Source organism: Heptranchias perlo, chromosome 10, assembly GCF_035084215.1.
Source record: "Heptranchias perlo isolate sHepPer1 chromosome 10, sHepPer1.hap1, whole genome shotgun sequence".
NCBI classification, from domain to species: domain Eukaryota; kingdom Metazoa; phylum Chordata; class Chondrichthyes; order Hexanchiformes; family Hexanchidae; genus Heptranchias; species Heptranchias perlo.
Genome location: NC_090334.1, coordinates 67968043 through 68256400, shown reverse-complemented (window position 1 = coordinate 68256400; position 288358 = coordinate 67968043). Strand labels below are relative to the sequence as shown.

General features: G+C 42.8%; 1 protein-coding gene across 1 annotated transcript; it reads left to right on the top strand.

Annotated features, from left to right (window-relative positions):
• Window positions 1-185663: 185663 nt before the first annotated feature.
• Window positions 185664-186038, top strand: LOC137326786 (histone H2B type 1-K-like). The gene has a single exon (XM_067992179.1). The coding sequence runs from the start codon at window positions 185664-185666 to the stop codon at window positions 186036-186038; it is 375 nt and encodes a 124-aa protein (XP_067848280.1).
• Window positions 186039-288358: the final 102320 nt, after the last annotated feature.

The window sequence follows — 288358 nt, the reverse complement described above, 5'->3', positions numbered from 1 at the left end:
CACCTCACGGACTGCAGCGGTTCCAGAAGGCGGCTCACCACCACCTTCTCAAGGGCAATTAGGGATGGGCAATGAATGCCGGCCTCACCAGCGACGCCCACATCCCATGAACGAATATAAAAAAAAACAGTGACTACACTTCAAAAAGTACTTCATTGGCTGTAAAGCACTTTGGAACGTCCTGAGGTCATGAAATGTGCTAAATAAATGCAAGTCATTCTTTCTTTCATACTTAATATTCTAGCAGTAGCTCTATAAACTAAAGGGGTTGGTAAAAGATAAAATAATTCTTAATTGGTCATCAGGTTTTATTTTTTTTCCTGAATTTGGATCAGAAAGATGAGTGAACATCTTGTCCCAAGAAGCAGGCCCCTGCTTCTTGGGACAAAAAAAAACTGAACTGTCGTAATCAGAAAACTAAACAGTAAAACAATTTTGGAGGCGACTGATTAAATATTTTAAGTAAATTTCCAACTATCTTCACAAAGTCTAAAGTTAAAAAGAACTGAGGTGAGTAATTATCTGTGTCTTTAATGCCTCCTCCTTCATGGAACTTTGTTCAGCTGTCTGTGCATAAGGCAGGCCATCAAAGGTAGCTCTTCATCGATTCTTCCCATCAGTGTGGGGAGAAGATGAGGTGCTCCTCCTATTGAGGAGTGGAATCGGCCAGATGTGGCACTTCGGAACTGCAGCTTACTGGTGTTCTGGGGTTTAACCCTAATTTTGAAATGTATCTTTCATGGGGCAATTACAGGTTTAACCCTCAAATCTGAAAAGCTTAATGAGCAATCATACATATTCTTGGGACAAGAGGCATTCTGTGGTTCTCACTAATTGAAGTTGCCATTCTTTCCAATCCTATACAATCAAATACTAACACAGGGCTGTTTACACTGAAGTGATATGGTGGCAAATTTGCAAGCAGCACTTAAAATAAAGGAGCAAATTATATTTCATCACATTTGGTGTTAAAATAGGTGCAAGTTTATGCCTTGTCGCTATGGCAGAAGAGCTGATGTTTGAGACCAGGACAAGCTGTTCCAGTGTTGGAGGAAGAAGGATTCATCTGTCCACCACCTCAGCCAGTAATAACAGTGCATAAATATCTGCTTTTTGCACACAAGTACGTCTTCAGTATAAGTACATCTCACACGTGTAGCACACATGTACAGTGCTGACCAAGGTCCAGGTCTGTACAGTGTGCACTGTGTGGGGGCAGTGGAGCTAACACAGTATCGATCTGCGAGCTATCTCGACATTTAGAAAGCGCCAGTCTCTGCTAACTTGTATCGACTGCTTTGAGTTTCACTCTTTATGATCTGTGGAATTGAGTGTTATTCACGCTGCTTGTACTGAACAGAATGGAGAAGCACAGCTCCATGTGACCTGGCAGACAAGTACACCAGTTTGACACAGGCTAGCAGCCCCAAATTAATATTCTTGTTAATTTAGGTTTCATTTCTAGTGCACTTTTGTATTGGCTGTGCTGGAATTGTGACTGAGTCCTGGGGAGGGGGAAGGGAACAGCACAATACATGTTTTCAGTTAAGAACTAGACCGTAGGATTTCATCCATGGCTCAGTGGGTAAAGGCAATGCCAGGAGCAGCACTGACCCATTCTACGCTGAGTTCGCTGAACGGCCTGCATCCTGAAACATGGGTGAGGGAAGGAGGTGCTAAAGCCTGCCACCTCCCACCAGCGGTTTGTCCTCCGCAGTGGGGCTGATCTCTGTCGCAGTAAAACCATGGCCTTCTCATTTACTGCACAATTAGATCAACATTTTCTAATCAGACCACAAAGAGGACCATTTGCCTGGTGTCTTTCAGGGACCAGAAGGTCAAGCCCCTGCTTGTTAAAGTGTTAAACTGATTATTGTCAGCCATAAATTAAGCTGCCTGATTTCCCATGTGGGGAATAATTGAAGGCATTTATCAAAAAAATAAGGGTCTTAAAGTCGGCTAGGTGGAAAATCACCCCCTATGTACCTATAAACTTCAGAGTTTACATCAGAACTTATAGGCCCTCAGTAATTCTGTACTTACAACATCATATGCAAAAAATTGTAGCTACTATCAGTGACATCATGCACCATTTTCACTTCATTACTGAGGGCCCCAATGTTGATGCGAGCTCCCCTGACAGACCAGTAGCTATTCTACACATTAGAAAGGAGCTGAAACCAAAATACCTTGTTCGTATCTTAGAAAGCCAGGGGACAAATTCCAGAGGGTTTATTAAGATCCAGCTTATGAGTATCTGTGTACATAAGACGCAAAAGTAACTCAGCACCATAACCACATCCATCACTTGCCAAGATTATCATGGGAATGGGATGTTAGTAAAAGAAGCAACTAAAAAACTTAGGATAGATACCCAGAGGGAAAGAACATAAGTCCCAAGATGTAATCATGAGCTTGTATAAAATGGTGCAGCTGCTGCATCTGGAGTACTATGTACCATTCTGGTCATTGTGCTGCAATGGGGACGTCCTGGCTTTGGAGAGGGTTTAGAGGAAGCCAATTACGATGTTACTGGGGATTAGCCACCTAAACCAGGAGGGGAGACGAAGGAAGCTGGGAATATTTACATTGGAGAAAAGGCTCGGGAAGATCTTATCAAGATTCTAAGGAGTATAGATAAACTGAACCCTAATAAATGCTGTGTTAGGAGCACTCTAGGTTTCTCTGGGAGCTTTAGCTAGGTGTGCTGAAAGGCCTTCCTCACCTGTACTTGTATTTGTGAAATTGTTTAACATGACTACAAGTGAGTGTGGTAATCTAGTGGTTATGATACTGGACTAACATCCCAGAGTTTGTGAGTTCACATCCTGCCATGGTAGTAATTGAATTTTTAACATCTGGTAACTTGCGGGCTAACTCCAGAAAATGACCATGAAAGCTGCTGGATTGTGGTTAAAAACCTAATTGGTTCACTAATGTCCTACAGGGAAAAGAACCTGCTACCATTATACAATCCGGCCTACATGTGATTCCAGTCCCACTCTACATGATTGACATTTAATGCCCTCAGGATACCTAGGGATGAGAAATAAATACTAAATTACTAGTGTTGCCCACAAACCAAGAAATAATTAAAAAAAATCTCTGTAACCAGGGGACACGGGCTTACGTTCAGAAGAGTGAAGGTAAACAGAAACTTTCAATATAAGTACCTCACATGGAGGTTGGTGAATATCTGCCCAAGGAGTTGGTGGAGGCAGTTCATGTGTATAAACTCAAGAGAGAACTGGATATTTTCTCGATGAAAGAAGTGATTGAGGGGTGTAAGGGATGTGTACAGTAAAGTATTTTCTGAACTTTGGGACCAGTCAAATGGATCAGAGTCCTGTAGATTCCTATGTTCAATATAAAATCTTTATTGGATCAACATTCACATTAGTAGTATTCAGCCTTTTAATATTAAGATTATTTGTACCTTTCATCTCTGTTAAATTTTTGCTGACTGTCTCTTTTTTTCAAATTGCTCCTGCTGTGACACCAGAATATGTTACTTGTGGTTAAATCAAGATTAGGTTACAGCTTCTTTCTTCTTTGAGTACAGGATGCTTGCTGATTGGTCAAGGCGCATGCTTAGCGTACAGATCCCTTGATGCTGCACTTTTACATGATGTGCGGTCAGCACTGCAGCTGAACACTGACCTTCTCACACCAACCACACTCAGCGAGATCGTTTAGCAAGAGGGAGAGGAAATGAACAGAGATGCAGCACTTTTAAAGCAAAGCACAACAAAAGCTCTTTAAAAGAGCCAGGTCATGACTCATGCCTTTCAATTTTTATGACAACTCATGCCAGTTTTGGAAGATTACTTTCATTGCAATTCCATGTCCACAGGTAGCTGGAGACTTGCAGAACTGATAATAGATCTGAAAATGTCACCACTTCCCCCTCCTTCCTCCCTCCCCTTGCCCCTCTAAGATTCTGGATGATACAAAATATTAGACCACTTCCCTTTCGTCTCTGGGACTTGGCTTCCAAGCCAACCTGTCAAGTAATCAGTATTACCGTGTGCAGGCACTATGGCCAGAATGGCCTCCTTCTCTGTTGAACTTTCTATCGATGATTTTGCTAAATACCTAAGGCCTTCAGTTTTCCTTGGGCATAGGAATAAACAAAAGGGTCATTGTTGAACCACAGGCAGGATGTGAGGTCATCCACTTTGGACCAAAAAAGGATAGAACAGGGTACTTTCTAAATGGTAAAAAGTTAAAAACAGTGGATGTCCAAAGGGACTTAGGGGTTCAGGTACATAGATCATTGAAGTGTAGTGAACAGGTGCAGAAAATAATCAAGAAGGCTAATGGAATGCTGGCCTTTATATCTAGAGGACTCGAGTACAAGGGGGCAGAAGTTATGCTGCAGCTATACAAAACCCTGGTTAGACCTCACCTGGAGTACTGTGAGCAGTTCTGGGCACCGCACCTTCGGAAGGACATATTGGCCTTGAAGGGAGTGCAGTGTGGGTTTACTAGAATGATACCTGGACTTCAAGGGTTAAGTTACGAGGAGAGATTACACAAATTGGGGTTGTATTCTCTGGAGTTTCGAAGGTTAGGGGGTGATCTGATCGAAGTTTATAAGATATTAAGGGGAACAGATGGGGTGGATAGAGAGAAACTATTTCTGCTAGTTGGGGATTCTAGGAGTAGGGGGCACAGTCTAAAAATTAGAGCCAGACCTTTCAGGAGTGAGATTAGAAAACATTTCTACACACAAAGGGTTGTAGAAGTTTGGAACTCTCTTCCGCAAACGGCAATTGATACCAGCTCAATTGCTAAATTTAAATGTGAGATAGATAGCTTTTTGGCAACCAAAGGTATTAAGGAATATGGGCCAAAGGCAGGTATATGGAGTTAGATCTCAGATCAGCCATGATCTTATCAAATGGTGGAGCAGGCACAAGGGGCTGAATGGCCTACTCCTGTTCCTATGTTCCCATGTTCCTATGTTTCATGCCCTGTCCACATGTGCAAAATGAAGTGGCCCAATACACTATTCCAACTATTGCTCTGTTCTACATCAACGACCATGGGCACCAATTTGTTCATCTGCTATCTTATTCTGCCCTCCCAAGTAAGCACTTGGACGCCACTTGAAATAAAGTTAATGGTGTGAGATGCACGTGCGATGGGTGTTTCTTACCCCAGTGCTTCCCTTTGTGACAGTGCATAATGTGTGTTTTCTACTATCTAACCTTGTGCTCTCTTTCAGCAATTCCCTGTGGGAAGAGGAAGTATAGTGGCTGGCTGCTGGCTATCAGTTCTTTCCTTGTGGAATGGAGGTTTACTAGTAGCTTCTTGTACTGGGTAATGAGATAGTCCTGCAACTGCTGGCCACATGTCTAATGCTGAACTGGTTGCCTGGTCTTGCATGCTATGTGGCACATCTGGTATCATTGAAAGGGGGCAGCTGGAAAGGCTGCCTAAGAGCTTCACACGGTGCCTTAGTGCAGCAGCATCAGGAGTGAATTTTTTGTGGCATGTATCCTTTAGTCATATATTTAGAGTAATAAAATTTTGGATAGTCTTACCTTGACAACCTTCCTTAGTCATTAAAATTATTTTCTCATTTGTTTCCATAACCCATGTTCATAGGAGACCTCATTCACTCACTCAGCTTCCTCCACCCAAACATTTCTGACATTTCTCCCATGGGCGATGCCCCTCTGCCCATTAACCCCAGTCTCTGTTTCGTGGCTCATTTTTTGTCACTTCTTCCTATCCCCCTCCATACAGCCTTAACAAAGTTTGCCAAATGTTCGAAATCCAACTCGAGCCTTTATAAAGGCTCACGAAATTTGTTACCACATGAGGCCATTTAACATTAAGTGGCCGTATTCCTTTAAAGGCTGCATGCTCGTGAGATTTCCCACCCAACCATGATCCGGTAAACTCCCTGCACAAGGTGTGATTCTCGCAGAGAACTCTGATTAATGATTTAAATGATCTGATCCCAGGAATTAGCTGGAGTGCTGGTGGAGGATCCACCCAATAATCGAGATATTATCATGGGTCAGAAATCAATAGCTAGTGTCATTGCTATCAGTCATGGACTGGATGGGGATTTCCATTACTCTGCTGAAGCCACAAAGAGCTGAACTGCTCTTAAAAGAGCAGTAAACATCAGAGCACCTATCTGGTGCAGGATAAAATGCTTCTTTACATCTTATTTACATTCTTTTATTGCTATTCCCCCCCCCTCGCCCCTTTCAGGGCCTTTGTCCTTAAAATTGTCCCCCATTATTTCTTGATTTTATTGTTACTTTATTATTATAAGACTTTATTATATTGCTATTCATGTTTATTTTGAATTTTGTATGGAGTGCGCTACATTTGATTTTTCCTTACACTCACGTTATATTTAACTTTAACTTAGCCACTTCCTGTGGACATTCCCTGTATTGCTTCTCCTTATCCCACATCTCTCTGCCTGCTTGCAGCCAAACTGATTATGGTTCTCCCCAGAGTTTATTCCGAGGGCTGACTCTGAATTGGTTCATGGACCAGGAGGTATTCAATTACATGTCTGGCACATGTGTTGAACTTCGATTGATAGCTGGAATCAACAGAAGGTTTGCGTTCAGTGATTGTAGCAGCCTGATGCATCGCTCCTGCTTTACACTCCCAACACAACTATGCAGAAAACTTTTAAACTCCACAATCTGATTTGACTAAGGACTCTAAAGCAATCATAATGGCTGTGATTCTGCAGTAAGTTGACAAGGCATTGGAAGTTGCAGCACCAATAATGAGTTGGAAGAGATTACTGGAAGAGGTGGGAAAAATCAAAAACGAGGGGGTATAATCTTAAAATTAGAACCAGGCCATTTAGGAGGGGAATCAGGAGGCACTTTTTCACCCAAAGGTAGTAGAAATCTGGAATTCTCTCCACCAAAAGGCCGATGATACTGGGACAATTGAAGATTTCAATAGTGAGATTGGTAGATTTTGTTAGGTAAGGGTATCAAGGGATATGGTGCTAAGGCAGGCAAATGGACTTGAGTTACAGTTCATGATCTAACTGAATGGCAAAGCAGGCTCGGCGGATTGAATGGCCTCCTGCTGTTCCTACTGTTCCTATGTTTCTACTGATATTTAAGAGGCTGATTTACACTTCCCTTACAGACCTACACCCTTAGCTTTTTATAAACGTTGCGGATCTCCACACTTTGTATACATGCCAATTTTATCAGTATTTTTATTCTTTAATACTGAATATGTGCCTCTGTAAATGTTCCTTCATCTTGGCACTTGAAACAACTGTGACATTTTTACTCAGTGTTCCTCAGATATTGGAACTTAAGCGGCCCTGTTTTACTGTGGACATAGCCAGCACCTCAGATGTACTCAAGTCACAGATTGAGGCAAGAACACAAATTGGATAGATATCCCAGCATTACAATGGAAACTGTTTTCAGAGATCAATATCCCAATGCAATAATATAAGGTGATGGTGGGAATATGAATCCTAATGTTACAATGGGAGAAGATGTTGGGGATAGGCATCCTAGAGTTAAAATGGGAGATGATGTTGGGGATAGGCATCCTAATGTTACAATGGGAGATGATGTTGGGGATAAGCATCCTAATGTTACAATGGGAGATGATGTTGGAGATAGACATCCTAATGTTACAATGGGAGATGATGTTGGGGATAGGCATCCTAATGTTACAATGGGGAGAAGATGTTGGGGATAGGCATCCTAATGTTACAATAGGAGAAGATGTTGGGGATAGGCATCCTAATGTTACAATGGGGAGAAGATGCAAGGGATGAGTACCCCAATATTACAATGCAAGACGATGCTGGTGATGAGTACCCTTTTTTTACAATGGAAAGTGATGCCAATGTTCTGGTGACGTTAAGGCTCTCAAATAAATAAGTGCAGTAGTTTAATTTGGGAACAGCATTTTAGCAGGAAATATATAGGAGGCTTTAAAATCTGTAGCAGATTTTTCAGGGACAGTGACCAGTGTAAAGTCCAGTACTCCAATTCAGAATAGGAAGAAAAAGCTTGTTACCTGATAAGTGATTCTTTTCTCACCTCCAGTCTCCAATCTCTCTTCCTCAATCTTTTTCTGTTATAAACATTCTTTCCTTTCTCTATTTTATTGATACTACTATGGTCGGTGCTAGGATCTCAACATTGATCTTCTGTTCCATTTACACCATTCCACACACTCTCTGTTCACAACCTCTTCACTGTATTGAAATTAAGACTCACTGTTCACCCTCTTATTGTTTCCCAGGACTTTATCAGTGTGAAGCTTCTTCTCTTGCACCGCCCCCCACCCCCACCTCAGTCTCATTCAATTTCCAGATATTTAGGGTGACTTTCTTGAGATCCCCACATCACTAGTGGGGCCTGACATGGAGCAGGCAGCTTACTGGAAAATCGAATGTGCAATCCCTGTGATATTCCATCTGCTGTGCCAGCCAGAGCCACAAGGTCTTGGAAAATTCTGCCATTAAAACCAAAGCTTGCATTGCCTATTCACTCCTTATTTAACGTATTTTCTCTTCCACCTTTGTGTCTCCTGCACTATGAGCCTCAGTCTTCACTTTGGTTTCTCAATAAAAAACACATCTTTTTTAAAAGAAGACATCAGTTCATGAAATATGAGTATTCCGGTTGAGTCCAGTTCTATCATTTGATATCATTTATAAGCACAACTTCTAGCTTAGTGATCAGGACTGGGAATTTGGGCCGACTTTTGCCCTTCCTAGTCGGGGGACATTGTCAATGTCATGATAGATAGACGACGTCAAGAGTGACTTGTCACAGAAAGGGATACGGACGATTGAAGCTGGTTGAGAACCAACAACAATGGAGTGAACTATTTCAATCCCATTATCACTGCTGATATGAGGGATGGAAATCTAATAGTAGTCAGGGGACATTGAGTCCATTTGTGATGTTCCACCACTGACCATAGTTGCGATCAGCTGGCTCAGCACAGACTTTCCTTGTGTGTATGGTCCAGTACCAAACAAGTGGTGCATTTAACCATTGAGCCACCATGAGGGCTCCAAGTTATATATATATATATATATATACGATAGGGCTGATGGGCAACCTTAATATTCATAAATATTTTATCAATAATAGTATATTTGAATTTTCAAAAGGCATCCGATAAGGGGCCACACAAGTGGCGTTACACAAGATGAGGGCTCATGGGAATGGGGGTAACGTATTAGTATGGATTGAGGATTGGTTAAAGGACAGAAAACGGAGAGTAGGAATAAACAGGTCATTTTCAGGTTGGCAGGTTGTAACTAGTGGGGTGCCGCAAGGATCAGTGCTTGGGCCTCGGCTGTTAACAATGACTTAGATGAGGGGACCGAGTGTAATGTATCCAAGTTTGCTGACAGTACAAAGCTAGTTGGGAAAGTAAGCTGTGAGTAGGATGCAAAGAGGCTGCTAAGGGATATAGACAGGTTAAGTGAGTGGGCGAGAAGGTGGCAGATGGAGTATAATGTGGAGAAATGTGCAATTATCCACTTCCGTCGGAAGGATAGAAAGGCAGAATATTTTTTAAAAGGTGAGGGACTAAGAAATGTTGGTAGTCAAAGGGATTTGGATGTCCTTGTACATGAATCACAGAAAGTTAACACGTAGGTACAGCAAACAATTAGGAAGGCAAATGGTATGTTAACCTTTATTGCAAGGGGGTTGGAGTATTAGAGTAAGGAGGTCTTGCTGCAATTATATAGGGCTCTGGTGAGAATACACCTGGAGTACCGTGTACAGTTTTGGTCTCCTTACCTAAGGAAGAATATACTTGCCTTAGAGGGGGTGCAACAAAAGTTCACTAGATTGATTCCTGGAATGAGAGAGTTTCTTATGAGGAGAGATTGAGTAGAATGGGCCTATATTCTCTGGAGTTTAGAAGAATGAGAGGTTATCTCATTGAAACGCATAAAATTCTTAGAGGGCTTGACAGGGAGATGCTGAGAGGCTGTTTCCTCAGGCTGGAGAGTCTAGAACTAGACGTCATAGTCTCAAGATAAAGGATGGGCCATTTAGGACCAAGACGAAGACATAGTTCTTCACTCAGAGGGTTGTGAATCTTTGGAATTCTCTATCCCAGAGGGCTGTGGATACTCAGTCGTTGAGTATATTCAAGAGTGAGATCAATGGGTATTTGGACTCTAAGGGAATCAAGGGATATGGGGATAGGGCGAGAAAGTGGAGTTGAGATGGAAGATCAGCCATGATCTTATTGAATTTCGGAGCAGGCTCGAGGGGCCATGTGGTCTACTCCTGCTCTTATTTCTTATGTTCTTATGTTCTAGTCTGACTACAGATTTGAACTGGTGACAGTGCAACCAACGAACATGCACTTGTAGCCTCAGTCTGCACTGTTTTAAAGTACGTTTCTGAAAACAAAATTCGGCCCACTGGAATACATGAGTCACATTTTATTTTTCTCGTGCGTGTGTGTTGTTTTTGACAAGACAGGTGTTCATGACTTAAAGCAAGATTGATTTTCGAAAAACACAGCCAGCTGGATAGTGCGAAGAGATAAAATAAAGAAAATAGGCGCCTTTTCCTGAATGGGGTTTGGGCTAGTGCCTCTCTGGTACAAAACAGAAAACCTCAAAAAACTCGCCTTTATCTGCTGCGATACTAAAGGTACGCCTGCGGTTTTAGTCCTGTGGCCCTTTGCTGTAATGATAACAAAAATACGCGTAAGGTCTTTTTAAAAAAAAAATTTTTCCAAAAATGCTGGGTATTTTTGTGTCTCGCAATTAATTGAAATCTTATTCAGAGTAACAGTGCGCCCTTCATGTTGGTCAATGTGAACTACCCCAAGGAAGTCACCCCCTCCCAAAATCTTTCTCTTTCTTTGAATGCGTAATACATTTTTCTCATGATATTTCCTTGAAATGCAGTAAAGCTTTAGCTGCACAGGGAGGAGACAAGAGGCCATGATTCACCTCAAAACTTACCCAAACTTTGACACGATTTGCCAAATTTGCCAAAAACTGGACGATGGTGATGGAACAGGGCCGACTCAGCCCAGGCCAGCTTGAAAAGGGTTGCAACTTGTTTTGTTTTTGGATTGAGTCTCTGCAGTTTAGGAGTGAGATGACTGGTAATTAGAAAATATCAAATGTCTTATTTTTAAAAGAGAAATCTGCTTTTATTTTCCAGTTAACACTGATGTGGAGGCATTGGTTATTGAGACTTTCAACAACATCAACTTGCATTTATATAGCACCTTTAGCACAGTAAAACGTGCCAAGGCGCTTCATAGGAGCATTATCAAACAAAATTTGACACCGAGCCACATAAGGAGATATTGGGCAGGTGACCAAAAACTTGACCAAAGAGGTAGGTTTTAAGGAGCATCTTAAAGGAGGAGAGAGAGGTAGACAGGCGGAGAGGTTTAGTGAGGGAATTCCAGAGCTTAGGGCCTAGGCAGCTGATGGCATGGCTGCCAATGGTGGGGTAGTTAAAATCGGGGATGCGCATGAGGTCAGAATTAGAGGAGCGCAGAGATCTCGGAGGGTTCTAGGGCTGGAGGAGGTTACAGAGATAGGGAGGAGCGAGGCCATGGAGGGATTTGAAAACAAGGATGAGAATTTTAAAATCGAGGTGTTCCCGGACCGGGAGCCAATGCAGGTCTGCGAGCACAGGGGTGACGGGTGAACGGGACTTGGTGCGAATTAGGATTCGGGCAGCAGAGTTTTGAATAAGCTCAAGTTTATGGAGGGTGGAAGATGGGAGGCCGGCAAGGAGAGCACTGGAATTTTCATCAGCAGCAAAGAAAATATCTGAACTCAAGACCTGACCCCGTCTGTGGCCCCACCCTATCCTGCCTCAGATTGACTTCGGACCACAGAAAAGTGATAATCATAAAGTGCGTGTTGGCCATTTCCTATTGGACAGACTAATGATGGCAAACAAGTAGAAGACAATGGCAACCTTGAGTTACTTCTCTTTTCCTTTTGTGGAGAGGGCGAATAAATCATTTTATATTTGCTTTATAATTTTATATTTCTTTTTGCAGGTTATCCTGTGGCCCATGCATCTGTTGATTGTCTCACCTTTCCCCTCCACCTTTTCTCTCAAATTTTCCAACCTTATTAAAATGCCTGCTTAACTTTTAGTATTTCATTTGAATTAAACATATATTCTCTTCACAGATGTTGACTGACCTGCTGTGTATTTTGAGAATTTTCTGTTTTTTTTTATATAAATATAGGACTTGCCTACTGTCTACCTATTACATGTAAGCAATTAATATGGGGCCATCATAGAGTGGTGCCTATGCCAATGTATTGGAAATATCAATATTTCACGATTATCCGTCTTACCCAGTTACATAAGTTGAAGTATCTATTGAAAATGTATTTTTCTTTGTTTGTTTTTGTTCTGATTCTGATGGAGCTTAACGTGAAGACGTACTAATAGCATTGTCTGATGTCATGAATCAAAGAACCCTCTGCCTGATACCAATTAAATTAAAGCTAGGCCCCAGGTCGAAAAAGATGCCAGGCCTCAATATCTTGCATTCAAACCCAATCAAAATGTCTTCTTCTGTTGGTGTGTTTGTTCAAATGTCAGCAGAGTACATCAACAAATTAATGAACTATCCTTCTGCAACATACTTTGTAGACAAGTTGATAGACACATCAACACCAGGTACATTACTGTCCACAAGGATCATGTAAATCTCCTGGATTGATAAGTGACCTTCAGATCTGTGCTGTCAGTTGGCTTTCTGCTGCACTTCAGCCTAAATGCTCAACACTTCCATTCTTTGGTTTTTGGTCTTGGTTCCTCAGAACAATGGCCTAACAAATACTTTGGCCACATTTGAGACACTTTTGCTCTGTAAATACTTTTATTGTAGGCCCACAATTCCAGTTTAAAATGAACGAAAATCAAAATCAGCTGTGTTTTAGCAAATTTACTGGTTTATTTAGAGGACTCGTTAATCTGTTTTATTTAGTTTTCTGGTGGATTTGCTAATATATTCCAGTTTGTTTGCTAACATAATGATAATGATAGGTAGGCTGCTGATTTTGATAATGTATTTTGGTGATTTTGCTCGAATGTTTGGCGAGTTTACTGGGCTAATTTGCCAAGGTTTCTGGAGCATTTTAGTGAATTTCGTGTTGTATTTTGGTACGTATTTGCTGGAGTATTTTGGTGAGTTTACTGATGTATTTTGGTGAGCATAGTCGTATCTTCTGGTGATTTTGCTGAAAGATTTTGATAAGTTTGCTGCCATATTTTCGAGTTTTCCAGCTTATTCCAAAATAGAACTTCATTCAATTTCAAACTAGGGAACCTTACATGGGCTATGGAACCTATTGACAGTCAAGTTTTCACCATCTTTCACTTGATCACTTGGAGAAAGTTAAATGGAACGAAGAATCAGTGGGTAAAATTTAATCCAACTTCTATCGTCAATGTTCCTTTGCCACTGATGAGGCACAGCATCTCCTTTGATTACCTTTGAACCCTAAAGAGCCCTCAGAGAAAAGGGGCCGAGTCTTCTTCTACTGGGCTTGACGGAAACCATGGATAGACGACGCTGTCTGGTGGGTGAGATGTCTTAGCCAGCTGCGCCACCTAGCCCTCCCCACGGAGGTCCGACTGAATGATGTGTGAAGATAGAAATATGTGGCAAGATAGCGACCAAAGAACGTAGGTGGCGGTTTTAGTGTCGTGAGTTGTGGCCTTTTAAAAAAAACTTTTCTTTGCAGCAACGAAACCAATGTCTCTGTTAAATAATTGCATGGGACACAAAGCAGGCGGCTGGTGTGTGATTCCTCTAGTACCTTTTTTCTGTTTTTTTTTGCAAAACTTTGAAAAGCAATGTATGTAGGTCAGCCGAAAGTCAACCCATCTCTTTCAAAGAAGCAAAAAAAAAGATATATATGTTCTGTTTCCTGTAAATGTTTGCGGACTTTGCATACCTGAGCATTATTTCAGAAAACCGGAGATACGCCTTTTTATTCCTTTTTACAGGTTTTAACCCTTTGCCATTGCCTGACGCCCACCTTTAATGTAATATAGGGGACGCCAATGATTCAATTCTGTTCCCTAGTTAAGGCAGAGGTTAACAATTTCAATTAAGAGAAAAACTACAAAGGTTTCAGCCCAATGGCAGTAGGACAGCAAGAAGCTCTATTTAGGAATGCACTGCAATCTTCATTATTTTATGCAATGAACATGTCACAACTGCATCACTGTGATATTTTATGAATGAAGCCTTTACAATAAAAACATGTCATAAAATAATGCCATATGACCAACTCATGAGGAATGACAAACTCAAGGAGGTGGTTCACCATCTCTTTCTCAAGGGCAACTAGGGATGGGCAATAAATGCCAGCTTTGCTAGTGATGCTTATATCCCAAGAATGGATAATAAAAAAAATCATCCGTAAATGTGAGGCCTTGCTTACAATGTCCATCCACTGGGAATGAATGGAGATAGTGCCTTGTATTTCTCTGCTTGAATGGAATGGCATAATACATTTAACTTATAATAGATGTCCTTCCATACTGTACAGGGAGAATGAGGGCAGGTAGATTGTTCCCTTCTACTTTAAATTGAAGAAATCCAGGTGAAAGGCCAAGCAGAACACCACAAAGACTGAAAAGAATGGGACAGAAAATAAGATAAATCAAGTAGCAGTGCCCTTTACCTGTATCATAAACCATCAATAGGGCTATTCATGACCCTAAAGCCTATTCACATGGCAGTTAATCTGCTGCTGAGGTACTGAGCTGGAATACTCCAAGATCTCAGTAAAACTGTTTAGCTGTTAGTTTTACCAAAGGGGCCAATCAATCTTACTGGGGTAAGTACCTGCCTTAAGATGTGAATCAAACCTTACCTTGACGCAATTGCACATGTGAAAGCTTTGATTCCAGAAAGTTTTGGTTTTGACTCCAGTGAACAGGGCTGAGTTTTACTGGGGATTAAAACTGCAAACAGAGCTGGTATCACATAGCAACAGCTCTGAATGTGATAATGGGGCTCGATGCAGAAATTTGTATTTTGCGCTTTAGCCATATGTCGACACTGAAGGTTGGTGTCAGATTCTAGTTCAGTGGCTGAATGCACATAGGGTACTATGCAGACTAGGCTGACTGCCTATTCGACATTGGTGAGTTATTCTACTGAGCTACTTGTACCGTTTCTTCTAACTTAAAATTCATAGGCACAGGCTGCACTGCACAGGTGTGTGTGTACTAACATTCCCTGCTTCTATTTCCATGGTCTCAAACATAGTCACCAGTCAATGAAGGGGGGAGAATGAATAGGGAAAGAAGGAAAGCATCAGTCGGTGTGGGCTGGAGGGATGTTCAGGCCACAAACCCACGTCCATTTACATTGGCAATCTGTCCGTGCGCATTGATTGTGAACATCAGGTAAGCCAATTTTACACTGATTTAAAACTCAAAGCTTTTAGGCCGTTCATGCTGGAAAATTTGATGCATTAGGTATCATCTGTGGCTAAATTGGTAGCACTCTCGCCTCTGAGTCAGAAGGTTGTGGGCTCAAGACCCACTCCACAAACTGGAGCACAAAATCTCAGCCAACACTTCAGTGCCGTACTGAGGGAGTGCTGCACTGTCAGAAAGTGCCATCTTTTGGATGAGACATTAAATCGAGGCCTGCTCTGCACTCTCAGGTGGATGTAAAAGCACTATTTGATGAGGAGCAGGGGTGTTATTCCGGTGCCCTGGTCAATATTTATCCCTCAATTAACATCACTAAAACAGATTATCTGGTCATTATCACATTGTGGGACCTGTGTGCAAATTAGCTGCCACGTTCCCTACGTTACAACAGTAACTACACTCCAAAAGTACTTCATTGACTGTAAAGCACTTTGGGACATCCTGAGCTTGTGAAGGGCACTATATAAATGTAAGTCTTTCTTATGAGAATTAAATGTCATAAGTACACCTTGCAATTGCCACTATCTAATACATTTTAAAAGTTCATGGTCTGTGGTGCATTTTTCATTATATAGTTTACTTAAAAGGGTGTTGCCATGGTTTTAGGAGAAAGTTTGGTCAGACTCCATTCCTGGAACAGCCGATAACAATCAGCAGTAAAACCGTCCACCTCCGAGCCTCCGTAGAGGAAAGTGTAATACACCTTCCTCCCATAGCATAAACTGTTGTGACATAATCTTCACAAAGTCTTGTTAGTTTTTAGATCATTTAACAAAGTCTACCATTTTTAGCAGCAAGACATTATCAGTGATCTGTCGAACAATATAAATATGAGACAGACACTAATAAATCTAACAGGGAATTCAGGAGAAACGTCTTCACCCAGAGAGTGTTTAGAATGTGGAACTCACTACCACAAGGAGTAGTTGAGGCGATTAGCATAGGTGCATTTAATGGGATGCTGTATAAATGCATGAGGGAGAAAGGAATAGAAGGTTATGCTGATAGGGTTAGATGAAGAGGAGTGGGAAGAGGCTCGTGTGGAGCATAAACAACGGCATAGACCAGTTGGGCCGAATGGCCTGTTTCTGTGCTGTGGATTCTATGTAATTCTATGCAATCTCATCTCTGTGCACTTCAGTCATAATATCCTAAACTGTCAAGCAAGTAACCTCATCAGGCTGATGAGACCCCTTTAAAAGCAAGTTATAGAGCAATTTACCTCGCTTCAAGATTTAGGGCTTAACCATAGAAAGGTGAATTCCACATCAGAATATATTCGGTAAAGATCACCTTCTGGTGGAAAATACTACTCACTCTTACACGTAAATATTTCTGAGGCATACACATATCATTTAAAATCTAACCTTCATCGGACACTTTTGGCTTTCTCTGTTTTTTTTCCTATTTTTAAAATTCTTGTTTCTCAGGTCCATGGGGTTGGGGGGGGGGGAGGAGCGGGGGGCGTTGGGGGGAGGTGGGAGTGAAATTCTTTCTGTTGATAACTTTATAGAAGAAATGTCAGTGCAAGTACAAAATGGAATTTCCCATTTTAAATTTATATCAATTGTTTGGGTAAAATTGCTGACGAGAGAATATTCACTCAGTGACCTGACCAGAGTCTGGTCTCCACACTATAAAAAGGATATAGAGGCAATGGAGAAGGTGCAAAAAAGATTTACTAGGATGATACCAGAACTGAGAGGTGATACCTATCAGGAAAGATTAGGCTGGGGCTTTTTTCTCTGGAAAAGAGAAGACTGAGGAGTGCCCTGATAGAGGTCCCTAAGATTATTAAAGGGTAGATGTAGAGAAGATGTTTCCATTTGTGGGGGAGACCAGAACTAGGGGCCATAAATATAAGATAGTTACTAACAAATCCAGTAGGGAATTTAGGAGAAACTTCTTCACCCAGAGAGTGGTAAGAATGTGGAACTCGCTACCACTTGAGGTGAATAGCATAGATGCATTTAAGGGAAAGTTAGATAAACACATGAGGGAGAAGGATATGTTGATGGGGTTAGATGAAGAAGGGTGGGAGGAGGCTCACATGGAACATAAATATCGGCATGGACCTGTTGGGCCGAATGGCCTGTTTCTGTGCTGTACATTCTTTGTAATTCTTTGCAATTGTAATTCTCCTGTGATCTACTCTTTGGATATGAGGACAGACAAAGCACCTGTTCTTTCCATCTGGAAGATGCTTTTACACCAATAAGAGTGCTGTTGAGAGCAGGCGTTTGGTACTCCCCGCACTGGCGGCATTTGATAATATAAACTGGGGGACCTCTCTGCTTCTAGTGGTGCCCGGGATCCAACTTTAAGTAGGCCTCAAGATGGAAGCTGGAGGCACATGTAAACATAGGCCTTTTTCTATTGGCCCTCTAATGGAGACCAGCAGAAGCCAGAAGAGGACAGTGATGCTCAGGGATCATGAGTCTCTTCTTAATTGCAATTCTCTGGGAGCCCTAGTCACCATATAAAAGTACATTCAATTCCAAGAGCTGTGTGAGAGTGGGCGAGGGTGACCTGGACACAAATTTGTCCAATGTGTAAATTGCCCCATTTGGCTCCAGCAACCATCCTGTCACATTCTTTACAGGGTCAAATAGTGGGGAGGTGGTAGAGTGTCTGAGTATATAAGCATTGTGGCAGCTCCCTGGGTATCTTGTGCAGACTTAAACAAAAGTGTAGAAGTAGCTATCTGGAAGCTTGAATCTCTCCTGGCAAACCAGACGGTAAAAGATCCAATGATTCAGTGTGATGCAGGTGAGAACCCCCTATCATACTGCTTCAGAAGCTCTCAGATGCCAATCCCACTAGGTTTTGCTGGTGGACCCGAGACTGGGTGAGGTATTCACGGTTTCGAGTTAAAATGCTGTGGGGGCCAGGAATGACGTTATCGGTGTGCGATTTTGACCTTTCGATTAGGATCCCGCCTGTCTGGACAGGTTACACAGAGCCAAAATCAGGTCCATTAAAATGGTATGGGGAGGTGGGGGAAACGGTGCAGGAATGGATCGGGGAGCCCCCAGGCTAGATTTTAACCCTGCGCCTCCCCGCTCCCGCAGGGTGGAGTGGGCTAAATTCGACCCTAATTGGATATTGGTATCCAATTCGGATGATCACGACGAAACTGGATGGCTAGCCTCTTTAGGAGTCTTTGTTTTCAGATATCAAGAATGGATTACTGAAGGAGTTCCTCTCTCAATGATCAATCTTATAACCTTTCTACTGGCAATGCTGCTCCTTTATATTCCAGGTGATCCTGTACTTTCCTCCAAGGATGAGACTTCTCCCTGTTTACGTGACAAACACCATGCCAGCTCCTTGAGACAGTTTAGTCACACACATGAACAGATAGTTTTACATTCTGAAGACATCTTACTATAAAAATGCTCTGACATCAACGACTTAATTCCTTGTTAGAAGCAGCATGACTTTACCTTACAGAGATGCCACTATCAGACCTCACTCAAGAACCTGATTGACCTGATACATGGTTCAATGCTTTCACAATAGCACTTGCAAATATGGGAAGGGAATTGTTCAATACTGGGAAGAACATGTTATATATTTTAATAGCATTTCCTGCTGGACCAACACAATATGCTAAATATAAACAAGTCCCAATTAATCTTAATTTTAGTGCACATGCTTTTTATACTTTACTTAGTTGAGATCTGTGCCATTATTCAGACCTGTGTGGGTGGGTAAGGTGTTTCTCTTTCTGCTCTTTAACATATTTAAATATATAAAAATATATATAAGTAATTGTTTTGCGCTTTGGTCTCCATGTGGTGTGCTTGCATATATCAGACACTGAACATGTACAATAACAACAACTTGCATTTATATAGCGCCTTTAACATAAATAAATGTCCTAAGGTGCTTCACAGGAGCGTTATCAAACAAAATTTGACACCGAGGCACATAAGGAGATATTAGGACAAGTGCCCAAAAGCTTAGTCAAAGAGGCAGGTTTTAAGGAGTGTCTTAAAGGAGGAGAGAGAGGTGGAGAGGCAAAGAGGTTCAGGAAGGGCCTAGGTAGCTGAAGGCTGGCAACCCTAAAAATCAGGGATGCACAAGAGCCAGAATTGGAGGAACGCAAAATTCCCGGAGAGTTGTAGGGCTGAAGGAGGTTACAGAGATAGGGAGGGGTGGGTGGGGGGGGTGGCGAGGCCGTGGAGGGACTTGAAAACAGTGCACTATTTACATCACTGTGCTGTTTACATCACTGCACTATTTACATAATTGCACTGTTTATGTCATTGTCCTGTTTACATCAGTGTGCTGCTGTCAAAAGTCATGGCAACACTATATAAAGTGGATTACAGAAGGTACGGTGGAAAGGGAAATTTGATTATAAATCTGCATGTGTCCAAATCAGTGCTGCAATTAGACCTTCCTCTGAGGTGTGTCTGGATTACACTGGTGCTGATTGATTCAACCAATTCATTGTAGTGCAAGTAGGTGGGATATTGTTCTGTTGCGGGGAAAGGAGATGGTGGATCCTGTCAGTTAGTTCCCTGAGCAGACTATCAAAGTCATTTGGCAGAACGCCTCATCGCCAGAGCTGTCAAACAAGCACCAAGACGTAGCTTGGCTGGGGTGAGATGGGCCCTTCCCAACAGATCCTTCATGCACTCCCGGAGTCTCAGCGCTGTCCCTGAGGAGGCTGCGGTGGGGGCGAGACTGTCACCCATCTCCTTCTGGAATGTGCCTTTGCAAAGAAGGTCTGGAGAGATATGCAGTGGTATCTGTCCAGGTTCGTCCCGAGCAGTTCTGTAACACAGGACTCTATGCTCTACGGGCTGTTCCCAGGGACGCACACCGAGACAGACATCAACTGCTGCTGGAAGACCATCAACTCGGTGAAAGACGCCCTTTGGTTTGCCCAAAACTTCTTGGTCTTCCAGTGCACAGAGCTGTCCTCAACCGAGTGTTGCAGACTGGCACATTCCAAGGTCCAGGACTACATGCTCAGGGATGCACTGAAGCTGGGTGCGGCCGCCGCAAAGACTCTGGGGAAAGGCTACAGTTTAGAGCCCTCCTGCCATTGTATACCAAGGGGCTGCAATCAGGGAAAAAACCCCTTGGGCAGAATGTAAAATACAAATTTATGCAATGTACCTGTGATCAATTTGTAATCAATAAGCTGTATTGATTGTAATGCAATGAGGCACCCTAGAGTGTCATGAACTGTAATTATGTACAATGTGTAACTGTATTGTTGGATTCATATTTGAACTGTACTTGATGTATCTTGCAAATTGTATAATCTGTATTGTGTTCATTTGAAATGTGATATGACAACTGTATTGTATGTATTGTTGCAAATTTTATGAATAAAGTATATTTTTTGAAAAAAAATGTGTCCAGTCTCTGTTTACCACTGTAAACACATCTCTGAAAAGGCCCAGAGTTTGCCTGGCTGATGGTTAGGCACCACACTGGGGAAAGTCCAAGACAAACAAATTACCAGCGGTGAGGGGGCAGCACCTTCTCACCTTTCACCAATAACCTGCTAACACGCTCAACATCTTCCATTAGTGCCTGCGAGTCATTAGTACATGATGAACAACAACGTGTAAAATCGCCTCAGATCTTCGCGTTGCACTGAAACTCAAAGGAATTATTTTAAAGTGAACGCCCTCGCTCCAAAAACAAAGCTATAGCTGGGACAAAACCCAGACAGGGGATCAATCCTCTTCCCAATTGGTCCTGATCTCTTGTCGAGCTAGCTCAACAGTGAACTAAGCAAGATGCAGAAAAAAGCTGCCAACGCTGGAAATTGGAAACAAAAACAGAAAATGCCAGAAATACACAGCAGGCCAGTCAGCATTTGTCCAGAAAACCGACAAGTTATCATTTCTGGTATAGACCCTTCATTGAAACTGGAGTTCGTCCACAGATACTGACTGACCTGCCGAGTGTTTCTAGTATGTTCTATTTTCAGTGAACTATCCTTGTACAAGGTGGCGAATAACCTGATACGTCATGTGAAGAGCCTTGCGACACCCATCATTTAGTCACGTAACCAATAGCATTACACATTCTAATTTCACGACGCTTTATTTTGCATTCACTGATGTCAGAGACCTGTCAGAAGTCTGTGAACTGGTCGCCTGTGTAAATATGCAAATAAAAAGGAAAAAACTGTGAATGATGGAAATCTGAAATAAAAATAGAACATGCTAGAAACACATAGCCGGTCAATCAGCACCAATGGAGGAAACAAATGGGTCAACGTCCAAGGACCTGGCCCCAGACATTGACCCAAACACTTTCTTCTCTCCAAAGATGCTGACTGACATGCTGTGTGTTTCCAGCACTTTCCACTTGTGTAAGTAAGCAGCCAGAGTTAAAAATATTTCCTTTTTGTCTCCCTTCACCTTATCCACGCTCTGCACTCCAGCCAATAGGATGGACATGCAGCCTATGCCATGGTCTCTACCTACTTTGCTCTTGAAATGGGTGCTAAGGGGTCGTGTGGCCACATACAGTGACATTTTTCCTGTGGTTTCACCATTTTAGCAGCTGTACCACATGTTTGTGCCAATATAAATGTCAACAACTCGAAGAGCTTGACTCTTCAAAGTGTTTCACCTTTTTTTGTTCCTGTGCTGACTGAATGTTCACATATTTAGGGCCTTTATATTTTTCTTAGGGATTTGGTTTTGCAACATCCTTATCAGAAGCTGGGGAATAGTTTTTACTGAAGGGACATCTAATAGGCCAGAAGCAAAACGGTGTGTGTTGGGTTCAGGGCCAAGGAAACACTATGTTAGCAATGTGCAAATGAAATAGGGATTGTAATTCTACTGGGCCAGGGGAACAGGGAGTGTGATTGGTGTGTTGGGGTGGAGAAACAGGGAGCGTGATTGGTGTGTTGGGCCAGTGGGAGTGTGTTTGGTGTGTTGGGCCAGTGGGAGTGTGATTGGTTTGTTGGGCCAGTGGGAGTGTGATTGGTGTGTTGGGCCAGTGGGAGTGTGATTGGTGTGTTGGGCCAGTGGGAGTGTGATTGGTGTGCTGGGCCAGTGGGAGTGTGTTTGGTGTGTTGGGCCAGTGGGAGTGTGATTGGTGTGTTGGGCCAGTGGGAGTGTGATTGGTGTGTTGGGCCAGTGGGAGTGTGATTGGTTTGTTGGGCCAGTGGGAGTGTGTTTGGTGTGTTGGGCCAGTGGGAGTGTGATTGGTGTGTTGGGCCAGTGGGAGTGTGATTGGTGTGTTGGGCCAGTGGGAGTGTGATTGGTGTGTTGGGCCAGTGGGAGTGTGATTGGTGTGTTGGGCCAGTGGCCGTGTGATTGGTGTGCTGGGCCAGTGGGAGTGTGATTGGTGTGTTGGGGTGGAGAAACAGGGAGTGTGATTGGTGTGTTGGGCCAGTGGGAGTGTGATTGGTTTGTTGGGCCAGTGGGAGTGTGATTGGTGTGTTGGGCCAGTGGGAGTGTGATTGGTGTGTTGGGCCAGTGGGAGTGTGATTGGTGTGCTGGGCCAGTGGGAGTGTGATTGGTGTGTTGGGCCAGTGGGAGTGTGATTGGTGTGCTGGGCCAGTGGGAGTGTGATTGGTGTGCTGGGCCAGTGGGAGTGTGATTGGTGTGCTGGGCCAGTGGGAGTGTGATTGGTGTGTTGGGCCAGTGGGAGTGTGATTGGTGTGCTGGGCCAGTGGGAGTGTGATTGGTGTGTTGGGCCAGTGGGAGTGTGATTGGTGTGTTGGGCCAGTGGGAGTGTGATTGGTGTGTTGGGCCAGTGGGAGTGTGATTGGTGTGTTGGGCCAGTGGGAGTGTGTTTGGTATGCTGGGCCAGTGGGAGTGTGATTGGTGTGTTGGGCCAGTGGGAGTGTGATTGGTGTGTTGGGCCAGTGGGAGTGTGATTGGTGTGCTGGGCCAGTGGGAGTGTGTTTGGTATGCTGGGCCAGTGGGAGTGTGATTGGTGTGTTGGGCCAGTGGGAGTGTGTTTGGTATGCTGGGCCAGAGGAAGAGGCAATATGACTGATGTGATATGCCAGTGGAAGATTGTGAGTGAGCAATATGCTAGGCAAATGGAACAGGTAGAACTCATGGTAAACTTGTGCATCAGTGTTCCCGCCTGATTTGGGAATGCACACCTTGGATGGGTTCTCTCACAAGCTCTCTCTCAGGCTGGCACACTCACCAAAAGTAATCATGCACCCCAATGTGAGAAAAACACATGAGCTCATCACCCATCCCTCGATAGCGCAGCCAGCTGGGTTCATCGAAGCTGTATTGTTATAGCTGAAACCATCATTTGCAGTAATCATTCTAGTAGGAATTCATGACAAGTCCACAGGAAACCGATTCTGCAAGGCCAGTGGAAAACCCTATGAGTTGAACTTTAAATAAGCAAATTAGGGGCTTCTTTTTACTAAGCTGCTCAATGGTCATGTTGTCTGCTAGAAAACTGTCCAACTCAAAAGGATATTACACCTTTTCAGTGGATTATATCGCGAGAGAAATCTCTCTGGTATTTTTAGCAAGAGTTAGCGAAAGTCTGGATTCGATTTCCTTTTCTAAAAGTGCCAGCCATATTTGTGCAGTTTCTGTGCCTTTTTGTTGTTTTTTTTAACTGTGAGTAACACTGTTTCCGCTTAAGTAGCATTGCTCTGTGGTATTTTAATCTGATTTTTCATTTCACATGAACCCTGCACAAAGAAATTAAAAATCAGATTAAATAAAGAAAACTCGCGCTACTTTAGCAACAAAACAACCCAACAGCGCTTCAGTTAAAAATAAAAGAGAGAGAGAGAACAGTTGGAGACTAACTCCTGAAAGATTTGAACTGCTTGCCACCTTTAGTTCTCAATGATTGAAATTTCTCTGTGTTATCTCGATAGCACTAGGGAATGTGCTTTCAGTCATCCCCGTGATTACCTAGACATTTGTCAGCTTTGAAAATATGCACCTGTTTTCTATAATATAACAGCTTAAAAGAAAAAATGATTTTCTATATTTTTCTAATGCAGGATTCTATCAAATACAATTACAAGAATCTTTTTTCCAAAAACAAATTGAAGGAGCTCATGGACTTCTTTCTCACTAAGATTAAGACCATCCATTCTGCTGCTTCTCCCCATTGTCCTTGCCCACCAAGTCAAACCTTTTCCAAGGTACCCCTCCCTGCCCTAGCCATGAACCTGCATTTTCCTCTGGTTTCTCTCCTATCTGCCCTCTTCGAGCTAATCCTGTCTATGAGATCCCCTTCCTGCTCTGTCAACCACGTTTCACTAAACTGCTGACCATCCAACCTCCCTTCCTGGCCCCCATGTTAGCTGATTATGTTAATGGTTCCCTGTCCTCTTTTGAGTTCCAGCCCTGTCTGGCATCCTGTTGACTGTCAGCTTTGGCAGCCTTGTCTGGGCCATTAGATTCACTTGAGCATAGGTCACTCAAGTGCAGTAACCCACCATCTTAAGAGTGGAGAGTAACTTGGCATCAACAGTCCCATTATCCACCACAGTGCATTCTGTTGGTTCATCAACAAACAGCCTAGACACAAATGGCTTGAGAACTCTGAGGGTTTTTTTTATATTTGTTCACAGGATGTGGGCGACACTGGTAAGGCCTCGTTTATTGCCGAGCCCTATTGCCCTGAGAATGTGGTGGTGGGCCTTCTCCTTGAACTGATGCAGACATGTGATGGTGCTCCCATGGTGCTGTTGGGGAGGGCACTCGACAATTTTGACCTAGCGACAACGAAGGAACTATATTCTCAAGTGAGAATGAAAGAAAAAGAAGACTTGCATTTATACCTCTGGATGTCCCAAAGTGCTTCACAGCCAATGAGGTACTTTTGAAGCGTAGTCACTGTTGTAATGTAGGAAACGTGGCAGCCAATTTGCGCACAGCAAGGTCACACAAACAGCAATGACCAGATAATCTGTTTATTTAATGATGTTGGTTGAGGGATAAATATTGACCAGGACAACGGGGAGAACTCCCCTGTTCTTCTTCAAAACGTGCCGTGGGATCTTTTATGTCGACATGAGAAGGCAGACGTCACCTGAAAGACGGCACCTCCGACAGTGTAGCACTCACCCAATACGGCACTGGAGTATCAGCCTAGATTTTGTGCTCAAGTCCCCAAAGTGGAAATTGAACCCGTGACCTTCTGATTCAGGGACACGAGTGCTACCAACTGAGCTACGGCTGACACAGTGAGTGAGCTGGAGGGGGTCTTGGAGGCGATAGTGTTCCCATGATATTATTGTGCAGGGGTTCATGCCTCAAAGGTGAGATATTGACCTGAGAGTCAGCAATGAGGGAGTCAAAACGAGCACAGGGGCTCCCCAGTGACTGAGTAAATAAATAAACAGACGGGGAACGTCCTGGGCAATCATGCTCCAGCATGATTAAGGAGAGAAATGGGGAAAGCTGAGGAGAAAAGATGGAAGGAAAAGAAGATCAGAGTGCAAAACAAAATAAAAAGATTCATTTATTCAAAATAAAATTCAATAGAGAATCAGTTAGAAAAACTATATTCATAGAAACTTTTCCATATTTAAAAGGTCCGAGACCCAGTTTGTGATTTTGATGTCAATTCCTGAGGTTATTATTGTACTTTTCTGATGCTTTTGAGATTTAAACTCTGATTTCCAGAGGTTCCATCAGGTTGGAAGGCCCAACTCCTGGCTCCATGTGGCTGATTCACATTGCGCCCAATTTTCTCACAGGAAATTTGGGGCCAAACAATTAGGCCGTGTTATCGACGAGGGCCATTTTAAGATTTAAATTATTTAAATCAGACCCCACGGTGAGTCTTCCAGCTTCATGTGAGGCTCCACCCATGGTGGACACATTGCCCGTATAAACTGGGTGCGTGGGAATCCTGGGACCTATCCTGGTCAAGAAGGCTTCTTAAAGAGAGATGGCAATTTTAATCCAGGTAAAAGTCTTTGGGGGCTAATTTTGACATTGGGCAATAGTGTAAAACGGGGGTAATCGATTCAGCTGCCCATTATACAACTCTCCCGATTTTAGTTTCCATTGAAGTCATTACTTCTCTTAAGATTAGTTAATAACATAATAAATAGAAGTATGGCAGGGCAGCTCAGTCCCGTGAAATGCACATCTTGTGCCATGTGGGAACTCCAGGATGCTTCCCGTGTCCTGGACAACCACAGGTGCAGGAAGTGTCGTCAGCAGAAAAAGCTCGAGCTTTGGGTTTCGGAGCTTGAGCAACAGTTGGCATCACTACAGTGCATCCGCGAGGTTGAGAGCTACATGGATAGCTCATTTCTGGAGGTGATCATCCCACAGCTTAAGAGAGTGCAGGCAGAAGGAATGGCTGACCACCAGACAGACAAGGAGGAGCAGGCAGGTAGTGCAGAAGTCCCCTGAGTGCATCTCACTCTCTAACCGATATTCTGAATACTGGCGAGGGAGAGGTTTCCTCTGGGGACTGAAGCCAGAGCCAAGTCCACAGCACCATGGGTCGCTCAGTTGTACAGAGGGGGGAGCAGAAAGGTCAGGAGAGCAATAGTGACGGGATTCAATAGTTAGGGGAACAGACAGGCGTTTCGGCGGCTGCAGATGTGATACCAGGATGGTATGTTGCCTCCCTGGTGCCAGGGTCAAGGATGTCACTGAGCGGCTGCAGAACATTCTGGGGGTGGGGGGGGGAGGGTGAACAGCCAGAGGTCGTGGCCCATATTGGTACCAATGACATAGGTAGAAAGAGGGATGAGGTCCTGCAAGCAGATTTTAAGGAGCTAGAAAAGAAATTGTTAAGCAGGACCTCAAAGGTAGTAATCTCTTGATTACTCCCGGTGCCATGCGCTAGCGAGTATAGAAATAGGAGGATAGTGCAGATGAATGCGTGGCTGGAGAGATGGTGCAGGAGGGAGGGCTTTAGATTCCTGGAGCATTGCGAACAGTTCTGGGGTAGGTGGGACCTGTACAAGCTGGACGGGTGGCACATCAACAGGGCCGAGACCAATATCCTCACGGGGAGGTTTGCTAGTGCTGTTGGGGAAGGTTTAAATTAGCTTGGCAGGGGGATGGGAACCTGAGCATAGATTCAGGAGGGAGAGAAACAGCTGGAAATGGAAGGCATAAAATTAGTAAACGAGTTTGGAAGGCAAAGGAAACAAGGGTTAGAAAATAGACAACGAATGAGTTTGGCACTTCTTAATGGTATATACTTCAATACAAGGATTATAGTGAATAAGGCAGATGAGCTGAGGGTACAGATAGACACGTAGAAATACGATATCTTAGCTATTACAGAAACATGGCTTAAACAGGGTCAGCTCAACGTTCCTGGTTACAGGGTTTTCAGGCGAGATAGAGAGGGGGATAAAAAAGGAGGGGGGTGACAATATTGAATCATAGAATCATAGAATCATAGAAGTTTACAACATGGAAACAGGCCCTTCGGCCCAACATGTCCATGTCGCCCAGTTTATACCACTAAGCTAGTCCCAATTGCCTGCACTTGGCCCATATCCCTCTGTACCCATCTTACCCATCTAACTGTCCAAATGCTTTTCAAAAGACAAAATTGTACCCGCCTCTACTACTGCCTCTGGCAGCTCGTTCCAGACACTCACCACCCTTTGAGTGAAAAAATTGCCCCTCTGGACCCTTTTGTATCTCTCCCCTCTCACCTTAAATCTATGCCCCCTCGTTATAGACTCCCCTTGTATTGAAGTATATACCATTAAGAAGTGCCAAACTCATTCGTTGTCTATTTTCTAACCCTTGTTTCCTCTGCCTTCCAAACTCGTTTACTAATTTTCTGGTTAAAGAAACAATTATGGCTGTGAGGAGGGATGATATGTTAGAAGGATCATCAAATGAGGCTATTTGGGTTGAGCTAAAGAGCAAAAAAAGGGGGCAATCACACTGCTGGGAGTGTACTATAGACCCCCAAACAGTCAGAGGGAGATAGATGAGCAAATATGTAGGCAAATTTCTGGGAAGTGCAAAAACAATAGGGCAGTAATAGTAGGGGACTTCAACTACCCTGATATTAACTGAGAACAATCAGTGTAAAACGTATAGAGGGCGCATAATTCTTAAATAACATTCAGGAGAACTTTTTTAGCCAGTACATAGTAAGCCCAACAAGAGAGGGGGCAGTTTTGGATTTAGTTTTAGGGAATGAAGCTGGGCAGGTGGAAGGAGTTTCAGTGGGAGAGCATTTTGGTGGTAGTGATCATAATTCAGATAGATTTAGCATAGTTATGGAAAAGGACAGAGATAGAACAGGAGTAAAAGGTCTAAATTGGGAAAAGGCCAATTTTACTAAGCTGAGAAGTGATTTCGCTGGATTGGAAACAGCTACTTGAAGGTAAATCAGTGTCAGAGCAGTGGGAGGCATTCAAGGGGGAGATTCAAGGGGGAGATTCAAGGGGTTCAGAGTAAAAATGTTCCCACAAAGATAAAGGGTGGGACTGCCAAATCTAGAGCCTCTGGATGACAGGAGCATACAGGGTAAGATAAGGCAAAAAAGGGAAGCTTATGTCGGACACCGAGAGCTCAATACTGTAGAAATGCTGTCAGGAAATGCGTCAATGCCAGATTCATCAGCCGCACTCACAAGACAGTCCAGAATGTCACCCGAGCACAACGCAATGCCATCAACGCTCTCAAGACCAACCGCAACATCGTCATCAAACCAGCGGACAAAGGAGGCGCCATCGTCATACAGAACAGAACGGACTATTGCAAAGAAGCATACCGACAACTGGACAACCAGGAACACTACAGACGGTTACCCGCAGATCCGACCAAGGAACACACCCACCAGCTCAACAAACTGATCAAGACCTTCGATCCAGACCTTCAAAGCATCCTACGCGCTCTCATCCCACGTACTCCCTGCGTGGGAGACTTCTACTGCCTCCCAAAGATACACAAAGCCAACACACCTGGACGTCCTATCGTATCAGGCCACGGAACCCTGTGTGAGAACCTTTCTGGATACGTCGAGGGCATCCTGAAACCCATCGTACAGGGAACCCCCAGCTTCTGTCGCGACACTACAGACTTCCTACAAAAACTCAGTACCCACGGACCAGTTGAACCAGGAACACTTCTCACCACGATGGACGTCTCGGCACTCTACACCAGTATCCCCCACGATGACGGCATCGCTGCAACAGCATCAATACTCAACACCAACAACAGCCAATCCCCGGACGCCATCCTACAACTCATCCGCTTCATCCTGGATCACAACCAGTTCTTTACCCAAACACACGGAACAGCCATGGGGACCAAATTCGCACCCCAATATGCCAACATTTTCATGCACAAGTTCGAGCTGGACTTCTTCACTGCACAGGACCTCCAACTAACGCTATACACCAGATACATCGACGACATTTTCTTCCTATGGACCCATGGCGAAGAATCATTGAAGAGACTACACAATAACATCAACAAGTTCCATCCCACCATCAAGCTCACCATGGACTACTCCTCAGAATCGGTTTCTTTCTTGGACACACGAATCTCCATCAAAGACGGGCACCTCAGCACCTCAATCTACAGCAAGCCCACGGACAACCTCATGATGCTCCACTTTTCCAGCTCCCACCCTAACCACGTCAAAGAGACCATCCCCTATGGACAGGCCCTGCGAATACACAGGGTCTGCTCAGACGAGGAGGAACGCGATGGACACCTACAGACGCTGAAAGACGCCCTCGTAAGAACGGGATATGACGCTCGACTCGTCGATCGACAGTTCCGACGGGCCAGAGCGAAAAATCGCATAGACCTCCTCAGAAGACTAACACGGGACGCAACCAACAGAGTACCCTTCGTCGTCCAGTACTTTCCCGGAGCGGAGAAACTACGCCATGTTCTCCGCAGCCTTCAACATGTCATCGATGATGACGAACACCTCGCTAAGGTCATCCCCACACCTCCACTACTCGCCTTCAAACAGCCACCCAACCTCAAACAGACCATCGTTCGCAGCAAATTATCCACCTTTCAGGAGAACAGCGTCCACCACACCACACAACCCTGCCACGGCAAGACATGCCAGATCATCGACACAGATACCACCATCACACGAGAGGACACCACCCACCAGGTACATGGTTCATACTCCTGTGACTCGGCCAACGTTGTCTACCTCATACGTTGCAGGAAAGGATGCCCCGGAGCATGGTACATTAGCGAGACCATGCAGACACCGCGATAACGGATGAACGGACACCGCGGAACAATCGCCAGACAGGAGGGTTCCCTCCCAGTCAGGGAACACTTCAGCAGTCAAGGACATTCAGCCACCGATCTTCGGGTAAGCGTTCTCCAAGGCAGCCTTCGAGACACACGACAACGCAAAATCGTCGAGCAGAAATTGATAGCCAAGTTCCGCACCCATGAGGATGGCCTCAACCGGGATCTTGGGTTCATGTCACGCTACACGTATCCTCACCAGTGAAAAAAAGTTATCTGTTTTTAATACAACGGGTCATTTTCTGTCTTTCTCTTCCTTTCGGATGTTTCTCTCTCTCTCTCTGTCTTTTGTTCTGGCCGTTTGTATATTCAGTGGTCCTGTAGGTAACATCTCTCTGTCTGAACACTTTGATTGCCTTGACAACGGGCAGTTGGAAAGATTATCTGTAATCACCAGGTATTTTTCTCTGACTATAAATGCGGTAACCTTCCATGGAATCCCACACTCACCTGACGAAAGAGAAAGCCTCCGAAAGCTTGTGATTTTCAAATAAAACAGTTGGACTATAACCTGGTGTTGTCAGATTCCTTCCATAAATACTGTAGAAAGCTTCGAAGAGTTAAAAAAGTGCAGGGGTGAAATTAAAAAGGCAATTAGGAAAGCAAAGAGAGTGCATGATAAAATACTGGCAAGTAAAATTAAGGAAAACCCATAAATGTTTTATAAATACATAAAGAGCAGTCTACTTGGATTTTAGCAAGGCTTTTAACAAGGTCCCACGTGGTAGGCTGGTCAAAAAAGCAAAAGCCCATGGGATCCAAGAGAAAGTGGCAAGTTGGATCCAAAATTGACTCAGTGGCAGGAAGCAAAGAGTAATGGTCAACGGGTGATTTTGTGACTGGAAGGTTGTTTCCAGTGGGGTTCCGCAGGGCTCAGTACGAGGTCCCTTGCATTTTCTGGTATATATTAATGATTTAGACGTAAATGTAGGGGGCATGATCAAGAGGTTTGCAGATGATACAAAAATTGGCCATGTGGTTGATAGTAAGGAGGAAAGCTGTAGACTGCAGGAAGTTACCAATGGACTGGTCAGGTGAGCAGAAAAGTGGCAAATGGAATTCAATCCGGAGAAGTGTGAGGTTATGCATTTGGGGAGGTCAAACAAGGCAAGGGAATACACAATAAATAGGAGAATATTGAGAGGTGTAGAGGAAGAGAGGGACCTTGGAGTGCATGTTCACAGATCCCTGAATATAGCAGGACAGGTAGATAAGGTGGTTAAGAAGGCATACAGGATACTTTCCTTTATTAACCGAGGCATAGAATATAAGAGCAGGGAGGTTATGCTAGAACTGTATAAAACACTAGTTAGACCACAGCTTGATAATTGCGTACAGTTCTGGTCACCACATTACAGGAAAGATGTGATTGCACTAAAGAGGGTACAGAGGAGATTTACGAGGATGTTGCCAAGACTGGAGAATTTTAGCTATGAGGAAAGATTGGATAGGCTGGGGTTGTTTTTTTGGAACAGAGGAAGCTGAAGGGAGATTTAAATGAGGTGTATAAAATTATGAGGGGCCGAGATAGAGTCGACAGGTAGGACCTATTTCCCTTAGCAGAGAGGTCAATAACCAAGGGGCATAGAATTAAAGTAATTGGTAGAAGGATTAGAGGGGAGCTGAGGAGAAATTTTTTCACTCATTGGGTGGTAGGGGTCTGGAACTACCAGTGAAGGATACGGTTGCATGATGCGGGAGGTCACCACTGCCTGAAGCTTTCATGTGGATGATCCATCTCGGCCTCCTCCCGATATCCCCACCATCACAGAAGCCAGTCTTCGGCCAATTCGATTCACTCCACATGATATCAAGAAACGGCTGAGTGCACTGGATACAGCAAAGGCTATGGGCCCCGACAACATCCCAGCTGTAGTGCTGAAGACTTGTGCTCCAGAACTAGCTGCGCCTCTAGCCAAGCTGTTCCAGTACAGCTACAACACTGGCATCTACCCGACAATGTGGAAAATTGCACAGGTATGTCCTGTCCACAAAAAGCAGGACAAATCCAATCCGGCCAATTACCGCCCCATCAGTCTACTCTCAATCATCAGCAAAGTGATGGAAGGTGTCATCGACAGTGCTATCAAGCGGCACTTACTCACCAATAACCTGCTCACCGATGCTCAGTTTGGGTTCCGCCAGGACCACTCGGCTCCAGACCTCATTACAGCGTTGGTCCAAACATGGACAAAAGAGCTGAATTCCAGAGGTGAGGTGAGAGTGACTGCCCTTGACATCAAGGCAGCATTTGACCGAGTGTGGCACCAAGGAGCCCTAGTAAAATTGAAGTCAATGGGAATCAGGGGGAAAACTCTCCAGTGGCTGGAGTCATACCTAGCACAAAGGAAGATGGTAGTGGTTGTTGGAGGCCAATCATCTCAGCCCCAGGACATTGCTGCAGGAGTTCCTCAGGGCAGTGTCCTAGGCCCAACCATCTTCAGCTGCTTCATCAATGACCGTCCCTTCATCATATGGTCAGAAATGGGGATGTTCGCTGATGATTGCACAGTGTTCAGTTCCATTCGCAACTCCTCAAATAATGAAGCAGTCCGAGCCTGCATGCAGCAAGACCTGGACAACATCCAGGCTTGGGCTCATAAGTGGCAAGTAACATTCGGGCCAGACAAGTGCCAGGCAATGACCATCTCCAACAAGAGAGAATCTAACCACCTCCCCTTGACATTCAACGGCATTACTATCAACATCCTGGGGGTCACCATTGACCAGAAATTTAACTGGACCAGCCATATAAATACGGTGGCTACAAGAGCAGGTCAGAGGCTGGGTATTCTGTGGCGAGTGACTCACCTCCTGACTCCCCAAAGACTTTCCACCATCTACAAGGCACAAGTCAGGAGTGTGATGGAATACTCTCCACTTGCTTGGATGAGTGCAGCTCCAACAACACTCAAGAAGCTCGACACCATCCAGGACAAAGCAGCCCGCTTGATTGGCACCCCATCCACCACCCTAAACATTCACTCGCTTCACCACCGGCGCAAAGTGGCTGCAGTGTGTACCATCCGCAGGATGCACTGCAGCAACTCGCCAAGGCTTCTTCGACAGCACCTCCCAAACCCGCGACCTCTACCACCTAGAAGGACAAGAGCAGCAGGTACATGGGAACAACACCACCTGCACGTTCCCCTCCAAGTCACACACCATCCCGACTTGGAAATATATCGCCGTTCCTTCATCCTCGCTGGGTCAAAATCCTAGAACTCCCTTCCTAACAGCACTGTGGGAGAACCGTCACCACACGGACTGCAGCGGTTCAAGAAAGCGGCTCACCACCACCTTCTCAAGGGCAATTAGGGATGGGCAATAAATGCCGTCCTCGCCAGCGACCCCCACATCCCATGAACGAATAAAAAAAAAATGACAGGAGCTAAACCCCAGTGGTGGAGAGATTTGGGAACCATGGGCATGATTTTGACCCCGAGCCAGGAAGGGGGGTCAAATTGTGAACGGGAAACCCGTAAGTACAGGTTTCCCGGACCTCCTTACAATATTGTCCTAAGTCCGTCTTATTTTTTTTTGTTGATTTGCCATCCGACTGGCCGGACTGATTGGCAGACTGGTCTTAGTCGGATGGGAGAGCAGCCAGGGAGAAGATGTGAAAAGGTAAGTTTTCAGGTAAGTCTTTCTGTTTGTATGGATGGGGGAGGGAATGGCTGGGCATAGGGCACTGATGGGCATGAGTGGGCCTGGGGCACTGATGGGCACCAGTAAGCATGTGGCACCAATAGGCATGGGGCACCGGTGGGCATGGGGGTCACAGTCGGGGTGGGGGGAGTCAGTCATGGCGGGGGATGTGGGATCGGGGATCTCGCAGGGGTCCGCGATCGTTGGAGGGTCAGGGATAATCGTGGGGGTCCGTGATCGCATGGGGGCAGTCGGGGGTCATCGTGGGGGTCCACGGTCGTTGGGGGTTTGCTGCAGGTAGGCTTGTTGGGCCTGGGGGAAGCACTCCTGCTCCTCTGGACCCACAAGCTGTGCCAGAAAGGCACTTACCTGCAGTTTCGGGCCTTTTCGCCTCCTTTCGCGTGGCGTGAAGGAGAAGGCCCGGGAATCCCAGCCCCCAGGGGTTGAAATCACAAACCGTGTAAACATGGAGGCCCGCAGCCTCCTTGAAAGACTTTAGCCTCCTGCGAGCAGGTTGGTCGCCCGTCCCTCGTCCCGCCCCGGTGAAAACCAGAAGAGGGCGGGTTGGGGGCGGGTCTGAAATGGCTGCGATTTTGAATGCCCCCGCCCCCAACCCACCCTTTTTTCAATGTTAAAATCGTGCCCCATTGGTCCAAAGTCGCCTTTTTCCTCCCAAGCATGTTACACTTACCACATGTCATGTCTCGAATTACTCATATACTGTATCCCAAAATGTTGTTTTCTGAAATAAATCTATCTAATTTGCATTTGAATGAAATAATACAAACTGTTTCCACCATTTCCCAAGAGAGTCTGTTCCATAGGTTAGTCACTTGCTCACTGAAATATAGTTTCCGCAGATTAGTTGTGAATTTACTCCTCTTCAAGTGCTGGCCATGTCATCTGATTCTACTCTTCTGGACAAGGTGAAATAGCTTGTCATGGTCTACATTCTCTAGTTCCTTTTGAATCCTAAAAACCGCAATCATATCACCTCTCAACCTTCTCTTATCCAGTGAGGACGTAGTCAAGCCCTCTTGAACCCGGCAGGAATGATATAGCAGAGCCGGTGAGTGGGAACGGGTAATCGGGCAGGAAGCCGACGACGGGAGGGTCACCACTGCGTGATGTTTTCATGCAATGGAGTGTCCTGGAGAGAGGAGGCCCAAGGTTTCTTTGTTGGGCCGGGAGGAGCACTCCTGCTCAAGCAACCTTAAGAAAAAAACTGTTTTAAAACAATTACTGGGGCCTCTTCTGGCCCAATGCAAATGGCATGTTCAGCGCCACGTGGGCCTCCCAATCCCGGGAGCTAAAACAGTGCGCCTGTCCCAATGATGTCACTGGGACGCAACTTCACAATTTAACTTAGGCCCACTCCTTTGGGGCAGGCGGCCTTCAAGTGCCTGGTTTCAGTTCTTTTTTATATATTCATTCTAGGAGTTGCTGACAAGGACGGCATTTATTGCCCATCCCTAGTTACCCTGAGAATGTGGTGTTGGGCCTTCTTCTTGAAATAAGGCAAGCGGTTTGATACAACTGAGTTACATAGAATTTACAGAACCGGAACAGGCCTTTCGGCCCAACAGTTCTATGCTGGTGTTTATGTGCCATACGAACCTCCTCCCACCCTACTTCATCTAACCCTATCAGCATATCCTTCTACTCCTTTCTCTCTCGTGTTTTTATCTAGCTTCCCCTTAAATGCATCTATGCTAGTCGCCTCAACTACTCCATGTGGTAGCAAGTTCCACATTCTAACCACTCTCTGGGAAAGTAGTTTCTTCTGAATTCCTTTTTGGATTTATTAGTGACTATCTTATATTTATGACCCCTAATTTTGGAATCCCCCACAAGTGGAAACATCTTTTCTGCATCTACCTAGTGTTGCTTGCTCGGGCACTTCAGAGGGCCCCTACTCACCCCTCCCAATCTCTGGTCCTGCTTTGGTCAGTCACAATCCAATGTCAGAAAGAATCCTGACATGGGTATTAGGCCCCAGATTTGTGTAGGCAATGGGAATAACATCTTTTTCAGATGGCTACCCTGGAAGACTACAGGGCACCCTAAAAAACATGGTCTGGGGTGCATAATGAGCGCATGCACGTCCACACGCAATATTGGACCTTTCAGCACCCGTTTTGTGCCTGAAAAACAGGGGTTGCGCGTTCCAGTTTCCATGCCCTAACCTTTACTTGACACCACCCTATGCAACACAGCTGAGGCAGTAATCCAATGGAGTGGAATATCGAACCCTCATCCCTCCTCGTCACAAAATCACGGTACAGAACTCCAGCACAGCACTCACCTCCCATCCTTGAATACAGCTTCTTCCTCATCCTTTTGTTTGCATACGCAACAATAGCATTTCAGGGCCTTGACGGAAACACGAGTGAAAGGGTTAAAGGAACTGAGATCCTCACTGTCTGTTAGACCATGCACCTGCTGCAAAAGAAAAGGAGCTGAGATAACAATCTTTATCCTCTGCTCACCCCACTTTCAAACTTTTAACAAGCATTTGCAAATTGTGCAAAAAAAAAAGGCACTACTGGCTGCCAACTGGTATATGCTGATCATCTTGTTTTAGTAGGTGCAAACTCCAGGTACTCCAGTCCACTTAAGAACTGGCAACATGGAAGATATGTCCTCGTAAGATGAATTTACCCAAGTGTATCGATTTCTTTTTCTTTATATTAGATGTAAGCTGGTTTTATTTACTTATTTGTTTCTGAAATGCAAACACCGTTACACCAGATCGGTGATGAGTGATAGATCAATGTAACTGAAGACCCAGCTGAGATCAGGAACTTGGCACCCAGTCAAGGCTGTGATTTCAGCCTGAGGTTCCCAGCCCATGATTCATTGTAAGTTGTGTAGATGGAAGCTGGAAGTTACAAAGGGACATAGGAAGACTAAGTGAGTGGGCAAAACAATGGCAGGTGGAGTTCAATGGGGGGAAGGGTGAGGTCGTCCACTTTGGATCCAAGAAAGACGAATTGGAGTATTTTCTTAATGGTGAGAGACTCGGAACTGTGGAGGAGCAAAGAGATGAACGTGTCCATGTACATAAATCACTAAAAGCTAGTGCACAGGTACAAAAAGTGATCAAAGAGCTTAAAACTGAATGCAGTACTCCAGTGGCGTCTAATTAAGGCATTGTAGAACTGAAGCATCACTTCCTCACTTTTGTATTCCCTTGAGATCCAAATGTACAGAGCCTTAGTCAGATCCCATCTGGAGTACTGCGATCAGTTTTGAACACCGCACCTTAGGAAGGATATATTGGCCTTGGAGGGGGTGCAGCACAGATACATCAGAATTACACCGTAGCTTAAGGGACAACATTATGAGGACAGGTTGAATAAACATGGCTTATACTCCCTTTGTATTCAGAAGGTTGAGGGGTGATCTAATTGAGGTGTTTAAATGTTAAAGAGATTCGATAGGGTAGATACAGAGAAGCAATTTCCTCTGGTGGGGGAATCCAGAACAAGGGGACACAATCTTAAAAGTAGAGTTAGGCCATTCAGGAGCGAAGCACTTTTTCACATAAAGGGTAGTAGAAATCAGGAATTCTCTCCCCTAAAAGGCTTTGGATGCTGGGTCAATGGAAATGTTCAAGGCAGAGTGATAGATTTTTATTAGGTTAGGGTATCAAGGAATATGGATCAAAGGAGGGTAAATGGAGTTGAACTTTAGATCAGCCACGATCTAATTGAATGGTGGAACAGGTTCGAGGGGCTGAATGGCCTGCTCAGTTCTTAGGGAGGTTAAATTGCTCTTGGGCGATGGCAAAAATGGGTGATAGTGAATTGGCAGCCTGCTTTACACCCCACCAGATTTTATTTCCTTCGTAAAACGGGCTGCCGACTCGCTACCCGAGACCTATTTAATTCCCTCTGTTCCTAATACACAGGCTCATCATATGCACATTGCCAAATCGTTCCATCCCATCCCACAACAGAACTTCACTGAAAATCAAGTGTTGTATAAAAGTTATTATTGATCCTTATTAAAGATCAGTGATATATTTTCAAGGCTTTTTCTTCACACATAAATAAACTTTCCCTCCACTTTTAAATGGGTTGGCTTGAACGATGATTGTGTGAAGGCAGAGTGCAATGGGCCAAGTTTTTCATTAGGAATTCCAATTAGCTCTTTATTGATCAGTTATGATTACTTTGCTGAACTGGTGTCCATGATTTGGATGTTTGTTCAGAATAATAGTCCAATAATGACACACCTTCATTACTGGAGTCCATCACACCTCAGTGGTGATTTGTCTATGGACATTGATGGTATAAGAAGTATTTTGTTTTCAGTCCACAGACTGTATATCAGGAAGTTAAAAATATTTATCTGATGCAACATCACCATGGGACAGAACGTCAGCGAGCAGGCATTAGTTCACAGTGACGGGAAATAAGATAAGGCCAAGCTGACTAAACCTGCAACTATGTAACATTTAATAATTTATCTCACTCATTCACATACGTAATAACTATCTTCATATCTGCCTTTAATACATTAACAGACCAAGGTTGCTAATAGTTATTACGTCCATCAAACAAGCGCTAAGTCGAATCACTGGAGAAAGATATTCAGCAATTTGATCTAAATATATCTGCCCTAAAGTGTTCAAAAAGTAAAAACTGAAAGATATCTTTCTGGTGTTGATATGATAAACATTGTTACAGCATATAAAGTGCATAGGAGAGGAGTTTTTAAATGAACAAAATTTAAATTTAAAGTTTGTTTGATTGAGCTTGCCTTTTAAAGCCTTTTATTTGATAAGAAAGACAGACTTGCATTTATATAGCACCTTTCCTGACCTCAGGGTGTCCCAAATCGCTTTACAGCCAATGAAATATTTTTGAAGTGTAGTCACTGATGTAATGCTTATCATTAAAGTTTGCGTTTAAAGAGCAGTAGCCCTTCTACTCCACTGGAGGGTAACAGATTCATTGCTACGACATAGATAAAGTGGGGGTGTTTAGAATGGGTGTAAGGCTATTTTGTTGCTTTGAACAGCAGGTGTGCACCGTACGCATTTGTATATTAGGTGGAATTAGAGTGCACCTGGAGGCAAAAGCAATGAGGGCAAACGTCTTGTAAGATTATCTTTGGTGGTTGGAGAGACCACGCAATGTTCAGAGAATTTGTACCATGATCTCATTGTTTAGAGCTAATGCCCTTCTGTGCTGAATGCATGCTCGAGCAACCCTGACTCAATGAGTGATGGTTAACTCTGTGCTTCAACTTCTGTACACAAGAATCAGAGTTCCAGCTGACGACACTGTCTGGAAATGAGTGTCACGGGCAGGAGAAGATGTGTGTGAAGTTTGCTGCTTGTGTTTCGTACAGACTTTAGAGAAAGTGAAAAAGTCACCCGGTCCAGATGGGATGCATCCTAGGTTACTGAGGGAAGTAAGGGTAGATATTACAGAGGCTCTGGCCACAATCTTCCAATCCTCCTTAGATATGGGGGCAGTGCTGGAGGACTGGAGGATTGCAAATATTACACGCCTCTTCAAAAAAGGGGAGAGGGATAAACCCGACAAATACAGGCCAGTCAGCCTAAGGTCAGTGGTGGTGAAACTTTTAGAGACAATAATCCGGGACAAAATTAATTGGCACTTTGAAAAGTATGGGCTAATAAATGAAAGTCAGCATGGATTTGTTAAAAGAACACCGTGTTTGACTAACTTGATTGAGTTCTTTGATGAAGTAACAGAGGGGGTTGATGGGGGTAGTACAGTTGATGTTGTATACATGGAATTTCAAAAGGCATTTGATAAAGTACCACATAATAGACTTGTTAGCAAAATTAAAGCCCATGGGATTAAAGGGATAGTTGATACAAAAAGAGTGGAGGGAAGTATACAGTGGTGTTCCCCAAGGGTCAGTATTGGGACCACTGCTCTTTTTGATATATATTAATGACCTGGACTTCGGTATAATTTCAAAGTTTGCAAATGGCATGAAACTCAGGGTTGTAGTAAACAAAGTGAAGGATAGTAACAGACCTCTGGAGGATATAGACAGACTGGTAAAATGGGCTGACACGTGGAAGATGAAATTTAATGCAAAGAAGTATGAAGTGATATATTTTGGCAAGAAGAATGAGGTGAGGCAATATAAACCAAATGGTTCAATTTTAAAGAGGGTACAGAAACAGAGAGACCTGGGGATATATGTACAAAAATCTTTGAAGGTGGCAGGACAAGTTGAGAAGATTGTTTCAAAAGAAACATATGGGATCCTGGGTTTTATTAGTTGAGGCGTAGAGTACAAAAGCAAGGAAGTATTGCTAAATCTTACAAAACACTGGTTAGGCCTCAGCTGGAGTGTTGAGTTCAATTCTGGGCACCACACTTTAGGAAGGATGTCAAGGCCTTAAAGAGGGTGCAGAAGAGATTTACTAGAATGGTACCAGTGCTGAGGGACTTCAGTTATGTGGAGAGACTGGAGAAGCTGGGATTGTTCTCCTTAGAGCAGAGAAGGTTAACAGGAGATTTGGTGGGGCCTTACTGTGTGCAAATTGGCTGCCACATTTCCTACATTACAACGGTGATTACACTTCAAAAGTATTTAATTGTCTGTAAAGTGCTTTGGGACATCCTGAGGTCGTGAGAGGCATTATATAAATGCAAGTTGTTCTTTTTTTATATATATATGTGTATAAAACACCTTTTGTGTACTCAGGATATCCCAAAGTGTTTCATGTTGCCAATGTAAAATTATTTTTTAAAAAATCAAAAGTCACGCTATAGGAGTAAAGGAGTTTTACATATCCTGGCAGACTGGACGAAGTTCTAAACTGCCCCAAATGGTGATCTGAATGCTTTGAGTGCAGAGACCAAAGTTATCCCACTCAATGACGATGCCATTTTCTTACTCTGACATATTCGTTTTTCCTAAAATCTTTCACGTCATATTTATTGAAGTCAATGGAAGGGAAAATCTGTTGGAGACATCTGTGTGAGCCTGTCTTCCCACATTTACACTGCACAAACCAACACTATTATCCCAGTGGCTAATTGGAGAATTTTCATGGATCCATGACATCATTGCTTCTTGGTAATTGGGCTTATTTACACTATGGAGCTCAGCTGACCCAGAGAAACTTACACACCTCCAGCCAGCTGTACTCCATAGTGTAAAAGTGCCTGTAGACTAAGACAAGTCCCTATTGAGGCATATCACTGCAGATACTGCTTTTGCTTTTTCTCTGTCTCTCTCTCTCAGTCTTTCCCCATCTTTGCCTCTCGACAGTCTCCCACCTCTGTCCTTCTTATCTCCCAGCTCTGTCCAGGTAGTGTCCCACCTCTGATCCTCGCCAACTCCAAGCTCTACTGTGGCAATCTTGGTGCAACCCATGAGCTCATGCTAAAACTGCGAGTGATGCTTCTTATCGATTTTAAATTGCAGCAGGGCATAACAACAGAAGCCAAAAGATGTCATTTGTGAATTGTTAAAGCAAATCTTTACTTAAAAGGCTGAGTTTGTGGTGCCAGCGTGAAGCATCAATGAATAAAAAAGCTTGCGCAAAGGGATGGAAGATCATGGACAGCGAGCTGGCCATTACATGATATGCATGTCTAGCGGACGAGGCTACCCACTAGCAACGCGACCTTGGAAAATTACTCTTAATACATACAAATCATATAAGATTATTTCAGACACAGTAGGGCTGATTCTCCAGTCAGTCACTCCCGGCAAGGAAAAGTAGCACTGGTCAGAAGACTGCAGGCCCACGACACCTGATTTCTCCCTCCATTACCTTAAACAGGTTTCCTGACCACCTCCCCTTTCAAATACATCTCCTTGCCGGGAGCACCTGACCAGTGAATCAGCCCAGAAGGGCAGACTAGCAATGACATTTTCTGGTTTCGGCGCTCCTGGCGAGGAGCGGCACACACCGGGAGTGCATAACAGAAAATTACACATCAGCAGTGTGTAGTTCGATTTTAATGGTTGCTGTGGCTGCGCAATTCTTGAGACGTGCTCCCAGGAGGCACCATCCTGCTTTGGGTGCACCAAAGTGGAAAATCTCCCCTGGAGAACTGTCACCACACGGACTGCAGCGGTTCAAGAAGGCGGCTCACCACCACCTTCTCAAGGGCAATTAGGGATGGGCAATAAATGCCGGCCTCGCCAGCGACGCCCACATCCCATGAACGAGTAAATAAAAGATCCTTTAAACCTTCATTAAGAAAGCCTTACATTTATATAGCACCATTCACGTCTTCAGCACGTCCCAAGTTGACTCATAGCTAATGTATTACTTTTTGAAGTATAGTCACTGTTGTTTTAAAGGAAAATTGGATAACTCTGAAGCAGAGGAAGACGCAGGGTTATGGGGAGAAGGCAGGACAGTTGGATTCCTTTGAGATTGCTGATTCCGATCGGACATAACAGCCCCGATTTTAACTCGAGATGCGAGCATGGAATGGGGGTCGGGGTCAGTGGCGAGCTTGCATGGCCACGCCGGCGTGAGGCCGGGCCATTGTAACCCCCGGGCCTCATCACCATAGTCTAGAATTGACTCCCCCTCCCGAGCAAGGTGGGTGCGAGCGAGATTTCGGGTGGAAGAGGACGCTGCTGGGGTCCCTAGGGAACGGTTCCTGGCACTAAGGTAAGTCGTCATTATGGGTGGGGGGTGGGAGGGGTGGGGGGGGGTGCGGAGGTCAGGAGGCATTGGTGGTCGGGGGAGGGGACAGAATCTCTGGCTCTGCCTGGCCCACAAGGAAACCATTAAAAAAAATGTAAAGCTGACCTTTTCTGGCCCTGGATCCATCTGCCGCCAGCTTTCCCTGGCGCCCTTGGCACTCAGCGAGGTCTGGTGTCAAAATCACATCAGGGTCTGAATGACGTCAGCGGACCCCGACTTTTGAATATTACGAGGCCCTCTCCTGCCTGCGGTAAGGGCCTCACAAACGCCTACCCAAACCTGGGAGTTAAAATAGCGACCGGCGAGAGTGCAGCACCAACTGGGAGATCAGTGCACTGCCTCTATTTTAACCCTCTCACACCCCATTCTCATCAGTCGTGGAGGGGGAGCGAGGGTGGTTTAAATTGTGGGCAGATGAGCCGAATGGCGTCCTTTGCTGTAAACGTTAATGGTTCTACGGTTCAAAGTGTAGCTGGTGTGGGGAATGGATAGCACACCACCCAAAGTCTGCAGCTAAATTCCATGCAGCGTGTCCTTCGAGCTATGCGCTCTTGCCATTTAAAAGGAACATAGGAACAGGAGTAGGCCATTCAACTAGATCACCCCTTAATCTTCTATACTCAAGGGAATACAAGCCTAGTCTATGAAAGGGAAGACTGGAATAAGAAAATGATGTTGGATAATGAGATTCCCCCATCCTGTGCAGAATAGGAGAAAATAATTTCATGTGTATATCTGGTTGGAGGATGAGCAGAGTTTAATTCTGTTCTGAAAAAAATAAATAAAAATCGACGTGCGATTATAGAAATGGCCGGTGTGCACAGATAAGACTGACAGCAGGGACAGGGAAAATTTCACTGCAGAGTACGTGTTAACATTTCCCTGTCTTAATTCTTGCCATCCTGCACCCTCCTGTGGCCCCAAAGCATTAGTTGTCCAGCATCTACACCACTAGGGAAGCGAGCAAGTATCTCCTACAACCAAAGCAATGGAATCAAATCAAGCTTATCGAGACTCCAAAAAGGGGTACGATACTGACAGTGACTGAAATTTACTCTGTAGTCTTAGTGACGTTTATAATCTGGCATTGAAGATTAATTTCACAGAGGAATTTATAGCAATATTTATGCAGCTGAAATCCATTGGCTAGGAGAGGATTTCCTAGATGTTAACCTGTTCTATATGAACATGTTTATCAATTCCGTACACGTAGCACACGGAGGAAATCTTGCCCCACGGTTATTAGGGGCAGGCACGCATGTAACAGAGACACACGCCCAAGAAAAATCTGCCTTTAATCATAACACGAGCAGCACAATGACTGTCTTACACCATCGCTTTATATGAATGTAAAAAATCCAGTCGTGTTATCACCGAGGTACTGCAGAATTCTATTAGCACTTGTGTTACTTTGATGCTATTAGCCTGCGCCATAAAGCTGTAACAAGTGTGCAATTCAGCTCGTGCAAATTTAGTCAGGAAATTCAGTCGTACAAGGCAGTTATCCTCATCCCCAGTCAAATATTTAAATCGTTATTATTCAAACAGACTTTGCAAACTGAATGTGCCACTGTTTTTTGTGAGCGCATTAAATATATCGGTGGTGCAATTCAGTTTGTTGCCATCATCTGCCTATAATAATAAATTAGTAACAATAAGGGACTTATATGGGGTGGGGGTTGTGGCATCCATTCCCTTTATGAATACGCTCAAACGTAGAACTAACTTTTTTTTTTACACACCGGACCGTGAAGCAGGCACATGTCAATTAATGTACCGTCTCACGTTTCTGATTAGATTTTCTGTGAGTTGCACATCAAGATTGGGCTGCTCGGATTGTAATTTGCATGAAGCCTTATCAATCTGTCACCTGTAGGAGAGTCTAATAAACCGGTCCCGTTGGCGCAGATTACGAAGGGTTGCTTAAAGGTTATCTGCAGTAAGTTCGTCGGTATTAGAAGGAGAGACATACAAAGCACAATCGTATCCCAATTGCAACGGTCACAGAGAAAAACAAAATAAATCAGCAAGTTGCGTGCTGCAATCAGATATCTTTAAATGTGATTCAAAGAATCATTCAAGACCTTCTGTATTTACTGAGCTGTAATAGCATTCATCATTCTTGCTGGAGTCTAAAACTCTTCTTGGTGGCAGGGCTGGGATTTGGGCTGGCTCAGAATACAAGATGATCCCATATGATTGTATCATGGCTGACAGCACCATTCTTTTCTCCCTGTCTTTTCTCCCCATAAGATGCCGACCCACACTGTCATGTGGTTGCAAGGGTGCCAGCTGCCCTTCTCCGAGGGCCCATTGATACGTAAGCCTGGATAGTGAGTGCTGCTCGATCATGGAGGGCTTCACAACCGAGCTTGCTCCTGTCCTCACCCAAGGTCCACACACATGTACTTTGCAGTAAGAGTCATTGGATGGAGAGCAGGAGCTGGAACCCGGCCTGATTTCTCCCTTTTCTCAGGCAGAGTTTTTTTTTAAATACATTCTCTGGATATGGGCATCTTTGGCAAGGCTGGCATTTATTGCCCAGCCCTAGTTGCCCTGGCAGTTTGATGCAACTGAATAGCTTGCTAGGCAGTTAAGAGTCATCCACCTTGGTGTGGGACTGGAGTCACATTTAGGCCAAACCAGGTAAGGATGGCAGATTTCCTTACCTAAAAGACATTATTGAACCTAGTGGGTTTTACAACAATCTGTTATCTTCATGGTCACTTTTACTGATAGCAGCTTTTTATTTCTAGATTTATTTTAACTGAATTCAAATTCGCAAATTGTTGTGGTGGGATTTGAACTCATATTCTTTTGATTATTAGTTCAGACTGCTGGATTACTAACATAACCACTACACTACAATACATATGAAATTATGATCAAGCAGCATTGGATTTAATATGGTGTGTGTAGCTAGGTATGCTGGGACAAGCATATTAATGGTGAGAACCTTCCATAGTGGAAGTGTCAATGAGGATTTGACATATACATATGATAGGCACCAGAAACTTGGTGACTTTAGATAATTCCAGGATAAATGCATATAAAACATGACGACTGCAATTAGTGACTGCTGAACTACCTAATGAGACGTTGTTCACTGTGGTGACACAAGTTAGAAATCAGTAAGTTAGAAACTAGGAAATTAATAAGAAGGGAAGTCAGAAGGCCCTTTTTCACCTAGAGGGTTATAGTATGGGTTAGATAGTTAATGGGAATTTAGGTAGGAGTTTTAAGGGGTCACTCGGCAATGCTGTGCTCCCAGTACAAAGCCAGGCTCCCAGGGAGTGCGTGTCAGAAAATCCAGGCCACAATTTTATTGTCCTATTTTCAGCCCATGCTCGCTGCTGGGATCGTGGAATTACCCCTTTAAAGTACTTTCACTGGAAGCACATGATTCTCGTAAACTAACTGAACATAAGCCATTCTTGTATGCTTAACACACCTCGTATAAAAAGTGATAACGCACTCACATGGTCAAGTTTGCTGTATAAACTATGAAAATAAAGTTTATTTATAATGTCATCCTCGACCGGATAACTGCATCGTGACATAGGTACAGGACATCATTCAATAATTTGTTATCTAAAATACCCTACTAGATACATCACAAGACCCACGTTCTTTGAGTGTTTTCTTCATAAAATATATAATCTACGAGTTGCTACATCACACTTCCTGAAATTACCTGTCGTCAATGTTATTATGCCAATTGAAAATACAGCTAACTCCTTGTTTCTGATTTACGCTGGAATATAAAACCTGCCTTGCTTGGAAATTGCACTATTCACCATACAATAAATAATAATACCAGGTACCATTTAGTTAATGTAAGACAATAATACAATCTCACGTTCTGGAATAAGAACAACAACAGCAAAAACATTGTTGGTCGCAGTTTATCAAATCATCTGTACCCTTTGATTGGAGTGATGTCTTACAATTCACTGAACGGCACTTAGGAACCTCTTTGTGATTGCTCCCAGGTACACATTCTCTTCTACGCAATATTCCTGTCTGTATTACAGTGACACTAGGAGATAAATAATTAGAGATGGGAGGTGGGGGGGTGGGGGGGCACTGGAATGGGATTTTAGAAGGGGCAGAAAATATTGCAGTAAGATGTGACAATAAAAGAAATGAGAGATTACAAACTCTGTTGAATGGGTTGAAACTGTAGTTGTTTTAGTAATGGTACAAAAATGGCAGCAAACTGCAGACATATGTAGAGGGAAGGAAAAGAAATCAGGACTGAACAGATTTAGGTGCCTACTTGTAAATAAAAGTAATGTCGAACGTTTGCTGATGAATCATTCAAGACCTTCTGTATTTACTGAGCTGTAATAGCATTCATCATTCTTGCTGGAGTCAAGCGTGTTGAGTAGCCTTTCATCTCCCTTTGAACGAACACTAATACCCCCTCCTTCCAGCAGCTTCTCCATCGAGCAGATTTCCACTTAATCAATCTAACGGCACCGTTGTCCGACACAAATGAGCGCAAAAAAAAGCACGGACTCAAGCTTTTTTTTTTCTCCTCCTCTTCTTCTTCATCTCCCCCTAATTGTTTTCACCTCTGAGGGATTAGTTTGGCCAGAGAGAGACGTCTCCAGCTCTGGGCCTTTTTGACATGTACTGCGAGGCTGCAAGCGAGCAAGCAGAGGGCTTGAGTTCTGACAAATTTGCATCTCTTTGAATGTGACGCTTGAGAAGCCGAGCCGCTAGATTAAATTTTTTGCCTGCTGGAAAATGAGCAAGCCGCTATCGTGGGTCTACTGGGAAGATCTTTATTCAGATTCTTGTTAGACTTGTTTATCAAGCTGACAGACTAGTCTTCTATGAGATAAAGGGCTTCTCCATCACTGGCCCTGACAGTGGTAAGACATGCAGGGAAATGAAAGAAGCAGGGAAAATATTATTAATAGATGCTGAGTTGATTTTCTTCTATTGCACGTCAAGAAGGGGCTGAGGCTTGATTGCAGCCTATGAAGTTCTGTCCAAAAAGGAGCTATTTTTCATTAAGTGATAGAAGGTCTTTCATGTTCTTGCTGAGTAGCTGAGATAAGTAATGCAGTCCTTTTTTTTTAAAGCCCACTGATTTCCTATCAGTAAAGTACTGAAAGGTGGGACATGTATTTCCTTCTCAAAGCTGCGGTAACCCCCATTCCAATAATTTATTTGCCCATTCCAGGTCAGTCTTGTATATTCAAAAAAACAACCTGCTATTTTTCTCGTCTCTTGGTGTGTACGCAGGCTGATTCCAAAGTCAGGCCATCTGTAAATACATTACTGAGATAAAGTGTAGGTTAGTGAGTGTAAGAAAAATGATTTCGTATATTTCAGAGAGAAACATCAACAGTGGACGACGTACTTTTACAAATATCAGTCAGAGAAAGGAATGCTTGAATACTGCTCTTGTATCACTAATGATTAATGCTTCATTACAGGATATGTACCAGTACTGAGTGTAATTTTAATCAAAATGTGCTGAGGGTAATAATGTCACTTCTGTTCCAGTGCTAGTCTTACGTGTGAATTACAGGATATTTAACAGTGCAAGTACATTGGACACTATTGCTAGTTATAAAACAGTCCAGGTATTGCATGCAATGTTATGAGTTCTAAAGCAGTGCAGATACAAAGTATAATATTACAAGTTATGAATTAGTACAGGTACAATGCACAATATTACCAATTTAAAACAATATATGCATTTTGTCTAATATACCACCAATAACAAAGCAGTGCAGGTAGTGTATGTAACATTACTAGGTATGAATTAGTGCAAGGACTCGGTGTGAAGGTGCAAGTGCTAGGCACAATTTTCCAGCCATTGCCACCCTGCAGAAGACAAGGCAATATCTTTTCACATTTCTCTCTACCATTCCATGGTTGCCCATGACTCTGCACTTTGTGCTGTGTACTTTTCAGCACCTCCCTTGTCCAGCAACACTTCCTTTAGAAGAAGGCTGCACAAGACTAACTCGTTCCATGACCCATACCTGCATGCTACTCCTCTCTGTCTTTATAATACCTATGGATAAGATCCTAACACGTGGGCCCTACAACCCTCCGAGAACTCTGCGTTCCTCCAACTCTGGCCTCTTGTGCATCCCCCACTTCCTTTGCCCCACCATTGCCGGCCATGCCTTCAGCCTTCTAGGCACTAAGCTCTGGAATTCCATCCCCAAATCTCTTTGCCTCTCTACCTCTCTCTCCTCTTTTGAGACCATCCTTAAAATCTACATCTTTGACCTCCTTGACCAAGCATTTGGTCACCTATCCTTCTTTGGCTCGGTGTCAATTTTTGTCTGATTATGCTCTTGTGAAACACCTTGGGACAATTTACTGTGTGTGGTGATGGCTAATAAAATTGCTAAATATGTATAAGTGGCAGTGGAGGTAGTGAGTGTTAACACTCTGCTTCCTTTACCTCACTAAAGGTGACAAGACCTACTGCTGCCTGGAGCAAACCCTCTAGAATTCCCTGCCTGAACCTCTCTGTTTTTCCATCTCTCTGAAAATATCATCAAAATCCATCTCATGGACGAAGCTTTTGGTCATTCATCTTAATCTTTCCTTTCGTGGCTAATTATGCGCTTATTCTGTGAAGCGCCTTGGATCACTTTTGACCTTAAAGGTGCTGTATAAATGGAAGTTGTTGACTTGGACTTAACATAGTGCCAGTATCAGTAATACGTAAAGATAGCAGTGAGATTCTGGGCAAGGAAAGGGGTTCCCACTTCTGATTATTATCCAGCGACCCTTGCTGGAAAATGTGAATGATTGGATGTTCAATGACTCTTCCCCATCCACAGCGGAATAGCCTGGTAACACTTGCTGTCCAGGATCATACATGGCCACTTCGACAAGCTCTAGAGGGCAAGCTGCACCTTGTGAAACTGTCCCCCATTGAGAGTCAGCACCTCAGGAGAGAATGGCGAAGCAGCAAAAAATTGGGCGTGGGGAAAGCTGTGAACATTTTTTTTAAATCCACATATGGGTGAGGCATATTTATGTATCTCCTTGCCAGGTCACCAAGTGATGAATCAAAGGTACAGCACACCAATACTGGGGTAATGATATGAAATGGAGACTACACAGTGCATGATGGCACAGCAGTGAGTGGTGGGAAAGAAAGTATGTGTGACATCCTGTGACTTTTTACCTTGTAAGAAACCTTTTGCATTTGTTCTATAACAATGAGCAAGACCAAAACCATCCTGTTCGGTTTCAACCAAAAACTTCACTCCTTATTCTATTCCCCTTCCAAGGTCCTCACACAGGCTGAACCAATAGTTCTTGACATCCAGTTTGTCCCTGAGCTAAGCTACAAACCCCACATCCAGCTCACCACCAAGACTCCTTGGGGTTGAATTTCCAGCAGGGGTTCCCCCGATCTCCAGCCATAAAGTTGAGCGGCAGAAGTCCCAGAGAAATGGAGTGAACGACCATTCGGTTTCCAAAGTTATGCCGGAAATTCTATCCTCCTAGTTCCACCTCTGTACTATTATCCACCTCTATCCCTACCTCACCTCTGCGGTCACTGAAACATTCATCCACATCAACGTGACTTCTAGACTCAACTTTTCCTAAACTCCTCTCACTGGCCTCCCAAGTTCCATTCCGCATAAACTCCAAATTATCCAGTATTCCACCATCCCCCTCCTTTCACCCCACCCACAGCTCCTCACAGTCCAGTCCATGGACTTACCTTTGTTGATAAATCACTCGATGGGCTCACTCCACCCTATTTCTGCTAGCTCATCCAGCCCTATGTCTCCATTCATACCGTTCCCTCTGGTCGACCTTGCAGCCCTCCCTCCACCCCAACAAAAATGTTCCAGCCTTCAATCATCATAACAACAACAGCAACTTGCACTTACAAAGTGCTTTTAATGTAGGAAAACGTCCCAAATTGCTTCACAGAAGTGCAATCGAGACAAAAATGGACACTGAGCCAAAGAAGGATATATTAGGGCAGGTGAGAAAAAGTTGTTCAAACAGGTAGTTTTAAGGAAAGGAAGGGACGGGGGTGGAATAACAGAGGGGCTTTTTTATTGTTCGTTCATGGGATGTGGGCGTCGCTGGCGAGGCCAGCATTTATTCCCCATCCCTAATTGCCCTTGAGAAGGTGGTGGTGAGCCGCCTTCTTGAACCGCTGCAGTCCGTGTGGTGACGGTTCTCCCACAGTGCTGTTAGGCAGGGAGTTCCAGGATTTTGACCCAGTGACGATGAAGGAACGGCGATATATTTCCAAGTCGGGATGGTGTGTGACTTGGAGGGGAACGTGCAGGTGGTGTTGTTCCCATGTGCCTGCTGCTCTTGTCCTTCTAGGTGGTAGAGGTCGCGGGTTTGGGAGGTGCTGGGGAGGCAATTAAAGCGCATAGGCCCTGGACAGCTGACGGCATGTCCAACAATGGTGGAGCTAAGGGAGGTGGGAATACACAAAAGGCCAGAGTAAGAGTAACATGGAGACCTGGTTGGGTTGTAAGACTATAGGAGGTTATAGAGATAGGGAGAGGTGAGGCCATGAAGGGGTTTAAATACGAGGATGAGGATTTTAAAGACAATGGAGGGGTTGGGAGCCCATGTAGGTTAGCAAGGACAGGGATAACGGGTGAGCGGGACTTAGTGCGGGCTAGGATACGGGCAGTAGAGTTTTGGATCAGCTGAAGTTTACCGCTGCAGTGTGTGTGGTGAAGGTTCTCCCACAGTGCTGTTAGGAGGGGAGTTCCAGCGGTTCAAGCAGGCGGCTCACCACCACCATCTGGATGGGATTCCAGCCAAAAGAGTATTTCAATATATCTGGAGGTGACGATGGTATGGATGAAGGTTTCAGCAGAAGATGGGTTGAGGCAGGGGTGGAGTCAGATGATCCACAACCAACGGGATCAGATCAAAGCTCTGCAGTCCTGCCACATCCGGTCGTGAATGGTGGTGGACAATTAAACAACTAACGGGAGGAGGAGGCTCTGCAAACATCCCCATCCTCAATGATGGCACAATCCAGCACGTGAGTGCAAAAGACAAGGCTGAAGTGTTTGCAACCATCTTCAGCCAGAAGTGCCGAGTGGATGATCCATCTCAGCCTCCTCCCGATATCCCCACCATCACAGAAGCCAGTCTTCAGCCAATTCGATTCACTCCACGTGATATCAAGAAACGGCTGAGTGCACTGGTTACAACAAAGGCTATGGGCCCTGACAACATCCCAGCTGTAGTGCTGAAAACTTGTGCTCCAGAACTAGCCGCGTCTCTAACCAAACTGTTCCAGTACAGCTACAACACTGGCATCTACCCGACAATGTGGAAAATTGCCCAGGTATGTCCTGTCCACAAAAAGTAGGACTAGTCCAATCCAGCCAATTACCGCCCCATCAGCCTACTCTCAATCATCAGCAAAGTGATGGAAGGTGTCGTCGACAGTGCTTTCAAGCAGCACTTACTCACCAATAACCTGCTCACCGATGCTCAGTTTGGGTTATGTCAGGACCACTTAGCTCCAGACCTCATTACAGCCTTGGTCCAAACATGGACAAAAGAGCTGAATTCCAGAAGTGAGGTGAGAGTGACTGCCCTTGACATCAAGGCAGCATTTGACCGAGTGTGGCACCAAGGAGCCCTAGTAAAATTGAAGTCAATGGGAATCAGGGGGAAAACTCTCCAGTGGCTGGAGTCATACCTAGCACAAAGGAAGATGGTAGTGGTTGTTGGAGGCCAATCATCTCAGCCTCAGGACATTGCTGCAGGAGTTCCTCAGGGCAGTGTCCTAGGCCCAACCAGCTTCAGCTGCTTCATCAATGACCTTCCCTCCATCATAAGGTCAGAAATGGGGATGTTCGCTGATGATTGCAGAGTGTTCACTTCCATTCGCAATCCCTCAGATAATGAAGCAGTCCGTGCCAGCATGCAGCAAGACCTGGACTACATCCAGGCTTGGGCTGATAAGTGGCAAGTAACATTCGCGCCAGACAAGTGCCAGGCAATGACCATCTCCAACAAGAGAGAGTCTAACCACCTCCCCTTGACATTCAATGGCATTACCATCGCCGAATCCCCCACCATCAACATCCTGGGGGTCACCATTGACCAGAAGCTTAACTGGACCAGCCACATAAATACTGTGGCTACAAAAGCAGGTCAGAGGCTGGGTATTCTGTGGCGAATGACTCACCTCCTGACTCCACAAAGCCTTTCCACCATCTACTAGGCACAAGTCAGGAGTGTGATGGAATACTCTCCACTTGCCTGGATGAATGCAGCTCCAGCAGCACTCAAGAAGCTCAACACCATCCAGGACAAAGCAACCCATTTGATTGGCACCCCATCCACCACCCTAAACATTCACTCCCTTCACCACCGGCGCACTGTGGCTGCAGTGTGTACCATCCACAGGATGCACTGCAGCAACTCGCCAAGGCTTCTTCAAGAGCACCTCCCAAACCCGCGACCTCTACCACCTAAAAGAACAAGGGCAGCAGGCACATGGGAACAACACCACCTGCACGTTCCCCTCCAAGTCACACACCAACCCGACTTGGAAATATATCGCCGTTCCTTCATCGTCACTGGGTCAAAATCCTGGAACTCCCTTCCTAACAGCACTGTGGGAGAACCTTCACCATACGGACTGCAGCGGTTCAAGAAGGCGGCTCGCCACCACCTTCTCAAGGGCAATTAGGGATGGGCAATAAATGCTGGCCTCGCCAGTGATGCCCACATCCCATGAACGAATAAAAAAAAATGCTATAAAGGTGGAAGTAGGTGGTCTTTGTGAAGGAAAGGATATGAGGTCAGAAGCTCAGCTCAGGGTTGAACAGGGCACCGAGGTTGCGAAGTCTGGTTCAAACCGAGGCAATGGAGGAGAGGCGTTGGAGGAGGATGGTGTGGTTGACCATGTCAAAGGTTGCTGAGAGGTCAAGGAAGATGAGGATAGTGCACCACATTTACAGTCATGCCACCAGTCTTTGGAATTCCCTTGCTGAACCCTTCTGTCTTGCTACCTCTCCACCTTCAAAAGCCATCTCAAAACCTATATCTTCAACCATGCCTTTGGTCACCTCTCCTACCTAACCTCCACATTCCTGCTTGATGCCTGATCCTCTTATGAAACGCTATAGGACATCCTGCTACATTAAAGGGCACTGTGTAAGTGCACGTTGTTGTTGTTGTTGAGTTACTGTCAGCTGTAAAAATAATTTTAAAAAATGAAATCTTCCAGAGATACTTTAAAGTAACACTGCTGTCACAAAAATAGTTTGCCTTCTACTTCTGAGCAAAATCTGTCAGAGAGATAAAAAGCCACCATTAAACAGCTCACTCCTTAAAGGGACAAATTAAACCTGATCAGTCCGCTTATTGTTATTAAATTCACTGTGAGAATTTTGGACATGTTCCCTTAAATGTCATACAGAAGATGAAAGCAGAATTCCATTGGGACAGGCATTTTTTTTCATCATTATGGGAAATGTTATAACCATAAAATGCTCCATTTACTGATAATGCACCATTTTTACCTATTTTGCATAAATGCACTTTTAACAAATTGTCCAAACTACAAAGAGGAATGTGAGTCACACTTTCTCTACAATTGTTTTGTCTAGGGAATTCAACCTGCCATGATGTGAATGCAAACGCTTTGACTGAAGCTGTAAAAGTTACTTTGTGAAGGCGAGCTCCACCCTAATTGCAGTAGACCTATTCTCAGAGTAGACCATTGACTGACTGATTGATTACTCAACAACAACAACTTGCATTTATATAACGTCTTTAATGTAGTAAAACGTCCCAAGGTGCTTCATGGGGCAGTATCAAACAAAATTTGACTTTTCCAATGCTCTCCTGCCCGGCCCTCCCATCTTGCACCCTCCACAAACTTGAGCTCATACAAAACACAGCTGTCCATACCCTAAATCACACCGAGTCCCACTCATCCATTGCCCCTGTCCTCGCTGACCTACATTGGCTCCCGGACCACCAATGCCTCAAATTTAAAATTGTCATTCTTATTTTCAAATCCCTCCATGACCTCGCTCCTCCCTATCTCTGTAACCTCCTCTGTTACTACAACCTTCTGAGATCTTTGTGCTCCTCCAATTCTTGCCTCTTGTGTGCATCCTCAATTTTAATCGCACCATCATTGGCGGCCATGCCTTCGCTGCCTAGGCCCTAAAGTCTGGCATTCCCTCCCTCCACTTCACCTCCTTACTCTCTCCTCCTTTAAGATGCTCCTTAAAACCTACCTCTTTGACCAAGTTTTTGGTCACCTGTCCTAATATTTCCTTATGTGGCTCGATGTTAAATTTTGTTTGATAATGCTCCTGTGAAGCACCTTGGGAGGTTTTACTACATTAAAGGCGCTATATAAATGCAAGTTCTTGTTGTTGCCCAATTAAAATCGCGTCAAGATCCTTAATACATCATAGGATCTTGATTTGCAGGATGAGTTCCCAGCTGATTTCTCTCCCACACTAGCGCCAAGTCTACCCGCAATTGGAAGGATTTCCAGCCAAATATTAAAGCAGATAAGTGTTGAATCACTTGCTTATTTCTTTCACTCTCTCCTCAAGCCAGTTCAACACCATTCACTGAGTAAGTATGTCCTCTATCTTTTTCTTCTAGTCTTGGACTTTACATTGATCTTTTATAATTTTGCCCTCATGAAAATTTAGTCTTGGTCATTCTGAAGTTCCTTGGTTGCTTCATCAACTGAACTGATCTATATCATCTGGTCAACTATCTATACGGACTCGAAATTAACCCCCCCCCCACCAACCAATGCACGGGAGAGGGTCAGGGGGTGGGTTAAAAATGTTAAATTGGGGAACGCGTCCCCAATCCGCCACATACGCGCCCATTGCCGTTTTTACAGCGGATTTCGAGGCATCCGAGTGTCCCACCGTGGAGAGGCAGGGCACCTTATTAACATATTTAAATCGGGCTCCCACTATGCAATTGGGAGCCCGATTTAAATTTTACAGTTGCCGTGCGGGTTTCCCAGGGGTCCGGGGAAAGGGAACGGAGGTGTGAGCTGCTGGCTCCACAAGATAAGTGCCTTTTACGGCATTCCTTGTGGGCCAGGAGGAGCAGGAGTGCTCCATCCGGCCCCCCCAAGGAAGCTTTCAGCCCCCCCCCCTTTGCCGATTGCGGGCTCTCTCTCCCCTGCTGCGATTGCTGACTCCCCCTCCCCCCCACCTCCACAAGCCCCAGTGCCTCCCTCGCCAAGCCCCAATCGTGATCGACCTCCCACCCACCTCAAGCCCTGAACTTTGACCCCCCCTCCCGGTTCTCGGGGACTGTCTTCAAGGGTCCCAGACAGCGGCCTCCTGCTGTGAGTTTTCCCGCCTGGCATCTGGCCAGGCTGTCGATTTGGCTGGCTGCCAGATGGGAAACAGAAAAAAGAAATCTTAATGCGACCCTGCCATTAAATTCAGCAGGACCTCCGCATCCTCGGCCTCGCCAGGATCTTCGGCCATTTTTGTCCTCATCCGCACTCTCCCCACCTCCCCGTAAATATCGGGACTTATGTTTCTAAATCCAGATCAGAAATATGCTCGGGGCTCTCTGCTTGTTGTACCGGTATCCTCTGATTCCTTACTTTTAACCAATGTCTTATTTACTTCCACGTTTTAGCCAAGTTATCCACTACTTTAAGCTTGTGTGGCAGCCTTTCAAGCGAGACTTTGACAAAGGTTTTCTGGAAGTCTAGCTTTACTATGTCATGGGGCTTTCCAATGCCCAGTTCCTCAAAAAAGTCAAGAAACTTTGTCAGGTAGGATCTAACTCTCCTGAGACTATGTTGGCTATTCACTCGGTTATTTTCATACATGTAGCTCAAGTATTTTCCTAACGATCAATTCCGTGTTGCCAGTTATTGCCATAAGACTAATTGGTATCACAATGGCTTGTTTCTAACCCAATGGGAATTCCCTCATATTCACTAACTCCATCATGATGATCATCAACTCTTTGTAGATTTCATTCCTAATCTCACCTATCACCCAGGGGTACATAACATCTTGGGATTGATTGTTTATTTTTGGTCCTTTGAGACTGTTTTGGTTATCATGGCAGGGGCAGAACAAGGGCTGCTAAAATTGGCTTCAGCTCCCCTTGTACTAGGCAGGGAATAACCAGCCACGATTCAGTCACTCCTGCTGAAAAGCGCTAGTGGGTGGACTTTAGGTGACGATAGAGTTAGACTTACCTACGCCATCTCTTCATGGTTGATTTTCTTCTCATCTTCTCCTCTTTGCAGAGGCTAGGGATTAGTGACAAGATGAATTACTGATCTAGAGTGTGCAGACTTGGGCAGTTATAGATTTATTTAACAGGTCAGAGACTGGCCTTAGACTATTTGGAGTTTGAGAGTTACTGTGCTGGTGAGGACATGGCTGGATGGGGGGTAGGGGGCTGAGGATGAATAGCCATAAATATGCACGGTGACACAAAGAATGCTTCTTTCCTGTGTTCCACCAGTGACACACATATTTACTGAGGGGACATTTAGTCTTATGCATAATTCCAACTGTTTTGTGTTGTGTGCTATTAGTTTCATGCCTCTGTGATTTTTATCTTTGTGATGTTAAACTGTGGTTCCTGTTTAGTTATTCAAATGGATGTTAGAGATCCCAAGGCACTTTTTAAAGTAGAGCAGAGAATTCTGCTTGTATCTTGGCCAACATTCCTCCCCCAAACAATACTACCAAAAAACAAATACTCATTGCTGTTTATGGGATGTTGCTGGCACAGAATGCTGACACAAAGGTCACTACGCTCCCAAAAAAGGTAATCCATTGTCTTAGGTGCTTTGAAACATTTTGATATAAAAAGGTGCTATATAACTGCAAATTTATTATTATTATTTATTATTCTCTCATCCGGTAAGCATCAAACAAGAAAAAGTCTTTCAGTCCATCAAGCCCGCTCCCTTTGAAGGACCATTTACAATTTATACCCCTCTGGAGCCTCTGCTACTTATTTATTCTCCTGAGAGAACATCGCAGAGGTAAAAAATCTTTTAGAAATACAAAAACTCTTTTGAAATCCTTCCTTATTCCATAGGTGATCAAATGAAACTCAGGGATGTTAATCTAATAAAATATCCACTACTCAATCCTGATTGGTTACATTCTACGTGGGACTCCCGTACAGACCCACTAAGTGTCACTCATTAGGTGTCACAATTGCTCATTTCCATTTTAAAATGTGACCCCTTTTGATGTGTCACTCGTCAGCAAAGTTCCTGGCATTTTCTTGTTCCCTCTTTTCCCTGCTCCTCTACTGATGACACTGACTCATACAGAGGTACAACTCCATGGACACTGGCAACCTCAAATATATGCGACCATTCTTCAAGTATGGACAGTCAGTATTGGCATGGCGTTCAACTATGGGATGCATTATTTGGGAATTCTCTCCCCCAAAAAGGCTGTGGATGCTGGGATAATTGGAGCTTTCAAGACTGCGATCAATAGAATTTTGTTAAGTAAGGGTATCAAGGGATATGGAGCTAAGGCAGGTAAATGGAGTTGAGGTACAGGTCAGCCATAATATAAGTGAATGGCGGAGCAGGCTCAGGGGTCAGAATTTCCTATATTCCTACTACTAACACACACACAACACACACACACACACACACACACACACTCTTTCTAGCAGGAACTTCCTGATTAGTTTTTACTCTCACTAGCCTGAGGCCAGTTGTAGCACCACAGCCCAAGTCAGATTAGCTAATTTAGCCTAGACAGGGGATAAACCCTGGGATCTTCCTGATCTGTGTAACTCAGGACCATACCAAGTGATGGATATAGTCACTGAGCTATTAGGGAGCTCCACGTATTAAGAAATTAGTTTGCATTTCCTGTCACTCTTAATGTTGCCAGCTCTGATCCATAGGGTTGCCCACTTTAGTTGGACGTATTCCTGGAGGTTTCATCACATGACCTCCGGCCTCCAACTGCCCTGCCTGATCAAACAGCCTTTTTTCCCATCTCCAATATTTTTATAACTAATAAATGAAAGTATTCAAAGTAAATTTAAAAAAACACATGTTTTTAAATGAACCTATGATTTTTTTCCTCCTGGGTTGCTCGTAGCAATGTCCAGGAGATTAACCTTAGTTCCTGGAATCTCCAGAACAATCCTGGAGGGTTGGCCACCCTACCGACCCTGTGTCGCAAACAAGGCTGGAGTCATAGAGCAAAGGATATTGGCTTTCTCCTTCCCAACGTGAAACACCTCATGAGATTTAGCAGCCCATCAGAGAGCAGCTGAAACTCAAACAACTGAAGTAAACAAAGCATGAGTGACAGGAAGCCTTGGACAATGGACTCGTGGCCTACTGGTTGGGAGTATCGTAGGGAAGCACTTCACCTACCCAACCATCATTATGGCCATTACATTTCATGAAACAGTGCTACTATAAATCCAGCAATATGTGATGGGGGGGGGCGAGGGGTAGAGGAGTGGGGGAATTTTTCTTCTCCAGATGGCTGTGAATGAATTTATATTCACTTCCACTTTACTGTCCTAGCCCTTACCCGCCAATAAAAACAAGAAGAGCAGCCAACCCAACAAATCCTCCAAACAAAGCCTATTAAGGGTTAACCCTTTTACTGGGTCATATCGCTTCTGGGCCGACTTGAAGGCGCAAAGCTGGCAGATTGGCTGATTTCTAATACATGAAACTGACACTTTCCATCACTGAGGGAGAAAGAGACACTGCAGGTGTGCAAGGCTGAACTCACACAGTGCCCCAGTGGAGAAATAACACTATGATAATTCATGCTAACATCTCACAGCACAGGTTGACTCAAGGAGGCTTTTTTTTTGCTGGCGAGCATCTCATGCTGTTTTCCCTGATTCCTGCTTCCTCGTTAACCTGAGCCTGGTCCGTGCAACATCTGCGGGATCTGTGCTATTAGCTTACACAGATTGAGGTGCCAGCCTAGGGATTTGGGGGCCAATAACATATGCAGATTGGGCCACGGAGCAGCAAGGTAACTCGGCACGAGGAAAGAGAGAGAGAGAGAGGGAATAAAAAAAGTGCTCTTGCATTTAGCTCCGGCCTGCTACCTTCTGTTTGAATTCGATTAGATCTCAGAGCTATAAAGTCACAGGGTGGGGAGTTCTGTGTCATTACATTTCATGGCTCCTGTTTAAGGCCATTTGATTACAATATGGAAACACTTACAAGCAGCCATTTGCAGATGTGTAAGGGAGCCCGCTGGCATTACTCTAAAATTGATTTGCTTAATATGGATCAAAACATTAACTTCTTCAGTGCTGAAATATCTTTTTATTGGTGGGAGGGGGGGAATAAATGTGACGTTAATTATTTTTCGAATCTGTACCAAGTACGGGGATTTTCCTGGAATCCACAGTGTGAAAATAATACTGCAGGCCCTGTCACGTGATCCAAGGTATTTTCTGTTCTTTTGTGCTGTGCTTCGTATCACTGCTTTCAAACCTAATTGAGATCAGGAAACCTCTGTAAATATATTTTTTTTAAACTACAAAATGCCTGCTTGAATGGTGAGTAAAAGTATTTTAAATTCTAATTTCACATTACGGTATGTGTTAGACATGCCTCTAAGGAAGTTAACTTTGTAGCAGCAATCCATTCTACTGAGTTCAGATGATGATCGTAAACCGCTAGAGCTCGTTTACGTCACTTCTCGATTGAATTGCTATCTTGTTATCCATGTTTAGGCAGCCCGTCATCCTCTGTTTTTTGTGAGTGGTGATTGTTACATGGAACAATAAATTAAACTCCGTGCCTGCCAAACTTATTTCCATTGTGCAGCGTATGGTTTCACGTTATCCAAGCTTTCTGTCTTCGGGGGTCACATATCACGGAGTCGTGGGGACACGCATAAAGCTTACAGCCGCATTCCCATTCATTTGTGAATACCTCAAGTTGCTGATACTAAAAGACCTTGGTGCTCTGATTTAGCACTTGTGAAAATTTGCAAGGCTACGAGGAAAGAGCAAGGGACCAATTGGACAGCTCTTTCAAAGAGCCGGCACAAGCACGATGGGCCTAATGGCCTCCTTCTGTGCTGTATGATTCTATAGATGGATATGCTGATAGGGTTAGATGAAGTAGGGAGGAAGGAGGCTCATGTGGAGCATAAACACTGGCACGGATGTGTTGGGCTAAATGGCCTGTTTCCGTGCTGGACATTCTATGTAATTCTATGAAGCAACGACGCTAAAGACAGCTCTTTCCAAACCTCCTACCCAACAAGATTAAACAGGACAAACTAGCAAGAAAGAAATATAAGCACAAATAGGTCAGAGATGCCTGGGCTTTGAGGATTGGTTTGTTAGGGTTCAGGGGCTGTTGGGTTAATGTACACCAAGCAACATGCTGCACCTTTCATCTCTGTGCATATTATTATTTAAGTAATTCTTACTGTTTATAATATACAGTACATTCTTTCGCAACCTGTTGTGGTCTGCTGCTCACTAACTTGCTTGTATACAGGCAACGGTCATTTTGAAGAAGTCCGCGAGCGGCTCCGTGAACTTTGACCTGGACTGGAAGAAGTGTGGTGCTGATGAGCCCAGCGTAGGGTTGCCAACCCTCCAGGATTGCCCTGGAGCCACTAGGAATTGAAAATTAATCTCCTGGAAATTGCTGAGAGCATCCCAGGAGAAAAATCATAGGGCCATTAAAAAAAATGAGATTTTTTTCAATTTCTTTGAACGTTTTCATTTATTAGTTATAAAAATATTGGAGATGGGGAAAAAGGCTGCTTGACTGGGCGGGGCAGTTGGAGACCGGAGGAACTCCCAGGAAAACGTCCAACCAGAGTTGGTAATCCTAGCCCAGAGGTGAAGTGCGATCGTGATATCCTTGTTTGGTAAGCGCGTAGTGTTATATTTAGTGCAATGGTTAACCTGTGCAATTCGAATTCCTGTGCCTCCTATTTTAACAAAGTTACAACCCATTTAAAATAGACTGCAGATTTCTATGCCTTTGAGGGAAATACATATGCACTATTTTGCTGGTCAGTTTTATAGATATTGCAAGTGTGAGTTTTTTTATACCAGTACCAAAAAAACCCTTGAGATTTTATTTGCTATGTGTACTGTCTTTCGCACTAGCCACCTATCAGGTTGAAAACGGTCCAATATTGAAACCTTCTCACACTGTGGTCAAGAGTAGATAAGAGACACCAAGATTACGGATTGTAATCACTGTCACTCTCATTCTTCCACCTAACAGAGCGACAGTTAGCAAGAAGTGACATCAACGGAGCTTTGGCTCCAAAGAGACACCGTTTTCCTCCGGGAGACATTCAGGATGAACCATCTTGCAATAAAACCACCCTCGAATAATTCAGTCACACAGTGACTGCTGGCTGCAGTTTTGCAGAGATTGTGATTACATGGTCCATTTAGAGAAAGCTAGCACCTGACTAGTGTGACAAGAAGATGACAATTAAGTGTAGATTTGCATGAAAATTGTGTGGAACAAAAAAATGTGCAATAGGCAGGCACTGACAGTAAAAGGGACAGTTTCAGATCAAGAATGAATTGCAAAGAATCGGTCCTTAATTAGAAAAAGGTGACAGTAAGCAAGAAGTGACAATAAAAGAGATGACAGTAGGTGAAATCAAATATACATTATTCAATGAGCGAATCCAATTTTTTTCCCCTATAACTGATGATTGAGTTCATGCTGCTGTAGCTGTAAAGCTATGACTTAGTGAAAATTAATTCACCCCATGTAGTCAGAGTTTCATAAAGACACAGTGCGTTCGCACTCCTAGACACGTTGTACAGTGCTTTCACTTCTGCGGTTTCTCCAAATACCGACTTCCCAATCTCGGCCTTGTGGACATGCCAAGCAGAGGTGGATGTTACCCCACGTGGGAAGATGGAAAATTGTCACGCCAAACACATTGGGCTCCTCTATACGACTGCTAAGAGTTCATCAAAAGCATCATCGACACAGGCCTCAGACCATTCTGCTGGTTAGGCCACAGCTGGAGTACTGTGTGCAGTTCTGGTCGCCACACTACAGGAAGGATGTGATCGCTTTGGAGAGGGTGCAGAGGAGATTCACCAGGATGTTACCAGGGCTGGAGCGCTTCAGCTATGAAGAGAGACTGGGAAGATTGGGTTTGTTTTCCTTGGAGCAGAGGAGGCTGAGGGGGGACATGATTGAGGTGTACAAAATTATGAGGGGCACAGATAGGATGGATACTAAGGAGCTTTTTCCCTTCGTTGAGGGTTCTATAACAAGGGGGCATAGATTCAAGGTAAAAGGCGGGAGGTTTAGAGGGGATTTGAGAAAGAACTTTTTCACCCAGAGGGTGGTTGGAGTCTGGAACTCACTGCCTGAAAGGGTTGTGGAGGCAGGAACCCTCACAACATTCAAGAAGCATTTGGATGAGCACTTGAAATGCCATAGCATACAAGGCTACGGACCAAATGCTGGAATATGGGATTAGAGTAGACTGGGCTTGATGGCCGGCGCGGACACGATGGGCCGAAGGGCCTCTATCCGTGCTGTATAACTCTATGACTCTATGACTCTATGGCTCTCCCTCTGGGATCGGTGCATGGTGTGAGATGAGATAAGTGGGCACATCGTTCTCCATTTGTGAATTTAAAGTTAAAAAAAGTCTGCATGAGGATAAAGCAGGGAGACGTTAGCAAACAGAGGAAGAAATACCTGAAAGAGGAGATTGAAAAGAAAACTTTTATAATGAAGCAAAGGCAGCTTTAGCAGAGACCTGAGAGTTGCTCACACACTTGCCCTATTGGCTACTGTTAGCTTTTGGCCTTGCGGAGATCAGAAGAAGTGAAAGAAAATAGAATCGCATCCCACAACTAAAGAATAAACTTATTACTGGCCTAGGCCAAGGGCTTAATAGAAAAGGTAAGAATCACCACTGGTGATATAGTTTAAGTGTACTCCTCTGAATTTCTGACTAATCCTAAAACATACGACACCAGGATGCTGGATTCAGTAGACATCATAAAGGAAGAGTGCTGATCATGGCCCACATTCAAAGTGCCACCGGAGAAAGCAGAACCTCAGAAGTGAAGTCTACACAAAAATTTCTGGTTGATTCTAGCCACCATTTTCAAAGCATAAGATAAGGTTCCTGGGGCAGATTCGAAAAATAGTAGAAAACGTACAGATACGCCTATATTTGGGGTTATGGCGCAATCAATCCTCCCCATTTGAAAAACCACTTCAGTACAATCCTTTACACAGGTTTCGCCCACAATACTGTACGAGAGAGCTAAGATTGGTACTGAGCACTGTGTATGTGGCTCAGGGAAATACAATAGAAACTATTCAACAATCAGGGCCATAAACAGTGTTAAACCATAAAACAGCACCAGGGTATTAATCTGCTGGTCACTGGCAATCAACAAATTTGGAGGATAAATATAATTGAGATTTTTCATCAAATAAGTATAAGTATTATTATAAAATAAGTATTATTTAATGCAGGACTAGTAACAAGAGCTCATAAAACACTGTGCTATGTAATAAAAATATATAAAATAATCTGAGATTAAAAACAAATTGTGCCAAAGATCCAAATACTGAATTTGGTGAAATTGAATAACATTTAACACAGTTTCATTTGTTAGACTTGCTGATAATCTTGTTTGAAAATGAAGCTATAAGACTCTCCCAATGATTTGGAGATTTCATCGAATGATGAGCAGAGCCATACAGACATGTCCCAGGCTTGTTTCTCCAATAGTGCTGATCTCAGCTGTAGCAGCAGTAAGGAAGTTACAATTGGCCTCTATGCCCCTGGATCATGGAGGGAAAATCATCCAGGGTTCCCACTCCTGATTGCTGTCCAGTGACCCCTTATGGAAATTGGGCATATGGAAGTCACTGAAGGATAGGACTGGGTTTGGCTTTGACCTGTGATGGATATCTTGCTCACAAGCACTGTTGAGGCTCACAAATGAATGATGGCCACTTAGGTGAGGTACTGGAGAGCAACTGATGCCCATGGATAGGACATCCCACCAAAGAGTCAGAGTCTTCAGAGAAGGGAAGGGAAGAAAATTGGCAAGGAATGAAAAATAGAGGCAAAGGTGCCACCTTCCACTAATGGCCACCATTTTGGTGAATGCCTTCTCATATCCTGTCAACCTGGAAACCTTTCTTATCTAGACAAGAATCAGTTGGCCAAAGCCCTAAAACACGCATCAATCCTTTGAAATGAGAAAGCATTCTCAAACTGGGAAGTATCTCGCAGCAACACCAACTATCTTTTGATCTGGATTTGATTGAGTGAACCCTTATCGCTCAAGAAGGCTCTTTCAACCAGAATGAAAAGGGTTAATGACTACTTCCATTATACTTTGGAGGGAGGCAGGGTGTTGTGTTGGGTGGTGGGGGGGGGAGACATTAGAGTCACCTAGGAGAACCAAGCATGGTTCTAGGTGAATCTGAATATCAAAGATTTCATAAAGGTATTAGTCTTAATTCTAGCTTGTAATCTTCATAATTCCACACAAATGCCCATAGGACATGCACTAAAATGCCAACTGCTCACTGACATTTGCAACATGTCTCATCTTTAACCAGTTTTTGCTCTACATAAATGAGTGAGAGTCCAATAACAGTGATGGATGGTCCTCTACTGTATTAATTTCCTCTAAATCCATTTCCATCTAACGGGGTCCACTGATATTTCAAGATCTAGCTCCTTGGCCTTTTTAAGGCAGAACAGGAGATCTCGATTAAAGGCGATTAGAAAACTTGCACCGATTCAGGCCCACCTGATTCTTGTCTAGATAAGAAAGGTCTCCAGGTTGACAGGATATGAGAAGGCACTCACCAAAAGAGTGGTCATTAGCAAAAGGTGGAAACTAGAAAAAATTGCAACTTTAGGTAAATAACAAAATCTGAGCTGATCAAAGGGGGCCTATCCACTCCTGACAAATCTTTAATGAGAATAATTTTTTCTCTCAACTTTTCACCAACTAGCTGTTAGTTTAAGACAGATTTTTCTATAATGGGGCCCTGGGGAATTGATAAAAGTTACAATGGGTAACTGATTCCACACTGCAGAATAGATACAATGTCACATCAATCGTAGGATGTAGGCAAATCCTCAGGGATACTGGTGGGGACAACTCTCTCACTGTCTATCTGCCACTAAGATGGGAGTGAAGAAGGGTCATGGGTCAAACTAGAGGACAGTGTGGCAATTCGGAAAGGTTAGATTAGGACATGCAATTAAATTTCAGTGGGGTCAATTAGACTAAGAGAGTCTATGATAGAGTCTATCTAAGGTTCATGACTATTCTGCATCCTAACAATTTCTTGTCAACAATATTCAAAGAGCTTCATAAACTCTGTAAACAATAAATAAAGACATGAAATATAAAAAAATAAATGGGAGAACACTTAATAGAAAAGACTAAGCAGACATAAACCACCCTTGCCTTTGTTGACTATAGCTTATAAAGTCTAGTTTCCTCATGCAGCATTTCTATATTTAATTGACTAGTGTATCATCCTTTATTTCTCACCCAAAACGGAGCATCTGTTATCTTCAAGGCCCATGAAAACATTTGGCGTCTGCTCGTCAGCTGATAAAATGGCATAATTTTTGTACACAAAAGTTTCTGCAAATATATTTATTTGAACTTTACATAATGTTGTCTCTCCTGCATATAACAACTAGCTGAGGCTCACAGACCAAGAAGGCCCCAGGCCTGATCCTGACAGAGTTAGCTGATCTGCATCAGAGCATCAGTAGAGGTGCCCCTGTGTTAGTAATAATTTCAGGCAACAACAACAACTTGCATTTATATAGCTTAACATAGTAAAACATCCCAAGGTGCTTCACAGGAGCGTTATCAAACAAAATTTGACACTGACCCATATAGGGAGATATTAGGACATGTGACCAAAATCTAGGTCAAAGAGGTAGGGTTTAAGGAGCATCTTAAAAGAGGAGAGAGAGGTAGAGAAGTGGAGAGGTTTTTTCGGAGGGAATGACGACAGAAAACAGAGGGTGGTTGTAGAGGGTTGTTTTTCAAACTGGAGGCCTGTGACCAGCGGTGTGCCTCAGGGATCGGTGCTGGGTCCGCTGTTATTTGTTATTTATATTAATGATTTGGATGAGAATTTAGGAGGCATGGTTAGTAAGTTTGCAGATGACACCAAGATTGGTGGCATTGTGGACAGTGAAGAAGGTTATCTAGGATTGCAACGGGATCTTGATAAATTGGGCCAGTGGGCCGATGAATGGCAGATGGAGTTTAATTTAGATAAATGTGAGGTGATGCATTTTGGTAGATCGAATCGGGCCAGGACCTACTCCGTTAATGGTAGGGTGTTGGGGAGAGTTATAGAACAAAGAGATCTGGGAGTACAGATTCATAGCTCCTTGAAAGTGGAGTCACAGGTGGATAGGGTGGTGAAGAAGGCATTCAGCATGCTTGGTTTCATTGGTCAGAACATTGAATGCAGGAGTTGGGATGTCTTGTTGAAGTTGTACAGGGCATTGGTGAGGCCACACTTGGAGTACTGTGTACAGTTCTGGTCACCCTATTATAGAAAGGATATTATTAAACTAGAAAGAGTGCAGAAAAGATTTACTAGGATGCTACCGGGACTTGATGGTTTGACTTACAGGGAGAGGTTAGACAGACTGGGACTTTTTTCCCTGGAGAGTAGGAGGTTAAGGGGTGATCTTATAGAAGTCTATAAAATAATGAGGGGCATAGATAAGGTCGATAGTCAAAATCTTTTCCCAAAGGTAGGGGAGTCTATAACGAGGGGGCACAGATTTAAGGTGAGAGGGGAGAGATACAAAAGGGTCCAGAGGGGCAATTTTTTCACTCAAAGGGTGGTGAGTGTCTGGAACGAGCTGCCAGAGGCAGTAGTAGAGGCGGGTACAATTTTGTCTTTTAAAAAGCACTTGGACAGTTACATGGGTAAGATGGGTATAGAGGGTTATGGGCCAAGTGCAGGCAATTGGGACTAGCTTAGTGGTATAAACTGGGCGACATGGACATGCTGGGCCGAAGGGCCTGTTTCCATGTTGTAACTTCTATGATTCTATGATTCTATGATTCTATAATTCCAGAGCTTAGAGCCTAGGCAGCTGAAGGTACGGCTGCCAATGGAGGAGTGGTTAAAATCGGGGATGCACAAGAGGCAGGAATTGGAGGAGCGCAGAGATCTCGAAGAATACCTTCGGTCCATCGAGTCTACCTATCCACCGTATTCCCTTGGTGCATTTCAATAGCTCTGAATCTCTGAGTTATAGGGAGGAAAGTTGTCCAAGGCACCCACTCCTGTTCTTTCTAATGATATATCAGTTTGAATATGAGAATTTAGACATCTCTTTAATACAAGTGCTGTACCAATGCAGCAATTTAATTTAGATCCAGTCTGCAAGATAGAGTTTAAAAGCTACCAGGAGTTTTTGATTGTTGCTATAAGTAAAGCTGTTTGAAAACTTAAGAAACCTATTCCTACATTAGCCAAGGATCTTAATGAAGCCTTAAAAAAGTTCAATGTAAGAATAATAGAATTGCAAACCAGCAGGAAGTGCATTTGTGTGAATATTGGGTGGGGATAGTATCAGGCACGGAAGTGATGGCCTCCACAGTCCAACAGCCTGCATGCATTTACTGTCTAGGCTCACACATGAAGAACTTAGCTGATGTACCAGAGGGTGACTGGCACCTATGGAGCTAAACCCCAGCGAGGAGTCAACATCTGAAGAAAAGGGCAGAAAATTTGCTTAAAAAGGAGGTTAAAATATATATATATAAAAAGAACTGTGCATAATTTTAAAACATAGCTCCATTACTGGTTATTAAAATATAAAGATTTGAGGAATTTGATAATTTGATGTTGGCAGCAATGTTTGGCAGCCACACGTGTAAGAGGGTTAAAGAGAATGAAGTCGTCTTTTTTTCAAAAAAAGAGAGGATTGTTAGTGTATCTCTGTGCAGGAGGTGTCAGATCAAACTGAGATGAGACGACAAATAATAACTCCTTTTGCTTCTTTCTCCCCAATACCTCGAAGCCAGAAACCAGACCCAAATACCTCCTCTGGGTTAATCACTAAATGGTGCTTTAAGCAGAACATTTGTGCTATGCTATGCATGAATGTGGAGATGGGCATTTTGCCAAGGTGTCCTAAGGTGGAGAAACCACACTAAATTACCCATAAAAACAAGAAGTCATGATGGAATGTCGTCTTTCAATCTCAAACAAAGCAAGAACTGCCGGAGGGTTAGTCTGGTAAAGTCTGAGTGCTGTGTGTTTATCCTATATCGGATTTTAAACTCTCTACCTAACAAGGATTTCTTGTTTTTTTTAAACATTGTGCTTTCTTTGGGAGTACTCAGGCAGTCATTTACACTTTTCAGATTTTATTTTTATTGTTTCCTCTGTATTTAAACAAAATCCCAGCACCCACTGTTGGTGAATGGTTTTTTAACAGGGCGTAAAGGTAACACTGTCGAATTCTCTAGCAACAGGGCAGGGAGCTATCAGAAGACATGAACCCGCAGCAAAAATTAATAAATAAAGTTCCCTGCCGCTGTTATAGAATCTGCAATTTTACTGTGCTTACCACGGCCTAGTGGCAATGTTAAGTGCTCCTGCAGGCATCTTAGGCCGAGAGCTGTTCCTTTGGCCTTGTGATTGGCATGTACAAGCTGCCGATGGAGATTGTCAGCCAGAGGGTCCGGAATAGATCGGAAGATCCTGGAGGGCAGGGGATGGGGTCGGATGTCTTAATGAGGGTTTGCGGGCAAGCACAGAACTGTACCCCAGCAGGAATTAGCACTTTCAAGAGAGGAAGGAAGAAAATGATGGTCAGCCAGTCCTGAGACCCATGTGGACCGAAGTTTCTGGGTGACCTGCCTTGTGACGGTCAGCTCCCAAGCATGTTGGATATCGACACTTCCCTTTTGTGTTGGAATTCTGCTAGCATAATTGTCTTTGGGAATGAGAAACCATGTCACTGCACACCCCCGTAGTCCAGCCTTGCCTAGTGTTCATGTGGAATAGGCTGAATACCTAGCCCGTGCTGAGTTAGTAGATCTCATCGGGGCCCGCAGCCCAATTAACCCCAGCTCCTCACAGGACTAACGAGGGGGGAAGAAAAATCAGCCAGGGTTTCTGCTTTTAATTGCAATTCAGTGACTCACGCCAAAAAGTGCGCGTGTGTGGACATCAGGTGAGGAAAGGATCCGACTAAGCTGTGATGCCCCCCACAGCTGAATACTCCACATAGTACTCGAATGTCCAAGAGTCATAAATGAATCTACTTGTGAGGTGCTGGAGGGTTTGCGGACAAGCACAGAACTGTATCCCAGCAAGAATTAGCAGTTTCGAGAGAGGAAGGAAGAAAATAGTTACCAAAAAAACCCCCATGCCGCCCCTTCTGATTGCATTCCACAATATCGTGCTTGGCTACTGAGTGATCAGAACTATGCCATAAACAGATACGTGGCTGGTAATCAAAGTGTCAGCCGTGGCTCGGTGGGTAGTACTCTCGCTTCTGAGTCAGAAGGTTGTGGGTTCAAGTTCCACTTTCAAAGACTTGAGCACAAATCTAGGCAATACTGAGGGAGTGCTGCACTGTCGGGGATGCCATTTATCAGATGAGACTTTGAACCGAGGCCCCATCTGCCCTCTCCGGTGGATGTAGAAGATCCTATGGCACTATTTTGAAGAAGAACAGGGAAATTGCCTCCCAGTGTCCTGGCCAATATTTATCTCTCAACTAACATCACTTAAAAAAAACAGATTCTGTCTATGGGATCTTGCTGTGCGCAAATTGGCTGCCGCGTTTCCCTACATTACCACAGTGATTACACTTCAAGAGTACTTCATTGGCTGTAAAGTGCCTTGGGGCGTCCTGAGGTCATGAAAGGCGCTATATAAATGCAAGTCTTCCTTTCTTTCATTGCTTATCCCCCCACATTATGTATTATGGGTTGAATGATGTCAATCTGCTAGCTTTCTCCCTTCTGGCAGAGCTTACTAAATGAAGTGCGGTAAAAGCTCTTTGAAGTAAACTCAATTCAGGCTCGCAGGCCTTAGGTTGCTATTTAAGACGGTGTCACGATCAGCGGCTGGAGATGTGATCACAAGTAGCTTTGAGGTTTCTTTCTCCGTTTCATACTTCTTTCTCCCGGCGAAACAGACGTTGCTACTCTTTACTTTGTCTTGTGTTAATGCTTTTTCTAAATAAACCAATAAGGAGACAATGGGTTTCCACAGTGTCATCAAATAAAGAAAACTAACAGAAGTGCCCCCTAGGGGGCACAGCTAATAAAGAACTAACTCGCACTCATATCCTAACTCGCACCAAGTCCCGTTCACCCATCACCCCTGTGCTCGCTGACCTACTTTGGCTTCTGGTCCAGCAGCATCTCAATTTTAAAATTCTCATCCTTGTTTTCAAATCCCTCCACGGCCTCTCCCCTCCCTACCTCTGTAACCTCCTCCAGCCCTACAACCCTCCGAGAACTCTGCGCTCCTCCAATTCTGGCCTCTTGCTCATCCCTGATTTTAATCGCTCCACCATTGGCGGCCGTACCTTCAGCTGCCTAGGCTCTAAGCATTGGAATTCCCTCCCTAAACCTCTCCGCCTCTCGACCACTATCTCTTCCTTTAAGACCCTCCTTAAAACCTACGTCTTTGACCAAGCTTTTGGTCACTTGTCTCAATATCTCCTTATGTGGCTCGGTGTCAAATTTTGTTTGATAACGCTCCTATGAAGCACCTTGGGACGTTTTAATATGTTAAAGGCACTATAAAATGCAAGTTGTTCTTGTTGTTAAACCATAAAAAATGAAGGAAACTTATAAACTTGAATAATAATGTTGTTGCTGGTAACCACTATACACTCCAGTCCCTGTGGTGCCCACCAGTCACGGAAGGCCTCAAGCATACATGCTCCTTCTCCAGGGCCATCCGGGTGAGAACAAGACCGTGGGAGAGAGGCAGGCAGCCAGAGCGACCAGCTCTGCGGGCCACGTCCAACTTGGACCTGTGAATGGACACGTTGGTCAGGCCCAGGAGCAGACCCACGAGAAGGTCCTCCAACTTGCCCAACCCTCTACCCTCCGTCCGCACTGTAAAAAAAAAACAGAGATGGTTAGTTTTCAGGGGGCTGGACAGCAGCTTGCCATGATGTTCTGCAGCAACTACTGTAAGGCGACAACATGGAGAGAGAAAAAAAACCCTGTAAATTTGAACTGCTTACTCAAATAAAATCTGGTGCCAAGCCTTCCGCACAGCTGTGATATGGAGAATTCCAGCTTGTGTAACTGCAGCTTTTCACCACAGACTGGAGTGGGAGATGAGAGGAGGAGGAGGAGGAAGAGGAGGAGGGGCATCATTGCTTCTCCTTCCTGGAATGTAACACGGCTGTGGGCAGCTACCCAGAACCATATAGCCATGCACTAAAATATTGTATCGTCTTCCATTTGATTTTTAGATTGGAAAAAATAAACAAGAAAATATTGATTTTATTAAAAGTAATAAAACGGAAAATGCTGGAAACACATCGGAGGTACGAGCGACATCGCAAGGTGCTGTTATATTGTAAGAGTCCCGGCAGTCTTACGTTTGGCTTATTGTCAGTTGCATGAGGCCTGCGCTTCAGGAAACCAGTAGCTCTCGCACAATGCAAGAGGCGCCTACAAGCGACCGTGCCTTCAGTTGCCTGGGCCCTAAGCTCTGGAATTCCCTCCCTAAACCTCTCCACCTCTCCATCTCCTCTCTCTCCTCCTTTAAGACAGATCCTTAAAACCTACCTCTTTGACCAAGCTTTTGGTCACATGTCCTAATATCTTCTTAATAAAAACAGAAAATGCTGGAAATATGTCCTTTTGTCAGGAAACCTGAAACATTTTAACTCTGTTTCTTACTCTGCGGATGCTGCCTGACTTGCTGAGTATTTCCATCATTTTCTGTTTTTATTTCAGTTTTACAGCATCCACAGTGTTTTGCTTCTAATATCTCCTTATGTGGCTGGGTGTCAAATTTTGCTTGATAACACTCCTATGAAGCACTTTTGCACGATTTTACTACTTTAAAGGTGCTGTATAAATGCAAGTTGTTGTTCATATCATCCGGCAATTTTTTTCCCTCAATCCCATTTTACAAACAAACCTGTTGACAGCCTGGCAAGCACATTAACCATCTTTTCGTGACAGGAGTCAGCATTCCTGACTTTTACCTGCCTGCTTTGCTCCCTTACCCCACTTCAGTTTATTAAGATCTATGAAGGAGATTGATTAATTTCCAGTTCTAAAATGTTAACCTGTCATTACTCTTTAGAGATGCTGATGGACCTGCTGAGTATTTACTGCATTTTTTTTATTCGTTCATGGGATGTGGGCATCGCGGGCGAGGCCGGCATTTATTGCCCATCCCTAATTGCCCTCGAGAAGGTGGTGGTGAGCCGCCTTCTTGAACCGCTGCAGTCCGTGAGGTGAAGGTTCTCCCACAGTGCTGTTAGGAAGGGAGTTCCAGGATTTTGACCCAGCGACGATGAAGGAACGGCGATATATTTCCAAGTCGGGATGGTGTGTGACTTGGAGGGGAACGTGCAGGTGGTGTTGTTCCCATGTGCCTGCTGCCCTTGTCCTTCTAGGTGGTAGAGGTCGCGGGTTTGGGAGGTGCTGTCAAAGAAGCCGTGGCAAGTTGCTGCAGTGCATCCAGTATTTCTAGTTTCTCTTTGTATCTATCATATTTATGAAATAATGTATTAAAATAAAGCTCAGAGACAGGTCAAAAGGAAGCCATTATGATGCTCGCTACCCAATGCTTTGCCTTCCATATTGGAGCCCCTTTCTCTTCCTTTTCGAAGGCTTGACTGATAGGGTTTTTGTATAACTGATAGTACTGTATACATCCTTCCACTTTGTAAAAATCTATTGATAGGCCACTAACCCCTAATAACTATAGAAAAATTATACAGATGCTGGAAATCTGAAATACATACAGAAAATGGTAGAAACACTCAGCAGGTCAGAACTGATTGTTCTGATGAGAGGTCATTGACCTGAAACGTTAACTCTGTTTCTCTCTCCACAGATGCTGCCTGACCTGCTGAGTGTTTTCCAACATTTTCTGTTTTTAGCTCCATTAACCATCCCTTTTTAAAAGTAGTTAGCATACTTGAACACTTTGATCTCCATCTGTTCTCCTTCCTCTATCCTGTGGAAAGCTCTCTTCAGGCCAATTGGGGTGAAGGTTCACATTCGAAATGTTATGCTGCCCTTATCTTTCAGATGTTGACCAACCGGCTTTACATTTCCAACATTTTCTACTTTTAGTTTGCGATGGTGTCATTTTACGCGGGATGCACTGCAGCAGAGGAAGCAGCAAAATCTGCCATAACATGGCGATAAGTCATTGAAAATGCTCAATAAAAGTTGCTTGTGAGTAAATTATTAAACTGCTCAGTTGTCTGAACTCAAACAGAGCTTTCCTTTACGTATGTTATTGTCTTTTCCCCAGTTGTTTCTAGCCTTTGGTCAGTTTCGCATACTTTCGCATAGTTTTGGAAAGCTGCTGTTTTGTAATTTGCTACATTAGAACAGGTCAAGGAATTAAAGATTGTTACACACTAACTGGTAGATAGTGACCGAAGTGTCAAAGTGACCTGTTTCAATGAATGGTTGAAGAAATACTAATGCAAAGGTGCTAATGGTCCCATTAATCTACTGCTACCGTGGCCATTGTATCTGTGGACTTAAAGCTTTACACTCAGACAAAATGGTCCAGTACAATGTAGATTTGTAATTTCGCCCTCCTGTGAAATCTTACCTGTTTTCACCTGCAGGAGGGAGATACCAGCAGTATCACTCATGCAGGGATGCTCATCGATGCATTGTTTTAAACCCCCCACCCTCAACTAGGTTTGCCAATCCTCCAGGATTGTCCTGGAGTCTCCTGGAATTAAAGATTAATCTCCTGGACACTGCTTCCAGCAACCCAGGGAGAAAAATTATAAGGGCAGTAAAAAAAAGTGTTTCTTTTTCATTTTCATTGAACACTTTCATTTATTAGTTATAAAAATATCGGAGATGGGACAAAAGGCCGTTTGACTGACAGTCAATAATCATCCAATCGGCTAACTAAGAGTATGTTCGCTTTCCAATTGGTGTGGGAGGGAGAGGTGCTGTGAGGATGGTTGTGTTGGGCGTCCAATGGCGGGAGTGTGGGGGCAGGGTGGTTGGAGGCAGGAGGCTGGTGTGATGATACCTCTAGGAATATGTCCAACCAGAGCTGACAACCCTACCCCCTATCAGAATTTGTCAAAGAGAAAAACAATGGCACTGGCAAGTGGTCATAAAACTGTTTTGGTATTATTGTATCAGCTTGACTCAGTTCGTCCTTGCTGCTGAATCAGAAGGTTGAAACCCCACTGTGGACTTGAGCACATTATCTAGGCTGTTACTTCAATGTCGTATTAAGGAAGTGCTAGATACCTGCAAGCACTGGGGGCTCTGCAATGTTTGCACACCTCCTTTCAGTGTGGCAACCAGTCATCTGACAGCCTCACTGTAATCTCAGTAAACTCATATAGCACAGTTCTAGCTGTATGGTGCAGCATTTTGTTGGCTCTTTAATGAGTTATTGAGACAGCACAGTGTCAAAATTTATATTTTCACGTTTCACCCGGGACAGGAGACAAACTGTAAGAAAACCTCTGATCGGGGCAAATAAACATGAAATAAAATATCAATGGCTGGAGCACAGGAAACTCCCAACTGAGAGACACAAGTTTGAGTCTCACTCAACCTCGACTAATAGTCATGCTGGGGAGATCCTCCTAAACAATAATTATCACCGGTCATATTGTTGGGCTTGATAACAGACAGAAACTGACTGGAGAGGGGTGAGGAGAGGTTGTGCAGAAATGCAACAGTACTGGGGGCAATTTTAACCTAACCCGCTTGTCGGGAAACTGACGGGATCGGCTGAACGCTGGTTTTACACCCCACCTAACTATACTCTCCATTGAAGTTAATGGAGAGTAATATTGGGCAGGGTGTAAAGCTGGCATTCCACCCGATCCCGTGGGTTTCCCGCCCAGCGAGTTGGGTTAAGATTTTCCCCAGTGTGATTGACTAAGGAATGGCACCAACAGGATCCAAGAGTTGACCCCTTCCCACCTTTTGAATTAGGATCCTGGGCCTATGCGATGAGAGGGGCAATGGAGAGCAACAGGATATTTACAAAATGACACATTTGCAAAGCGTGGGTGATTAAAAACATAATTTCTAAAGTCATTTAAAGAATTCTTGTCCAAATTTTAATCAGTTATTTTAAATTCATTTCTTTCTACAAGTAAATATATTGGGGAGAGTTAGAAACAAAGACACAGTACTGGCTACTCGATACTCAGGGAGGGCTCCACAACCCTGAGATACAGTTTGGCTGAATAACTTTCTATTTCTCCTTTACCTCTCCAAGTTCTGGTGGAAGGTATCCTACCTTGAGGAGAGTTGGATCTGAAGATCCTGTTGAATGTTATTTGCATACGATGCAAGCTTCTCCCACATCCTGGAACTCCCTACCTAACAGCACTGTGGGAGAACCTTCACCAACCACACGGACTGCAGCGGTTCAAGAAGGCGGCTCACCACCACCTTCTCAGGGGCAATCAGGGATGGGCAATAAATGCCGGCCTCACCAGCGACGCCCATGAACGAATTTTAAAAAAACATGTCCTCCATGTTCTAGCTGATCACTTTGTTCAGATGTTCAGAGTAGGCAGCGATGTTCTAACGGAACTCCGAGTTGATTCCCTGGTTGATGTTACTCTTGAGATCTTCGACGTATTGAGCCAGCTTTCGATTCATGCTTTCCATGTTCTTGTTGAGTTCTCTTTCCGTTCTGCAATGTTACAAACCAGCCTTTGCTTCAGATCCTCAGTATTCCCATTGACCTCTTGTACGATCCTCCATTTCTGCAGCTGGATCGAGCGTACTCAACGGGGAAGGGAACGCACAAACGCAAGCCCCGGGAGCAAAGCTCTTGTGAGGGAGACCAAAACAAGGGGCCATAAATAAGAGGTAGCCACTAATAAATCCAATGGGGAATTCAGGAGAAACTTCTTTACCCAGGGAATAGTCAGAATGTGGAACTCGCTACCACATGGAGTAGTTGAGGCGAATAGCATAGATGCATTTAAGGGGAAGCTAGATAAGTGCATGAGGGAGAAAGGAATAGAAGGTTATGCTGATAGAGTTAGATGAAGAGGAGTGTGGAGCACAAACACCAGCATAGACCAGTTGGGCTGAATGGCCTATTTCTGTGCTGTACAATCTATGTAATTCTACTTTTCTCCCGGGCTGCTAGCGGCAGGTTCATCTTTCATTCCAGGGGACTCCTGGACAAACTGGGAGGGTTGGCAATCCTAACTGGGATAGAATATCCCTGAGGGGTTCCCAATCTCCCCACCATAATTTCAGTGGAAGATCGTCAGAAACCTAAAGAGAAGCGATGTAAACACTGGATGATCAGGAGAACCCCTGTGGAAATTACCAGTGATTATCCTTTGGCTGAGATTTTAAACTGCTCATTTGGACATAAACGATCCCATCGTACTATGTCCTATCCACTGCCCACGCTATCTGTGCAAGAAACGAAAATCGGGGCCCTCATATTATTAACAGTATCTCTGAGTCAGAGAGGGAATATAACACTGCATACTGCCAATCTCACTGCTGTCCTATATCAACAGTTGCCAGTTCTAAGAGGCAGGGTGTAAAAATCACTAAACTCCTTCAGAACAGCATAAACAATATTGTCATAATATTACAGACCTTGTTTTCACCACAGGAATGGGAAAAATCATGAAGTAGGAATGGTGTAAATCTGGAAAGTTCCATTCTTTACCCGCAGCACATTTTAAAGCTGATGGACCTTATTTTGCCCCATCACTGTGACCATCACTGTGATTAAGTGTGATACTTTTCCTTTGAAAATAATGGATAGCGATAGTGAATGGGATGGGTGTGAGGTCGTCGCAGATCTCCTGCACTCCCCCCAAACCAGGTTTGAAAACACTTTTTTTTCCCCATCAGAACTTAATCAAAAATACAGATTAGATAGAATTACATTGAGTTTACAGCACAGAAACAGCCCATTTAGCCCAACTGGTCCATGCCGGTGTTTATGCTCCACACGAGCCTCCTTCCACCCCTCTTCATCCAACCCTATCAGCATATCCTTCTATTCCTTTCTCCCTCATGTACTTATCTAGCTTCCCCTTAAAAGCTGCAAATGAAAATTGGACAAACATGAATCACATGCATCTTACATGCATGTGCGTGATGGGAAACACTTTGAAAAACTAGCCCAAATTCTAGCTATTGCGAGATTGTTTCTGAATATTTTGTTTTATTCTCTGTTAATTATTTCACGATATCCTAAAAATATAATCTTCAATTCCTCATATTTTAGGTGCATTTTATTTTCAGCTTGGAATACAGCTGTGAAATTTATATTAACTAAAAAAAATGAAATGGAATCAGCAAGTCCAAACCTAAATATAGGTTATTGCCATCCAGGGCACAGTTAATTCAAACTTAAATATAGGGTTGTGTTGGTAAACAGATTAAACTGAAATCTTATGAAGTGTCAGTGTTTGTATTATCATTATCATTATTGGTGTTATTATTATGTCTACATCAAAGAAACACATTTTACATGTTATTATTGAACTTATTTTCAATATAACTCAAGATTCTATAGTTTGTTTATAACTGAAAATTGTTTCTACATATTTTCTTAACTAGGGCATTGCATATTTCACAACAAACTTTTATTCTTAAAAATCTATTTTGCCGTGTTTTAAGATTTATTTCTATATATATAGATCTGGAATGTTGTTATGATCCGGAATGGGCTGCCTGAAAGGATGGTGGAAGCAGATTCAATAGTAACTTTCAAAAGGGAATTGGATAAATACTTGAAAAGGTAAAATTTGCAGGGCTATGGGGAAAAGAGAGGGGGAGTGGGACTAATTGGATAGCTCTTTCAAAGAGCTGGTACAGGCACGATGGGCCAAATGGCCTCCTTCTGTGCAGTATGATTCTATATTAAATGTAAATATCTCAAATAGATCATTTGTACATTTATGTTATATACCAGAGGGCCTCCCGTAGTGTTGATTATATTAAGTCAGATGATAGGAGAATTATACCGTATGGCACACAATGTATTAATTTGCTGCTAATGTGGATCTGTGTTTGATGTAGTCTGACCGTTTAAGGCCACAAAGTCTAACTGTTGTAACTAAACATAGCCTGAGATGAATCAGAACTTAATTGTTGTTGGTGAGGAAAGTTTGCAGATTGGCAGGTGCCTGTAAATTGCTGGACCTGAGTCTGAAAAAAAAATGAAATGACTGGCTTTCTTTCTCCATTTTATATACTTTTGTCAATTAAACTTCTAGATTTCTACTACCATTTGTGTGAAAAATGTGCTTCCTGATTTCACTCCTGAATGGCCTAGCTCTAATTTTAATATTGTGTCCCCTTGTTCTTCATTCCCCCACCAGGGGAAATAGTTTCTCTCTATCTAACCTATCAAATCCTTTTAACATTTTATACACCTCGATCAGATCACCCCCCCCCCCAATCGTCTATACTCAAGGGAATACAAGCCAAGTTTATGCAACCTGTTCTTATAATTTAACCCTCTAAGCCCTGGTATCATTCTGGTGAATCTGCACTGTACCTCCTCCAAGGCCAATATATCTTTCCTGAGGTGTGGTGCCCAAAACTGAATGCAATACTCCAGATAAGGTCTGACCTAGGCTATGTACAGCTGAAGCATAACTTCCTCCCCTTTGTATTTCAGCCACCTTGAGATAAAGGCCAGTATTCCATTCATCTTTTTGATTGCTTTTTATACCTATCCACTAGCTTCTAATGATTTGTGAACTTGGACGCTCAAACCTCTCTGCTCCTCCGCAGTTCCTAGTTTCTCACCATTTAGAAAATACTCCAATTTATTTTCTTGTGTCCAAAGTGGATGACCTCACACTTGGCCACATTGAACTCCATTTGCCAGAGTTTTGCCCACTCTCTTAAACTGTCTATGTCCCTTTGCAACTTCCTGCTCCCATCTGCATTACTTACTGTCCCTCCTCGTGTCATCCGCAAACTTAGATATACAACTCTCTATTGCTTCATGACAGGGCTGCCCAATTGCACGCACTGCTAGATTTCCGAAATACACTGATAGCACTGATAGGGTATTCAGACCCTGAGGCCCAAAATCATGGCCAACATGAACAGAAAGAGGTTTCACTCCATCAATGTGCATCTGGTCTGTGACCAGCAACATCATATCATTCAGGTCAATGCCAGTTTCCCAGGCAGCGGTCCCAATACTTTAATTTAATAGACAATCAGTCAAGGTAGTGTGGAAGGATGTCTGCTCAGAATGCACAAGTTGCAGAGAATTTGACAAGAACTCTCCAAGAGATGTTAATATTTGTTTTAGCTACTCCAGCAACCTCTCCGATGAACTGGTCTTCTGCAGCAATTTTTGTATTTTGTGCATTTCTTTTCTTTCAGTTCAGACAGTAAATTTGAAATTTCAAATAAGCTTATATGTTTTTTATTTCCCCCCTTCAGCCCTGGTTAGTGACACTCAATGGTGAACCATGTATGACTGGCTTGCTCAGGACCACTGATGAACTGTTCTTCTCAGCCTATAGAAACAGAAGAGGAACATATGTTATAATGGTGGCTGCAAGTCATGCCTTCAAACAGTGTTTGAATTCCAGTATACTATGTGTGATGGTTCTGAGGTCGAGTGTATGTCTTTGTATGAGTGAGGGAGTGAGTGAGTGAGTAGAGAGACAAGCCATAGTAAAAGTAGGATGGGACTAGCTCTGAGCTACTGGCTTCACCCTCCCCTGCTTCCTCTATGGTCTTATAGCCAATGATGTCCAGCATGGTCTCTTCAAAGGGGTTGAAATTTCCTGGGGCCTCTGCAGGTCTGTTATGTATCATCTTGTGCTACAAGCAGAGAAGCAGGCTTGAGATGTTGCACTTCTAAAGAACGCCCCTCTAGGACTCTCCGGCTGTAACTCCAGCCGGTGACTGGCAGAAGGGCTGGAAATTAATCCAGAACCTGTACACGTGGGGCCCTGGCCTCCCCCCGCTGTTTCTACTGGGTCTTGGTTGGGGCAGAGCCTTCATCCACCTCAAACAGGGCCAGCAGCGTAGAAGGGGGGACATGTTTAGCGATGGGAACTCCCAAGCTGGCATTGGTGGACCAGTTCGCTTAGAGAAAGCTGGCATACTGGCCTGCCAATTTGCTGAAGTGGGGAACACTTTGAGGGTCCAGGCCCTGGTTATGACCTGGACCCCTGAAGATTTTGTGATTATCCAGTTGTTTTTGTCTAAAGTGGGCACCCAAAGCACCATTTTGTAGCCTCACTGGGGCTTGAGATCCACCCCTAGAGGCATGGGTGCCTGCTCATTTGATATAAAGTAGGCAACCTCCCCACTGATTCTGCAAATTATAGTAGGGTTAGCGCTACAGGTGGGCAGATCCTAGCATTTATGCCGGGATCAAAGGCCCATGACTTTACGGACCTACAGTGTCACGCAAGTATCCACCATGCAGCTCATGGTGCGTGTTATTAAGTGAACATGCATCACATATCTAGGTTGTGTGAAAAGGATTTCTTGTGCGAAGCCAATCTAAGATTTCAGTGAGACAGTTGTAAGTTTATATTTATGTCCTGTTGCAGTATGGGCCATGCATTGTAAGCAGTCAAAGATCTGCAAGATTGTCTGAGTGGGGCAGCAGTAAAAGAGTAATGTTATGAGGAAACACTTTGTGGCATGCATGCAAGAAAATATTGTGTAGCCTTACTATGACAATAACAACTTGCATTTATATAGTGCCTTTAAAGTAATAAAACACCCCAAGGCTCTTCGCAGGATCGTTATCAGACAAAATTTGACACCAAGCCACATAAAGAGATATTAGGACAGGTAACCAAAAGCTTGGTCAAAGAGGTAGGTTTTAAGGAGCAACTTAAAAGAGGAGAGCGAGGTAGAGAGGCAGAGAGGTTTATTCCAGAGCTTAGGACCTAGGCAGCTGAAGACACAGCTTCCAATGGTGGAGTGAAGGAAATCGGGGCTGTGCAAGAGGCCAGAATTGGAGGAGCACAGAGATCTCGGAAGGTTGTGGGGCTGGAGAAGGTTACAAAAATAGGGGGGGGACGAGGCCATGGAGGGATTTGAATGCAAGGATGAGAATTTTAAAATCAAGACATTGCCGGACTGGGAGCCAATGTAGGTTAGCGAGCACAGGGGTGATGGGTGAGCAGGACTTGGTGCGGGTTCGGATACAGGCAGCAGAGTTTTGGATGAGTTCAAGTTTACAGAGGGTGCTAGGTGGGAGGTAGACCAGTAGAGCAATGGAATAGTGACCAGCCTTCTTCATCCACCTGCATTTGAAGCTAGGTCCTCCGAATGCTGATGATATCATTCACCTTGTCAGCTATCTCATGCTAGGTTTGTTGCACCTATCCTTTCTGTGCAGGGTGTATTTTAATTAAGGTCCTGCTTTCTCTCACTTCAACAAGCATGAGATCCAGCATCAGAGAAGCTGCCGTTGTGATAGAAATTTGTAGCTCAAAACCACTCCCTTGTGCTTCAGATGAAAATGCAACCATTTAAGTGGCTGCTGAAGCCCTTTAAATTGCTGGCATCTATGAGCCTTGTGGTAATATTCCTTCATCCAGCCCGCATCAGGCGAAAGCTCACCCATAATAGGTAATATATACAAATACTGAATATTGGGAGTATATGGCCAGCAAATGCAGGCAACAGGACGGCTTGAATTATACCATACATCGCTGATTTGTACATGATCAGGACTTTTAGGCTATAGGGAGAAACAGAGAAGCAAAGATAAGTAGAGAGACACTGAAGGAAAGAGGGATAACAGGAAGTAGAGAGCGGGAGAAAGAAACGCACACCGAGGAGGCTCATTAATGGATATTTTTACTCAGTTTGCTTTAGCTAATGTCCTGCTTCTATGGCAAATTAATTTCAATCTTAACAGTGCATTTAGCTGAATAAAATATACTGTATACTGAATAAAATATATACTTTCAGCATTCTATTACAGCCTATGATAATTACTTCACAAAGGAGTATATTTACCTAAATAACAATAGTGACTGCACTTCAAAACAAAATCCTTTGATTGTAAAGTGCTCTTATAATGTAGGAAACACGGCAGCCAATTTTAGCACAGCAAAGTCCCACAAACAGCAATAAGTTAATCTGATTTTAGTGATGTTGGTTGAGAGATAAATATTGGCCAGGATACCAGGGAAAACTCCCCTGCTCTTCTTTGAAATAGTGCCATGTGATCTTTTACATTCACCTGAGGGGGCAGACAGGGCATTGGTTTAATATTTCATCTGAAAGACACCACCTTCGACAGTTCAGCACTCCCTGAGTACTGCACTGGGTGAGTCAGCCTGGATTATGTGTTCAAGTCTTTGGAGTGGGGCTTGGACCCATGACCGTCTGACTCAGAGGCGAGAGTGCTACCATCTGAGCCATGGCTGACACTTTGATTACCAGCCATATATCTGTTTATGGCATAATTCTGGTAACTCTGTAGCCAAGTACGATATTGTGGAATGCAATCAGAAGGGGCGGCATGGGGTTCTTTTTTGGTAACTATTTTCTCCCTCCCTCTCTTGAAAGTGCTAATTCCTGCTGGGGTACAGTTCTGTGCTGGCCCGCAAACCCTCCAGCACCTCACAAGTAGATTTGTTTGTGTCTCTGACTCAGAGGATAGAGTGCTACCAACTGAGCCACGGCTGACACCATAAGACACCATGTAAATGTAAGTTCTTTCTTCCTTCTGTAGTACCCAGCTATGAAGATCATTTGGTGCTGCTCCAAAGGACTGCACACTCCTTCCAATGCGTTGACAAATCCTGAAGCATTTATAAACGCAGTACAAAATTTGAATTAAAAAAATCACATGCAGGATAGATAAAGGATAGCTGGCTGACAGCAAGCTACACAACAGCTACTCAATCAAAGGGTTGTGATGATGTCATAAACTGCAAGGGTACTAAATTACTGTCGGAATCTCACTGCCAGCTGTTATTCTTTGCATTATATAGTCCAGATTTTTTTTTTAATGTATGATCTTAGTCCTTGAGTTTTCATATCATTACATCCAGAGAAAGCTGGCAAACTGAAAGTTGTCCACAGGCAGGAAACAACAAAAGCCACAGCCTTCACTTTCGAAGCTCCCGTAACCAACTCCTGAGAGGGTTCCTGGCTTCTCCAGCAGCAGCAGCAACATCTTATTTTTACACTGAACTGCTGCCAAAGTTAGGGGTGGTATCAGCAGTGGTGCTCTCATATAAAGGAGGTATAACAAAGGCTTTCATTCTTTTGGTGATGATCTCTAGTCAAGCATGTCAAGGCCTCGAGAGGGTGCAGAGGAGATTTACTAGAATGGTACCAGGCATGAGGGACTTCAGTTATATGGAGAGATTAGAGAAGCTGGGATTGTTCTCCTTAGAACAGAGGAGGTTAAGGGGAGATTTAATAGAGGTGTTCAAAATTCTGAGGGGTTTTGAAAGAGTAGATAGGGAGGAACTGTTTCCACTGGCAGGAGGGTCGGTAACCAGAAGGACGCAGATTTAAGATAATTGGCAAAAGAATCAGACGGAGATGAGGAGAATTTTTTTTTTATGCAGCCAATTGTTATGATCTGGAATGCACTGCCTGAAAGGGTGGTTGAAGCAGACTTAATAGTAACTTTAAAAAGGGGATTGGATAAATACTTGAAAAGGAAAAAATTGCAGAGTTATGGGGAAAGAGCAGGGGAATGAGATTAATTGAATAACTCTTTCAAAGAGCTGGCATAATGACGATGGGCCGAATGGCTTCCTTCTGTGCTGTAAGATTCTATGATTCTGGTTATTGGCTCACTAACCACTGAAAATAACTTTTTCCCTACATACCTTATGACCACCACCCACCCACCCCCCCCACCGATAATTTTGAACCCCTCTATCAGATCTCCTCTTAACTTCCATTGTTCTTTTTGATCTGTGGGCCTTTTGAGAAATAATTTACAGTTGATTACCAAATGCTTTTGGTCAGCATATATAAGACCATTTCACCAGTCACAGAATTCCACTGATGCGGTCAAGTGGGGAGTTTGCTTCTGTTAAGGATGTCTGGTTTAAAATATTAATTGGAATTTAAATTATGGATGAAACCATAGACCTTTGTAATGTTCCTCCCCACCTTTCCAATCATTTGTTCCCCTTCAATTGATTCTTGCACTACATACCATTCCCATCAGGAAAGACATAAAAGGCAGCTTGCTTCCGGGACCCGACCCATGAACCGGTTACCCAGGAGATACATGAAAGTGACAAAGGTTTCCCTCCAATCTGCTCCCCCTCCATTACTCCCTCTGGTGAAAAGCTAAGTGCCATACAATGTGACACCCTTGCACTCCCAAGGTTAGCAATTGCTCATATGGAGAAACCAAGGCAAGAGGAGGAGAAATCTTTCACTCCATACTATGGCATGTTTAAATAATCAATAACATTTGTCTATCACGTAGGTATATTTACCTTTTTTGCCCCTTTATTTTCATGCCAGAATCGCCTGTTTTTGTGTACCTGTTCATGAGCCAGATCAGCCTGCCTTCTATCAGTACTGTTCCGTGATCATCCAATAGGAGGTGTTCTTGCAGCATGGAGCAGATGGCATCAGTTGCTCCCAGAACAACCCCTCCTCCACGATGGAGCATTCCAGCACAGTATGGATTGGTGTTCCATCTGGTGGCCTTACCAAGTACTGACAAACACCTAAATGTCTTCGGCATTCTGCGTAAATGTAGAAAATTCCATTTTTCTTTCCCCATCACTGTTGGGTTAGAAACATTATACCATTGCTCAACAGGGTTACAGGGACAAAGGCAAAACAGCAGGAGCTCAGAATAAATCTGATGGAACAATGTGGAAAATCCGAACCCTCCTCAAGGTTGGACACGAGAATGTTTTGGCTTCTCACAGACTGATAAATGTCCTTCTGCCCTGAATGGGTTAGGAGAATGTGGAAAAGCAAGCTAGAGCAGTGTCTGTAGTCTGCATTCCCCACGAGGGACATGGTTTCCATTCAGAGAGTATGAAAAGGTCACCTCGGTGCAAGTTCAGTTCCATAGAAAGAGGCACTGATGTGGAGGGGCTACCAGATACAGACACAATAGTGAGCAAATTGGCTTTACAGCTTACCTGGTATACTCTGCTTCAAAACAAACATTTGATTGCTGCAAATTGGTTGAACCATATTACTGGTACAAACTGGTGTTTAGGATTTGAGAAAAACATCCCTTTACAATAAAAATAAGAGAATAATCTCTTATCAAATCCAGGCCAAATCTAAACTGCTAAAATCATTTTGTGTTCCTTTAATTCAGTGGTTCAGTGGAAACTTGGCCTATCTCCAAGTTTCCATTTTGTTTTTTTAAGGTAGAAAGAACGTAATAAAATCTATGCTTAAAACAAGGTCAATGCTAGCAAAACTCAGTTTATTTCATTTCTGTGGAACTAATTTCAGATGAGCTCAGACTTGTGGCCTCGATTTCCCATATGGAAAAGAATAGTCGAGCATATTGGGCAAGAAGATCTCTTCGAATTAAAGATGGATGAGCCAGTCTGACCAAAACTAAAAGTGGTAATAAGTTTACCTCCTGAAGAAAGGCCATAGGTCAGAGTATCAAAGCTGCCCATCACTTGAATCTGCAGTCCCCAGTCAGCAGAGGTTCACAGGTTCCAGAGGCTGACCCCTAGATGGAGGGTGGTGAAAAAGCATAGCATTACACCTATGAAGTTGCCTGATTCACCTTCCTACTGGTCCAATGGGAAGAAGCATTAACAGTTAGCATGAAGAAATCTCTGACCACTTGTTGCTCTACATCGCTATAGATTCATGATGAAAATGCATTTTACCCTTGTTATAATTCAGTCGAGTACTTTATGTGTTATAATGAAGTATGTATAACAGTGAACATGTTATAAATCAGCATAATAATGAAAAAAATCAGGAAGTGAAATCTGGTAGAAGTTGTACCAAAGTCAGAGTTATGATGAAGGTGGGGCCTGCAACAAAGATAGTGAGAACTTTATGGTAAGGGTGGAGCCTGTAACAATGACAGGGTTAGAACTGAAAGCATTATGGTCAGAGTGAGATGTGTTACAGCTAAGGTGTTATGATTCAGTCTTACAATGAAGGTGGGGTGTGTGATATTAACAATGTTACAAAGAGTACTTTATGATGATGGTAGGATGTGTAACATTGAAAGTGTTATGATCGAAAGCCTTTATGTCAAGGGTATGTAACAGTGAAGTTGTTATAACTGCAAGCCTCATAAAGAAAATAGATCATGCTGTAACAAAAGCCAATGTGAATGGCAGATTGTGATTTTGCTGTTTTCGCCCAGCACAGACTCCCTCCCCACATGGCTCTGGCTCGCCCACTTTTGTATGTCCTAAATCCTGTAAGACTATTTCTGTTCTCTACTCTCAAAATCCTGACTTCTCTGAAAGAAAGAAAGAAAAACTTGCAATTAAAGAGCACCTTTTATGATCTCAGGATGTCCCAAAGCACTTTACAGCCAATGAAGTATTTTTGAAGTGTAGTCACTGTTGAAATGTAGGAAATGTGGCAGCCAATTTTGCACAGCATCGTCCCACAAACAGCAACGTGATAATGACCAGATCATCTATTTTAATGATGTTGGTTGAGGGATAAATATTGGCCAGGACCTCAGGGAGAACTCACCTACTCTTCTTCGAAATAGTGCCATGGAATCTTTTACATCCACCTGAGAGAGCAGACAAGGCCTTGGTTTAACATCTCATCCGAAAGACGGCACCTCCATCAGTGCAGCACTTCCTCAGTACTGCACTGGAGTGCCAGCCTAGGTTTTGTGCTCAAGTCTCTTGAGTGGGACTTCAATCTACAACCACCTGATTCAGAGGCAAGAGTGCTACCCACTGAGTCACCGCTGAGAGTGGAGACTCCTGAATTAGGTGTTAAATTGAGCAAGCTTCAGTGGGCCTGTTTACTGTTGCCCTTTCTAACTATCTCTAGATGTTACTAACATGCAATGTTAAGAACCTACACCTGCAAGCCAATCATTTTGGACAATAGTGCACCTTTAAAAGGGGCATGTCGGATTGCAGCTTGTTATTTAACCCTGCCTCCCCATTGTTGTCTATGGGATCTTTACTGCGTCTATAACTGGCTGCAAATAGGAATGGGGTTTCAGTTAGAAATGCCACTTTTTGAGTTCAGTGACTCAAATATAGCAAATAATTATTATGTTTCAAAATTTTAAAAAAAAAGGAAGGGTTAAATTGAAACGAGAAGCTATTAAAAAGTTAGAAGAAGAAAGAATATAGCGAAAAATGGAAAGAAAATTGCCAAAACAGATATGTCTATGAAAACAGTAAAATGATTCTTAAGGAAATAAAGTATATGTTACGCAGAAAAATAATTATTGCTGCTACCATTAGCCTATTGTGGCTGTTGACAGAACTGTATATTTTGTAGGAGATGATGAATTCCCCACATTCAGTAAGTGTTGAAAAGGGGAGGATTTGGGAGGCTTAATGTGAGTTCCAGGCAAGTTGGCTGGGACTGCTCAGTCTGACTGACTAGTTCTTCCAGCCCAGTGTAAGTGTGTATTCAGAGGTTACACCGCCCTCTTCTATTTTGTGCGATAAATGACACTTTTGCATCTGTGAGGTACATATTAAAACACATACAAGAGAAAACAAAATCTAAAATCATTATTTTAAAAAGCTATAATCAAAGACAACTTCATACCAGTTGGAACTCAAAGAAAGTAATTGGCTGGTGTAGGGATGAATTAGGTCACTCTCCGCTGTTTAAGTATGACAGTGCCCCTTCTTCATATACCATTAGATTGTAGGTTTATATTACCCCTGGCATTGACACTTCTATTGTTAAAGATATTCTTAAAGATCTCAAAAGTTCCAGCTTCACTTGTTCAATCAACATTCCGAAGATGCTTCCACGTGAAGTCGGCCAGTTAGGACCGAGATGAGGAAAAATTTCTTCACTCAGAGAGTTGTGAATCTTTGGAATTCTCTACCCTAGAGGGCTGTGGATTCTCAGTCATTGAGTATATTCAAGATTGAGGTCGATAGAGGTTTGGACGCTAAGGCAATCAAGGGAAATGGGAATAGGGCGGGAAAGTGGAGTTGAAGTAGAATATCAGCCATGATCTTATTGAATGGCGGATCAGGCTCGAAGGGGCCGTGTGGCCTACTCCTGCTCCTATTTCTTATGTTCTTATGTAGCAGTCATAAGATACCTGTGTTGGTTTCCAGTTTATGAAATGTAAACAGTTTACAGTTGTATGAGGTGATAAATCAGAAGTGCATATGAAAAGGGTTGTTTTAACAAGAAGAACATTTCAAGACTGGGGGAAATCCTCATTACTTCAATGAGACATGAAATAGTCACTGGACTAATTTGGATTTCCTCAATAAAAAGGGAATCAAGAATATGCAGTGGCAATGGAGGGTCCTACAGTTCTAAGAGTCCATGTACTTTATAAACCATGCTTATAATAAAAATCATCTCAAACTTACATGCTCTCCGGTCAGATTTCATAACGTTGACCGCTGTACTCCAAAGCTTGCACTGTAGCTGGTATTACACTGGAATAGTTGCTATGTTAATGCAGTAGAATACTACCAGTTTTACCCTTCCTTCCTGTGATATGATACCGCCCCATTATGATACGATGCAGAGACATTCGCGGGGTAACAATGCTGATAAACATAATAAGATGGTGGGAACCCAGAGGGATTTCGGTCGAGAACTTCGAAACGTGGGACCTAGGCGGCTGAAGGTATTGCTGCCAATGGTGAAATGAAGGTTGGAGTGGGGATGCACAAGAGGCCAGATTCAGAAGACTGGAGATCTTGGGGTGGAGGGGGGGGCAGTGAGGGCTGTAGTGCTGGAGGAGGTTACAGAGTTAGGGAAGGACGAGGCCATGAAGGGATTTAAACACAAAGGTGAAAATTTAAAATTTGATATGTTCTGGGACTGGAAGCCAATGTAGGTCAGTGAAGATGAGGTGATGGACAAGCAAAACTTGGTACGGGATAGGATACGGGCAGCGGAGATTTCGATGAACTGATGCTTATGGAGGCTGAAGGGCAGGAGGCTTGCCAGAAGAGCATTGGAGCAATCAAGACTCAAAGCATATCATGTACAATAAATCACTTTGAACTACAGTGACTGTAGTTATGTAGGCAAATGTGACAGTTATTTTTCATGTAGTAAGATCCCACAAACAGCAATCAGATGAATGACCAGTTAATCTGTTTTTGAAGCTAATGGCTGAGGGAGAGATTTTGAGATAGGACACTGGACGACCTCTCCTGTTACTTTGAATAGTGCCATGGACTACGTCTTGGATAGGTAGATGGGACCTCGGTTTACTGTCTTATCTGAAGAAGTGCACATTTGATAATGCAACATTCTCTCAGTAATATACTGGAGTGTCAGCCAAGATAATGCATTCATACTCCTGGAAAGTCTAAGCTTCTGACAGAGGTGTGTGTTTTATGAGCTGTGTCTAGCAAAACATTATAGGGCTGATTTTCCTGCTACTTGCCCTCTGGGAATGCCCAGTTCCCTGGGTGCAAAGGTCAAGATAAATCCAGTGTGCCAAGCCTTCATCCCTTTTTTATTGCCCATGGATTTCTGAGACTTTCCTGGGGTGCTTGGAACTTTGTCAATGCCTGCAATAGATGTTTGAATGAGTTTGAGGGAGGCATTCCTGGCCTTCTCCCTCATTATCCATTGCCAACATTTACTGGGTGCCAAAAAAACATGGATCTGTGGTTTGCCTTTGAATCTCTTCCGACTGGAGGGTCCATGGGGGTTCCAGGGCAGCTGAAGGCTTCATAGGTAGGTTGTCTGTGTTACTTTGATTCCTATCCCCAGATGTCCACGTCTAATTGGGACCTTTTAGCTGTAGATCTCCATCGGCAGCCAGAAGGTCCCGATCTCCAAGGTGCCTCACTTTCCTGCCCCTTTCACCAGTTTGAGGTCCTGCCATGGGATGGGTCTGCTCTGGGGTTGCCCTTGGGCCATGTAAATAGAACAGGAAATCCCAATGCGTCTGGACTTGTAAAGGAGCCGTGCACTTCAAGTGCATTCTCTTGTCCAGCACAAGGGTGAGGAGTCGAGAAAATCTGTTCCCATGTCTGGTACAGGAGTTGACTTGGTTCAGAGCTTCTACACAATAGTAATAGCAATATAGAATCCCATATCTGTAACAGTAGTATTTTTGTATTAGTATGGTTATATCCAAACATGAATGTATGATTTGAAGGTGCACAACAGAGGACCTATACCTAATTCTGAATATCCTGCCCTACTTTTTCTTCTCATTTTCTTCCCTCATCTCTTGAAGGCATTGACTCATCTGGTGTATGATTCCAAGAGCAGAAACAGGCTATTCAAGCATGAAAGATATCCCAATCAAGAGTGCGATCAGGATATTCAACCGTGAAAAGTATCATGTGACACCTACACAAGTGTACATTTCAACAAGAGTCAATAGAAACCTGGGCTGATTTATTTTTCCCTTCCCAAGCTCAAGGGGGCTAATGCCAATTCCTCTTGTGCTTTTATTCTCTAAATCACAATAGATTTCTTGCAAGGCGCAATACATATAACCTGCTACATCCTTCAGTTTCCTCCCTCAGTCACCACCCAAAAATCACATTAACTGGTCACTCATCTCATTGCTGTTTGTGAGATAGCGTTGTGTAAAATAGCTACCAGGTTTGCCTACATAACAACAGTCATTGCACTTCAGAGTACTTCACTGTATGTCAAAAGCTTTAAGACATTTCTGACAGACACAATAAGGCGTTACATAAATATAAGTCTATCAAGATTTTTTTAGTTTTTGATTTTCCAGTTCTTTGCACATGCTGATTACTTCTTTACCCAGAGGGGTTAGAATATGGAACTTGCTACCACATGGAGTAGTTGAGGCGAATAGCATAGATGCCTTTAAGGGGAAGCTAGATAAGTACATGAGGGAGAAAGGAATGGAAGGATATGTAGATAGGGTTAGATGAAGTAAGGTGGGAGGAGGCTCCTTTGGGACATTAACACCAGCATAGACTAGTTGGGCTGAATGGCCTGTTTCTGTGCTGTAAATTCTAAGTAATTCCACGTAACTTTGCTAAGAATCAACATTTATAGAAGTTTCTGGAACAAAATGACCTGTTTTTCTAAAGTATAATAAAAATGTGTTTCTGTCTCTTGCCCGAGCAAGGAGTATGTTGTGTTTAAGAGAATTTTGTTGTCAGATGTTGGCATGCCACAATATGAAGTTGTTATCAACCTCAAATAGACTTTTTGGAGTCTTGGATGAGTGGACCCCACCAAGATATAAGCATGTGCCTCTGGAGTAAGACAAAGTTGTTTGAAAGCGAAGGTGCAGTTCTTTTTGACTGGACGGGCTTGATGCACTGTAAATTTCCCATACATTATACTAACAACTATGCAGAAAAAAAAACAGAGGGGACAAGGCCAGTAAGCATTTGAATTCAGAATGGAGGAAAATAATTAAATTAAAAACTGTGACTTTCCTCTTTTACATCATATTACTATCATTAATATTAACACACAGTTCCATCTATTCCTACCAAAAAGAAAGAGACTTGTGGTTACCTTAATATTCTAACCTAATTATGTTCTAACTTTCTCCGCATTATAAAAACACAATTTTGCATCTGAAGGTTACTGAACATCTTTTTATGATCTGTACAGCTGCAATTTTGTAATAATTTTACACATTACTGCCAATGTCAGACTGATGAAAGAAAACTGACCCCTGCTGTGCTGCTTCCGGCAGTGGCCATATATAGCAATTTTTTTTCTCTCACTTATAAACGCCATGCAGTGCACAGATCTCACCTCAATTATCGCCCAGACTGACACAGAGACACGACTTCAAGTGAGGTGTTATTCGAAATGAAGAGTTTAGCCAGGGAAAGGGATGAAGTGAGGAGGGTATGGATATTCCCATCCACCACAGCCTTCCCTAGGCAGCCAATCACATCTGCTCTGAGACAACAGTTGACCTTTTACCCTTTGGCCACTTTAATGGAGCAAATGCTGCCCTGAGGGCTGAGGAGAAGAGTATGCGCATGGCAGGCTGTGGCTGCTTTACGGGCAAGAGCAGATAACACTGCTTCAGAGAAAGACAAAGGAAGAGGTAGACAAGGAAACATAGGTACTAAATTCTAAGAAGCATATAGGCAGACAACAAAATTGAAGAGCAATTAGTGGATAAAGAATGCAGTATGTAGATGTAAAAGAGGAGAAAGAAAGAGCGAAAAGCAAAACACGACATATAGAAGAACAAAGAAAAAATGATTAATTCCATTCCTCGCTCAAAAGTTCACTCAATTATTTTAAAGAAAGGAAATTATGAAAAGGGAAATTTTAATTAGTCCACATAAAAGGTAAAGGATAGGTAAAAGAGTGGGGATAGATGTACATGCTGCACAGAAAATAATTATGAGTGCTATCGTTGGGGTTTATTTTTGTTGACATTCGTGTGCATTTTGCAGGGGATGATGCATTACCCACATTCAATAAGTGTTGAAAAGAGGGAGGATTTGGGAGGTTTAATGTGAATTCCAGACAAGTTGGCTGGGACTGCTCAGTCTGAATGAATAGTTCTATTAAGTCAGTGGGGGAAAAAAACACTTCCCTTCTGTTTGATGATGAATGTTCTTAATGAAGTCAGACAACCCAGAATACAAGCAGAAGATGGTTTTAAATATTGATATGATGTCACACCGTGTCTAAAGATACTGAAACTTTCGTTTCTGCAGGTGGCTGAAGTATGTTTAATTTATTAACCAAGGACAATTGCGCTGTAGAGCGCACAGAAGTGGTTTCTGCCTGCTGTAAGGGCAGTTGAGTAATTATTAGTGTTAAGAGTATGGATAAGAACCTCACCTACCTCTACTGAGAAACATGGAAAATACTGACCCCCTCAAGATTCATTTCTTGCTACCTAAAGCGTAATAGCATGGGAAGTTAAGAATGAGTATTCATCAAATAAGCCTTTTGAGGATAAATTCTCGGCTACTTTGAAGAGCAGGGGCCTTTGTTATGACCTTACAAGATATTTATGCGGTGCTGTGAGGTTCATGTCGCAACCTGTGGTGCCGCATAATTTTGTAAACTACTACCATCATTTCACTATGAAGGTAACTCTCAGTGAAAAATAGCCCTCTCTTCCTTCCTCCAATTTTTGCCCATTTGTTTAAACTTGTACTAATGTCAGTTTGCCTGTGACACTTCCCCAATCTGGATGGGGAGGACCAGCTGGCACGAGTGCCAGTGCCAAGAACATTTGTGCAGTAATGCGAGTGGAAAGGTGCAGTTATGTTGCTCACTACGAAGTGAGAGGGGTGGAAGTGAGTCCTACTTAGTCAGTGGATCAGGAAAATAGCAAACAGAACTTCATGCATTTGTTTCAATGCACACCAATCTCACTGTCCCTCACTCCTTCCAACCCAGCCGTCTCCCTTCCATTCCCTCCATGCTATGCCTCTGCCTCCCATTCTACTAATGTAAGGAATCTTACAACACCAGGTTATAGTCCAACAGTTTTATTTGAAAATCACAAGCTTTCGGAGGCTTTCTCCTTCGTCAGGTGAGTGTGGGATTCCATGGAAGGTACCGCATATATAGTCAGAGAACAATGCCTGATGATTACAGATAATCTTTCCAACTGCCCGTTGTCAAGGCAATCAAAGGAGTCGAATAGTGTTCAGACAGAGAGACATTACATACAGGACTACTGAATATACAAACGGTCAGAACCCAAAGACAGAGAGAGAGAGAGAGAGAGAAACATCCGAAAGGAAGAGAAAGAGAGAGAATGGCCAGTTGTATTAAAAACAGATAACTTTTTTTTCGCTGGTGAGGTTACGTGTAGCGTGACATGAACCCAAGATCCCGATTGAGGCCGTCCTCATGGGTGCGGAACTTGGCTATCAATTTCTGCTCGACGATTTTGCGTTGTCGTGTGTCTTGAAGGCCGCCTTGGAGAACGCTTACCCGAAGATCGGTGGCTGAATGTCCTTGACTGCTGAAATGTTCCCCGACTGGGAGGGAACAATCGCCAGACAGGAGCTAGTCCTTAGTCCCTTAGCTCAGTTCCCCGAACTGCTTGTGTGCCAGTATCAGCTGTGAAGCAGGAGTCATCGCTGATCCCTCTTCAATTGACTGTCTTACAAGAGACAGCAAGAAATGTTATTAGGAAATCGAAGTATCCCCACTCTCCATAGTGTAAAAGCTCTATCACTGATACTAGCAGCATAGTGTTAATAGAACACTTTCACTCATGCCAAAAAATAGTGTCACATCATTTTCACTTTGCATATAACTGCTACTAGTACAAAGCCTTCCTGCCTTTAACATACTTTTTAAAAGTACTCTTTTAAACTAAGATGGTCTAAAGATGTTCTCCTGTAGCACCATTCTCCTTCCACTAATACAAAAAGTCCAACAGTCCCATGAGTTTTCTTCAATCAGTGGATGGATAGGAGGCTAGTAAGCCAAGCTTTGATCATGTGTTTCAACGCACAAGCGAGAAGCTCTCCCACTTCCCATCCCAGAACGATGCAAGTGAGCAGTATCTAACTGCAACATCCCACTCACATTGTTGCACAGATGTTTTCAATACTGCACTGGCAGGTGCATAGTGACAGCATTAAGTACATCAAACCTGTGCTGTGTCTGATCTGAGCATCTTTGGTGCTACAACTGGGGGCACAGAGGAACTGACAGCCCCTCTGATGAGCAAAAATACATGAAAACATTATTTTTCAAGAGACAGCTAAGTCCCAGATCCATTGGGTAAACAGATTCCAGGTCTCCCCAACCCATACAGACCTTGTTAACTTCACTGTAATTTACTGTACTTACTCTCACCTTGCATTAGTCACCAGGCAATGGATCTTCGTTTTGGCTTGAGGTAATTAGTGTATTTTCCATTACCGATGGTGACTGGCAGATTAAAGTAGACAAATGTGCACCCAATGGTATTCCAGTCATGCTGTTTTTGAAATGAGAGCATGGAAAGTCTGACCAAACAGTAAGTGCAGGTGGGGTTACAATAAGGTAAACCTGTCTGATGTAATATACACATGTGCCATTTGAATGCCCAAAGCAGGCTTCCCACAGAGGGACAGTTTTTTTTCTTTCAAGAGTTGGGGGAGACTTTCTCTTTACAAAGGTTTTTTTTTTCCCTTGTCCTTTCTTATATCTTCTACGTCCATTTTCCTTTTGCTTGTGTGAAACACCTTGGAATGTTTTATGTACGTTAAAGGCACTATGTAAATGTAATGATGTGGCGATGCCGGTGATGGACTGGGGTTGACAATTGTAAACAATTTTACAACACCAAGTTATAGTCCAGCAATTTTATTTTAAATTCACAAGCTTTCGGAGGCTACCTCCTTCCTCAGGTGAACGATGTGGAAATGTCCCACACATCGTTCACCTGAGGAAGGAGGTAGCCTCCGAAAGCTTGTGAATTTAAAATAAAATTGCTGGACTATAACTTGGTGTTGTAAAATTGTTTACATATGTAAATGTAAGTTGTTGTTGTTCCCTCATCTCACACCAGGAGGATGGGTAATCAGGGCTACTATACTTCCTGGCCTTCATCAAAGCCTTCCTGAAATCATCCACTAGGAACAGCATCCAAGGGGTAACAACAGATGATATTTGTGGCTATTGGTGTCTGTGGACCACCCGCATTGTCCACTGTCGCCACCTGTCTGTTACTGTTGTCCTTTTACTGAGCGACAGTAATGCCATACAATCTTGCCATATTGTGCAAGGAACAAAAAACAAAGTATTTTGTGATAATTTACTGCTTGTACAAAAGTAAAGTGTAAATTTTGTGTTCTATGATTATGTTTCCAGTAGCATGTAACCCATTAAACGTCTGTTGTGTTTGAGTTTGGGGATCCGGCACTGGACTACGAGCCATGGAGCGATTGGCACTAATTAAAAGAGCATGCATTTTGAGATGTGTAAGTTGCTCTTTTACCTGGCAGACATCCTTCCATAAAGCTCCAACTTAGTCCAGAATTGGTAAAGATAAAAAAAAGTAATTCATGCTGCCAGGGTAATTAGCACACATCGCTATAATAATATTTTTCTCATCACACACCGTTGATAGGACAAAGGCCTTTTCCATTACAGTAGACATGTGTAGTCTCCACAGGTGCATGAATGGGTATGAGCACAATCAATCAGACCCAAAACATTAACAAAGGCAGCAATTTTTTTTTCTCAAAAAATATACTTTATTCATAAAACTTTTAGCAAAAAACATACAATACATTTGTCATATCACATTCCAATCATACACAATACAGAGTATACAATTTGCAGGTTAAATCAAGTACAGTTCAATGAACACATTGTGCATAATTACAGTTCATGACACTCTGGGGTGTCTCATTGCATTATACTCAATACAGATTATTGATTTCAGATTCATTACAGGTGCATTACAGGTTCATTACAGGTACATTACAGCAATTTGAATTTTGCATTCTGCCCGGGGGGATTTCCCTGATTGCAGCCCCTTGGTATACAATGGCGGGAAGGCTCTAAATGGTTGCCTTTCCCCACAGAGCCTTTGCGGCGGCTGCACCTAACTTCAGTGCGTCCCTGAGCACGTAGTCCTGGACCTTGGAATGTGCCAGTCTGCAACACTCGGTCGAGGACAGCTCCGTGCACTGGAAGACCAGCAGGTTTCAGAATTTCTCTATGGTTCTCTGACAACATTGGGAAGATGGCATAGTGAGGCGTTTAAGTAGGTACCTTGAACATTGCTGACTGGTCTGTGGTTAGTCTGCTTGGTTCTGAATGGTGTAGAGGTGCTGAGTGCTGTAGTCACTTTCACTGACACTGGCAGGCTGTAATTGGTGTGACTTTTTCAATGTAATTCTCAGAAAACAGTGCGTGTTTGTGTCACATCAATCAATAGAACAGCTGTAACCCCTGAGAGTGTCTCCTCTTTCTAGAGTATGGATCTCCCTATGTCACCAGCAGCCTTTCTTAAATAGGCAAAACAACGTGAAAAGTGGCAGCCATTGAGACCATGAGTTATCAATCTCAGGCATGCTGATGTGGAGAGATGCAGGGGAGGGAAGGAGGGAAGAAGGAAGAGCTAAAATCTGACTGAGGGTCACCCTCAGATGCCTTTCTGCACCTACAAGCAAACAGCAGCATAAGCAGAGGTGTGGAAGCAGACTAGCAGCCTGCCTTCTTAAACAGGGATTGTGTACAGCATGGGGAGATGGAAAGGGAATAAAACAAATTCAAACACCTTTTTAAAAAAAAACATTAGAGATGGCACACAACACAGTCTACACTGAAATATAATGCAGGAGCAAAATACAACTATGAATTTTGGGAGAAAGTTAGCCCTTTGGCTAATTAGTTTCTCCCATACATTAAAGCCTTAATTTTCTTCAGTGACTCTCCCTGGGCATATATATCATTGTTTGAATGTGAGGCCAGACAGGCAACCTAGTCCTAGGATTCTGCCATGCCTTTCGTCTGGTGATCTAGCTAGGATTGGGACTTCATTGTGTGGGCTTTGCAGCCTCAAACCCATAATCTGTCATTTCATGGCACTATACATTACACTACCAGTGTCATGTCAACAAACAATCCAGAAGAGAAACCTTGGGTTCAGCTGTTACATATTAACAAATACATACAAATGACTGGTGAATATATTACTAAGTTCATAGCCTTTTAACCTCTCTGCCAACCAGATATATAGGGCAGCGGTCGGGGGGGAAACTTTAACCTTTCTGCCACCTCGATATATAAGGGAGCAAGCCAATCACAGCCATGAAGAATCGTGATGTGAAATGCAAATAGATAATAATCCAGGCAAGAGAAAGAAATGTGTAAATTCGAAATTCAGAAATTATAATAAATACAAAATTCAGTAGCACTCAGTCACTGTAATAATTGAATTCTGGGGGGAAAAAAGTGACTTTATTCCATTTTGTTAGGGAGATATTAGCATCTGAGATCTGCCAAGTCGATTCGTTCATGATTGTGGAAAAGTCTCTTCTGTACTGGGTCCAGACAGTTTAAAGGACTTCTCCATGACAAAATGGAACAAAATTACATTCCCCCCCCCCCCAAGATTAACTTACGTTGAGTACTATTGAATTTTATATTTATTAAAATTTCAATTTGTGCAGAGAATATGGATTTAAAAATAATGTACCTATATAGCTATTCAAAGACCTCCCTTAACCCTTCACAGGCCCTAAACTTCATCGCAAAAACTTTCGGTGCACCATCAGGAGTTGCTTCTGCTGAATCCTCCCTCGAGTGATGCTTTTTGTCTCTTAATTACCGATAACCACTTGACCGTTGGATGGAAAACTCAAACTGAATCGCATCCGTTCAATAAGTCTTTCATTCACAGAATGCCACTCAGGTTTGAGATAATTCCATTGATAAAAGAAGAAAAAAAACGAAGACAGCAATGCAAACGGAGAAGTAGGTTAATGCCGTCGAGGGTGCATTCTATTCCTGCCTAAATATAGCTCTGTGCTGGCGAAGGGTGCGATGAACGTGTGCTTTCAGTTCCCATGAATGAATGCAGTGGGTGAAGATTTTAATTATCAGCTGCTAGCTAAGAAGGTGCATTCCCTCGCACATCAAACTTTTAATGAATACAAAACTCGACAGTGCTCATTGCAGCATATGCCGAAAATACTACCAGAATTTACCTTCCTTTGGTCGCAGAGGAGCAGCATTCTTGCCCACAGCAATGTCTGCCAGATTGTTCTCAACAGGAATATGGGGTTAGAGGCAGGGCCGCAACACTACACGATCCACGTTCCCATCTAACCAGCTTCAAAAGAATCAGAAAGACTAGCGTTTATATAGTGCCTTTCATGACCTCAGGACGTCCCAAAGTGCTTTACAACAAATGAAGTACAGTTTGAAGTGCAGTCACTGTTGTAATGTAGGAAACGCTGCAGCCAATTTGCACACAGCAAGGTCCCTCAAACAGAAATGTGAGAATGACCAGATAATCTGTTTTAGTGATGTTGTTGAGGGATAAATATTGGTCAGGACATCCCAGGGAGAGTTCCCTGCTCTTCTTCGAAATAGTGCCATGGGACCTTTTACATCCATCCGACAGGGCAGAAGGGGCCTTGGTTTAATGTCTCATCTGAAAGATAGCACTGCCAACCGTTCAGACTAGGCTGACAATTTGGTGCAGTACTGAGGGAGTGCTGCATTGTCGGAGGTGCTGTCTTTCGTATAACCAAGGCTCCATCTGCCCTCGCAGTTGGATATAAAAGATCCCATGGCACTCTTTGAAGCTGGCATTCGATTCTTGTTCAAACTCTACATCTCACCAGCGTCCTGGCCAATATTTATCGCTCAACCAACATCACTAAAACTATCTGGTCATTATCTTATTGCTGTTTGTGGGACTATGCTGCGCACAAATTGGCTGCCATGTTTACTACATTACAACAGTGACAACATTTAAAAAATACTTCATTGGCTTTAAAGTGCTTTGGGATGTCCTGAGGTCGTGAAAGATGCTATGTAAATGCAAGTCTTTCTTTTCTTTAAATGTTGTGGATTATAGTTGTTGGGTGTGTAGGATATTTCAAAAAGCACTAGTTCCTTAGAGTTGGATTTTTGACGTTGATTATTTTGGCATTTAATGAGAAGAGACTGGAAGCATATAAGAATGTACTGTGGTTTTGACAAAGCTGATCAGGATAAAAGGTAGACATTACAGTTGAATTCATGAGATGTAGAGTTTGAAACAGAATCGAATGCCAGCTGTAATATCCTGGCATTAGAAGGTATTACAATTCAGTCTGAGTGCAATCAGCTGTACTGTTCTCTTCCCCCACCCTATTTTTTTTAAAGATATATTAAAAGCACATCTAAAATATCTCTCAGCAAGTGTTAATGTTCAAAAATAATTAATTTGATATAATTATATTATAATTTATAAAATATGCTGCTATTGCTCACTGTGAGGGGATGATTATTCAGTTAGCAGGGATCCAAAAAGATAATTAATAGGGGAAAAATGTATTGCTCTAATCCTTTAAATCTTATGCCTGGCTCCGTTTTAATGGGTGTGAATAGGAAGTGGGCTGGAATCCTAGGCTTGGATTTGAAATATGCTCAGGATGCAGGTGTTTTTATCCGGAGTTGACTGCAACACTCCACACAGTGTAAGCTGTAAAGCAAAGCACTGTGGCGGTGGTAGGGTTAAGTTAATAAGTACAGGTTTTATGAGGTCTGTCCTGCCGCACTTCCCAACAGATACATCTGTTCAACAATTATTACATGATTTTTTTTCATAAAAAATTCAACACCCAGGGTGTCGCGCTAGCAAGAACCTGAAAATTTATGCAGCGAATGGAATAGTTAATTTCTCAGAGGAGAACAAGAGAAAAATTACAGATTTGAGTGAAATTCCTTGAGTGAAATGCATACGGCGCACTTGCTCTTTATCCTTAATCACAGTTTAGCGTCAGGTATCAGGAAAATCCTGGTCCGCATGCTGATGAATTTGCACCGTTGAAAAGAAGGCAACTTGTTGAGGGACTTGAAATGGTAATTAAATTTCCAAATGAAAAACTAAAAAAAGAAAACAGTCTTTTCCCCATTCTATAAATAAAGAAATTAAAGCTCCTATTTTCAAAGATCCGTCTGTTGATCTGAATTGGATTTCACAAGGGATAGAACCCATAATCTTCTACAGTTAAGTTTAAGTCCGTTATGTGTATACGATCGTCAAAAGGACAGATCGTCCCCATTCACTGCTATGGAGGTCTGTTCCCCTAAATGTATGACAGTCAGCATAATTTCCATTTAAGTGTATAGCTTTGCAGTCCATACACACCATGCATAATTAAGCAGCAGAATAATGGCTTCATCCTCACCTTTGCAAATGTTAATCTGTTCATTGCTCAACTCAATGGCTCAGTTTAACACCTCAATATTCACTGACTACCAGAGTCTAGCCAGTGTAAATGTCACTTAAAAGTTCTTTACAAAATACAAAACTGTCCTATGTCTGTAAATATAAAACAGCCAGCTTCTAAACAAAATAAATTCTTTTTTTTATAAATCAGACTATTTTGTAAGTACCCCAGGTATATAACTGGCAACCCTTCTATTTTCTAGGACCACCATAAGTATTTATTCTAAGTATACCAATTAATATTAAAAAATCTATACATTATTTTATTATATATGTATTTATGTATCCACGCTTATCAGGAATGGCTCATTTATTTCTCAGTGAGAGTAAACGTCAAATTGAAGTAAACTCTTCATCAGAATGGGAGGAGGGAAACAACAAAGAAAGATTACATGATCGTCAAATAGAATTTTAAAGTAAATAGCACTTCCGTGAACGCTGGCATGTATAGACTCTCAGAATGGGAAGGGAGGAGACCTCATTAAGGAGATAATCCGTTTCCGGAAATATTTGTAATATCCAACATACAGAAATCTGCATTTCAGAAATCGACATTTAGGTGTCAGATTTTACTTTGGATTTTTTTAAAATTCTGTTGTCTCCCTTTCCACAATAGTCAATACAACACACTAAGTAAACAGTACTGCACTGTATACAGCATTGCATAGAAGTTTGAATCAGGCTGCAGTCTGCGATTGAGTAGATTTTCCAGTGGAACAGAGAACAGATTAACCCTTACATTGCCGAATAGAAAGCAATGCTATGCAGTTAGCACAAATGTTGAAACTGCTACTTTTAAGAACTAAAGCACAAGGTAATAGCCTACACCAAGGGCAGAACAGCACAGTACAAAGCATTTCTAGTGAGAACACAGTGTAGGAACTGAGTAGACTCCATAATGGTATCCACTGAGAGAGCTAATTAAAGTACAATGCAAGACCTGATAACTTTAATCATCTCAGTCTTCTAATCCAGAGTGGCAGTAATTGGCTTTGGTTGAACCATTTTAAGGGCATTTTTTTGCAATAGGATTTAGATTTTATTTTAGATCTATTCATTTTTTTTGTAAATTCGTAATATTTTCCATTAGTAGCCATTCCCGGCACTTAGTTATTGGCCACTGGAAAACCAACGAGAACATTTAATTTAGTATCATCAAGTGATTTACTAGAGAAAAGAAAGTTAGAAACCCATGAGGATTCATTCTTTGGAAGTTGAAAAGTAAAGCAGATTCACAATTTATTGTCAATGTAATGTAAAGAAACTCTGAGATGATGTGGCTTCTGAAGAGAAAAAATAATTAGCTAACAACCAAAGGAAAGATACTTAATCAGTGTAATGTAGAGTGAATTTTAGGACTGAAGTGCATTTGCCAGGTTACTATATCGTGAGCTTTGAAACTGAGATACATTATCAGGGTCATATAGGGAGAGCTTAGGTTGTAGCCTATTGTCAAGCATTGCAGAGAGGGCTCTGGAGTTGAGATGCATTGTCAGACTGCCATCAAGAAAGATCTAGAGTTAAGATACATTGCCAAGCTAATAAAGAAAAGCTGTGGGATTAAAGTATATTAAGGTAATGCAATGCTAAGAACTCTAGGGCTAAGGGACATGGTAAGAGTAATATTACAAGACTTTAGGGTTGAGGTCCACGATCAAGAAATTGTTATGAACTCTATGGTTGAGAGACCTGGTCAAGATAACATTAAGAACTCTAGGGTTGAGGGACATGATCAGAGTAACAACAAGGACTCTATGGTTTCAGTATAGGTTGGAAGTAATACATACAAAGCTCTGGGTTGAGAATTTCTTTCCTCCAAATATTTGCTTTCCTCCCCCTTTCTGTTAGAAATACTGGGCGCTAAATTGGGCCGTGCAGCACCCGTTGTTTCGGTGCTACACAGCCTCTCCGACATCCAAGATGGCGTCTTGGATGCGCACGCATGTTTCCAGCGTGACCTAGCATTGATTCCACGTGCAAGGCACGGAATGGAACCTGATTGCAGGTGAGTCCTCGGGTGGGCCGAGACTTGCGCCCTGCCTGCGCAGGGGCCATTGTGCGCGGGGTAATAGCACATCACACTACCTACGCCCAAAATCGGCCCCTATCCAATTCTTACCCCACTGACTCTTGCATTTCAATCACAGGCACTACCAACCATGCCTCATCCAAGTGACCATTCTTTATGTGTGAACAGAAAGAGTGCATGCCGGTAGGGTATTTTCACCATTGGTGAATAACATATCCAAACCCACTTGAATGTCCACATAGATGCACTATTGAACAGGGATCACTGAACTGCGATGGGAACTCTGGCTGATTCTTCTCTTCGCTCGCCTAAGCTGCTGAGGGCAATTGTCGTGCTCCTTCTCAGCATAGACCAGGGATTGAACCTGGGACCTGCCTGCTTTGTATGATTCCGTACCGCATCGGGCAGCGTATTCACACACAGAGCTACCTGTTGGTATAGGAGTTAGCGCAGGCACAGACAACGAATGCTGAAATCATGTAAATTTGGGAGAAAATGGCTTCAATCAATGTGCAATGCTTATTTAAAGTGATAGACACCATTTTGGCACTTAGCGCTCAACTCAACATACAGTCTTAACCCCAACCATCTGAACATGTCTTAGAGTGCCTGGAGGAACCCCCACCAGCACTATTTAAAGGGACCATGCGGGGTTTACAGGTTAGTTGCTGGATTATTGCTTCTGGCTGCCGAAACGTTTGTAACTGTTTTTGGAGGTCTCCTAGACTTGAATACTAGGACACGGAGACGTAGCCTAACATTTTTAGCCAGGACGTGCAGGAGTGAAGATAGGAAATGCTTCTACACGCAAAGGGTGGGAGTCGTTTGGAACGCTCTTCTGCAGATGGCAGTTGATGCTAGCTCACTTGTGAATGTTAAATCTGAGATTGATAGATTTCTGTGAACCAAGGGTATTAAGGGACATGGGCTAAGGCAGGTATATGGGGTTAGGTCAGAGGTCCACCATGATCTCATTGAATGGTGGAACAGGCTCGAGGGGCTAAATGCCACTTGCTGCCTCCTGATAAGTGCCACCTTCTGCAAGAAAGTGAGAAATGAAACATTTCCAAGTTTGCAGGCGACACAAAGCTGGGTGGAATGTGAGCTGTGAGGAGGATGCAAAGAGGCTCCAATGTGATGTAGACAAGTTGGGTGAGTGGGCAAGAAGCTCGACACCATCCAGGACAAAGCAGCCCGCTTGATTGGCACACCATCCACCACCCTAAACATTCACTCCCTTCACCACCGGCGCACCGTGGCTGCAGTGTGTACCATTCACTGGATGCACTGCAGCAACTCGCCAATGCTTCTTCGACAGCACCTCCCAAACCCACGACCTCTACCACCTAGAAGGACAAGAGCAGCAGGCACATAGGAACAACACCACCTGCACGTTCCCCTCCAAGTCACACACCATCCCGACTTGGAAATATATCGCCGTTCCTTCATCGTCACTGGGTCAAAATCCTGGAACTCCCTTCCTAACAGCACTGTGGGAGAACCGTCACACATGGACTGCAGCAGTTCAAGAAGGCGGCTCACCACCACCTTCTCAAGGGCAATTAGGGATGGGCAATAAATGATGGACTTGCCAGCGAAACCTACATCCCATGAACAAATAAAAGAAAAGAACATGGCAGATGCAGTATAACGTGGATAAATGTGAGGTTATCCACTTTGGTTGTGAAAACAGAAAGGCAGATTATTATCTGAATGGTGATAGATTGGGAAAAGGGGAGGTGCAACGAGATCTGGGTGTCCTTATACACCAGTCGCTGAAAGCGAGCATTCAGGTGCAGCAAGCAGTTAGGAAGGCGAATGGTATGTTGGCCTTCATTGCAAGAGGATTTGAGTACAGGAACAGGGATGTCTTACTGCAGTTATACAGGGCCTTGGTGAGACCACAGCTGGAGTATTGTGTGCAGTTTTGGTCGTCTTATCTGAGGAAGGATGTCCTTCTCATGGAGGGAGTACAACGAAGGTTTACCAGACTGATTCCTGGGATGGCAGGACTGACGTATGAGGAGAGATTGGGTCGACTAGGCCTATATTCACTAGAGTTTAGAAGAATGAGAGGTGATCTCATTGGAACATATAAAATTCTAACAGGACTAGACAGACTAGATGCAGGGAGGATGTTCATGATGGCTGGGGAGTCCAGAACCAGGGGTCACAGTCTCAGGATACGGTGTATGCCATTTAGAACCGAGATGAGGAGAAATTTCTTCACTCAGAGGTTGGTGAACCTGTGGAATTCTCTACCACAGAAGGCAGTGGAGGCCAAGTCATTGGATGTATTCAAGAAGGAGATAGATATATTTCTTAATGCTAAAGGGATCAAGGGATATGGGGACAAAGCGGGAACAGGGTACTGAATTAGACGATCAGCCATGATCATTTTGAATGGCGGGGCAGGCCCGAAGGGCCGAATGGCCTATTCTTGCTCCTAGTTTCTATGTTTCTATGGGACGTGTGTCTGGGTGATCTGCCTGTCAAGGTTGAATAGCTGCCAGTGTGTGTGGCCTGTGAGTTGTGGGTGGGCGACTTGAAACAGTGGTAATGTGTAAGGGTAAGAGGAAGCATCTGGTTGAAAGATTTGCATACTGATGGAAAGAGTGAGTTTGTTGGTATGTGGGTGATGGGGGGTGTAATGCGTGGTGCAATTGGTATGAGACGTCACTTGACAGTTGACCTCACTCATCTTGACCACTCATGTCAAAGCATTGAACTTCATCCTGCACTACATCCATGTTCATGATGCTGTGCGCCTGGCACTGACTTCGTTCTGCGCTGCCTCCCACTGCCTTTTGGATATATGTCTGGAGGGCCTCTTGCCCCCCCACCCTCCTCCACCCCCCCTGCAGATATAGGATGTCCCTCCTTCTGTCCACCTCTTGCACCAAGGTCTGTAGTGCATCGGCAGAGAACCTTGGTGCATGCACTCTCGCAGGACTGGTAGCAACTCAGTTCGGCAGATTGGTGAGGTCTGGCGTGCAGATTGGAGGATGTGGGATTTAGTAGTGCGCAACCTTTATTCAATGTTTTAGCAAAACTCATCAGTGTGTAAACATAGGGATGGGACCTGCATCTGTGTTTTACCTGTGCGATGTCTGATCTCCGTTCAGACTCCGTACAGACAGTAGACTATTATTTTCAGCAAATAACAGGTACCAGCTACCCTTAAGAGATCGCAAAGAAACATCCTCCCTTTAAGAGATTGAGCTCCCCTGGTGGTGGAAACTGTGAATTGCATTGATTCCACGTGCAAGGCCCGGAATTGAACCTGATTGCAGGTGAGTCCTCGAGTGGGCCGAAACTTGCGTCCTCCCTGCGCAGGGGCTATTGTGCGCGGGGTAATAGCACATCACACTACCTACGCCCAAAAACGGCCCCTATCCAATTCTTACCCCACTGACTCTTGCATTTCAATCACAGGCACTACCAACCATGCCTCATCCAAGTGACCATTCTTTATGTGTGAACATATAGAGTGCATGCCGGTAGGGTATTTTCACCATTGGTGAATAACATATCCAAACCCACTTGAATGTCCACATAGATGCACTATTGAACAGGGATCACTGAACTGCGATGGGAACTCTGGCTGATTCTTCTCTTCGCTCGCCTAAGCTGCTGAGGGCAATTGTCGTGCTCCTTCTCAGCATAGACCAGGGATTGAACCTGGGGCCTGCCTGCTTTGTATGATTCTGTACCACATCGGGCAGCGTATTCACACACAGAGCTAGCTGGAGAACTGATAGTGAACATTTTCAGGATAATATGGAGAAAGCTCCAGTTTTTGAGATAGTTTGTCAGGATAATGTAGAGCAATGCGTTGCATCTACCCATATATTTACTTGAAAGTGCTAGGTGCTGTCACTACCTGGAAAGTAGAAGATTCTCCAGCGCTGCTGTCATCTCTCACCTTGATGGGTGCACAAGCAGGAAAAAAAACCTACGTTTTCAAACTGCACTGCATTGTTATCAGGAATAAACACTGGGAGATAACTGACAGCAGTATTAACACTAAAGTTTGTGCAGTTTGGTAACAGCAGGGTGGATGAACATCAGAACATGTATTCACTTAAATGATCTTGCACCCCATACCAATTTGTTGGATTAGGTTTGAATATTTTAGAAAGTCATTCAAGTGGGGGAGAAAAGTTCACTTTACTTCACAATAATACATAATTAACATTTATTAAAAATCAGGACAAGGAAAAGACTGTGTCTGGCCATCATTTAATCGAATTTGTGGAATTTGTACTGAACAAATGAAAATAATGAGATCTCCTAGTTGGCTGATCACTCTAAATAGCTCTGATTGAAAAGAACTATTTCAGAACAGGATCACCAATATTTCTCACAACAAGAACAAGAACAACAACTTGCATTTATATAGCGCCTTTAACATAGTAAAACATCCCAAGGTGCTTCACAGGAGCGTTATGAAACAAAATTTGACACCGAGCCATATAAGGAGATATTAGAACAGCTCTTGGTCAAAGAGGCAGGTTTTAAGGAGTGTCTTAAAGAAGGAGAGCGAGGTGGAGAGGCAGAGAGGTTTAAGGAGGGAATTTCTTACAGCTGCAGTGCTTTAGAAAGGCTGGAATTCCGTACTGTCAAACTTTACTCCCACTGACTTAATAAATCAACAACCCAATTTTTTTTTCTGTTGATGCACACAAAATATTTAAAGTAAAACGAAAGCAGCCTATCTATCATGATGATGTCAGCCCCTTGGACTTGTGCCCTCAGAGCGTGTTTACCAAGCACACCCCAGGGACTCAAGTTATAGACCCGTCGTAGACATGATTGACATGCTTGATTCTAGTATTCAGTGCGTGTCAAAACACACTGTCGCATTAATTTGCGTTTCCTATACAGAGGATTGAGAATGTGCTGCAAAGGTGGAATGCAGTCAATGTTTTTGGCTAATGCCATCAACAGTGGGAATGGAAGTAAGGTGTTCTATTCTCAACACTCTTGGCCATTTTCTAAAATTTGCAGGAACATAAGAACAGGAGCAGGCCATTCACTCCCTCGGGCCTGTTCTGCCACTCAATCAGATCATGGTTGATCTGTACCTTTATACTATTATAATATTTCCATTCTACACAAATAACAGTATACAACAACAACAACTTGCATTTATATAGCGCCTTTAATGTAGTAAAACATCCAAAGACACTTCACAGGAATGTTATCAAATAAAATCTGAGTCATATAAGGTGATATTAGAACAGGTGACCAAAAGCTTAATGAAAGAAGTAGATTTTAAGGAGCGTCTTAAAGGAAGAGAGAAGTAGAGAAGCAAAGAGGTTTAGAGAGGGAATTCCAGAGCTTAGGGCCTAGGCAGCTAAGATAACCTAGATAACAGCCAATGTTCATATATACAAGCTTCCCACATGGGTCGCTAAATAGCAATCAGACACATGGGAGTGATTTTAAACCCCAAGAACGGGTGGGTTGGGGGCGGGTGAGAGTTGAAAATAGTTGTTTTTTGGGTCATGACCGCAACCCGGCTTTATTTCCGGGTTTAACCTTGGCGTGTAAAAGTACAGGCTTCCCACTGGGAATGCAAAGTCCGAAAATTTTGCGGTTGCGACCCAAAAAACAACTATTTTCAACTCCCACCCGCCCCCAACCCACCCGTTCTTGGGGATTAAAATTGCCCCCATGAACTCTGGTTGTTATTCCCCCCCATAACCTAGGGCTAATTCTGGCACAGGTACCATCCCTTGACGTAGATTGATTAACACAACACAGACTGGAAATTAATGCAGGGCCTTCCTGGTCTATATATGGCTTAGCTGCTTTTTGGAACAACTTAATAAGCCATCAGAGTTGCTGGATGCCATTGATACATGAAACAAACCCAAACACTCATTCCCAGATTTAAATGGGATGTGTTTGGAAGTGGGGTTTCCATCTGGAAGCTCTCTTTAAAGTATACCTTTGGTTTAGTTGTCTAGAACAATTCAAATCCTGTCTAGTATTCTCTTTAGTTAGACTGGAATTTCAATCCTACGTAATTTTGTAACAAACTCAAGATCCTCCTTCCTTCAAGATTAACTTTCACATCAACTGTTCATGATTTCTACTTATGTAAACTTTAGCAAAACAAGCAACTTTTTCCCTTATCTTCTTAAATCCTCAAGAGATCACTTTGGATCAAACCTTAACAACCAACTTGAGTTTTTCTAGTAAAATCTCATTGCTTTCAAACACGTCACAATTTTTTTTCAGACCTCTTTTCCGCATTTTCTTTTGCTGCCTTCCCTTTTGAATAAAAGCCAAATATATAAGGTAAAATTCATTTTTGAAATAATAGGTGTTCATGTACATAAAGCAATGAGTCTTTGTGCATCATTATTGATCAGTAAAATAAATGATCTAAGATTATTAGTAGAATGCGACTGACAGAAGTGGTGCTACATGAGAGAAAATTCTGGTTTTGCTGTTTGGGTCACACGGTATACAAGGATCCATGAACAAGGCTGCGAATATAATATTAATTTCATATTCCTCTCCAGTCCCAGTACAAATATGCATACCCTTCACTCTGGATTTAGGTTCGCTCTTCCCCTACACTGCACACCCCTCATTTTTAATGTTAAATTTTCTAAACCCAGCCTCAGCCAGCCAAGAAGGATTCTGCCTCTTTGAACCATTGCAATTTGACAACTCTTAGTCATAATACTCTGACACGTGTAATGTGAATTAAAAGATTCCTTAGGCAGATTGAGCATTAATAATTTTAGGGGGGGAAATCATTTTTTTTCCAGCTTCATGAATCACAGAATGTCACAGAAGCGATGAACGCATAATATATGACAGGTACAATGCATTTGTTATATGCTCTATATACTTTGTTAAATAGATTTAATCTATGCGCTTTGATTTTTGATTAAAACATTGCAGCCACCACATTTATTGTGGGTTGCACGTTTTGGGGCCCATTTTAAGTAGTTTTGACAGCTGCTCACATCAAGGAAATGTTTTCAGGCAAGAGTGAATTGAAAATATTAAAAAGAGAAAGTGAACTGAGGCATATGCCTCATCATTTACTAAATCCAGTCAAATTCACTCATATTCCTGATAAGTAAAATTTTGCCCTATTCATTCGTTGAATTCAATACAAAATGCATATGAAATTTGGACTGCACAGTCACTGTGTGATGTGGTACACATGAAACAATCCGTATTAATTATATTTATTGTCTAAAAAAATAAATATATTCAGCCTGTGTGCAATAAGATACTATTAAATGAATGATGGCTATGGAACAAGGCTGAATCATGGATATCTACCGTAAGAGGGAAAATATCCTCCGATAGACTAGCTGAGGTCCTTGAAATAAATTATTTTCATTTATGGATCGAGGGTAGTGATTTATAAACTTTGAACTTTTGAGTTTTTTTTAAGGAGGGTGGGAAATAATTAAAATTAGGGATTATGTTTTAAAGGCCCTGAGCATCTGTTCTTTTGAAAAGTGTGGGTATGAATGAGAAGGTCTTCTTACGCAGGGCACAATTATTGGCCGATGTATGGTTTTGAGACGTAGGGTAGACCATTGACATGGTGACCGGAGTTACTGAGGCCAGATCTAGGCACGTTATCTCTTGTTAAAAGGTTAGGCTTTGCCCTGTGCCCATATCTCTCAATTGTCCTATTTTGATAGGGATAATCCAACATTAAACCATGCCTGAAGACTCCAATGCCACGAATAGCTGTTGATTCGCCACTTTTTCCTCCCCACATGTTGACCCTTTCAACACATTGTAGGCTAAGAGATGTGTCACTCACCCACCACCCCCATCCCCCAAGGTTACAGTGTCAAGATGACAACAATATGCTCTGTCTTTTGTTCTGGGGTTTGTAATCCACTCTTATTAATTTCTGTATCTTTTAGGTCAATAGTTTATTGCCATAGTGTTCAAATGTAGCTGGAAGTTGAGATAATTTTGGTTTTCCCTTTCAAATTTGCTCCCTTCTCTCTTTCTTTTGACAGCTCTTTGCCCTTCTTTTTCTCGTCTCCTGAAGGTACTCACCACGTGCGGGAATATTGACGATCATCCTTCAATAACTCTCCCAAATCATTATTATTCATATGTGACCAGAGACAACGGAGCCTTTTCTCCTTTGATTTTTGCCCGCAAGACAGGGAAATAAAGGGGGGAGCCCCAGCATCACTTGTCTCTGCCTACTTTATGCTTCACATGTACTTCTAGGGGTTTCCCAGGAGGAGAAGGGATGGAGTGCTTTCATCTGAAACTGGAGAAAGCATTGAAATGAAATGTTAATGAGGCAGGAGTGACGTAAACGTGTTTCCTGTTTCACTTACCTGGCGGAGGTGCATGTGAAACAGTACCAGTGGCAAGTGGGCCTTCCAGCTTGCACCCAGCCCTCTCTGATTACAAGTTCTGGATTTGCTTCCAACGGGCCTTCCTGTGGCAGGAAATCCATAGGGCCATGTTAGTGACTTGAACAACATCAATAACTTGCATTTATATAGCGCCTTTATCGTAGTAAAACATCCCAAGGCATTTCACAGGAGCGTTAACAAACAAAATTTGACACCGAGCCATGCAAAGAGATATTAGGACTGGCAGTTTTAAGATCGTCTTAAATGAGGAGAGAGCAGTAGAGAGACGGAGAGGTTTAGGGAGGGAATTACAGAGCTTAGGGCCTAGACAGCTGAAGGCACCGGTGCCAATGGTGAAGTGATGAAAATCGGGGACGCAGAGGAGACCAGAATTGGAGGAGCGCAGAGATCTTTAAGAATTGTAGGGCTGGAGGAGGTTATATAGATGGAAGGGGTGAGACCATGGAGATAGTTGAAAACAAGGATGAGAATTTTGAACCCAAAAATGCAGCAATGATCAATGTTTTATGATTTTTCTACCCCAATTCTTATAGTCTCACAGCATTCCTTGCAAGATAAAAATTCCACTGCCCCAAATTGGGAATATCTATCATCAACTCCACTTTTCTATTTGTACTCATTTCAAAGAAACATCTTTGAAGCTGTTTGTTTCTGCAGACGTAAAAAATCATACTTGATAATATTCCATGCTATTAATTTTCAGATCTTTTCTGCAGGTATCATGTGTTAGAAAACGTATCCACTCTGAAAGTTACCTGGAATAACCAGTACAGTACTTCAAGAGTTAAACTATGCCTCAGATCGGAGTGTTCAGATCTATGTTCCAAATGTTTCAAAGCCTGGCTTTCAGTGTGAGATCATTCAGACTTCAAATGAGGGTAGACAAAGGCAATATGTCACATTAGGTCACGTCAGGTCTAATGTGCAATTTTATTATGTGATTTAATAAATTGCCGATAACCATTTCATTTTAATGTATGTTGCTTTGAACAGTAGTTGTAATAATCCCATCAGCATAACTGGCTTGTCATTCTGGGGATAGCTTCTAAAACAGCGCTATGATCATTTTCTCATCATAGTTGCTCGTTCCAGTTGTTAGTAATGATTATTTTGTCTGTGATCTTATCTCACAACGGTTCTTTAATTTGTTAGCCTTGTACAACAGTTTTCTTCTTGTATTTACTGTAGGTAGCTTAATTAAATGTTATTGCCAAGCCTATCAGTTGATAAAAGGCTTCCAGAAGCTGAACAAACGAGGAAAAGAATGAACTAATGTATAGAATTGACTTGGATTTTCAGAAGGCTTTTGATAAGGTTTCACATGTAAGCCTTTTATTGAATGATAGGAGTCGTGGAATTAATAGCAAATTAGGCAACTGAAAATAAATGGAAATAACTCTGATTGGGGAGTAGTGACTGGCAGAGTTCTTCAGTTAGTTTGTTCAGGATCCCCTGTTATCTGCAAATATTCATAGATGCAATACATTATAACATTTGCTTATAATGGTAACCTATGCAATCAAGTGACAGTTCAGGAAAGATAAACAATATTTAAATACGGATGGACCAATTATACAGATGGGATGGCAGATGGATTTTTAAAATAGATTAATTTCAAGTTTTGGATATTAGAATAGAAAACAGCAAATGTGTAAACAATGTCCCTCTGAGTCGGAAAGTTGTGAGTTCAAGTCCTACTTCAGAGACTTGAGCACATAATCTAGGCTGGCACATCAGTGGTGTGCTGAGGGACTGCTGAGGCACTGTCGGAGGTGCCGTCTTTCGGATGAGACGTTAAACCAAGGCCCCGTTTGCCCTCTCAGGTGGTCCTAAAAAAATCCCATGGCACTTTTTGAAGAAGAGCAGGGGATTTCTCCCCGGTGTCCTGGCCAATAATTATCCCTCAACCAACACCAAAAACAGAATATCTAGTCATTTATTTCATTGCTGTTTGTGGGACCTTGCTGTGCGCAATTTGGCTGCCACATTTCTTACATTACAACAGAGACTACACTTCAAAATTATGGCTGTAAAGCACTTAGGGACATTCCAAGGTTAAGAAAGGTGCTATGTAAATGCAAGTTCTTTCTTTTTTTGAGCAGAGGTGGAAAAGGAAAACGATTTGGTGCGACCATCGATCATTCACGGAAAGTTTCCAGTTGCTGTGGAACTAGCATCAACAAAGCTAATCAAATACTCAGTACGTTTCAAGGCTATTTGACTAAGGGGTAGATTTTTCAGACCCTAGGCCCATTGGTATAGAAACAGGACAGGCACTGAGGGACCAGAAAATCTAGCTAAGAGCCATGTAGCCAGGCCTATAGGGTACACAGCATTTTCCTCATTAAAAATAAATGTTATTTGTAAATAAACAGGTTTATTTTTCTCTTGAGAGAAAGGTGACAAACGTTGATTCATGTGGGGCTCCACTGTTGCGGTGATGATGTCATCCCATCAGATGATGCTTCAAAACACAACTTTGACATGAGACATATGGGGGCTGATTTTTGGATGGCCGAGCAGGTGCATTGGGGACGGGGGGGCTCCGAAAATGCCGGAAACCCGGAGCGGGTTCAGAGCCCGGCTCCAAACCGCTCACTTCCGGGTTCCCCAAAGACGCGTTCAGGTGCACGCGCAGCTCCCGCATGCGGGACTCCCACCGGCAATTAAAGCCGGCGGCATGATCATTTACATTGTCATTTAGGTAGTTGAGGTACTTGACAGACCTCATTGACTGGAGATTTTGGCAGGGGTGCAATTTTGAAGGATCCTCAGCGTGTTTCCCGTGCTGTGGGAAACACTCCCTGTTGGTGCAGACGTGTTTCAGCCAGCAGCCAGTGGGAGATACAAAGGATTATTTGACAGTTGGGGGGAATATTGCAGCAGGGCACTCTGTCACTTCAGACAAAGTTTTGGCTGCAACACCTTTGTCTTTCCACTCAAAATTATTAATTTATACCCTAAACTCTGCTGTGCAAACACATTTACCTACATTGCAGACCCCCTCAAAGTCACACCGTCAGGATGGGGGGCACCATAGCTGTATTCGTCACTTCATCCGAGGACGAGTAATATCACCAGCCTTGCCAGCACGCCATTCATCTCCGCTACATGGAGCTCCACAACACGCTGCTGCGCCACAGACACCTGCACAACAGCAGGGAGGGCAACAACAGAGAGAGTGGCGTCGCAGGAGGCACTACCCTCGCCACAGGGTCTACAGATCGAGGCTCAGCTTCCTGGACTTCTCTGAGGGGCGGTGCATACAGAGGCTCAGAGTCAGTCGCCAGGTAGTCGCGGACATCTGCAGCCTCCTTCATGCCGAGCTGCTCCCGGCTGGGCCGTGCAGCATCTCCTTACCTGTCGCTGTCAAAGTCACCACTGTCCTCAACTTCTTCACCTCCAGATTGTTCCAGGATGCCACCGGGGACATTGCCGGGGTCTCTCAGTCGTCTGCACACAAGTGCATAAGGCAGGTCACCGACGGCTTGTTTCGCAGGGCCTCACACTATATCAACTTGCCCATGGACAACCTCAGCCAGACGGAGAGGGCAGTGGGATTCCTCGCTGTGGCTGGCTTCCCAAGGGCGCAGGGTACAATTGATTGCAAAACATACAGCATTACAAGGACCTCCACATGAGCCAGGACTGTTCATCAACAGGAAGGGCTATCAGTCCATCAACACTCAGCTCATCTGTGACCACCACATGAGATTCCTTCACGTGTGCACCAGATACCCTGGCGGCTGCCACGATTCCTTCATCCCCCGGGGGTCCAACATCCCACCCCTCTTCCACGCACCAAACACCCGCAAGGGCTGGCTCCTCGGGGAAAGGGGATACCCCCAGCACACATGGCTCATGACACCTCTGACGAACCCCATCACCGAGCAACTGCGTCGATATAACGACAGCCACATCGCTACCAGGTATACAATTGAGCATGCTATAGGGCTGCTCAAGATGTGCTTCAGGTGCCTTGATTGTTCTGGGGGAGCGCTTCAATACGCACCAGACAGAGTGGGACGCATTATAGTCGTCTGTTGTGCCCTGCACAACACGGCACAACAGAGAGGGATGCCGCTGGAGAAGGCCCCATCCACATCTTTTTATTTTATTCGTTCATGGGATGTGGGCGTCGCTGGCGAGGCCGGCATTTATTGCCCATCCTTAATTGCCCTTGAGAAAGTGATGCTGAGCCGCCTTCTTGAACTGCTGCAGTCTGAGTGGTGAAGGTCCTCCCACAGTGCTGTTAGGAAGGGAGTTCCAGGATATTGACCCAGCGACGATGAAGGAACGGCGATATATTTCCAAGTCCAGATGGTGTGTGACTTGGAGGGGAACGTGCAGGTGGTGTTGTTCCCATGTGCCTGCTGCTCTTGTCCTTCTAGGTGGTAGAGATTGTGGGTTTGCGAGGTGCTGTCGAAGAAGCCTTGGCGAGTTGCTGCAGTGCATCCTGTGGATGGTACACACTGCAGCCACTGTGCGCCAGTGGTGAAGGGAGTGAATGTTTAGGGTGGTGGATGGGGTGCCAATCAAGCGGGCTGCTTTGTCCTGGATGATGTCGAGCTTCTTGAGTGTTGTTGGAGCTGCACTCATCCAGGCAAGTGGAGAGTATTCCATCACACTCCTGACTTGTGCATTGTAGATGGTAGAAAGGCTTTGGGGAGTCAGGAGGTGAGTCACTCGCCGCAGAATACCCAGCCTCTGACCTGCTCTTGTAGCCACAGTATTTATATGGCTGGTCCAGTTAAGTTTCTGGTCAATGGTGACCCCCAGGATGTTGATGGTGGGGGATTTGGTGATGGTAATGCCATTGAATGTCAAGGGGAGGTGGTTAGACTCTCTCTTGTTGGAGATGGTCATTGACTGGCACTTATCTGGCGCGAATGTTACTTGCCACTTATGAGCCCAAGCCTGGATGCTGTCCAGGTCTTGCTGCATGCGGGCTCGGACAGCTTCATTATTTGAGGGGTTGAGAATGGAACTGATCACTATGCAATCATCAGCGAACATCCCCATTTCGGACCTTATGATGGAGGGAAGGTCATTGATGAAGCAGCTGAAGATGGTTGGGCCTAGGACACTGCCCCGAGGAACTCCTGCAGCAATGTCCTCGGGCTGAGATGATTGGCCTCCAACAACACTGCCACCCATTTTGAGGAGGAGGAGGAGCAACCCATGGGCAGAACAGCGGCTCCCCTGGCTGGGAGGCCAGGGAGTCACTGATATGTGAACGGTTCTCCTAACATCAGACAGTGTGAAAAGTCCAGTCCTCACCACTTGGACAGAGGAGTGGCCACACCAGCCCCTTCCCCGGCCCCCTGCACAATATAGTCATGCAACTACACATACATCCACTGTAGAGTGACCCAATGGGTGGCATCAAGTGTGGGTATTCATGGTGAAACTCATGAAAGGGACTTATTACACAAGCCAGTCAAGAATGGCCAAGACATGGCAGTAGCGGTGACAATAATAATATTTAATGTGTCATGAACAAAAATCAAATATAAATAAAAAACATGACAAACCGTCAAACACCCTTGTGCATCCCCTTTGTGCTCACAAAATCTTTGCCTTACGCTTACGAGTACTCCTACATGGTACTTCGCCTGTGGCTGCAGCAGAGGTAGTGGCTGGTTGCTCTTGTTAATGCCCTGACCGATTAGATGCTTTGGGCTCCTCCAAAGACTGCTCCACCTGCACCTGTTCAGGGGCAGACTTGACCACTTGGAGAGGAGGCAACATTGCGGGTACTAGTTGAGAGGGGGGCAATGGGTGAGACGTGGAAGCGCTTTGAGTGGTGTCCCCACTTCCATGTTCCCTTTCGCCATCATCCTTCTCCTGGGCCTGGCCCACATCACTCCTACCACCCTGCTGGACAGCAGTTTGGAGGACATGTGTGAAGCCTTGTAAGGCCAGTGCTAGTGTATCTGCCTGCCTGTTAAAGGCGGCAGAGAGTTGCTCACCCTGAGATTAGAAGGGCCATTGTCAGGGCCTCAGTGCACTCATTGGTGAGCCATGCTTTAAGTTCGCTGGAGGCTAGCCTTCCCTCCATCGCAGACATTCAGCATCTGTGTCCAGCTGAGCAGAGCCTGGAGAAGAGTGGTCCCACCAACGCTGATTCTCCACAGCTGCCCCTGCCACTAGTGTCTGCTCGTGCTCACACGTGTGTGGTGACTCACCATGTGCAACCCCAACTAAGTTAGGACAGGGACCCACCGGGGTGTGTGCATCTGCGCTGGTGGATGGCTCGCTCAGATGTGACGGTGCCCCCTCACAGGCCGGCAGGTCGTCTGAGGAATCGCCCTCCGCCGTCACAGCGGTCGCTGAAGACCCTGTAAGAGAACAGATGGCAATATTAAGCATGATGACAGATGTTGAGGTGCTGAAGATGGCAAGGCTTGTTAACATCATTTGCTATTGTGAGTGCTGAATGTTAAAGTTCTGTCACCAGACATTTGTCGGAGTCCCCGACGGACTGGCACTCGAGGGTGCGGCTCACTTCAAGAACCTCCTGATCCGAGTCGGTGAGGACGACCTGCTGTTGCGGCCCCCCTCCGGTCTTCGCACTCTCCCTTACATTCTGGGATCTCTTCTCCTATAAGGGGAGAAAGTAGAGAGGTGTGAGTGAGGGATGGTGATGTGGCCAATCACTGAATGCATTGGTTTGGGTGAGGCTGACCGTGAAAGAGATGCATCAGAGGGTGAGTATGAGACAGAGTCATGACATTGTATGAGGATTGGGTTGAGTGGTAGTGGTGGGATGAGTACTGGGGAGGTGAGTAAGTGCAGGTAAGTTGAGGATGAGCTTTAGGTGGGTGTGAGGAGTGATGTGATAGAGTAGTGTTGGCAATGCGGAATGAGTTCGGGGTTGAGGGCAGTGATGTGGAAGACGGAGTGTAGGAGAATGAGTAAGTGTACTCACTTTGGCTGACTTAGTTAGGTCATTGAAGCGCTTTCTGCACTGAATCCAGGTGCGGGAGATGTTGCTGCTGCTGGTGACCTCCTCTGCCACCTCGAGCCAGGCCTTCTTGGTGGCAGCGGCAGGCCACTTCCTCCCGTCCGTCGGGTAGAAAATCTCCCTTCTCCTCCTCACCCCATCCAGTAGGACCTGGAGTGAGGCATCGTTAAATCTGGGAGCAGCCTTTTCCCTGGTCTGCTCCATGCTGCACTTTTGGTTGGTTGCTGCAGGAGCAGCATTGGAGGACTGCCCCTTTAAATAGGGCTCCTCCAGCTGACAACCTCTGATGAGGGTGCGCAGTCCGCCCGCTGTGCAGGTTGACGACGGGAAACCCAGAAGCCAATGTAAGTGCCATCAATTTACCCATGATCGTGTGGGGAACGGACCGATTTCACTGGGCGGGTTACCCACTCGCCCCCCCCCCCCCCCCCGCTGCCATCCCGCCTCCCGGGTAATATCGGGGCCATGCTACTTTTGATCAGTTAGTAGATGACATGTTTTGAAGGGTGAGTTGAGTGCTGTGGTTCTCTGACAATCACCTGACCATTTTGAACTGCTCTAATTGACTGAGACCTAAAGAAAGAATTTGCATTTACATAGTGCCTTTTGCAACCTCGGGTTGTCTCAAAACCACTTTCCACTGCCAATGAATTACTTTTGACGTGTAGCCACTGTTGTTATGTAGGCCAATGCGACAGCCAATTTGTGCACAACAAGATCCAACAAACAGCAATGAGATGAATGACCAGTTAATCTGTCTTGGTGGTGTTTGTTGAAGGATGAATGTTGGACACCCTGATAAATCTCTGCTTTTCTTCAAAAATATGCCTTGGTATCTTTTAACATCCATCACATCAGGTAGATGGGTCTCAGTTTAACGTCTAATTCAAAAGACACCACCTTCAACAATGCAGCCCTCCCTCAGTATTGTACTGAAGTGTCAGTACGGATGATATGCTTAAATCATGGTGTGGGAACCCATAACTGTCTGAAACAGGCAGTTGTTACCATTGATCCAAGCTAACACTTACTTCAAGCTGCCTTACTACATGTAATGTGATATGAGGTAAATTACAATTAATAAAAATCCTAAAATGGTTTTGAATTTACAGATAATTGCACTTCTATACTAAATAAGAAATAAAAAGTACAATTTTCCAACTAATTTGATTATAAATTGAGAAGTATCATGCAGTGCCACTTATTTCTTTCATTATTTCAATTATAAGTTTCAGACATAGAAATGTACAAATAGCTTATCCTACTGTTCAGTGAGGTATTTGCATAATTTGAAACTTGCAAAGGTAATCATAAAGTAACTACCAAAACTGCAAAATGATTCTCACTTTCAAATGAATTCCTATTAGACCTGGTATTCTGGAAGTAGATAAGTGATTGCACACCTCTGGGGGAGAGCTGCACTCGACAGGACTATGGGATGGAGAATCAGGACTATACCATTGTAGCCCCATCTCTGACCCATGCTACCCTTGAGTGTGGCTCCCTGCTGGGTGAATGGGATCACGCAATCACTTCTTTGATGTCCATTCAGACACCTCTGTCCAATTTTCATGAATACAGCAGTCGTTCATAGATTCAAAAGGGCGAAAGCTGCTGCAGGAAAGATTGTCTGCACCTAGACATTGTTAGCATACTTTATAAATAAAATCTAAAATGGTAGCAGCATCTAGTGGTAAGATATTGATATTGCATCATTCTTTGAATAGTCCACCTCCTATGGTGTTGCACAAATTAACGAAAAATGGAATTGAGTTCTTCATGAGATGCTTGCTTATACGTCCAGTCTAGAGGCAAGCCTGTTAGACTGCTCAGAAATGGCCCCACACTCTTAGCAGTAATTTAATTTTAAATATCACTGACTTCAATAATAGGCATTTAAATCTATAATTCCTTATTGAATTTTAAAGGGTAGTGGAAATCTGGAACTCTCTCCCCCAAAAGCTATTGAGGTTAACTCAATTGAAAATTTGAAAACTGAAATTGATAGATTTTTTTTAGGCAAGGGTTATGGAACCAAAGCAGGTAGATGGAGTTAAGATACAGATCAGCCATGATCTAAGTGAATGGCGGAACAGGCTCAAGAGGCTGAATGGCCTACTCCTGTTCCTATGTCCCTATGTTGTGTGAAATGTTTAATGTCCCAGTATGGCAGATTGTTACTTTGGGAGAAAGTAATAGCAGCTGAATTACATTTTGGTGCCTGCCCGATCAATCCTCATTGGTTGGGGTCAATCACATCTCCTACTTTATTGGTCAACAGCTGTATCAATCAAACATGTCAACTCAATCCGAAAATTGAGAAATGACCCTACGCACACAACAAACAGATAGAAAAGAGTATTATATAGACATATGAACAAAGTTATCCAGTTTGGGCGCCTTTGTCCTTATTTCAGAGTGCTAATTGATTCAGCTGGGACAACAGGTCATTTGGAATTGGACATAAAGCTGGATCAAACATTACCAATGGGCATTCCAGCCGTAATAAAAAAAAAATCCAACTATAAAAAATGTTTGTAATTGAGATCTTTTTGAGATACTAGATGATGCAATCAGTCATACATTAGATTCATACCTAATCCAAATGGCTGTGCTGAAAATGTCCTCTCTCCATTAGTTATTTAAAATCTTGAGCAGAATAAGTTAGGATAATAAATGCAAAGCACAAAGCTCCCCAAAGTTCAATAATAATTGGGTGTTCTCACACAATGAGACCATATTAGTTAATATAGGAATGGAAAAGTCTGTGCAGTGAAGCACATTGTTAAGGTCTAACTTGGGTGGGTTTGACTGTAATGTTGGTTGATTAAATCTCTCTGTTCCCACCACTGACCAGAAAAACCAAACTAAGCAAATGAGAGAATGAGTAAGTCATAAAGAGTTTCATATTCCTGGCATAAATTCATTTTTGGCATAGAAGACTCATTAAAGTGCATCAAATATGCAAAGACACAAGCTAAATAAAACCCTACTCTCCACTCAGCTGGATTCTAGAGTACACATCTCCAGTCAACAGTTAGCTCAATTTAATCAGTTGATCTCCCATGACATTGCTCGTGGACAAAAAGTAAAAATAATTGTTGTGTCTTTCTCCTCCTGTAACTGTCACTTTAGTTGTATTCCGTTCTCTGATTGTTTCTGTCTCCCTCTTTCAGAGAGGAGGAAATTACTCTGCAGAAGAGCTAACATATGCATTAAGTATGAAGTAGCAGGTATAATTTAGTGTGTTAGCATTATTGGAGCATTAGTGCAATTTCCTGTGCTCCCAAAATTCCCTTCAGTTTATGCATATTGATGTAAAGACCTGGCATTAAAGATATTTTGGATTGTTAAGGGCTTGTTAAGTACCAATTAAAGTCAAATGTCCAAATTTATACTCACTTGCCTTTCAGCCCATATCGTATTAATGACACACAGTATAAGGGTGGTCTTAAGGCAGCAGAGAGAATTGGTAAGTGCCAGCATGGCTAAGAACAGGAGACATTGTATGGCTGATCGCAACAGTATGGCTGCAAAAGCAAGTTTTGTTTTTCTGGACATGTTCGAGGAGGAAGAAGAGGATGAGGAGCAAGTTACTCGATTAATTTAGGTTAAATACACTTACTTTGATTGGAACCTCTGGTTACATACATGTATGACAGCCTCCACTTGTGGCATGCTACACATATTCACTCATTCTCATTGGCACTGCTTTCAGGTTGCCATACAATTGTGCATTACCATAGTTCTCACACTAGTACACCTAAGCTTCCAGAAAATGTACAGAGCAAAATTATACATTCCTTCAGAAACAAAATTTAAATCTCATTTAATGCATTGCCTGTGCACCTGCAGTAAATTCACCCTCTCTATCTCTCTGTTTGCCTTCCACTTTCTTTCTTTCTGCCTCTCGCATATTTTCTCTTATTGGCTCTGACTCTCTTCCTTACTTTTTGTCTCCTCTCCTGTAGGCACTGACTCTGGATGCTCTCTGGTACCTTATCCAAATGCTCATTCTTCTTGTACAAGCCTAGGGCAATTGGACGAGGTACCAGAGGCAGGCTATTCATCCGGGGCGTGTATCGGTCAAACCCTCCTCACCAAGCGGTCACATGCACATTTCCTAGCAGGAATCAGAGGATGGCAAGCCCTGGCTGATTTTTATTCTCCCTCCCTGGCCCAGGGGAGCTGAGCACGATTGTAGGGGCCTGAACTGCTGTCCCAGCTGAGATCAGCTAACTGCACAGACTGCAAATTTTTAAAAAAAGTTTACATTTTTTAAAGCAATATAATTTGGTACACACATAAGTACATAAAATGGTACAGTTTATGTGCGCATAAAATATGCGACTCTAATTGTACGTGAATGATAGTTTGCTGAGAAATAAACCAGCGTATAACAGGCACGCCTGAAGCACAAATTAATTACGTGGTACTGATATCATGAAGTGCTGTATTTCTCAGCAATCTAAGGTCTTTAGAAATTATTCATCAACTTCTTAACAGGCTTTATATTTGCAGCGGAGCTGGTTAAATGCTTACTAGTGCCCAGTATTGGCATTCACGAGCGATAAGTAAACCTTATGTATAAATATTTAGGTATGTGATCAGCCGACCACTTTGTTGAGTGTTTACTGTATGTTGCTTTAGTCATATATTTCAGGTAAGAATCTGGCATTGCACCAAGTTAAAATATACTTACATCGACTGCAGGAACAAAACTTCAGTCAGTCCACACACACAGTGCTACTAATCAACCTATTATCAGCAAATAACATTGATGGAATATTCTTGGTAATGTAGCTGGCTTTTCAACTAGACTCTGGCCCCTCTGTGGTCATGCGTGGGTCCTAGCAAGGCCTCCCCCACCCCTCACTCCCCCAGTCCCCTTTTTATCTAAAAGAAAACCCCCAGCAGTAAAATAACTTAAATATGGCACTTTGGAAAGTCGAATTTCAGCTCCCATTTACATAACAAAGCCCCGAGGATGAGAAATGATAAATGTGACAGAAGTCTCTCTTGGAAAGAGACTGTCAGTCGCGCCCCAAGATTCTCCTACTAAGCACATTCTTGGAACAAAATCATGCAACTGCAGCGGAAAAAAAAATTGAATGCCACGAGAAAAAAAATCTTCATTTTCTGCAAGAAAATCCCTACCTAAAAAAAAATGAAATGACATTATGCATATGAAAATGTCCAGAATGATGTTAGATTTATGCATGCATCAGACACAAATTCTATTACTACACGCGCGCTGTTGTGTAATTGCACTCTGAACACATGACTGCGCTGATCAAATCTGATCTCATTAAGTCAGACACGGACAGTGAAGGAGTCAAGAGGAATTTACGACTTGGACACTTGAAAGAAGTAAATTGCAATCCTGTTTAAAAGGCTTCCCCCCCCCCCATTCCCCCTCCCCCCACCCCCTTCCACCACCCCAGCGGCCGTGGTTGTGGCTCTATGATTAAGGTCACACTGAGTGTTCATTATTGGCTTGGCTAATGTGATTGCACTGGAACAATACCCTTGAACTTGCCGGCTCTGATGTGCATACTAATTGCCTAATTTGTCCTTCACAATGACCTTGGCAGGCCATCCTGTACTCTGTGATCTGCCAGCCAGCTTCTAATCACAAATCGTCATCAATGAATAAGTACATACTATCTATCAACCGTTTTTTCTCCGTCAGTCTCTCATTTTCTCTCCCTCTCTTTCTCTCTCACACACACAAACATCAAATCAAAAAAATTGCTCATACATTTCTTCCTTCATCTCTCTTTTCTCAGCCACCTTCTCACTTCCCCTCTCCCTATCAATAACCTTTGACAAATAAAGTAAAATGAAAAAAATCTATTCATTTCACTTCTCCTCAAACCTTTCCTTGTTTTCTCTTTCCTTACCTGTCAAAAAAGCCCCATATTTGACTCTCTCCTCCGCGCGCATACGTTTTTTTACTTGGCACGTCACTTTTATTTGCCTTGAACTGTGAAAGGAGCAGCATTCCCTCACTCCAACTGTTCACTGAATGTACCTGCTTCATGCCCCTATCACCAGAGCAAGAAAAGATCCCCGAGCGGCCTTAATTTTGAAAGATGACTTTAAAAGCTGCTTTTATATCACACCGAGACCAGTGCCAGTGGCACCAGCTCCTGATGTGTGAATCTCCCACGTGGGATTCACCAAGGCTAACAACTGCACTTTCAGGTTGCAATCGGCTATGCAAGAGCCACGTGTCAGGAGCTGGCGCCACTAGCACAGGCCTTACACAATATGATAGCAGCTTAAGAAGTCTTTTGCTTATGCGCTAGACATAGCAAAATCATAAACATCTTTACAAAGGATGGGTTTACAATCTCACAACGCCTAACGCACAAACACCTTCACCAATAATGAAGAATTTACACCTGATTAACTTGCTTCCCCTCACTTTATTTCTTAAAATTTGGTTTCAGGTTAAATTCACGGCCTATGCGTTAAAGTTAAAAATTGTAGAGTCTGCGTTTTTGGGAAGGTCTCCTTCTTCATTTCAGTTTTACTTTCATTTCTTTTCCCTCTCTTTATTACCATTATCTGTTTGTCTCACTTTTAACCCTTGGAGGGCCAGGATCTCCAGAGAAATCTGTACCCCCTGGGCCAGCTACTTAAAAAAACTAACTCCTATACTGTGATGTTCGAGAATCACCTCAATATAACAGTAATAACACTATTAGCACATTGGGAGTAACTTTATGACTGTAATATTACTATATTAATAAAATAAATTCTAAATGTAAAATAAAAGTTATGGAATGGTCATTTCTATTCAGTTTCTCTTCCTTATAATCTTCTCTATATAATCTTTTATTTTCCAATCATTCTGTTGTATGTTTTATGATTCTATTTTTAATCAAACGATCCTGTTTTCTTCTAGCTGCACTAATCCACTCTACCTTTTGGAGATGGATCACCTTGCTGAACATCCTTCTCTGATTGGTTTTAAAGTTTATTTGCTTTACAGCAAATCAGGAGATGGGTTAGGAAAGCCTTCGCTGATTGGATTATCAGAGCAATGTTTTTTTAAATTTGACTGCCAACTTCAGGAACTGCAAAACATTTAATTGGATAAGTTATTGGTGGCACAGAACAGGGGATATGCTTAAACCAGTTCTCTCATCAGCAGGGATGAAGGTGGCGCAGTTTATTTTCGCCTCTAGGTTACGGGTTTGAATCCACCCCACTTTGAGAGCATCAAAGTCCACTTTCTCCTTTAAGAATAAAATATGTGTGGCTAATCTCAATCTTTATCCTAGCGGGTGTGAGTCTACAGTACAGAATGGTCCATATTTTGCATCAGTTGGCTATTAATGGACAATCTCATTCAACAGGCCAAACTAGTGGGAGAAATTTCACACCAGTGTAGTGGGGGGAGGTGTGGGGAATGCTCTTCTGACTGTAGGATTAGGAATCATCTGACTTTGCGCTTCTGGTAGTTAAATTAATAGTCATAAATTCATGTGCGCCACTCGTCTGAATTTCTGACATGTGCTGCCGTTGGGCAAAGATGAAAATTGAGACTTTGCATCTAATCCTTGCTCTGCCCAATCCTACTGTTGGCACTTGGTGCAAAACTATTCCCTGCTCCAGCACTAACTTCTTTCAGCACAAAAATTCACCCTCCAAATTAAATGAAAACCTTTGTTAAATGTTCCTTCAGTGAGATATTGGTAGTGGGATATGGATGGAGGACATGGGTTCAGCTCAGTTCCCATTACAATAATTTCACCCAGGTCAAAGGATGGCAAAATGGATGTCAGTAAGACTTCAGTGATGTTTGCCTGACATCGGAATTTGTTAGTGTGAGTGCTGCCATGTCAACCAGAATCCCTGCAGTCTCCTCCTCCTGACTGGGATGGAACAATTGCAAAATGAATGGAGTATTATATTGCATTATTTCATTCTTTTCTACCCAGCACATTCAATCTCGTCACTGACAGCAGCTTAAAGCAAAATATCATTGCAAACCCATGCAGAATAAATGTACCAAATAAGCAGAGTACATGCCGGCTTATACACTGCACAGGTGAAAGGTCAGTTGCCTTCATGTAAAATGGGTTCTTTGGCAGGGATATGTTGCTTTAAGCTGCTGTCAGTGTTGGGATTGATTGTGCCGGAAGGAAAAGGATGAAAGAATTAGGTATCAGCCGTGGCTCAGCGGTAGCACTCTCGCCTCTGAGGCAGAAGGTCACGGGTTCAAGTTTCACTCCTGAGACTTGAGCACAAAATCCAGGCTGACACTCCAGTGCTGCACTGTCGGAGGTGTCTTCTTTCTGATGAGATGTTAAACCAAGGCCTCAGGTGCAAATAAAGGATCTCATGGCACTATTTTGAAGACGAGCAGGGGACCTCCCCTGGTGTCCTGGCCAATATATATCCCTCAAGCAACATCACTAAAACAGATTAACTGATCATTATCTCTTTGCTGTTTGTGGGACCTTGCTGTGCACAAATTGGCTGCCGCGTTATCTACATTACAACATGATGTGGAGATGCCGGTGATGGACTGGGGTTAACAATTGTAAACAATTTTACAACACCAAGTTATAGTCCAACGATTTTATTTTTAATCCCACAAGCTTTCGGGGGCTTTCCCCTTCCTCAGCCTGAGGAAGGGGAAAGCCCCCGAAAGCTTGTGGGATTAAAAATAAAATCGTTGGACTATAACTTGGTGTTGAAAAATTGTTTACAATACATTACAACAGTGATTACAACTCAAAAGTACTTCATTGGCTGTAAAGCGCTTTGGGGCATCTTGAGGTCATGAAAGATGCTATGTAAATGCAAGTCTTTCTTTGTTTCTTTAACACCTCCAGTACAAATGCAGATCCACTACCAGACTGCTAGCAAATTAGGACAAAGCCCTAAAATGAAACTGCTGAGGAATTGAATACCTCCCTAAATTGACTAGCAAGATTTATAGAACATTTAAGTTGGGCGCATTACTGAAAACCAAGAATGACACCTCTCTAACATTGGAATTCTTCTTTTAGTTAAGAAAGAAATATCAGACGGGTGGGTAGTTAAAATTGTTTAGGTTACTTACTCCTCCAGAAAGACGTCTGGATTCAGCCGTTTGCGATTTTATCAGGCAGCAAGGACACTGGCCCAAAGCTGGTGGGGGGTCCTTCTTTACATATGGGTGTTTGGTCCCGATGACGTCTTTGGGCCTGATTGCAATTTTAACTCAGGCCTGAGCGGGGGAGCGGCTGCGGGGCCAGGAGGAGCAGGAGTCCAGGCAGGAAGTGAACCAGGAGCACGTTAATGAGACCCAGGAGTTAAAATAGTCCGGATTTCATTTCTACAGCAGCGGGCGAGTGTCCAACTCATTTCGCCACCTGCCCAGAGTAAAAATCAGGGCCATTATATTAATATGAATGTACTTTTTTAAAATACTGACTCACGTTTCTGTGGCTCAAAAATTAATTTGTAGCTGCTTATTGTCCATAGGAAGATAGCAAATGAATGACATGATAATGTAAGTAAAGAGGAATAACCTGTCATGCTATCAGGATGGTCCCAACATTATGTAGGCATTTTTTAAAACTTTCATGTATGAGAATAGGTAATGGTAAACCATTCAGCTCAATGACATAATTTCTCAGTGCAACAGTTGCTTCCATCAAACAAATTTGTTTGGCAAATTTTACATTCAATTCTTATGTCACTGTAAAGCAGATTTATTCAAAGGAGACAATTGTAAGATAGCTTGACAGCAATGCTCCACTGTATCCAATGTATTTTCCAGAGATTCAGACAAAGTCAAGTAGGATGTTATACTTTACAACTGAAGGTTAAATGCCATACTCAGGAACAGAACGTACATGATGCATTGGTGAAGATGGTAAAAATATAACCGACATGTTATATGATGTCACTAAAGGCCCGTTACAAGGCAAGGTAGTATACAATGGGCCAGAATTCATTGCAGCCGGTGAATGAACAATGCCCGCTGTTGATTAGACTTGCCCTTGCCTGTTTAATTTCCATGAGATTTTGCACTGCAAGTTGCTGTAAGTACGAGATGGAAATGGTGCGGTACCCTCTACAGGGCATGTGGGATCTGTGTGAATAGGACAAGCAACTGTGTATCTCCTTAACTGATCAGGTTGAAGAATTGTTAATGAGCAGCACAGAGTCTGAACCAGGAAGTGTAAGTTAGAATAGTGAATTCAATGTCAAATCAGGTACAGAAAGCAAAATAAAGAGAGGGTAAGAAAGATTGTATTAAGAGAAAGAGAAAAAAGAGACAAAAAGAAAAAGTTAAAAAAAAGTATTTGTTAATCTCACCGTTATTTTGACAGTAAATTCTGGCCCAATATCAAGTGTATAATCAACTTTTGGCTACAGCAGAAAATTTATAACACAGGTTAAGGAATATCAGTAGAAATCAAAAGCATATTCAAAGGTATCACATCACAACAATAAAGTTATATGGTAAGGCAATATTAACTCATTTTTTGGACTACAGAAGTGTTGATTAAACTTTTTTGATTCATTCTCTGGATGTGGCATTGCTGGCAAGGCCGACATTTATTGCCCATCTCTAGTTGCCCTGAGAAAGAGATGGCAGGCCTTTTTCTTGAACCACTGAATGTAACAGTTTGATACAGCTATGTGGCTTGCTAGGCCACTTCAGAGGCAGTTAAGAGTCAACCTCGTTGGTGTGGGACTGGAGTCACATATAGGCCAGACTGGGTAAGGCCAGCAGGTTTCCTTCCCTAAAGGACATTAGTGAACAAATTGGATTTTTCCGACAATATGACAGCTTCATGGTCACTTTTACTGATACCAGCTTTATATTTCCACATTTTTAAAACTGAATTCAAAGTCTCATGGTGGGATTTGAATTTATTAATGCAGGTCTCTGAATTACTAGTCCAGTAACATAACCACTACTCTACATGCTCATTGCAAAACCTGTCGGATTTTCATTCCATTGAAATCAATGGAATGAAAAATCATGTGGGTTCAGTAATGGGCGGGTGAAACATTCCACTAGATTAATGCCCAGGAGGTGAAGACAAAAATTTACTCCGTAATAATGTATTTCAAGCTGACCATTAGTCTATCTAACCTGTCCATTCAAATTAACACTTTTATCTCGACAACAACAACGTGCATTTATATAGCGCCTTTACCGTAATAAAATGTCCCAAGGCACTTCACAGGAGCGCAATCAGATAAAAATTGACACCGAGCCAAAGAAGGAGACATTAGGACAAAACGATAGGTTTTAAGCAGCATTTTAAAGGAGGAGAGAGGTAGAGAGATTTCCTATAAGTAATCTGCATATCATAATTTATAAAATTTATATAATCATCAATACTTTTAGATGTCAGGAACTTACCTATTTCCTTTTTTGAAATCCATTGACGTTTCATGTTTAACCAGCTGCACTCGTGGTTTGTTCTATTTGTTGATCAGCCCTTTGTTGAAGGAATTCTGTCTGAAATGCCTATTTAATTTAATTTTCTTTACCTTAAATCTGTGTCCTTGGTTCTGGTATTGTGTAGAGAGCAGAATAAACAAATTTGATTCCAACTTATTAAACCTCTTCATTGACTCAAGGATTTCTATTAAGTTTACCCTTATTCTTCTGTCTTTAATAAAGAAAAGTCCCAGGATGCAGAATTGGTCTTAACATTGTCACCCTTCACTCCAATAATCTGATCTTTTATTGAACTGGGTGAACCAAAATTGAACACAATACTCCAGACGTGGTTTCACCAGAATTTCACCTCTTTCAGTTTATGCAAACTTTGCAATGCAACCCATCATTTTATTTGTTGTCTTTACTACCCCAGAACACTGAGCTGGTAAAGACAACACTGACATTTAAGATTTCACTGCTGCTCTGATATCTCCGGTATGTTCTCACTGGATATGAACTCCATCTTACATGTCCCTTTTCCAGATTTCCTTACTTTACATTCACCTGGTTTCCAATGCAATGTGTCACTTTTCTATCCACAAACTCACTGGGGTTGATTTTAACTCGGGGTGGGATCTGTGCGTGGGGTGGGGGGCCCGAAGAGGGCGGCGCACCTGGAAGTCATGAAGGTAGCGAGGCCCAGCCGATTTTAACTTCCGGGCCTCCTCGAAATTGTTTAAATCTGTCTCTTTCCCGAAGCCAGCAGGAATGGCGTCAGAGCTGGAAGCGGCAATTGGGACGGGAGCAGAACACTGCCAGGGACCCAAGGGAACAGTCCCCGGCAGAAGGAAAGTTCTAGGATGGGGGGGGGGGTGGTTGCAGGGGGGTAGGAGAGGCGAGGCCGGGGTTGGAGAGACCCAAGGACTCCTTGCAAGGCCCGGGGGGAACAATGCTGCTCTTCCTGACCCACAAGGATTCCACATAAAAGTACACTTTCTAACTTACCATGGTCTTGTCTAGCCGTGGACCCCCGACATGGTAGAGATGTCAGGCTTGGCCCCGTACAGGCCTGCCGAATCCATGAGTTAAAATGGGGCCGCGGCGCCGATGCATCACCCGGTTTACGACATTTAGATTTAAGTTTGGCCCCTGCCTGCCTACAGCGGGATCCTCGGCCGACTTCAACGTTGGTGAAGATAACATGTTGCCAGCCCCTGTAAGTGGACTCGGATGAACTTTAACCTTTCTCATGCACCATTCCCGGCAGGTGGGGAGAGGTTAAAATAAACCCCGCTGTCGCCAAAGCTCTCTGAATGTACGCACACCGGTTCTCATCACTTGCCACTGCTCCCATTATGATATCATTTGCCAAATTTAGACATTTTTCAACTGACTCCATCTTTCAGTAATCTGTAAAAATGATAAATAGTTTATCATTTAGTCCCAACACCGATCCTGGTGGCAGAAAATTAATGATGCTCAATCAGGTGTCTTCCCGCTGACTACTACCCTCTGCTTTCTTTCAGCTAGCTCTTCTATTATCCAATTCAATATATTGTTATCTGTCCAATGGGTCTGAATTTTACGCAGTCGTTTTTTTTATGTGGGACAGTGTCAAATACCTACCTTTTCAGAATTCATCGTAATAACACCCAATACCTAATATGTGTCCACAAGGTCAGTAACATCATCAAAACAATCTAGTAGAGTAACTGAACAAACATGTACATTCACATTCATTTATTTTATTCTGATATGCAAAATAATACCAGACTTCTTTTCTTATTTAACATTAAATAGAGCTTCGCAGTCAAAATATTTGTATGATATTATTAACATTTGCTCTGTCAAAGTATATGGTGAGGTATTAATAACGTATGCAAAAAGATTCCAGGAGATTCAGTGAATAATTCACTAATAATTCAACAGGGGTGTAACATAGCTGTCTAATACATTGACATGTGCTTCAAAAGGTGGAGAAAGATTGTTTGGGTTTATATGATGTATGTTGAAGAAACCTAAAGGGTGCGCTGTTTCAGTACCAGCTGAACTTTTCTGCAAACATCAATAGATTTCACTCGCATCATATTCGCCATACATTATGTAGGACGCAGTGTGTGGTCCACGAGTGCATCAGGGAGGTCACCAATGCACTATTTGCCAATATGTACCAGTCCTGCCACCACTACCTGCTCCTGCTGATTTGTACTGTGTGTTTCATCAGGTGCAGGCTCCTTTAACTTGCTATCTATCCCGCCTGAGTGCCAATCTCTGCGCTGGTGCTTGGGACAGATGCAGCGCCTGACACTGCTTCCTCAGGAGGGATGTCCTCCTCCAAGATGTCTTCTTCAAGAGGTTCTTGTTGAGGTTTTTGCTGCTGAGAGTTGGAATGGCAATGAGAGGCTGAACAATAGTGCACGAAAGGCTTGTTTAAGGTTTTGAAGTTGACTGAAGATGCAATTGTTTGTGGTACATGAAGGAGTACAAGTGATAAGCAGTCACCCTTGCTCAGATGAGCCACCAGCATTGCCATCTCCAATGCTGTTTCCTCTTCCTGTCCCATTGATCTCCAATGCCTCCTGCTCCACCTGGGCGAGGGCCATGATGTTGGGTGCTCCTCTCCTCGTCTTATTTCTTTCCATGTGGGTGTGCGCTGTCTTTTCCTGCAGGAGGAAGAGAGAGTTATAAATGGCTACTGAGAAGGTAAGTGCACATGTGTGGGGCTTCTGCAGGTAGTGCATAAGCTGAGAGGGAGAAAAAGCCAGATGCTAAGAGAATGGGGAGATGTTCAATGGGAAGTAAATGGCTTGAGTGTACACTGAGGACACCCAGCTCTACCTCACCACCACTTCCCTTGACCCCTCCAGTACTGGATGCGCTAAAATTTCCTCCAACTAAATATTGGGAAGACCGAAGCCATTGTCTTCAGTCCCCACCACACACTCCGGTCCCTAGCCACCGACTCCATCCCTCTCCCTGGCCACTGTCTGAGGTTGAACCAGGCTGTTCACCACATTGGCATCCTATTTGACCCTGAGATGAGCTTCTGACCACATATCCGGTCTATCGCCAAGACCGCCTACTTCCACCTCCGTAACATCGCCCATCTCCACCCCTGCCTCAGTTTATCTGCTGCTGAAACCCTCATCCATGCCCTTATTACCTCTAGACTTGACTATTTCAATGCTCTCATGGCCGACCTCCCATCTTCCACCCTCCATAAACTTGAGCTCAACCAAAACTCTGCTGCCTGTATCCTAACTCACACCAAGTCTTGTTCACCCATTACCCCTGTGCTCGCTGACCTACATTGGCTCCCGGTCCGGGAATGCCTCGATTTTAAAATTCTCATCCTTGTGTTCAAATCCCTCCATGGCCTCGCTCCTTCCTATCTCTGTAACCTCCTCCAGCCCTACAACCCTCCGAGATCTCTGCGCTCCTCCAATTCTTGCCTTTTGCGCATCCCCGATTGTAATCGCTCCACCATTGGTGGTCGAGCCTTCAGCTGCCTAGGCCCTAAGGTCTGGAATTCCCTCCCTAAACCTCTCTGCCTCTCTACCTCTCTCTCCTCCTTTAACTCGCTCCTTAAAACCTACCTCTTTGACCAAGCTTTTGGTTACCTGTCCTAATATTTCCTTATGTGGCTTGGTGTCAAATTTTGTTTGAATATCGCTCCTGTGAAGCGCCATGGGATGTTTTACTGCATTAAAGGTGCTATATAAATGCAAATTGTTGTTGTTGAGTGTGAATTGAGGAAGGATCCATGAGAGGACTTGCAGGTTCTGCAATTGTCGGCAGGTGAGAAGAGCATGCTGTTGGTGGAAGCAGTGAAGTGAGTATATGTTGGGAGTGAGGATAAGAGGTGGCAGAGTCTTCCCTTGTGATCAGTGGTGAGGGATGTGATGCAGGGGTGGTAATTTCTCTGAGTGTTGGGGTGAGGGAGGAGAGGGACTGTGACTGGGTGCAATACAAGTGATGGGGAAAGGAGGAGCTGTACTCACCTTTGCTGATCTTGTGAGGTCATTGAATCTCTTCCTGCACTGTATCCAGGTCATTGGAATGTTGCTAGTGGAACTCACCTGATCATCCACCTCTCTGCAGGCTCCCCGAGTGAGGCTGTTGGACATCTTCATTCCCCTTTGTGGGAAAAGCACTTTCTCATGGCCCTGACTTCTGCCAACAATACCTCCAGGGAGGTGTCTGAGAACCAGGGGGCAGCCTTTCTCTTCCTTCCAGCTATCTCCAATGTCCAACAGAATCAAAGTGGGGGTTCAAAACAGTGTTTAAATTCAGTGAATGCAACGTCCCTTTCAGAGGTGCGTTCACTTTTTTAATATGCTGCTTTGGGAATCCCGCCAAAATTGTGCCAGATAGAGGGCAGGGCGGCCCGCTGACAACGCGATTGACCAGCCAGCGTGCCAATCATAAAGTTGATGCCTTTTAGATTCATTGAAAGGAAAACAAAATCGGATCATCATGATTTACAATGTGAACGCCTTGCTGTTTGTTGCGCACTTTATGATCTGGAAAAAATGCAGGTTCTAATTACAGGCCATTTTATTTTGCTTTTTTTTCAGTCTGTGCCAGGTGTTTGGTTAGGTTTTAGCGATTGCAAAGAAACTGGCAGAGACTGGAAAAAAACAAGAAGTGAAAAAGTTGTAAACAGACTGTAAACAAGAGTTCCTTTCATCGCCGACGATACAAAGCAAAGACACTGCAAGGAAACTCCTTCAAAATGAACAAATATAGAGCTCACGGGGGAGCCTTATAATTACAATTATTAAGAAACCTACAAAGGGGGGGAGAAATACCTAATTACCTTAAATATGTCAGGGTAAGTATACGATAAGATAGATCTTCCAGTCCTCGTGCATGGGCTGTGGGACCAGTGAGCTGCGAGCTTTGCTCTCACACGAACTAGGAATGCTGACCAACTCCCCCCAGGACTTCCAGCAGTGGTCTGATTATATATTTAATGCAAGCTCTGGATTGGGCCTGCCACGGGGAGCACACTTAAAGGAAAGGTGGGCCAATGTAGAAGGCAAAAAGTTATTGGTGAGCAAAATATAGCCGATGGCAAAAAAAAGAAGGGACAAGCACAATTCTCTGAGAGGCCAATAACCGGCAGAGGCAGGAAAACTGATGGACTCCCCATGAGATGGATGGTGGAGCCGAGGTTCTGCCTCCTGAGGTGGATGCAAGCATGGTTGTTTTGTTTGGCATTCCAGGTCATCCTCAACCATGGGAAAGCTGTGCAGCATGTCATCGATGGCCAGGGTCAACCTAACCTGAGAACACGACATGGAACACGATGCCAGACCTTAAGGGGGCTGCCAAGGTAAGGCTGCTCAACAGTACCATGTAGCAGGTAGGTGGTCCAAGTGTGCACAATATTGTCCCTCTACCAGCTACAGATTTACTGGTGGCCCACGGCAAGCTCTCAGACGACTTAATAGCTCTTTCATTGCTCATCATGCATGTTCATACTCCAGGAAGGTGCATATATTGAAGCTGTAACTGGCACACTGACAACTTAAAAGGGTATCACGCAACACAACACTGTAACACATCCTAGCTGCATGATGCATGGTTAATCGTTGACACTCGGGAAGGCTGCAGGTTTGGTACATGCCTAGCATTCATTGTATCTGCTCCTTCAGCTTACAACACTGCTGGGAGGACAGGCCAGCACATAATACAAGCGAACAGACCTGAACTGGAGGGGGACCTGGAAAATATATTATATAAAATTAAACTTTTGAGTAGGCATCCATGGACATCCTTGGATATGGAGGATTGAGATAGATGGGAAAGTTGAAGCCACAGGCCTTTCCAAGCTGAGGACTAACACTGAAATCCCCTCCCTAAACCTTTCCGCCGCTCCAACACCCCCTCCTCTCTTAAGGCCCTCCTTAAAACCCACCTTTTTGACCAAGCTTCTCATTACCCTTCCTAACATCTCCTTCTCTGGCTTGGCATTCATTTTTATCTGATTACCGTTCTGTGAAGTGCCTTGGGGACATTTTTCTACGTTAAAGGTCCTATATTAATGCAACTTGTTGTTGTTGTTGTGTGGTATACTCAATAATGACCCTGGTGGCTGAATGGGACTAGTTGTATCGTCATTCAGTCGATGTTCGTAGCTGCTTCAACGGTGTCACGAGCCAAGGCTGAAGTGGGTCGCCTTGGTTTCCTAGGTGCCAGTCTGCCGCCAGATTCAAATGTTGTAGATAAAGGAATTTCTTAAAGTTCTGGAATCATGACTGTTGCCTGGGATGGAGACATTCACCTGCATGATTCTGTCTTGTTGATGACTAACCATCTTTTCTTTATGGAGCGAAGGATAGACCGAGTAATTACAGGCCAGTCAGCCTAACCTCGGTGGTGGGCAAATTATTGGAATCAATTCTGAGGGACAGCATAAATCATCATTTTCAAAGGCACGGAGTAATCAAGGACAGTCAACGTGGATTTATTAAGGGGAGGTAGTGTCTGATTAACTTGATTGAATTTTTCGAGGAGGTGACAAGGAGGATCGATGAGGGTTGTGCAATTGATGTAGTCTACATGGATTTTAGCAAGGCTTTTGACAAGGTCCCACATGGCAGATTGGTCAAAAAAGTAAAGGCCCATGGGATCCAAGGGAAAGTGGCAAATTGGATCCAAAATTGGCTCAGTGGCAGGAAGCACAGAGTAATGGTCGACGGGCGTTTTTGCGACAGGGCTCGGTACTAGGTCCTTTGCTTTTTGTGGTATACATTAACGATTTGGACTTAAACATAGGGGGCATGATTAAGAAATTTGTGGATGACACAAAGATAGGCCGTGTGGTTGATAGTGAAAAGGAAATCTGTAGACGGCAGGGAGATATCAATGGACTGGTCAGATGGGCAGAAAAATTGCAAATGACGTTCAATCCGGAGAAGTGTGAGGTAATGCATTTGGGGAGAGCAAATAAGGCAAGGGAATACACAATGAATGGGAGGATACTGAGAGGTGTAGAGGAAGTGAGGGACCTTGGAGTGCATGTTCACAGATCCCTGAAGGTAGCAGGACAGGTAGATAAGGTGGTTAAGAAGGCATATGGAATACTTTCCTTTATTAGCTGAGACATAGAATATAAAAGCAGGGATGTTATGCTGGAACTGTATAAAACACTAGTTAGGCCACAGCTTGAGTACTGCGTACAGTTCTGGTCACCACATTACAGGAAGGATGTAATTGCACTTGAGAGGGTCCAGAGGAGATTTACGAGGATGTTGCCAGGACTGGAGAATTTCAGCTATGATGACAGATTGGATATGCTGGGGTTGTTCTCTTTGGAACAGAAGAGGCTGAGGGCTGATTTGATTGAGGTGTACAAAATTCTGAGGGGCCTAGAGTGGATAGGAAGGGCCTATTTCCCTTAGTGGAGGGGTCAATAACCAGGGGGCATAGATTTAAAGTCATTGGTAGAAGGATTAGAGCAGAAATGAGGAAAACTTTTTTCACCCAGAGGGTGCTGGTGGCCTGAGAGGGTGGTAGAGGCAGAAACCCTCAACTCATTTAAAAAATATCTGGATGTGCACCTGAAGAGCTATGACCTGCAGGGCTACGGACCAAATGTGAGAAAGTGGGATTAGGCTGGGTGGCTCGTTTCTCAGCTGGTGCAGACACGATGGCCGAATGGTTTCCTTCATAAATTTTCTATGATTCCATGATTCTATGACAGAAGCATTTACAGCTCATGAAGGCTGTGTCATTGTGCCTAAGGGCCAAATGGCCAGCTGAGTATCATAATAATGTCCTTAACTTGGAGATTCCCTTGATGTGGTAAATAGCAGTGTCCTCTCATTCTGATATTTTTTTCCTATCGGGAAACTGTTCAGGTGTTTGCTCTGGCAAACAATACATCAGTGAACTGCTTGATATATATCTGCTCAGTGGATTTGTTGATGTCCCATGAGGTAGCTTGGAATGAGCCAGATGCATAAAATTTTAGGGCTCTGGTGACCCTGACTGTCACGAGTGCCATCTCTGTGGTGGAAGTTGTTTGATTCCATTAGAAGGTACAGTTCTCCCTAGTGAAGGGGAGCCTGTGGAGGCAGTTGTCCTCAGCCATTCCTAGGTAGGTGTGCCTATGTCTGAAAGACTTAAAGCAAGAAAGACTTGCATTTATATAGCGCCCTTCATGACCTCAGGACATCCCAAAGCACTTTACAACTAATGAAGTACTTTTTTGAAATGTAGTCACTGTATAGTAAGAAACGTAGCAGCCAATTTGCACACAGCAAGGTCCCACAAATAACAATGTGATAATGACCAGATAATCCGTTAGTTGAGGTCTGGAAACCGGGGAGAACTCCCTGCTCTTCTTAGAAATAATGCCAGGGGATCTTTTATGTCAACCTAAGAGGACAGACGGGGCCTCAGTTTAACGTCTCATCCAAAAGATGGTACCTCCGACAGTGCACACTCTCTCAGTACTGCACTGAAGTGTCAGCCTAGATTTTGTGCTCAAGTCTCTGGAGTGGGGCTTGAACCCACAACTTCTGAATCAGAGGCCATGGCTGTGCACTTGGTTCCATGGTAAGCAAATTTCCCCTCTGCGTAAGCAAACCAAAAAGAGAAGAACACCCATGGGAATTCCCATATTCTGAACTTCGATTGTAGAAATTGAAAATCTTGCAAACTAAAAGCAAACAATCAGAAATCCAACCATTTAAAATGCCACTGTAAAAAAAAAGCCCTGCTGTGGCACGACTGGTGTTCATTGTCCATTTTCTTATGGGCGATTTGAGAGCACAGTCCATCCCACTTTGGACAATCAGAGAATTATTTGCAGCCTCACTTAAATGCAATTTCCATTGATTTTCATATTAAAAGGCAGCTCTTGCATAGAATGCACCAGAGAACTTTAGAATGGTGTAAAGGGCCAACCGGAAAACTGAACACTGTTCACTTCGGATGGGGATCAGCTGCATGGACATATTCCTGGATCTCCTCCCAATCTCCTGGCAATTGTTCTGCGCTGACACGAAATTGTGCTACTATTCCTAGGAATTGCCTCAACACTAAAGCTCCCCTTTAAACACGTTGGGGGTAGATTTTGACTTTGTGCAATAGTGTAAATCGGGTGATAGTAAATTGGCAACCCATTTTACATCTCTCCTGATATTTATTTCCGTTGACTTCAGTGGAAATAAAAATCGGGAGAGATGTAAAATGGGCTGCCGATTCGCTTTCACCCGTTTTACACTGTCCCACAAAGTGAAAATGTCCCCCCCCCTGAATTTGCAACATTATTCAGCGTCTTCTACATATTAAAAAGTTTCCTTCTGCAGCCGTTTTCAGGCTTGTATAATTTTTTTGGTATTACACTCCATTATTCCTCTCTGTTTGCCTAAGTTTCTTTCACAGCCCTTAACCTTCTCACAAAGTTCCACGCTGCTTCACTGCATTAACACATAACTACAGGTTCTTCACCATCTCCCCCTCCCACCACCCACCTCTCCCCCCCCCCAGGGAAGCACAAAATATTAAATCGACAATTTTTTTTCTCAGTATACAAGACGAACACTTATTCTTAATAGGTGGCAATTTGCTGGCTGTCATTTGGATCCTAAGTGAGAACTTCAATGATATTTAATGCACAGCCCTGGGAATTAATAAACAATAATGTGCGTTTCTCTCAGTGTTGTGATATTTATAGATTTTTCAGAGTTTTTTTCTCTTCCCCCATCCACCCCCCCCTCCCCAAAATAAAGCTGTGATGTGGAGATGCCGGTGATGGACTGGGGTTGACAATTGTAAACAATTTTACAACACCAAGTTCACCTGAGGAAGGAGGAAGCCTCCGAAAGCTTGTGAATTTAAAATAAAATTGCTGGACTATAACTTGGTGTTGTAAAATTGTTTACAAAATAAAGCTGACATTTGTTATATGACAGAAGTGGGAAAGGTTCTGTTATTCAAACCAACAGCACTTGGTGAAATCTTGTAAGGCTTTTTCACTCTGGCTGCAGAGTCTTTAACTCTTATTTGGTTTTAACTTCCCCCACCCAACCCCCCACCCACCCCACAGCTTATTTTAAGAAAGGTAATGTGATCCTGACAAATTGGCTGAAAAGATCCATTTCCAGATGCAGGTAGCATGGTTTTGAAAGCAGTTTGTACCAATTAACGGGATGTGCTTCACGCCATAAAAACAAATCTTTTTATTTTAAATTACAATTAATTCCTTTCGAGTTGAGATGTTCTATTTATTTAAGCTGATTTGGTTAACATTTTAGTCACAATTGTAAGGAATGAAAAAAGTTTAGTTCTTCCAGTCGTATTAGAGTTGCCAACCCTCCAGGATTGACCTGGAGTCTCCAGGAATTGAAGATTCATCTCCAGGAATTGAAGATTCATCTCCAGGAATTGAAGATTCATCTCCAGGACACTGTTGCGAGTGAACCAGGAGAAAAATCACAGGGGCATTGAAAAAGAATTCTGTTTTTTTTTTCATTTTCTTTGAACATTTATAAAAATATTGAAGATGGGGAAAAAAGGCCATTTGACTGAGAATCAAGCATCATCCAATCAGGTAACAAGGCAATCGTATCCCAGTTGGCGTGGAAACAGCGGTGTGCCGTGAGGAAGGACGTGTTGGGGGACCAATGGCGGGAGCGTGGGGTTGAGTCGGTTGGAGGCCGGAGCTCATGAAACCTCCAGGAATATGTCCAACCAGAGTTGGCAACCCTAGTTCATATGCATATTTGAATCAAGGCCTATCCCTGTAACTTCCGACCCCAGTGCCAACCAGATTAATAGTGAATAAGGTTTGCAATTTATCTCTAAGTGTCGGTGATCTGAAGAGAACTTTCTTGGAGGAGTCAAAGAGCCTGACAGTGAGAGTCAGATCAGTTAACATGGAAGTCTACCACGCAATGAAAGGAGTTCTGCAACGTGATGAAGCTGCCGCTGCTCCAAATTCACCTCATTCACATTGAAGGATGGATTCAAAGAGCACGGGAGGCAATATTGAAGCCATTGTGTATGTGCGAGATTGCGCGTAGGCAGTTGTTGTAAAGTTGCCTCAAAGTAACTGAGCATGTGCGATCTTCCACATTTATAGTTGTTCAAAAGCCGTAGTTGTGACTTTCTGTTTCTGGCTGTGGATCTTCCCTGTTGTCAGGGTAATATTCATGCTAATTAATGAAAGGAAGACCGAGCAATATAGTGAAATGTATAACCTCATTCCCTGGATCTTGTTTCCTCTATTATGACGCTCAATGTATCACTCTTCATGGGCCCATCTTTGCACTTTACCACATACGACAAGCTACCAACTTTTTTATCTACTTTTATCATTTAGATCATGAAAGTCAACTCTAAATATATTAATATTCTCAAAATATTCAGAACTATAAAAGCTTATTCTGCTAATAATATTTTGCCAATCCTATTCAAAAATATGTCTTTTGGAACCTTACTTCTCCCTTTATATTTCTGCAACACTTAAATCCTGTCAGCTCAAAAGCTGCCCTAGACCTGGAAAATAGTGACACTAAATATAACAATATAACACACACACATATTTATAATGCACACATATGTATACATATATTGCACACTAACACATGAACACACATATACAAATATTAAACATGTACGCATGCACATACATATAATTGCCACACATGTATTACACACTCAAAGACACACATATATACATATATCACAGACACACACACACATACAATGTTCACGCATGTATATAAGCACATATCACAAACACACACACAGAAATATATTTCCATAAATAAAAGACAGGTTGCCTTGATTTTATATTTCTATTGAAATTTCCTGCTCTATGTTTTCCTGTTTTATATTACATCAGTTTGCAGAGAATCACAGTAGGTATATTTAAAACAAATTGCGAGGAGGTGAATTTGTGTGCCTCATTATTAATTGGGTTGAGACTGCCCAAATTCATTTCAGTTAAGAGCCTTGTGGTTAACAGTCGGATAATTCATCCCATTGATCTGGGCTTGATCCAAATCCAGGTTCCAGAGATCAAAGAATTCCATATTAATCCAGGGGCTGCATTCAGGCCGAGCAACCCATGCAATTGCACAGGGACCTGAGCTAGTCAGGGACCCCTGAGCCAGTCAGGGACCCCCGCACCAGTCAGTGACTCCCGAACCAGTCAAGGATCCTGAACCAGTCAGGGACCCCTGAGCCAGTCGAGCCAAGTTCAATTAAAATGACCCTCAGTGAGTGAGTGATAATAAGAGCTATAATCTCGGGACACGCTGCAGCAGACTCCGACCTCAGTACTTGCCTTCTCACCTAGCCCACGCACCCTCCCGCAGTCATGGCTGGGGTGGGAGAAAGAAAAGACAAAATTCAGTTCCTGCAAACTGTAAGAACCACTCGACTACTCAGATATAATGCACAAAGCTTTGTTCGCTGTGGAGGTGCATTTTAGGAAATGGCTCCTCCCCCACCTCCACCCAACCCGTGATTTTTTTTTTTTGTTTGCTAAAGTTAATGGACAGATATAGTGGACTGTGCACACAAAATGACTCAGTATATGCTCCTGACAGATGAGGTTTTTGCATCAGGAGCATTCAATTGGAACATTAACCATATAATCTAGGCTGCTACTCCACTGTAGTACTGAGGGTATACGGTATCATTGGGTGAGAATTTAAATCAATGCGCTCTCTGCCTATTCTACTGGTCAATAATTCCATTGCTGTTTGTGGAATCTTACTACCTGCAAGATAGTTGCCATTTTAACCAACATAATAACAAATCACTGCACTTCAAATATAGTTGATTGTAAGTAGTTTGCCATGTTTCCAAGAGACATAGTAAGGTGCAATATCAATGTAAGTCTTTTTTATTGCACCAACGGACCTCCTACTTCCAGTCCAAGAGCTAAAAGAACAGTACTTTTACCAACTGCACCAATTTAAATTGGCATTCTAGTGCTTTCATCTGCGATTTTCTGATTGGAAGAGGAAGAAGTGGCATCTGAAGGCCTCATACGTTAACTTTCCAAAACTACTCATTTTATTTTCTTGAAAAGAAATACTCAAATCTTCAATCAACTGATGCTTCGTGCAGACTTGTGCATTGTAATTATAAAATTGCCACTTTCTTCAGCAATGTTTTAAAAAAAAGTATTGGAAAACACAGGCCCCAAATTTCCTGGATCCCATTTACACAGACTTTACACCGAAATTCACACAGGTTTATGCACCGATCTTGCCAACGGGAACTTACACTGAAATTTCCTGCAGAGCTCATTTGATCATAAATCCAGCATAAAACAGGTTCAAATTCAATGCCAACAATAGGCGCCACCCTCAGAGGAAATTGCCTCCACTGCTCCTTTTCCTCTCCCATTGTTACGCAGAACAGAGTATATCCATTGGGAAGGCCATTCCAGCTGCTTTGTCCCTCTGAATGAAGGAGATTGGGGGGTGGGAGGAGGGGCTGAGACTGACAGCAGTTTGGTTAACTATAGTACAGGTCTCAGTACAAAAAAAGTCTTAAGTCGCTATCAAACTCCAGAAATATCAGTTACGCCAATACCAGGTGACTTCAGGCCATATTGCGCTTAAATCTTTAGGCATAAATCTAAGGCAGAGCATTATTGGGGTGAAGGCAGGAAACTCACATAAGCTGATTTTCTGCATGGGGTGGGGCTATGTAAATTAGCAGCAGACGTATCTCAGAAGTGGCACAAATGATTAAGAAAATTTGCGCCAGTGTTTCAGCGTAAATCAATTAAGTGCGAATTTCCTCACAAAAAACGGAGCTGCGTCATTCTTAAGTCATGGTTACTCAAAAAATTTCAAGGAAATTCCGAGCTAAAAAGGCAGAACTCTACAGCTGATCAGCGGCTAATGGACAGACTGAATCTTTGTTCTGCATTCAATGCCATTTTAGTTACTGACAAGAGGACAAGATTCAAATATTGGACAAGTGCTATCTCCCTGGTCTATTATAATTTAAATGTGTTAAATCTTCAACTTTTTTTTATTTTTTTTATTCGTTCACAGGATGTGGGCATCGCTGGCAAGGCCGGCATTTATTGCCCATCCCTCATTGCCCTCGAGAAGGTGGTGGTGAGCCGCCTTCTTGAACCGCTGCAGTCCGTGTGGTGACGGTTCTCCCACAGTGCTGTTAGGAAGGGAGTTCCAGGATTTTGACCCAGCGACAATGAAGGAACGGCGATATATTTCCAAGTCGGGATGGTGTGTGACTTGGAGGGGAACGTGCAGGTGGTGTTGTTCCCATGCGCCTGCTGCCCTTGTCCTTCTAGGTAGTCGAGGTCGCGGGTTTGGGAGGTGCTGTCGAAGAAGCCTTGGCGAGTTGCTGCAGTGCATCCTGTGGATGGTACACACTGCAGCCACAGTGCGCCGGTGGTGAAGGGAGTGAATATTTAGGGTGGTGGATGGGGTGCCAATCAAGCGGGCTGCTTTATCTTGGATGGTGTCGAGCTTCTTGAGTGTTGTTGGAGCTGCACTCATCCAGGCAAGTGGAGAGTATTCCATCACACTCCTGACTTGTGCCTTGTAGATGGTGGAAAGGCTTTGGGGAGTCAGGAGGTGAGTCACTCGCCGCAGAATACCCAGCCTCTGACCTGCTCTCGTAGCCACAGTATTTATATGGCTGGTCCAGTTAAGTTTCTGGTCAATGGTGACACCCAGGATGTTGATGGTGGTGGATTCGGCGATGGTAATGCCGTTGAATGACAAGGGGAGGTGGTTAGACTCTCTCTTGTTGGAGATGGTCATTGCCTGGCACTTATCTGGCGCGAATGTTACTTGCCACTTATCAGCCCAAGCCTGGATGTTGTCCAGGTCTTGCTGCATGCGGGCTCGGACTGCTTCATTATCTGAGGGGTTGCGAATGGAACTGAACACTGTGCAGTCATCAGCGAACAACCCCATTTCTGACCTTATGATGGAGGGAAGGTCATTGATAAAGCAGCTGAAGATGGTTGGGCCTAGGACACTGCCTTGAGGAACTCCTGCAGCAATGCCCTGGGGCTGAGATGCTTGGCCTGCAACAACCACTACCATCTTCCTTTGTGCTAGGTATGACTCCAGCCACTGGAGAGTTTTCCCCTTGATTCCCATTGACTTCAATTTTACTAGGGCTCCTTGGTGCCACACTCGGTCAAATGCTGCCTTGATGTCAAGGGCAGTCACTCTCACCTCACCTCTGGAATTCAGCTCTTTTGTCCATGTTTGGACCAAGGCTGTAATGAGGTCTGGAGCAGAGTGGTCCTGGCGGAACCCAAACTGAGCATCGGTGAGCAGGTTATTGGTGAGTAAGTGCCGCTTGATAGCACTGTCGACGACACCTTCCATCACTTTGCTGATGATTGAGAGTAGACTGATGGGGCGGTAATTGGCCGGATTGGATTTGTCCTGCTTTTTGTGGACAGGACATACCTGGGCAATTTTCCACATTGTCGGGTGGATGCCAATGTTGTAGCTGTACTGGAACAGCTTGGCTAGAGGCGCAGCTAGTTCTGGAGCACAAGTCTTCAGCACTACAGCTGGGATGTTGTCGGGGCCCATAGCCTTTGCTGTATCCAGTGAACTCAGCCGTTTCTTGATATCATGTGGAGTGAATCGAATTGGCCGAAGACTGGCTTCCGTGATGGTGGGGATATCGGGAGGAGGCTGAGATGGATTATCCACTCGGCACTTCTGGCTGAAGATGGTTGCAAACGCTTCAGCCTTGTCTTTTGCACTCACGTGCTGGACTCTGCCATCATTGAGAATGGGGATGTTTGCAGAGCCTCCTCCTCCCGTTAGTTGTTTAATTGTCCACCACCATTCACGACTGGATGTGGCAGGACTGCAGAGCTTTGATCTGATCCGTTGGTTGTGGAATCACTTAGCTCTGTCTATAGCATGTTGCTTCCGCTGTTTAGCATGCATGTAGTCCTGAGTTGTAGCTTCATCAGGTTGGCACCTCATTTTTAGGTACGCCTGGTGCTGCTCCTGGCATGCTCTTCTACACTCACTCATTGAACCAGGGTTGATCCCCTGGCTTGTTGATAATGGTAGAGTGAGGAATATGCCGGGCCATGAGGTTACAGATTGTGCTAGAATACAATTTTGCTGCTGCTGATGGCCCACAGCGCCTCATGGATGCCCAGTTTTGAGCTGCTAGATCTGTTCTGAATCTATCCCATTTAGCACGGTGGTAGTGCCACACAACATGTTGGATGGTGTCCTCAGTGCGAAGACGGGATTTAATCTCCACGAGGACTGTGCGGTGGTCACTCCTACCAATACTGTCATGGACAGATGCATTTGCGACAGGTAGATTGGTGAGGACGAGGTCAAGTAAGTTTTTCCCTCGTGTTGGTTCGCTCACCACCTGCCGCAGGCCCAGTCTAGCAGCTATGTCCTTCAGGACTCGGCCAGCTCGGTCAGTAGTGGTGCTACCGAGCCACTCTTGGTGATGGACATTGAAGTCCCCCACCCAGAGTACATTTTGTGCCCTTGCTACCCTCAGTGCTTCCTCCAAGTGGTGTTCAACATGGAGGAGGACTGATTCATCAGCTGAGGGAGGACGGTAGGTGGTAATCAGCAGGAGGTTTCCTTGCCCATGTTTGACCTGATGCCATGGGGTCCAGAGTCAATGTTGAGGACTCCCAGGGCCACTCCCTCCTGACTGTATATCACTGTACCGCCACCTCTGGTGGGTCTGTCCTGCCGGTGGGACAGGACATACCCAGGGATTGTGATGGAAGAGTCTGGGACGTTGGCTGAAAGATATGATTCTGTGAGTATGGCTATGTCAGGCTGTTGCTTGACTAGTCTGTGGGACAGCTCTCCCAATTTTGGCACAAGTCCCCAGATGTTAGTAAGGAGGACCTTGCAGGGTCGACTGGGCTTGGTGTTTTGCCGTTGTCGTGTCCGGTGCCTCGTGGTCCGTCCGGTTTTATTCTTATTATGACTTTTCGTAGCAAGATTTTACAACTGAGTGGCTTGCTAGGCCATTTCAGAGGGCAATTAAGAATCAACCACATTGCTGTGGGTTTGGAGTCACATATAGGCCAGACGAGGTAAGGGCAGCAGGTTTCCTTCCCTAAAGGACATTAGTGAACCAGATGGGTTTTTACGACAATCCGGTAGTTTCATGGCCATCATTACTGATACTAGTATTTTAATTCCAGATTTGTTTATTTAATTAATTAATTGAATTTAAATTCGCCAGCTGCCGTGGCAGGATTTGAACTCATGACTCTGGATTTTAGTCAAGGCCTCTGGATTACGAGCCCAGTAACATAACCACTATGCTACCGTACCCGATTTCAGCTCTTCCTCTATTGTAACAATAGAGGAAGAGCTGAAAACAGGCAAAAAATTGATTTACAATGTTACCTTGTAAACACTCTCGCAGTTACCTTGGTAAATAAATTACCTCATGTGGAACTAAACCCTACAGAGCAGGTTCAATCCCCAGACTATGTTGGGATTTGAACAAGAGGATGAGAATTTTAAAATCAAGGTGTTGGTGAACATGGAGCCAGTGTAGGCCAGCGAGCACAAGGGTAATGGGTGAACAGGACTTGGTGCGACATCTTACCCACTGTTTATTCTTGACAAAGCACTATTATAGCAATTGTGATCAGCTCCCCTGTCAAAGTTTATGACACAAGCACAATAATGTAACAGCAATGTAATAACATTATAAAATGTACTTACAGTGTTTTGAAATGCTCCCACCTTAAAAACAAGTACTAGCAAAGTCTCATCTCTACACAGAGGTTAAAATATTTGGTGGGGCTGTTTGACTGAATGGTTCCCCTTGGACTGGCTGTTAGCGAATATAGAAAGCCGTTATATCACTCCAGCACTTCAGTCCCACCCAATATTCTGTACAGTACAGACATAATTGTTCATTGTAGTTTAGGGACTGACATGACTGTCATTGAGAAAATGCAGCAAAAAAAAGAACCATTGCTGCTTAATGCAAATACTAGACAGACATCTTTCTGAAGTTTCTGAACAATGATCTCGCCTCTCGGCTGACAGTTTTACTTCAGTCTTCAATCTCCAGACAAAAGCTAAATGTTTTGCCAGGGGAATATCCGCAGTGAAAACTGACAGTCTTAAGGCAAGGGATGTTTCTGTAATAAGAAATAGTGAACAATAGGTGAAAGAGGTCACCTTGTTACAAGGCTAGTGTGACATGGATTTTATTTTCATTTAATATCGCTTGATTCTATGTTGTAGTTCAGATTTATTTTCAAGGATTTTTCCTCCCTTTCCCCCTTTGTTTTGTGCTTTATTCCAAGTGGTCGACCGTGTTTCAGACTTTGCTACGACATGGTTGTTAAGAGCATTTCTTTAGACTGTTCATTGGTTATTCTAATTAGTTTCTAGAAAATTCTCTACTCTGTCCTGATTGGGTGTTCTAATTAAACTCAGCAAATTTGCATACATTTCCCATGATTAATGATTAGGGACTTGGATAGAAAAGGAGAAAGAGAGAGAGAGAGAGAGAGAAAGACTCCACGTGGTCCTTGGCACTTCTGCGTCATTGATACTATGTGTTGTATTTAGGACAAAATGAAAAGAAGTTGTGATGAGTTATGGCTGCAATGTGTTATGTCCTCCAGAAAGTGTTCGCAGGTAGTGACAACTCCATCCAAGTTTTACATGGAATTAGTAAGGCACTAAAGCCTAAAATTACTTAATCTATAGCTATTTGTTGTTTATTTTGCAAATACAAATATTTGTACCAATTCCGACCATTGCAACAACAACTTGCATTTCTATAGCGCTTTTAACGTAGTAAAAGGTGCTTCACAGGAGCGTTATCAAATGAAATTTGACAGGCTTGATGCACCTATCCCTTTAATAACACACATGTCCAGGGTCATCTGTTTCCCCCTCCTTTCCCCTTTGATGCTGTGATGGTTCCAGAACAATAAAAGAAAGCAGCATTTTTATTAGTTTAATTACTTTAATATTCTGACAAGTTTTAATCTTCATATTTACCCGTCTACTGGAGTTTCACCTAGTGGTGTATTGGTGGATTTTTATCCATGCTTTTATTACCTCCAGACTCAACTATTCCAATGCTCTCCAGGCCGGCTTTCCACCTTCCACCCTCCATAAACTTGAGCTCATCCAAAACTCTGCTGCCCATATCCTAACTTGCACCAAGTCCCGTTCACCCATCACTCCTGTGCTCGCTGACCTACATTGGCTCCCAGTCCAGCAACGACTTGAAATTAAAATTCATACCCTTGTGTTCAAATCCCTCCATGGCCTCACTCCTCCTGTGAAGCACCTTGGGATGTTTTACTACGTTAAAAGCACAATATAAATGCAAGTTGTTGTTCAGCCATGATCTTATCAAATGGCAGAGCAGGCACGAGGGGCTGAATGGCCTACTCCTGTTCCTATGTTCCTATGCTCTTATGTTGTTATACCAATCGTCCTTAAAGCAGCACTCTCTGAGTGAAGTGTTTGGAGAAGTTTTTATCTATTATTCACAAACAATGCAATGGTGTACATTGCTTCACTACAGGTCTTTAACTAAGTCACTTGCACATGCATGTCATTATGGCAAGAATGAAGCATAATCCTTCTGCAGCTCTCAGCAGCTTCACAAACAAAAAGCAGAAGGTTCCTTAGAAACATTTTCACAGAGAGTGCGCCTTTGCTGATATGTTGACTTCCCCGGTGGCTCTGTTGGTAAATGCACTGTTCATTGTAGACTTGCAGGTGCGATCCTCCATCTGGGTGGAGTCAACTGATCTCAGCCAGGGTGGCAGTACAGATGCTACACTAAACCTTAGCACCCATGGGCTAGGGTGAGGTAAAATTACCAATGTTCCCACTCCTGGTCGCTATCCAGTGACTCCGGCTGGAAATCGGGCACAGGTGGACGTTGGAACAGGGCAGGATTGGGTTTATTTGTGATGCCCCTGGTGGTTGAATAGCCCGCCAATGGTTCATACCTGTGAAAAGGCACTGAAATTGCAGATCAGTGCATCTGGATTACCAGCTGAACGGTGTATAATAGAGGTCAAGGGGTGTTCATTCCCTGCATATTAATGTGCAAAATAATGGTTATTATGGGTGAACGTAGATCGGTTTAAATTCTGTTCGCTGAGCATCACTCAGATGCTGACTGGAAACTGTTGCAATCGGAAGCTGTGCATCTTTCACAAAAAAATATTCTATTCCGGAGCCCAATGGATGACACATGGAAACTTGCCCCATTGGCAGGGATTTCAATCCACCGGAGGTATCTTGGGTCTGAACGTTACTAAGAAAGAAAGAACGTGCATTCATATAGCGCCTTCATGACCTCAGGACATTCCAAAGTGCTTTACAGCCAATGAAGTACTTTTGAAGAGTAGTCACTGTTGTAATGTAGGAAACGCGGCAGCCAATTTGCGCACAGCAAGGTCCCACAAACAGCAATGTGATAATGACCAGGTAATCTATTTTTTAGTGATGATGGTTGAGGGTTAAATATTGGCCAGGACACCAGGGAGCACTCTCCTGCTCTGCTTCAAAATAGTGCCATGGGATATTTTACTTGCACCTGAGAGGGCAGACAAGGCCTCGGTTTAAAGTCTCATCCAAAAAACAGCACCTCCGACAACACAGTGCTCCCTCAGTAGCACACTGGATTGTCAGCCTAGATTTTGTACTCAGGTCTCAGGATTGGGACTTGAACCCACAGGCTCAGAGGCAAGTGTGCTATCAACTGAGCCACTGTTGACACATACTAATAGAGAGATCGGGTGCAATACCATCGTACTGTATTGCCCTTTCATTTGTGTACTTCCTTCAAGGCAGAAGGAAGGCCTTCTCTCTCTCTCATGCACGCAGGACCTGAAGAGAAATAAATGTTTGACAATCTCAGCCCATTTCTTAACAGTCATAAGTTCACAACACAATGCTAGCCTGAAATTTTGCAAAATTGTCTGCAATTTGGTAATCACACGCTGAGAAGCTGTAAAAAAAAATGGGAAGTGAAAATAGTGCACTCGAAAAAGTCGGAATTGTTGTTTTGATGTTAAGGTGCATCATCAAGGAGATACAAGAATAACTCTGAACTACACCTGACCAAGCCACCCCTGACCTCGGGGAGCTTGATATGGTCACTGGATATTTGGATCAATGCTTGGATCATCCCTTTGCTAGATTTGTGCATCCAAAAACCGCACATAAAACATTCTGGGGGATGTAACGTGCAGAGGATGACTCACAAATAAGCATATTTTATGCCTCCAAAGTAATTCTGATCGTTTTAATTACCGCAGTCTTTCTTACTATTGTTAGAGCTCTTATATACTTAAAAAAAAAGAAGAATTAAAGAGTGGAACTGAGGCATTTACGAAGAACCCTGCAATTTGGATAAAACGCTCCTTTCAAACTCTGAATTGTGCAGAAGCAGGCATTTAGCTGGCACAAAAAAAAAGGCCAGTTCAGGTAAACACAAAAGCATCCTTTATAATCAAGCGATGTGAAAATGCAAATCGCTACACTCGCGGCTAATGTATCTTTGTAAGTGCACGAAAATAAAAGCTGGCAAGGTTATCACTCACTTCCATGTCAACAGCCCACGTCGACAGGTAGCAGCAAAATACCACCCAGGAGACTCTATTCATCCCGCACAGCGGGGAGACTGGCTGTAATTACCACTGGCCTACTTATTTTCAAAAAGTCCAATGCCAGATATTTTTCTTAATAGGTGAAGTCGAAGCTAAAGAACTGTAATTTTAATCAAATTCTTCACAGCTGCATGTCTCTTTCAAGAGAAATTGAGGATTTAAATGTATGTTGTTGGGCTCATCGAACGATCGCAGCAGGAGGGGGGACTGACAGTAATTATCTTACACTTTAAGGTATTCTGCTGCCAAGCTTCTCAGTTTTTTTTCTTCTGAGGAAGAGGACAAGTGCCTTGAGACACTGAGAGAGACAGAATTTCACCCCCCCTCTCTTTTCTTTTTAGTGAAACCGAAAATGACTCACTATTATAATGTCGCTGTCCATCTGTGTGTGTGTGTGTGTGTGTGTGTGTGTGTAAAACTGTGATTGATAATGGCCCAGATTTTGCTGCCAAAATAACAGTGAGTTTAATGGCACTCACCGTTGAGGTGAGGAAGAGATACCCCGTGAGTTGCGAATCGTCACAATTTGCTGGACAATTTGCGCCGTACTACCGTTAGCCTCGCGGAAACGGCAGCTCGCCATCGATCTCCCCGTGAGTTTCATGAAATTGCTGTATTTGCTCATTAATTACCAATTAAACTCACCATAGAAAGTTAGGGCTGGAACTTAACAGCGTAAGTATCTTTTTATTGAGGAGATTTATGTTGCTGCAATGTCAATCAACCTCTCCAGCCTTTAAAGGGAACAATTTAAACTGTGGAGTCTCACTCCTACAGGAAATAAGTTGTTAGAGGTTTAAAACATTTTTAATTTTTAATTTTTAATTTAATTTTTTTTTTCTTACTTTTCCTCTCTGTCTCTTTTTTCTCTCTTTTAACCCAATCTTTCTTTCCCTCTATTTCACCCTATTTTCTTCTCCGTCATTGCTCTGTTTCTTTCTCAATCCTTAAATCTCATTGGGCGAACAGTCTATCTCCTTAACCAATCATTCACCAAGGTCCCAGACGCCCCGTTGCCCCCATTATCAGCTCGTACTTTCAGCAAAAAAATTTGAAGCTGAATTACATAATACATAGAAACAGGCCATTCGGCCCAACTGTTCTATGCCAGTGTTTATGCTCCACACGAGCCTCCTCCCACCCCTCTTCATCTAACCTCATAAGCATAACCTTCTATTCCTTTCTCCCTCGTGTACTTATCTAACTTCCCCTTAAGTGCATCTATGCTATTCAACTCAACTACTCCTTGTGGCAGCGAGTTCTACATTCTAATTACTCTCTGGGTAAAGAATTTCCCCCTGACTTCCCTATTGGATTAATTGGTGACTATCTTATATTTGTGCCCCTAGTTTTGGACACCCCCATAAGTGGAAATATCTTCGATATGTCTACCCTATCAAACTCTTTCATAATCTTAAAGACCTCTGTCAGGGGGTGAGGGAAAAATTCTGGCTCAATATCTGGAACATTTCACCTACCTGGATGGGGCAAACTGCGGGGCCCGTTGCTAAATTGAAACAGAAGCGGTGTTGATATTGATTCTGAATCTGCCCTGACGTTATGAACAAAGCTAAAATAGATGATCTAAAATATTATTATTAAAATACAGTATTTGCTGCTGTGTTGGTGGAGAATAAGCAAGTTCTTCGGGCTGACAAAAGATGCACAGTCTGCATGCTTACTCCCCAAACACAGCATTAACAAGCACCCTCAATGTGCTCTCCTAATGTGCCAGCTTGTTTATTTTATTCTCAGCCCCACTTTTTAATCCATTAACCTTACCCCCTCGGTCATTCCCCTTCACACTTACTCCTTGAGCTGGGAGGTATGGGCTCTGTAGCTGCTGCCAATAGCACTCTGTAATCTGCTGACAACAACAGGATTCCCAATAGCATTTTTATTACAAAAGGTGAAGTTATAATGAAAACAAGTCCTATCTAACACAAGTTAAAGGGCATTGTATTTTGCAATGTTCTGAGTTGAAAATCAGAAACTGCTATATTTAAACTAACTTACTGAGGGAGGTAATGTGTGTAGGGGGAGGAGAGTGTTAATATTAAAATAGCAGGATACGTAAGTATATCAGAACCTTTACAACAGTGACAACACTTCAAAAAGTACTTCATTTGCTATAAAACGCTTTGGCCAATATTTATTCCTCAATCAACAGCATTAAAAGCAGATTATCTGGTCATTATCACATTGCTGTTTGTTGGACCTTGCTGTGCGCAAATTGGCTGCCGCCTTTCTTACATTACAACAGTGACTACACTTCAAAGAGTACTTAATTGGCTGTAAAGCGCTTTGGGACATTCTGAGGCCATGAAAGGCACTATATAAATGCAAATTCTTTCTTTCTTTATTGTGAAAATGTCATTGTTATTGCTATCCCTGAATTGGTCAGTGTTTAAATTTGGGAGAATGCCTCTAATGATTTCCATATCTTGTGCATCTTCATACAGCAAAAACTGGGTATGGCTGGAGCTACTGATGCCTAGAGGTGGTCAATTTTAAAATTCTCACTCTTACGTTCAAATCACCTCCATGGCCTCGCCCCTCCCTATTTCTGTAATCTCCTACAGCCTTACAACCCTTCGAGAACTCTACATTCATCCAACTCTGGCCTCTTGTGCATCTCCCACTTCCTTCGCCCACTACTGGCGGCTGTGCCTTCAGCCATCTAGGCCCTAAGCTCTGGGATTCCCGCCCCCAAACCTCTTTGCCTCACCTCTCTCTTCTCCTTTTAAGACTCTGCTTAAAACCCAGCTCTTTGACCAAGCATTTGGTCACCTATCCTAATATCTTATTCTTTGGCTCAGTGTCAAATTTTTTGTCTGATAACTCTCCTGTGAAGCCAAGATGTGGAGATGCCGGTGATGGACTGGGGTGGACAAATGTAAGGAATCTTACAACACCAGATTATAGTCCAACAATTTTATTTTAAAATCACAAGCTTTCGGAGATTATCCCCTTCGTCAGGTGAGTCAGTGAATAAGAGGTTCTCAAATCGCGTATCTTATATTAGGCTGGGACACCATCACACCAATCAAAAGGTGTTGTAGGTGTTCAGACAGGTTAGCCACAGAAAACAGTAGGTCCCAGTATGCTGAATACACATTGTGTCAAATTACACAGACAGAGAGAAAGAGACCCAAAAGGCAGAGAGAGAGAGAGAGAGAATATTAAAAACAGATAACTTTTTTTCCCCCTTGCTGGTGGGGTTATGTGTAGCGTGACATGAACCCAAGATCCCGGTTGAGGCCGTCCTCATGGGTGCGGAACTTGGCTATCAATTTCTGCTCGACGATTTTGTGTTGTCGTGTGTCTCAAAGGCCGCCTTGGAGAACGCTGACCCGAAGATCAGTGGCTGAATGTCCTTGACTGCTAAAGTGTTCCCCGACTGGGAGAGAACCCTCCTGTCTGGCGATTGTTGCATGGTGTCCGTTCATCCATTGTCGCAGTGTCTGCATGGTCTCGCCAATGTACCATGCTCCGGGGCATCCTTTCCTGCAACGTATGAGGTAGACAACGTTGGCCGAGTCACAGGAGGATGAACCATGTACCTGGTGGGTGGTGTCCTCTCGTGTGATGGTGGTATCTGTGTCGATGATCTGGCATGTCTTGCAGAGATTGCCGTTGCAGGGTTGTGTGGTGTCGTGGACGCTGTTCTCCTGAAAGCTGGGTAATTTGCTGCGAACGATGGTCTGTTTGAGGTTGGGTGGCTGTTTGAAGGCAAGTAGTGAAGGCGTGGGGATGGCCATAGCGAGGTGTTCGTCGTCGTCGATGACATGTTGAAGCGCTGTGGGGCATTCTATTATATTAAAGGTGCTATATAAATACAAGTTGTTGTTATTGTTGTTGGTTAATATCTTGCTTTACTCTGAGGATATAACATTGATAGCTCCAGAGAAAGAAAAGGGGACATGAGACGATCAATTCTGGAGATGACAACACTGAGTTCAGCATGGGTCTGAATATAAATGTTAAGGAGACTGAAATTCAATGCTTGGGTGAAGAAAACATATGTGTACATATTAGTGGAGAGAACCTCGCTCAGACCAACTAGTTTGTGTACCCGGGAGGCCTGACTGACAGCAAAGCAGCAAGCACTCAAGATGTAAAAAGACACACTGGCACTGCAGCTGAAGCAGAGCAAAGACTCGCACAGAATTTGGAACACTCAAAATGTCTCTGAGCAAACCAAAGTGATTTTACAGTTATTGTGCCAGTATATAGCGCAGAAATGGGGACACTAAAAGCCAGCGATGAGACGAGACTCATAAAGTGGTTTGGAATGAGCTGTCTGCGTGCAATCCTTTTGGTGTCACGAGAAGAGATAGAATCAGGAATGGGAGGATACTGCAACATCTTAGTGTAGAGTAGGACTCAGTAGAAATGATCCCCAACACAGCTTTCCATACCTCAGACATGTAGCACCGCTGAATGCTGAGTGTAAGCCTACAAGTATTCTATTAAGATAAAAGGAAAAACCGAGAAGCATAAAAATACAAAATAAAATGCTGGAAAAACACAGCAGGTTGGTCAGGTAAAGGCAGATGAATGTTTCCTTTATCAGAACCAAATATTCTATCTACATGGTCGATTTCATGGTGCTCAGCCTGAGAAAAGGTCACAAACACATTGGCTGAATTTATCCAGGGTGATAACTGCAAGCTGGGTGTGGAGCAACCACTGCAGAAAGCAAAAGAAAGACTTGCATTTATACGGGCCTTATTGTGTCTCTTCAAATAATTACTTTGAAATGCGATAGCTGCTGTTTTGTATGCAAGCAAAGCAGTCTTTCTGTGTGCAGCAAGGCCCCACAAACAGCAAACAGATGGAGGACCAGTGAATCTCCGTGGCTGTTGATTCAGAATGGAACATTTAGTCAGGATCTGGCTGGAAGAACTTCCTGCTTTCCTTTAAATTGCGCTGTGGGATCGTTAACCTCCACCTGAACCACTAGATAGAATCATAGAATCATAGAAGTTTACAACATGGAAACAGGCCCTTCGGCCCAACATGTCCATGTCGCCCAGTTTATACCACTAAGCCAGTCCCAATTGCCTGCACTTGGCTCATATCCCTCGATACCCATCTTACCCATGTAACTGTCCAAATGCTTTTTAAAAGACAAAATTGTACCCGCCTCTACTACTGCCTCTGGCAGCTCGTTCCAGACACTCACCACCCTTTGAGTGAAAAAATTGCCCCTCTGGACCCTTTTGTATCTCTCCCCTCTCACCTTAAATCTATGCCCCCTCGTTATAGACTCCCCTACCTTTGGGAAAAGATTTTGACTATCTACTTTATCTATGCCCCTCATTATTTTATAGACTTCCATAAGATCACCACTAAACCTCCTACTCTCCAGGGAAAAAAGGTCTCAGTCTATCCAACCTCTCCCTGTAAGTCAAACCATCAAGTCCCGGTAGCATCCTAGTAAATCTTTTCTGCACTCTTTCTAGTTTAATAATATCCTTTCTATAAAAGGGTGACCAGAACTGTACACAGTATTCCAAGTGTGGCCTTACTAATGTCTTGTACAACTTCAACAAGACATCCCAACTCCTGTATTCAATGTTCTGACCAATGAAATCAAGCATGCTGAATGCCTTCTTCACCACCCTATCCACCTGTGACTCCACTTTCAAGGAGCTATGAACCTGTACTCCTCGATCTCTTTGTTCTATAACTCTCCCCAATGCCCTACTATTAACGGAGTAGGTCCTGGCCCGATTCGATCTACCAAAATGCATCACCTCACATTTATCTAAATTAAACTCCATCTGCCATTCATCGGCCCACTGGCCCAATTTATCAAGATTCCGTTGCAATCCTAGATAACCTTCTTCACTGTCCACAATGCCACCAATCTTGGTGTCATCTGCAAACTTACTAACCATGCCTCCTAAATTCTCATCCTAATCATTAATATAAATAACAAATAACAGCGTAACCAGCACCGATCCCTGAGGCACACCGCTGGTCACAGGCCTCCAGTTTGAAAAACAACCCTCCACAACCACCCTCTGTCTTCTGTCGTCAATCCAATTTTGTATCCAATTGGCTACCTCACCTTGGATCCCGTGAGATTTAACCTTATGTAACAACCTACCATGCGGTACCTTGTCAAAGGCTTTGCTAAAGTCCATGTAGACCACGTCTACTGCACAGCCCTCATCTATCTTCTTGGTTACCCCTTCAAAAAACTCAATCAAATTCGTGAGACATGATTTTCCTCTCACAAAACCATGCTGACTGTTCCTAATCAGTCCCTGCCTCTCCAAATGCCTGTAGATCCTGTCTCTCAGAATACCCTCTAACAACTTACCCACTACAGATGTCAGGCTCACCGGTCTGTAGTTCCCAGGCTTTTCCCTGCCGCCCTTCTTAAACAAAGGCATAACATTTGCTACCCTCCAATCTTCAGGCACCTCACCTGTAGCGGTGGATGATTCAAATATCTCTGCTAGGGGACCCGCAAATTCCTCCCTAACCTCCCATAACGTCCTGGGATACATTTCATCAGGTCCCGGAGATTTATCTACCTTGATGCGCGTTAAGACTTCCAGCACCTCCCTCTCTGTAATATGTACACTCCTCAAGACATCACTATTTATTTCCCCAAGTTCCCTAACATCCATGCCTTTCTCAACCGTAAATACCGATGTGAAATATTCATTTAGGATCTCACCCATCTCTTGTGGTTCCGCACATAGATGACCTTGTTGATCCTTAAGAGGCCCTACTCTCTCCCTAGTTACTCTTTTGCCCTTTATGTATTTGTAGAAGCTCTTTGGATTCTCCTTTGCCTTATCTGCCAAAGCAATCTCATGTCCCCTTTTTGCCCTCCTGATTTCTCTCTTAACTCTACTCCGGCAATCTCTATACTCTTCAAGGGATCCACTTGATCCCAGCTGCCTATGCATGTCATATGCCTCCTTCTTCTTTTTGACTAGGGCCTCAATCTCCCGAGTCATCCAAGGTTCCTTACTTCTACCAGCCTTGCCCATCACTTTATAAGGAATGTGCTTACCCTGAACCCTGGTTAACACACTTTTGAAAGCCTCCCACTTACCAGACGTCCCTTTGCCTGCCAACAGACTCTCCCAATCAACTTCTGAAAGTTCCTGTCTAACACCATCAAAATTGGCCTTTCCCCAATTTAGAATTTTAACTTTTGGGCCAGACCTATCATTCTCCATAGCTATCTTAAAACTAATGGAATTATGATCACTGGTCCCAAAGTGATCCCTCACTAACACTTCTGTCACCTGCCCTTCCTTATTTCCCAAGAGGAGGTCAAGTTTTGCCCCCTCTCTAGTCGGGCCATCCACATACTGAATGAGAAATTCCTCCTGAATACACTCAACAAATTTCTCTCCATCCAAGCCCCTAATGCTATGGCTGTCCCAGTCAATGTTGGGAAAGTTAAAGACCCTACTATTACCACCCTATTTTTCTTGCAGCTGTCTGTAATCTCCTTACATATTTGCTCCTCAATTTCCTGTTGACTATTTGGGGGTCTGTAGTACAATCCTATCAAAGTGATCTCTCCCTTCTTATTTTTCAGTTCTACCCATATAGACTCAGTGGGTGAACCCTCGGATATATCCCCTCTCACTACTGTCGTGATGTTCTCCCTAATCAAGAACGCAACTCCCCCTCCTCTCTTACCTCCTGCTCTATCTTTCCTATAGCATCTGTACCCTGGAACATTGAGCTGCCAGTCCTGCCCCTCCCTTAGCCATGATTCAGTAATAGCTATAACATCCCAGTCCCATGTACCCATCCATGCCCTGAGTTCATCTGCCTTGCCCATCAGACTTCTTGCATTGAAATAAATGCAGTTTAATCTAGACTTCCCTTGGTCTTTGTCCTACTTTCTCAGACCATCTGTCCGGTCATGTTTTGTACACTCTCCCTTACTGCCTTTTGTTTCTATCACCACTTTACTTCCCACTGACTTCCTGCATCGGTTCCCATCCCCCTGCCACATTAGTTTAAACCCTCCCCAACAGCACTAGCAAACACTCCCCCTAGGACATTGGTTCCAGTCCTGCCCAGATGCAGACCGTCCAATTTGTACTGGGGCTAGGTTTAACATCTCATCAGAAGGACAACCCCTCCAACAATGCAACACTGCTCTCAGGTGTCACCTTAAGTTAAGCAATGGGCCAGAATTTACTGTCGAAATAACGGTGAGGCTAATGGCGCTCCCAGTTATTTATGCGCAAATGGTACAGTAACTTCAGGCGAGGGGCACATGCGAGGGTAAACACGGAAATCGAAAAGTTGCTGTCTGAGCTGCGCCGCTCCGCTGATAGCTTCACGAAAACAGAATCTCGCTGTCTGCCTCACCGTTGAAATGCATTGAACGGGCGTGAAGTTGCTGTATTTGCGTGGTAGATATGAACTAAACTCACCTCAGAAAGCTAGGGCTTGTCCATATCAGTCTAAGTACCCTTTTAACAATGTGATGTGTAAATTACTGCCAGTCAATCTCTCTGGAACCTAAAATTAACTATTACAAGTGTGGAGTCTCATTCCATCAGTTTTTAATTGTAGTTGGAGGTTTTAAAAATGTAAAATTTAAAATTTAAAATGTTTTTTTGTAATTTTCCTTTCTGTCTCTTTTTTTTCTCTCTCTGGAGGTGCTGGAAGTCTTAACGCGCATTAAGGTAGATAAATCTCCGGGACCTGATGAAATGTATCCCAGGACATTATGGGAGGTTAGGGAGGAAATTGCGGGTCCCCTAGCAGAGATATTTGAATCATCCACCGCTACAGGTGAGGTGCCTGAAGATTGGAGGGTAGCAAATGTTGTGCCTTTGTTTAAGAAGGGCGGCAGGGAAAAGCCTGGGAACTACAGACCGGTGAGCCTGACATATGTAGTGGGTAAGTTGTTAGAGGGTATTCTGAGGGACAGGATCTACAGGCATTTGAAGAGGCAGGGACTAATTAGGAACAGTCAGCATGGTTTTGTGAGAGGAAAATCAAGTCTCACGAATTTGATTGAGTTTTTTGAAGGGGTAACCAAGAAGATAGATGAGGGCTGTGCAGTAGACGTGGTCTACATGGACTTCAGCAAAGCCTTTGACAAGGTACCGCATGGTAGATTGTTACATAAGGTTAAATCTCATGGGATCCAAGGTGAGGTAGCCAATTGGATACAAAATTGGCTTGACGACAGAAGACAGAGGGTGGTTGTGGAGGGTTGTTTTTCAAACTGGATGCCTGTGTCCAGCGGTGTGCCTCAGGGATCGGTGCTGGGTCCGCTGTTATTTGTTATTTATATTAAGGATTTGGATGAGAATTTAGGAGGCATGGTTAGTAAGTTTGCAGATGACACCAAGATTGGTGGCATTGTGGACAGTGAAGAAGGTTATCTAGGATTGCAACGGGATCTTGATAAATTGGGCCAGTGGGCCGATGAATGGCAGATGGAGTTTAATTTAGATAAATGTGAGGTGATGCATTTTGGTAGATCGAATCGGGCCAGGACCTACTCCGTTAATGGTAGGGCGTTGGGGAGAGTTATAGAACAAAGAGATCTAGGAGTACAGGTTCATAGCTCCTTGAAAGTGGAGTCACAGGTGGATAGGGTGGTGAAGAAGGCATTCGGCATGCTTGGTTTCATTTGGTCAGAACATTGAATGCAGGAGTTGGGATGTCTTGTTGAAGTTGTACAGGGCATTGGTGAGGCCACACTTGGAGTACTGTGTACAGTTCTGGTCACCCTATTATAGAAAGGATATTATTAAACTAGAAAGAGTGCAGAAAAGATTTATTAGGATGCTACCGGGACTTGATGGTTTGACATATAGGGAGAGGTTAGACAGACTGGGACTTTTTTCCCTGGAAAGTAGGAGGTTGAGGGGTGATCTTATAGAAGTCTATAAAATAATGAGGGGCATAGATAAGGTAGATAGTCAAAATCTTTTCCCAAAGGTAGGGGAGTCTATAACGAGGGGGCATAGATTTAAGGTGAGAGGAGAGAGATACAAAAGGGTCCAGAGGGGCAATTTTTTCACTCAAAGGGTGGTGAGTGTCTGGAACGAGCTGCCAGAGGCAGTAGTAGAGGCGGGTACAATTTTGTCTTTTAAAAAGCATTTGGACAGTTACATGGGTAAGATGGGTATAGAGGGATATGGGCCAAGTGCAGGAAATTGGGACTAGCTTCGTGGTATAAACTGGGCGACATGGACATGTTGGGCCGAAGGGCCTGTTTCCATGTTGTAACTTCTATGATTCTATGATTCTATGATTCTGAATCCAAATTTTCTTTCCCTCTTTTTATTTTTCTTTCTGTACCTGATTTGATATTGAATTCACCCATTCTAATTTCCACTTCCTTCTTCGTCCTTGCGCTGTTAATTTCACAATCCTTCAATCTGATTGGTTAAGGAGATACCCAGTTGCTTTCCCTGTTTACTCCGATCCCAGATGCCCGATTTCCCTCACTGCGACGTTATCAGTTCGCACTTTCAGCAACTTGCCGTGCTAAAAATTTGAAAACCTAAACATGCAAGAGCAAGTCTAACTAATGGCAGACACCGTTAGATGCCCTGCCACAGCAAATTATGGCCTACTAAGTCCTAAACCGGTGATTGAACCCACACCTTGTGGCTCAGAGAGTGCTAACAACTGAAGTACACAAGTGCAAACTGTGAAAACACAGAACCATAGAAGTTTACAGCACAGAAGGAGGACATTCTCTCATTGTGTATGTGTTCGAGCAATCTAAAATGAATCTCACCACCCTGCTTTCAACCTACAGCCTTGTATCTTCATCTGCTTCAAATATTTATTCAATTTGGCATTTTGCCATCACTCTGATGTTAAATAAAAGCATGAGCAACTTGTCATGTGAGCATTTCATACTTTTATTTTCATCTTGTTTTTAATATTATTGACAAGTCTAGTCATTAAACAAACTACTGTATGATATTCCCTGGTACCTTGTTGTTCACAGTGCTAAGGATGTGGTATTGACTGCACCAAAAGATGCATCAAACCGTCTACGGCCCCAGTATTCACTCTACAATAATGGAATTTATGCGCCATTAAAGCAAAATCCAAAAAGTCAGATTTCAGTCAATATTAACAATGATGTTAATACGGTTATTAAATAACTTCAAAATTACTATTGGCAATATTAACAGACAAATGCTTGACATGTTTGAACGACATTCCTCTGCCTGCAGTTTAAACATATGTTTGTTTTTATAAAATTGGATTGCATATATATATATTTATGTACATTCACACCTATTTTATGAATGTATGCAATAACATATATTTTATAAAAGTGTACAATTACATATATAGTTTATGAAAGTGCACATTTATACAAGTCCTTTGAAAGTGTATAATCATTACAATCAATATATGTTATGATGCCAGTGTACATTTTGATTGCACAGAGCTCATGGGAGGAGTGCATTGATATATCCTGGTTTTTATTTTTAATGGAATAAGGCCTCTGCTGAAATAATGGACATAGGGATGACATCCAAACATGTTAGGTATTCCTCTAAAATCACCAATGGTAACTTCTAGAATGCAGTTATAGTTTTAACACTCAACAGGGCTCCGACCAAATTACCAACCTAAAAATAAACTCTTTTCTATTAACATTATGCTGCTCTAATCCTAAAAAAAATCCTCACATGTTATATCCTCCTAGGATTGTGGGCCAATTTAAATCCTTACAAGATAATGAGCACATGTACCTCCGCCCCCAGTCACACAGCCACAACCCATTGTTTCTTTATTTGCTTAATTTGCCTGTGCTGATGGCATGCTGCAGCTTCTACAGTGTTAAAGAATTCATCCAACTTGTTTCTCTTATACCATAATTACAAATAAAAACCTGTCATGTTGCATTGGTCAATTATATACCACCTCCAGAGCAGACTTATTAGACGTCAATCTGAAGAGAGCTCAGCCTTAAAGGGACATTGCATTCTGCAGCCTGGCATACAAAAGTTCTTGATACAAACAAATCAGTGCTTAAATCTATCCAGCATGGCAGAGCATTGCAAACCCAGAACAATGTAATGGTTGTTTTGAAGAGCTCCAAACTGTGTGATCATCATATCAAAAGTTACTGCACGACTGTATAAAGGGCCTGTGTTAAAAAGTATTTGTTGAAGTTTTTTTTTGTTGCTGTTTGGAGTGGAAGCCAGAAGAATAAAGCATTATGAGGAAGTCAAGGCGATATTTTTTAATGGTATTTTTGTCAATTTGCTGCCTGTTTGTAACCAACTAAGAAAAAGTTTCTTTCCCTCGTACTTTTCTCATCTAAACCATGCACCTTTAATCTTTTCAGGAGTAAGTATTACCAGCTTCCCCAATCTCTCAGCGAAAATATCCAGTAAACAGTTGAATCATGCAAACCAGGATGGTCTCAGGTTCAGTCCCTGGTATATCCAGGTTAGTTAGCTAGTCTCAGCCAAGGGTAGTGACCTCACAGCTACGGAGCAGAAAATCAGCAAGAGTTCCCACTCCTGGTCACTAGCACACAACCCATACTAGACATCTAGCCGGTAAATGTCGGGTGAGAATAGGATCCAGCTCACTTGTGAGGCCCCTTACAGTCAAATAGACTGCTGACACTCACTGCCAAGAATCAGACATGAAGAATGACCAATGTGTGACATACCAGAGATCAATTTATGCCTGTGGAATCGTACTTCAGCAATATATTCAGCAGGAGAAGGAAATAGGTAAAGTTAATGAAGAAAAGAATTGACCTATTGTAAGAAAACAAATAACAGGGTCACTAAAAAAGCTTGTTGATTTGCAGTATGTTTTGATGTTAGGTAGTGTCATCGCTACCAGTTAACAGCTAGACTATTCCAAGCCATTGCCATAATTTGTCACTTTTTCATCTTCCCCGCTAGGTTCATACCCTTTTACATGTTATCAGGTAAAGTTGATTGAGAGAAACAGGTTAAAACTCTGATGCGCACACAACCATTACAAGGAGTCAGAAGCGGAGAGTAGGTGAGAGAAATAACAACTTGCATTTATATGGAGCCTTTAACATAGTAAAACATCCCAAGGCACTTCATAGGATAATAATCAGACAAAAATTGATACCTAGCCTAAGAAGGAGACATTAGGACAGGTGACCAAAAGCTTGGTCAAAGAGGTAGGTTTCAAGGTGCATCAAAGGAGGAGAGAGAGATGGAGAGACGGAGAGGTTTAGAAGGGACTTCCAGAGCTTAGGGCCTAGGTGGCTGAAGGCACGTCTGCCAAATAGAGAGCCAGACAGACAGGAAGGTAGAGAGGCAGGAATACAGAAAATAGAGAAAGCATGAAAGAGAGAGTAGGAAAATGCGAGATCGGCAGGTCATGTTAATATCAATTATTTGCTTGTTTTCTATTCATAACTTATTCGCATGGCAAACAGTTCATAGTATTCAGAACATAACATAAGAACTTAAGAAATAGGAGCAGGAGTAGGCCAATCGGCCCCTCGAGCCTGCTCCGCCATTCAATAAGATCATGGCTGATCTGATCCTAACCTCAAATCTAAATTCATGTCCAATTTCCTGCCCGCTCCCCGTAACCACTAATTCCCTTTACTTCCAGGAAACTGTCTATTTCTGTTATAAATTTATTTAATGATGTAGCTTCCACGGCTTCCTGGGGCAGCAAATTCCACAGACCTACTACCCTCTGAGTGAAGAAGTTTCTCCTCATCTGAGTTTTGAAAGAGCAGCCCCTTATTCTAAGATTATGCCCCCTAGTTCTAGTTTCACCCATCCTTGGGAACATCCTTACCGCATCCACCCGATCAAGCCCCTTCACAATCTTATATGTTTCAATAAGATTGCCTCTCAGAAAAATTGAGGCATGTGCACATGTCAGTATGTCATTTCTGCAATTCAACAACATACATGGTTAATGTAAACCAACTGAAATATCAATTTCGATCAAGTACTAAATTGATCCCAGAGTCAATATGGAGCGAATTCACCAACACAAAAGATGTACTTTTGACTCATTTGTTTCTTGCCCGTGCCATTTCTCTTGTAGTGAGCCTTCCTCATTACTAAACTCACCATGATACAGTAGCTGGGATGTTCATTCCTTTGAGAATCCTGGGCTGAGAATTTCCTCGGAGCTGCTCCCGTTCGGCCTCCCTAACTTTACCAGTCGTGCGGCGGGTGCTCACGTTTACATGCGTGAATTGGGTTTCCAGCGTACTTCCGCCAAAGCTACGGCGACGGAGCTCGAGCAGCTCCGAGGAAATTCCCGGCCCATATGGTCGGCCCGTACATTGCTTTTCAGGCATTTACTTGAACATCTCAGCTGCCCTGCTGTGCTGTGGAGGTGTGTGCTTATACTGCCACACAACAAAAATTAGAAGCGACTAGGGCAAATTATAAGAGAATATCTTATTGGTGGCAGAGAATTCTAACAGTTTTTCACAGGCATGAAAAACGATGAAGGAGAAATTCAACATAGTTTCACGCGTATTTTGGGCAGAAAATGAACGATAGGGGGACGTATTCCGGCTCACGATTTCCCATGTCCAATCTCCTGTGGAAGTGTGCCAGCTGCCAAATTGGAAGCCGCTGACTTTTTACTCGTGCAGGTCTCCCACCTGAAACATGCGCTAGGCACCTTGCAAATGCAAATCAGGGTCCTAAAGCCAGTTGCTGGACCCCGATTGAAATTCGTCTACAAATGGGCAGAGCTCTCGCCAGGCATGCAGGTTCTTCCGGGTCCTGAGCAGCCGAACCAGCGGACCGTAAAGGGACTATTGGAAGCCACTCAAAAAATGGCCACAAAACTTTTTAATAGTTACACGACCGTGGAGCCAGGAGGAGCAAAAATTCTGTGGACCACTACGGGCCTGGACTCATTCCCCCCCTCCTCCGCCTCTCCCGCTCCGCTTCACGTTCCTCCCCCCCTCCCAGGACCTACCTGCAGGTCAGATCGGCTTGCTGGAATTGGTCAGGCCAATTGGCATCCGCAGCTTGCCCGTTGAATTCAAATGAGGCCTGAAGCCTGAGGCCCAATTTCGACCTCAGGCCGCATGGGAACCAATTGCTTCGCTGACTTACCATCCATTTTAGGCGCAAGTCCAATTTCTCAGCCCATAATTCACAACCACTGCAGTTGTGATTTTGGATAGTCCTTCACCATAAGTAAAAAAAAAATTGTGAGGTTGCAATGTTAGATATTTTGGCTTTCCTTTGGGCATAGAGCCTCTGGGAGAACCTTAATCACATCTTTAAATAAATTGTAAAACACTGCACTGCTGCTGAGCACTAACCATTACTTCACATGTCCTGCGGGTAGTGAAAGTACCAATTAAATCCTTAAATTATTACTGTAAATAAACTTATTACAAAATTGTTAAGTGTTTGTGGGAACAGAGATGATTTTCAAAGGATTCATCCATTTGTAAATCGGGACTTCACTTGTAGTGTGAAGTCTAAACTATTCATTAGTGCATCAGGATAATTCATGGCAGTAGGACGTTCTACAACATGGTCTATTGGTTTGTGTAAATGAAAGGGTTAAATTAGCTCTACAGTCACAGAAAGGATATTCTCACCTATATGCTTCTTCCCACAATATAATTAACTTGTGATATAGAGAAGAAAAAGTTTTAAAAACGAAAAAGAAAATCATATAATGAAAGGGATGATCATTAAGGGGGAATTTTAACTTGGACGGAACAGGCCTTCAATTCCAGGCGGCGCACTCTTACGCTCTTTTTGCCAGTCAGTGGCCACTTTAATTGATGTCTTCCTGGGTGGTTGAAACACCAGCCTAATTCAGGTGGCAGCCTCACGAATACATGTAAATCAGGGTCCTGTATGATCTGTCTGCTGTGGACACTTTGCTCAGTAAAACCTGACAGGCAAGAAGCAGAGGCCTTTACAGGTAAGTGTAAAAATTTACTTTTATGGGCCCAGCGTTGTAAAGAAAGCCGCTTAGCACGCAATTTTCCACCTTTTCAGTATGCGGGCTGAAACTTCCCACACAGCAGGCCAGCCAGTGAAACGGGAGAATCGATAATTCTCGCATTCGGCTATGATCTGCAGTTATGAGGCATGTAAAATTCTGAAATAGATCTGGGAAGGCCAGTTCAAAATCACTGAAGAATGGGAGGGGGAGGGAAACGGGGGGAGAGGGGGGGAGGGGGAGGGGAGGTGGGGTTTACAGTGTAAGGGTGGGCAGCCTTACCTCCCAGGTGCTGGAAACGCTACTGCAGGAGTCAGGGAGCAGAGGGATCCACCTTATGGGGTTGATGGCCACCCTCAAAAGTACCTGGAGCAGCCTGGCATGGGAGGAGGTGGCAGAAAGTTGGCAGCACTAGTCAGCCGCCACAGTACAAGTGCGACTGACTCACAAGCAGGTCCCTCACAATGCACGGCTCAAGGAGGTTTAGGGCCAGTAGAATCCCAGCAGCTTGACAATAAAACCCCACAGCCAGCTAACATACTTACTCCTTGTAGAAGGGAATCACTTATAAAGAGTAATAGGTGAGGTGCCACTCATCTGAAACAAAGCACAAGCACTAAGGGACAGAAAGCAGAGAGTAGTGGTGAACGATTGATTTTCAGACTGGAGGGAAGTGTGCAGTGGTGTCCCCCAAGGGTTAGTATTAGGACCACTGCTCTTTTTGATATATATAAATGACCTGGACTTGAGCTTGCTGTGCACAGATTAGCTGCTGTATTTCCTACATTACACCAGTGACTACACTTCAAAAGTATTTCATTGGCTGTGGAGCACTTTAGGACGTCCTGAGGTCATGAAAGGGGCTTAGGTAAGTGCTAGTTCTTCCATTTGCTTTACAATTCACGATTTTAGTTTCCAGCCGCTGGGCCTTCCCGATGGCTTGCGATAGTTGAGAAAGTTAAAAACGGTAAATTGCTGGCCTGTTTGGGCAGGCGGATCAGTTCAGAATTTAGATTTGCCAGGATGAATGCTGCTGCTTCAGGAGAAAGGGATGAAAGGGAATATTAGCGATGTGACTGCACCAAGAAAGGCATCAACACTGCTTCATTCACCTAACAGAACTACTACCAAAGTCAGAGCAACAATCAGTGGCAATGGAAGGAGCATTAATTTAAAAGTTTTACATTGAGTTACATCAAAACTACAACAAGGAACAGGCCATTCGGCCCAACTGGCCTATGCCGGCATTTATACTCCACACGAGCCTCCTCCCTCCCTACTTCATCCAACCCTATCAGCATTCCCTTCTTTTCCTTTCTCCTTCATGTGCTTATCTGGCTTCCCGTTAAATGTATCTATGCTATTTGCCTCATTTACTGCTTGTGGTAGCGTTTTCCACATTCTTACCACTCTTTGGGTAAAGAAGTTTCTCCTGAATTACCTATTGGATTTATTAGTGACTATTTCATATTTACGACCTCTAGTTTTGGACACCCCCACAAGTGGAAACATTTTGTCTATGTCTACCCTATCAAATCCTTTCATTATCTTTAAGACCTCTATCAGGTCACCCCTCAGCCTTCTCTTTTCTAGAGAAAAGAGTCCCAGCCTGTTCAGCCTTTCTTGATAAGGATATCCTCTCAGTTCTGGTATCATCCTTATGAATCTTTTTTGATTGATCAATTTGATTAGTTAGCTGATCTCAGCCAGGGCCTAGGTAGGGGCTCCGCAGCTCATCTCAGCGCCCTGGGTTCAGGCGGGGGATAAACCAGCCATTGGTTCCATTGCTGATCATTATCCAGCACACGCCGCCTCGAGGTAAGCATTGGCCTCAGCTGTGTCCCGTTCACCCATCACCCCGTGCTCGCTGACCTACATTGGCTCTTGGTCCGGGAACGCTTCAATTTTAAAATTCTCATCCTTGTTTTCAAATCCCTCCATGGCCTCGCCCCTCCCTATCTCTGTAACCTCCTCCAGCCCTACAACCCTCCGAGATCACTGCACTTCTCCAATTCCTGCCTCTTGCGCACCCCCGATTTTAATCGCTCCAAACATTGGCGGTAATGCCTTCAGCCGCCCAGGCCCTAAGTTCTGGAATTCCCTCCCTTAACCGTTCCGCCTCTCCACCTCTCTATCCTCCTTTAAGATGCTCCTTAAAACCTACCTTTTGGTCACTTGTCCTAATATCTCCTTACGTGGCTCAGTATCAAATTTTGTTCCATGACACTCCTGTGAAGCGCCTTGGGACATTTTACTACGTTAAAGGCGCTATATAAATGCAAGTTGTTGTTGTTGTTGATGTCCCCTGCAGTAAAATAGTCCAGGAACAGTCACTCTCTCGTTTCACAAATCAATACGGGCCTTTTGGGCAAGGTGATTGGAGCTAGTGGAACTGTACCCCAGGAAAGAAACAAAGGGAGGTGAGTGAATTAAAACAGGAGAGAATATAATAAAAAAACATGGTCATACTTGATACTGAAAGGTTCTTGAAAAGGAATTTATAAATTAACCTCTGATCTGATGTTATAATACAAAAGTTAGGAGCTTCACAGAAATAGCACTAACATCATAACATGAAATTTGATTGTAGTGATACAGTTAAAACCAGACCCGGTTGGATTTCAAATGAAGTAAATAAAATAGTGGAGATGTGACTAACTCCTTTCCTAACATCCTTTCAAAATTTCAGCAGAACTGACCTCAGTGCTCAGTTACTGAGGAGATCTATGAATCCTGAAACCCTTCGTAGATTCCAAACTTGACATATGATTTTCTTTTATAATCCTTCAGTAAGAAATCTTTATTTTTTAATGCTGAGGGTTACAAAATAGATTAAAATGGTTGCACAGATATTATGATTCTAGAAGCTTTGAAATGTAGAGTTGTATAAAGTAGCATTGATGTTTAACCTTTTCTAAATTCTTCTTTTTTACTTACTGACGGAGTAATTCCTCTGTTTTCTAGTTGCTGCAGGCTAGGCTTTGAATGCTGCTGTTCCTTTGATGCCTCCAAAATTTTACAAATATTTTTCTTCTGTGAGTTCGTGAGAGGATCGCTGTCATGATGTGGGTGGGGTACATTGAGACGGTTCAGTTGGCATCTCTTGGCACTATGCCCATGCACCTCCAGTATAAAGAAGGCAAGAACCCCCCCCCCCCCGCCCCACTACCCACGGGAGACATTAGGTAAAAGTGTCACTCAGTAGAAGAAAGTGAAAGGGAAGTCCTTTAAGGATTCCGGGAACTGACATCTTGTTAATACAATGGCCAAACTGGGAACTTTTACAGAACATTTATTTGTTGGCAGAGAGTTGGTATAAGTACACTGGTCAGATTTCAAATAAAGGATGAACAAAATAGAGATATGACTTACTTTTCTTCTGACATCTTTTTAAAATATAGACAGAATGGGACCTCAGGGATCGCATACCGAGGGGATCTTTGACTACTGAAAGACTTTTGATACCTTCCAAATTTGATATTTGACATTGTTTCATGTTAGAGATCTCTATAACTTAAGAGCGAGTGTTACAAAAGAGAATAGCTTACATTTTTATTTGGCATCGGAGTCCTAAAACAGACTTTAGACTCCTGATTAAGATATTCAAAGTGCCTAATGCCTGTTTTAGGCGGGTGCCCTGGGCCGTCGGAAGTTGCCAATTGGACAGCTCCTGGGGGAACGGGCGTGGAAGATTGCACCTAGAAATTGTTCCCCCAACTCCAATTTCTCAACCAGAAATCAGGTGCGATGGGGTCTAATTCCACCTCCTTTGATTTTACAGAATAGTACTGATTTCATCCAATATAAACTTTCAATATCTGTCATCTTCTACAAAGAATTGCATATAAATTTTTAGGGGATAAAATGTTTTAAATGTTAATCGCTCTTAAGTGGTATTAACATTTATTCCATTCTAGAACCTATTTAAGAATATATGATACCTAGAATTAAGGGGTTAAACATAGCTTCCTAATTATTGTTCAAAGTCAGAAGAGTTGATGGAAGAATCTGGGGATGTTTGGATTTCTGTCAGGATCATTAGAAACCTTTGAAATCCATGGTAATTATTATAGCAGTTTTGAAAAGGATCAACAATTCTTAGTTTGAACAGTAATTAGGAATCTGTATCTAACTCTCAGAACATATAATAGGCAATTTCTTTGACCTTTATTCTCGATGCCAATCTGGTTTATTATTCGGAATCATTCAGATGCACGGAAAAGGTCTGCTTTGCAATAACCACCTACAGGCAGTCTTTATAGAATCATGTTTACCTCATGTAGAAACCTTATTTGTATTTTTAAGTGAGTTTTGTACTAATTAAGGTGAAAGATGTCAGTGCAGAACATTTCTCATTTCCCACCCAACATCAACCGTGACTGAGCATAGAGCCACTTATGTTTCATTTAAACAGACAAAAATTGCCAAATTGGCAAGAAAAATCGAGTGAATTGGTTTCTGTTTGTCAATATAAACATGCAGATTCAGAGAATTCAGAATAAACAAAGTTGCCGTTTGTTGGGCTTCATTTATTTACAACATTCCAGGTACAAATGCTAGCATGATCCAGATTTGAATTTGTCACAGTGAATTGACAGGACTAATGCCGGCTCACCAGGAGATCACCCTCCTACTTCTCTCCGAGTTACTCTTCGGATATTTTTTGTTTCAGGAGTCCTACTTGGAACTGGGCTTCTCTTCGCTCGGTTCGAAAAGTTATTTTGGTGAATGTTTTCATCTCTTACTCCCTTTTGTTCCCACGTTGTAAAGTAGCATTTTCACTAAAAAGAGGAAGAGACCTGGCTGCACAGACCCACACTCCGAATGTGGTGCCACATGGCAAATGCAGCTTTGAACATAAATTAAGCGGCTGCATGTGTGAGAATGGAATTCATTTGGCCCTGAAATTCTGCCGAGGTCTCTTGCTGTAACTCCATCAGACCCCCCCCCGCCCCCTGACAAAAATGGTGGTGACTTGGCATAGCCGGATTACGTCAGGTCGCGGCCTTCTTTGGTGCGGGTGGCAGTGGGGGGGGGGGGGGGGAGGGTTCAATCAGAGTTGCAGTGGGAGATGGGAAGAATATCAGAGCCATTGCCTAGGATCAAATGATAGAGTTGAGAGGAGGATGTTCTGCAGTTTTGCTTGGTTACATAAGATCATAAGAAATAGGAGCAGGAGTAGGCCATACAGCTCCTCGAGCCTGCTCCACCATTCAATAAGATCATGACTGATCTTCGACCTCAACTCCACTTTCCTGCCCGAACCCCATATCCCTTGATTCCCCTAGAGTCCAAAAATCTATCCATCTCAGCCTTGAACATATTCAATGACTGAGCATCCACAGCCCTCTGGGGTAGAGAATTCCAAAGATTCACAACCCTCTGAGTGAAGAGATTCCTCCTCATCTCAGTCTTAAATGGTCGACCCCTTATCCAGACGTTATGCCCCCTAGGACTAGACTCTCCAGCCAGGGAAAACAACCTCTCAGCATCTACCCTGTCAAGCCCACTCAGAATCTTGTATGTTTATTTGAGATCACCTCTCATTTTTCTAAACTCCAGAGAGCATAGGCCCATTCTATTCAATCTCTCCTCATAGGACAACCCTCTCATCTCAGGAATTAATCTAGTGGACCTTTGTTGCACCGCCTCTAAGGTAAGTATATCCTTCCTTAGATAAGGAGATCAACATTTTTTTTTATTCGTTCATGGGATGTGGGCATTGCAGGCGAGGTAGGCATTTATTGCCTATCCCTAATTGTCCTTGAGAAGGTGGTGGTGAGCCGCCTTCTTGAACCGCTGCAGTCCCTGTGGTGAAGGTTCTCCCACAGTGCTGTTAGGAAGGGAGTTCCAGGATTTTGACCCATTGACAATGAAGGAACGGCGATATATTTCCAAGTCGGGATGGTGTGTGACTTGGAGGGGAACGTGCAGGTGGTGTTGTTCCCAAGTACCCGCTGCTCTTGTCCGTCTAGGTGGTAAAGGTCGCGGGTTTGGGAGGTGCTGTTGAAGAAGCCTTGGCGAGTTGCTGCAGTGCATCCTGTGGATGGTACACACTGCAGCCACTGTGTGCTGGTGGTGAAGGGAGTGAATGTTTAGGGTGGTGGATGGGGTGCCAATCAAGCGGGCTGTTTTGTCCTGGATAGTAGCGAGCTTCTTGAGTGTTGTTGGAGCTGCACTCATCCAGGCAAGTGGAGAGTATTCCATCACACTTCTGGCTTGTGCCTTGTAGATGGTGGAAAGGCATTGAGAGTCGGGAGGTGAGTCACTCGCCGCAGAATACCCAGCCTCTGACCTGCTCTCGTAGCCACAGTATTTATATGGCTGGTCCAGTTAAGTTTCTGGTCAATGGTGACCCCCAGGATGTTGATAGTGGGGGATTCAGCGATGGTAATGCCGTTGAATGTCAAGGGGAGGTGGTTCGACTCTCTCTTGTTGGAGATGGTCATTGCCTGGCACTTGTCTGATGCGAATGTTACTTGCCACTTATCAGCCCAAGCCTGGATGTTGTCCAGGTCTTGCTGCATGCAGGCTCAGATTGCTTCATTATTTGAGGGGTTGCGAATGGAACTGAACAATGTGCAATCATCAGCGAACATCCCCATTTCTGACCTTATGATGGAGGGAAGGTCATTGATGAAGCAGCTGAAGATGGTTGTGCCTAGGACACTGCCCTGAGGAACTCCTGCAGCAATGCCCTGGGGCTGAGATGATTGGCCTCCAACAACCACTACCATCTTCCTTTGTGCTCGGTATGACTCTAGCCACTGGAGAGTTTTCCCCCTGATTCCCATTGACTTCAATTTTACTCGGGCTCCTTGGTGCCACACTCGGTCAAATGCTGCCTTGATGTCACCTCTGGAATTCAGCTCTTTTGTCCATGTTTGGACCAAGGCTGTAATGAGGTCTGGAGCCGAGTGGTCCTGGCGGAACCCAAACTGAGCATCGGTGAGCAGGTTATTGGTGAGTAAGTGCCGCTTGATAGCACTGTCGACGACACCTTCCATCACTTTGCTGATGATTGAGAGTAGACTGATGGGGCGGTAATTGGCCGGATTGGATTTGTCCTGCTTTTTGTGCACAGGACATACCTGGGCAATTTTCCACATTGTCGGGTAGATGCCAGTGTTGTAGCTGTACTGGAACAGCTTGGCTAGAGGCGCAGCTAGTTCTGGAGCATAAGTCTTCAGCACTACCGCCGGGATGTTGTCGGGGCCCATAGCCTTTGCTGTATCCAGTGCACTCAGCCATTTCTTGATATCACGTGGAGTGAATCGAATTGGCTGAAGACTGGCTTCTGTGATGGTGGGGATATCGGGAGGAGGCCGAGATGGATCATCCACTCGGCACTTCTGGCTGAAGATGGTTGCAAATGCTTCAGCCTTGTCTTTGGCACTCACGAGCTGGACTCCGCCATCATTGAGAATGGGGATGTTTGCAGAGCCTCCTCCTCCCGTTAGTTGTTCAATTGTCCACCACCATTCACGACTGGATGTGGCAGGACTGCAGAGCTTTGATCTGATCCGTTGGTTGTGGAATCACTTAGCTCTGTCTATTGCATGTTGCTTCCGCTGTTTAGCATGCATGTAATCCTGAGTTGTCGCTTCACCAGGTTGGCACCTCATTTTTAGGTACACCTGGTGCTGCTCCTGGCATGCTCTTCTACACTCCTCATTGAACCAGGGTTGATCCCCTGGCTTATTGGTAATGGTAGAGTGAGGAATATGCCAGGCCATGAGGTTATAGATTGTGCTGGAATACAATTCTGCTGCTGCTGATGGCCCACAGCGCCTCATGGATGCCCAGTTTTGAGCTGCTAGATCTGTTCTGAATCTATCCCATTTAGCACGGTGGTAGTGCCACACAACACGTTGGATGGTGTCCTCAGTGCGAAGACGGGACTTCATCTCCACGAGGACTGTGCGGTGGTCACTCCTACAAATACTGTCATGGACAGATGCATTTGCGACAGGTAGATTGGTGAGGACGAGGTCAAGTAAGTTTTTCCCTCGTGTTGGTTCGCTCACCACCTGCCGCAGGCCCAGTCTAGCAGCTATGTCCTTCAGGACTCGGCCAGCTCGGTCAGTAGTGGTGCTACCGAGCCACTCTTGGTGCTGGACATTGAAGTCCCCCACCCAGAGTACATTCTGTGCCCTTGCTACCCTCAGTGCTTCCTCCAAGTGGTGTTCAACATGGAGGAGGACTGATTCATCAGCTGAGGGAGGACGGTAGGTGGTAATCAGCAGGAGGTTTCCTTGCCCATGTTTGACCTGATGTCATGAGATTTCATGGGGTCTCCAGTCAACGTTGAGGACTCCCAGAGCCACTCCTTCCTGACTGTATATCACTGTACCGCCACCTCTGGTCAGTCTGTCCTGCCAGTGGGACAGGACATACCCAGGGATGGTGATGGAAGAATCTGGGACGTTGGCTGAAAGGTATAATTCTGTGAGTATGGCTATGTCAGGCTTGACTAGTCTGTGGGACAGCTCTCCTAATTTTGGCACAAGTCCTCAGATCTTAGTGAGGAGGACTTTGCAGGGTCGACTGGGCTTGGTTTGCCTTTGTCGTGTCCGGTGCCTAGTGGTCTGATGCCGGGTGGTCCGTCCGGTTTTATTCTTATTATGACTTGTTTTAGCAAGATTTTACAACTGAGTGGCTTGCTCGGCCATTTCAGAGGGCAATTAAGAATCAACCACATTGCTATGGGTCTGGAGTCACATATAGGCCAGACCAGGTAAGGACAGCAGGTTTCCTTCCCTAAAGGACATTAGTGAACCAGATGGGTTGTACACAGTACTCCAGGTGAGGTCTCTCCAAAGCCTGGTGCAATTGTAGTAAGACTTCCTTACTCTTGAATTCCAACCCCCTTGCAATAAAGGCCAACATGCCATTTGCCTTCCTAATTGCTTGCTGTACCTGCGAACCTTTTGTGTTTCTTGTATGAGGACACCCAAATCTCGCTGTACACCAACATTTAATAGTTTCTCACCATTTAAAAAACATTCTGTTTTTCTGTTCTTTCTACCAGACTAAATAACCTTGCATTTCCTCACATTATATTCCATCTGCCACCTCCGGAGTGGCAGCAATTGACAGAACGTGGTTTTGACAGAGTTTATAATTGGGAATTTGGTGAGTGAGGGGATTCGGTGCAGTAAGGGGTGAGGTGCATTTGTTTGGACAGCGGAGAGGAGCGTACCGAGAGCAGAGAGGTGCGTACCGAAAGCGGAACGGAGCGTACCGAGAGCGGAACGGAGCGTACCGAGAGCGGAGAGGTGCGTACCGAAAGCGGAACGGAGCGTACCGAGAGCGGAGAGGAGCGTACCGAGAGCGGAGAGGAGCGTACCGAGAGCGGAGAGGAGCGTACCGAGAGCGGGTCACAGCAACAACAAAACCAAACTGCAGTGTGACGTCACAGGTAAGGTAGGTAGGTGGTTGGTGGTGAGTATCTCTTCTGGTTTTCTTCTATCTTAGGACTGTGGGCTAAGTAACTTATAGCATAAAACTAAATTTTAAAAAATCCTAAACTTAATTTAATAAGTTAAACAAGGCCAGTACTTGGTTCAACCTAAAAAATAATTTGATTGACATTGTAGTAATCAATTAAATAAATAAAATAGTTATGACAGGGCAGGAGGTGTGTTGCAGCTGCAATATGTGGGAGCTACTGGACAGTTTTGTCCAGGGCGACTACATCTGCGGTAAGTGTCTGCAGCTTGAGGAACTTCAGCTCCGAGTTGAGGGGTTGGAGTCTGAGCTGCAGACATTGCGATGCATCAGGGAGGGAGAAAGTTACCTGGACACTTTGATCCAGGAGGCAGTCACGCCCCTTAGATTAAATACTGTAGAATTGGCATGTGGTCAGGGACAGGAGGGTGTGACTGCAAGTGAGGCAGGTATGGGGATCCAGGAGGTAGCAATGCAGGAGCCTTGGCCTCTGCAGTTGTCCAATTGATATGAGGTTCTTGCAGCCCTTGTGGACGAGTGCAGGGACTGCAGGGAGGATGAGCAAACTGGCCACGGCACTGTGGTTCAGGGGGCCATTCAAGTGGGGGGAGTAAAAAGGAATGTGGTTGTAGTAGGCGACAGTATAGTTAGAGGGATAGACACTGTTCTCTGCAGCCAGGAGCGAGAGTCCCGAAGGCTGTGTTGCCTACCTGGTGCCAGGGTTAAGGACATCTCCTCAGGGCTGGAGAGAAACTTGGAGTGGGAGGGGGAGGATCCAGTTGTCGTGGTCCACGTAGGTACCAACGACATAGGTAGAATTAAGAAAGAGGTTCTGCTGAGGGAGTTTGAGCAGCTAGGGATTAAATTAAAAAGCAGAACCACAAAGGTGATAATCTCCGGATTATTACCTGAGCCACGATCAAATTGGCACAGGGTAAATCAGATCAGAGAGATGAATGCGTGGCTCAAAGATTGGTATGAGAGAAGTGGGTTTCGATTCATGGGGCACTGGCACCAGTACTGGGGAAAGAGGGAGCTGTTCCGTTGGGACAGGCTTCACCTGAACCATGCTGGGACCAGTGTTCTAGCAAAATGAATAACTAGGGCGGTAGAGAAGGCTTTAAACTAAATAGCGGGGGGGGGGGGGGGAGGGGGGCTCAGGTGGGGCAAAGTTTAGATTGATAAAGAGAAAAAACAAGGAAGTAGTACAGGAAAGTGATGGGGGTAATGATAAACAGAGTGTGTCAGGAAGGGACAGAGCGTACAAACATAAGAGTGCACTAGCAAATGGGGCCGGGGTAGGAAAGAATGGTAAAAAGACAAAATTAAAGGTTCTTGATCTGAGTGCGTGCAGCATTCGTAATAAGATAGATGAATTGATGGCACAAATAGAAACAAATGGGTATGGTCTCGTGGCCATTACAGAGACGTGGTTGCAAGGTGACCAAGGTTAGGAACTAAATATTCAGGATAGGAAAAAAGGTAAAGGTGGTGGGGTAGCTCTGTTAATAAAGGATGGAATTGGTATAATAGTGAGAAATGATCTTGGCTCAGAAGATCAAGATGTCGAATCAATTTGGGTGGAGATAAGAAATAGCAAGGGAAAGAAATCACTGGTGGTAGTAGTATATAGGCCCCATAACAGTAGCTACACTGTAGGGCAAAATATTAATCAGGAAATAAGGGGGGCTTGTAAAAAAGGTAATGCAATAATTATGGGCGATTTTAACTTTCACATAGATTGGATAAATCAAATTGGCAAAAATAGCCCTGAGGAGGAGTTCATAGACTGTATTAGAGACTGTTTCTTAGACCAATACGTCGGGGGACCAACCGGGGAATGGGCCATTTTGGATCTGGTAATGGGTAACAAAACAGGATTAATTAATGATCTCAAAGTAAAGGATCCCTTGGGAAGCAGTGATCATAAAATGATAGAATTTCACAACCAGTTTGAGAGCGAGGATCTTGGGTCTGAAACTATTGTATTAAACTTAAATAAGGGCAATTATAAAGTGGACTGGGTAAACAGGTTAGATGGTATGATTGTGGATAAGCAGTGGCAAACATTTAAAAAGATATTTTATGACTCGCAACAAAAATATATCCCTGTGAGGAGGAAAGACTCCACAAAAAGGGTGAACCAACCATGGCTAACTAAGCAAGTAAAGGATGGTATCAGGTTAAAAGAAAAAGCGTACAACATGGCAAAGTTTACTGGTAAGCCCGAAGATTGGGAAAACTTTAAAAACCAGCAAAGGATGACTGAAAATTAATAAAGAGGGAGAAAATAAATTATGAGAGTAAACTAGCAAGAAATATAAAAACTGACAGTAAAAGCTTCTACAAGTATATAAAAAGGAAGAGGGTAGCTAAAGTAAACATTGGTCCCTTATAGGATGAGACTGGGGAAATAATAATGGAAAACAAGGAAATGACAGAGGAATTGAACAGATATTTTGTATCTGTCTTCACAGTAGAATACACTAATAATATACCAATAATAGTTGAAAATCAAGGGGCAAAGGGGAGGGAGGAACTAAAAACAATCACTATCACTAGAGAAAAAGTACTAGGTAAACTAATGGGTCTAAAGGCTGACAAGTCCCCTGGACCTGATGGCTTGATCCGAGGGTCTTAAAGGAAGTGGCTACAGAGATAGTGGATGCATTGTTTGTAATCTTCCAGAATTCACTAGATTCTGGAAAGGTCCCAGCGGATTGGAAAACCGCAAACGTAATACCCTTATTCAAGAAGGGAGTGAGACAGAAAGCAGGTAACTATAGATCAGTTAGCCTAACATCTGCCATTGGGAAAATGCTAGAATCCATTATTAAGGAAGTAGTAGCAGGACATTTAGAGACTCATAATACAATCAAGGAGAGTCAACATGGTTTCATGAAAGGGAAATCGTGTCTGACAAATTTATTAGAGTTCTTTGAGGAAGTAATGGTTAGGGTGGATAAAGGGGAACCAATGGATGCACTATATTTGGATTTTCAAGAGGCATTTGAAAAGGTGCCACATAAAAGATTATTGCACAAGATAAGAGCTCATGGTGTTGGGGTAATATATTGGCATGGATAGAGGATTGGCTAACGAACAGAAAACAAAGAGTCGGGATAAAAGGGTCATTTTCAAAATGGCAATCTGTAACAGGGGTGCCACAGAGCTCACTGCTGGGGCCTCAACTATTTACAATATATATCAATGACTTGGATGAAGGAACAGAGTGTATTGTGGCCAAATTTGCTGATGATACAAAGATAAGTGGAAAAGCAAGTTGCAATGAGCACACAAAGTGTCTGCAAAGCCAGGAGATCAACCCTGGTTCAATGAGGAGTGTAGAAGAGCATGCCAGGAGCAGCACCAGGCGTACCTAAAAATGAGGTGCCAACCTGGTGAAGCTACAACTCAGGACTACATGCGTGCTAAACAGCAGAAGCAACATGCTATGGACAGAGCTAAGCGATTCCACAACCAACAGATCAGATCAAAGCTCTGCAGTCCTACCACATCCAGTCGTGAATGGTGGTGGATAATTGAACAACTAACGGGAGGAGGAGGCTCTGCAAACGTCCCCATCCTCAATGATGGCGGAGTCCAGCACGTGAGTGCAAAAGACAAGGCTGAAGCATTTGCAACCATCTTCAACCAGAAGTGCCGAGTGGATGATCCATCTCTGCCTCCTCCCGATATCCTCACCATCACGGAAGCCAGTCTTCAGCCAATTCGATTCACTCCACGTGATATCAAGAAACGGCTGAGTGCACTGGATACAGCAAAGGCTATGGGCCCCGACAACATCCCAGCTGTAGTGCTGAAGACTTGTGCTCCAGAACTAGCTGCGCCTCTAGCCAAGCTGTTCCAGTACAGCTACAACACTGGCATCTACCCGACAATGTGGAAAATTGCCCAGGTATGTCCTGTCCACAAAAAGCAGGACAAATCCAATCCGGCCAATTAACGCCCCATCAGTCTACTCTCGATCATCAGCAAAGTGATGGAAGGTGTCGTGGACAGTGCTATCAAGCGGCACTTACTCACCAATAACCTGCTCACCGATGCTCAGTTTGGGTTCCGCCAGGACCACTCGGCTCCAGACCTCACTACAGCCTTGGTCCAAACATGGACAAAAGAGCTGAATTCCAGAGGTGAGGTGAAAGTGACTGCCCTTGACATCAAGGCAGCATTTGACCGAGTGTGGCACCAAGGAGCCCGAGTAAAATTAAAGTCAATGGGAATCAGGGGGAAAACTCTCCAGTGGCTGGAGTCATACCTAGCACAAAGGAAGATGGTAGTGGTTGTTGGAGGCCAATCATCTCAGCCCGAGGACATTGCTGCAGGAGTTCCTCAGGGCAGTGTCCTAGGCCCAACCATCTTCAGCTGCTTCATCAATGACCTTCTCTCCATCATAAGGTCAGAAATGGGGATGTTTGCTGATGATTGCACAGTGTTCAGTTCCATTCGCAACCCCTCAAATAATGAAGCAGTCCGAGCCCGCATGCAGCAAGACAACATCCAGGCTTGGGCTCATAAGTGGCAAGTAACATTCGCGCCAGATAAGTGCCAGGCAATGACTATCTCCAACAAGAGAGAGTCTAACCATCTCCCCTTGACATTCAACGGCATTATCATCGCCGAATCCACCACCATCAACATCCTGGGGGTCACCATTGACCAGAAACTTAACTGGACCAGCCATATAAATACTGTGGCTACGAGAGCAGGTCAGAGGCTGGGTATTCTGTGGCGAGTGACTCACCTCCTGACTCCCCAAAGCCTTTCCACCATCTACAAGGCACAAGTGAGGAGTGTGATGGCATGCTCTCCACTTGCTTGGATGAGTGCAGCTCCATCTACACTCAAGAAGCTCGACACCATCCAAGATAAAGCAGCCCGCTTGATTGGCACCCCATCCACCACCCTAAACATTCACTCCCTTCACCACCGGCGCACTGTGGCTGCAGTGTGTACCATCCACAGGATGCACTGCAGCAACTCGCCAAGGCTTCTTCGACAGCACCTCCCAAACCCGCGACCTCTACCACCTAGAAGGACAAGAGCAGCAGGTACATGGGAACAACACCACCTGCACGTTCCCCTCCAAGTCACACACCATCCCGACTTGGAAATATATCGCCGTTCCTTCATTGTCGCTGGGTCAAAATCCTGGAACTCCCTTCCTAACAGCACTGTGGGAGAACCGTCACCACACGGACTGCAGCGGTTCAAGAAGGCGGCTAACCACCACCTTCTCGAGGGCAATTAGGGATGGGCAATAAATGCTGGCCTCGCCAGCGACGCCCACATCCCATGAACGAATAAAAAAAAATATTGACAGATTAAGCAAATGGGCAAAAATTTGGCAGATGGAATATAATGTGGGAAAATATGAAGTCATCCACTTTGGGAGGAAAAATAAAAAAGCAAAATATTATTTGAATGGAGAAATACTACAAAATGCTGCGGTACAGAGGGATCTGGGTGTCCTTGTGCATGAAACACAAAAAGTCAACATACAGGTGCAGCAGGTAATCCGGAAAGCAAACGGAATATTGGCCTTTATTTCTAGGGGGATGGAGTATAAAAGCAGGGAAGTCATGCTACAACTGTACAGGGTGCTGGTGAGACCACACCTGGAGTACTGTGTACAGTTCTCGTGCCCTTATTTAAGGAAGGACATACTTGCATCGGAGGCAGTTCAGAGAAGGTTCACTAGGTTGATTCCAGGTATGGAAGGGTTGTCTTATGAGGAAAGATTGAACAGGTTGGGTCTATACTCATTGGAGTTTAGAAGAATGAGTGGAGATCTTATTGAAACATACAAGGTTCTGAGGGGACTCGATAGGGTAGATGCTGAGAGGATGTTACCCCTCATGGGAGAATCTAAAACTAGGGGGCATAGTCTCAGAATAAGAAGTCGCCTGTTTAAGACGGAAATGAGGAGGAATTTCTTCTCCCAGAAGGTCGTGAATCTTTGGAATTCTTTACCCCAAAAAGTTGTGGAGGCTGAGTCATTAAATACATTCAAGGCTGAGTTAGACAAATTTTTGATCAGCAAGGGAGTCAAAGGATATGGGGAAAAGGCAGGAAAGTGGAATTGAGATAAAAATCAGATCAGCCATGATCTCATTGAATGGTGGAGTAGGCTCGAGAGGCCGAATGGCCTACTCCTGCTCCTATCTCTTATGGTCTTATTTGTCCATTCACCTAACCTGTCTATATCCATTTGCAGACTCTTTATGTCCTCCTCACAGCTTACTTTCCCACCTAGCTTTGTATCGTCAGCAAACTTGGATACATTACACTCGGTCCCCTCATCTAAGTCATTAATATAGATTGTAAGTAGCTGAGACCTAAGCACTGATCCTTGCAGTGCCCCACTAGTTACAGCCTGCCAACCTGAAAATGACCCCTTTATCCATACCCTCTATTTTCTGTCTGTTAACCAATCCTCTATCCGTGCTAATATATTACCCCCAACCCCATGAGCCTTATCTTGCATTGCAACCTTTTGTGTGGCACCTTATCGAATGCCTTTTGAAAATCTAAATATACTACATCCACTGGTTCCCCTTTATCTACCCTGCTAGTTACATCCTCAAAAAACTCTGATAAATTTGTCAAACACGTTTTCTCTTTCATAAAACTGTGTTGACTCTGCCTAATCATATTATGATTTTCTAAGTGCCCTGTTACTACTTCCTTAATAATGGATTCCAGCATTTTAGAAACGGGAAATACTTCTGCAAAACTATCCCATACCTGATTACGAAAGTGGGGGAAAATTGTATGCGGTATATGAAAAGAGCAAGCTTAATGGGCCAAATGTCCGTTTACTTATTCCATACTGTCTTATGTTCTTATTCAGTGCAGATGAAAGCTTTCTCTGTACCAACGTTCTCTGCCACCAATGTTCCAGAGCTACGCTCCTGAAGGACAGACCCTACTGCATCAGTGTGAATTTTTACACTTCCTCATACCAGCCATTTGTTTTGCCTATTACTATTTTGATGTCACTTGTAAAGAGTATTTGAACACATAAGCCTTGGAATGACTGTTTTTCACAAGCTCATATGACAGTAATTTGCTACTTTAACAGTGGTGTTAACCCATTTTAAACAAATTCAGTTGATGCGTCCCTTAGAAACTAATAAATAGTCTCATATGAACATATTAAGCCTTTATATATTATTACTGAACACTCTAATTTCTAGACAACATTTCCTGCAACATTTTGTCCAGGAAATTGGTCTCATGCCGAGACCCGGAACTTGGTCTCGCAAAGCGGGCTGCATGCCTGTAACATGTGCGCAAAGTTGAAGGTCCAAGGCTTGTGGGAATTGGACCTCATCTGCATAAAACTGGTGAACTGCAGGCATCCAGATGCAGCTCACTGATCGGACTACTGGAAAATTTGGCCGAGAGCTGGCTTACAGGCAAGTCCCAGGGGAATGGGGGAGAGATGAGCAGGAGTTGCCTGCAGTATTGCCATGGAGCCAGGTGGAGCACTCTCGCTCCTATGGGCTCCACTTTGAAGCAAGTAAACAAAGAAAAACTTACCTCTTCTTTGGCGGCCTTGCAGCATAATCTCATTAGACATTGTTTTCCTGTCAGGTGTTACTCACATGAATGTGACGATGCCTGAGGAGCAAAAACCAGCACCCAAGAAGGGCAAGAAGAAAGCCGTAAAGTCACAGCAAATGGCGGGCAAGAAGTGGAGAAGGTCGAGGAAGGAGAGTTGCTCGATCTACGTCTACCATGTGATGAAGCAGGTTCACCCCGACACCAGCATCTCCTCCAAGGCTGTGGGTGTCATGAATTCCTTTGTGAGCGATATTTTCAAACGCATCGCGGGCGAAGCTTCCCGCCTGGCCCGTTACAACAAGCGCTCGACCATCGGCTCCAGCGAGATCCAGACCATCGTGAAACTGCTGCTGCCCTGGGGGAACTGGCCAAGCTCACCGTGTGGGAAAGGGACAAAGGCCTTGGCCAAGTACACCAGCCCCGAGTAAAACTCCACAACGTACTGAAAAAAAAACACAAAGGTTGGCCATTGGCATTGCTGGCACACAACATTACTAATGCCAGGAATGACAATGAGTTTAATTTAAACATGTAGGACTTGCAACTAATAGCAGCTGGTTTGTTTCATGTGCCACAGATGTGATTGTAGAATATATGAACTCGAACAACAAAAGCAAAACTCAAAACAGAGCAGCAAACTCCCCCTCCCCCAGAAAAGTATAAATGATAAAATAAAAGACGGTTGAAATCTGTAACACATTCTTGAGGTCAAGATGATTGTTTAAGTCACTCTCGGAGTTTACGACTCTGACACTTCCAGCCAACTGTTATTCTCCTTAAATATAGGTTCTAGTTTATGAAACTCAGTATGAAAATATAAAGCTTCCTTTGGAGAAACATGTATAGGGACTTCTGAATCTATCAAAAGACCTTCAGGATTCAAAGTGCACCTTTCAGTCGTCAGTTCATCTGTGATTGTGATAGAAAAACTGAGGAACTACTGAGCCTATATTTGAAAACTAAATTAAAAAGAATATATTTATCATCTCTGCTTTATAATATACAGCATTTTGAAGAGCTAAAATTTGAAAGAGTAACTATTGATTGTTTTATTCTCATTTATATTAGAGCTCATTTTACAGTTGCAATATAAAAAGAAAATATAGATGACATCTTGAAGGTATCAAAAGACAGTGAGAAGGAAGCACAGAATCGGTAAGCGAAACCTAGAGGAAGCAGCTGTCTATTTTTTTTTAAATAAAGGATGGTAGAAAAGAATAAATAAGATCTCTGCTGTTTTACTTTATTCAAATTTTCATCCGTGTGGTTTAGTAGCTTTCTTTCAATGACACCGTGATATAATCCATTTCTTAAAAACTTTTTCATAAATGTTCACGAATGTGGTAAGTGTAGTGTGCCTGGGAGGAGAAACGTGACTTTGGACCTATGGTTCCCAAAACTCTTCACCACTGGGGTTTTCCTCGTGCCATGTCAGGGTCTGTTGTAGACTAATTGATAGAGATTGATTGCAATGATTAGTCAACAATTCCATTATCGTTGTGTCATGCGACTGCCAGGATAGTGGAAGGCAAACTAGATGGACCTTAGTATTTTTTCGTCTTGGTATGTTATGCAAAAGCACATTGTAACAGGCACGTAAGGCCAATTCCAGCGGCTGATCTGTGTCTTCACAGACTGACTTGCACCAGATCCTCAGTAAACAGAAAAGCTGAGAACCTGTCCTACAGATCTGTTATTTCGCACTCTTTTCAGCCCTTCTCCTATTACCCCCTCCTGATGCCCTGATTTTTAATATTGTTATACAGATGCCAGGGGCTCCGAGGCCAATTATAACACCCCAACTGCTGCCCGGCTAGATCAGCTAACTCAGCACAGACTGTGGATTGAAATAAGGACCTTCTAGTTGGCATGGCTAAGTATCATGGCAAGCAGTGCATTTATCCACAACACAATAAGGACAGCTCCACAGATAGTTTCAAAAGTGTGAGAAAATATCATTGCGAGTTTATGGTACTAAACATTGGAGATTTTAAAAAAGATATTAACCCTAAACGCCTTGTGTTAACCTACTTTACAAACACACAAATATAAGAAACAAGAATTGTTTTACACAATATTTTGCACATGGTCTCCATGAGAACAGTGCAACAATCTGTAATACCGAACACACATGTAACAGTTTGAGTTTGAACAGTTTGCCAACAAAAACATTTTGAAATAAAGGATTTATTACAAAATCAGCAAGCCTATCTGTAATATTGTCCCGTCTAACCCTCAGTCTTAAAGTAAAGATCAGTTATAGATGTTTCGTAAAGAAAACCATATGTCAAATGTAGGAGTTGTTCAAAGGTTTATTGCATTGCTGAGCACGGAGATCCTGGCTGTTCTATTGTTTATACAAAGAAGGTTCTGCTATTTTATTTTCTTTGATTGAAATCTAATTGGTGGAGTGCTATACCTGTTTATATTGTAGCGCTGCCAACTCAAGGAGTGCAGGTGCTTCTAGAGGTATTGAAATCTTTTTCAAGTCGCCAAGGTCTCAGCTTACTTGTACAACCCAGTACTGCAATGTTCCAGTACTGACCTTCCCGCAACATCAGTGAAAGTCCATGGTCCCGTAAATGACTTCTAAGGAACTCAGCGCATATCGATCTCATGCATACGCAGTAGGCTTAGTGCTGCCAGTGGTGCTTTGAACCTGTCCCACAACGTGCAAGCAGCAAAATCAGACACCTTTCATACATTGAGGCACAACTTCCACAAGAGGCTGTTCTGAAATATAAATGGGTATTTAAAGTTTCTTTGCTAAGTTATTGCAGTCAAGATTACATTTGACGCCTATCTACAATAATTAGCCAAGATTTCACTGATTTATTGATTTCTTCTTTCTTATCACTTTTCTCCCCACCCCTCCTGAATACATTCCAGTCCTTGCTGGAGCATGGTTCCTTGGGCCTTTGTCATTTGTTGGTACTTCACCCAAGTGACCACTCTTCACATGTGAGGCTTGACATTGAGTATCAGGAAGCTATTCGCCATGGAGGGCATCAACCTGAACCCAATCCTGTCCTCAGCCAACATCCATAGATAATAACTTCTAGCAGGAGTCATCAGATAATGGTGAGGAGTGGAAATACAGGCTGATTTTACCCTCCTGAATACAATTATACTGCTAATATAGTTTCCTGCCTGAGATGTCTTACTCAGGACAGATCAGGAATCAAAGCTGTGACAATGACCATGTGCATTATCCCTCTGTGCCCTCCTTGAACTCTCTGTAGCATTTGACATGATCAACTAGACCATCCTCCTTCAACAATTCTCCTCCGTTGTCCAGCTCAGTGTGACTGCTCTCACTTGGTTCCACTCTTACCTATCTGATTGTAGCAAGAGCATTTCCAGCAATGGCTTCTCATCCCACCCCTGCTCCGTTACCTCCATAAGCTTCCAAGGATCTATCCTTGACCCTATTCTCTTCCTCACCAACATGCTGCCCCATGGCAACATCATCCGCAGACATGGGATCAGCTTCCAAATGTGCATTGACGAAACCCAGATCGACCCCTTCATGCGTCTACGCTGTCAGACTACCATTCCAACATTCAGTCTTGGGTGAGCTGCAATTTTCTCCAGCTAAACTTTGGGAAAATCAAAATTAATGGTCTTTGGGCCAGCCACAAACTCTGTACCCTTGTCACTGATTCCACTCTCCTTCTTGGTCACTATCTCAGGATGAACCAGATTGTTTTCAGCCTCAGTGTCCTATTCATCCCCAAGCTGAGCTTCTGACCCCATTCCTCTCTATCACAAAAAACGTCTACTTCCACCTCCATAACATCAACTGCCTCCGCCCCAACCTCAGCCTATCTGCCACTGAAACCCTGGTCCATGCCTTTATCGCCTCCAGTCTCGACAATACTAATGCTCTCTTGACTGGTCTCCCATCCTCCACCTTCCATAAACTTCAGCTCACCCAAAGCTCTGCTACCGTTATCTTATCCTGCACCAAGTCACACTCACGCATCATCTCTGTCATTGCTGACCTACATTGGCTCCCAGTCACTTAAAGCCTCAAATTTAAAATTCTCATCCTTGTGTGTGTTAAAATCCTCTCATGGCTTTATCTCTCCCTATCTCTGTAACTTCTTCCTCCTCTATAACCCCCGCCCAACTCTCCGTTTCCCTGATTCTGGCCTCTTGTGTATCCCTCCCCACTTCTTTTGCGCCATCATTGGTGGGAATGCCTTCAGCCACCTCAGCCCCACAATGTGGAATTCCCTCCCTAAACCCTTCTGCCTCTCCACCTCCCTCTCCTCCTTTAAGGACCGCCCTTTGACCAAGCTTTTGGTCACCACTCCTAATATCACCTCATCAGGTTCGGTATCCATTTTCTTTGAGTAAGCCTCTGTAAAGTAGTTTAGGATATTTCTCTTTTTAAGGGCACAATATAAATGCAAGTTGTTTTTGACATTCATGGTCTGCATCAATCAGGTACTCACTGAAGGCGCAGCAGCAGAGATTTTACTTGTTCATTCAGTATTGTGCTGTTAAACGTGTTGACTTTGCTCTTGTCTTCCTTCAACAACAGTTTTGTGAAAGAAGTAGAATGTTTCAGTGAACTCCGACACCACCCACAACTTGTAGAAACCCACTGCCCCAGTTTCCACAAACTAAAGATACTGTGACGTGATATTTCCCAGTGTTTTTCACTGAGCTGCGGCTAAAAGTAACAGAGAATGTCGATGAAGGTAGTGCAGTAGATGTTGTATATATGGACTTTCATAAGGTATTTGATAAAGTACCACATAATAGACTTATTTGGAAAATAGAAGCACATGACATTAAAGGGTCGGTGGTAATTGGGTACGTAATTGGCTACGGGATCAGAGGCAGAGAGTAGTGGTGAACGGATCTTTTTCTGACTGGAAAGAAGTATGCAGTGGGGTCCCCCAGAGGTCAGTATTAGGACCATTGCTTTTCTTGTTATATATAAATGTCCTGGATTTGGGTATAGGGAGTACTATATTGAAGTTTGCGGATGATACAAAACTTGGCAACGTAGTAATTAGTGAACAGGATAGTAGCAGACTTCAGTAGGATCTAAACAGACTGGTGAAATAGGCAGACACATGGCAGATGCAATTTAATGCAGATAAATGTGAAGCGATTCACTTTGGGAGGAACACCATGGAGAGGCAGTATGATCTAAATGGTACTATTTTGAGGGGGTGCAAGAACAGAGGGACCTGGGGGTGCACATTCACAAATCTTTGAAGGTGGCAAAGCAAGTTGATAAGGCGGTTAAGAAAGCATATGGGATACTTGGCTTTATTATTAGGGGCATTGAATACAAAAAGAAAGAAGTTATGCTAAACCATTACAAATCACTGATTAGGCCTCAGCTGGAGTATTGTGTACAATTCTGGTCACCACACTTTAGGAAGGATGTCAAAGCCTTGAAGAGGGAACCAGAGGAGATTTACTGGGGTGACACCAGGGATGAGGGGCTTCAGTTATTTGGAGAGAATAAAGAAGCTGGGATTGTTCTCCTTAGAGCAGAGAAGGTTAAGGGGAGATTTAATAGAGGTATTCAAAATTATGAGGTATTTTGATAGAGCAGGTAGGGAGAAACTGTTTCCTCTGCCAAGTGGGAACAGTAACCAGAGATCACAGATTTAAAATAATTGGCAAAAGAATTAGAGGGGAAATTAGGAGAAATGTTTTCACACAGAGGGTTGTTAAGATCTGTAATGCACTACCTGAAAGAGTGGTGGAATCAGATTCCATAGGAACTTTCAAAAGGCAATTGGATATGTACTTGAAGAGAACTAATTTGCAGGGTTATGGGGAAAAAGCTGGGGTGTGGGACTACATTGGACAGCTCTTTTAAAAAGCCAGCACAGGCATGACTGGCTGAAAGGCCTTCTTCTCCACTGTAAGGTTCTAAAAATGAAATTGCAATATCAAGTTTCACATCTCAATTCAGCTGCTATGTTGTACATTTAAAGTTACAGGGCGTGAAATTCCTGGTGTCCAGTGCCAATGGCGGAAGTGAGATGGAGCAGAACTTCAGGTTATCTGTTGTTAAGCTTCTTTCCAGTGCTACTCTGAAGTGAGCAATGTGAGTTACAGACAGGTTGACTTCTCTCCAATATTCTGTCTGTTCTCTCAAGGGAACTGCCACACTTTTGCTCAGCATTTTCGCAGAGATCCTTAGTCAAGATGAGAATTTGTTGTGTAGGGAAATCAATGGGCGGGTTCTATAACGGGCGGCCAGATTACAGCCCAGATGATGAAGACGAAAATGAACTTCCTCATACCTTATCAGCGATGCAGACTGCATGAATCATTTTTAAATTCCTCCCCTGTTTAGGTCATTGTGCCACATTCCATTTTGTGACAGAGATGGAGAAGGTTACTTGCCTGTTTCCAGATCTCTCCCAGTGCCTCTCTGTAATCAACTTACCTACTAGGCTAGGAGGTGTGGTAGAGTGTCATTTGTTCATTGCCTCCGATTTTCCCTCCTTCCTTGTGGGGAACACTGATGGGCTGGCTGATGTGAGAAGCTCCTTATGTGGAGAACCAAGGTGTGGCCTGACTGGAGCTCTAAACCGTTTCAGCACATTGGCTTCAGGCTTGTACTCTGCTGATTTGGTAATGTAGCTTAGCATTTGGATGTCTTTATTAATTGCTGTTCCCTAATGACTGGACATGCTAAGTGAGTCTACAATAACTCCTAAACCTTTTCCAGACTCTCTCTTAGCTTATTCAGCACCATTCTTGAGTAACTGTGTTTTCCATTCTTTCTTCCGATGTGTAACAATTTGCCTTTACCTGTATTGAGTTTTATTTGTGATAGGGTTCTTCCAGCTTGCAAATTTTTCTTGTAGTGTCTTGGCTACCTCATCAGACTCAACTACTCTCCCTTCTACTTTTGTATGGTCCGTACATGGGTTGATATGGTCATTTACAGAGTACCATGGCTTCCAGTGACAGGCTAGTTCTTTTAAAAGGCCTGTTTCCTAAGTGTCACTGTAAATGAATATACTGTAACCTATAACATTGATTGTGGAGGCCGAAGATAGATTTTTGTTAGTTTTATTTTTCCCCTTTGGAGGTTAAGTGCTCACGCACTGAAACTGGATCCTTCTCTCAGAGTACTCCTCCATAGTACTTGAAATTTCTTACTCCCTGAACTGTCATGTAATGATGACTAATTTCAGCATATGGCACCATCTAAATCCAGACTGTAAATGTTCAACAGTAGGGTGCATCCTCAGTGTATATACATACAGTATATAAAATATATACATATATATCATATGATGCCTATTGCTATATAATGTATGAACTACATTTTCTTCTTTGTACAAGGCTTAAACATGACTTGTTCCCTTGCAATGGTCTTTTGGAATGATGACGGCAAGCAGCATAATATTATCCCTCTGAAGTTGGGGGTATCCTTGTGCTGCTGGGGATCCAGCTTCTAAAAGTGCCAAACTAATTGATCAGCATTCATTCCAGAGAAACAAACAGCAGCTTAATTTCTAACTATTCGCATGTAAAATGAAAAATATGTAATATAGTTATTGTTCACTGTGTATTAAGTTCCATTTTAATTATTTTTAATTTTAAAAATGTTGTTTACATATGAATTGGTCCACAGTGTGGAGAACATATTTCCCTCCTGATATACTTTTCCCCTATCTTTCCATGTCCTATTATAGTCTTTGCAGGTCCATTCTAGCCAAGTGACCCAATTTATCACTTTACTTTGGACAATATACATACTTACAATGAACTATTTTCGGTAAGTCAGCTTCTTTCAGCAGATGCTGAAACATTTAAACATTTAAGGGTTCGTAAAAAATTTTAAATACTGAAAATTGTATACATTGCAAAAAAAATTAACAATTACTTTGCAATCTGCAAAGCTTTGATAATGTATTCTTCATTTATCGTTTACTGAGAAGTCCTGAGGTTCTTTTTTTTATTGTGATGGCGTTGATATCAGTGCACCAAGATTTTTTTCAGACCTTGGATTGGGAGCTCTAACACATGTGCTGCTGTTGTTGCTCAAGAACTTCTCTTGACGGTTGACAGTGGCATCTGCTGAGAAGTGGGCCGGATCTCACTTTTGTAGAGGACCCATTTGTCTCCAAAGTTTGCAGAATATCATCAGATACAGTTTGACAGACTGCAAAGATTTTATCAGGAGGCTTGGAGAACAATATGGCGTGGGTCCAACTTAATGCTTCAAGAGAGGCTGCGCAATTAGTCATTCTCTCCTCCCATTTACTAAGTACTTCAAAAATCAGTCAATTGATCCAGTTCATTAGGGACTTTATGTGAGCTGTAGGAATCTCAGAGCAAAGAGGTCCTGAGGCTGAGGTCCTTGAGATGGCTGCATGATCACCCATAAGCAATGAAGAATTTTCATCAGATTGAAGTGAGGCAGTTTATTCAATTATTTTCAGCTTCCTCCTCATTGTCGCCTTCTCTAGATCAAGGTTGGGTTGAACTCAATGGAGTTTCCTATAGTTGCTTGTCTAGGGAATGTAATGGCCTATACATTAAATTTACCACAGCTTTTCCCCAGAGATATTGGTCCAAATCTCTGTGCTACATGAAAAGTAATTTTTTTTAAAAATGAAGTCTGTGGATGGACTATCTATTGTATTTTAAATTTGGCACATAAGGCACATGTTTCATTGAAAACTCATTATAAGTACCTGCAGTATCTGTTACTCCTGTAGATGGTGCTGTGATATGAATTTTCAATGTTAAAGGTGTCACACTCAGTGACACACAATAGCTGCTATTTTACAGTTAGAGTACATTATCCTGACACTGCATAATTTAGCCACCGGGTTCCCATAATCACTCAAAATGCTTTTTGATTTTGATTTTCAGTCACCACTTTTTTCTTAGTAACTGAAATTGCTAATATCCAAAATCAGGGTTTAATTTTTTTTTTAAAAATACATATTTCACATTAATATGATTAAATTGATCTTTTGAATGATCTTGTGTGTCTTTTAATGTCTTCATTAAAGTTTTTATTGAAGAGCCTTGGGATGTTTTACTACGTTAAAGGCGCTATATTAATGCAAGTTGTTGTTGTCGTTGAAGGCCTCAGCCTGTTTCAAAAGCCTGGGTTTCAACTCAATATTTTTAGCCCACAACAATTAAGAAAAAGTTTTCAATCACATCATGAGCATGTGCAGTTTGCAAAGTTTCCCAGCCTGTAATCCGTGAATCAACAAGAGTTGAAGAGTAGAAGGATGTGTTCCCTCATCCTGTGACGATTAGAGAGTTTCTTTGGAAGGAACTGGAGATTGAATTCTCAAAGCTTTTATTTCAGGCAAGCGATGAATTTATATAAATATATTACAATTGCGCTTTTCTATTAGGAACTTCTCACAGAAAAACAAAAGCAGCATGGTTGAGGACAAATAACTGTTATCATGTCAGAGACAGCAATAGGAATAACAACAGCTGTTCATGGTTTTGTTTTGTTGATGGTTGGAAAAGAAAACAGAAAGTTTATAGGGAATGGATGTTTTTAGTCAATCACTGTTTTTGGTTGTACATATCCAGTTAAAGAATCTCCTGTGAATCATTTTTGAGGCGTAACGCTTTTGATATAAAAATGTGAAAACTGCATAAATGATGAACTTTGTTCTGTTTTGTTGTTGTTTTGTGAGGCAATTTTTGTTTGTTGATGGAAGTTTCTATTTATTACCGACTGTCTAATCATCAAACTCAATAACAGTGTGATCCTGGCACAGGCTGGGAGTGTGTATCAGGAAATTGAGCACCCTCAGCCGATGTTCTCCTGTCGATTAATTTTAACATGCAGAAAATTTACACTTAAAAGCTTGAAGGCAAGAACATAAAGAGAGGAACTGGCTGACAATATAAAAAGTGGTAGTGGGGATACCTGAACATGCAGCATCATGGAACTGGGTGGGGACTTGATGGTTTAAATGACAATTTGGTTCCCATTCACCTAAGCACCCCCCCCCGCCTCCCTCCTCTACAAGGGTATTAGACCTTGCCTACCTAATCTCAATGACCCCTAGTGCTTCAAACCCCCACTTCTGAGTCATGCTGGACCTCAGGACTTCCTCCTTAATCCTGGTTCCTGCAATTCACTGAGACCACGTTTCCAGTGTTCTCTAATCTCATAACTGCCAACAAGACTCCCAGACCTTGAGAATTCCTTCTTCAATGCTCCTAGGTCCCAAGATCCCTTTCCCATCATTTTCATATCACACAACCTGCATCCAATATTACTGGAACCCTGGGAGCCCACCCCAAAGTATTGCTAGACCCTGAGGCTCCACCCCATTTACTACCAGGTACCAGCGCCCCCACCCCTGTACTGAAAGTCAGCGCACCTGGTAACATTACTTTGCATAACACTCCTGATCTTACAATATAACTGACTCATTATGAGCAATATCACGGATCATCTATTCATAATTTATTAAATCTGGATTTTTAAAAAAGTCATCAATTGAAGTCAATATCACATTACATCTAACTCACTACACAAGTAGTCTGAGATGCAATGGGTGATTTCTAGTTGGCTATTTTGTAACCCAGATTTGGGGCCGTTGAAGTCACATTGCCTGCACTATTTCTAAGTGTAAATTCTATATAATTTACTAGCATATTGTGCAATTGTGTGGCACAAATCAATTGCCAACATGAGGGCAGTGGGATGTATGCATTTGATTATTACCACATTTTTCAGTCTATGATGTATGGATTACACCACACAATTATATATATATATATATATGGTTTTATATATATTGTCTTTCAACTATGCTTCCAATGGCCCTTCATGACAAAAGAGCAGAGGGGAGATGAGGAGAATTTTTTTTAATGCAGCGATTTATTAATATCTGGAATACACTGCCTGAAAGGGTGGTGGAAGCAGATTCAATGGTAACATACAAAAGGGAATTGGATAAATATTTGTAAAGGAAAATTTTGCTGCGCTATAGGAAAACAGCAGGGGAGTGGAACTAATTGGATAGCTCTTTCAAAGAGCCAGCACAAGCACAATGGGCCGAATGGCCTCCTTCTTTGCTGTAAGATTCTATATTAAACTAATTTGTTTTTATATTGCACTTAGTGGAGTTCTAGGGTCATTAGCCCCTGACACATGGGTCTAAAGCAGCCGGCAAGAACCCCAAAGTAAACTTGCCAGGACTCGTTAAGGTTGGGTATGAAAAAGACCCATCACCCGGTTAACAATGAACAACAATATAGCAGAGATGAGAATGGCGACAGGGAGGGACTGCTGCTGAAGTGGGCATTGTGTCTATAAAATACAACTACCTTGACTCCACACTTAAAACTGAATCGGAGTTGGGTGCTGGAATCTAGATTAACAATAATGGTACATATCAGTGGGGATAGATACTACACAGTGCTGTTAAGTGATTGCTGTAGTGAGGACATGCTACCACAGTACTCAGAGGGTTAAAATATTATTACTCCTCCTCCCTTAGTAGCGAAAAAAAACCTGTAATCAAAAGCATCTGCCATGGGCTTTTGGTCAGAAATTTAATTGGCTGCGGACAGGCTTTGCTGCCTTTATTACTTTTAATCACTTTACTGCTGCTGATTGCTGGAGCCAATGGGAAATTTAATATGTGTCAATACAATATTGGGATTGTCTGCATATTCAGCCAGTGATTAACTGCACTAGGGTCCATCACAGTGGCAACATTATTGTGTTAGCTACCTCTTGGGAAATGTGAAATTAAATTACATTAAAAAATGTTGTTGATTATCATTAGAGACTTATTTGTAGTGTACAATTACTGATATGTTGTAAAATAAATCAATCTTTTTTATCCTCCATGTACAAATTAGTCGTAATGTTGGAGAGCTGAGCATGAGCAAAGAGGCTCATTCAAGGTACCAGTCGGCACTGCTTAAACAAGGGCAATTTGCAGCTCTACAACTGTTCCGAGGCTTTTTATGCATTTTTCTACAGTTATTAGCCCCTCTACCTGACTGAAACTAAAGAGGGATTTAGGAATCATTCCTCCTTGTGTACACTGCAGTATAATTCACTTCACTCTGTTTATATAGGGACTTTACTCTGAGTTAAAAATGCTAAACTTCAATAGAAAAGAAAGAAAGACTTGCATTTATATAACAGCTGTAATGACCTCAGGACCTCCCAAAGCACCTTACATCTAATGAATTACTTTTGAAGTGTAGTCACTGTTGTAATGTAGGGAAACATGACAGCCAATTGGCACACAGCAAGGTCCCAGAAACAGCAATAAAATAAATGACCAGATCATCTGTTTTAGCTGAGGGATAAATGTTGGCCAGGATACCAGGAGAACTCTCCTGCTCTTCTTCAAAATAGTGCCGCAGGATCTTTTACGTCCACCCGGCAGATAACGCTTCGGTTTAATGCCTCATCAGAAAGACAGTGTAGCACTAAAGAAAGAAAGACTGACTTGCATTTATATAGTGCCTTTCACAACCTCAGGACATCCCAATGCGCTTTACAGCCAATGAAGTACTTTTGAAGTGTAGTCACTGTTATAAAGTAGGGCAACATGGTAGCCAATTTGCGCACAGCAAAGTCCCACAAACATTAATGTGGTAATGACAAGAGAATCTGTTTTATTGATGCTGGTTGAGGGATAAATGTTGGCCAGGACACCAGGGAGAACTCCCCTGTTTGTCTTCAAAATAGTGCCTTAGGATCTTTTATGTCCACCTGGGAGGGCAGACGGGGCCTCGGTTTAAGGTCTCATCCGAAAGACGGCACCTCTGACAGAGCAACACTCTCTCAGTACTACACGGGAGCGTCAGTCTAGATTTTGTGCTCGAGCTCCCGGAGTGGGACCAAACCCACAACCTTCTGACTCAGAGGTGAGAGTGCTACCACCGAGCCATGGCTAATACCCTAAATAAGCAGCAGGCTTGCATTTACATGGCATCTCTCAAATGACTCAAAGCGGTTCACATATAAGGAATTATACTGAAGTGCAACAAGGCAGCCAAACGCAGCATTGTTTTGTACACAACGGGAATCCACAAATAGCAATGATATAAATGATCCATTTTTTTTCAATTAAGGGAAGAATGTTGGCCAGAACACCAGGAAAGCTCCCCTGTCCCCCTTGAAATAGCACCATGGGATCTTTAACATCCACCTGAACTAGGACAAGCAATTTAACGTCTCATCTGAAGAACAGCAACTCCATCAATGGAGCAATCCCTCTCAGCACTGCACTGAAGTGCCAAACATAGAATATGTGCTCAAGTGCTAGGCCACAACTAAACCAAGCCAATCAACTCAGAAACAAAATAAAAGGTACAGAGCAAAATAAAAAGACCGAGAATCTTTGCCAGTTAAGCCTTTATTGACCAACGGTTTTGGATGCTTTTCTTGTTCTAAAGTGTCGAGCATCACAAAGCATTTCTGGGTTTTGGGGTAATAGATTTTCCATTATTATCCATGATTCCATACTGACGCTACAGGCTAGTGGGGAGTGGGGGGGGGGGCAGGAAGAGAAATCAGTAGAATTTAGACACATATGGGGCAAATTTTCCTTGTTCCTGCACTGAGGGCTATTGCACATGGGCGTATCAAATGCAAGGAAATCAGATGGAGAGGAGCACGCACCCCTATTGGAGCCCGCCCAATTTTCCATCCATGAATTTAGATGAATGGGGAATCAGGCTGGGCTTCCTTATGGCCAGGCACTTCCCCCTGCCAGATTCTCCTCACCCAGGCAATCCGACAGCCACTCCCTCAGTACTGCACTGAGATATCAGCCGAGCACATTCGCTTAAGCCTCTGGAGTGCGACTTGAACCCACGACTGTCTGACTCAACGATGAGATTGCTTCTGACTGAGCCACAGCTGACACATAATTGTTCACTTACAAAATCCCGTTACATGAGGCCGAAAGGTGTGATGCTGCATTATGGAGCAATCCGCAATTTTTGTATTAACAGGCAGGGAGACGTGATGCCAATGGTGTCACCAGAATTTAAGTAAGGTGGAATAGTTGGTGTGTGAACTATAGATTCTGTCCTTCCAAACTTGGGTTATGTCCAGAGAGAGCATCTTGATGTTAAGCCATTTTCATACTGGCCTTAGAGGGGTATTAGCATGCAATTGCCTACGGCAACCCCAATGTAAACTTGCCAGGTTCATTAAGTGCGTCCACCAGGAAAATCCAATTTAGCAAATCTGGCAGGTTTACATTGGGGCTGCCACCAGCTGTGTGATACAAGTGCATCGGAAGCCAGTGGGCTAACACCCCTCTATGGCCAATGTAAAAGCAGCTCTTTACAACACCAGGGTGAAGTGTTGGTGGTTATAACTCTGTCACTGGTTGTGGTTGGAGGAATTTGAGATGATGAACTTCAACAGATAGAACTTGGTTTCAGCCTCTTTTTGGGCCCAATGAAAATGATGAAAATTAATTGAAAATCTTAATAACTAATGATCTCACATTGTGAAACAGAAGTAACTGAACAACTGCGGGCTATATTTCTGTAATGTTCCTCACGTACAGGAAGACATCGCAAAGCACTTTTCATGGGTAAAACAGGAGATGCTGAGCAGGAGGTAAAAAGGGATAGAAGAAGAAAGTTAGGTGTGATGCCAAAATCCGACATGCACTGACTTATATCCCAAAGAGATCAGCTGACTTCACACCTTCAAGATGTCTTCATGAAAAGTGTTTGAAGGCAGCTATGTTTTTGACTTTTTACATTAGATATTCTCCTTGGGCATGGGCCAACTTTGTAAACGGGCCTGACATCCTTTACAAAGCAGAGTGTTCCTTTACCTAGAATCATAGAATGGTTACAGCACAGAAGGAGGCCATTCAGCCCGTCGAGCCCGTGCTGGCTCTCTGCAAGAGCAATCCAGCTAGTCCCACTCCCCCGCCCTTTCCCCATAGCCCTGCAAATTTTTTTCCTTCAAGTACTTATCCAATTCCCTTTTGAAAGCCACGATTGAATCCGCCTCCACCACCTACTCACTATTTATCATAGTATCGTACATAGTATGTTACAGCACAGAAGGACGCCATTCGGCCCATTATGCCCTTCTCAGCTCTTTGAAAGAGCTCTCCAATTAGTCCCAATCTCCTGCACTTTCCCCATAGGCCTTTAAATTTTTTCCCTTCAAGTATTTATCCAATTCTGGCCCCCCGAAATGTGCAAGTGGGCCCCATTGGTTGGGGATGGTCCAGGCCAGGGAAGCAGCCTGGACCTCGGAAGATGAGGGCTTTTTTTTTAAAATGGGGCTGAAAAGGAACAGAGAAAACAGTTCTCTGGTGTGGGGCATAGGCAACTCCCTGGATGGTAGGTGGGTACTGGAGAGACTGGGATGCACCTATAGTAGCAAGGGCAGCCCCTGGCCCTACTTGCGATGACATGTTCTCCCATTGACCATCCATATTCTGGCAGAATCAATGCCAGAAGGCACTGGCAGGCGTGATTTTGTGTAACTGTCGTGGTCGCAGCCTATGGATCTCTCATAACTACATTGGGGAGTCAGCCACTTACAGGTCATCAATTACATATAATGTTTGTCCACATAAGTACAGCTGCCACTTACAGTAAAGTTCAAAGACATCTCTCAGCATGTCTGTCTATACCTGAATGAAGCGTCAAACTGAGAGAATTGAACAGAATCACGTCTAAACAGAAAGGTGTCAAGAAATGCTTCTTAAGAATATCACATCCTTATCCTTGTCCTTACGCATTCCAGATTGTAATTTATACTGGGCCAAAAATGTGTGGCCTTTCTAACCTACTCCCACCGTAAATCCGGCAGTAGTGCAGCGGAAGAGTCGCAAAGTAGGCCGGGACCCAGACTTTGAGGTTCCTCATGTACAGAAAGACATCGCAAAAGCACTTTCCATGTGGAAAACAGGAGATGCTAAGCAGGAAGGAAAAGGGTAAATAGGAGGCAATTTACATCAGCGTTTTATGTGCTTGTGAACAAACAGTTGTCACACTCTTTTTTCCAGGAAGACAGCACTACAGCACTCCTTTCAAATGCCTCATTTAAGAATAACTCACCTCCAATAGGCATTACAAGATGGATTAAAAAAAACACATTTGTCCCAATAGTTGCTTTTAGTGATATCCTTAGTACCACATGTTCAAACATCACAGATTTATGAGCTGAGCATATACAAGGAAGATATGGGCCAAGCAATGTATTACACAGAGCCTCTGTACAGTCAGCAGAACATACAATAGGCCTCTTCCCAGGAAGAACCAAATGAACCTCTAGGGTTTAAACTTTCAAAAGCCATTTCTTGTTCAGCCCTATACAACATCTGCTGACTTTTGTCATGTTAAAGGATATGTTAATGACTTTTTATCTTATACATTCTTAACTGACAGTAATACCCGAAAGCCATCTCTTCATGGTGATATCTTGTCATGAAAGCTGAAAGAATAATATTTCAGTTACTTATTAATTTCTGTAGTTGCCATTCACCATTTTCTTTCTAATGCAAATGATTGAAAGCTACATTTTCTGGATGGTTAACCCTTCAGATGCAATTAATTATTCATGATAATTAAAATAGTTTCTTTGTAAAGTGTTTAAGGTTAGCAAATAACCTGGTAATGGTCACATGATTGATTAACAAGCACTCGGTTATGTCACTGAGCTTGTAATACATAACTCACTGATAACCTTTCAACAACACAAGGATCTGTGAATGGTCCGTTGGTCGCCTGTAATTTCCAAATTGAATAAAATGAATTATGTGCAGTACAAAAACAGAGGTTAGAAGTAAGGAAAAAAGACAGACTTCCACAGACATCTTATCACCTCTCTGAAATATCTCAAACCTCTCAGCCTCTCTACTTCTCTCTCCTCCTTTAAGATGCTCCTTACAACCTATCACTTTGACCAAGCTTTTGGTCACCTGACTTAATACCTCCTTATATGGCTCGGTGTCAAATTTTTGTTTGGTAACACTCCTGGGAAGCACCTTGGGTCATTTTAGTAGATTACCCAACTCTTGTAGAACCTGTCTGATTTTCCTCCCATCGAAATTAATGGAAGAAAAATCAGGCTGGTTCTATGAAGGACAGGCAATCCGCTCAGACAGATTACAGCTCAGGTGGTGATGGTAAACATTACCCCTAAAGGGCCTCGAATAGAAAGAATTACTTTGAAGTACAGTAACTCTTGTTACGTAGGCAAATACAGTGGCTGCTTTTGCACCGCAAGATCCCACAAACAGCAATGAAATTTGTAATGAAATTCTAAATGAGTAACTGGTTAATCTATTTTGGTGGCATTAGAAAGGGTTAATTCATGCACTCTGTAGCTTGTGTGGATCCTAATGGGGAATTGGTGGGGTAAATGCTAATATAATCCAAACTGGTTGATGTAAGACAATTTGACGAGCCAGTTTAAGCAACATTAAATCACAGGCATAGGCTGGGTGATAAACCCTAGACAGTTCCTTGATGAGGAGTTAAAGTGAAGGGTTTAAGGATTAGTCTGGTGCCCCTGATAAATATTCTTGTCAGGGTATTAAACCCTGTGTTCTTACAGTAGATCTCATCCCTGGGCCTATTTGGATGCATCCTGAATCCTACCAATGTCAATTGGTAGATGAAGCCTGCACTAATGGCACAGTGGGTAATTATACCACCTGGTGTGGTACTGAACCATACGGATCAGAGAGGTCCTTAGTTTGATCTCTGGCCAGTGCTGAGTTAACTAATCTCAGCCAGGTTATAACAGTTAGCTTCACCATTCCCATTCCTGATAGCAATACAGGAACAGAAGTAGGCAATTCAGCCCCTCGAGCATATCCCCCCATTCAATTAGATCATGGCTAACCTATATCTCAATTCCAATTACCTGCCTAGGTTCCACATCCCTTAATAAATACCTAACAAAAGTCTATCAATCTCAGTTTTGAAATTTTCAATTGATCTAGCCTCAACAGCTTTTTGGGGGAGAGAATTCCAGATTTCATCTACCCTTTGTGTGAAGAAATGCTTCCTGACATCACCCCTGAATGGCCTAGCGCTAATTTTAAGGTTATGCCCCCTCGTTCTGGACTCCCCCACCAGAGTAAATAGCTTCTATCTACCCTATCAAATCATTTAATCATCTTAAACACCCCTAAGTCTTCTATATTCAAGGGAATACAAGCCTATTCTATGCAACTTAGCCTCATAATTTAACCCTTTTGGCCTCGATATCATTGCGGTGAATCTGTGTTGCGCTCCCTCCAAGGCCAATATATCCTTCCTGAGGTGTGGTGCCCAGACCTGAACTCCAAATGCAGTCTAACAAAAGCATTATACAACTGTAGCATAACTTCCACCCCTTTGTATTCCAGGCTCATAGAGATAAAGGCTAACATTCCATTAGCTTTGTCTATCTTCAGTCTCATCATTTTCTCCATTACCAATTTTTTACTTGTATTAAATTTAGTAAATTCCTCCCCTTGATTTATTTTTAGTTTTCCTCATATCAGGGAGAGAAGAGGAAGAGGAGGGAATGAAAAAGGAAAAAGATTCCTTTCAAGAGTGGAGAGAAAGGATACCCATTAGGGATGTAGATAAAGAGACTGGTAGGAAGATAGATGCACTGTTGAGATGAGGGGGAGAGATACAGAGACAGGAAAAGATCTTTTGGGCATAGGGGAAAGAAAGAGACAGAAAAACAGAGGGAAAAAGAGAGGGAGAGAGGACAACAAACAGGAATCATTCTAGTTGTTTCTTGGATCCTTCCTGTTTCAGGATAAACAGGCCCATTCTATAAACAGGTGGCACCAGCTCTTAGTGTGCAGCCTGAATTACGGCTCCAGGACTTAACCCTAAATATGGTACATTGGTCTTTGAAAACTCGTTGGCCCAGTCTAACTGGACTCAACTGTTAAATGGGCCAGTTTACCACCTTAACTCCTAACTTCAGACTAGGTGGTATATATACCTTGGAAATTGCCCTGTCTGTCCTAGTGTAAATGCTGGACAATATTTTTGGAGACAATTTTGTTTTACTACTGCTGCATATTTTCTGTTATTCCTCTGAAGCGTGCACCTGAAATCATGTGTAATTTTTGTAGAAAAGTACACTGTTATATCACATCCCAAGTAATTATCTGCATTCCCGTTTGTCATTTGCTGGAATTCTAATTATCTGTGTTGAAAATTTATTGTACTCTTAAGAGAGTTGTGATTTTTTCACTAGAGTGCACTCTCAGAGAATTACGGATGCTGAGGACTCTTTGGGATTTTATAAGTGTCGACCACTGATGGGCTCCCTTGGATCTAGAAGAGTTCAAATGAAATAAGGGCTTAGAAAATTAATTCTTTGTTTAACTGCTGTGCTAACATCATGCCACTGCATCAATCTTCTGGGCTTTTCCATTGCGACAGATCCTTGAATTAGCCCATTTTGTTATCGGTATTTAATTATTTCATATTATTACATTAGAAGGAAAATATGTTTTGCAATTTTTTTCATAAATTAATGTACAATTTATGCATTTTATTCTTCATTTTTACTATTTGAGGAAAAAACTGGGAGAAAACATCATTTTTTTAAATGATTTTATGACCCGTGGGAAATCTCAGGAACACGAACTGTTCCAATAGGCGCTTTCGGAGCATGTGATTTTGTTGACGGGAATAGAAAGGAGGCCACCAATCACAAGATACCTGTAACAATGATGCTCTATCATTTCCTAAGCAATGAACAAGCCACTTAGCAAATATAGGCACATAGAAATATACAGGATTGGAAGCAACTACTGTAGTTCAGCCAGCCAGTTCAAAATGCAAAAATGTATCATATCACACTCTGGGGTAGATTTTGAATTTGTGCAATAGTGTAAAATGAGTGATAGCAAATCAGCAGCCCATTTTACATCTCTTGATTTCAGGATCCAATACCCTGACAAGAATATTCAACAGGGGCACCAGACAAATCCTTAATCTCTTGACTTCGGGAGATGTGTAAAACGGGTTGCCGATTCGCTATCACACATTTTACACTATTATACAAAGTTAAAATCTGCCTCTATGTCTCTTCTATCCTTCAAAAATTTCTTTCACCAAAAAAATATACTCAGCTCCCTTTTAAATTCGCTGACACAATCCACCTCCACTTTTTCCAGAGCAGTCTATGCAAAGTAATTTAATCTAAACTGTCTGTTATGTCAAACAAGCTATTAGGGTTCAACTTATCTATGCCCATTACAATCTTGAAACCTTCAATAAGAAAAAAAGACTTGCATTCATTTAGCGCCTTTCATGACCTCAGGCCACCCCAAAGCGCTTTACAGCCAATGAAATGCTTTTGAAATGTAGTCACTGTTGTAATGTAGGACCTATTAAGTTCTCCCGTAAACCTTTCTTTCTCCAGTGTACATATTCCCAGCTTTCTTAGTTTTTCCTCATAGTTGAGGTACCTCATCCCTGGTACCAGTTTAGTTATCCTCTTCTGTACATGCTCCAAAGGCAGAATGCCCAGGCTGTAATAAGGTGACTAGAAGTGTACACAGCAGTCCTGGTAGGCCCGAACCAGGACTCCGCATAAACTGACAGTCCCCTGTGACTTATATCTTATTCCTTCGTCCATACGCCCCAAGATCTTGTTTGCCTTCTTTATTGTTATCCCCCACTATCCACCAGTACTCCCAGATTCCTCTTCTTTATCAATGTCTGTTAGTTCAATTGTGTAGTGCATAACATTGCTGTTAAATAGCTCAATGACAATTATAAACCTTGAATAGTGTTTACCATATGGGGTTAGGCAGCTGCAGTGATAATTCCAAATTTTCTGCTTTGTCAAACTCATTCCAGGTTTGACCTGAGTAAAATCCTCACTTTTCAAATAGAGGTGAGACGGTAGCCGCAGAATGCTGGACGAGTTCATCATTAATTACCTCTCTGAGGCCTAAACAAGGAAAAATACCCTGAGTTTTTAATACATTTTTCATTAATATTCATTATTCCAATTTTTTCCAGGTTAGGAATTTTCATATCTGCAATGAACATAAATAGTCCATTACCATTATCTACCAACATTATGACATTTTTGCCAATACCTCCATCAATCTTTAAACAGATTTGAACCTTGCCTGAGCTAATATGATGAAAGTGCCTTCTCTCACAATGTTGGAGGCCTCAGTCCATTTGCTAGTGAGCATGAGTTCACAATACAAGCTATCCATAATTCAGGTCCAAATTGATACTAAATTTATAACTGGCTCAAGATGACTGATGTGGCAAATGAAGTAAAAGAGGGAGCAGCTCTGTCCATCTGGTTCCCTCTTAGTCTATTTGAGGCAATCATCTGACTAATAAGCTTGGATGGGAGCCGTAGGTTTCTAATCCCTAGTGTGTAGTGTTGCTTGGAAAGAAGCTTCATGCGTTTGATTCCCTGGTTTCCAGTGCCATTGTGTGACTAAGTCCATAGTGGTTCAGTGGAAGTCTGTTCATAGCTTTGCCATGATTTAGCCTTTAGATTCAGAAGATTGAAATTCTGCATCCACTGAATTTGAATGGTGTTCCTTGGCATTTTCAGCTGATGTTATTTGTTACTGTGGACTAAACCATAAAAGATAAACAGTTTTTTTAAGAAATGAAAAGAGTTTCTAGAACCAGGCCGCAAAAGAAATCCTTTCCCACTCAAAGTGCCAAAAAATGGCTCTGAATCCTCATCAGAAATAATGGGAATTCCTGAAACTCCAGTTTGGGAAAAGGCAGAATAAGAAGTTGTGCGATAAATCGCCATAGGCACATTGAAAAATCCAGACCATGCTGACAGTGATCAGCGTAATACCGTTTAGTGAAAAGGCTACAGGGTGATATTTCAGACCTACTGTATATAGGGGAGCACGGATGTCATCAGTTAAGTCATGTGTAGATTTGCTAACATTAACAGTTCATAAATGTTGGCCATCTATTCAAATTAATGCAACCCTATTCAGTGACACAAGAAGACACTGTTTAGTTAGTTCTATTCTTGTCAAACATTGTTGTCTTTTTCTAATATTTGTGATGTTTTTAGGTTTTATGTTCTCAGCAATGTAAAATCAGCACTCAGAGTACTGATGATGATTTCATTTAGACCAAATTAACATTTTTTTTCTGTCTGTTTAAGCTAGAAAAAAAATTCTCAAAGCAACCCATTATGTCCTGAATGAGATGTCATCTTCAATTTACGACATTGAGCTAAATTAATTTACCACTCTTATTCAAAAACCCATTCAGCATGCGCCCTGCAAAATAATAGCTTAATAGTCCAACTTATTACAAGTAATGGTGTATTTTTTCAAATCGTAATTAGCAGTCTTAAGTAAATACAGACCATTTAATCACACACTCAACGATGGGGAACATATAGAGATAAAAATAGGAAGCTGAAATTCCTGCCTTTGTTCATTTTAGCAGAAAAACTAGACATGACTAATAAATGGTGAAATGGAGGCAGAAAGCACCAACTGACTATTTGTCTATGTCCTGGCCAATATTTATTGCTCAACCAACACCTAAAAACAGATTATCTAGTCATTATCACATTGTTGTTTGTGAGACCTTGCTGTGTGCAAATTGGCTGCTGCGTTTCCTACATTACAGCAGTGACTACATCTCAAAAAAATACTTAATTGGCTGTAAAGTGCTTTGGGACATCTTAAGGTCGTGAAATGTGTTATATGAATGGAAGTCTTTCTTTCTTTTTTAGCGCTGCTTTGACCATTCCTGCTGCACCAAAATTAGATTAACGAACATTAGCAAAGAGAAAAGAAAAAAGGAAATGTTTACATATTAAGGCCTCGTTAATTAATGAAGAACTCATGCGCTTTTATGCAACAGCACAGCCAAACCAAAAAGTGAATATTTTACTGCAGGTCAGATCTGGTGTGGGCTGAACGAACAGGGTAAATTTCAATGCCAATGATGGAAAAGAATAATGTATAGGAGTTTTTTTTGTCAGAGAGCAGGAGTATATCTGCCATTGGTAGGTGTTATCAGGAGGAGAAAGTGGCTTTGGAGTGCAGAGGGCATTGAAAGTACCTAGCTCACAGAAGGTGCTACCGCAGGCAGCTGGTCTACTGCAACAGAGTCAGTTACCTGGGCATAGTAGTCTCACTATATGCAGCCGATTTAGCAGATTATTTTGGCACCATTGCAAAAACATTGTCAGATTCTATTCTTTCCATTAGTGCACTGTCACTGGGAAGAAGGAAGGGGCAGAGAAACCTGCTAATAAGATGTTATTGATAATGTGCCATGGAGGTAATTTGCCACAATTTCTCAGATTTTCCAATGGTTAAAGGTTTCACAACTGTAGGATGTTGGTGCCAAATGGTATTTTGTGGAACCAGGAATTTTCTGAGTAGGCCAGAACTAAGGAAACAGCTCCTTTCGGTACTGGCAGGTAGGATGTAATTTTATGCTTATGCACAGACACTAGAAAGGATGGTGCTTCCATGTCATAATTAGTTCCTTGCCACGTACCTAGCATTCTCCCTTGTATTCACTTAACAATTCTTTGACATATTTTCCTGAAAACACAAAAGTAAGAACGCATCAGAAAAATTTGGACGATATCAGACTATGATTCAAGTGTTAATATTTTCTTCTTTTTGCTTCTCTCTCTGAGCCAGTTTCTTTTAGTTTCCTTATTCTTTCTCTCGCTTTTCAAAGTACACTTGGAAAAGTCATGGATGAGACAATGTCATTCATCCCAACCAAAGCAAATCCATCTAGTACCCTAACTATTAGAATCGAAGAAGATTCATAGACACGACAATTTAATCACCCCAATTGAAACTAATCCACATTGTATCCTAACTCTTTAAGAACATTAGCAACCTCATGGACAAGGGAAGAGTTTCTTTTCTTTCAATCTTTGTCTCATGGATTGTCTTTCTTTGGCACTTTATTTCCATGCACTCCACCTGAAGTGTCACACTCTGCTTTTCTATCTCTATCTGCTAGTTGTTCTTGCTCTCTGTATCTTTGTTCCATGCTATTTCTTTTTATTTCTTTATTTTCCCATGCATTCTTTCTCTGCTGTGCTCTCCACTACTGAATAGAATGTAGTTTTTGTGTTATGACCCACTAGACTGATATGATAATTGACATTGATCATGATGACATTTTCGTTGACTACCAAGTATTTGCCTTCTGACATACCCTTCCTGATTTTCTGCTCTGTGGTCTCTCCAGGTTCTGTAACACCTGTGGGCTGACAAAGAGCTAACAATCAACCTGCTGTGAGTCAGCTCCCAAGGTGTATTTGAGAGCAGTGCAGACTGACCCTCACTGTAATGTTCCCTCGCTTCCCAGCGGAATGGCTGCTAACCTCTGCTTGGCATTTCCTCCCAGCCCCACAGCAATGTAATGAAATGGTGGAACTCAACAGCATGGGGCACCCAGCCCACATCCTCATGCCATCCGGTACTTTGCATTGGTATGTCACGGTATCGCAGTGGCCATTGGCCGCCAAACTAATGGCTCTACCCATGACATTATAAATAATTACGTTGTCACTTTTTTTGTAATTGGCTAGTCGTTATTTCTTAGGAATTTCTGACAGACTTTGATGATCACCATAAAAATCACTGCTAGCCAATGAGAAAACCTGGAAATACTCTTTGCAAATCAGCCAGACCTCTTTAGAAGTTCCCCGTCTGTGTAGAATTGCAATAAACCATCAGAGAGCGATAGACTCCCTGGAGTGATGGTTGGTTTATAATACAGTATTTACATAAAATTGTTCCAATAGATTATATTTCCCCAAGTTCATAACTAGAAATAATTTTCAATTAAACAGTCCTCAATTACTGACTGTAACAAAAAAAATTGGACTCCAAATAGAGCTAAGACTATTTAAAAATGAAAACTTTTTTGTAAACATAGCTATACAGGCCCTTTTGAGTACATATTCAAACAGTGATAACGATGAATTAAAGGCCTCAGGCTAGAGCCTGTGCATTACTCCCATTCAACACTGAATACCAAACAGATAGGACAATTTACAATAAACATGAGGCCATTACAATTCAATCGAAAGATGTTTTCAGCAAAATAATGTGAAATTAAATCTTCTAGGACTCTGTATATTAAAACTTAGGCAGTCAATAAAATCTGGCCGAGGATTGCCATTTGTCATGGGACAGATTATTTCTCTATGACTGAAGTCTCTTCTTCATATGTGTTGTCAGTTTGAATGTTTAAAATAAAGCTATAATATCACTGGAATAAAGCGAGCCTTGACAGATTGGGGTTCATGGGCAAAATCATAAAAGTAGCAAATGTCGAGGAAGTTAATTCCTTTTATACAGAACTGCGTTTATTTAAAATGGCCTGTGTACTTTTTCTAAATTGGTAAAAAGCAGAAGTACATTGGCTCAGTGAATGTGTGAGAGATTTGGGAGCTTCCATCGAGTTGGAAAGTTTGCGAGGCACAGTGCAAATTGCTTACCATGGTACCATTTCATATCATAATCCAGCTATCAGAGAAATCTAAAGCCCTCAAACAACTTCCTCTTCAATTTTTAAAATTAGTTCACTTTTATATTATTATAGAGACAGGTCAGTGTCATACAGCTTGAGGCATAGGACATGATGTCTTCTGCCCTGCACAGGGTTGGAGAAGAGGACTTGGTATATTATCAGTGGAGAAACAGCACGTCACAATTGGACAGTGGAGCTGCGGGATGAAATATTCTGGAGTTTTCCATTAGGGAATATGTGTGCAGAATTGTCCCTCACTTACAAAGAATCTACAGCACAGAAATAGGACATTTGGCTCAACTGATCCATGCCAGAGTTTATACTGCACACAAGCCCCCTTCCCACTCTAATTCCCACCCTGCTCCCATATTCCTCTATTCTCTTCTTTATGAATATACCAAGCCTTTTTTTAAATGCATTAATGCTATCTGCTTCAACCACTCCACATGGCAGCAAGTTCCACATTCTCACACTCTGAGTAAAGAAATTCCTAAATTCTTGATCTGATCTGTTAATGGCTAACTTACATTTATGCCGCTTTGTTCTGAACTCATCCACAAGTGGAAAAGTTTCTCCACATCCATCTTATGAAACCTCTTCATATGTTTTAAAGACCCCTATCCGGTCTCCTCTTAGTCTTCGTTTTTACTGCTCAATCTTTAATTAAATTAAATAGATGGAGTAGAGTCCATGATAGAGTCAATTGTATCTGGTCTGTAGAAGGAACATGTTCCAATGGGCATTTTTCCATTTTATGCCCTATGTTCTTATATGAACACATGAAAATGAAAGACAGAAAAAGACCAGCTGGTCCATCGAGCCTATCCTATATTGTCATGGTATGACCTTACACAACATCATCCCCCTCTGTCACCCTCCTCCCCCGCCCCACCCACCAGCTATGCAACTTCCTGGGAGAGGCAAAAATAGAAAGAAAATCTTAGACCAATTTAGGACAAAGCCCCAGAAATTCCTCTCAGACCCCCCAGAGGTGATTAAATACAGGCTATCAGTGTGACTGAGAGACACACTCCCCAATCCCCATCTACCTTCTATATGAAGTTAGAGAATTTCAATTAGCCACAATTGACAAAAGTGTAAATAGTAAATGCTTTTTTCTACTTCTGTTGACAATCTTTTTGTTAATATAGTGAGCATTGTTGACATTACTGCAGCAATCAGTTCCAAGCGGTTACTGAGCCTGGTGGTGAGACAAAGCTTATATTAAGGAGTTGGGTGAGAAGTCTGACCTAGGATTGCTGTTTGTTACTAAATAGATTATTTCAGTGAAGGTACATTGAATTATGAAAGAAAGAAACACTTGCATTCACATAGCGCCTTGACACATTTACATACGATAAACTACCTTGAAGTTCAGTGACCGTTGCTGAGTAGGCAATCACAACAGATATTTTGAGTGCAGAAAGTCCCGACAAATGGCAATTAGATGATTGTCCAGGTTTTCTTTCATGCTGTTGTTTGAGGGAGGAATTTTGGCCAGGGCTAGCAAAACTTACTACTCTTCTTAAAATAGCGTCACTCGAACATTTCATTTGAAGGACTACACTTCTGACAATGGAGCTGTACCTCATTTCTGTGCTTGGACCATCAGCCTTAATTATGGGGCCAAAAACCTGTGGGCTAGACATCATGGCAGAAATGCAGGGATATACCGGCCCCGACCTCAGGAATTGGCACTATCAAAGTATCCAGGGTAAGGGGGAGATCACCTCATTTAAATATGCCCAGCAAGCACCCATGCCATTAGAGGTCCATCTCAAGTATTTGCCGTATGGAGGAGGCCGCAAAATGAGGTGGTGGCTGGCTATTTTGGCGAGGGGATGCTGGTACCCTCCTGGAAAGATCTTGTCTGTGTCACATCAGTTCTCTTTATAAGGGGACCAAAATTTTTTTTTCAAATCTTCAGAGCTTCAGGCTAAATCCCAGGCATATACTCCCTTGTGGACCCCACATCTGCTGGTTGGAAGGCTGGTAAGATCGATTTCACTTGGTGTACCAGCCCGTCCCTCCCGATGTCATGCTCATGGCCTGGTAGTCCTCTCACCTAGTCTTAAGAACATAAGAAATAGAAGCAGGAGTAGCCATACGGCCCTCAAACATACTCCATCATTCAATAAGGTGATGACTGATCTTCTACCTCAATTCCACTTTCCAACCCTATTCCCATCTCCCTTGATTCCCTGAGTGTCCAAATATCCATCGATCCCAATCTTGAATATACTCATCGACTGAGCACATCCACAACCTTCTAGGGCAGAGAATTCCAAAGATTCACAACCTTCTGAGTGAAGAAATTTGTCCTCATCTCGGTCCTGAATGGCAGACCCCTTATCTTGAGACTATGACCTCTAGTTCTAGACTCTCCGGCTGGGGAAACAGCCTCTCGGCATTTACCCTGTCAAGCCCTCTAAGAATTTTATACGTTTCAATAAGATCACCTCTCATTCTTCTAAACTCCAGAGAATACAGGCCCATTCTACTCAATCTCTCCTCATATGACATCCCTCTCATCCCTGGAATCAATCTAGTGAACCCCCTCTAAGGCAAGGATATCCTTCCCTAGGTAAGGAGATCAAAACTGTACACAGTACCACAGTTGTGGTCTCACCGGAGCCCTATATAATTGCAGCAAGACCTCCTTACTCTTATACTCCAACCCTCTTGCAATAAAGGCTAACATACCATTTGCTTTCCTAAATGCTTGCTGTACCTGCATGTTAACTTTCTGTGATTCATGTACAAGGACACTCAAATCCCTCTAACTACCAACACTTAATAGTCTCTCACCTTTTAAAAAGTATTCTGCTTTTCTATTCTTCCTACCAAAGTGGATAATTTCACATTTCCCCACGTTATATTCCATCTGCCTAATCTTGTGTAACAACCTCTTGTGTGGCACCTTATCAAATGCCTTTTGAAAATCCAAATATACAACATCTACTGGTTCCCCCTTATCTACCCAGCTGGTTACACCCTCAAAAAACTCTAATAGATTTGTCAAACACGATTTCCTTCATAAAACCATGTTGGCTCTGCCTAATCATATTATGATTTTCTAAGTGCCCTGTTACTACATCCTTAATAATAGATTCTAGCATTTTCCCTACTACTGATGTCAGGCTAACCGGCCGATAGTTCCCTGTTTTCTCTCTCCCTCCTTTCTTGAATAGCGGAGTTACATTTGCTACATTCCAATCCGCAGGGATCGTTCTAGAATCAAGGGACTGCTGGAAGAGCAAAACCAATGCCATCCACTATCTCTGCAACCACCTCTTTTAAAACCCTAGAATGTAGGCCATCAGGCCCAGGGGATGTGTTGGCTTTTAGTCCCATTCATTATTCCAGTCCTTTTTTTTAATCTAATCTTAATTACTTTAAGTTCCTTATTCTCATTAGACCTTTGGTTCCCCATTATTTCTGGTACGTTTTTTGTGTCTTCTACTGTGAAGACAGATACAAAACATTTGTTTAATGTCTCTGCCATTTCCTTATTCCCCATTATAATTTCTTCTGTCTCTGCCTCCAAGAGACTCACGTTTACTTTAGCTACTTTCATTTGTCCTCTCTGATGCCAATAACCTTGTTTGGGGATGGCAGCAGCTCCACTTAAAATAAGTCCCTGAAAAAAACTGATGGGAAGGATAGGACCAGGTGCATGCAGGTCTCAGCCTAATTCTGGCTTCTGCCCCACTCCTTCCAGAATTACAACGGGAATGTGCCGGAAGGGCTGTAAATTTTGTGAAATTCGCTCTTTCTGGTCTTTTTTTGGCGATTTAAAAAATATTTCTCTTCACTGAGACCTGCACTTTTATAAATATTTGAATGCTTTTTTGGTATGTTATGTTGGGCCGGATCTTGATGGAAAAATAACAGCGTGTGAACGATGCATGCCCTTATAAACTGTGGAGTCTCACTCCATCAGGAAGTGAATTGTTCTTAAAGATTTTTTTATAAAATTTAATTGAACTTTAAAAAAATTAAAACATTTAATTTTTTTTATTACTTGTGCCTTCTGTCACTTTTCTCTCTCTTAATCCAATCCTTCTTTCCCTCTCTTTATTTCTCTTTCTGTACCTGATTTGACTCTAATTTACCCTCCACCTCCGTCTGTTCCTTTCTCAATCCTTAAATCTCCTTGATGTGGAGATGCCGGTGATGGACTGGGGTGGACAAATGTAAGGAATCTTACAACACCAGGTTATAGTCCAACAGTTTTATTTGAAAATCGCAAGCTTTCGGAGGCTTTCTCCTTCGTCGAAGGAGAAAGCCTCCGAAAGCTTGTGATTTTCAAATAAAACTGTTGGACTATAACCTGGTGTTGTAAGATTCCTTACTTAAATCTCCTTGGTTAAGGAGAAAGACTGTTGGCCCCGTCGTTCGCTTAGGGTGCAGATGCCCCGTTGCCTTCACCCGCTGTTATCAGCTCGCACTTCCAGCAGGTTATGGTACAAAACATTTTCGAGCTGAATACTGCAGGAAAAAGTCTAACTAACGCCCTACACCATGAGATGCCCTGCTGCAGCAAGTTCTGGCCCAATAAAAAGAAAAAAGCTTGCATTTTCTTAAACATGTTGTGCTTAACGTGCATAAATAATGGTTCAATGGCTTCCAACCTTAATTTTCATAACATCAATAAGATAAAGAGGCACTTAAAGAAGAATGATGGCGTATGTTTTGTGCTCTTCTTGGGCCCCAATTGTTTTATGGCCAGTTTTTACATTCCAGGCTATGCTAATAAGATTCTCAGAAAAATTTCGGCGTAAGTTGCCGTCGGCAAGATCGGCACGAGATCAAGCGTAAATTTCGGCGTAATTTCAGTGCGATCTAGGAAATTCTGGCCCGTAGTGTACAGTCAGTAGCCCAGGAGACTTCAGTAATCTTGTCAATGCAACTGTGCATGTTGATCCAGCACTTTCACACTACAGGGCTCAATACTTCCTCCTCATTATCATCAGTCATTGTTTGAACAAAATATTCAAACTAATTCAAGCGAAATTGAGAAGAAATCAAAAGGGTGTCAATTACAATTCTTTGTAACTGATTGATTTTTAAAGAGGTCCTAATAGCAAAGCTCACTCTTTAACAGGTGAACAGCCGAACTGTTTGTGAATGGGCTTCTGATTGGGTTTATGAATTTCTCCTTGCACACATTAGCATTTGAAGAGCCCTATCATCTGGGCCTGAGCAAAAATAAAGCAATTAACCCTCAGAGTGCCATTAGCAAAGATGTCTCGTTTCAGCGAAACTATCTACTTTACTGAGACAGTGATTGACATATCTTATCCTGCGGAATTTTTTCAGTTTTGTCACGGATAAAAGATTGAAGAACTTGATTTGTTGTTGAATTTCTGTAATCAGGTCAACATCCAATAATCATTAAGAGAGGAGTAAAAATCATTTATAGAAATAGACATTCCACATGGTTTGGGGTAAAGGATAGAGAATATGACAAACGAAAAAGAGAAGAGACAAATAACTGGTTTGCTTTACAATTTTTTGTTTTATATTATTAAAAGTCCAGTGACTGCCCTCACTTCCTGTCCAGATGACCCTTACTTCCTAAATCACAATTTTATGTCAATCTTTAGAATTATTGAGAAATTACTAAACAGAAATAAGCCATTCAGCCCAACCAGTCTGTGCTGGTGTTTCTCCTCCACATCATTAAATTTATACTTACAAATTACTATGTAAACATTTACATTGAGAATTTCCATGTTAACAAAGTCAACACTTTGAATTCATATCCTTCTGATTCAGAGGCAACAGCACTACCAACAAAGCTACATTGATAACAACGACAGTTAAGTTTGGATGAAGATGAACCTTTTGCCCATTTTATCTCATCCTCCCAGAATACCGACTCTACTGTCTTCCTGAAATGGAGGTCATTTTAACTTTTGGTCGATAGTGTTAACAGGGTGACTTTGGATCGGCCGCCCATTATACACCTCTCCCCATTTTTGTTTAGCAAAAATTGCACCCAATGAGTCTAGCGCTATGATGATATTGCATATTGTTCCAAAGTTTTTGTACCATTGAAATAAACAGGGCATTCTGCAACCTCCGCCCTGTTTTGTGTCATTTTTATAAGTAGGGTACCCTCTGGCAGTATATGATCGCATTGCTGCACGAAAAGACAAAGGCTTGATTTACTGGTCATCGTGAGGGGCACATGTCACCCTATAGTATGATTCATGTATGGATCTAACAATGGAACGGGTAACCAGCTGCTTCTTGACAAATAGCACTTATATCATAGCAGTGTAGTCCTGTCATCATCTGCATTCACCCTAATTAACAAACATCTGTTTCCCATTTTCATTTACACAAAGAACAAGCTTGTCTAATCTATTACCTCTAATTCCCGACTCTCCCCGGGAAGATAGTACCCATCTCAAAGCTTCATTTCTGACATGAGTAAGCTTTTAAATAAATGACCGTGCGGCATTGACACTAAACTATACTTTTATACACTTTTTATCCCTGATAATCGCACAGACCATCTCCCACCCACTGAGCTTTACAGTGGCTCCGTAGTCCTTGGAATGTACGGTGAATTCAGAGGGTCGCTGCTCACATCAAGCCATTTCAAAATGTTTAACATTTAATAAGTAATAGATTCGTTAATAAGGATAACAAAAAAGGTTAGGATTGACTCAGAACCACTGTGGCCCACATGCCCAAGAATCTCCCATTTCCTTCAGTGTGTCACCTTCCGTCATCTATCACTGGCCTCTGTCCGATCTAGAGCAGCGAAATCAAAAGCATCATAGGCATGCAAAACTTCAAAATAAAAAATAAATAAAACTATGTGCGATTTCCATTGTCGGATGGCAATAACGAACTTCTTGATGTGTTGATCTGGGCTTCAACACAGCAGGGCATGGTTTCACCTCATGTTACATCCCATACCTTCTCCTTTATTGCTACTGAAGTACCATGCAGAATTACAGATATCTGGGTAGGAAACAAAAGCCCACAGCACACCTCAGAAATGCAGATAACATCCTAAACTGTAAGAGTGATATACAGACAGGCTTAAGTTATCTGAACTCTTGGGGTATATATTACAGTATTTAGCTCTCTCTCCCAGCCACATGTTATGAAATGTCTATAGATTTGGATCTTTGAAAAATTGTCCTTATAAAAAAAACTGCAATTCAGGAACAATAGGATTGAGCCTGTCAGCAAAGTGCTGGCTGGTAATATAAATAAGTGCATTTTAAGTTGGTGATACATAATCAAATGAATGATGCAGTGTAGACTGATGCTAGGGTAATACAGGTTTTGGAGTTATTTCTTATCATGTACTGCTATATATTAGAAAAATATAACTGGTGTTACTGCTAAATGTGGTAGGGATTGACAGATGGATTGCAACTTTGAAGGAGGGAAGAGAAAGGAAGGATTGCTAAGGAGTGCCTAGAATAATGAATTCTGTGGCTTGTTTACTGGGCTTTTAGCTCATTTACCTCTTTCATAGAATCACAGAATCAAAGAATGGTTACAGCACAGAAGGAGGCCATTCGGCCCATCAAGCCCTAGCCGGCTCTTTATAAGAGCAATCTAGTTAGTCCCATTCCCCCTTTCTTTCCCCAAAGCCCTGCAAATTTTTTCCCTTCAAATAATTATCCAATTTATTTTTGAAAGCCACGATTCTCAAGTGCATTTTAGATTCGTAGCAGACGAAGCCAGCAGCTTGAAAGAGACAAAGGGCTATGGTTTCCATTTGGGTTTACTCTCCGTAAATTTGAGCTCATCCAAAACTCTGCTGTCCATATCCTAACTCGCACCAAGTCTTATTCACCCATCACCCCTATGCTCACTGACCTTCTTTGGCTCCTGATCCAGCAAAGCCTCGATTTGAAAATTCTCATCCCTGTGTTCAAATCCCTCCATGGCCTCGCCCCATCCTATCTCTGTATCCTCCGACAGCCCTACAACCCTCCGAGATCCCTGCACTCCTCCAATTCTGGCCTCTTGTCCATCCCCAATTTTCATCGCTCCACCATTGGCGGCCGTGCCTTCAGCTGCCTAGGCCCTAAGCTTTGGAATTCCTTCCCTAAACCTCTCCACCTCTCTCTCCTTCTTTAAGACACTCCATAATGATGGCAAGAGACTGGAAAGTACAAAGGGCTATGGTACAAAGGGATCTGGGGGTCCTAGTGCAAGAAAATCAAAAAGTTAGTATGCAGGTGCAGCAGGTGATCAAGAAGGCCAATGGAATGTTGATGTTTATTGCTAGGGGGATAGAATATAAAAACAGGGAGGTATTGCTGCAGTTATATAAGGTATTGGTGAGACCGCACCTGGAATACTGCATACAGTTTTGGTCTCCATACTTAAGAAAAGACATACTTGCTCTCGAGGCAGTACAAAGAAGGTTCACTCGGTTAATCCCAGGGATGAGGGGGCGGACATATGAGGAGAGGTTGAGTAGATTGGGACTCTACTCATTGGAGTGCACAAGAATGAGAGGTGATCTTATTGAAACATATAAGATTGTGAAGGGGCTTGATCGGGTGGATGCTGTGAGGATGTTCCCAAGGATGGGTGAAACTAGAACTAGGGGGCATAATCTTAGAATAAGGGGCTGCTCTTTCAAAACTGAGATGAGGGGAAACTTTTTCACTCAGAGGGTGGTAGGTCTGTGGAATTTGCTGCCCCAGGAAGCTGTGGAAGCTACATCATTGAATAAATTTAAAACAGAAATAGACAGTTTCCTAGAAGTAAAGGGAATTAGGGGTTACGGGGAGCGGGCAGGAAATTGGACATGAATTTAGATTTGAGGTTAGGATCAGATCAGCCATGATCTTATTAAATGGCGGGGCAGGCTCGAGGGGCCGATTGGCCTACTCCTGCTTCTATTTCTTATGTTCTTATGTTCTTATAAAACCGTCCGCTTTTGAGCATGCTTTTGGTCACCTGTCCGAATATCTCTTTATATGGCTCAGTGTCAAATTTTGTCTGATAACCCTCCTGCGAAACACCTTGGGACATTTTTACTACGTTAAGAGCGCCGTATAAATACAAGTGGTTGTTGTTGGGTAAAAACCTGAGCGGGCTAATGGCAGAGCAAGTTTCACACTTGCCAACTGAAAGGTGGGCCAACCCCATCAGAGTTTCTGAGATCACCATAATTTGAATTAGTTGGCGAGCTCCCAGTGGTAGGATATCCCTCTATGGGGAGCGTATTTAAGGGGGAAGGAAAAGATGGGGTAAATTTTAACTGCGAGCTGGGAAAGGAGTGTTGGGGGTGGGTGAGGGGAAGATTTCCTGGTGCAAAACCTGGTAGGTTAGTGGGCAAGTGATCGCGACCTTAATGAGGACAATCAATTTCATTTCCGGGCTTCGCGCCCAGCAGCTAACCTGATTGATAGGCTGGCTGGCTGTCAGGCAGGAAGGCCTGCTGCAGCCGGGGATTGGAGGGAGAGAGGGAGGGATAATGGGCTGGGTATAAGGTCGGGGAGAGCCGGGGAGGAGTTTGGGGGGCCCAGGAAGAGATCGGGGTGGAGGGGCCGGGAAGAAGATTGGGGAGCTAAGGAAGAGATCTGGGGGCTGAGGAAGAGATCTGGGGGCTGAGGAAGAGCATGGGGATCTGGGAAGAAGATTGGGGCTGGGCGGGAAGAAGGTTGGGGGGCCGAGGAAGAAGATCGGAGGTTGTTGCAGGTTGGGTGAAGAGTCGGAGGTTGGTGGGTGTCCACCATCGGTCGGGGCGGGGAGGGTGGTCAGCCGATGGTGGGGGTCTCGTCGGCCGTGTTAACTTGTTGGGCCTGGAAGAAGCACTCTTGCTCTTCCAGATCCACAAATAGTGCAATAAAGGCACTCACCTCAAGGATCCAGCCCTTCCCACCTGCTTTCACCTGACGTGAATGGGAAGCAATGGGAAACCCAAACAGGTAAGGTTAAATTTGTTTTATTATTCCAATACACAAAATATTAAGTACCTCAAGTATCTCAATGAGGTACATTGCCCTTTTAAGTATCTGCTCGTTGGCTTTAAGTGGGGGTGGAACTGCCTGGTGTCTGCTCGTTGGCTTTAAGTGGGGGTGGAACTGCCTGGTGTCTGCTGTCTACACGCAGATAAACGTGCCTGGGTTAAATCCAGAAGTAGGCGTGTTGGAGCCGGGATGCGGTCTCGCTCTGAAGTCAGTGGATTTTAACTCTCCACCCGTCCCCAACCCACTCGTTCTTGGAGGTTAAAATTTACTCCATAGAAACTTGTCTGCTGCTGCAGGAGATAAAGGTCCACAGCGGATTAAAGGGGCCTTAAAAACTTTCCGGTCAAATAATGAGAGCCGTGTTGTCAAAGTAGAGGATACCAAGTTAGAGCTGCCATTAGCCAAAGTGCACTGTAAAGGTTTACTTGCATGAGTATTGTATTAAGATAGTGAAGAGAACGCTGGTGCCCATGGTGTGCAAGGAAGTACAGGAAAGAATGCCCAGTATATTATTTTAGCAGCCCGTAAAAGCTAAATCAGGCTGTACTGTGTACAATAAATAAAAGGGGTTATGAAGAGGCACTTCGCAAAATTAACGTCTTCTCTTTCTGAGCTTAGCAAATTGACTGATTGCAGCAAAGTAAGTGCAAACACGGCCTAATACCCCACAGAACCATCACTGGAGCAAAATAATCCAAACCATAAATATTCTGAAACCAAAAAAGACATGAAAAGCTGGCAATACACAGCAAGTCTATCAACATCAGAAAAAGAGAGAGAAGTTAACGTTTTGAGTCATAACGTCATAGAAAGTTATGGCACAGAAGGAGGCCATTCAGTCCATCATGTCCATGCTGGCTGAAGAAGAGCTATCCAGCTTAATCCCACTTTCCAGCACTTGGTCCATAGTCCTGTAGGTTACGGCACTTCAAGTGCACATCCAAGTACTTTTTAAATGAGTTGAGGGTTTCTGCATCTACCATCCTTTCAGGCAGTGAGTTCCAGGCCCTCACCGCCCTCTGGGTGAAAAAAATTTTCCTCAGCTCCCTTCTAATCCTTCTACTAAATACTTTAAATTTAATCCTGTTCACTGACCACTCTGCTAAGGGAAATAGGTCCTCCCTATCCACTCTATCTAGGCCCCTCATAATTTTATATACCTCAATTGAATCTCCCCTTAGCCTCCTTTGTTCGAAAGAAAACAACCTCAGCCTCTCCAATCTTTCCTCATATCTAAAATTCTCCAGTCCTGGCAACATCCTTGTAAATCTCCTCTGTACCCTCTCTAGTGCAATCACATCTTTCCTGTAATGTGACCAGAACTGTACGCAGTACTCAAGCTGTGGCCTAACCAATATTTTATACAGTTCTAGCATAACTTCGCTGCTCTTATAGTCTATGCCTCGGCTAATAAAGGAAAGTATCCCTTATGCCTTTTTAACCACCTTATCTACCTGTCCTGCCACCTTCAGGGATCTGTGGACATGCACTCCAAGGTCCCTTTGTTCCTCTACGCCCTCTCAGTATCCTCCCATTTATTGTGTATTCCCTTGCCTTGTTTGCCTTCCCCAAATGCATTACCTCACACTTCTCTGGATTGAACTGCATCTGCCACTTTTCTGCTCACCTGACTAATCCATTGATAATCTTCCTGCAGTCTACAGCTTTCCTCCTCACTATCAACCACACAGCCAAATTTGATCAAGTCCCCACATACAAGTCCAAATCATTAATATATACCACAAAAATCATGGGACCTAGTACAAGACCCCACTGGAAACAGTCTTGCAGCCACAAAAACACCCAACTATTACCCTTTGCTTCCTGCCACTGAGCCAATTTTGAATCCAACTAGCCACTTTCCCTTGGATCCCATGGACTTTTAATTTTTTGACCTGTTTGCCATGTGGGACCTTGTCAAAAGCCTTGCTAAAACCAACGTACACTACATCAAACACATTACCCTCATCGAACCTCCTTGTTACCTACTCAACAAATTCAATCAAGTTAGTCAGACATGACCTTCCCTTAACAAATCCATGCTGACTGTCCTTGATTAACCTGTGCCTTTCTAAATGACAATTTATACTGTCCCTCAGAATTGATTCCAATAATTTGCCCAACACCGAGGTTAGACTGACTGGATTATAATTACTCGGTCCATCTCTTTCTCCCTTTTTAACCAACAGTACAACGTTAGCAGTCTGCCAATTCTCCAGCACCACGCCTGTAGCCAGGGAGGATTGGAAAATAATGGTCAGAGCCTCCGCTATTTCCTTCCTTGCTTCTCTTAGCAGCCTGGGATACATTTCATCCAGGCCTGGCGATTTATCTACTTTCAAAGATACTAAACTCCTTACTACTTCCTCTCTCACTATGTTTATCCCATCCAATATTTCATACTCCTCCTCTTTAACTACAATCTCTGCATTGTCCCCCTCTTTTGTGAAGACAGACGCAAAGTATTCATTAAGAACCATATCCACATCTTCTGCCTCCACACATAGGTTACTTTTTTTGGTCTCTAATGGACCCTACTCTTTCCTTAGTTATCCTCTTTATGTATTTACAAAATATTTTTGGGTTTTCCTTAATTTTACTTGCCAGTATTTTTTCATGCACTCTCTTTGCTTTCCTAATTTCCTTTTTAATTTCACCCTTGCACTTTCTATATTCCTCTCGGCTTTCTGCAGTATTGAGCTCTTGGTGTCTGACATAAGCTTCACTTTTTTGCCTTATCTTATCCTGGATCCCCTTGTCATCCAGGGGGCTCTAGATTTGACAGTCCCACCCTTTTTCTTTGTGGGAACATGTTACTCTGAACCCCTTGAATCTCCCCCCTTGAATGCCTCCCACTGCTCTGATGTTGATTTACCTTCAAGTAGCTGTTTCCAGTCCACTTTTGCTAAATCACTTCTCAGCTTAGTAAAAATGGCCTTTCCCCAATTTAAAACTTTTATTTCCTGTTCTATCTCTGTCCTTTTCCATAACTATGCTAAATCTAACTGAATTATGATCACTACCATCAAAATGCTCTCCCAGTGATACTCCTTCCACCTGCCCAGCTTCATTCCCTAAAACTAAATCCAGAACTGCCCCCTGTCTTGTTGGGCTTACAATGTACTGGCTGAAAAAGTTCTCCTGAATGCAATTTAAGAAATTCTGCACCCTTTATACCTTTTGCACTGAGTGTATCCCAGTTAATAGCAAGGTAATTAAAGCCCCCTACTATTACTGTCCTATTGTTTTTGCACATCTCAGAAATTTGCCTACATATTTGCTCTTCTATCTCCCTCTGATTGTTTGGAGGTCTATAGTACACTCCCAGCAGTGTGACTGTCTTTTTTTTGTTCTTTAGTTCAAACCATATGGCCTCATTTGATGATTCATTTGAAGCTTCCCTTGAGGGACCTGGAGGAGCACTACTTGATCCCAAAGGGAAAAAAAATGAAACTTAACTTTTTGGGCCTCTTCTAGCCCTGACCCACTTCTTCGCTGGGTTGGCCTGGTGGGAAACTCACTGCCATTTCCCGCTTAGGCCGTCCAGTAAAATCTGTAGTCTAGTCCCGACGATATCATCAGGACCTGACATGCCTATGTAAAATAGGACCCCCCCCTCCCCCTTCTCGGCTTTGGACAATTGTCCATGCCGCCTGTTCAGTGAAGCATCTTAAGATTGTGATTGGTCAGTTCCTGGTGGCTTCAGAACGAGTGAGTAACTTGGGCAATTATAACTGCCCAACCGTTTGGTTTCTACCAGGTGGGTAGGGTTAAAATTGCCCCCTTTGTCTCTATTTCAGGAGTACTGTAGCACTGCGATTCTTCAAATAACGTTGAGTGAATATCTTCCCTGGGGCATTCAGTAATGCAAAGTGGACTTGGAAGAAATTTGTGAACAATTATCATAACAACATAAGCTTACAAGTCCTGCTCAGATTTATAGTGTTACTGATATTCATATATAATGATTATATCGGGTGGATATATCTCGTATAGTCATCCAGTATGATGGTACCCCAGTTTATAAACACATCATTCCAGGATTTTGGGTGTGTTCATCATTGAATTAACAGGTCAGTCTTAGCTGGTGTCCGACTGCTGCTGCTGGATATGGGTCAGTGGTTGCTCTCTTTCCTCTGAGTCAGAAGCTTGTGAGATCAAGTCCCACTCCAGAGACTTGAGCACAGAATATACGCTGACACTCCAGTGCAATACTGAGGGTGTGCTTCACTATTGGAGGAGCCGTCTTTCGGATGAGACTTTAAACTGAGGCCCGCCTGCTCTCTCAGGTGGACGTAAAAGACCATGGCACTATTCGAAGAAGAGCAGAGGAGTTATCCGAAGTGTCCTGGCCATTATTTATCCCTCAGCCAACATCACTAAAAAACAAATTATCTGGTCATTATCTCACTACTGTTTGTGGGACCTAGCTGTGTGCAAATTGGCTGCCGTGTTTCCTACATTAACAACAGTGACTACACTTCAAAAGTACTTCATTGTCTGTAAAGCATTTTGGGATGTCCTGAAGTTGCAAAAGGTATAAATGCAAGTTTTTCTTTATAAACCATGCAGCCTAAGGCTGCTGCATGTTGGCATCCTCTTCAGCTGTAAGTATTGCAAGCTCCCAGTTTGTTTGACTATTCCTAGCATAGGTTCCATTGTAGCAGCTATATATTTGTTTGTGGTGTGCAGTTTATATCCTGCTCCGTGCTGCCAAAGTAAACTCTTCATACCATAGCACCAGTTCCATGATGTTGTGGTCCTGTGTTACTGTTATCTTTATTATGGAGCTTGTCTGCATTAACCACCTCTATCCATCCCTGCTTATGTAGATAAGCATACAGAATTTCTAATAAATGTATAAACTATATAGTAAAACACAAGGCCAACGGTGAGTTTCGGTTGATAATTTAATCTCAGGATTCTGCAGCTGTTCATAAACCACCTGAACTTGGTATTTGTGATTTATGATGTCAACAAACTGCTAGATTGAAGCATCTCCTTGTAACTCACTGACAGCCATCTATTACCTTGGGAGCCATAATATGTTTACACTCCTCAGCACATCCAGTGCACGTAAGATGGTACTGGTTAGGCAAAAATGCATTCTGTTTACTATGGGCATTAGCATATCAGGGACTCTCTTAGATGAAGCCAAGTGTAGTGATAGATTAAATGCTGCTGGGCTTAAAAACTAGATGATAAACACACCCCTTTGAGTTCATTATTATCAGACCGTGCAGAGTCTGTCCCCGTGTTCTTGTTTTTGAAATGGTTGTTTTCACACGGTTTTTCTGTCACTGACTTTATAGCAACTCTGACACTAAATAATGACAAGACTGCGAATGTGACTGAAACCATGCATCGACCATTTACTAAGCTTCTCAATCCAAGTCTTCCATTGGGCCTGCCCATCTTGATTCTTATTAAAGGTGATCCAATCTCACACCGTAAAATTTGGAACTTCTGTTCAAATCATTTCAAATCCCATCAATTTTGCAAGAAAATAAAATATGTAATATTGAATTATTTATAATACATTTCTATTCATACTGCACCACAGTTTTTTGGGCGGGCTTCCCACCCCCCCATTTTTGTGATATTTCAGTACTGTATGGTAGCTATGGGATGTCTCAGTGCTTGCCTGAGCATTACAGAGAACAAACAAGATAAGGTGTGCGTACAATATTCTACGGCCTTAAAATGTACACATAAAGGGAGCTTTTTAAAAATTATGAGTCCACTAATTGTTCCCCACTTTGTAAAACAAGAAAAGATGTTTGCGTTTAACCGCAATTAACAAAAGAATACATGTCCTATATTTCATTTGAGAAATACATTATTTCACATAAATGATTATGCTGAGTTGGTTGTGGCAAAAAAATGTTAATTTAGAAATGCTTTTAACTAATTTGTTTAATTCATTTCAAACCTCAAATAAAAAGAGTTGGGGAAAAACATGATTCATTAAGACTTCATTAATATGCATCATTATGCAAATTAGGCTGCAATTAATGAGTTCCTGAGAGAAGCTTTCTATAATTAATACAAGTTTAATGACATCATTACTTACCAATAGTTTTGTAAAAATTTAAAAAATACTTTGAATAACTCATGGAACAAGCCATTTTCAAAAGAGATCAGGCTATTGATAATCAGATTTAATTTATTTTATTAAAATGCATTTAGTCCAATAAAAATAAGGAAAAGCATGTTATTGTGCAATAGCAGACTACTCTACTGATTGTGTATGCAGTCTAAGGAAGAACGCTATATGCACATAAATCAGGGAAACAGCAACAGAGTTAAATGAACTGATGGACTCTGCAGAGAACCTGATTTTAAGAGAAGGAGCGGGGGGAGCAGATAAAATGGATTGGCTACATTTCCCGTTGGTTTGCAATTTTAACGCCATTGGATTTGGCAGCGGATGAGGCTCCTGCTTGGAATGGGATGGTGGTACAATGAAAATGGTGGTGCACCATGTACTGCCCTGTTCCTGCCAACATTCAGGTCACTACCATTTTGGTGAGGGCCTTGAAATTGGTGGCCCAGATACAAATGCAAATTGGGGTCCTATGATGTCAACAGGATCACGATGCATGTTCCATCCATTGGTACTAGGGTTAGAGCAGCCTTAAATGGACTGCTGCAGCACTAACCCCCCCCCTTGGGATTGCCTCTCCTCTCTTAAACTACCTGCACCCGCTGGGCTCGGCCATGGAGCAGCCAGATTCTTCCCGCCCTCCAATCGGCGAGCTGATCCAAAAGTGTGAGCCCGCTTCCCACCCTTTGGAAGTGGTCACATGTAATTTGATCCCATTATCCTATATATCATCTAACAATTTTCCATTTAGCAGTCAGTAGGTCATTCATTCCGCTTTTAGTGATTGCTGTATCTGCTGATTCTCTTCCTCTCCCTACCCCTTTTTCTCTTTTATTTTCCCAACCTTATTAAAATACTTGTCGATCTTTCAGTTTTCAATTGTGATGAAGGGTACACACCTGAAATGTCACACCAGGTCTTTTCCCTTTACAGATACTGACTGACTTGCTGTGCGATTCCAACATTTTCTGTTTTTATTTCAGATTTACGACATTTGCAGTTCTTTTCCTTATACTGTCATGAACCAGCCTTTTCAATAAGAATTCAATGATATATTCATTGAAGCTGGTTAACAATGTTATTTAAACAGTGTCCATATAAGGTTGCTCGCAGCTATTCTGTGGGCTAGTAACGTCATTATGTCTCCCCCTTCTCTACTTTTCAAACTCAAGGTGCTCTGTTTCCTTTTAAAAAAAAATTCACACCATCTCATTATTCTGTGAGTGTTACTGTGATGATCAAAGTTCATGTTCAAGTGCAGATATTCATTATTTTTCTGGAGACAAATACATTTTCAAGTGGCTGGTTTATTAATATTTGTGTATGCAAATGGAGGAGACTAATTTTAGAAGCTGCCTTCTGTGTAAGTACTTGTTATGCAGGTGGCATTCGATAAATTTTATTAAAAAAAAAGCATGTAAATGCATTTATTGCTTAACAATAAAATAGCTTTATTTCTTTATTATGAATTGACATTTTCCGAGATTACACTCTACTAAATTTAATCTTGCCTTTGAAGGGCCTACTTCCACCGCCACAAAAGCCTAAGCAAAGAAAATTTGATCATTGAAAACAATATACAATATAGACTCTATATAATCTTACTAGGTATCATTTCCACTCATCATTTTCTTTGACAAGTATGTAGCATGAACAGAATCAAGTCAATTATGTATTTTTTCCCCAATCAATTTCTATGAAGCAAAATTCCTGTTAAGAGTATGTTGATGTTATTTTTAGACAAGTATTTGGCAATTGCTGTGATCTAAATAATCTTCCACTAAGTATGAACGTATGTGCCTACTTCAGGGTTCGGCTTTCATTCTTGAGGCCCTGATAGGATGATGGGTGACACAGGAGCAGAACACCAATCCTCATAATGAAAAATCGAGCTCCGGTCTCTCTGGAGACATTGTCCCATTAGAGTTCCACGGGTCACATGTGTACTGACATTGGACGCGAGTAAGGTTGAGTGAGGGATCCTGCTGTGTGAAGCTAATTGCAGCGTGGATGCCAAACCCTTCTTATACATAGGGAAGCCATTTATATCCCCCATGCCACATTGTAAAATAAAACCAAAATGGCTACATCTTGATGTTTGAGGACAAATTAAACTAAAATGGAAATATTTTACCCTGTACAAGGTACGTAACTCTCAAGAGAATAGGGTTAGGTATCGGATTCAGTTGAGGACCACAAAATATGCAATCAGATTGGCCAAAGGATCAATGAAAAGAGGATGGTGGGTGGGTGTGGTAGTGATAACAAGGCCTTTTTTAGCTATATTAGTCAGAAAGCCATCAAGAACTGTATAGGGCCACTGAGGGATTTTCCAGGGTAGACTTTTGTGGATTCCCAATATATGGCCGATGTTTTTGAGTGGTTACTTTCCATCACTTTTCCACTGAAGGTGATGCTGAGTTACCAGTGTAGTTCCGTGGAGCTGATGCTAAAATTGAAGGTGTAGATGTGGATGCAGAAATAACCCTCACTAGAATTAGCAGATCAGGCTGCAGGTCCTGATGATATTCACCCTATGGTGCTGAAAGAAACATTTACTAATTTACAACTTCTACTTTTTAAATATGTTGACAACATGTCTAATTTGGTCAACATTAATCTTTACTGCAGTATTTCATTCGAGATTCAATCAATCATCAATTGGACACATGGCTAAATCTAACACTCCCTGGTCCTGCCATCTGACAGTATAAATACTCCCCAATAGCTCAATTGATAAAGGCATTGAGAAATTGAGTCATACAGAGCAGGAAAGTCCCCAGACTGCCCTGCTGATCTCGGCTAGTGTGGTATTAGAGGTGCTGCAATTAGTCTCAAAGCCCCGGGTTAGGAAAGGGGAAAGTTCTCCAGTGTTCCTGCTCTTGAGTGCTATCCAATTACCATTGGTAGAAAGTGCATACTTATGGATGTCAGGTGATCAGGATCAAACACAACTATTACACCCTCCATGGTCAAACAGACTGCTGTCTAGATTCATATATAAGGATACGTGCTACTTACATGAGCTACTAGAAGACACCTGTAGAACTGTGTCCCAGCGAGGGAGGGAGTGGGAGAGGGATGAAGGGGGGAAAGAAAGAGAGAGAGAAAGAGAGAAAGAAAGAAAAAGAGACAGACAGACTTGCATTTATATAACACCTTTCCTGACCTCAGGACATCCCAAAGCACTTTACAGCCAATGAAGTACTTTTGAAGTGTAGTCACTGTTGTAATGTAGGAAACACGGCAGCCAAATGTCGCACATCAAAGTCGCACAAATAACAATGTGATAATGACCAGAGAATCTGTTTTAGGGATGTTGGTTCAGGGATAAATATTGGCCAGGACACCCCAGGGAGAACTCCCCTGCTCTTCTTAGAAATAGTGCCATGGGAATCTTTTACGTCCACCTGAGAGGGCGGACGTAGCCTTGGTTTAATGTCTCACCTGAAGGACGGCACATCCGACAGTGCAGCACTCCTCCAGTACTGCACTTGAGTGTCAACGTAGATTTTGTGCTCAAGTCTCTAGAGTGGGACTCAGAGGAGAGAGTGCTACCACTGAGCCATTTCCAGCAGCCATGAGTAACAATTTGGCCTAAATGTTAACATGGAGCTGAGATGAGGTGGGAGGAGCGGGGGGGGGGGGGAATTCCTGACGGGAAACCCGGAAGTATTGGTTTCCCGGATGTCCTTATGATTTTGATGTAAGGACACCTTTTATTTTTTTTTTGCCAGGCATTGCATCTTCAATTCTGCTCTGCAGCCTGCAAACATGCAAACTTCCCTCACCAAAGAGCAACTAACTCAGTCTTATCTCACCCTGTGTTTACTTAACAGTAAGTAGACATTCCACTCTATTGAATCACTTTATCATTTTAAATACCTGTATTAAAGCACCCCTCGACCTTCTAAACTCAAGGAAATACAAGCCAAGTTTATGCAACCAGACCTCATAATAAGCCCTGGTATCAATCTGGTTAATCTGTGCTGCACCTCTTCCAAGGCCAATATATCTTTCCTGAGGTTCGGTGCCCAAAATTAAATGCAGTACTCAAGAGGGTTCTGACCGAGGCTAGGTACAACTGAGGCATCACTTCTTCGCTTTTGTATTCCAACCCTTTAAGATAAAAACCAAAATTCCATTAGCCTTTTTGATTACTTTTTGTACCATGCACTAGCTTTTAGTGATTTGTGTACACTGACATCTAAATCTCTTTGATCCTCCATAGCTCCTAATCTGTCACTATTAAGAAAATATTCCAATTTGTCTTTCTTGGATCCAAAGTGGATGACCTCACACTTCACCACATTGAAGTCCATCAGCCATAGATTTGCCCATTCACTTAGTCTTCCTTTATAATTTCCTCCTCCCATTCATACAACTTACTGTGCCTCCTAACTTAGTGTCATCTGCAAACTTGGATATACAACTCTCTATTCCTTCATCCAAGTCACTATAATATATATAGTGAAAAGCTGAGGCCCCTGTACAGATCCCTGGGGAGCACCACTTGTCATATTCTACCAATCAGTGAATGAACCCTTTATCTCTACTCTCTATCTCCTATCTCCCAACCAATTACCGATCCCTGTCAGAAGGCTACCTCCAATTCCGTATGCTCTCATTTTCGCTAATAATCTCTTATGCAGAATCTTATCAAATGCCTTCTGGAAGTCCATATCGACAACATCAAGACACTCCCCATTCACCATGCTAGTGACCTCCTCAAAAAATTCAACTAGATTAATCTGACATGACCAACCGTTCACAAATCCATGCTGACTCTCTTTGATCAGTTGATACTTGTCCAAGTGCTCAGTCGCCCTGTCCCCGTCAACTTCTCCACAATTGATGTTTAACTGACAGGTCTGTAGTTACCTGGTTTGTCCCTCTCCCTCCCCCACCCCCTTCTTAAATAATGGAGTGATATTTGCAATTTTCTAATCCAAGGGATTTTCTAACATTGTGGATGGGCTTGGATAACATGGGGTGAGGCTGTTCCCTTGTAGCACTAAGAGATTGCACCATGATTGTAGTGCATCTCTTTTCTTTCCATATTGCTGCTGAATATTTGCCACATTTTTAAAGGGAAAAATCCCCCGCAGAAGTCTGAGTACCCATCATTCATTTTACTTACCCCACTCCAAATCTCCCATTTTACATAATTAAAATTAAATCTAACGACCCATGCTAACCCACCTACTCTAATTAGTGAAGTAACTGCTACACAGATTAGATACAGGTGGGACAAAGGGAGATGCCTTTTAAGTAATGTGTGTAAAATCTAATATCTGTAAAAAAAAAATGTGCTGACAAAGTCTAAACATGTAGCTTCTTAATTCACAGAATGCAATATTTAATGAGAAACTAATTTTTTGTGCCCCATACTAAACGTTTCACCTGAAGGATCGTTTTTCTTGTAAGTGCTTTGTTCAGCGAAATCTTTCTTTAAAATCCTCAACATTATTAAATTGCAGACATCTAATATGCAATCAAAGTTCAGATGCAGTTGATAAATTGCACTACTACCTCTGTTGTATCTGATCTACTTATGTAATGTTCATAGTGAAACCTTCCTGTAAAAAGGTACAATCCCTAGATATCATCAAAAATGGTTAAAAGTAAATAACTGACTTCAGAAAGGTTTATCAGAACAAAATGATTTCAAAAGTATTCAAAGAACCTAGATACGAAAAACAGTATGAGCTCATTAAATAGAAAACTGCCAAAATGACTAGTGCTAGTATTTTTACTTACATTTTGCTCTGGGAAATGTTATTTTAATCAGAAATGCGCCGGGTTGGGAATGATTACAAATAAATGATTACAATGAATTTTTGAAACAAATGAACAAAGTTTCATAGTTTCATTTTCAGTTAACACTGTTCTGTCATTAAAGGGGAGGAAGCCCTTAGCTATTGACCTCATACATTAATTAGCTCACTGTGTTCCTGGGTGCAGTATAGAACCGCTCAATCATATTCAACTTTCTCCTTTCAAGACATCAGGACAGGAAGTTACAATTGCCACTGTGGGTCAAAGGTAAAGGAACATTGCAGGTGTCAGGAATAGAGTGGTTCCATTCATGACATCCCTTCACCTTTGACCCACAGAGACCAGAATAGTTTGCCATTATGATATTGTGAATAGGTTGAACAGCTGGATTGGGAATGAGTTCTACCTTCAATACAGTGGAAAGCAGCCGGGTGTGATCACCACTTAGTGCGATTGTTCGGTTACTATAATCATTTGCAGAATTACTGATTTTTTTTTTAACCCTGCTTAAAACTGCTGGATTGCATGATCAATTTCCCGTGACAAATCAGTTAGCATAATGAATTTCAGACCAATTAAATGGCAAGAGTGCAGAGCCAAAATTTATCTTCATGATACTTGTCCATAATAAAAATGTTTCATGCTAGATTTCAGTAATGTTAAACTATGCCTTTGATTTAAGGTAAAACTGCCTATTTGACCACATCATATTAGTAATCGGTAATATTATTTGCTGTCTGGTACTACATTTAATCATCGGAAAATTTAACATGATAGAAAATGAAGTAAGGAAAGTGGTTGGACTGCAATTCTTAAAGCTATCCTCACAAGACATGGTAATGGTGGAAAATAGGTGTGATGTGATATGAAAATAGGTGGGTATGCTTGCCAACATATCACTCTGTCCTGCTCCAAGTATGCCTGCTTTAATCTCCAAAGTAACACCAGTGGTTTCAAAAGTCCCACAAGGGCTTACAGTTCTCTCATCCACACTCTGGATGAGAACTGTTTTGAGAAAGGAGGAGAGGAAAATTAGCATGAAATGGGGGTGGGGGGGAAACAATTGGAAATAATAAATTAATGAAACAAAAATGGTTTTTATCCCAACCCTGTAGTGTAGCAGTTAAGAGAGACATGTTGTCAGTGATTTTCGGCATATAAGCCAGCAACTCCTGTTTGCAGCAATTTGTTACGTGACGATGATGTAGCTGCTGCCAGCATAGCTGGATCAGTGATATTAAACATGACAGGCTGACTCTGCTGCAATTTATAGATTTCGGATAGTCCCAGAAGCAGATTCTTTACATAAACAGGTTTGCACGAAGGCCCGACTCTTGATACTGCCAAAATACAAAATCAAAAAAACAATCAAGACAGGTTTGATCTATCAGTAGCAATGTCATCGTGCAATGAATTTCTCCAAACAGACATTTTTAGCTTCCAAGACAGAAACTTCTGTTGATAGCTATGATGGCATTCACACAGGCTGCACATCGCAGCTTTGGCTAAGTTTAGTAAGAATTCGGTTCGGTTTCCTTCAGGACTTAGTTCTTAAAAATTCGCAAAGCGGAATTGCAAAATTCAATACCGACAGCTGGGGCAAATGTCTCCATAGATTTGCCAAGAAACATCCTGCACCACTAGAGAGTGTACTCACCTGTACTTTGGCCGTGGATCTGTCACAGGTAGCTTGTGGACCGAGCGGCCCAGCAGCCCAGCCAGGTACAATGGACACATGTTGTGCCACTAGACTGGTTGAGTCTGGACACCAAACTAAACAGATGTACAATAGTGTTCAGACCCAGTAACTGGACCACAAGTAATGTGGGATAATAAAGATGATAGGGATAGTATCATTCACAGGGCTTTATTAGTCTACGCGTGCACCCAACATTTTTAAACCCAAATGTGGCAAAATTATACCAATTTGAAAGAGCCTACATTGGTCACTTCAGATTGTTTGTGCTTTTTTTAAATACATGCTTGTGACTTTTTTTTCCCTCTGTTGTCGGTTTTAAATCTGCTATGGATACTAAAGAGCAGTGAGGTGGTGGGCTGATAGTCCCAAATCTCTGCTAATGCAGCTCTTGAATATCATCAAGAAAAGCCCGGGCTGACTCCACTCAGCACCTTCCTGAAGACCTCATGAGACCCAGATGTTGCTATACAAGGAATAATGGGCATGAACACACACCTACTGCTCATGATCCAGGGCATATATCATTGTCATTTGAAGATTTCCATCCACTATTGGCTCTCATTTCTATGCAGCAGCTTAAGGGAGAGGTGACCAGATAGGAACATAGGAACCGGGGTAGGCCATTCAGCCCCTTGAAATTGTTCCGCCATTCAATTAGATAATTGAAGATCTATACGTCAACTCCATTTACGTGTCTTTGCTCCAAATTCCTTGATACCCTTACCTAGCAAATATCTATAGATCTCAGCCTTGAAAATTTCAATTAAACTAGCATCAACATCTTTTAGGGAAGAGAGTTCCAGATGAATTTGTTCTACCAGAGGAGCATTTGATTTAGGCCCACCACGACACATGCTCGAAACATGGGATAAAAATGAATATTTCAAAAGATCCATGTTGGAGGCAGACAGATCTGAGTTACTGGATCATCCATGTAATCTGAGGTCATTTCACAATCACCATAGAAAACACACTGCCATTGTTTAAATTTATATGAATTAAAACTCATCAATTGCTAATATAAATCCTAATATTTCAGATGTAATGACAACAGTGACTACACTTCAAAAAGTACTTCATTGGCTGTGAAGTGCTTTGGGACGACTTGAGGTCGTGATAGGCGCTATATAAATGCAAGTCTTTCTTTCTTCTAAATACATAGACATTGACCATGATTGTCCTTTCACACAGTGATCTCAAATAACTACTTTCATCTGTGAATGTGTGTTGAGCATTTAATAACAAGCTTTCAACATTTTAAACTTTGTATTTCAGAGTCTGTAATATTTGGATATTTAAAAAGTTGAAACTAAAGATCTGATCACAATCCTACAGGGAATGAAGGATAATGGAATACATTACCTCCCTCTCCCTCATTTAACTTATGGCCAGAACTTTTTATTTTCCTTGCAAAATGTTTTTACACAGATCTTCACACCTTTCCGCTAAATTGAACAAGCCATTGGCTTTCTCAAGGTTGGTTGTGCTGACTCTGGATTCACTTACATACTGTTTAACAGTTATGACACTGTCGAAGAAGCAGGCACCAGCAGCTGTTTTCACTAAAAAATCACAGCAAGCCTTTAAAAGCTGGTAAAGATGTAGCTTTTTTCCATTTACACCACAGGGAGCCGCTCCGTGGTACACAGCCCCGAGAGCAGGACTCTAAAAGCCACCCTAAGTGAGAGCAATTAGGTAATGTGTATTTATCACCCCCTGGAGACTGGTTCTACACTGTTTGTTTTTGAAGATTTAAAATGGAAGATTTGAAGAACACTTCCTGCATTTGCTGAGCTGCTTTAGCAGTTGAGCTGCCTTGTTGTACTGTGCAGAACACTGAATCATAGAGCCAATATTGCCTTTCTGTTGAGGTCTTAAAGAACTTACCATAGCAGTGACACTGGCCCATATCACAGTATCTTCTATATGTGCATAGTCCATATATTTGCCATGATGTGGAGATGCCGGTGATGGACTGGGGTTGACAATTGTAAACAATTTTACAGCACCAAGTTATAGTCCAGCAATTTTATTTTAAATTCACAAGCTTTCGGAGGCTTCCTCCTTCCTATTTGCCGTAAGCTGATACTAATGGTATACATTTTGATATATGTGTAAGTAAAACTGTTTTATTCTAAACTCCCCTTCCGGCGAATATCGTTCTTATCAAGGTGAGGATTGTTACTGCTAATTCACGACAGCATCAAGCACTCCCATGTCAGATATATCACAATTAAGGTGCTTTTACATTAGTGAAGTGCCACACGCCCATCACTGATTGCGCTTGCTAATATAAGCAACCCAATCTCTGCTTCTGGCCTTATAATGTGCTGAGCTGTCCTGTGCATTTGGGTCTTTATGTCATGATGAAAAATAGGTGTCATGAAGTGTGCACATATGCACAGCACTAGCTAAATGTTGGAAACAATGGCAAACTGTGTTCCAAAGACCTGGGAAATCTGGTGAAAAAACAACTTTTGCTTTCTTTTCATTGTATTATTTTATGGGTTACTTTACTGTGGTGTTATCATTCCCAGGACCCACTTCCACCGTGAACTTAAGGGACCTTAAGCAGCACATTATAGTGTTGTCCATAAGTGATGACACCACAGAGCTCAGCACATCTGGGTTATGGGCCTTCGTATTGCACAGCAGTCTTCAACATGCCTGTGGAGAGCAGCAGCAGTCTGAATATTATTAGCAGGGAAGAGCAGCAAGTAGAGGGGTGACTCAGAAATGTACTGAAATGTAAAAACACAGTTAGATGGAGAGCTTAGCTCCCTCTGTTTGGCCCGAACCCCATTAGAGCACCCCCTATTGCATACATGCCAATCTAGAAAGTAGCCTAACCTGTGCCATACCTGCCCAGGAATATTTGACGGAACAGTGAAGAGGGAACATTAAGTTTAAAATGGGCAAGCTGCCGGCACCTGTTGTGCCCCCATAGGCAACTCACCCATTTTATAAAGATGAATGGCTGGACAATTTGCCTCGTTGACAGCGACCTGAAAGTAAGTTCTAGAGAGGAGGGAGGTGGAGTCGCAACGGAACACTGCTGGCTCCACGGGAACAATGTTTAAAGGACATACTTTTTCTTGGCAGCCGATGAAGAATCGAGAGCGGGCCCAGCTCCTCTCATCACACTCCAGTTTCAAAGGGGAATTGAAACAAGTGTTGGGTTCCCCATTTACATATGGAAGGGCTCTAACACCTGTTTTAAGAAGCCACCAGGGATGGTTCAACCCAATATTAGGTTGGATGTCTTTTAGGCGTCCTTTGGGTATGGGACATAGGTCCCTGAAATTGGCCCTTGTTGCTCTCATTTTGTGCCCAGGGCACAATGAGGTCCAATTCCTGCCACAGTAAGTCTTATGATGTGAAAACTAGAAGTTGCACTAAAAGTGCAGTGGAGCATGAACATGTCATGACTTAAGCTGCGGGTTTACTTAATTTTATTGCAAATTGTAGCAGTGGTGGATTTAGAAATTACTAAAGGTGAATGTGAGTGCTGAAGTATTGCGATTTATTTCCTTGGGGAATTTTGGGGCATGTCTCCCCCACCCAGAAAACTTTGATTTTTTTTTGACACTTCATGTTCTCTTTCTGGCTAAAAATTATTTCTCCTGGTAGGATTAGGAATGTTTTAAGTATGAAAATTAAAAGTGGCTGCATACATTAAATTGAAATAACATCCTCTATTAAAATAACAAATGAAACACTTAAGTGTTCATTTGTTATTATCACCAACAGTCATTTCCAGCCTTTCTTGCATTGAAAATAAAAAATTGCTACAAACTGCATTCATTTGAAAAAAGTAAAGTGCACAAAAATGTGGTTTGCAGGAACAGGACCGTGGGGGCTGAATATCGTGATCCTAGGAAAACCTGACTGACTGCCTGCTGTCTGGAGTTTGCAATCAATTATACTCTTATTGATTATTGATGTGAATTCTCATGGATATTGACTGCTCTAATATGGAAGATGTGAGCTCTCTCCTGGTTACGGCATGGTATCAACGGGACCTCAACCATGCATGTAAACAAACTGAAAACAGCTTTCTAAGTTACAGAACATAACAGGGTGCCAAGACTCTCACTAATAAGCCAACAGTCCACATAAAAGCATCGCAGCAATATGATGTAGCTCAGACTGTCCAAGGACACTTTGCACAACTACAGCCAGCAAACAGAAAACTGTCATTCCATTAGTCTGGATTAGATTTGAATCCAGGTCCCAGCAATCAAATGTCAATGTCTAACCCGCTGCACCTTCCAGTCTACCTAGTCGAAAATAGTTCTTAATTTTCCTCTTTCTTCTTTTCTCCTCCTTGAATTTATCCCAGTTCAGAGTTTTAAGATTAGATGTGCTCATCCCTTTACAAAGAATGGAAGAATGACAGTGTCCATGCGCCAGAGAATAAGATGACTTCCTTATCCTCAATGCTGCTATTCTAAGTATACCAACGGCCATGGCAGTCTGTCACATTAGGGGTTTCACAAACCACGGCTGGAACTTTAACCGTAGACTAATGGGCGGGGGGGAAACATGAGGCTTTCATGTTGGGTGAGTGTGCATCCAATCCCAGTGAGTTACTTTGGTTTCTACATTCGTAACTTTTTTACTAATGCCTTTAGGTGTAGGTACACAAAAAGTGATAAAAGCAGTTCTTTCCACATGGTGATTATCTCTTCATCAAATCTTTCCCTGTGGGAGCCCATCTGATTATCTAACTCACCTGAATAAAGTATATAATCATTACCATCACCAATAATAAGCAATTATGTGGGAGTCACTGATTATTGTTTAATTGTCTGGGGTCACTCATGATCGCTTAACAGTTATTATAATATTACTCTGAATTACATTGTGCTTTTAATAGGTTTTCTTTGAATTACGTGCTCACAATTATTTGAAATGACAAGCAGTTACTCACAGTTACTCTGCTGTTGAATGGGGTTACTCTATACTATCGTTGGCATTACTCCGAATTACATCTGTAGTGCCACAAGGTTGATTTGAGCTGTCTGGGAGTCAGTCCCAATGGGTTAATTCACTTGGTCATACACTCACCTCCGAGGGTTGGTGCACTGAAAGTCAATCCAGCTGCCTTTCAATGTTAGGTCTGTTTGTGTAGATTTTATTATTTTTTTCCCCTCACAAATGTGTTGCTGTGAGAGCTCAAGGTCAGAGTATTACAAAGGTTCATCTCAGCAAGTCATGACTGTACAGCTACACAACAAAAAAAAAGACCAAACATTTATAGTCGGCTAATAAATCAATCCCATTTGAATAATTGTTCCACCGTTTGATTCGTCTTTTCTTCTGATTCCCTGCCATCTTCCACTATTGTTTCCCATCCACAAAGAGCCTGAGATTTCTGCTGTGCACAAAGGAACAAACTTTTTTTCTATCACCTCTTGCATTTCTATACCTTTTTGTAACACTAGAAAGATCAATTAATTGCTTAAATAGATACTTTTCATTTTCACTGAAATAATTAGTTGCTCAGAGAAAGAAAAAAAAACTTTATTTCAAAATGTCAAGCTCAGCTATACAGGTTACAAGGTCAAATCTCAGAAGTGAAATAAAATGACTCCAATCTTTTAAGTGTTTGTTTTGATTATTCTGATTCTCCCCTCACATTATGTTAGTTCAAAACTTCAATCCAGCGATTATTTAATCAATTTAATACGAGGAATCATTTGGACATAACAAACAGTTTATCCGTTTCAGTGGAGAGCAAAACTCTATCCGCCCACAATTTATGTTTCCCCCACGCTCGTAAAAACAATATGAAAGAGCCTCTGTCCCTGCAGTCTGACTCTACTCTCAGTCCCAGGCTTTTAATGGACTCAGTTCTTTATATTCACCACAACCTTCTAACCATTCTTATTCTTCTTGTCTATATTCTGTTTAGCTTTGAGGCTTTTTGCATAACATTTCTTGACAGTGGGTGACCACACGCTAAGCGATATTTATAATGGGCTGCCGGACAGGCCTCTATTGTGTCCACTACCCTGGAGTATGCATTAGGGGAATGGATTTACATTGCTGCCTATACTAACCCAAGCAATTTAACATCCTAATAATTATGCTTTTGAATAAACATAATTTCAGTTGCATCGCATGAAAATGATTATTTACAATATGGTAGTCGCGCATAAAAATGTATTTTGCTCTGCTTCTTGAACATTGTCACATTGTGATCGTAACTCTATTCCATAGTTCAACATGGTAGCTGTGCTCTCTAAATATTTATCAATTCACTGACACAAGAGCCTCGACATTGCTCTTGGAGATATTAGCGGACAGAGGTTTAAACTGTTCATGTGACATTAGTCTGCCAGCTGTTTTAGTACCCAACCCACTTATTAGAAATGCCTCCCTAAAGTAGCAGAGGGAGGAAAGTCGTGTGAACGCACCAAGCGTTTATCCACTAACATTGCCAACTATACCGTCTAAACCCACGTGTGACCGATTGTCAGGTGCATAAAACGCGACCATAGGAACATAGGAACAGGAGTAGGCCATTCAGCCCCTCGTGCCTGCTCCGCCATTTGATAAGATCATGGCTGATCTGAGATCTAACTCCATATACCTGCCTTTGGCCCATATCCCTTAATACCTTTGATTGCCAAAAAGCTATCTATTTCAGATTTAAATTTAGCAATTGAGCTAGTATCAATTGCCATTTGCGGAAGAGAGTTCCAAACTTCTACAACCCTTTGTGTGTAGAAATGTTTTCTAATCTCGCTCCTGAAAGGTCTGGCTCTAATTTTTAGACTGTGCCCCCACTCCTAAAATCCCCAACTAGCGGAAATAGTTTCTCTCTATCCACCCTATCTGTTCCCCTTAATATCTTATAAACTTCGATCAGATCACCCCTTAATCTTCGAAATTCTAGAGAATACAACCCCAATTTGTGTAATCTCTCCTTGTAACTTAACCCTTGAAGTCTGTGTATCATTCTAGTAAACCTACGCTGCACTCCCTCCAAGGCCAATATGTCCTTCCGAAGGTGCGGTGCCCAGAACTGCTCACAGTACTCCAGGTGCGGTCTAACCAGGGTTTTGTATAGCTGCAGCATAACTTCTGCCCCCTTGTACTCTAGTCCTAGTGTTCTAACTAGTCCATGGTTGACATTAACCAAACTAAAACACCGCTGCCTTTCAAATTCTTCAACAATCACTAAAGCCACACAAATGCAACCAACATTTCCTTTCAAGGTCCATATCAAAGCACGTGTCAAACTAGCAGTGAGCTAGAAAATTATCCACCGTCTCCTGCAAAATTGTACATACTTTATACCAACACTTCGATGTATTCCTCAATAGAGAACATCAATGTGTTATGATGTACTAATTTGGGTGTAAAGTGATAATATAGAATTCTCTGCCCAAAAAGTGCCTCTTTATTTTTTTTAAGTATACACCATTTCACTCTGGAGGTATTAAAGTCTAACGTGATGGGCTTTGAAAAACAAGTTCCAGTCTAGCTGCCTTCACAGCACTTTCCTTGGTGAAGTGTGAGTATAGCACGTTCACTTCAATCCTTTAGTATGTGATTGAGCTGATATATCACAACCTGAATTTTTAAGTTAATTATCAGAATAGAATTAGTCCGGTTGTACTTTTGAAAATGGCTATGATTGCATTGCACAAGAAATGTTCCTTTGTGCACACCTCAGTACAGAACTGTGAAAGATCTTTACTTCCACAGAACATCACCATTGTGCACTTGTTAAATACTAAAAATCGTGAGCAGCCCCTAAATGTCTGTTGAAAACAGTCTGCAGCAAGGTTTTGTAACCGTGGATTTTGAATCTAGTTTAGTAAGTAGGAAATGAGGTGTGTGATTCTGTGAAAGATAAGGAGACTAATAGTGCAGATAAACATTTTCCCAGACAACTATATTTTTCTCACCATATCAGTTGAGGGCAGTAATGGGCGGCAACACAAGCAACACAATCAACTAATGTTACAGATGTAGCAGATTTCAATAAAATGTGCATCTGATAAAGATTATACTGATTCAATTAGCTAGAATACTAAAAACCACAGTCGACTATTGTCGACATACATCACTTTAGGTCCTGCTGGCTGTATATTGCATGACTCTTTCTAAATATTGCCTATAACAGATTTAATATTAACTAATTATTTGCAGTTTGCATCGCAAGAAAAATATCTAGTAACTGGTGAATCTTCCTTGCCATTGCTCGTGACAAGTCAGATGATGCACTGCTTTATAACAAATTATAGTATATTATACTATATAGTACACAATGTATTATTCTGATGCTAAGGTACAGCTGCATTTAAATTAGTCCACGCCTTTAAGGCTACAAGGTCTAAGTGTTGTAAATAGGCACATTTTGAGTTTAATTAGAGGTGAATTGTTGTTGGGGAGGGAAGATTGGTAGGTGCTTGTGAATTTCCAGCTCCAGGCCAGAAGAAACCAACATGCCATTTTGTAATGTAACATCCAAAGTGGGATGTTTGTTGTAAAATGGGTGTGTGCCAGATGCAAGACTCTTATTGATACCAATGGAACTCCCGTGGCTTTGTTGTTGGGGGGGGCGGTCAGGATACTGAGGTGTGAAAGTAGGACAAGAATGCACATCTCCAGAAAGAAGTTTACTTTGGGCCGGAAATTGCTCCGAGTGGCGAATTGGCAGTGCTCACCACTCATTAGATTTAAAGTTGCCCACTAAGTTATCGCATTCTTTTTGGCGGCAACTTCCTCAGACTGCGTGCTCAAATAACATCAGCGTTCTTTCCCGGGCTGTGTGAGTGGTGAGACCCCTCAACTAATTTGCTTGAAGCAAGCCACGCTGTGAGAACCAGGAACTGCTGTTCGTTGACAAACCACACAGACTAAAAACCAGGAGGTTCTCGATAAGGTTAGTAAATGTATTATAAAATGACAGAGAAACCAAAATAAAGAGAGGATAAGATTAAAAGACGGAGATAAAAGACACAGAAGGAAAAAGTAAAAAAATATTTAAACTTTTTAATTTAATTTTTTTTAAATGTCCAAAAGCTATTAAAATCAGGAGTAATGAGAGTCCACATTTTTATAAGTTTATTTTTAGTTGTTTAGTGGTCATTAAGACTTAGCACACCTTTAAAAGTGAATTTAGCCCTGATATAACTGAGTGTACCTGTTTTGTGGCGAGATTAGTTAGTTTCCAGCTGGGCAGGAGAGCAAATTGACGCTGGTCCATTGATTCTATTGATTGCGGCCTGCGAGATCCCTTTAACGCAAAGCTTTCAGATCACTGGCGAACCAGGAAGAGCAAGTTCCGGATTTCCGCGTTTGACTGCGCATGTGTGGTTGCCTGAACTTGCTCTTAATAACGGTGAGCGCTGTTAGGTTCACTGTTATTTTAAAAGCAATTTCTAGCCCAATGTTTGTGACGGTAAAGTAAGTACCTTTCAAGTGGTTCCTGAAAAATAAGTAAATTGCATTTTCCTTACCTGAAGGTAAATAAATAAATAACTTTGCTCCACTCACACACCAGACTTAATTAAATAAATAAATCTCTGCATATAATATTTGCTGTCCATCTCTTAAGGGTCACGTTTCATAATGAAGGCCAAGAAATACCTAAAACTTTAATCTTTTGGTACTTGAATTTTTCCTTCTTTACTACGTATCCCATGCAACTTAATGGAGGTGAAATTGGTCTTCACGATTTTCTTTTTGAGGGCAATTTAAAAGAAAATCAGTCGAGGTGTAAAATGGGCTGCCAATTCACTATTGCCCGCTTTGTGCCACTGCCAAAGATCAATTTCACCCCCGGTGAATTTAAGTAAAATCATTTGGTAATATAGTTTAAATTCAGTCCTTTTATTGAGACCTCCCTTTAAACTTGATTAATGGTACAATCCTTCCAAAACTTGCTGTATGTTAATATAATCGTTTTTAAGTTTTCAGCATAAATATAAATAAAAGAAAGCAAACTGTAAGCATTTAGAATGCATTACATAAAGAGCTAATTTGAAACTTGGTATTGTTTAAAGTTTAAATTGTTACATACATAACATGCAGTAAACGAACCTCTTGAGTGTAATAACTTAAATTGTTATTTTGAAGAAAATTACTTCAGAAAAAGTTGCAGAATTCATGTTTTTGATGTTTCATAAAAAATGTTTACTTTTACTGGCCTAAAAATGGTTTTGCTGGTTTTTCATTCTCAGTCATTTTTATTGATACACTAAAGCAGAAGAGAGGACGAGGATGTCAATCATAAAAATATTTTAGAACAGTACACAGAGGGAGCTGCAGCTTATTAGCGTGAGTCTGTCCAGCTAATGGTGATGGCTTCTGAAAACCTGTATGAACTTATGGCTCAGTCTTCTCACATAGGCACAGATTTCCAACAGAAAACACTGTTACAGGTATTTCAAACACAAAAAGTGCTATTAGTGTAATCACTTTCCTGAAAATTTTGTAATTTTTAAAAAATGTCTTTATTATGTTAATAACTTTAGTGCTCAGCTTAGTAAAGAAACAAGATGGTGGCTGCAAATCGTTTGAAATATATTTGGAATGAATCGATTCATTCCCATTCTGTTTTAATGGTAGATTTTTATGACTACTCATGCTTGATTCCTTGTTTTCATATGACTTTATCAGTTGCTTATTGGCCCGATTTCTTTGTGCTTGATTAATATGTTCTCAATCTCCTCAACTGTGATTTGTTGGTGTTTTATGAATACTAAATTTCAGTGAAACAATTGCAAGAAATTAGTATATATATAACTGTGAAACTGAAACGTGATACCGAAATATGACACAGGAAGACTGAAATGACAGATACAATGCATGTTTTTCACATAAAGTTGGATAGATTTAGCCTTCTATAGAAATCGTGGGCAGCGATTGTTTAATTTTCAATACTGTTTTTGGCCATAATTTTCTTTCTCCCATTCCACTGATTCCACCCAACCCTTGAACTAATTACTGCAACACAACCTCCATCAGCTTAGATGCCAGAGCAGCTTGAACCTTTGGACTTCTGCATCAATATTCTCAATATCTCTTCAACCAAAGGAAAAAATTGCAGGGCTATGGAGAAAGAGCAAGGGAGAGGGACTAATTGGATAGCTCTCTCAAAGAGCCAGCACAGGCATGATGGGCCGAATAGCCTCCTTCTGCGCTGCATGATTCTATGAACCAGGTAAGAGGAGGTGAATATGGGATGCATTTTTTTGTTTTAACTTTCTGATTCTGCAAGGCCTTTTGCAAAGCAGATCTGTCTTGTAGCTGGGCCTTGTGGGTATTTTTCAGCTCCAGGGGCTGGAGGTCACAAGTTGCTATTGTTATATATTACCTGCGATATTAGTGTGATAAGCCAGTGAAAGATCAGAAATTGTTTTTCAGTACAGCACATCCTTCCTGCCTGCTGATGTTATTACAATCCTTGTCCAGCATCAGAATCTTGTTAACACGTTCAAAAGGCACATCCCTACTCACCAAGGTTTGACGTACTTGCCACATGCCAAAACCTTGGCAGTCACAGTGTCAAGACTTTCAGACAGAAGAAAAAAAAATGAAAAGGATATATATGGAATATGCAAACCCTAATGATAAAAGTCAACAGAGAGATCACTAAAATAGCCATAAGTGCGTTCAAGCAAGTGACACATTCTTAGGTTTTGGAAGACATTCATAAACTGGTCAACTGCCTTCCCATGATTTGTGACATCACCTGGAATTCATTACAAGCTTGAAACACACTCAGTCATCTGTTATATATGTCATAAGAAAAAAAAGTTGAACAGAGTTAATGAGGAGGGGCTTATCATAGACTTCCACAGAACTCCTGAGAACGGCATCAATCAAATTCATCTACTTCCATTGTTTGTTGACCTCATCGAGTGACCTTTGTGGAACTTTTTAGCACATGGATGCTGTCCCATGTGGACTTAAATATCATGAACTTTGCTTAATTCCACAAGGATGCTAATGCTTCTATTGTGCTGCCAGTAGTTATTTGAAAAAGGTTAGGCCCTTTGTCCATTTTCCTCTATCAAGATGGAATAGGCACAACCATAAGATCCTTCAGCTTGCCTGAAACTTAGTTTCACTGGTTGCAGGCAGATTGAAGTGACAGCTCAGGGATTCAAACCTGCAACCATCAGTTTGGAAGAGAGGCATTCAATTATCTGCAGTAATGGCCCATTAAAGATAAATTGGTAAATGTTTTGTGAATGGAAAGTGAGTCATTTCCCATGGAATGGAGCATTGCTGTTATTCTTTGTGACCTTTGCCCCTTAGCAAAATCATACCTCTTTTGGGTTAACTTTGAATGAAAGTTTGATCATCAATACAATAAAAGTCTCCTCTTTCCAGGTTAACGATCTAGATGAATAGCCCAAAATAGCAACAAAACCTCAAAGCCCTGGCCCTTAAAAGGAACAAGCATAATATTCACCATATGCTCATCTTTAAAAAGGATGACAGGATCTGCATGACATCCCAGCAGATCCATTGTAAATAATTCTCTTTAAAATGTCATTGTTTGCATACTCTTAACATATCCTTTGAGTATATGGTTTGTGATCAATGATAACTCACCATATTATTTCTAGATTTAAGGAATCTGAAGTCTTAACAACGCCAAGTAAAAATTAGAAACACGATGAAGTACTGTGAAAAGATGCATCATAAAAATATAAACATTTTTCTATACAGCACTGGGTGTGTAATGTTGTTCAACCAACTGCCTATTAAATAATACTATTAGGTTTCATAACATAAATAATGTGAAATAAAAGACAACTACTTAATTTAGTGTGTCCTGGGATTTTGTTTCCAAATTTGAAACAAAATGTAAGGTGTTAATATTAGGCAAAATACTGCTGTAGAAGTTATAGGAGTGACTGTGGCATTTGGCATAACATCACATGAGTGATTTAAGGCGAATGCATTGGAAAGAGAGAGTGAGAGGGAAAGAGAGGGAACTGCACTTGGGTGTGAGGAGGGGAGGAGGATTAGCGAGAAAGGGCAGACGGGGAAAGAGGGAAAGAGGAGAGAAGGAGAGGGAGAGATCAATTAGTTCACACACATCTCATTTCAGACACTGATTTTTTTTTGTCTTAGAAGCTCCAAATCTGCTACTGCATACAAGAATGTTCTGCTAAGTTGGCAGTTCTTGATTTTAGTGAAGTCAGAAAGGACACATGAAGGAACAATGGGGAATTATATTGGATAACCCCTGAAAACGGGCGCTGGGAGCGCAGTGCGCGATCATTGCGATACAGGCAGCACGCAACATTCATGCTGCCTGATGATTTCAATGATTGCTGCGTGCAGCCAGCGCTACCTGCGCTGGCTGCACGCACCAGCAGAGGGCCCCGATATCGGGAGTGGCTAGCACCACTTAATGGCAGCCTGCACCTGTTAAAGGGGAAATGCACTGTGGCTGCAGGAAGTGGTTGAGGTCCATTGGGAAGTGAATCTGTGATGGAATATAGTGAAGCATAGTGATGATGGGAACTCTGGAATTTTTAATGAGCAAGAACTTGGCAGCTCAAAGTTTGCGGGACGCTTATATTTTCAAACAAGATACGGGGCTGAACAGAGTCTGAACGGAGATCAGAAATCGCACACGTAAAACACAGATGCAGGTCTCATTCTTATGTTTAAAAACTGTTCTTTTATTTTAAAATATCGAATAAAGGTTTCTCAAAACAACATCCCACATCCTCCAACCTGCATGCCAGACCCCACCAATCTGTCAACCTGAGTTTGTACCGAGCCTGCGAGAGAGCGTGCACCGAGGTTCTTTGATGATGCACTAGAGATCTTGGTGCAAGAGATGAACAGAAGGAGGGACATTCTATATCTGCAGGGGGGCAAGAGGCCCTGCAGACATATGCTCCCGAAGCAGTGGGAGGCAGTAGGGGACGAGGTCAATGCCAGGAGCTTAGCACCGCAAACACGGATGCAGTGCAGGATGAAGTTCAATGATTTGATACGAGTGGTCAAGGTGAGTGAGGTCAACTGTCAAGTGGTGTCTCCTACCAACTGCAGCACTAGCCGCATCCACTGCTCCATGCACTACACCCCCCATCACCCACCTACCAACAAACTCTTTCAATCAGTGCTCTTCATCTCACCATCACACATTACCACTGTTGCAAGCCACAGACCCACAACTCACAGGTCATACATACTGGCAGCTCTTCTACCATGATAGCCACATCACCCAAACATCTTGCAGGACACTCACCGGCACATTTCCTGCTTTCCTGCAGGAGAAGGTGGCTCGTAACAGGAGGCAGCAAGTGGCAGTGGCTCCATGGAACATGAAGCTGCTGTCCTCTCTCAGGATGACGACATTCCTGTCCCACCCCTGCCACTCTGCCAATGCCCTTGCTGTTGCCTGTCAACTAGCCAGCCCACTCCCTATGGAGTTTTGGAACTTTATTCAAGAATACAAAATCTCCAAAAACAGGTACAAATGCATCAGCAGCTAGAACAAATAATCCAATAATTAAACTGTAACTCCTGCATGATCCCTTTAAATAGCGCTGAGGGAGGGAGTCCTCCATGCCATTTAAGACCTGTTCAGCTGTGCGAGGTTAAGACAGTGCATTGGCTGGAGCGTGGAGATCCAAAATAGCAGCGGTCCCTTTAAATCAGCGTGGCACACATAGTCTCCCTACTCTACATGCTGCCAGCATTCGTTAGGTGCGTGTGCGCAAACGCCTTGCGTCCTGATTGCATCCTGCGCACGTCATGCCGGCAGAGTGCGCACGCATCTCGGATGCCATTTTTGGGGCTCAGATGTCTGCATAGTGCCTGCACAATGGGCGTTATATGGCCCAATTTTGCCCCCAATATACGTGTCTGTGTGTGGGGAGAAGGGAGGGGTCTGTAACTTTGTCTGTTAACAGATGTATTAACCAACCTACATGGATGAAATAATAGATGAATTTCACTAACATCTATTTTGGGGGTAAGTAATCAAAACCCGCTTTAGGACTATTAAAATTACTACAAACTTATGCTGATTTGACCTGTGATGGTACCAGGGTCTTGATGGCATTATACAGTAGGTTTGACAGCTATTATAAATTCAGTGAGGGAACCTTTAGAAAATTATTAGTTCAACAAAATGGAACGAGGTACCAGCTTGACAATCCATCTTACGGGATCTGATACTATTAGCTCAATGCTGTTATTTGTATTTTTGCTTCCTAATTTCGCCCATTTCTTTCCCCTTCGCCTGCAAAAATGGGGCAGTCTGGAACATGGACATCTCCGTGGCAATACCATAACACCACTTTGTGACCAGCTAACTCAAGGCACAGTTATCTGTGAAGGTGAGGCAGACCATGTTAAGAAATATAAAATATAAAGGGTTTGATAAGGTAAATAGGGAAAAAAAACTATTTCCATTGGTCTGTCAGTCAGTCAGTGACTGTATGGCATAAATTTAAGATCATCACCAAAAGAATGAAGGGAGAGGTTAGAAGAATTTTTTTTACGCGGAGAGTTGTGAAGACATGGAATGCTCCATCAGAAACAATGGCGGAAGCAGAATTCATAGTAGCTTTTAAAAGTGAAATGGTTAAATATTTGAAAAGAAAAAAGGTAAAAGGACAGGGGGATTGGGCTAAGTGGATAATCCTTTCAGAAAGCCAGTGCAGCTGCAATGGGCCAAATGGCCTCCTTCTCCACTGTAAAATTCTATCATTGTATATTAATTTCCCTGCTCCCATCTGAGGCATCCTATCTCTGGTGAATTTTAGCTCCCTGTCAAATCAAAAACTGATAAAGCATTCCACTTGTAGGTGGATTTGAATGACAGAAAAGGCAACCCCGGGACTCAAACCCTGGAACATTACCATCTGTTGCTTAGATATTCGTTATACCTCTGATATTATCAAAGCAAGATATCCATTGGCCAGTCTACTGGGCCACTCTGCAGTGACACTTCCTGTTATTAATGTTATCGCCAGGTTCCACATGTACGCTGACGACACCCAGCTCTACCTCACCACCACCTCCCTCGACCACTCCACTGTCTCTGATTTGTCACATTGCTTGTCCGACATCCAGTAGTGGATGAGCAAAAATTTCCTCCAACTAAGTATTGGGAAGACCGAAGCCATTGTCTTCAGTCCCCACCACAAACTCTGTTCCCTAACCACCGACTCCATCCCTCTCCCTGGCCACTGTCTGAGGCTGAACCAGACTAGTCACAACCTTGGCATCCTATTTGACCCTGAGATAAGCTTCTGACCACATATCCGCTCCACCACCAAGACCGCCCACTTCCACCTCCATAACATTGCCTGTCTCTGCCCCTGCCTCAGCTCATTTGCTGCTGAAACCCTCATCCATGCCTTTGTTACCTCTAGACTCGACTAACTTGACTATTCCAATGGTCTCCTGGCTGGCCTCCCATCTTCCACCCTCCACCCTCCATAAACTTGAGTTCATCCAAAACTCTGCTGCCCATATCCTAACTCGCACAAAGTCCCGTTCTCCCATCACCCCTGGGCTCACTGACTTATATTGGCTCCCGGTCCAGGAACACCTCGATTTTAAAATTCTCATCCTGGTTTTCAAATCCCTCCATGGCTTCTCCCTTCCCTATCTCTGTAACCCCCTCCAGCCCTACAACCCTCTGAGATCTCTGCGCTCCTCCAATTCTTACCTCTTGCGCATTCCCGATTTTAATCACTCCACATTGGCGGCCGTGCCTTCAGCTGCCTAGGCCCTAAGCTCTGGAATTCCCTCTCTAAACCTCTCCGCCTCCCTACCTCTCTCTCCTCCTTTAAGACTCTCCTTAAAACCTACCTCTTTGACCAAGCTTTTGGTCATCTTCCTGGTATCTCCTTATGTGGCTTGGTGTCAAATTTTGTTCAATAACGCTCCTATGAAGCGCCTTGGGAGGTTTTACTACGTTAAAGGCGCTGTTGTTATGTCATATTGCTTCAAAGTGAAATATTATTTATATCACAAAGTTTACTAAATATGAACAGCATGACTTCATTATCTATGTTGTTAATGAAGCTTAAGTCTATCTCAAACCTACGTACTCTAATGGGATTAAATAAAATGCCCAGATTTTGGTCTGTCTGTTTCTTCTATTTCAGTGCAATCAGTAACATTTCCCAGCTGTGAGGTACTCTGTGAATGAAGAACACATGTAACAGATGGATTTCAGTGAAATCTTCAAGAGAATATTTCTTTTAACATACCAGACAATATTTGCAGGGCTGTAAAAATTAGTTTTATTTTATATACGCACACACAAACACATATTCTTTTTAAAATGTTAATGCTAGTAATCTTTAAGATTGTTTTCCAATTGCAAATGAGGAATTTATTGCCCATTTTATTTTAAATACAATTGTTTTTTTTATTCCCGGTTTTGTACCATGAGGTAATTATAATGTAATTGATATAGTTAGAACAGTCAAACCTTCACATCACTACTTCAGTTTTTTTTCAAAATAATTTTCATTTCAAGGGCAAGGCGATTCATTGACCTTTTAAAAAGTATATTCTGTTATCGAGCCACATAAAATCCAGTTGCTTCTTTACAATACACTGGTTCTTGTAACATGAGCAGGTACAGGTACACTGTACCACATGATAGCCAGATCTTAGTGTTAAAAATATTTGGATATCAATATTTTGACTTCTATGCATGCATTATACAGGTATTCTTTCATTTTTCTTTTGATTTGCCATAATTAGCTCACTCAGTGAGTTTATGTTAAGGTATGCCTTAATTAGCATCATTAATGGTGTAATTCAACTAACATTCAATCATTACAAGATATATGATTTAAAAAGGGATGAAATTATTTTAAAATGAAAGAGGGTTTATTTAAGCAATCTGCAGGTGTATAATCCCAACACCCTGAGCCTGATTCCTGTTTTGTGATCAATGCCTTATCCTTGACAGAGATGATTGGTTTACCATGATGCCTTGTCTATCCAGCTGATCTGGATTGGAGGGTGAATCATTTTTAATTTAAAAAAAATACAAAAATATAATGAAGTACTATTTGGTACAATAAGGGTTAATATAGAAAATTCAACAGTCCTTTTTAACACCATGTACTGTGGTTAGCAGTGGGAGCTTTTAATGAAGCCCCTGAGTTAAATACTTACAAATTATTACATTTGGGAAAGTATTTAGCAAAAACACTTTTAAGTAAACTTTTATCAGTACAGAGACCTTTCTTTCCCCAAGGAATTTAACATTGAAAAGTTAGATGTCAAATGGAATCCATTCGGGTACAGCTGTAAAAGCAACAATATATACAACAAAGTCCATTCTGGTGCAGAATTATCTTTAACAAGCTGGTTATAGTCCCTTTGAAGAAAATCGCATATGAAATAACATCTGTACACAGCCAGTGATAGACATAAAAATATCAGAAATCTTTTGTGGCGGAAACATAGATCAGGATATGATCTTCTGCAAGCACTCGACGATATTTAGGACAGTAAAACTGATGTTGTCGCTTTAAGTAAAGTAAGCAGCAGGATTATGCCTTCTGCAAACAGCATATGTAGGACAGCAAGGGGATACTGCAGCCCTGACTTCCGTCAGATAGCAGTACAGAGGACTCAGCCAGCACAGGTGGGTTCACCTCCGCACCCACAAGACCGACCAAACTGGGGGCACTAGACCCACTCTCTATATGTGGAATGGAAGTTGGGCAGACAAACATAACTGGGTACGAGCAAGGAACATGTCTGCAAAACACTGTTAATCTACACAGAACCAGACGACTTGCAGTCAGTCAGTCTACTGCACCTAGATTCTATATCTATTGTCGCATCAGATGATAAGCACATGTTCTAAATAGCTCTTTTTTGGACTATTTTGGAATTGACAGAAACAATGTGGTAAAAAAATCTTTGTTCTTGTTGTACTATATTATCAGGCAAGGATGTCGCACCCTGTTATCCTTTGATATTTTATATAACTTTTGTCAGTCTGCTCTCCCTTGTACAACGGCAGTCAGCGTTGACAATTATATACGAGCTGCACTAGAAGCACAAGCTGGACTGTTTGTTCAGTCTCAAGTGAAATTGTTTAGGAATTAACCCAGAATGTAAATGTTTTTTGACAAAAATCTATCTGGCACAGTTTGAAGAAGAGGTTAGTTGTCTAAAAAGATCGCAGCCAAGTTTTTGCTGTCAACCCAAAAATCAAATATTCCCCGATCTTATCCGCCGATTTTCTTCTTTCCATCCATTGTTTCCTGCGACTTCCTTGCCAGAAAATACGGTAGTTTTGTACGATGATGATGTAGCATAAGTACATATGGAAAAAAAACACATGCACACAGTGGCAACAGCGACTTGCAAGATGCGAAATATTAAAAACAGTATAGGTCTATTTAGGGGACACACACTAGCACTCTGGTAACCTGGTTTTATTGTGCTTTATTTTCAAAAGTTTCACCTCGCATCAATAAAGCTTTAACCCTTTAGGCATAAGTAAGGGATGCAAACTACATGTCAGCTAAATCATAGAATCAGACAGCACAGAAGGAGGCCATTCGGCCCATCGTGCTTGTGCCGGCTCTTTAAAAGAGCTATCCAATTAGTCCCACTCCCCCTGCTCTTTCCCTATAACCCTGCAATTTTTTCCCCTTAAAGTATTTATCCAATTCCCTGTTAAAAATTACTATTGAATCTGCTTCCACCGCTCTTTCAGACTGTGCATTCCAGATCATAATAACTCGCTGAGTAAAAAAAAATTCTCCTCATATCCCCTTTGGTTCTTTTGCCAATTACCTTAAATCTGTGTCCTCTGATTACTGATCCTCCTGCCAGTGGAAACAGTTTCTCCCTATTTACTCTATCAAAACCCCTCATAGCTTAGGTCAAAGCTTAATTTTCTTTAACGAAGGAGGTAATTAAACATCAAGTTTATTGCATTTGGCAGCCCGAAGCATGGTGTGGTGCAAAAATTAGAACACAGACCTTCTGTCTGTCTTAACGTTAATATTGCAAAATCTTATCAGCTTTTGAAATAGCTAAAGTACATCCTACGCAAATCAGAGTGTGAGAAATGTGCAGAATCAAAGATTTTAAAAAAAATACATTTAAGGTACTGCCGTCCAACTGTAACTTCACAAAGATGCTGCTGATGCTTCCAGAGGGTTGACAATGGAAGTCTTCTCCAGCATCTATACAAACAAAAAACATTTTGAGGAAGGGTCCCGACTTGAAATGTTATAACCAACTTTTCCCTTTCTGACCGCCTGCTGTGTGTTGCCAGCATTTTCTGGTTTCATTATTTCAAAAATCATTCTGCATATTTTTTTGCCACATGGAGATTGATCCAGTAACATCTAATTTCCATATTGAAAAATGTGCTGATTCAAGGTCATGCTTTTACTCTGTACCTTGACTCAGAACAGGCTTTCATCTATTTGCGCCTGTGGAAATATTTTCCCCTTCGGCCCAAGGCCAAAAGGGATATTTGTGCCGATGTACAGTGTTCTATTAGTACTGTGAATATTCAACAACAATCGAATCCCTAAAGAAGCTTTCCTGAAATAACTGAAGAACGGGTTCAAGCGGTAGTAAGTGTTCTTATTGTAATGTAGTTGCAGTGACTGAGTTAACAGAATGAATTAATTCCTCCTCTTGTAATGCTTCTTTTCCTCCCCATCCCCCTCCTCCTCCTTTCCCCGTCCACACATGCAGAGCGACTATATGTTTTGATCTGACTGTCCGTTTCTGTCAGGGACTGATTAGGTCCCACTTTCAGATGGAAGAGGCGAGTTCATTTTGCTTGTAAGTGAGTAATTACTGTTCCTTCTGATTCACAAGACATGAAAAAATCAAGGACAGAAGTTGAAAATCTGACGAAGACCTGAGTTTAATTAATATTAAGTTCTCATGTCACATTCCTTTCAGCCTTTGTAAGAATTCAGTCTTAATTAGAAATACAGTCAGCCAGTGAACAAGTCTCCAAGAGAGATGAAATGTCACAAATAAAGTGTATGAGAGTCACCACCTGTAGTTTTCCTCCCAGTTTTCTCCTTTTTCCTCCTCTGAAGAAGGCAATGGCTGTTACTGAGGAGAATACCCTACAGGGCATAGCAGTTCTTTGCCCGAGTGGCTGTTCTTTATCTGTGAGTCTAGTCTGTCAATGGTAGCAGGCTGTTTAACTGTATACGGCATCACAGCTGAGCCCCATTTTCTGTCCAAAGCCCCAAAAGGCTATGGATGCTGGGTCAATTGAAATTTTCAAGACTAAGTTTGATAGATTTTTGTTAGGTAAGGGTATCAAGGGATGTGGAACAAAGGAGGGTAAATGGAGTTGAGGTACAGATCAGCCATGATCTAATTAATTGGCGGAACAGGCTCGAGGGACTGAAAAGCCTACTCCTGTTCCTATGTTCCTACGCTTCACTCATTGTCCACAAAGTCATACATGTGCATGTTCCTAAATGAGTCAATGGATAATAATTAAGAGCAGGATCCTGGATGATATCTTTTCCCCTCCCTAAGTCAGGGGATGTAAACAAACTATAGCACTCCAACTGCTGTCCTGTTAAAATTAGTTAATTAAGTAATCCAGAACCTTTTGCTCTGCATGGCTTAGTGCAACACCAGACAGTGCCTTTATCTACTAGGCCACCAGAGGGAACCATGATACAGTTACCCTAGTGTTTGAGTGTTGCTTTTATACCAACGTGATGTGGATTTAGTTCTGGTCCCCATAACTTCTGCTGTCAGATCAAGAATACCATAAGGTAATTGCAACATGTTGCAAAATGGTGGAAAACACAACAGCTTAGACAGCATCTGTCAAGAGAAAAGACACCGTTATTACATTTCAGGTGTGTTCCCTTCATCAGAATGGTTATAATGTAGACTGTGTATCAAATTGGTACCGATGAGTCAACTGGTGGTTTTGGCTGAAGGAAAAATATTGGCCTAGACATCAGGAGGACTCCCTGCTCTTCTTCAAAATGTGCCATGGGATATTTTTCATCCACCTGGACAAGCAGAGAGGGCCTCAGTTTAACATTTCATCTGAAAGACAACACAGCACTCCACTAAAGTGCTAGCCTACATTATATGCATATAGTCCTACAGCAGAGCTTGAACCCACAATCTTCTAGTTCCACAGGCAAGAGTGCTACCAATTGAGCCAAATGCTGTAAACTGAGCCAAGCTGTCACTTAAGTAGCAATATGCTAGATGGTGGGAAATCAGTGTTAAGAATAGACTTTTCGGTTGTAATCATGCCAATAGGCAAAATTATTATTAAATTATAACCAGTCACATAGATTTACAGTCTTTAGCCATTTTGGAAGGTGAGGTTATACTACAAATGACATGGATGAGTGGTGAAATTGATTTGATATTTGAATTGATTCGGAATATGCTGAATTCTGGAAAAAATTCAGGAAATCAAAAATTTTCTGTGGAGAATTTGTGGAAAATCAGTGGCAATCTGCCTGACACAATAACAAAAAAAGTTGCCTCAAGGATAGATTAACACTGAAAGGAAACTGTTCTGTTAATTATACTGAATATTTAAACTTGCTCAGGATGCAATTAGTACAATGGAGATCCAAAAGTACATCCAATGAAGGGTACAGATTTAAAAGAAGAGATGGATTGAAGTTTGGAGATCACTCCCATGTACTTTAAAAAAAAACATTATTGCCCAGATCTTGCTGGAACGAGGCATCTCGCAGCGTGCCCTGTTGGTTAGACTTGTTCGTGCACGTTTAGGGTCTAAAGTTTTTTACCCACAAAGTTGCTGGAAGTGTGAGCTGATAATGACCCAGTGAGGGAAACAGAGCATCTGGGACCTCGCTGAAGAACGGGTAAACAGTGCACCTCCTCAACCAATGAGATTAAAGGATTGAGAAATGAACAGGCTGAGAAGGAGGGTGAATTAAAGGGGGTGAATTCAATGTCAAATCAGGTAGAGAAGGAAAAATAAAGAGAGGGAAAAAAGATTGGATTAAGAGAGAGAGGAAAAAGAAAGGAAAAGTAAGAAAAAATTTAAAAATGTAAAATTTGATATTTTTAAAATCTCCACCAAAAATTCACTACTTGAAGGAATGAGACTCCACACCTACAACTGTTCACTTTCTGGGCAAGAGAGGTTGATTGGCAGTCAGTAACAATAATCACATCATTAACAGGGTACTTACGCTGTTAATTACTAGACTTAACTTTCTGTGGCGAGTTTAATGGGCGATTAATGTGCAACTGCAGCAACTTCATGAAAATCACAGAGAGGTTAAGTGCGAGATGCCGTTTTTGCGAAGCTAACGTCAGAGCGGCGTAAATCGGCCAGCAACTTGTGGTGATGCACAATTCACAGGGTATCTCTTCCTCGCCACAAGTTGCTGGCCGATTTGCCCATTGATAACGGCGTGCATTGATCAGATGATGTTATTTTTTCAGCAAAATCTGGGCCAATATATACTGTGGAATTTATGGGGAGAATAATCGTTTCCTTTTTTGCTGACAGTGGGAACCATGTTGGGCACCGATGACCAGTATGTGTCCTGTAGTCAGCTCTTTGGTGGCATCCACATCAATTAAAATTGTGTCATAACTGCTGCAAAGTTTCAGTGGTACTCATCAGTTTATTAGTGGAAAATAATGCAGGTTATATAAATTATGAACTGAATAATACATTGTGGGCCAGAATTTACTGTGTGTGGTGAACGAACGTTAGTTAGACTTGCACTTGCCCATAGACTTTCTATGGGGTTTTGCATGGCAAGTTGCTGTCAGTGGGCGATCCAAAGTGCGTAACGCCCTCTATAGGGCATCTGGGACTTGTGTGAACAGGGCAAGCAACTGTGTATCTTCTTAAACAATCAGATTGAAGAATTGTTAATAACAGCGCAGAGCCTGAACCAGGAATTGTCAGTTAGAATAGTGAATTCAATGTCAATGGATAAAGAGGGAGAAATAAAAGAGAAACAAAAAGTAAAAAATTTAAATTGTTATTTACATTTTTTAAAAAATCTCCTACAATAATTAAAAGCTGAAATCATGAGACTCCACAATTGTAAAAGTAAATTTTCAGTGCCAGCGAGGATGTTTGGCAGTAATTAAGACATGCCCTGCCATTAAAAGGGTATTTAAACTGGAATGGACTAGTCCTAATGGGGCAAAATCGGGCAGAAAGGCCTACCACTGCCTCCCTGTCCTGAAATTAATTTCCCTCATCCCGCCAGGATCACCCCTGTATACCCCCTTCCTTCTCCATCATATGTAAATACAGCAGGGAGATGGGGCCCACGTTCCCGGTAGATATTCCGAGTGTCCACACCGTTCCTACCACTTCCCAGGACCACCAAGAGAAGCCTGGAGTAGGCGTGGGAAGACCCCAAAGCGTCAGGATGGAGGAAGAGGCCCTAGTAGTAGTCTCCTCTCTCTCCATTTTGGCCCAAAAGACCAACCCTTGTGGGCCTCGACGTAGCTGGGGGTACAATAACTTCATCCAAGATTTTTCTTTGAGCTTCTCCTGCCCCCTTTAGTGACCTTGCTGCCTCTACTGCACCTCCCAATTTCCTTCTGTTGCAGCATTGGGCTCCCTCTTGTGGCCGGACTCCCACTGGGATCCCATCCTTCACGTCTAATTAACCCTGACCCAGGAAAAATGGGTAGTAGTCACAAGGGGGTTGGAAGTCCCACCCTGGAAGTCTAGCCGTCAGTGTTTTCTGGAAAAATGAGGTCAAATGTGCTCTGGAAAGCTAAGATGAAATGGCCTTTGAAAGGATAGAGTCATAGAATCATAGAAAACTTACGGCACAGAAGGAGGCCATTCGGCCCGTAGTGTCCGTGCCGGCTGAGAAACAAGTCACCCAGCCTAATCCCACTTTCCCACATTTGGTCCGACGCCCTGCAGGTCATGGATCTTCAGGTGCACATCCAGGTATTTTTTAAATGAGTTGATGGTTTCTGCCTCTACCACCCTCTCAGGCAGTGAGTTCCAGACCCCCACCACCCTCTGGGTGAAAATATTTTTCCTCATTTCCGCTCTAATCCTTCTACCAATGACTTTAAATCTATGCCCCCTGGTTATTGACCCCTCCGCTAAGGGAAATAGTTCCTTCCTACCCACTCTATCTAGGCCCCTCAGAATTTTATACACCTCAATCAAATCACCCCTCAGCCTCCTCTGTTCCAATGAAAACAACCCCAGCCTATCCAGTCTTTCCTCATAGCAAAAATTCTCCAGTCCTGGCAACATCCTCGTAAATCTCCTCTGCACCCTCACTAGTGCAATTACATCCTTCCTGTAATGTGGTAACCAGAACTGTGCGCAGTATTCAAGCTGTGACCCAACTAGTGTTTTATACAGTTCCTGCTTTTATATCCCTGCTTTTATATTCTATGCCTCGGCTAATATAGGAAAGCATTCCATATGCCTTCTTAATCACCTTATCTACCTGTCCTGCTACCTTCAGGGATCTGTGGACATGCACTCCAAGGTCCCTCACTTCCTCTACACCTCTCAGTATCCTTCCATTTATTGTGTATTCCCTTTTCTTGTTTGCTCTCCCCGAATTACCTCACACTTCTCTGGATTGAACTCCATTTCCCACTTTTCTGACAATCTGACCAGTCCATTGGTACCTTCCTGCCGTCTACAGCTTTCCTCCTCACTATCAACCACACGGCCTATCTTTGTGTCATTCGCAAATTTCTTAATCATGCCCCCTACGTTTAAGTCCAAATCGTTAATGTATACCATGAAAATCAAAGGATCTAGTACCGAGCCCTGCGGCACCCCACTGGAAACAGCCTTCCAGTTGCAAGAACACCTGTTGACCATTACCCTTTGCTTCCTGCCACTGAGCTAATTTTGGATCCAATTTGCCACATTCCCTTGGGTCCTATGGGCCTTTACCTTTTTGACCAATCTGCCACGTGGGACCTTGTCAAAAGCCTTGCTAAAATCCATGTAGACTACATCAATTACGCAACGCTCATCGATCCTCCTTGTCACCTCCTCGAAAAATTCAATCAAGTTAGTCAGACACGATCTCCCCTTAACAAATCCGTGCTGACTGTCCTTGATTAGCCCATGTCCATCTAAGTGACAGTTTATCCTGTCCCTCAGAATTAATTCCAAAAATTTGCCCACCACCGAGGTAAGGCTGACTGGCCTGTAATTACTTGGTCTATCCCTTGCTCCCTTTTTAAACAATGGTACAAAGTTAGCAATCCTCCAACCCTATATAAAAGTTAGCAGTCCTCCATTCTATAGCATTTGGTCTAATTTCCAAGGGGAAGGACGCAGCTGAGAGGAATCAAAACCTGAAGTATGATGACTTTGCTGCGGATTTCTTCACTGGACCACCTGGCAAAGAAAAGCACACATCAGAAATTGTCACTGCATACAATAGAAGAAAGGGAAATTCCCTAAGTGAGCAAAAAATGTTTTTAATGCTGCGCAGGATAACAGAGGAACATAGAAACAGGTGTAGGCTATTCAGCCCCTCGAGCCTATTCCGCCATTCAATTAGATCATGGCTGATCTGTATCTAAACTCCATCTATCTGTCTCTACAACCACGCAGTGAAATTATATGTGTGCAACAGAATAGATTGTGTTGGACACTAATAGCAAAACAGGTTCGCTTTTTAATCAATTCAACTATGATACCGCCCATTGCTCCAAGCTGCTGATTGATGTCACCAGTCAGATGTCCAATGAGTCTCCTGCTGGGCAAACTGGTAGGATTCCAGGGGTAGCTTTAAGGTTCACTTATGAGCCATCACCCTTACTGGTTTCCCCTCCCATTTTAGGACTTTTATTTCTTCCCAGTACCAGCATTGGAAAGATGATAGTGTATTTATATAGGAAATCTTAGGAACAGGAAAAGGCATTTGGCCCAACAAGCCTGTTCTTTTTGATTTACATATGTAAATGTAGTGTTATTAGAATTTTTTTTCCAGAGGACCTCACACCTATTGTATTTTCCAGTCATAGAGCAGTGTGAGAAATGGGGAGCTTCCATGCAGTGAGTTTTGCACCTTTTATGCCAATGGAGAAAGATTTGCACCCACTGGTGGTTAGGAGAGGTATTTACACAAGGATTTCCTAGGTCAGCTCACATGCATATCCATAGGAGCAATGATTGGTGCAAATACTGTGTAAACTGGATGTAACTTGCTGACTACATGGAAATTAAAGTGCAGCCTTTAAAAGACAGTTCTAGCTTAACAACTGCCCCATGCCTCAACCCCTTCCAATTCATCTCTTGCATCACTTGCTTCTTCACTCCCAGACACCAGCACAGATACTATTACCTGTACTGAATTATATAATGTTAGTGAGGATGTGACACTGGGTGATTAAATGAGGGAGCTGGAGGTGTGGGAAGTGGCAAGGATGTGTCACCTTCCCAGTGGAGGCTGAGGAGAAGGTGGCTTATGGCTTCTGAGTCGTGAACACAGGTACTTACCTGAAAAGAAGGGTGTTCAATGTACATCGTGCCCTCATGCAGGCTCTGAAGTCAATCCTCCAGAATGTGCAGCAACTGGCAGGTGTGACATTTGCCTCTGCAGCTTTCATTTGCGCCAACATCAGAGAAGCTTTTGCTTCATTTCAGGTATCAATGGAGCATGTGGCAGCTTCATTGGAATCTGCAGCTGATTCCCAGCTGAGAAGCAGCCTCCACCTTCTTGGAAGCACAAATTCAGCTCTGGTGGCAATATGGGAGAGAATAGACAGCATACCGGCTTCTAGACCACGTTGGCCATGATGCAGGCTGCTGTCTCTAAGGACTTTGAGAAGCTACCATTACACCAGTGACCAGTAGGGACACAGATTCACGGCCCAATGGAATGACAACGGCTGGAGTCCATCAACCTGTTACTGTCGTCTCTCAGGACAGAATTCCGGCCTCAGAGCACCATGCCAGTGGAACATGGGAGGCAACACCAGGCTGCCCAGGAACAAGCTCTGGAGATGCAGCCAATGGTGGCTCCCTACCAGGAACGAGCTTCCCTTAGACAAGGACCACCTCAGCCCCATGTTACCTTTTTCTAGAGCATGAGCTCACCTGTCATGACACTGACTCTCAGGTTGCACTTTGGAGAAGCTCTAGAATAGATGAAAGAAAGGCACATGTAACTATCCAGATGAAGCAATGTGTTCAGAAAGAGTAGGTTAGCTTGTGTACACTTTGGACTTTGTTGTACTAAAAGAGAATATGCACTGATGTTGTGCTTTGTTTTTCATGGAGGTTGGAGTCATGCAGGAATGGGTGCATTTATTTAGTGCTGCTTTAGTCACACAGGTGATGACTATTGGCATGCTGTTGTACAGGCAAAAAGGGCTGAGGTATTGTCATATTTCAAGATGGGTAGTGGATTGAGGGAATGTCCCTTTATTTGAAAGTGGTGGAGAAGGACGTAAAGCTCTGGTGTCACAGGAAATGGCACCTGCCTGATTTTCCTGCCACAAAAAAAATTACTTGCCCCAAGTTTGCACTGGAAATACACTGAAAATGGTGAGGAAATTCTCCTTTGTGGACTTTAGTAACCATAGAATCATAGAATCACAGGAAGGTTACAACACGGAAGGAGGCCATTTGGCCCATTGAGTCTGTGCCAGCTCCGTGCAAGAGCAATCCAGCTAGTCCCACTCCCCCGCCCTATTCCCGTAGCCCTGCAAATGTTTTCCTTTCAAGTACTTATCCAGTTCCCTTTTGAAGGCCATGATTGAATCTGCCTCCACCATCATCTCTGGCAGTGCATTCCAGATCCTAACCACTCGCTGCGTAAAAAAATTTTTACAACTCCCCTCCCATTTGAAAAAGGTGCGATTGAGCAATTGGTGACCTAAAAAGAGGAAGAAAACAAGATGGAGTAGAGAGAAAGACAATCTAGGCCTTTGATGAATGCATGGTAACTACTCTAAAAGTTTAACCTTCTTTGGAAAAAGTATACAATAATTAAGGAATGACCCTCGACTGAAAGTTTTATGCGTCAAATTGCAATCAGCTTCATCTGAAAACATCCAATTACATATGCAACATACAAAAGACCATATGAAGTAAACGCATATAGTGACACCACTATTCCTGGCCAAAATGGAGATGATTGGGTAATTCCCCCATCAATCAAGTCTGGACCCCGCACTGCTGTAAGAGACTGGGATTGATTTTACGCACGTAATTTATATGTAACTACCCACCACTCACCGCATTTTGCTGGAGAAATAATCGTTTTGTAATATATAACTATCCTCCGCACATTGCATTTTGCTGGAGAAATCACTGTGCTTTTATCGGGAGAAGTTGCTGTAGTTTCGGTCATGAGTTCTGTTTGCTGCAGTTTGTAGAGACTCTTTTAAATAGACTCTGTAAATAGACTTTGTTTGCTTTGCTGCTTGCTGAGTAAATAAACTTTGTTTGCTGTGAAATAGACTGTCTGCTGTGAGTCCTGACGTAAGTCCCACCCCACCTCCAACTCATTGGCTGACACAGTGGTGTCAATAGACACTACGTATGAAGTAGGACGTTATTTTCATTGGGTGTTGCAGTGTATAGAATCAAAGCAATAATGGCAGCAATAAATGTCGTCTACTAGCTTACAGGTTGCAGAATTTGTTGTAGTTGTCAAAACTGAAGAACTTCTTTACACCGAGTAGTGCTAAAGGCAATCGCAGCAGTGAAACTCCAGAAAGTAATGGTAATCAAAACCATATTGAGAAGCTGAAAAAGATGTCTATGCGCTGAAAAGCACAGCCAAGGAAGTTAATTAACGCAAAGGAAAAGGAAAAGGACCAAGAACTCAGTCCAGTCACTGCACAATCAGGTCTTTGCTTTGCAGCTTGGAAAGCTCATTGCACCAAAGTCTTGGAAGAAAGAAACATGGCTTTTCATCGCTATTTACAGTTGTTTACAGTCTATATTAATGACTTAGATGAAGGGACTGAGTGTAATATATCCAAGTTTGCTGACGATACAAAGCTAGGTGGGAAAGTAAGCTGTGAGGAGGACACAAAGAGTCTGCAAAGGGATATAGACAGGTTAAGTGAGTGGGCAATACGGTGGCAGATGGAGTATAATGTGGGGAAATGTGAGGTTATTCACTTTGGTAGGAAGAATAGAAAAACAGAATATTTTTTAAATGGTGAGAAACTATTAAATGTTGGTGTTCAGAGAGACTTGCGTGTCCTCGTACAAGAAACACAAAAAGTTAGCATGCAGGTACAGCAAGCAATTAGGAAAGCAAATGGAATGTTGGCCTTTATTTCAAGGAAGTTAGAGTACAAAAGTAAGGAAGTCTTACTGCAATTGTACAGGGCTTTGGTGAGACCTCACCTGGAGTACTGTACAGTTTTGGTCTCCTTATCTAAGGAAGGATAGACATGCCCTAGAAATAGTGCAGCGAAGGTTCACTAGATTAAATCCTGCGATGAGAGTGTTGTCTTGTGAGGTGAGGTTGAGTACAATGGGTCTTTACTCTCTGGAGTTTAGAAGAATGAGAGGTGATCTCATTGAAACATATAAGATTATGAAGGGGCTTGAAAGAGTAGATGCTGAGAGGTTGTTTCCCATGGCTGGAGAGTCTAGAACTAGGGGGCATAGACGCAGCATAAGGGGTCAGCCATTTACAACTGAGATGAGGAGGAATTTCTTCACTCAGAGGGTTGTGAATCTTTGGAATTCTCTACCCCACAGGGCTGTGGATGCTGAGTCATTGAATATATTCAAGGCTGAGATAGAAAGAATTCTGGACTACAGGGGAATCAAGGGATAATGGGGATCGGGCAGGAAAGTGGAGTTGAGGTCAAAGATCAGCCATGATTTGATTGAATGGAGGAGCAGGCTCAAGGGGCCACGTGGCCTACTACTGCTCCTATTTCTTATGTTCTTATGTTGGAACTCCTGATGAACAGATTATGAAAGGACATTTTACAACCTTCCCCAAAACAAATCCTGAATTCTTTGAAAAAAGGCTAATTAAGAAACAAGCGAGAGAATGTCATCACCATTAAGAACATTTGGTATAAACTGGTCAAATATAGGCAGTAAAGGGGAAAACAGTGGACATAATGAATAGGAAGAACTCTGGCCTTAAATGGGAATTGTAGAGATAAGTATGTCTTATTCTAAAACCTACCATTTTAAAGTTATCTATATTGCAATGACTCCTCCACAAATGGGCAATTTTAGATGAATATTGTGATATGGCTGAGCTCTGATGCCAGTATTCAAAAGAGCTCAAGCATGTGCCTAGCCTGCATTAAGTTACAGAAGGTTCTTATATATTGAGGTTGATTGAGAGCTGTCATTTTATTTTTAGATCTGTTTAGATCCCTTGTCAGCCATGGATCAGTGGTAGCACTCTCACCTCTGAGTCCCACTCCAGGGACCTGAGCACATAATCCAGGCTGACACTACAGTGCAGTTACTGAGGGAATACTGCGCTGTCGGAGATACCATCTTTCGGATGAGACGTTAAACCGAAGACCCATCTGTCATGGCACTATTTCGAAGAAGAACAACAGGGGTTCTCCCTGTGTCTTGGCCAATATTTATCCCTCAACCAACATCGCAATAAACAGATTATCTGGTCATGATCTCATTGCTGGTTGTGGGATCTTGTTGTGCGCAAATTTGGCTGCAGCATTTCCTACATTACAACAGTGACTACACTTCAAAAGTACATTATTGGCTGTAAAACGATTTGGGTCATCCTGAGGTCGTGAAAGGTATTACATAAATGCAAGTCTTTCTTTTCTTTCCCTATTATGTGAACTCTGGCCCACTGGGCATGCACCCCCAGTTTAGTGGAATGGGTGGAGAGCAATTATACACAGATAGTGAGAATATTACTGCAACATTCAGCTTTCTCTGTAGGTTATAAGCACTACTGGTGGCAGCGCTACAGAGGATGATCTGATCTTCACTCTGGTATTTTATTCTGATTATCCTAGGTACTTCCTGCAGATTGTACGACAAAGAATCCTGTATTCATTGGGGTGAGACTCTAACAATGAAGTTCTGTGGTATTTTGGGTGATAAAAAAGGCACTACAAAACATATTTTACAAAACTAAGCATATCAATTAAGCTGGCAAAAGAACCAGAGGCGACATGAAGATTTTTTTTACGCAGAATTGTTATGATCTGGAATGCACAGCCTGAAAGGATGGTGGAAGCAGATTCAATAGTAACTTTCAAAAGGTAATTGGATAAATACTTGAAGGGGACAAAATTTGTAGGGTATTGAGGAAAGAGAAGGGGGGTGGGACTAATTGGATAGCTCTTTCAAAGAGCCAGCACAGGCACGATGGGCCGAATCGCCTCTTTCTGTGCTGTATCATTCTATGATTCTATGAATATGCACAAAGTCACTGATACTTCACAGGCTGTCTATCTACTCACTGCATATGATCAGTAGAAGCCTGGGAATGGAGGAAAATGACCAGCAAAATGAATACAGATATTTGAATATTTAAATTTGAATATTGCTTCCTTAAGCAAAAAAAATTAGCAAATAGCTGGTGATCGGCCACTCCAGAAAAAATATACCTTTCAAAAATAAATGGAAAAAGAGATATTTCAGGGTTATTAATGCAAGTTGAGCTAACATCTCAGCTTCTTTTATTACAACATAAGGTGCCTACTTGCAAATATGTTGATGTGAAAACGACTTGGCTATGGGGCTGTCAAAGTTTGTAAATCAATAAAATTAATGCGGCACCTCCCCCGAGAATACTTTGACATATATCAACATCCAGTAAATCCAGCAGATATTTCCCTCCTGTCGACATCTGCACTGAAGTATAGTCAATTCCAGATACACTTGATCTCAGCTCAGAGCCAAACCACTTCCTGTGTTACATAAAATTCCTGATTCAATTATAACACTTAAAGACAAAACCCTGGTTCAAGTGGAAAATCTTCCCCAATTAAGTATTTTTAAAGCTCGTCTTGTAAACAATACTTGAGGACAAGCTCTTGCATACAGAATGTATCTCTCGAGTGACGGGCATGCACACATCTGGAACATACCAGGCTCAAGTGAGTATATCCCATTTGTAACAGTGATCATTTCTATATTAATGAGCTTCCATTCATCTAATCTATAACAGACTTTGTTGAGTGGGGGAGCTTCGGCACATGGACAGAAATCTGATGATCTTGCAGCCCTATTCGGACTGCAGATCCTGTGGACACAAGTTTGAAAATCTATAATAGATAGATAGAATGGATAGATAGATAGATGGATAGAAAGAAAGAAATTAAGAAATCAAGAAAGAGAGAGAAAGAAAGAAAGAAAGAAAGACTTGCATTTATGCAATGCCTTTCATGCCCTCAGGACCTTTCAAGTCCCAAAGCGCTTTACAGCCAATATAGTACTTTTGAAGTGTAGTCACTGTTGTAATGTAGGTTCGACAACATTATTATAACTAAGTATTATTTTCTGCTTATGTCAACTTTATTTTAGAGCAGACTACTAGACTGTGCTTTAAGACCGCTCACACCTTTAATGTGAAGTAACAGAATGTTATCCACCATTTTGAGAGACTCATTTTAGCAGGGATTAAAGTTATGGACAGATGCAGCCACAAGTATTGTATATTTTAACAGCTTGTCATGGATCAGGTTTAAATTTCAAGCTCCATGACTCAGTGGCACTCTAAATATATTAGCAGAAATCCATTTTAACAGTACACCAGCAAGCAGCCATACCACCCAGTAAATGCAATGCTTCCTGCTTGAGTCACCAACCCGACCTGCCAATTTTTAATAAGTATTTATATTCTTGCAATACTTGCGGTGCCAATGCGTCAGAGAGAAAATTTAAACTAGTCCCGTGACAAATTACTGTAATATACTGCTTTTGCAGCATTGACGGAGGTATTTCTGGGGGACTGAGCAGAAGAGGAAAGTAATCCCTGGTCCCCAACGTTGAATACCTTATGCAAACGAAATGCAATTGAATAACAAAAATGTATTTAATGGTCTACGTCCCCAACAAATATCATAAGCTAGATATAATCATCCCACACTTAACACCAACGAGAGGCAACACCACATTTTAGAAGTCAGATCAATTTTTGTACAGTATAACATATGCTTTTGCTGTTCAGGTTGCACCTTTGAATTAGTTACAGCACAAAGATTTGAAAAATAGCTATTTTGTCTTTTATCCCTCTCCAATTCAACAAGAACAACTTGCATTTATAAGGAAGTAGTAGCAGGACATTTGGAGACTCATAATACAATCAAGGAGATTCAACATTGTTTTATGAAGGGGAAATCATGTCTGACAAATTTATTAGAGTTCTTTGAGGAAGTAACGGGCAGGGTTGATAAAGGGGAACCAATGGATGCAGTATATTTGGATTTCCAAAAGGCATTCGATATGGCATGGATAGAGGATTGTCTAACTAACAGAAAACAGAGAGTCGGGATAAAAGGGTCATTTTCAAAATGGCAATCTGTAACTAGTGGGTTGCCGCAGGGATCAGTGCTGGGGCTTCAACTATTTACAATATATATCAATGACTTGGATGAAGGAACAGAGTGTCTTGTGGCCAAGTTTGCTGATGATACAAAGATAGGTGGAAAAGCAAGTTGCGATGAGGACACAAAGTGTCTGCAAAGGGATATTGACAGGTTATGTGAATGGGCAAAAATTTGGCAGATGGAATATAATGTGGGAAAATGTGAAGTCATCCACTTTGGGAGGAAAAATAAAAAAGCAAAATATTATTTGAATGGAGAAATACTACAAAATGCTGCGGTACAGAGGGATCTGGGTGTCCTTGTACACGAAACACAAAAAGTCAACATACAGGTGCAGCAGATAATCTGGAAGGCAAACGGAATATTGGCCTTTATTTCCAGAGGGATAGAGTTTAAAAGCAGGGAAGTCATGCTACAATTGTACAGGGTGCTGGTGAGACCACACCTGGAATACTGTGTACAGTTCTGGTGCCCTTATTTAAGGAAGGACATACTTGCATCGGAGGCAGTTCAGAGAAGGTTCACTTGGTTAATTCCAGGTATGGAAGGGTTGTCTTTTGAGGAAAGAATGAACAGGTTGGGTCTATACTCATTGGAGTTTAGAAGAATGAGAGGAGATCTTATTGAAACATACAAGATTCTGAGGGGACTCGATAGGGTAGATGCTGAGAGAATGTTACCCCTCATGGGAGAATCTAAAACTAGGGGGCATAGTCTCAGATTAAGGGGTCGCCCGTTTAAGATGGAAATAAGGAGGAATTTCTTCTCCCAGAGGGTCGTGAACCTTTGGAATTCTTTACCCCAAAAAGCTGTGGAGGCTGAGTCATTGAATAGATTCAAGGCTGAGTTCGACAAATTTTTGATCAGCAAGGGAGTCAAAGGATATGGGGAAAGGGAGGGAAAGTGGAGTTGAGGTAAAAATCAGATCAGCCATGATCTCATTAAATGGTGGAGCAAGCTCGAGGGGCTGAATGGCCTACTCCTGCTCCTATCTTTTATGGTCTTATGGTCTTATACAGTGCCTTTATCGTTGTAAAACTTAAAGGAGGAGAGAGAGACGGGGAGGTTTAGGGAGGTAATTTCAGAGAGGCCAGAGTTGCAGGAGCACAGAGATCTTGGAGGGTTGTCAGGCTGGAGGAGTTTACCGAGATAGAGAGTGATGAGGCCATGGAGGGATTTGAACACAAGGATGAGAATTTTAAAATCGAGGCATTGCCGGACCAGCAGTCATTGTAGGTCAACAAGCACAGGGTTCTTGGGTGAATGGAATGAGTTAGGATATGGGCAACAGAGTTTTGGATGAGCTCAAGTTTATGGAGGGTGGAAGGTGGGACGCCGGCCAGGAGGGTATTGGAACATTCACTTACCTCCCAGTGGTTGACCTGTCCTGGAGTACAGTACCTCACCCAAGTGACCATCGACAGTAATTGGCAGCAAACAACTGAATCATTTCAGGACAGGGGTAGCATGAAGGGGCCCAATCATTACTTAACCTAATATCTACATACCTGCTCTTTTGATCGGATCACTGGATAGGGATTAGCAGTGAGAACCCGAGTAGGTTGTAGCACCTCAGTTGCGACTCCAACTCTGATCATCTAACTCAGCGCAAACCAAGAGCTGAACTTGGGCCCTTCTGGCACATCTGAACAAAACCATTTACCCACTAAGTCAGCTAGTTTGTAGAACTTCTGATGAAAGTATAAAACCTCTTGGCAAATGAGTTACTGCATTTATTAGGGCTAAAATATGTTAACTATGTAATAAAATACTACTGAAGTTCATGTCGGCACCAATCAATAATCAGTCCCAGTTTTAGAATTGTTTCTTTATATAATTCATAATGTTTCATAATGTTTCATTATATAATTCACTAATATTTTGATGCAGATTTGATACAAAAATTTATAAAAGACTTATCTTTCATGCTTCTCTTCAGCTCTGTCCAGTTGAATCCTAAAATGGCCATCGGGGTCCTATCTACGTATGTCACAGAACCCCAATTTGCATATTAAAAGGGACTACTGCCTGACTCAGGTGGGCACGAATATAGCGTCACTTACACCATCGGTGAGAACGGGGCGTTAAGTCATACCCCACCATTTTTGGGGTGCTACCACCCTATTTCCGCCAGGCAAAATCTCAATCCCCCCCGCCATGTCACCAGCAAGAGAGTTCTCCCACTGTCCTGGCCAACACTTGTCCCTCAACCACCATCACCACCAAAGCAAATTAACTGGTCGCTTATCTCATTTACTGTTGGTGGAAACTTGCTGTGTGCAAATTGGTTGCTGTATTTTCCCACATAATAACTGTGACTATACTTTGAAAGTAATTGACTGTGGAGCACTTTGGGACGCCCTGAGCATGTAAAAAGCATTATATTAATACAAGTTCTTTCTTCCCTTCTTCTCAGGATCTGTACCCCAGTATGAGTCATTACCTGCAAGAGATGAAAGGTGATAATTTGAGAACAAAAATAAGATTGTTTTTAAAAAAGTAATTTGTTAACAGTGACGAAATAATACCAGCAGACCAAATAGTACTGCCAAAGCAAATAATACTGACAGAGCAAATAATACTGACAGAACAAATAGTACTGAGAGCAAATAGTATTGACAGAACTAATAGTACTGACAGAACAAACAGTACTGAGCAAATAGTACTGACTGAGCAAATAGTACTGGCAGAACAAACAGTACTGAGCAAATAGTATTGACTGAGCAAATAGTACTTACTGAGCAAATAGTACTGATAGATCAAATAGTACTTACTGAGCAAATAGTACTGAAAATCAGCATCCTTTAAATGTGCACAATTTAGCACTTTCTGATTTGAAATTCTATCAAGATAAAATGATTTTAAAATGGTAATTTGTTACTGTTGCACACTATTACTCATGGGCAATTTGACTTCAGATCTGATGGCTGGTGAAGGCTTCATGCACACAAGGCAAACATCAATGTATAAATTATGTCATAAAAATAGGCTGCATCTGACCTCTTCCATTAAAAAAAAATTATTAATGTAGTGGCCTACATTCTCTGTTTTTCATTCAAGGCAATTCAGCCAATATAACCCAAATGCACAATGAAAACAAAAATCAGAATGGGTCAGGCATACATTCCACATATCTCCATTAAAATTTGCAAATACGTTTGGAAATAAGTAAGTCAGGATCTCCACTGGAACACTGAGTTACTGCATGGCATTGATATGGAAAGTGTTCGGGTAGGGGAAAGAGTGCTAGTACATAGCCCTTAGGGAGCTGCAAACTACAGGGGTCAAGAACCATTTACTGACAGAACAGAAGGACTCTCGGAGTCTCACTCAGGCATCGATGTTCTAACCACAGGAACATTACTGCAAAGACTGACTATCTATTGTTTGCTATGCTTAGATATCCTACAATGCACACCTGTCCCCAGGAAAAAAGCAACTCTTTTAATCCAAGATTATATAATGTTTAAGTGGAATTGGTTTGATTGTAACAATTTCTGATAATGTTACTGTGATATGAGAGATTGGTGTCCGGTTTGATAAATTACTTTATAATTTCTAAGTTATTCATTATTCCAAGTTTTATCTGGAACACAGTGGGGGGGGGGGGGGGCGTAAAATTCAACTTCGGCTCGGGGGGCGCAAAACAGGTGGTAGCGGATCAGCCGCCTGTTATATACCCTGTCCAATCTTCCATTCCATTACAGTCCATTTGTGCCCCCACCACAGTTGAATCTTACCCCTATGGTTTCCAGGTGCCAGCTATAAACAGAACACGGGTCATAAATACAAGATAGTCATTAATAAATCCAATAAGGAATTCAGGAGAAACTTCTTTACCCAGAGTGTGGTGAGAATGTGGAACATGCTGCCACAAGGAGTAGTTGAGGCGAATGGCATAGATGCATTTAAGGGCAAGCTAGATAAACACATGAGGGAGAATGGGATAGAAAGATATGGAGACAGGGTTAAATGAAGTAGGATGGGAAAAAGCCCGTGTGGAGCATAAACACTGGCGTAGACCAGTTGGACCGAATGGCCTGCTTCTGTGCTGTAAATTGTATGTAATTCTACGTAAAACTGAAGAGACTGTAGCAAGGTGGTTGAGAAGGGGCTACACCCACTTCCCACCACCACATATGCACAGGTGTCCGTGTGTGGACTGCAAAGTGTGAGGTGAAAAGACGAATCCCTCCTATAGGCAGGGGTTTCAATTCATGGGGCACTGGCACCAATACTGAGGAAAGAGGGAGCTGTTCTTTTGGGACGGGCTCCACTTAAGCTAGTGAATCGAATAGCTAGGATGATGGATAGAGCTTTAAACTAATGGGGGGGAGGCGCATGGGTAGGGTTCAGGTAAGGGTAAATTTATAAGTCTAAAGAGAAAAGTTAAGGATAAAGAGCAGAGTAGCAATTTGGATAAATACAAGCAGAGTGTGTCAGGAAGGGACAGAGAGTTTAACAAGTTAATAGGGCATTAGTGACTAAGGTCACATCAGGGAAAAATAGTAAAATGTTAAAATTAAAGGCGCTATATCTGAATGCACGAAGCATTCGTAACACGATAGATGAATCAATGGCACAAATAGACATAAATGGGTTTGATCTAGTAGCCATAACTGAGACGTGGTTGCAGGGTGACCAAGATTGGGAACTAAACCCAGCGAACTTGACTTTTAGAAAAGAAAGGCAAAATGGAAAAGGATGGGGGATGGGGGGGGGGGGTAACCCTGATAATAAAGGATGAGATAAAGGCAGTAGTGAGAAAGGATCTTAGCTCAGAAAATCAGGATTTAGAATCAGTATGGATGGAGCTAAGAAATAACAAGGGGCAGAAAACACTGGAGGGAGTAGCTTATAGAGTTTATACAGTAGTTATAGTGTTGGACAGAGTATAAATCAGGACATTAGAAGACCATGTAACAAGGGTAATGGAATAATCGTGGAGGACTTTAATCTTCATATAGACCAGGCAAACCAATTTGGCAAAAGTAGTTTGGAGGACAAGTTCATCGAATGCATTCCAAACAGTTTTCTAGAACAATATGTCAAGGAACCATCTAGGGAACAGACTATTTTAGATCTAGTATAGCATAATGAGACAGGGTTAATTCGTAATCTTATAGTAAAGGATCCTGTGGGGCAGAGTGATCATAATATGATAGAATTTCATGTTGAGTTTGAGAGTGATGTAGTTAAGTCCAAAACTAGGGTCTTAAATTTAAACAAAGCCAATTGTGTAGGTATAAGTTGGCTAAGGTAGATTGAGAAATTAGATTAAAAGATATGATGGTAGATAAGCAATGGCGAGCATTTGAAGAAATAATTCATAATTCTCAACAAATATACACTCCCTTGAGGAATAAAAACTCTACTGGAAAAGCGGTCCAACCATGGCTAACTAGAGAAGTTAAGAATAGTATTAAATTAAAAGAAGAGGCTTACAATGTTGCCAAAAAGAATAGTAAGCCTGAGGATTGGGAGGGTTTTAGAAATCAGCAAAGGATGTCCAAGAAATTGATGAAGAGGGAGAAAATTGAATATGAGAGTAAACTAGTAAGAAATATAAAAACAGATTGTAAGAGCTTCTACAAGTATGTAAAAAGGAAGAGATTAGCGAAAGTAAACATGGGTCCCTTAGAGGCAGAGGCAGGAGAAATTAAAATGGGGAATAAGTAAATGGCAGAGATGTTAAACAAATATTTTGTATCTGTCTTCACAGTAGAAGACACAAAAAACATATCGGAAATAGTGGGGAACCAAGGGTCTAATGAGAGTGAGGAACTTAAAGTAATTAAGATTAGTAAAGAAAATGTTTTAGAAAAATTAATGGGACTAAAAACCGACAAATCCCCTGGACCTGATGGCCTACATCCTAGGGTTTTAAAAGAGGTGGTTGCAGAGATAGTGGATGGCATTGGTTTTGATCTTTGAGAATTCCCTAGATTCTAGAATAGTCCATGTGGAAGGTAGCAAATGTGACCCCACTATTCAAGAAAGGAGGGAGAGAGAAAACAGAGAACTATAGGCCAGTTCGCCTGACATCAGGAGTAGGGAAAATGCTAGGATCTATTATTAACGATGTGGTATTAGGGCACTTAGAAAATCATAATGCGATTAGGCAGAGTCAACACAGTTTTATGAAAGGGAAATCGTGTTTGACAAAGCTATTAGAGTTTTTTGAGGGTATAACTAGCAGGGTAGATAAGGGGGAACCAGTGGATGTATTATATTTGGATTTTCAAAAGTCATTCGATAAGGTGCCACACAAGAGATTGTTACACAAGATTAGGACTCATGGCATTGGGGGTAATATATTAGCATGAATTGAGGATTGATTGACAGACACAAAACAGAGAGTAGGAATAAACAGGTCATTTTCAGGTTGGCAGATTGTAACTAGTGGGGTGCCGCAAGCATCAGTGCTCGGGCCTCAGCTATTTACAATCTATATCAATGACTTAGATGAGGGGACCGAGTGCAATGTGTCCAAGATTGCTGACGATACAAAGCTAGGTGAGAAAGTAAGTTGTGAGGAGGATGCAAAGAGGTTAAAAAGGGATATAGACAGGTTAAGTTTGGGCAAGAAGGTGCAGATGGAGTATACTGTGGGGAAATGTGGTAGGAAGAATTTCACTTTGGTAGGAAGAATAGAAAAGCAGAATATTTTTTAAAAGGTGAGAGATTAGTAAATGTTAGTACTCAGAGGGATTTGGGTGTCCTTGTACATGAATCACAGAAAGTTTACACGCAGGTACAACAAGCGATTTGGAAAGCAAATGATACGTTAGCCTTTATTGCAAGGGAATTGGAATATAAAAGTAAGGAAGTCTTGCTGCAATTATATAGGGCTTTGGTGAGTCCACACCTGAGAGGATGTTTCCCCTGGCTTGAGAGTCTAGAACTAGGGGTCATAGTGTCAGGATAAGGAGTTGGCCATTTAGGACTGAGATAAGGAAAAATGTCTTTACTCAGAGGGTTGTGAATCTTTGGAATTCTCTACCCCAGAGGGCTGTGAATACCCAGTCAATGAGTGTATTCAAAACTGAGATCAATAGATTTTTGGACACTAAGGAAATTAAGGGATATGGAATTAGGGCGGGAAAGTGTTGAGGTAGAAGATCAGCCATGATCTCATTGAATGGCGGAGCAGGATCAAGGGGCCGTATGGCCTACTCCTGCTCCTTATTCTTATGTTCTTATAGCTAGCTATGTCATAGCGGGAGGCATTGGTATAGTGTCTTATTGGAACAACTGGAACAAGTTGTCAAATGTTTATCTTGGAGGTAAAAGGTTAATTTTCTTTATTAACTGGAATGGGCCATAAAGTTTAATCTCGATAAAGACAAATAATTCAGCTCTGCTTTAATAACACATGAAATAAGTAAATTCCCCCAAAAGCTCGAAAGATTCCCTTAAGTTTTTATTTCCCCCAACTAAATATTGGGAAGACCGAAGGCATTGTCTTTGGTCCCAGCCGCAATCTCCGTTCCCTAGCCACCAAATCCGTCCCTCTCCATGGCCACTATCTCAGGCTGAACCAGACCGTTTACAACCTTGGCATTCTATTTGACCCTGAGATGAGCTTCCAACCACATATCAGCTCCATCACCAAGACCGCCTACTTCCACCTCCGTAACATCGCCCGTCTTCGCCCCTGCCTCAGCTCATCTGCTGTTGAATCCCTCATTCATGCCTTTGTTACCTCCAGATTGGACAATTTCAATGCTCTCCTGGCTGGCCTCCCGTCTTCCACCATAAACTTGAGCTCATCCAAAACTTTGCTGCCGAAATCCTAACTCACACCAAGTCCCGTTCTCCCATCTCCCCTGTGCTCGCTGACCTACATTGGCTCCTGGTCCAGGAATGCCTCGATTTTAAAATTCTCATTCGTGTGTTCAAATCCCTCCATGGCCTCGCCCCTCCCTATCTCTGCACCCTCCTCCAGTCCTACAAACCTCCGAGATCTCTGCGCTCCTCCAATTCTTGCCTTTTGCGCATCCCCGCTTTTAATCATTCCACCACTGGAGGCCGGGCCTTCAGCTGTCTAGGCCCTAAGCTCTGGAATTCCCTCCCTAAACCTCTTTGCCTATCTATCTCTCTCCTCCTTTAAGACGCTCCTTAAAACCTACCTCTTTGACCAAGCTTTTGGCCATCTGTCCTAATACCTCTTTGTGTGGCTCGGTGTCAAATTTTGTTTGATAATGCTCCTGTGAAACGCCTTGAGCGTTTTACTACATTAAAGCCACTATATAAATGCAAGTTGATGTTGTTGTTGTTGTTATAGTTATGGATTGGATATTTGTGAATAGGCCTCCCAAAAAAAAGTAGAACACTTATTAAAAAAGAGTTTTATACATGTTAATTTGTCTGATGTTTTGTTGAAATTTTATTGCTTGACTTTAAGTAGCCGAGGTACTAATTCAGGGCCAAGGGACTAAGACATCACGGCCTAAGAGAAACAGACCAAGGCTAAGCAGAAAATGGGCCTGGGCAGCTGGAACTGGGGCTGCAGCCTGGGTGGAAAATTGAGTGGAGAAAAAAGTTTTACATTTCTTTTAGATTCTCTGGAAAAACTTTTTTTCAAAATGTTGTAGATTTATACACTCACAAATAAGATTCCTAAGAAAGAAAGAACAAACTTGCAATTATTTAGCACCTTTTGTGACCTCAGGATGTCCCAATGTGCTTTTCAGCCAATTAAATACTTTTGAAGTGCAATCACTGTTGTAATAAAGGAAACACGGCAGCCAATTTGCACTCAGCAAGGTCTCACAAACAGCAATGTGATAATGACCAGATAATCTGTTTTAGTGATGTTGGTTGAGGGATAAATGTTGGCCAGGACACCAGGAAGAAGTCCCCTGCTTTTCTTCAAAATGGTGCCATGGGATCTTTTACATCCACCTACCGGAGAGGGCAGACTGGGCCTTGGTTTGACGTCACATCTGAAAGACGACATCTCCAACAGTGCAGCACTCCCTCAGTATTGCGCTGAAGTGTCAGTCTAGATTTTATGCTCAAGTCTCTAGAGTGGGACTTTTTTTTTATTTTTTATTCGTTCACGGGATGTGGGCGTCGCTGGCAATGCCGGCATTTATTGCCCATCCCTAATTGCCCTTGAGAAGGTGGTGGTGAGCCGCCTTCTTGAACCGCTGCAGTCCGTGTGGTGAAGGTTCTCCCACAATGCTGTTAGGAAGGGAGTTCCAGGATTTTGACCCAGCGACAATGAAGGAACGGCGATATATTTCCAAGTCGGGATGGTGTGTGACTTGGAGGGGAACGTGCAGGTGGTGTTGTTCCCATGCGCCTGCTGCCCTTGTCCTTCTAGGTGGTAGAGGAACCCATGACCTCCTGACTCAGAGGTGAGAATATCACCACTGAACCATGGCTGACACAGATTTAAAAAGTTTATTTTTTCTTTGCAATTTTAATGTAGTACTCTAATAAGCCAGGACATTGAATTTAAATATGGGTAAAAAATAACATTTCAGGCACACATGGGGAATGTATTTGTACATTAATATCCCATGGCGTAATTTTCAGGCCCAGGTTTTTAAATAGTTTTCTCAGATAGGGCTAGGCTGAAATCACTTTAAAATGGTGGCAGAATCAGTGTGGGAGACTTGATGCTCAGGAGAGTGGCTGGCAACCTGTGGCACAAAGATAGTGTAAACATAATCCTTGTGGCACAGGCTGCTTGCCAAGTTATCCAGCTGAACTCCGTATCTGTATCCAAAGTTGCCCAAAAAAAGACAGGCGGGAGGAATAAATGAGGAGGGGGAACAGGTAACAATTCAGTAGTAGCTGTTTGTCCACAAAGGGATAAATTATACAGCTTGAGGCTACATTGGGGAACCGCACAACAACAACAACAACTCGCTTTTATATGGCGCCCTTACCGTAATAAAAAGTCCCAAGGCATTTCATAGGAGCGATTATCAAACAAAATTTGACACCGAACCACATAAGAAGATACGGAGATAAGAAGTTACAGAGAGGAGGGCAGAGATAACTAAAGGCTCTATCACTGATGGTGGAGCAGCCGGGGACGGGGAGAGGAAATACACAGCAGTTCAAAGTCAGATGGCCAAAGAATACGCTGGAGTTTTATCTGGGACAGAGAGTGAGGGTAGTGGAGGAGGAGGTGGGAAAAGAGACCTGGATGGTGAGGGACATGAAGAAGTGATTCAAAATGGCCTTGTCGGTGGACTCTGCGCAGAAGCTAAAGGAAGAGAAAAGAGAGCTGTGATCTCAGCAAAGAAATCACGAAGGGGCGGATTTCTTCCACTCATCTGTTGTAACTTAGGCCAAAAAGCTGCGTAATCCTGGAAACGTGGCATGAGTGAAGTTTAGCTAGCTGAGTGAAAAACAGAGCAGAATTCATCACGATCGGGACAAGGGGAGCTGGTACAGGAGTGATGGATTACACCTGAATAGGGCGTAGAAACTAGGAGGCTCGTGAGGAAGATAGAAACAGATATTGGGCACACTTCAAATTAGATGGGGGAGGAAATGAATGGTGGGGTCAGGGCAGTGGAGAAGACCAGACAGGATAATGGAAGTGATCAGGACAAGGCCAAAAATACAGCACCACAAGGAGTATCATGTTACCTAGACATCAAGACTAGGCAATTAAATAAGAAGGTTAAGGGGACAAAGACTAAAATTAGATGTGTATATGCATGACTGTCAGAAGCATTTGAAATAAAGTGGTTGAACTTGAGGTATGGGTTGCAACTGGTAATTATAATGTCGTAGGAATCACAGAGACATGGCAAACCCAGGGTGATGAAAATGAATGTAACTTACAAAGATAAAGGGAGTCATGAAGGATGGGAGGGGGCAGGATATGTGGTGAGTTTGCCTTATTGTAAGGAACACTGGGAGGTTAAGAGCCAGCATTGCAGGGAAAGTGTCTGAACTCTTTGGCTAGATGTGCATAATAAGGAACAGGACAGAATAACACTTGAAGGTAATTTTCCAACTTCACACTCCCAGTGGGAAGCTTTACCCTCTGATAATGCATATCGACAATCCAGGCATGCACTGTGCACAGTTTTATGGCGATTAATTTAAATAGAAAGTCAAATACAACAACAACTTGCATTTATATAACACAGGCACACTGGGCCGAATGGCCTCCTTCTGTGCCGTAAAATTCTATGGCTGTATAGCGCTTTTAAACATCCCAAGGAGTGTTAGGAAATAAAATTTGACATTGAACCGCATATGGAGATATTAGGACAGGTGAGATCACAGAGGTAGGTTTAAGGAGTGTCTTAAAGGAGGAGAGAGAGGTAGAGAGGTTTAGAGACGGAATTCCAGAGCTTAGGGCCTAGGCAATTGAAGGCACGACTGCCAATGGTGGAACGATTAAAATCAGGGACGCGCAAGAGGCCAGAGTTGGAGGAGCGCAGAGGTCTCGGAGAGTTATAGGGCTGGAGGAGGTTACAGAGATAGGGAGGGGTGAGGCCGTGGAGGGATTTGAAAACAAGGATGAAAATTTTAAAATCAATGCGTTGCCGAGCCAGGAGTAGATATAGGTCAGTGAGCACAGGGGTGATGGGTGAATGGGACTTGGTGCAAATCGTGCTCAAATTTCACCGGGCACAACTGGTGGGTGGAACTCGCTGTCAGCAGCACAATGTTGGAAAGTTACTCCTTTGAGATTTGAAATAGACCATCAGGGCAAAATAAAGAGAATGATTCCTCACATAATGATGAGATTAGAAGGGGAAGCATGAAAAGGAAGGTAGAATTTTAAGAAAGGGGATTTCAACTCGACCATCATAAACTGGGAGTGCCCAAGTTGGAAGGAGTCTGACTGAGCTAGTCAACGGACTGCACTTTCTGACTCAATGGAGGAAAAATTCGACTTCCACCTGAAAGGGGCACAAAGTCAGCAGTGCGACCACACCATCAGCCCATTCGTGAGGCCCGTTAGCAAGTTGTGGGCACCAAACGAGTGCCCAGCTGCAGCTCATTGGCTCTGGGATCCGCAAAATCGGGCTGCTCGGAGGCCAATCCAGCCGGCAGGAAGGTAGATGTGAGGGAGGGGACCAATTGAAGAGGAGGAGGAAGAGCCTAGCACATCAACAGCCCACATTATTCTTGTGGAGCCTGTAGGAGCATTCCTGCTCATTCTAGCCCCACATAAATCATCTTCCACTTACCTTTTTGAGGCCTCTTCCTCTTCAATGCATAGTACTACTAGGCAGAGCATGCAAAAGAAAGATTTACATTTATATAGCACCCATCACAACCTCAGGATGTCCCAATGTGCTTTGCAGCCAATGAAATACTTTTGAAATGTAGTCACTGTTGTAATGGAAATGTAGCAGCCAATTTGCACACAGAAAGGTCCCACAAACAGCAATGTAATAATGACCAGATCATCTGATTTTAGTGATGTTGGTTGAGGGATGAATATTGGCCAGAACAACGGGGAGAGCTCCCCTGCTCTTCTTCAAAATAGTGCCGTGGGATATTTTATATCCTCCTGAGAAGGCAGACAGGGCCTTGGTTTAAGGTCTCATCCAAAAGACGGCACCTCCAACTGTGTAGCACTCGGTCAATACTGCACTGGAGTATCAGCCTAGATTTTGTGCTCACATCTCTAGAGCAGGACTATGAACTCACAACCTTCTGACTCAGGGGCGAAAGTAGAATCAACTGAGCCACAGCTGATGGTGCATATGCCCATTTGTACCTGAACTTTGCAATTGGGGTCCTACAACTGACATAGGGTCCCAATTTCCATATTTAAGCAACCTTATGCCTGTTTCAGGTGGGAGGACTGCTCACCCATTTACATGCCTGCCTGAATATTACATTAGGTGGGCCTTGGGCTTCAATGGGGAGGTGAATTCCTTCCCCAATGTGTCAAGGAGTCCACAAGAAGTAGTTGTCTTCTAAACCTTGTGAGTAACCCAGACACCGTTTAAGGAGTTGAAGTGGACATCACTAGGTGATGGTCGTTATGCCCTTATAAACATTCAAATTGGTGTGATGATAACTAGTTGCTTTTGTTTCCAGACTTTCAAGAGCATTCCATCAAAGAATAACAAAGCAATATAAGAGAAGACCTTGTAGTGTAGTTACTGCACTGTGCTTACTCCTATCATGGGGCTATCTAGTGTTCAGTTAACAGTAGTCCAGTACCATACATATCATTGGTTTTTACAGTGCAATAAAATTCAATCTAACTTGTGAAGCAATACAGACGCGTAACCAAACCTTAGGATAAAACTTAGTGATTGGCAAACTTTAGGAGTTTGAGGAACTTGGTAACATATGCTGAGGCCACTACTCTACAGTAATTATACTGAGGATAAATGAACTTTGTTCAAAATCATCACGTAGAGTAGGACACATAGCACACACAGCAAGGGCAAAGTAAATAAAATGTTCCAAAAAGGTAGAACTTCCTTATTGCAACTTGTGTGACATTTTTCTTTTCCCACAGTAGCTACCCTTTACGTGAGACTGCCAATTTAATATTGAATTAGGGCCAGTTTTGCACTGTTGGGCCCACACTCACAAGGAACTGGGTTGAGTCTGCCCAAACTAATTTCACATAGGAACCTTATAGCCAGAGGAGACTTTAATCACATTAATCTCACCTAGATGTGATCCCAGTTGCCAGAGATGAAAGGCTAATGTGTAACCCATTGAACCATGTGCTTTGTTCAATTAGACTTTGATCAGAGGCTCTGTGTCATCAAGAAATGTGGGGCTTCCTCCTCCACTAGGTTAGTGCATCAATTGATACAAACCAAAAAAATTGCTGGGTCATTTTTATCTGTGCTGCATCGGTTGACCTCTGGAGCATTACAATTGGCTTCAACATCCCAGGGCCAGGAATGATTTAATCCAGTGATGCCTATTGGAAAGTGTACATATGGGGACTTGGTGAGGGCAGATTTGGTGCGTAAATGGGGTTTCCGCCACACTTCCAGCCAAGTAAACCTGGTGGAGCAAAAGCAGCTCCAAGGAATTCCCTGGCCATAGTTAGACCAGATAGACTGTATTGAAAATCAGCAGTGAATCGTCATGTAAGGTTAAGTCAAGGACTTTGAACCAGGTCCTGTTCACGCTGAAGTTCAACACAGCAAATGCGACTGTTTATAGAATCATAGAATCATAGAAGTTTACAACACGGAAACAGGCCCTTCGGCCCAACATGTCAATGTTGCCCAGTTTATACCACTAAGCTAGTCCCAATTGCCTGCACTTGACCCATATCCCTCTATACCCATCTTACCCATGTAACTGTCCAAATGTTTTTTAAAAGACAAAATTGTACCCGCCTCCACTACTGCCTCTGGCAGCTCGTTCCAGACACTCACCACCCTTTGAGTGAAAAAATTGCCCCTCTGGACCCTTTTGTATCTCTCCCCTCTCACCTTAAATCTATGCCCCCTCGTTATAGACTCCCCTACCTTTGGGAAAAGATTTTGACTATCTACCTTATCTATGCCCCTCATTATTTTATAGACTTCTATAAGATCACCCCTAAACCTCCTACTCTCCAGGGAAAAAAGTCTCAGTCTATCCAACCTCTCCCTATAAGTCAAACCATCAAGTCCCGGTAGCATCTTAGTAAATCTTTTCTGCACTCTTTCTAGTTTAATAATATCCTTTCTATAATTGGGTGACCAGAACTCTACACAGTATTCCAAGTGTGGCCTTACTAATGTCTTGTACAACTTCAACAAGACATCCCAACTCCTGTATTCAATGTTCTGACCAATGAAACCAAGCATGCTGAATGCCTTCTTCACCACCCTATCCACTTGTGACTCCACTTTCAAGGAGCTATGAACCTGTACTCCTAGATCTCTTTGTTCTATAACTCTCCCCAACGCCCTACCATTAACGGAGTAGGTCCTGGCCCGATTCGATCTACCAAAATGCATCACCTCACATTTATCTAAATTAAACTCCATCTGCCATTCATCGGCCCACTGGCCCAATTTATCATGATTCCGTTGCAATCCTAGATAACCTTCTTCACTGTCCACATTGCCACCAATCTTGGTGTCATCTCCAAACTTACTAACCATGCCTCCTAAATTCTCATCCAAATCCTTAATATAAATATCAAATAACAGCGGACCCAGCACCGATCCCTGAGGCACACCGCTGGTCACAGGCCTCCAGTTTGAAAAACAACCCTCTACAACCACCCTCTGTCTTCTGTCGTCAATCCAATTTTGTATCCAATTGGCTGCCTCACCTTGGATCCCGTGAGATTTAACCTTATGTAACAACCTACCATGCAATACCTTGTCAAAGGCTTTGCTAAAGTCCATGTAGATCACGTCTACTGCACAGCCCTCATCTATCTTCTTGGTTAGCCCTTCAAAAAACTCAATCAAATTCGTGAGACATGATTTTCCTCTCTCAAAATCATGCTGACTGTTCCTAATCAGTCCCTGCCTCTCCAAATGCCTGTAGATCCTGTCTCTCAGAATACCCTCTAACAACTTACCCACTACAGATGTCAGGCTCACCGGTCTGTAGTTCCCAGGCTTTTCCCCGCCGCCCTTCTTAAACAAAGGCACAACATTTGCTACCCTCCAATCTTCAGGCACCTCACCCGTAGTTGTCGATGATTCAAATATCTCTGCTAGGGGACCCGCAATTTCCTTCCTAACCTCCCATAATGTCCTGGGATACATGTTACTTTTTTAAAATCTTCTATGCAGAAATAATTAAGCCTCTAACTGTTGTGAATCTATAGCGCGTCATTGCTACTGTTCGCTTTTCCAGTTAATGTGTAATAAATATACTCGGCAGTTTTCAGTTTGAGCCATGGTTTAGTGAAGCACTGACTTTACCACCTTCCAAAGTCAGGAATGATCATGTCAGGGCACATGATAGAAACAGTCACCAAAATGATAAGGGTTTTTCATTTAATGCCTGGGCTTGCTACAAATTAACTGGATATTCAGTACGGGGCAGTACTGAGGGAGTGCTGCAGTGTTAGTGGTGCAGTCTTTCAGATGAGACGTTAAACCGAGGCCCCGTCTGCCCTATCAGATGGACGTAAAAGATCCTATGGCACTATTTCAAAGAAGAGCAAGGGAGTTCTCCCCGATGTCATAGCCAATATTTATCCCTCAACCAACATCACTAAAACAGATTATCTGGTCATTGCTGTTTGTGGGAGCTTGCTGTGAGCAAATTGGCTGCTGCGTTTCCTACATAACAACAGCAACAACATTTCAAAAAGTACTTAATTGGCTGTAATGCACTACGGGACATCCTGAGGTCGTGAAAGGCGCTATAGAAATGCAAGTCTTTCTTTTCTTTATTGGGTAGGTAAAGGAACACCCCAGGTGGTAGAGAGGCAGGGCCCATCTCTGGGAATGGTCTGAAACACTGACCTGAAGTTAAAAAAAATCTAGAGTAAAATCCCAAAAACATAACAGTAACCTTTCCAAAATAGAAAAGGTTGTGGCATTGCATGAACGCAGCTTCAGAGCAGGAACAAAACCTCTGAGAGCTCAGAGCAAGGCCAAGCTAAAAATCAGAAACTGCAATCCAGATGCTGGACTATGAGAGAGCAATCCCTTAGGAGATCAGCTAGTACAAAATAAAAGGAGAAGAACAATCTAAAATTTGCACTAGTAGCTCAAGCTGTCTACTGCCATCTTTGATGTTAGTCAACTAGATACTTTTTCTTCGAAGCAACATCATCACAGAGTGCCATTTAGCTAATACAGTTTTTGGTTTGCAAGCCAGAATTTCTGGACTGCACAGCATCCTTAATAAAAAAAAAGACTCAGAAAATCACTTGTCAGTTCAAATACACCACTTCAAAGTCATCCTCCCCTTAAAGGGGCAAGTCACATCAGCTTGAATTCCTCTTCCTTAAAAATGACAATGCACCACTTTAATCTCTCTGGATTTATCTTGAGTTCTGTTACAATTTCAGCCTCTTGAAACCACTCTAAAGATCCGAAAACAAACATCACACAGTTCATCCAAGCAACTGCGTATCATTTCCGGAGATTATTATTTTCTAATTGGTTAACCTTTTCAGATTGAAACCATTGTGAAGTACAGTTATGTTTAATAGGTCACATTGTGCAGTTTGAGCATTTCTTCATCAGCTGGTGAGGCAGCATGCGTTAGATCATCATTCGTTCTTTAGGGACAGATGGAATGGAAATCTATTCCTTTTCCGGCGTTTGGGCCAGGATCTGTTGGACCTGAATCCAGAGACTAAACTGTCCACATACAACTTGTGCTAATTTAATTATCTCGCTGCAGAGCAGCCAAAAGAACAGAACAGCACGGTATTGTGGTGCAGTGGAACAGCGTGTTGGTCCAGTAATGCAAGGAATGGCAGGAAAACCGCTTTAGCATCCATGAGTTCCTATTCTCACTTAGGCTATCTGAGTAGGTGCCAAGCTGATGACAAGCTATAACCTACAGGAAGACTCTGCTGCCCCTTCACCCTACTCAGTTCCAGGGCAGCACAGGCCAGAGTGGGCTGGGGGGGGTGGGGTAACAGATAGAATTACTTCTAATGTTCTGCATGGTTCATGTAAAGTGCTGAGTTGCACAATCTTGTTTCTGAAATAAACCAACAAGAAGCTTCTCTATTATATTTCACTAAGACTTATCTGTTATTCTCTAATTCTTCGCGATTTTAACCCTACCTACCTGGCAGAAACCAGGTGGGTGGGCAGTTAAAATTGCCCAAGTTACTTACCCACCATGGAGCTGGCAGGAGCTGACAGTTCCTGATTTTAACCTACTCAACTGAACAGGCGGCAAGGATACTCGCCCAAAGCCGGCGGGTTACTGTTCTAAATATGTATATCAGGTCCCAATGACATCATTGGGACCTGACTGCAATTTTAACTTGGCGGCCTGAGCGTGAAGCCACAGTGAGCTTCCCGCCAGGTGAAGACAGCGGGGAAGAGGATCAGGGCCAGAAGAGGACCGAAAAGATTATTTTGTTTTTACTTGCCTTTGGGTCAGGAAGGGCAGGAGTGCTCCTCCCGACCCCACAAGGAAAGCTTAGTCTTCCCCAACCATGGAATTGTGCCCCCTTTCCAATTGCGAGATTCCCGCAGGACAACCCTGGCAGCCGATCCCACCAGCTACCTGGTCTCAATGGGTGGCCTCCAGGTCACATGATTTTCCACTGCTTCCCAGCCAGAATGGTTGGGAATTTAGTCAGTGGGATTTAAATGAGGCACAGGAGTTAAAATACCCCAGACCCCATTTCTGGAGTAGCAGATGAGTTTCTAACTCACACCACTACTTACCAATACTCACCTGCCATAAACTCGCCTGGAGTTAAAATCAGGCCTTACTGTCAGAAACTCTGGGTTGGATTTCAGCCCTGTAAAACAAAAGCAGGTCATAAACATGGTATAATGGTATCAGTAATATTAGACTAGCTTTCACATAATATTATAAAAACACATTGCATCTGTCTGCAAGTGTTTCCAGATAGCCAAAGGAACATTAAAGGGTTTAATTTCCTGATAACACACTGGCCAATGTATTCACATAAAGTTCCTTCTTGCCTTATTTTAGAGCAGTTGCTAACCCCCTTGGATTAACTACTGTGTTTGAATAGTTGTAAGGAATCTTACAACACCAGGTTATAGTCCAACAGTTTTATTTGAAAATCACAAGCTTTCGGAGATTATCTCCTTCATCAGGTGAGTGAGTGAATGAGAGGTTCTCAAATTGCATATCTTATATTAGGCTGGGACACCATCACACCAATCAAAGGTGGCGTTGGTGTTCAGACAGGTTAGCCACGGAAAACAGTAGGTCCAAGTATACTGAATACACAATGGGTCAAATTACACAGACAAAGAGAGAAAGAGACCCGAAAGGCAGAGAGAGAGAGAGAATGTCCAGTTGTATTAAAAACAGATAACTTTTTTTTCCCTGCTGGTGGGGATACGTGTAGCGTGACATGAACCCAAGATCCCGGTTGAGGTCGTCCTCATGGGTGCGGAACTTGGCTATCAATTTCCGCTCGACGATTTTGCGTTGTCGTGTGTCTCGAAGGCCGCCTTGGAGAACGCTTACCCGAAGATCGGTGGCTGAATGTCCTTGACTGCTAAAGTGTTCCCCGACTGGGAGGGAACCCTCCTGTCTGGCGATTGTTGCGCGGTGTCCGTTCATCCGTTGTCGCAGCGTCTGCATGGACTATAACCTGGTGTTGTAAGATTCCTTACA

Excerpts from the sequence above, each read along its gene's own strand:
- LOC137326786 (XM_067992179.1), top strand. The coding sequence starts at position 185,664 with ATGCCTGAGGAGCAAAAACCAGCACCCAAGAAGGGCAAGAAGAAAGCC.